Below are 286,388 nucleotides of genomic sequence, written 5' to 3'. Positions count from 1 at the left end.
TACCACCAAAGTGGATAACCTCACATTTATCCACATTAAACTGCATCTGCCATGCATCTGCCCACTCACCCAGCCTGTCCAAGTCACCCTGCATTCTCATAACATCCTCCTCACATTTCACACTGCCACCCAGCTTTGTGTCATCGGCAAATTTGCTAATGTTACTTTTAATTCCCTCATCTAGATCATTAATATATATTGTAAACAGCTGCGGTCCCAACACTGAACCCTGCGGTACCCCACTGGTCACCGCCTGCCATTCCAAAAGGAACCCGTTAATCGCTACTCTTTGTTTTCTGTCAGCCAGCCAATTTTCAATCCATGTCAGAACTCTGCCCCCAATACCATGTGCCCTAATTTTGCCCACTAATCTCCTATGTGGGACTTTATCAAAGGCTTTCTGAAAGTCCAGGTACACTACATCCACTGGCTCTCCCTTGTCCATTTTCATAGTTACATCCTCAAAAAATTCCAGAAGATTAGTCAAGCACGATTTCCCCTTCGTAAATCCATGCTGACTTGGACCAATCCTGTTACTACTATCCAGATGTGTCGTAATTTCATCTTTCACAATTGACTCCAGCATCTTTCCCACCACCGATGTCAGGCTAACCAGTCTATAATTCCCTGTTTTCTCTCTTCCTCCCTTCTTGAAGAGAAGGACAACATTAGCCGCCCTCCAATCCACAGGAACTGATCCTGAATCTATAGAACACTGGAAAATGATTACCAATGCGTCCACGATTTCTAAAGCCACCTCCTTAAGTACCCTGGGATGCAGACCATCAGGTCCCGGGGACTTATCAGCCTTCAGACCCAACAGCCTATCCAACACCATTTCCTGCCTAATACAAATTTCCTTCAGTTCATCCATTACCCTAGGTCCTTTGGCCACTATTACATCTGGGAGATTGTTTGTGTCTTCCCTAGTGAAGACAGATCCAAAGTACCTGTTCAACTCATCTGCCATTTCCTTGTTCCCCATAATAAATTCACCCACTTCTGTCTTCAAGGGCCCAATTTTGTTCTTAACTTTTTTTTTCCTTTTCACATACCTAAAGAAGCTTTTACTATCCTCCTTTATATTCTTGGCTAGTTTACCTTCGTACCTCATTTTTTTACCTTCTGTTGCTCTTTAAAAGTTTGCCAATCCTCCGGCTTCCCACTCGTCTTTGCTATGTTATACTTCTTCTCTTTTATTTTTATACTGTCCATTACTTCCCTTGTCAGCCACGGCCTCCCCTTACTCCCCTTAGGATCTTTCTTCCTCTTTGGAACGAACTGATCCTGCACCTTCCGCATTATTCCCAGAAACACTTGCCATTGCTGTTCCACTGTCATCCCTGCTAGGGTATTGTTCCACTGAACTTTGGCCAGCTCCTCCCTCATGGCTCCATAGTTCCCTTTGTTCAACTGTAAGATGGAAGAAACAGATACAGTTACAACATTTAAGAAGTTCTTAGGAGAGGCGTACAGGGATCAGGCCGTAATGTGAAGAAGTGGGATTAGTGTGGATTGGGAATAGACAAGTTCTTAGGAGAGGTATTGAGGGATATGGCCCTAATGTGAGAAAGTGGAATTAGTGTGAGAACAATCAGCATGGATAAAGTTGGACAAAAAGATCCATATTTGTGCTGTAGGATTCTGTGCAAATATTGGAAAATATTTTATTCTAGCTGTGAAGTACTCATTTATAAGCAGAGGAGTTGGCCCTGGTGTGAACAGTCATGGAGCACGTCAACATTGCTGCAATATTGACAATGTGCTGCTTCCCCATTTACAGAGAGAGGGTGAATTTCAGGTCCTAAAAGCTCAATGCTATTTTGTACAAGTCTATGACTCATTTTTCTCACCTGAAAAATGGGCATTGAAACTTTAAAAGTGAGGGAAAGGCCCACTGCTGCCTCATTGACACAGATGCCAAACCCCGTGAATGCCTTATTTGCACTTAATCCAGACACCATTCCATTCCATTACCACACAGGACAAAAACTATACCCACTCCATTACCACTCAGCCCAAGCACTGGTTTCATCCCCTATCATCCCCTATCAGCACTCAGTCCAAGCTCCAAAGCCATCGTATATTAGCCATGATAATAATTAATGGCAGGCAGTCTAGAGAGGTAGACTCCTGCAGCTATTGTTTTGTTTTCTTTCTGCAAATGGTAGCAATCAGATGAAATATTGAATTGGGATCAGACTCTGGCTACAGGATTCCAGCTGGAGACCAATGGGAGGAGTGTGCACCTTGCCCACTATAATCCCTCTGGAATTGGAACTGGAGTTAGTTTACTATTGCATGTGCACTGAGGCGCAGTAAAAAGTTTGTTTTGTATGCCGTTCATACAGATCAATTCATTACACAGTGTACTGCGGTAGACCAATAACAATGTAGACTAAATTATAGTCTACAAGAAAGTACTGTGTGGCTAAACAGTAAAATCCAAGATCAGACCTCATATCCAGTGGTCTAAAGGAAGTTAATTGAAGGCAGTTCAAACTAACCTGCAAGCCTTCAATTCTCTTTCTTTGCCATGCCCATGACGTTATAAGTACCATACCCAGCATCTGCCCCTCCCTGTCCAGGCCTGTCAGTTGAAGGAAAGACTTGATTTTTAGAGCACTTTTCTTGATCTTCATGGACAGATAGACTCATTGTGCCTCTTGAAGTGCAGTCACTGTTGTCATCTTGGAGAAAAGTTATCCAATTTGCACACAACTAGCTCCTGCAGATTATAATCAGGGAAAGGTTATCTAATGAGCAATTGAAGTTACCCAGGACGAAGAGGACAGTGCCCCTGTCATTTTGCTACTCTTACAGAATGTACCCCAAGATGGAACAGGAGCTTTCTGAACGATGTACTAGAAGACGACGGCTTTGAAATGATGGGCATTACATTGTAGAAAATAGCTCCAGGAGGAAGAGCTGCAGCTATGTTACTGAGTTGTAGAAATTCTTTGCCAAAATAAGAGAACGGAGACTAGAAAATAGTGGAGATGAAGAAGGCAAACTGAAATCCCACCAATGAGATGAAAAGACTTCTTGAAAACGAGTATGAAGGGGCAACACACACAAAATGCTGGAGGAACTCAACATGTCAGGCAGCATCCATGGAGGGGTTTCAGTCCGAGAATGAGGGGGAAGAGGAATCAGTATAACGGAGCTTTGAGATGATGATACTGCTGACAGTCCCTTCAAATCTCCTTGTCAGTGGGGATTGCTTACATTTATAGGTTTTTTCTCTATGAACAAGATTGAGCTGTACAGCCATGTGGATGACACCATCCCTGATCTTCACCACAATTCTTTTGCTTGGCAGCCCATTCAATACCACAAGAATCTCAGAAGTCCCAGTGAAAGTTGATCTGGTTTACGACAACACTGCTGAAGGTGCTGACAACTTACTGGCGGTCCTCAACATGAGAAACACAACTAAATATTTTATCAATAACCAACAAGAGAAAATCTGCAGATGCTGGAAATCCAAGCAACACACACAAAATGCTGGAGGAACTCAGCAAGCCAGGTAGCAACAACATAATAACACCTTTACTGTTAAAAAAAATCATAGTAATCAATAAAAAATAAATTACAAAAAAAAATCATGGTAAATGATCACGGCAAACAATGAAGAGGAGAGCGAAGGCGAAGTTGACTCGAGGGTGGGTGTGAGCAAGGTCAAGTTGGAGTTGGAATTGGAGATGCAGCAGGAGCGAGCAAAGCGGAGGAGTTTAAACACCAGGTCAGGTGGATTGAAAAGGCACAGTGTCAGGATTGGAGGCAAGGGTCGGTCCGGTCCTGTTCGCTACTCTGCTTTCCACTGCACTAAGGCCAAGATTGTGGGCCTGCTCCGTGTCTCCAGACTTCATGTCTGTGGGATCTGTATTGTTTTCCTTCTCTGTGTGATGAACTGAAGCCCAGGCTGTGGGCCTGCTCCGCGTCTCCAGGCTTCGTGTCTGTGGGATCTGTTATGATTTGCTCCACTGTGTGGTGAACTGAAGTTGAGGCTGCGGGCCTGCTCCAGCTACTCTGGACTTTGCCTCTATGAACTCACCTTTGTTCTGAATGCTGTTTGCTTGCTTTAATCGTTTGCATGATTTGTGTATTTCCCTCTCAGCTCATTGGGTGTTTGTTGGTTTTTTTAATGGGCTCTTTTGAGTTTCTTGTTTTGTGGCTGCCTGTAAGGAGATGAATCTCAAGGTTGTATAATGCATATATGCTTTGATAATAAATGCACTTTGAACTTCGACCTTTGAAGTATTTTTGACAGTGGGCAAGCTTGCATTTCCCCTAGCTTTTTGAGTGGAGAAATTACTCCTCAAAGGTGTTGTTTCGTACATAGATGGTCAAACAGCCTTCTGCTCCACAGTTTCTGGTTTCTCACCAGATTAGACCTATCCTCAGACATCCCACCTCTCCCGGAAGTTCCAGGAGTCTCCCGCATATTGATAGCGGCTCCCTGACACTCAGAAATTATATACAATATCCCGGAAATCGATTTTTTTGAGAGGGCGAGGAAGAGCGAGAGGGAGAGGGAGAACGAGAACGAGGATGAGAGCGAGAGCAAGCATCCTGATTGGTCTCTCTTCGTGCTAAGTAGACCTATCAGTTTTCTCTGTGGGCGGGCTTTACAGTCGACCTCAAAAATAATGACAGTGTTGCTCGCTGCACTGTTTGCAACAGTGACTTCTATATTGCCCATGGTGGGTTAAAATGTAAAATATGTGTTGAGGTGAGTTTAACAGGTGTTATTTTTTCATCAGCATAGCTAACATTATTTAAACTAGCTGGCTGGCTGCTAAGGAGCTACTCTATTAATGTCCTACGTGATGAGGCCAAACTCCCTGTAGACTTGCTTAAAGTTGTAATAGAATAAACATGATAATATAATATAATACAATATAATATAAGTACATATTTTAATGTCACATTTTCTGCATATATCCAACTTGGTTTACAGATTAGACAAAATCAGTAAACAAAGTATTACATACACCCTTGGAGGTCGACCGGGGGGGATATAGAGTTGCAGGGGCGGGGGTGCTACCTCCCTGAAATGAGTTTTTGCAGGGTGGGATGTCTGTATTCTCACAGAGAAGACTACAGAAACCACAGTGAAGTGAATTGCCAAACATTCCATTTTGCTGATATTGCTGATAGAGGAGTTCTTGCTTGTAATATTGGGGAAAACCTTCTGTGTTGTTTCAAGAAATTCCCCAAGAATCCAGAACATATGACTCTGTATCTCCAGTGAAGGACAACACTTTCCCTCACTATTACAGGGAAAGTGTTTGACCAAGTGATATATGCTCCCTTGGAAATGAGAACCAAACTGATACTTTACGCCATAAAAACTCTCTTGTTTTGTGGAGCTCATGATCAAATTCAAAATAAATCCACTGCTGTAGAACTTTGTCGCACACTTGAAAAAAACAAATCATTTTTCAAGAAACTGCATTCATCACACCAGGCATTGGGAAAATATTTCAACTTGTGAGGCAGGTCAGAAATCAGAACCGTAAATATGATAGTTAATAATAAGTTAACCAGGAAATTGAAAGGAACCTGCTTTACAACCTGCTGCACAACTGTACTGCCCTAATCCAGGAAGCCTGGTAAATACAGGAGATGTTTGTGGCAGATCACTGTAAGGCATATAAGCAGAATTTAGCCAGTCAGCCCATTGAGTCTGCTCTGCCATTCGATCATGGCTGATTTATTTTCCCTCTGAACCCATTCTCCTGCCTTCTCCCCATAACCTTTGTTGTCTTTACTAATCAAGAACCTATCAACCTCCACTCTGAATATACCAAATGACTCTTTTCCACGGCAATGAATTCCATAGATTCCGGCTAAGGAAAATCCTCCTCATCTTTGTTCTAAAGGGATGTCCTTCTATACTGAGGTTGTGTCCTCTACACTTTCATCCTCTCCATGTCCACCCCATCTAGGACTTTCAATTGGTGAGAATTGGGCCAGGAGGAATTCATTGGTATTGGATGATACCAGATGGTACCTAAACTTGTGCATCATTTTTCCCTTTCCCAAACTAGTACGTTTTTCATTATTTATGGACAAAGCTGTAGATTGATTCTCCTGTTAGTTCGCGAAACATTCCCTGTGGACTAATTCCCTTTGACTTTCTCAAAACATTCCCACAATCTAGGCTAACACCATTTTATCTTACAACCACTATTTTCTGTTATACTCATGCATATACCAAGGAGGAATCAAATATGACCTGGCAAATTTAACTCTGGAATTACAGACACTTGTAGATATATTGCTGACTTGGAATTACAAATTAAGAGACCCCATATTCTATTCCTTCATTAACATGCAGATTTATCCAATCTAAAGGAGAATACACATCAGGAACTCCCAGTCATGGTTCACTGCCCTCCCAATCAATTGTTTCAGCAAACCTGCTCTTGCAGTTCTGCAGTTTGCTTTTGACACAATGTGGATTGCTTTCCCACCAGCCCAATGTTAGCTCTCTAAAACAGAGAAAGGTTCTTTATACTTTTGCAGTGCCATACAGCATAGAAAGAGGCCCTTCAGCCTACTGTGTCAATGCCAACACTTTGCCTTCCCTACCCTGCTAATGCAAGTGGATGACTAAGTGTCTCTGAGATGAGGTGCTGGTATCTGATTCCACCACCTCCTATTGTTACCGTATGCACCCAGCCGTTCAAGCTTCCTGGGTTTAGATGCTCAACTTCTCCAGAATATGGATAGCTGGTGTGGCCACTTTAGAGATCAAGCCCTCTCTGCTAATTGACAGCCATGTTCTGGCACCAGTATTTTTATATTGAAAGAAAACCTCACCTGAACTCAGACTCAGTTCGTAATCATCAGCTCAACCTTAGTTCAGTCTGTGATTGTGTTTAGGATTTCTGTCTTCCTTGGATTCTCATCTAGCATCTAGTCAAGAATCCTGTTCCTATCTCAATCTTGAAATTGTGTCTTGAGTCTGGTCTCGGATACTCCAGCACTCGGGTCCTTACCATCCTCGCCTCGGTCCCTCTCGTCACACCTGTGGCACAAGTTCTAGATGTCAGCCGGTCTCCATGTATTTCCCCTCTAATCACCCCCTCAGTTCCTCCAGCTCTGCAACCCCTTTCCTGTTGCTGAACCGCACACTAACCAGAGTCTTGTAGAGCTTCAATAACGTTCATATCATTTGTCTCAATTAATAAAGCAGAGCATGCATATTCCTTCTTCACCACCCTAGCTACACATGTTGCCACTTTTGGGGACAAATGGACTCAAACCCCTAAGTCTTTCTGTTCATCAGCACTCCTTACTGATTATTCATAGTCTTTCTTAGTCCCCATCATTTACTTTCCTTGTCCTACTTCCCAAAATGTATCGTCTCACACACGCTGGGATTAAATTCCACCTCCCCACCTGTCCATCTGCTCTGTATCCCCCTGTACCTTACACAGACTTCCTCACTATCCACAACACCAATAATTCCTGTGTCATCTGCGGACACTGAACCTCGCTCCTGCAAGCACACCAAAGTCAATAATATCTATCACAAACAACAAAGATCACAGCACTGATCCTGTAGCACACCACTGGTCATGGACTACCAAACAGAAAAGCAACTTCCACCCCTCTGCTTCCTGTCACCTCAGCAGTTTTCGATCCAATTGGCCAACTCACCTTGAATTCCATATGCCTTGACCTTCTGGACCAGCTTACGTGTGCTACCTTGCCTTACTAAATTCCATATAAGTCCTTCCTTCAACAATCTTCTTAGTTAATTCCTCGAAACAAGCAACCAAATTAGTTAACCAGGACCTCCCTCACTCAAAAACATGCTGAATTTGCCTTATCAGTCTCTAACTTCCCAAATATATAAAAAATCTATGCCTTAGAATTTCCTCCATTGATTTTCCAACTACTGGAGTAACATTCATCAGCATGTTGTCACTTGACTTATTCCAACTTCCTTTCTTAAAAAAGGGCATTAGCTGTGTCCAGTCTTCTAGTACCTAACCTGTGAGAGATAAAGATGCAAAAATCTCCTTCACGATCCCACCTATTTCCTGCATTTCTTCCTTTGACTTTCTGCCTTCAAATTCAAATTCAAATTCAAATCACACTTATTATTAAAGAATGTACAAATTATACACTTTGAGATTTGTCTGCTTACAGGCAGCCACAAAGCAAGAAACCCAAATAACCCAATTTTTTAAAAAGTCCAAAAATTCCTCTTAATTCTTTCAACGTGATTAATTTTTGCATCCTCGACACAATTCTTTCTCCTAGCTCTCGTCAGCTACTGTTTGATAATACAAGTCCAATGACCATGTAGATTTTGCCTGTTTCTGGCACTTCATTAAGCTTTCCAAACAATCAAAAGACTTTTGGACAGCAAACTCCAGCTGACTGATATCCTTTTCCACACTTACTTCTCTGACACAACATTCAGTTGTCCACTGAGGAATTTGTTTACCCAATTAGGAACGTTCCATTTCATCATTATTTGTCCTGAAATGCAAAGTCCTAAAGCCATCACCAAAATCCAGAGGAACAGAGGTTTTCTAGCACTTTTGCCCATTAGAGAGGTTGTTGTTGCAATTATGTCAAGACCTTGACTGGAATCCTTTATCAAATGACTTGAGTCAAATTGAGTACTGCTCCTTGTATACAGAATATCAATATCCTTGCCACTCTTGCAGCTCACTTAGACTATTTCATTCAGAGACCTCATCTTTGTTGATGTTTGATATAACCAAACCGTCTTTAGATATTCAGTCTGGGCCAAATGTACTTTCTTGAGAACTACTGACTAGATCGACTCCTCCAAGTGCAGTAATGGTATTCATGTAATTTGCTCTTTATCGCCATGGTGCACTGGAAAGGGTGTGATTAGTTCCTGGCCGGTCACCTAGACCATGTTCTTTTCATTGACCAACCATCAGTGCCATGTTGCTTTATTTTTACTGTTGTCAGCAGGCCCAGGTGCTACTTGTCTTAGATATACCAGCAACAGCCAGGGTTGTCAGTCCACATCTGTAAATTGTCTTTATTTATTTATTTAGTGATGCCGAGTTGCCCCTTCCAGCCCTTTGAGCCCCTCCACCCCGACAACCCTCAACAAACCCCGATTAACCCTAACCTAATCACGGGACAATTTACAATGATCAGTTAACTGACCCAGTAAGTCTTTGGACCGTGGGATGAAACCGGAGTACCCGAGGAAAATCCACACATTCCACGGGGAGGAGCAGCACTGGAATTGAACTCTGAACTCTGGAATGCCCCCAGATATAATAGCGTCGCACTAACCACTAAGCTCCTGGGCCACTCAGTCTTTCAGTTGCTACGAGTTACCACTTCTTGCTATAAGTCGGAATAAAGCAGTCCAGAATCACAATCAGAATCAGATTTATTATCACATATGCCATGAAATTTACTGCTTTGTGGCAGCAGTACAGTCCAAGACGTAAAAAAGTGCGATGTTGCAGTAAATAAATAGTGCAAAAGAGGAATAGTGAGTTAATGCTCACGGGTTTGCGAACCATTCTGAAATCTGATGGCAGAGGGGTAAAAGCCGTTCCTAAAACATTGCTTGTGTGTCTTCAGGCTCCTATGCCTTCTCCCTGATGGTAGAATTGAGAAGAGGGCATGTACCAGGTAGTGAGGGTCCTTAACGATGGATGCAGCTTCCCGAGGAATCACCTTTTGAAGATGTCTTCAGTCGTGGGGAGGCTTATGTCTGCGATGGAGCTCGATGAGCCTAAAGCCCTCTGGATTCAGATTTATTTATCACACGCACATCAAAACAAACCTTGAAATGCATTGGTTGCATTAACAACCAACACATCTAGATGGACCCTCTCTCAATCCTGTGCATTGGAGCTTCCATAACGGGTGGCGATGCAACCAAAGTTTCAAAGTGCAATTATTAGCAAAGAATGCATAAGTGACACAATCTTGAGATGTGTTTGCTTACAGGCAGTCACAAAGCAAGCAACCTGAAAGAATCCAATTTAAAAAATAAGACCAACCCCACCCCAGTGCCCAGAGAGAAAGAGAGAAAAAAAAACACAAAACAAACCATGTAAGTGATAGAAGCGAGCAACAACAGCTGCGTTCCAAACCAAATCCTTGGGTTCACATCCCCGGAGCTGCCCAGAGGAGGCACAAAGCCCCAGTATTCAGTTCACCACATTCATTAGCAGGTAAAATCACTGCAACGTTCACAGGCGCGAAGCACAGCAGCCAAGGGCAGTCTCACGGAATGCTCTCCACCATTGAGGCCTCCATTGGCCAGAGTCGGCCATGGACGTTGCATCCTAACCGTCTACACGATACACAGGTCAATACGCAAGCCAGGGCAGTATGATATGGAGAGCAAGCTGTTGTCCATGCAGCAGGCCCCCCCTCTCCACATGGGGAATCTAAAGGAGCAGCATAGAACGAACGAGTGTCTCCACCATACATCTGTAAAAATCTGCAAGAAATCTCCTCAAACTCCAGAGTATAGCCACTGGTCTGCTTTCTTCATGATTGCATCAATATGTCGGGCCCAGGATAAATCTTCAGAGATACTGGTGCCCTGGAACTTGAAGCTGCTCACTCTTTCCACTACTGATCCCTCAATGAGGACAGGTGCGTGCTCCCTCAAGTTCCCATTCCTAACGTCCACAATCGATTCGTTCGTCTTGCTGACATCGAGTGCAAGGTTATTGTTGCAACACCACTCAGTCTCACTCTTGTATGCCTCCTCGTCAGCATCCGAGATCGTGCCAGCAACAGTGGTGTCACTGGCGAATTTATAGATGAGTTATGCCTAGCCACACAGTCAAGAGTGCAGAGGGAGTAGAGCCAAGGGCTAAGCACACGAGTGAGATGTACCTGTGTTGATTACCGACAAGGAGGTGATGTCATTGCTGATCCATGCTGACTGTGGTGTCCTGATGAGGAAGTGAAGAATACAGTTGCCGAGGGGTGTACAGAGGGCATATTTTGAAGCTCATTGATTAGTATTGATCAAATACTTATCTACCTGTTATTACACAGATGCATTTCATACATCATTATTTTTTAATCTTGGGGTAGCGAAGGTAATTCCACAGTGCACACTCTGTGACCACTTTATTAGGCACAACTGTACAGCTGCTAGTTAATGTAAATATCTAATCAGCCAATCATATGGGAGCAACTCAATGCATAAAAGCATGCAGACATGGTCAAGAGGTTCAGTTGTTGTTCAGACCAAACATCAGAATGGGGAAGAAATGGGACCTAAGTGACTTTGACCATGGAATGATTGTTAGTGGCAGACAGAGTGGTTTGAGTATCTCAGAAACTGCTATTCTTTTGGAATTTTCATGCACAACAGTCTTTAGAGTTTACAGAGAATGGCATGAAAAACAAAGAAAAATCCAGTCAGCAGCAGTTCTGTGGGTGAAAATGCCTTGTTAATGAGAGTGGTCAGTGGAGAATGACCAGACTGGTTCAAGTTGACAGGGAGGCAACATTTTACCTGATAAAGTGGCACCTAGTGTACTTTAAAGAAGCATTAGGTTACCCACTACTAGGCCAATAGCCCAAGCAATTTTCAGATAAAATGCCAGGAAACTCTTTGCATATTAGATGTTCTAAATAGTGGCAAAGAAATCAATAAAGCTGCATGCAAGACGGATCAAGGTGACATTTTGATGCATACTTTACTACATAGCAAAGTTGTAGTCCTGTAAGAGCATTTGCATTATGCTTAGCATGGGGGATTTAGGATAGAGATTAGAGGATTAGCTCTGAAGTTGCAGTGTACACTAATAGCAAAACTTGCATTAATCCTATGGGTCCTGCAAATATGTTGAAGGAAATTCTTTGGACCATTATTTTAACAGCAACATCAATCAGAATTTGAACTAAAAACCTTTATTTAATAAAAGGAATTTAGTTCCTGCTTTTCATCCCATTCACCATTAATACTGCACAATTTCAACCCACATTTCATTCAAGATGGCAACTTTAAGGTTATTCCTTTTACTGATTCTACCTTCAGGTTATATTCTTACAATCTGAAGCATTTCCATAAATCATTTTAAAGATTTCTTCCAACTACGGTAACCAAACATAACAAACACAGATCATACATTTACTTGCCTAAAAAAGAAATTACAATAGTTTCATTTGCAGTTTCTCTGTGCAGTGTGCTTGCCTGCTCTATACTTAGTGGCCACTTTATTAGGTACCCCCTGCATGTTTGTGGCCTTCCACTTCATCCACTTCAAGGTCTGACATGTGTGTTCAGAGACGCTCTTCTGTGCACCTCTGTTGTAAAATATGGTTATTTGAGTTACTGTCACCTTCCTGCCTGAAACAACCTGGTCATTCTCCTCTGACCTCTCTCATTAGCACACGTAGGATTGCCGCTCACTGGATGTTTTTTTTCTGTTTTTCGTACCATTTTATGCATGAAAACCCCAGGAGATCAAAAGTTTCTGAGATACTCTAACCACCCTGTCTGGATCCAAAAATTATTTCATGGTCAAAGGCACTTAGTCACTTAGGGAGTTAGATATGGCCCTTGTGGCTAAAGGGATCAGGGGGTATGGAGAGAAGGCAGGTACAGGGTTCTGAGTTGGATGATCAGCCATGATCATACTGAATGGCGGTGCAGGCTCAAAGGGCCGAATGGCCTACTCCTGCACCTATTTTCTATGTTTCTATGTCATATTTCTTCCCCATTCTGATGTTTGGTCTGAGCAATACCTGAATGTCTTGGCCATCTCTGCACGTTTTTTTTTTCATTGAGTTGCTGCCACATGATTGACTGATCAGATATTTGCATTAACGAGTCGGTATACCTGATAAGATGCTCACCAAATTTGAATGGATGATACTTTGAAAACCCATAAGATATGGTGATTATGTTAGAACCAGAACATTCATGAATTCATAATCCCCAAATGGAAGAAGGAATTTTGTTTCAGTCGGTAAAGTCATGGAGCATTACAACACAGAAACAGGTCCATTGGCCCACTCAGTCAATGCAGCCCTGATCTTCTGCCCACCCCTCTGTTCCTATCTAAACTTCTCTTAACTGCTGCAATGGAACCTGCATCTACCACTTCACCTGGCAGCTTGATCCACAGTCGCACCATCTTCAGAGTGAAGTTTTACCCTCAAATTACCCTTGAATATTTCACCTTTCTCCCTTAACCTCTTGTTGTAGCTCACCCAACCTCTGGAAAAAAAAGTCTGCCTGCATTCATAAGATAAGAAATTTTCTTATCAGTAATGTTGACTTCAAAATTATCAGCCCATCATTAAAAATATTTATACTATTCCCCAATGGGAATCTCCTTTAAATAATAAAAGACTTAGCTTGTCTGGCGTATAATCAACTTCACACATACAAAAACACAGTTGCCTCTTAGCTGCTCTCTAAAATGCTACAGCAACTTATCTGATTCAAAGGTAAAGCCTACATTCCTTAAATTTAAAACAAATTGTAGATGGCATAACACAATAAAGGCAAAGGTGGTTTCATGCAGTCAAAGCATCTGGATGGAAAAGTAATCATTCAGCCAATGATCTGTGCTAGTTCTTTGGTACAGACTGCTTTCATTTCATAGATCTTTAACTATACTTCTATATATTTAATTTTTCCTTCAAGTTTTTTTTTGTCAAGCTTCTTTCCTTATGTGTGGTGTCCAGTACAGAATTTCCCCAGGGTCAAAATCGCAATGGTTGCACCAACTCATTAGTGACGCCTAGTGATCATCTTGCTCTCTTTTAGGCAACACACACAAATTGCTGGTGAACGCAGCAGGCCAGGCAGCATCTATAGGAAGTACAGTTGATATTTCAGGCCGAGACCCTTCATCAGGACTAACTGAAAGAAGAGATAGTAAATAGTTTGAAAGAGGGAGGGAGAGGGGGAGATCTGAAATGATAGGAGAAGACAGGTGGGGGACGGATGGAGCTAAGAGTTGGGCAGTTGATTGGCAAATGGGATACAGGGCTGGAGAAGGGAGAGGATCATGGGGCAGGAGGCCTGGGGAGAAAGAAAGGGGGAGCCCACAGTTAGATGGAGAGCAGGCAGGGAGTTATAGTGAAAGGGACAGAGGGAGAAAAGAGAGATAGAGAGAGAGAGAGAGAAAGAAAGTGGGAAAATTTAAAAAATAATAAATAAATAAATAAGGGATGGGGTAAGAAGAGAAAGAGGGGCATTAATGGCATTTAGAGAAGTCAATGTTCGTGCCATCAGGTTGGAGGCTACCCAGACGGGCACATTGACTTCTCTAACTTCCATTAATGCCCCCCACAGTTACGACTAGACCCACTGAGTTCCACCCCCTACCCCCCCACAGATATTAGACCCACTGAGATCCCCCCACCCCCACAGATATGACTAGACCTGCTGAGTTCCCCCCACCCCCCACAGATATGACTAGACCCGCTGAGTTCCCCCCCACAGATATGACCAGACCTGCTGAGTTCCCCCCACCCCCCACAGATATGACCAGACCTGCTGAGTTCCCCCCACCCCCCACAGATATGACTAGACCCGCTGAGTTCCCCCCACCCCCCAACAGATATGACCAGACCTGCTGAGTTCCCCCCACGACCCACTGAGTTCCCCCCACCCCCACAGATATGACTAGACCAGCTGAGTTCCCCCCACACCCCACAGATATGACTAGACTTGCTGAGCTCCCCCACCTCTCACAGATATGACTAGACACGCTGACCCCCCACCACCACCCCCCAGACTGTTTTCTGTTACCTTTGGAGTGTAATTTTGCTGTTCAGATTCACAGTCATCCCACAAACTGCAACATTATGATGTCGACCAGATAATGCTTAAATAATTCAGTGGTTAATTGATAAACATTGATCTAAACAACCATGTTCTTTGAACTGTGCCCTGAATTCCTCTGTGTCAGCCCAAAATTGCAGACAGTGCCTTAAACACATGAAATTCTGCAAGAAATCTTGAGCAATACACATGAAGTGCTGGAGGAACTCAGCAACATCTACTGAGGGGGAATAAACAGTCAACAATTCGAGCCAGAAACCTTCATCTTAATTTAATTTCTGATCTGAAAGCTAGATTTTTGTAAAGTGCTGCTCTCCATTAACATGCAAATGATGCATCCAGTTGGCAATGCACAATTCACTTGAATGCAGAAACCAAATTGTCACTACTGAGAAGCAGCCAACAGCAACCCCACATTTATCAGTCTTGTTGTTGCTGATGGCAGCCAACTTGAAAGCGATCTGGACAATAGCACATTCCTGTGACCATCAGACACTAACAACATTGTGTTTTTAATTAATTCCCACCTAGATTTACTGAAGTCACAATTCAAGTTCAAAGTAAATTTATTATCGAAGTACATATATGTCGCCATACACAACCCTGAAATTCATTTTTTCATGGGCATACTCCATAAATCCATAAGAGAATAATAACCATAATGGAATCAATGATAGACTGCACCAACTTGGGCATTCAAGCTGTGTGCGAAGGACAATAAACTGGGCAAATACAAAAAGGAAGCAATAATAATAAAAATAAATAAGCAATAACTATTGAGAACATGAGATGAAGAGTCCTCGAAAGTGAGTCCATGGATCGTGGAATCATTTCAGTGAATGGGGCAAGGGAGGTTGAGTGAAGTTATCCCCTTTGGTTCAAGAGCCTGCTGGTTTGGGGTAATAGGTATTCCTGAAGCTGGTGGTGTGAGTCCTGAGGCTCCTGTACCTCCTTCCTGGTAGTTGCAGCGAAGAGGGAGGATGACCTGGGCGCTGGAGGTCCTTGATGAAGGTTGCTGTTTTCTTGTGACAACACTCTGTGTAGATGTGCTCATTGGTGGAGACGGCTTTACCCGTGATGGCCTGAGCCATAAGCACTACTTTTTGTAGGATTTTCTATTCAAGGATATTGGCGTTTCCATACCAGGCTGTGGTGCAACCAGTCAATATACTCCCCATCACACACCTATAGAAGCTTGACAGTTTTAGATGTCGTGCTGAATCTTCGAAAACGCCGAAGGAAGTAGAGGTGTTTTCTTCATAAATGCTTTTGTGTGCTGAACCCAGGACAAGTCCTCCACAGAATTTAAAGTTTCTGACCCTCTCCACCTCCAAAGAGAACCAGCTGATGGACCTCTAGTTTCCTCCTCATGAAGTCAATACTCAGCTCCTTGGTCTTGCTGATATTGAGTAAGAGATAGGTGTTATGGCACCACTCCCCATATTTTCAATCTCCCTCCTATATGAAGATTTGTCACCACCCTTGATTCAGCCAATGATAGTGGTGTTGTCAGCAAGCTTGAATACGGCATTGGAGCTGTGCTTAGCCACACAGTCATTAGTGTGGTGAGTAGAGCAGGGGCTAAGCGCACAGCCTTGTGGTGCACCTAGGCTGATGAAGATTGTGGAGATGTTGTTGTTAATCCAAACTGACTGGTGTCTTCAAGTGAGGAAATCGAAGATCCAATTGCACAAAGAGGTATTGAGGCCAAGGTCTTGAAGCTTACTGATTTTGAAGAGCTGATGGTATTGAGCTGAGCTGTAGTCGATAAAGAATATTCTGACTTAAGCATCTTTGCTGCTCAGATGTTCCAGGGTTGAGTGAAAAGCCAATGAGGTGGCATCTCCTGTGGACCTGATATGCTGGTAAGCAAATTGGAGCAGATCCAAGTTGCTCCTCAGGCAGGAGTTGATATGTTTCATCACCAACCTCTCAAAACACTTCACCTCTGTGGATGGAAGTGCTAATGGATGATAGTCGTTGAGACAGGTTATCGCATTCTTCTCAGGCACCGGTATAGTTGAAGCCTGTTTGAAGCCGGTGGATACCTCAGACTGTCAAAGCAAGAATTTAGAGATCTCAGTGAACACTCCAGCCTGTTGATCAGCACAGGTCTTCGATGCTTTTTGTGGATTCACCCTCCTGAAGGCTGCTCGCACGTTGGCCTCAGAGACTGAAATCACAGGATCAGCAAGGACTGTGGGAGATTGTGATTGTCACTTATCTTCAACAATCACCTGCTAAGCATTCCAACCCAAATGGAGTCCACCTTTCTTTTCTTTCCTTTTTCTTTTATTTTAATTTATTTTAGAGATACAGTATGGTAACAGGCCCCTCCAGCCCAAGGAGCCTATGCCCTCTAATAACACCTATTACTAAGCACAAAAATTCTGTACCATGCCTCATTTGATTATGGTAAAGATAAATATGTTCATATCTCTATCAGCAGCACCAGTATTGTTTGTTGGCAAGAAGCATATGCAAGATGATGCCCAAGCGGAGACAACTCTCCTTCCCCCCACCCCGTCATCATGAAGCTTATTAAAGATGAACCCATTTGTGCTTATGTAATAATACGCATCTTTTTAGCATGCACCTCTACAAGAGGTCAAATGCAAATCCCAGTGTACACCCTGGAACCTGGGCTTAGCAGAACGATGTCATGTCAGGATAACAATAGAAGAAATGTTTATTTTCCACTTGTTCATGAGAAATTTGAACCATTCAACTCGTAGTTTGTGCAATGTGCAATAAATAAATAAATAGGCAGAAAAAGGCGGAGAAATAGAAGAGTAGACAGGCATAATTAGATAGATAGATAGGCCATTGGACAGGCAGAGAGATTGTTTGTTATTCAAGATCTCTGGCCAGAGCAACATATATTGTCTATCCCTAAACGCCTTTGTGAAGGTGAAGGTGAATCTTCAGCATTATTCCTATATTTAATTGCACAGTTCATCTTCTTTTGCACCTTGGTTATTAGTCTGTTTTTGTGTGTGGTTTGTTCATTGATTCTACTGTATTTCTCCGTTCTACCGCAAATGCCTGCAAGAAAATGAATCTTAAGGCAATATATGGTAACATATACGTACCTTGATAATAAATTTGCTTTGAAACAACTTCTTGAACTGCTTCAGCTCTTCGGGAAAAGGTGCTGTGACAATACTATCAGGTTGGGAGTTTCAGGATTTAGACTTAGTGCCAAATGAAATGCAACATCATTGAACTTCAGGGTGGTGAGGAACGTGCAGATGACAACCCTTGTCCTTCTTGCCAGTAGAGGTTATGGTTTTTGGAGATGCTGTTGGAGTGGTCTGGGTCCATATCTGCAGTGCATTGTATAGATGGTACAAAATTTAGCACCAGAGATGAAATGAGTGCAAACTCAGGGCAGTGGATAAAGTGCCAATATGTGGTGGACATATCAAAGATCCAAGTAAGTTTATTATCAACGTACATATATGTCACTATATACAACCCTGAGATTTGTTTTCCTGTGGGTATACTCAAAAAAGCATTCGACAAAGTGCAACATGAAAAATTATTTCAAATTCCCGCTAAACTAAGCATTGACGGAAGGGACGAACAACTGCTTCAAAATTTATATTGGAACCAAACGACGGCGGTAAAACTTGATGATAATATAAGCAGTTGGACTAAATTCAAAGAGGAGTTAGACAGGGATGTGTTGCCTCACCAGAATTGTTTAATATCTATAGTGAAATGATTCTTTTTTTCTTTAAATACTTTATTTACAATTTACAGTTTTACAAAGACAAAATAAATTGAAGATGTTCAAAACAATACAAAGGAACTACAGCTCCAAGTGGAGCACAGACAGAACAAATCAAGACCAAAAAAAAAGGCTGCCAGACAATTTACAAGATTACCTAAATAAACTTTCAGATAAAGAGTTAACACAATAGTGACATCACGGAAGCAATGTAAAGTAAAATGAATAAAGGAATCTGGTTAGGCACCACACCCACTCATGAGACTAGACAGGTCAAGGTCACTATGTATGTGAGGTAATATGACACTGAGCCAATAGGGTCCCCATATTCTCTCAAATATATCCTGTGTATTGGGATTGCGCAGACGCAATCTCTCCATTTGTATAATCGACAACATCTCCTTGAGCCAGTATGCGAAGGTGGGTGGAGTAGTAGACTTCCAGGTCAAAAGAATAAGTTTCTTAGCCACCACCATTCCTAAATGCAGAGCAATCTGCATGTCATGCGGCAACTCAAGAGTCGCTGCAGAGCATCCAAAGATGGCGAGGTCATGATTGGGCTGAATGTCTCTAGAATAGACTTTTGAGAGCCACTCAAAAATTGCGGTCCAAAAATTGTATAATGTAGGACAAAACTAGAAAAGATGTGCTAGTGAGCCCTCAGCAGAGCGGCACTTATTATAGTGAAATGATTCTCAGAGAAATAGAAGACCTAGATGGGATAAAAATTGGAGGTGTTAACATCAACAATATAAGATATGCAGACAATAGCAAGTGCTGCAGAAGACCTACAAAACCTCCTAGACAAAGTAGTACAAACAAGTGCAAATTTTGGTCTAACCATCAACTGTAAAAAAAAACAAATGTATGGTAATATCAGAACAGCAGGATATTCCCAACTGCCAATTGTACATCAGTAACCAAGAGACTGAACAAAAGACCAGCTTTAATTACCTTGGTAGCTTTATATCACAAGATGCAAGAAGTAGAAATAAAAAGAAGAATTGCCATTGCCAAAACCAACTTGCAAAAAATGAAACCCATTTTTACCAACGACACATTTCTATGACAACAAAGCTACTAAAATGTTACATCTGGTCAATCTTGCTGTATGCTTCCGAAACATGGACTATAACACCAGAACTCCAAAGGAACTTAGAAGCAACAGAAATGTGGCTTCTTAGAAGAATGCTGAAAATATCATATAGAGATAGGGTAACTAATGAGACAGTACTCCAACGTGCCCATACAAAAAGATCTTTAATGAAAACATTAAATGAGAGGAAACTTAAATTCCTGGGCCATGTCATCAGAAAAGGAGAAATAGAATGCCTTACATCACAAGGCAGTATGCTCGGGAAACGTGGAAGAGGAAGGCAAAGAAGAAAATATATGGACACTGTGAAAGAACGAACAGATCTAAGTGTGCGAGATATCATTGACGCTGCATGGGATCGTTCGACGTGGAAAGCCATGTTCGCTCAAGTGTGTAACGTGCAAGGCACAGGAAGAAGGAGATACTCAATAAATCCATAATGGAATATAACCATAATAGAATCAATAAAAGACTGAACTAACATGGGCAGTCAACTAGTGTGAGAAATACATTAAAATGTGCAAATACAAAAAGAAATAATAATAACAAATGTATCAGCAATAAATAGCAAAAACATGAGATGAAGAGTCCTTGAAAGTGAGTCCATTGGTTTTGGGAATATTTCAATATTCGGTCAAGAAGAGTGAAGTTATCCCCTATATTTCAAGAGCCTGATGGCTGAGAGGTAATAACTGTTCCTGAACCTGGTGGTGTGAGTCCTGAGGTTCTTGTACCTTCTTTCTGATGGTAGCAGTGAAAAGAGAGCATGACCTGGGTGGTGGGGGTCCCTGATGATGGATGCTGCTTTCCTGCAACAATGCTTCATGTAGATATGCTCAGTGGTGGGGAGGGTTTAGTCATATCCCAGAAAGTTGCCTGGAAAAAGGCCAGCAATATCCTGAAGGATCCCACCCATCCTGCTCATAGACTGTTCGTACCGCTCCCATTAGGGAAGAGGCTACACAGCATCCACACACGAGTCACCAGACTCAAAAACAGTAACTTTCCCAAGCTACCAGGCTGATCAACACCTCCACCAGTACATGCACATCACCTAGCATCACTTTATGTACATGTAATTGGTCTATCTATATAACAATTACTTGTACATTGTGTCTTACAATATTGCTTCTATATATATATTTATGGTGTGATTCTTTTTTTTTATTTATTGTGTTCTTCATGCTGATTGCATTTTTATGTTGCATCAGATCTGGAGACACAATCATTTTGTTCTCCTTTATACTTGTGTACTGAAGCAGGCCAATAAATAATCTTGAATTAAGCAGGCTGCTTTGTCTTGTATGTTATAGTATTGATATGCTTTAATGATACAAAGGAACACGTGCTAAGGAACAGAAAAGTCACGTCTATTAAGTCATTTAACTTTTGATTTGCAATTTTCCAAATTAAAAATGGGGAAAATATACATAAATAGGAAGTAATTTTCAGCAGCTGTGCAGTTAGGAGCCTCTAACTAACACTATATTGAAAATACTCCCATTCAGTAATATCAGAAGTCAGAAAAAATATGGAAACAGTGCATCTGATTTCCCCCTACATCCCCCGAGAAATTTCATAAAGTGACCTTTGGTATAGCACATGTCGGATAAAGTTAAACTTCTCTGACTCTGCTATAATAAGGAAAGAATGCCCTCTGCTGTACCAGTGTGAATTACACCACATAACATGTCAGATTAAAGATTTAATAATACTGATCCCCGTATTCCCAGTGGAAATTTATGCTCAAACTGTGCTGGCACCTTTTTCTATTATATTTCAGCCTCCCATTTGGCACTGTGAACTAATTAAGTGCCAACTTGTAGGGCAGGTTCAGTCCTAGATGTGGCTCCTTTTCAGCAGTTACCACTCAGACTCTAAAACAGGTTCCTTCTCTCTAAATGTTTTTTTCTCTATATATGTTGTTACCCATCTCACAATTCCATCATAAAAACGGTTCTATCTCTATACAAGTTAGAATCAAAATCAGAATCAGGTTTAATATCACTGGCACATGTCATGAAATGTGTTGTCAGCCAGCAGCAGTATATTGCAATACACGTCGATCAAGATCAAGTCACTTTTATCGTCATTTCAACCATAACTGCTGGTACAGTACACAGTAAAAACGAAACAACGTTCCTCCAGGACCATGGTGCTACATGAAACAACACAAAACTACACTAGACTAAGTGAAACAACACAAAACTACACAAGACTTCAGGCCTACACGTGACTACATAAAGTGCACAAAACAGTGCAAAGCAGTACCATAATTAATAAACAAGACAATAGGCACAGTAAAGGACAAATTGCAATATAATAATGATGTAAATGTAAATATAATGCAAATGTAAATGTAATGCAAATATAATGTAATGCAAATGTAAAGCAAATATAAATGTAAACGATGAATTGAGAAAGAAATGAGCAAAAATTGCAGAGGGAGTGGAGTGGTGTTCAGTTGAGTGTGTGTGTGTGTGTGTGTGTGTAGACTAGACTCTGGGAATTGAGGAGTCTAATGGCATGGGGGAAGAAACTGTTAAACACAGTCAGGTTGTGAGAGTCCCAATGCTTCGGTACCTTTTGTCAGATGGCAGGAGGGAGAAGAGTTTGTATGAGGGGTGCGTGGGGTCCTTCATAATGCTGTTAGCTTTGCAGATGCAGCGTGTGGTGTAAATGTCTGTAGTGGCAGGAAGAGAGACCCCGATGATCCCTTCAGCTGACCTCATTATCCACTGCAGGGTCTTGCAATCCGAGACGGTGCAATTTCCGAACCAAGCAGTAATGCAGCCACTCAGGATGCTCTCGATACGTCCTCTGTAGAATGTGGTGAGGATGGGGCATGGAAGATGGACTTTTCTCAGCCTTCGCAGATAGTAGAGACGCTGCTGGGCTTTCTTGGCTGTGGAGCTGGTATTGAGGGACCAGGTGTGATTCTCCGCCAGCTGAACACCAAGAAATTTGGTGCTCTTATCGACCTCTATGGAACAGCTGTGAATGTTCAGCGGAGAGTGGTCACTCCGTGCTCTCCTGAAGTCAACAACCATCTCTTTCGTTCACATTCAGAGACAGGTTGTTGGCTCTGCACCAGTCTATTAGCCACTACACCTCTTCTCTGTATGCTGACTCGTCGTTCTTACAAACGAGACCCACCACGGTCATGTCACGCAAACTTGATGATGTGGTTCGAGCTGTGTGTTGCTGCACAGTTGTAGGTCAGCAGAGTGAACAGCAGTGGACTGAGCACACAGCCCTGGGGGGCCCCCGTGCTCAGTGAGATGGTGTTGGAGATGCTGCTCCCGATCCGGACTGACTGAGGCCTCCCCATCAGGAAGTCTAGGATCCAGTTGCAGAGGGAGGTGTTCAGGCCCAACAGGCTCAGCTTTCCAATCAGTTTCTGAGGAATGATTGTGTTGAATGCTGAACTGAAATCTATGAACAGCCTTCGAACGTATGTGTCTTTTTTGTCCAGGTGGGTGAGGGCCAGGTGGGGGGGTGGTGGCGATGGCGTCGTCTGTTGAACGCTTGGGACAGTACGTGAACTGCAGGGGGTCCAGTGAGGGTGGCAGCAGGGTCTTAATATGCCTCATGACGAGCCTCTCGAAACACTTCATGATGATGGATGTGAGTGCGACGGGACGGTAGTCATTGTGGCAGGACACTGAAGATTTCTTCAGCACGGGGACGATGGTGGCGGCCTTGAAGCATGTTGGAACAACGGCACTGCTCAGAGAGATGTTGAAGATGTCAGCTGGTCTGCACATCCTCTGAGTACTCTGCCAGGTCCAGCAGCCTTCCATGGGTTGACCCTGCATAGAGATTTCCTCACATCGGCCACAGTAAGACACAGCACCTGGTCATTTGGAGGAGGGGTGGTCTTCCTCGCCACCACATCATTTTCTGCCTCAAAACGAGTGTAGAAGTTGTTCAGCGCATCTGGGAGGGAGACATCACCAGCACAGGCAGGTGATGTTATCCTGTAGTTGGTGATGTCCTGAATGCCCTCCCACATGCGCCGCGTGTCATCGCTGTCCTGGAAATGGCTGTGGACTCGCTGGACATGTGCACGCTTTGCCTCTCTGATGGCCCGGGACAGTTTGGCCCTCGCTGTTGTTAGGGCTGCCTTGTCACCTGCTCTGAATGCGGAGTCACGGGTGTTCAGCGCACGCACCTCAATGGTCATCCATGGCTTCTGGTTAGCGCGGGTAGTGATGGTCTTGGACACAGTGGCGTCATCAATGCACTTGCTGATGTAGCTAGTCACTGATGCCATGTACTCTTCTAAGTTGATGGAGTCGCCATCAGTTGCAGCCTCCCTGAACATGTGCCAGTCAGTGTGCTCAATAAGCAGTCTTGAAGAGCAGAGATGGCTCCTGCTGGTCAGGTTTTCACCTGCTTCAGAACTGGTCCGGAGTGTCTGACGAGCGGTCTGTATGCTGGGATTAGCATAACAGAGATGTGGTCTGAGTAACCATGGTGGGGGCGGGGCTCCACCCAGTACGCATTGGGGTGTTTGTATAAACAAGGTCCAATGCGTTCGCCCCTCCACCCCTCTCATTGCAAAGTCCACATGCTGATGGAATTTGGGGAGCACTGACTTGAGATTCACATGATTGAAATAATAATAGAAACTATATATATATATATATATATATATATATATATATCTTGTTCTTCTTTCTTGGGCCCTTAGCTCTTTCCCTCCGCCATCAGATTTCTGGATGGACAATGAATCCGTGTACATTACCTCACTACTTCTTTTCTACTTTGGCTTTCTTTTTGCATTACCTATTTAATTTTTAAAAATCTATCTATGTATTCCGTTTATAATTATATTTTGTATTCCTTTTATAATTATATTTATTGTGTTTTTATGCTGCATTGGATCCATTATAACAATCATTTCATTCACTTTTACACTCCTGTGCTGAAGAATGAAAATAAACATTTTGAATCTTGAATCTTGTTCGGTACGAGAAAATCAGAGGACAGCTAATGTGGTTTCTTTATTTAAGAAGGGAAGCAGGGATAAGCCAAGTAAATACAAGGTGATGAATCTTACATTAATACATTGGATTCTGGTTAACTGGGACACATCAGGACCGGTATTTTTTGGCCCAATTAAGTGGCTGCCCCAGTTACCCAAAGCTTCATGGAAATAGTTAAATAGGTACGAAAAGGACAAATGGAGTAACAAGTTATGTATTTAAGTAAAATACAGGACAAATTAGAACACAACCAATACACCTACATTACACAAAAACTGGGTATTAGTTGTATCAATAGAAGGATTTATCTGCATCGTGTTCTTTGGTCTGTAAATGAACAAAATCAGTGCAAACACCTCATGCAGATAATGGCTGCCTTCACACAATGCTGTCAACTATCGCATCCTCCAAATCTTCATTTTCATTGCAACATTCAAGATGCCTTCAAATTCTTCATAGTTCCCAACTTGTTGAAATAGTGAAATCATTTCATTTTCATTCATGGACGTTTCTGGCATCTCAAAGCCTAAAAGCTTGAAACTTTTAGAGAGCAAAACAGTTCTGAATTGCCGTACTGCTAATTTCTCACAGCTATCAGTGACAAAAGAAAATCGCTGCTCTTTGAACACAAACACAAATAGCTGATGCTATTTTAAAAAGTTCTCTCTAAGCATGGTGTAGTGTCGAACGGTCACACAAATAGACACAACTGATGCTAGTTTAAACTGATCAGCGACAGTCTCCTGACCCAATAAACAGTAGAGTGTCCCAAATAAACAAAGGGAATTCCAGTCTTTCAGTTAGTTTTTGTTCTTTAAGAGTTGACCCAAATAAATGGCTGCCTTGATTAACCAATAGCCCAATTAACTGGAATTCACTGTGTATACATACACATATATCTGTAACCCTCTTACCACAGCTCGTAATAAACCAGGCTTGTTAGCCAACTCTGGCTAATAGCCACGTGACTCTGTATTGCATGGGTAATAGTGAGAAGGCCACCTTCTATAAGCAACACACATCCAGGGTCAGTGTGGTTCGGGTTCAACCAAACAGGAAAGTTCCAATGAGGAAACAAAAATTGAAGTGAATGCTGTATAAATGTTGCCCCATGCAAAATTATCATTCACCAGTAAATGAAAGAGCTTACACCAGCATAAATTTAAAGTGGAAGTATATTTACCAATATTTCAACTTTAACAGTTAATAGAAAAAGAAAAGGGGTCCATTACAGTTGAACCAGTCTAAATGCGCACATAAATTTGGAGCTCTGGTTGTCTGGTTGGTTGGCCAGTACCTGTTTATCTGTCTGTATTTGCAAGTCCCACAGGATCGTAGCTCTGTCAATGTCCACTACCTTCTCAGGTGTTTCCCATTTGGACTTGCCAGTGTTCCTCTATACAACTCCTGCAACTTGCTTGTGCTGTTCGGTGTATGCTATCCCTGCCTGCATCGCGCACCCTGCTACTCTGTGCTGGATGGCCTCAGCGGATTCCTTGCACAGTCCGCTTCTTGGGTCTTGTCTGGTGTGATAAGCCCCTGCTCCACTGCTTTTGTCTGAGCACCTGTTCTTGTGCAGCCGTGAGCAGCACCTCCGTGCTGTCCCTCAGCCCTGCCATTTCCAACCATTGGTAGGACTTTCTTATGTCAGCCACCTCTGATATCTGGCGATGGTACATCCCATGCAGTGGCTTGTCCTGCCATGGCCTCTGGTCCTCTGGCTTTGCTTCACCCACTTCCATATCCATGTCCCTGTCTGAGGTATTATCCTAGTAGGTACCATTCTTAGGGGCCATCTTTCTGATACACTCAGTGATCTTTCATATTTCTTCCAGGACTGTGACCTTGTGTCATATGGGGGATGGCTGGGAATGGACCCAAGTGCAAGACACAGACACTAAAGGACTAGGGACAGGACCAGGATACAGGGTGAGAGCAAGGATATGGACACGAAAACCGGGAACCCGGAACAGGACTGGACAAGAGAGCTAGGAGTTCGGGCTTGGACTCCGAGCCAGAGACTGGACAAGGACCCAGTACCTGGGTCTTGCCTCTGGCTCGGACCCCAGAACTAGGCAAGGACGAGGCTTGGCTGGCAGACATAATGAGGCTGGAGTCTTCAGGCTTGAGGCTGGAGACTAGAGGCAAGGCTTGGCAGGAGGCAGGAGGCTTGAGGCTTGAGGGTAGGCAGGAGGCTGGAGTCTTCAGGCTTGAGGCTAGGCAGGAGGCTGGAGTCTTCAGGCTTGAGGCTAGGCGGGCTCCTCCTGACGGATCACCACCCGACGGAGGCATGGGATAGGAAGGGATAGAACCAACCGCAGGTAACGGCAAGACGGCCTGGCTTACCCGATGGAGGCAAGGGTTAGGAAAGGAGCTAGGTACAGGGTGGCTTCAGGACAAGACTGCAGGCGAGACGAGGTGAGAGTTACCAGCAAGACAAGGCAAGGCTTCTGGCAAAGCAAGGCGAGACGAGAACTTCAGGTAAGGCAAGAGTTACTGGCAAGACAAGGCAGGGCTTCAGGCGAGGAAACAGAAGGCAGAGGAAGCGATACAAGGAGTAAGGACAAGAACAATCTAGCACCCACGCCCTGGTCTCTGAAGGTATTTATGCAGCCAGCCCCAATGAGCATCAGCTGCGTCAATTAGAGCTCAACAAGAACAGAAACAGGGTAGACAGGAAAACTTGGAGCAAGGGTCAATGGACCGGACCGTGAACCAGAATACGGACTTCACGGACCAGACCATGACACCTTGACACTTTCAAGTCCCCATCCTCCTTTATACCGGTGGGTGTACAGTCGCAAGAGTGCATTCATTTACTTGGCCTTTGCATCCTTAGTGTACCTCTGTAGTCTGGCACCCAGAGCTGTTAATCATTGATTAGCAGTTTCCAGGGCTTCGGCTATGGATATATCTCTGAACTTCCTTAGTAGCCAAGATGAGTCTTTGGTCTTCCCAACTTTCTGCACCTCAGTTAGTCTGCTGATCCCCACCCTTGTGGTTTCATCTTGGCTTCCAATCGTTGTCTCCCGGGGGGTTATAACAGTACTCTTCACTATATTTCATTTTGTAGCCCAGCATTTCTAGGACTGCAGCTGCCATGGCATATACCAGGTTATAGGTCTCAGTTATGCTGGAGGTTGCAATTGTGAGTAGTGCTTCATTGGGTCCTTCTTGCACGCTGTCTGATGGAATTTTATCACTCAGTCTGGGGGAGCCTAGATCGTTGATTGGCAGTCGCCAGTTTAGCTATGATCTTCTCTCTGATTGTAGCAGCCAGCATCAATATGACCCAAGGTGAGGTTTGAACTTGCATGTCCTGTGTACAAGATAATGCTGTGAGTTGTGGAGGCGGGGTTTGAACTCGAGTTTCTCGATCAGCTCAGTTCTGCGATGATGTTGCTCTGATGTATTGTAATTTTATGCCCTCCAGTTCAAGATGCGACAGCAATCCGCTGTTGACAATGTTTGATTGCTGGGTATCCAGTTGTTTTTCCGTGAATGTGGAAGATGGTCTTCGTCGGTGCCAGAGTCCGCACACGCGCTTGATATATCCTCTTTATGTGGGTTGCTGTTAAAGTAGCATTCCATGTTGTCCAGCCTTGTCCATTTATGGTTTGTTCCGGTAGCCAATTTCTCGCCAGATCATCCCAGTTCCCCAACCATAGGCACAGACCTTATTGATCCGGGCGACATCCGAGCCAGCATGACGCTTCTCATTCTTGTTACTCTTATCCGGAGGTTTTTGTGGGCAGATGTAGTGTAGGCACAAGGGGTCCAGCCTAAGACTCCTACCAGGCCACCCCCGCCGGGGTGCCCAGACGGTACCCGATGTCGGCCTCAAGTGGTGGCTGCTCAGGTACTCTCCTTCAACCACCAACTGAACATGTCTATCCACTGGACAGTGGCACCTGCTGGTTCTCCCCCTCCGACAGTCAACCAGTCGAGTATAGGAGTACACACAAAATGCTGGAGGAACTCAGCAGGCCAGGCTTCATCTGTAGAAAAGAGTGAAAAGTTAACATCTCATGCCGAGAATCTTCATCAGGACTGGAAAAGAGTGATGAGAAGTTAGAATAAGAAGGTGGGTGGAAGGGAGGAAGAAATACAAGGTAGTAGGTCATATGTGAAACTGGGAGGGGTAGGGGTAAAGTAAAGAGCTGGGAAGTCAATTGGTGAAAGAGATAAAGGGTTGGAGAAGGGGAGATCTGATAGGATAGGACAGAAGGCCATGGAAGAAAAGGAGGGGGGAGGAGCAACAGAGGGAGGTGATCAGCAGGTGAAGAGATAAGGTGAGAGAGGGAAATGGGAGTGGGGAATGGTGAAGGGGGGCAATTACTGGCAGTTCGAGAAATCAATATTCATGCCATCAGGTTGGGAGGCTACCCAGATGGAATATAAGGTGTTGCTCCTCCAACCTGAGTGTGGCCTCATCACGGCGGTAGAGGGGGCCATGGACTGACATGTCAGAATGAGAATGGGAAGTAGAATTGAAATGGGTGGCCACTGGGAGATCCCACTTTTTGTGGCGGAAGAAAACTAGGAGCTTGGCGAAGCAGTCTCCCAATCTACATCAGGTCTCACCGAAGTACAGGACACCACACCGAAAGCACCTGATACAGTGGATGACTCCAACAGACTTGCAAATGAAGTGTCACCTCACCTGGACGGACTGATTGGGCCTCTGAAACATATATATATATATATATTATAAATTTATAGTTTTTTTATTACTATGCATTGCAATGTACTGCTGCAACAAAACAACACATTTTATGGCACATGCCAGTGAAATTAAACCTGCTTCTGATTCCAATAAATTCCTAGAAGTAAAAAGTGCCTTGATGTTAGGTAGCCAAATGGCATTGTGGGAGTTAACGCTGTTTGCCTTCCCATAATAGCCTTCCATATGAAACATATAATACTAAAGTACATTCTGCCTTTTAGAGTTTGGGGAAATGGGAATGTTAGGAATATTTAGTTTTTCAAGGGCAAGGGAAATTGTAGAGAATCTGAAACGAAAGTTGTGAAATGGGAGTATTAAAAAATTGAATGTATGCAGAATAAAGGACCAAAGCAATGTGACCCTCTTGAAGATAAATCCCTAAGCAATTTGGATACCTTCAAAAAAAATCCAGGAAACTCCTCTCTGACTCACTCAGGTGATTGGAGCTGGATCAGAAGATCACTGGAGCCCCTTTAAGACAGCATCAGGTTTATTATCACTGACATATGTCATGAAATGTGTTGTTCTTGTGGCAGAATTCAGTACAAGACATTAAAAAATTTTTTATCATAAAAACTTAACAATAAAAGTAAAATGAAAAAGAGGGGGAAAAAATTGGCAGCATAGACAACCATACATCTGTCATAAGTGGGCGATGGAAGCGGACCCAAATGCAAGACACAGACACTAAAGTACTAGGAATTGGACTATGTTTATTAAGAATGCTAGGGAAGCCAAGGGGCGAGGACAAAATGATAACATGAAGGTAGACGAAGAGTGACAAACCAGAAAACCTGGACTTGGATTTGGGACCTGAACTCAACAGGGAACTCAGGTCATGACTTGGAACTCGGGTCTTGGCTGGGACTCAGCACCTGGACTTGGCTCTAGACTTGGCTCGGACTTGACTCTCGACTTGGACTTGGAACTTGACTCTTGACTTGGACTAGGCTCAGACTTGACTCAGACACAGGACACAGAACACTGAGCCAGGGCTCCTCCTTGGACACAGGACATAAAGCCAGGACTCTTCTTAGACACGGGACACAGAACACTGAGCCGGGCCTTCTCCTTGGACACAGGACATAAAGCCGGGACTCTTCTTAAGACACAAGACACAGAACACTAAGCCGGGGCTCCTCCTTGGACACAGGACATAAAGCCGGGACTCTTAGACACAGGACACAAAACGCTGAGACCATTCACCCCTCAGGGTAGCGGCAAGTGGCCAGACCTACCCAGTGGAAGAGAGAACATTGAGCGACAAAACCACACAACAATAGACTGCTCTTTATCTTGACACGAAAAGGCTCCAAGTGGCAAGCCTTCAATACCTTGGGTTAACTTGACGGGGATTCTGACGAGGTGACTAATGAGGACAGTACAGCAAGGAATCACTGGACCCCAGAGCTATTTATGTTGCCAGCCCGAAACAAGAATCAGGTGCCTCAATTAAGGCACCCAACGGAACAACTGAAAAACAGAATAACCGGAGTACAGAGTCCACGAACCGGACCGTGACAACATCAGCATCCTCTCCCAACCTGACATCTCCCGCACTGAGAACTTGTTGACCACATACGTGACACCAGACCTACAGTATAAAGTAAGCCCGGTCCTCCTTGTCACCCCTCCCTCCCCCTTTTACCCTTCTTTCTCTCTTGTCCCTCCTATCAAACCCCAGCTTCCTGCCTCACTTTCTTCTCTTGCCATCTTTTTCTGTCCCCTTACTCACAGTCCCTCACCCCCTCTTTCTGATGAATTCTCCTCTTGCCCGCATTTTCCCATCCCCCTTCTGACCAACACCACCTCCCCCAACCCTCCACTTTCTCACCCTACATGGCAAACAGCTCCCAAGACGACAGAAAAAAACACCTCATGTCAAATCAACTGTCTAATAAATAAATCTTTTGGATATAGAATTTCAGTATCACAATGCATTCTGAAGACAAGAGACTGGAGAATTCCTCAAACCCTTTTGAAATAACTTTATGCCCTCACTGACTCATGGGAATCCTGGGCTCATAGTCATTATGACAGTTCTCTCTTATAGTGGCAGGCAGTAGAAGTAATCCTTTGAACAACCCACAGCCCATCCTGTCAGGCTGCACCAAAACTAGATGTGGCCAAATGTGTGAATCCAACATAGAATTCACCAACCTTTACAGTACCTACAGAACTGGCCTGTAAACAGTGATTCTACTTCCCATTCCCATACAAACATGTTGAAAAGCAACACCTTATGTTCTGTCTGAGTAGCCTCCAACCTGACAGTATGAACATGAATTTCTCAAATTTCCCCATTCCCATTTGCCTCTCTCACCTTACCTGCTCATCACTGCCCCCACCTCTCTGGTGCTCCACCTCCTTCCCTTTCTTCCATGGTCCTCTACCCTCTCCTATCAGATAACCCCTCCTCCACCCTCTATCTCATTCACTAATTCACTAATCAACTTCCCAGGTCTTTATTTCACCATCTCCCCTTCTCCCGGTTTCACCTATCACCTACCCACTTTGTACTTCTTCCTCCCCTCCCCCCACCTTCGAGCTCTGACTTTGCATCTTTTTTTCCAGTCCTGATGAAGGGTCTCGGCGTGATACTTTTATTCCTTTCCATTGATGTTATCTAACCTGCTGAGTTCCTCCTGCATTTTGCATGTGTTGCCTTGGATTTCCAGCATCTGCAGATTTTATAGTGTTTGTAAACAAATTTTCCTCGGAACGCTTCACGTTTCTACACAGCACCCAAACTAAGCTGCAATTTTGCCTCTGCTGCATCTTTAAACAGAGTACATATTATTTTACAGCATTAGGGATATATTTACATATAGAATATAGAACCTTTGCCTAGCGTTTTATGGTGTAAAACACATTTTCCCCCACCCCCTATTTTAAAGGTTTCTCCCCATCCCACAGACTAGTTGTTGAACTATTAACACTCAATAGAGTGAGTAATCATCAAATTCAACCAGCAACAAAAAACATTTTTTACACTAGGAAAAGAGGGTAGACTGCATCTATTCCCAGACCGAACCCTGGGGATTAGTCTGTCCCATGTACTGAGTGTTAGTCACTTAAAAAGTCCTAAGGTTCAAAAGTAAAATTTATTATCAGAGAACATAATTTCACCACTTACAACCCTGAGATTCTTTTTCCTGCAGGCATACTCAACAAATCTATAGAACAATATGGCGATGGACCTGTTCTTAGCCACACAGTCACAGGTGTACAGCGAGTGAAGCGGGGGCTAAGCACACAGCCCTGTGGTACACCTGTGCTGATGGGAGATTGTGGAGATGTTTTTGCCATTCTGAACTGACTGGGGTCTGCAAGTGAGGAATCTGGGATCCAATTGCACAAGGGGGTATTGAGACCCAGGTCTTGGAGTTTACTGATTAGTTCTAAGGGGATGATGGTATTGAATGCTGAGCTGAAATCGATAAAGAGCATCCTGATGTGTGCATCTTTGTTGCCCAGATGTTCCAGGGTTGTGTGAAGAGCCAATGAGATGGCATCTGTTGTGGACCTGTGGCTTCGGTAGACAAATTGGAGAGGATCCAAGTTGCCACTCAGAAAGGAGCTGTTATGTCTTAACATCAGCCTCTTGAAACACTTCATCAGTATGATGTACGGTAAGTGCATTGGGCGACGGTCATTGTGGCAGGTTACCACGCTCTTCTTGGGCACCAGTATGAATCAAGCCTGAGTGAAGCAGATGAGTACCACACACTGCTGATGCAAGTGGTGAAGCTGATGCGAGGGGTGAGGATATCAGTGAGCACACCAGCCAGTTAGTCAGCACAGGTCTTCAGTATTCGGCCAGGTACTCCGTTGTGACAGGATGTTTTCTTGGATTCACTCTTTTGAAGGCAGCCCACACATCCTCTTCAGATAATGAGCCCAAGGGATCATTGGTAGATATGGGGGTGCACGATGGTTCCTCCCTGTTCTGGTGGTCAAAGTCAGCACAGAAGGCATTGAGCTCATCTGGAAGTAAAGCTCTGCTCTCCTCCATGTCGCTAGATTTAACTCTGTAGAAGGTTATAGCATTCAAATCCTGCTACAGGTGTTGAAGATCCTTCATTGATTCCAGTCTAGTCTGGAATCTCCATTACACCCGTGAGATGGCTCTCTGGAGATCTCACCTCTTGTAGCATTATTGATCTTCAGATCTGAATGCCTCTGATCAGGCTCTTAGCAAAATCCAGATTTCATGGGTCATCCAGGGCTTCTGATTGGGGTAAACCCTAAATGATTTCATGGGGACACACTCAACTACAGCTGTTTTAATAAAATTTGTTATAGAATAGTACAACACAGTACAGGCCCTTCGGCCCACAATGTTGTGCCAACCCTCAAATCCTGCCTCCCATATAACCCCCCCCACCTTAAATTCCTCCATATACCTGTCTAGTAGTCTCTTAAATTTCACTAGAGTATCTACCTCCACCACTGACTCAGGCAGTGCATTCCATGCACCAACCGCTCTCTGAGTAAAAAACCTTCCTCTAATATCCCCCTGGAACTTCCCACCCCTTACCTTAAAACCATGTCCTCCTGTATTAAGCAGTGGTGCCCCGGGGAAGAGGCGCTAGCTATCCACTCTATCTATTCCTTTTAATATCTTGTATACCTCTATCATGTCTCCTCTCACCCTCCTTCTCTCCAGAGAGTAAAGCCCTAGCTCCCTTAATCTCTGATCATAATCCATACTCTCTAAACCAGGCAGCATCCTGGTAAATCTCCTCTGTACCCTTTCCAATGCTTCCACATCCTTCCTATAGTGAGGTAACCAGAACTGGACACAGTACTCCAAGTGTGGCCTAACCAGAGTTTTATAGAGCTACATCATTACCCCGCGACTCTTAAACTCTATCCCTCGACTTATGAAAGCTAACACCCCATAAGCTTTCTTAACTACCCTATCTGTGAGGCAACTTTCAGGGATCTGTGGACATGTACCCCCAGATCCCTCTGCTCCTCCACACTAACAAGTATCCTGCCATTAACTTTGTACTCTGCCTTGGGGTTTCTCCTTCCAAAGTGTACCACCTCACACTTCTCCGGGTTGAACTCCATCTGCCACTTCTCAGCCCACTTCTGCATCCTATCAATATCTCTCTGCAATCTTCGACAATCCTCTACACTATCCACAACACCACCAACCTTTGTGTCATCTGCAAACTTGCCAACCCACCCTTCTACCCCCACATCCAGGTCATTAATAAAAATCATGAAAAGTAGAGGTCCCAGAACTGACCCTTGTGGGACACCACTAGTCACAATCCTCCAATCTGAAAGTACTCCCTCCACCACGACCCTCTGCCTTCTGCAGGCAAGCCAATTCTGAATCCACCTGGCCAAACTTCCCTGGATCCCATGCCTTCTGACTTTCTGAATAAGCCTACCATGTGGAACCTTGTCAAATGTCTTACTAAAATCCATGTAGATCACATCCACTGCACTACCCTCATCCATATACCTGGTCACCTCCTCAAAGAACTCTATCAGGCTTGTTAGACATGATCTGCCCTTCACAAAGCCATGCTGACTGTCCCTGATCAGACCATGATTCTCTAAATGCCCAGAGATCCTATCTCTAAGAATCTTTTCCAACAGCTTTCCCACCACAGACGTAAGGCTCACTGGTCTATAACTACCCAGACTATCCCTACTACCTTTTTTGAACAAGGGGACAACATTCGCCTCCCTCCAATCCTACGGTCCCATTCCTGTGGACAATGAGGACATAAAGATCTGAGCAAGAGGCTCAGCAATCTCTTCTCTTGCCTCCTGGAGCAGCCTGGGGAATATTCCGTCAGGCTCCAGGGACTTACCCGTCCTAATGTAGTTTAACAACTCCAACACCTCCTCTCCCTTAATATCAACATGCTCCAGAACATCAACCTCACTCATATTGTCCTCACTGTCATCAAGTTCCCTCTCATTGGTGAAAACCGAAGAGAAGTATTCATTGAGAACCTCGCTCACTTCCACAGCCTCCAGGCACATCTTCCCACCTTTATCTCTAATTGGTCCTACCTTCACTCCTGTCATCCTTTTGTTCTTCACATAACTGAAGAATGCCTTGGGGTTTTCCTTTACCCTACGCGCCAAGGCCTTCTCATGCCCCCTTCTTGTTCTTCTCAGCCCCTTCTTAAGCTCCTTTCTTGCCTCGCTATATTCCTCAATAGACCCATCTCATCCTTGCTTCCTAAACCTCATGTATGCTGCCTTCTTCCACCTGACTAGATTTTCCACCTCACTTGTCACCCATGGTTCCTTCACCCAACCATTCTTTATCTTCCTCACCGGGACAAATCTATCCCTAACATCCTGCAAGAGATCCCTAAACTACAACCACATGTCCATAGTACGTTTCCCTGCAAAAACATCATCCCAATTCACACCCTCAAGTTCTAGCCTTATATCCTCATAATTTGCCTTTCCCCAATTAAAAATGTTCCTGTCCTCTCTGATTCTATCCCTTTCCATGATAATGCTGAAGGCCAGGGAGCGGTAGTCACTGTCCCCCAGATGCTCACCCACTGAGAGATCTGTGACCTGACCTGGTTCGTTATCTAATACTAGATCCAGTATGGCATTCCCCCGAGTCGGCCTGTCAACATATTATGACAGGAATTCTTCCTGGACACACTTAACAACCTCTGCCCCGTCTAAACTCTTGGAACTAATCAGGTGCCAATCAATATTAGGGAAGTTAAAAGTCACCCATGATAACAACCCTGTTATTTTTGCACCTTTCCAAACTCTGCCTCCCAATCTGCTCCTCTGTATATTTGCTGCTGCCAGGGGGCCTATAGAATACTCCCAATAGAGTAACTGCTCCCTACCTGTTCCTGACTTCCACCCATACTGACTCAAGAGTATCCTGCTACATTACCCACCCTTTATGTAGCTGTAATAGTATCCCTGACCAGTAATGCCACCCCTCCTCCCCTCCCCCCCGCCATTCCTTTTAAAACACTGAAATCCGGGAATATTGAGAATCCATTCCTGCCCTGGTGCCAGCCAAGTCTCTGTAATGGCCACTACATCATAATTCCATGTATGTATCCAAGCTCTCAGTTCATCACCTTTGTTCCTGATGCTTCTTGCATTGAGGTACATGCACTTTAGCCCTTCTACCTTTCTACTTTTACACCCTTTCTCTTTCCTCAAAGCCTCTCTATATGTTAGATCTGGCTTTACTCCATGCACTTCTTTCACTGCTCTATTGCTCTGGGTCCTATACCCCTTGTAAATTAGTTTAAACTCTCCCGCACCATGCTAGCAAACCTACCTGCAAGGATATTGCTCCCCCTCGAGTTCAGGTGCAACCCATCCAATCTGTACAGGTCCCACCTTACCCAGAAGAGATCCCAATGATCCAAAAATCTAAAACCCTGCTCCCTGCACCAACTCCTCAGCCATGCATTTAACTACCATCTCCTCCAATTCTTACCATCACTATCATGTAGCACTGGCAGCAATCCTGAGAACGCCACCCTTGAGGTCCTGTTTTTCAGCCTTCTGCCTAGTTCCTGAAACTCACATTTCAGGACCTCATCCCTCTTCCTGCCTATGTTATTGGTACCAACATGTATCACAACTTCTGGTTGCTTTCCCTCTCATACCAGGATGTCGTGCACCCGGTCAGAGACATCCCGGACCCTGGCACCTGGGAGGCAACAAACCATGCAGGTGTCCTTCTCATGTCCACAAAATCTCCTGTCTGCTCCCCTGACTATAGAGTCTCCAATGATGACAGCTCTCCTCTTCTCCGTCCCACCCTTCTGCACCACAGGGTCAGACTCAGTGCCACAGGCCCTGCCACCGTGGCTCACACCTGGTCAGTCGTCCCTGCCAACAGTATCGAGGATGATAAACTTATTCAGAGAAATGGCTACAGGGGTGCTCTGCACTACCCGTCTACTCACCTTCGCCTTCCCCCCTCTGACTGTCACCCAACGACCTGCTTCCGGCAGCCTAGGTGTGACTACCTCCCTGTAGCTCTCATCTATGACTGCCTCATTCTCCTTTATGAGTCGAAGGTCATCCAGCTGCTGCTCCAGGTTCCTTACATGGTCCCCAGATCACCCAGCCGCATGCACTTATATAACCATATAACAATTACAGCACGGAAACAGGCCATCTCGGCCCTTCTAGAGCATGCCGAACTCTTACTCTCACCTAGTCCCACCGACCTGCACTCAGCCCATAACCCTCCATTTCCTTTCCTGTCCATATATCTATCCAATTTAACTTTAAACGATAACACTGAACCTGCCTCAACCAGTTCTGCTGGAAGCTCATTCCACACAGCTACCACTCTCTGAGTAAAGAAGTTCCCCCTCATGTTACACCTAAACTTTTGCCCTTTAACTCTCAACTCATGTCCTCTTGTTTGAATCTCCCCCATTCTCAATGGAAAAAGCCTATCCACGTCAACTCTATCAATTCCCCTCATAATTTTAAACACCTCTATCAAGTCCCCCCTCAACCTTCTACGCTCCAAAGAATAAAGACCTAACTTGTTCAAACTTTTTCTGTAACTTAGGAGATGAAACCCAGGCAACATTTTAGTAAACCTCCTCTGTACTGTCTCAATTTTATTGACATCTTTCCTATAATTCGGTGACCAGAACTGTACACAATACTCCAAATTTGGCCTTACCAATGCCTTATACAATTTCAACATTACATCCCAACTCCTATATTCAATGCTCTGATTAATAAAGGCCAGCGTACCAAAAGCTTTCTCCACCACCCTATCCACATGAGATTCCACCTTCAGGGAACTATACACCATTATTCCTAGATCCCTCTGTTCTACAACATTCTTCAATGCCCTTCCATTTACCATGTATGTCCTACCAAAATGTAGCACCTCACATTTTTCAGCATTAAACTCCATCTGCCATCTTTCTGCCCACTCTTCTAACTGGCCTAAATCTCTCTGCAAGCTTTGAAAACCTACTTCATTATCCACAATGCCACCTATCTTAGTATCATCTGCATACTTACTAATCCAATTTACCACTCCATCATCCATATCTCGGCCTGAAACGTCGACTGTACCTCTTCCTAGAGATGCTGCCTGGCCTGCTGCGTTCACCAGCAACTTTGATGTGTGTTGCTTGGACCCAGTACAGATCCCTGAGGCGCACCGCTACACACCGTCCTCCAATCTGACACACAGTTATCCACCACCACTCTCTGGCACCTCCCATCTAGCCACTGCTGAATCCATTTTACTACTTCGATATTAATGCCTAACGATTGAACCTTCCTAACTAACCTTCCATGTGGAACCTTGTCAAAGGCCTTACTGAAGTTCATATAGACAACATCCACCGCTTTACCCTCATCAACTTTCTTAGTAACCTCATCAAAAAATTCAATAAGATTTGTCAAACATAACCTTCCACGCACAAATCCATATTGACTGCTCCTAATCAGACCCTGTCTATCCAGATAATTATATATACCATCTCTAAGAATACTTTCCACTTCTGGCAGATGTGACTCTGCGGGAGAGGGGAGTTCCCCCAAGACTGCCACATCTCACATGAGAGGCACATCACCATCTCAGGAGGCATTGTAAAGACTAACTGGGAACAAGCTCGTCCTCCGCCTCTTGAGTCAAAGCCTCAAAGCTGCACTTCTTCACTGGCCACTTTCCACAGGCCGCTCCACTTGAGCTACCCCTTTATTTATTTGTTTGAGCTTTTCAAACTGCTTGGTCACCAGAAGTTTCTGGTGAAACTTCTGAAATGCCTGCTTCGCTACTGCTGCTACTGTGTGATCCAGAATCTCCGGAGGGGAAGGCCCCGAGTCCTCAGCTTTGCTTGTTGCTTGGCCGGGGCGGGGTTGAAGCGCTCGGCAGAGGATAGTGCTTGGTGTTGGAGGGCTGGTCGGAAGCTCGAAGTTTTCGGATGGACTCAAGTGTCTGCTGCGGTCGGGTGCTTCTAATGGTGCTGAATCGGCAAGTCTGCAGCGCTTGGAGGTTCATGGAAGGGAGAGTTTCTCCCCTCTACCGTCTGTGTGAGATGATGAGGCTATCGGGACTTGAGACTATTTTTTTACCGTGCCCATGGTCTGCTCTTCATTAAATTACGGTATTGCTTTGCACTGTTGTAACTATATGTTATAATTATGTGGTTTTGTCAGTTTTAGTTTTGGTTTGTCCTGTGTTTCCGTGATATCATTCTGGAGGAACATTGTATCATTTTTAATGCGTGCATTTCTAAAACACCATTAATGAGGACTGAGTGTCCTCATAATCTAAACACCTGACCTAAATTGCCCAATCAGCTGCTTTCTGCTGAGTCTGAGCTATTCAAATCTTGATTGATTTGATTGCACAGTCCAACCTTGGTGTAGTCATTCAGATCCTCAGGTGAGTACTATACTTGAACGTAGCTCAGTCCACTGACTCAACCCAATCCTAGGCCTTTCCTCTGCCTCCCGCGACCTCCTCTTGGTTGACCTGATCTCTGGAGCTTTGATTTTTAGGCCCTGTCTGTATGCAGGTAGTAGGGGTACAGCCAAGTGGGCCGATTTGCCAAAATGCCGTCAAGGGAATGAACGATGGGCATTCCTCACCATAGTGTAGCAGTGACCCGACGTAGATTGGGAGACCACTTCGCCGAGCATCCACGCTCCGTCCGGCAGAACAAGCGGGATCCCCCAGTGGCCATGTGGTAAACCATATATATATGTTGTAACTGGGTTACCTGTCTGGACATGCCCCTCTGCTGACTGCTCCTGTGATTCTCCCACAGACCCCTGAATAGAGGCGATTGTGCCACTGCTCCTCCTCTCAGTCCAGGGCAGATACTCAGCATGGACAAGGTCCCATTTTACTGTTAATAAAAGTCTTTTGGTATTTACTCTACTTCCGGCCTTTTGGAGTAATTGATGGTGCATCAATTTTATTGACAGTAATTTTAAAGCATGGAACACGTCCTGAGACCTGATAAGTTAGACCTCGACCCGCAAACACCTGAAGCTGGAAACGCTTTCGAACTCTGGCTGGCCTGCTTTGAATCATACCTTGAGGAAGTTGAAGTGGCCAACATGCGGAGCTCCTAGTGAGAGACGCCTTCGTCACGGGGACCAGGTCAGTGTATGTGCGCCAGCGGCTGCTGGAACACATCGATCTTACCTTACGTTTGGCGATTGAGCTGGCCGACACGCTGGAGGCTGCTCTGCACAACTCTGACGCTCTCCAGGCACACGATCCCCCGATGGCCTCATGGACACCGCAGACCCCGCAACCCGCCGGTGAATCGACCACAGCTGCTGCCAGTCACGAGTCCGCGAAGTGCTACTTCTGTGGACTCGAGAAGCACCCCCGGAAACACTGCCCAGCCCGAGAAGCTACCTGTTCCAGCTACGGAAAGAAGGGGCACTTCGCCAAGGCCTGTAAGTCCAAACCGCAAGCGGGATCGAGCAGCGCCGCTTGCGAGGCATAGGGTTCGCCATCTTGGCCGTCACCATCTTGCCTGCACGCTGCCAACATGTGCAAGACATGGGGACGGCCATCTTGGTTGGCACCACCTCGCACCGCCTATGACCCACGGGTGCTCACAAGGCACCCCACCGCGCCAGACCAAGACAGCGACTCAACTCTAGCCTCCGTGACCCTCGACCAAAGCACTCACCACGAGCTTGCAAGGTCATTGATGGACATCCTGGTGGAGAAGCACAGAACGAGCTGCCTGTTTGACACGGGTAGCACGGAGAGTTTTATCCACCCGGACACGGTGCAGCATTGCGGACTCGCGGTACAGCCAGTAAGTCAGAGGGTCGCCATGGCTTCCGGGTCACATACAACAGACATCTGGGGGGACGGGGGGTTGTGTAGCGACGCTAGTGGTGCAGGGCACAGAATAGCGAGACTTTACGGTACTGCTCATGCCTCAACTGTGTGCCCCTGTGCTATTGGGGCTCGACTTCCAGAGCCACCTGAAAAGTGTGACAATGGAGTATGACAGGCCCCTCCCACCAATCACCGTCGGAAATCCTCAGTTTTGTAGGAATATGTCACATACCCCGCTACTGACCACACACACACACCGACCCGCACATCCCACCCAACACCATGCCAACTGCCACACTACCGACACCACTTGCGGCCTCTCCACCCTCAGGATCCCTCCCCCACCGCTGTTCACCAACCTGATCCCCGACTGTAAACCTGTGGCAACTAAAAGCAGGAGGTACAGCGCAGGGGACAGAGCCTTCATTAGATTGTTGGTGCAGCGGCTGCTCAGGGAGGGGGTTATTGAGGCAAGCACAAGTCCTTGGAGGGCCCAGGTGGTCGTTGTTCAGAACGGGGAGAAGAATAGGATGGTCGTGGACTATAGCCAGACCATCAATAGGTTCACGCAGCTCACGCGTACCCTCTACCCCGCATCACGGATATGGTCAATCAGATAGCACAGTACAAGGTGTACTCGACCATAGACCTAAAATCCGCTTACCATCAGCTCCCCATCCGCCGAGAGGACCACCATTACACTGCCTTCGAGACGGACGGCAGGCTTTATCACTTCCTGCGTGTCCCCTTCGGTGTCACGAATGGTGTATCTGTCTTCCAGAGGGCAATGGACCGGATGGTGGACCAGTGCCAACTGAAGGCCACGTTCCCATATCTGGATAACATCACCATCTGTGGTCACGACCGGCAGGATCACGACAACAACCTCCAAAAATTTCTCCAAGCGGCCAAATCTTTCAACCTCACCTATAACAAGGACAAGTGTGTATTTGGGACCACCCGACTTGCTATCCTTGGGTGTGTCATGGAGAATGGAGTCATTGGCCCTGACCCCGACAGTATGCACCCCCTGCTGGAACTCCCTCTTCCCAACACCCTCAGAGCCCTCAAAAGGTGCCTGGGCTTCTTTTCATATTACGCCCAATGGGTCTCTAACTATGCAGACAAGGCCCGCCCCCTGGTCAAGTCCACCACATTCCCCCTCTCTGCCGAGGCCCGCGCAGCCTTCAGCCGCATAAAAGGGGACATTGCCAAAGCAGCAATGCATGCGGTGGATGAGGCCATTCCCTTCCAAGTAGAGAGTGACACCTCCGACTTTGCACTGGCTGCTACCCTCAACCAGGCGGGAAGACCGGTGGCGTACTTCTCCCGTACCCTTCAAGGCCCTGAAATTCGGCACTCCGCGGTGGAGAAAGAGGCCCAGGCCATAGTGGAAGCTATTAGGCACTGCAGGCACTATCTCACCGGCAAAAGGTTCACCCTGCTAACTGACCAGCGCTCTGTCGCATTCATGTTTAATAACCAACAGCGGGGCAAAATCAAAAATGATAAAATTCTGAGGTGGAGAATCAAACTCTCCACCTTCAACTATGACATCATGTACAGGCCTGGGAAGCTCAACGAGCCCTCCGATGCCCTATCCCGGGGAACATGCGCCAGCGCGCAGATCGACCGGCTATACGCCCTACATGTAGATCTTTGCCACCCGGGGGTCACCTGGCTTTTCCACTTCATGAAAGCCCGGAACCTGCCTTACTCCCTTGAGGAGTCATGACGATGACCAGGGACTGCCAAGTCTGTGCAGAGTGCAAACCGCACTTCTACTGACCCGAAAAGGCACAACTCATCAAGGCCACCCGCCCCTTTGAGCGACTGAGTGTTGACTTTAAGGGCCCCCTTCCCTCCACCGACCGCAATGTGTACTTTCTTAACGTTATCGACGAGTACTCGCGGTTCCCCTTCGCCATCCCCTGCCCCGACACCACTACCACGTCAGTTATAAAAGCCCTGCGCAAGCTCTTCACTCTGTTCGGATACCCATGCTATATCCACAGTGACAGAGGGCCCTCGTTTATGAGTGACGAGCTGTGCCAATATCTACTGGCTCGGGGTATTGCAACCAGTAGGACCACGAGCTATAATCCCCGGGGGAATGGACAGGTAGAGAGGGAGAATGCCATGGTGAGGAAGGCCACACTCTTTGCCCTCAGGTCAAAGGGACTGCCGGTCTCCCGCTGGCAGGAGGTCCTTCCCGAGGCACTCCACTCCATCCGCTCCCTGTTATGCACGGCCACCAATGCCACCCCTCATGAGCGGCTCTTTTCATTTCCCAGAAAGTCGACCACTGGGACCACCCTACCATCTTGGCTGACGTCCCCGGGGCCAGTGCTGCTCCGGAAACATGCGAGGAGCAATAAATACTCCCCGATGGTCGAGAGGGTTCACTTACTTCATGCGAACCCATAGTATGCCTATGTGGTTTTACCTGATGGGCGGGAGGACACGGTCTCCATCCGCGACCTGGCGCCCGCAGGAGCACCGTCCCCTACCCTGAACACTCCATGGTGACTATTGACCCTGTATCCACCGATATATATACCCACCAGACACCGTGCACTCCAAACCCTACACAGACACCACACGACACTCCCATACCGGGCGCGACGCACACACACGAGGGATTACCGACGCCTAACGTGCTGACACCTCAAATCAGGCGGGAGCCAGCACAACCACCATTGCTGATGCAATCACCACAGGTGCCACGTAGATCACAGCGACGGACTCGACCGCCTGATAGACTTGACCTGTAAATATACTTGTTTTAAATATTGTCAGTCACTTCACCCCGTAGGACTCTTTCTAAAAAGGAGGGGTGAATATGGTAAACTAATATATATTGTGCCACTGCTCCTCCTCTCAGTCCAGATCAGATACTCAGCATGGACGAGGTCCTATTTTACTATTAATAAAAGCCTTTCAGTATTTACTCTACTTCCATCCTTTTGGAGTAATTGATAGTGCATCAGGCCACCCATTTTAATTCCACTTCCCATTCCCATTCCGATATGTCCATCCATGGCCTCCTCCACGGTCGGGATAAGGCCACACTGAGGTTGGAGGAACAACACCTTATATTCCGTTTGGGTAGCCTCCAACCTGATGACACGAACATCGATCTCTCAAACTTCCGGTAATGCCTCCCCCACCCCATTCGGGGTGCGGTTTCTTGTCTGCAAACGATATCCTGCAGTGTCGCGAGTGGCCGCTGACAGGGGTGACTCCAAAGTTTTTTTTATATCTTGCTGATCTTGGCTCGGTTACTGTATTGTCAGTAGGAGGCACTTCAGAAAGCACGGGTGACAGGGGAGCAGATGTCACGGTTACCAATTTCCACTGCGTACACTACAGGACCTGTTTGTGCCACCACGGAGGCGGGGTAACTTTGGTTTATTTAATCGTTCCGTTCTCGTTCTCTCCCCTCGGATTCTTTACTCGCCAAGTCTCCTGCAACCGTTTCCTCGCGGCGTCTTCTTTTCGCGCACCAACGTTACACTGCAGCGCGCAGCCAGCGATGCAAACATGTATTTCGTGCCATTGGGAATAAAACAACAATACCAGGCGAGGCCTTGTCATCTCATAGCCAGTTTTTCTGTTTGTGGTGCTGGGGAGTCGGGTGGTCGTGACTAACACTCGAGACGCGCAGAGGTGAGGAACGAACGGGCCGCTGTGGATTTTACTTGTAAGCACCTACCAACAATGTCCTCTCCCATTACGTTCAGGACCTTACACAGGAATGCTTGACAGCGACCTGTAAGGATCAAAATCTACATGAACACGTACATAACACTTCACTGGTTGGGGAAAGTAACTGCTTCTGAGTATGGTGGTTTTGCCTGGATGCTACGTAATCTACTCCCCGACAGGAGTGGGACAAACAGTCCGTAAGCAGGTCGTGGAATATTTCATGATGTTGCTAGTCTTTTTCCGGCAACTTTCTTTCTATCTACATATATGTATATCCTTGATGGCCGATAGGCTGCACATGAAGTAGTAGTTGCTGTCTCACCACTATATAATTTCCGTGTACGTAAAGTATTATGCTATATTTCATCAAAGTTGCTGGTGAACGCAGCAGGTCAGGCAGCATCTATAGGAAGAGGTGCAGTCGACGTTTCAGGCCGAGACCCTTCGTCAGGACTTCGAAGGAAGAGTGAGGACGCCTGCTGCGTTCACCAGCAACTTTGATGTGTGTTGCTTGAATTTCCAGCATCTGCAGAATTCCTGTTGTTTGCTATATTTCATGTATGCTTGCGTCACAAATGGTTCAAACATTAAGCCTATACTGAGATCTTACATTAAATAGTGAAATACATTTGAAATAGATCACTCTTACAAGATCGCCCCTTCAAGAAATACTGACACCTTCATTTACTTTCGATATTGCACATTGCAACACACTGCTTTCTTCATCTCAGTGACAGTGACGCACTGCTTTGCCCTCATCCTGCTAATTCAGCTTCTTTCTTAACTTTCCACGATGAAGAGTGAGATGATTAACAATGGCCCTTTTGAGGCTATAGTGTACCGACTTTGTCCATCTCACGCATTTTATTAACGTATATCATTGACTAAAGGCTTAGATTTAAACGGTTAGTGTGCTGAAATCCAGCTGCATGCCTCTTCCCGGATACGCGCGAAACATGCTTTAAGTGTCTTTATTCAGATATTAATTCCACGCTTCTCTACAGCATTATGATGATGCGAACTACTCGGTGTACATAAAAAGCACAACTGCGCAGCTTTCAACTCTACACTGAACTTAACAGTCAAGTAATGTAAATTTCGTCCTGCCATTTCATAAAACATTATATATCAGATCATTTCTTCACTGGTTTTATTTTTTCTCATACTTTAGAGTTTTCCTTATCATACCTAATTTCTGAGGTAATTTCCACAACAAGCGGGATTCTAACCTTTTTAATTCCAAACTCCATTCCCATTCTAACAGGTCAATTCATTGTCTCCTCTGCTGCTATGATGTGGCCACTCTCAGACTGGGGAAGCAACATCTCATACTCTGTCTGGGGAGTCTGCAGCCTGATAGCTTAAACATCAATTTCTCTCTGCCCCACCACTTCACTCTTCTTCCATTCCCCATTTTGGCCCCTTCTTATCTCTTCTCACATGCTTATCATCTGGAAGAAGAGTGAAGTGGCCAAAATGGGGAATGGAAGAAGAATGAAGTGGTACCTCCCCCTTCCCTTTCTCCCATTGTCCACTCTCCTCTGCTATCAGATTCCTTCTTATTCAATCCTTTGCCTTTTCCACCTATCACCTCTTACTTCATCCCCACCCTCACCCACTTAGCTTCATCTATCACCATCTATCTTGTACTCCTTCCTACCTACCTGCTTATTCTGGCTTTTCCTTCCTTCTTTTCCAGTCCTGATAAAGGGTCTCAGCCTGAAATGTTGATTTTTAAAAAAATTCCTTTCTATAGATGCTAATTGACCTAATCTCCTGGTGTTGGCGCGTGGCCAAGTGGTTAAGGCGTCGGTCTAGTGATCTGAAGGTTGTTAGTTCAAGACTCAGCCGAGGGGGCGTGTTGTGTCCTTGATCAAGGCACTTAACCACACATTGCTCTGCGATGACACCGGTGCCAAGCTGTATTGGCCCTAGTGCCCTTCCCTTAGACAACATCAGTGGCGTGGAGAGGGGAGACTTGCAGCATGGGCAACTGCCGGTCTTCCATACAACCTTTCCCAGGCCTGCACCCTGGAAAACCTTCCAAGGCGCAAATCCATGGTCTCACGAGACTAACGGATGCCTATATAAAAAAATTGACCTGCCGAGATCCTCCTGCATTTTGAGTATGTTACTCAGGATTTACAGCACCAGCAGAATTTAGTCATAGTCATACTTTATTGATCCCGGGGAAACTGGTTTTCGTTACAGTTGCACCATAAATAATAAATAGTAATAGAACCATAAATAGTTAAATAGTAATATGTAAGTTATGCCAATAAATTATGAAATAAGTCCAGGACCAGCCTATTGACTCAGGGTGTCTGACCCTCCAAGGGAGGAGTTGTAAAGTTTAATGGCCACAGGCAGGAATGACTTCCTATGATGCTCTATGCTGCATCTCGGTGGAATGAGTCTCTGGCTGAATGTACTCCTGTGCCCACCCAGTACATTATGTAGTGGATGGGAGACATTTCTTATGTTTATCATTTCCAGGGTAACTGCATAACAACTAGTTTGCAATGCTCCAATGGGTATCAATTCCTCACCTTGGTCAGGAATTCAGTGGCAGGTTGTCCAATTGCTCTATGCTATATTAGTGCTGGAATGTGTGGCAGTGCTTAGGGGCTGCCCCTGCACATCATCAGATTGCATTGGTTGACAGAAGTGGTCTATTTTGCTCTATGTTTCGATGTGTATGTGATAAATAAAGTAAAAATACAACTGAGCTCACACTGGAGAATGAAACAAAAAGTTGCCTTAGAAAAGCAATGGATATGTTAACTTTTATTGCAAAAGTATTTAAGTGCATGATAAAGCCATTATACTGAAATTATATACTGCATCAAGTATATCATGTGCATTCCTGCTCCATTAACCTAAAGAAGGATTAACAGTTAAGTCTATTAATCCAGCACACTCTGAACTGGCCAGTTTTTCTTGAATAATGGATGGGATTCCTATTAATTCCACAACACTGTGTTTTTATTTAGATATTACACAGCAAAGTAATAAAAAATAAGTTTAAAGGAAGTGTAGGAACAAGGCTCTACTTAGCTTAAATGGAGCATTGAGAACAAACCGAATGAGCTTCGTGGGGATGTGGAAAATAGAATAGGGTGAGTTTCAAAAAAGCAGTGAACCCTGGTGAGGAAAAGGGAGGGTGAAAAAACAGATTCTGTGAGTTTAAGGGAGGGTGTGAACTTGTTGCTCAGTGAGTTTCGAGTTAGGGCAGGAACCGGAGCCCTGGCGTGTCAAGGACTGGAGGGTAGCTGAAGTTATCCACTTATTCAAGAAGGGCAGTAAGGATTAAGTTTGGAAGCTAAAGGCTAATGAGCCTTATGTCAGAATTTGTTGGAGGAGATTCTGAGGGACAGGATATACAATAATTTCACTTGGAAAGGCCATAAGGTATAGGAATAGAATTGTGCTGCCCCAATTGAGTTGAATAGCACCATCCAGAAAGCTTGGTAAACATGCAGGAGAAGGATATGGCAGATCACCATAAGGCAAAGGAACAGAATTATGCCATTCAATCGAGTCTGCTACACCAGTTGATCATGGTTGATTTATTTTCCCTCTCACCTGCATTCTCTTTCCTTCTCCCCATAACTTCTGAAACCCTTACTAATCAAGAACCTACTGTTATGTCCTATACATTTCCTGGCCTGAGTTTCCTCTTTAACCTGTGCTGCAGTTTCCTGGGACACCTTCAATTACCCTGCCATTGCTGGCACCTGCTGAGGTGTGCTTAAAAACAAGGCCACTCCCACTCTCCCTCTCTCCCACTCTCCTTCTCTCCCTCTCCCACTCTCCTTCTCTCCCTCTCGCCCACTCTCCCTCTCCCTCTCTCCCTCTCCCCCTCTTCCTCTCTCCCTCTCCCCCTCTCCTTCTCTCTCCCTCCTACTCTCTCCCTCCCACTTACTCTCTCTCTCTCCCCTCTCCCTCTCTCCCTCTCCTACTCTCCCTCTCCCCCTCCCTCTCTCCCACTCTCCCTCTCTCCCACTTCCTCTCTCTCTCCCCTCTCCCCCTCTCCCACTCTCCCTCTCCCACTTCCTCTCTCCCTCCCCCACTCTCCTACTCTCCCTCTCCCTCTCCAGTCCTGACAAAGGGTCTCGGCCTGAAACGTCGACTGCGCCTCTTCCTATAGATGCTGCTTGGCCTGCTGAGTTCACCAGCAACTTTGATGTATGTTGTCACAGATCTGATTGTGGTTTTTTTTTGGGAGATAACCATGAAAACTGATGAAGGTAGTGTGGCCATGGACTACATAGGGTTCAATAAGGATTTTGAAAAGATCCTGCTTGGTGGGCTAGCACACAAGGTCAAGGTGCAAGAGACCCAATGCATTTTAGCAAACTGGATACCAAATTGATGTAGTGATGAGGCAGAGGCTAGTAGTGGAGGAGGGTCTTTCTGTCTGGAAATCTGTAACCAGTGATGGACCACAAAGATCAATGCTGGGTTAGTTTTAATGGATATACATGACTTGATAGAAAGTAGATTGTCTGATCGGTTAAGTTTGCAAATGACACAATAAGTGGTTTAGTCATAGACTGCAAGAAAAGTTCTCTGTAGGTACAGTGGGAGATAAGCCATTTGGAAAGTTAGGCAGAGCAGTGGCAGATGTGCTCCAGACACATGACATAATGAGTTTTGGAAGTCAAATTTTGTTGGGCAGACGTATAGAGTAAATGGCAGCAACCTTAGAAGAGGGGACAGGCAGAGTGACCTAGGTAAGTCCTTCACTCACTGAAAATGGATAGAAAAAGGAAGTTGGCAAGCGCATAGTAAAAAGGAAGTATGCATGCTTGCCTTCATGGTTAAGAATCACTGAGTACTGTATAAGAATTGGGAAGACATGTTGCAGCTGCACATAGCATCCGTTGGACTTGCTTTGGCTTATTCAGAGGGCACAAGCTCAGAATAGAAGGACATTTAGCCAGGGGGTGGTGAATCAGTGGAATTCTCTGCCCAATAAAGCAGTGGAGGCTACCTCAGTAATTATATTTGAGACAAAGTTGGATAGATTTTTGCATGGTAGAGGAAAAAGGCAGGTAGTTGGTGATGAGTTCATGGCCAGATCAGCCATGATCTTATTGAATGGCGGAGCAGGCTCGATGGGTCAGATGGTCGACTCTTGCTTCTATTTGTTGTTTTCTTATGTTTCCATGCTGTACTTCTCTATTGACTCTATGAATGTTTGTAACAATTCAGTTTGTCCAATTTGAGGTACTGTTTCACAGTTTGTGGGTTTCACATGTACACAGAACATGTGTTTATAAAAACACAACATATGATTTAAAAGATGAAGATACCATGCATCCTCACTGCTTGATCAACCTGACCTATTGCTTTCTCGGAGTTTGCCAATCCACTATTGTAACTCCGACAGAAATCTTTGTGAAGTGGAATTCATGGTTTAAATTTCACAGATTTTTCCCATTTATAAAGGGGTACCCCTAACCCTCTGCCAAGGTTACAGGTGGAGAACCTTGGGAAATTGTTCACTATCAGAATAATATCATCCTGCTGTTTTCTTCCAATGAAGATGAAAAAGAACTCCTTAAGAACTGTGTGCATGTAAAAACTATACTTATACTTGGTTTATACATTTGCATACAGAAAGCTCTCGATCTTGTGAAGATGCCTATTGTTCTTACATAACAAAATTCTTGTTTCTTTACTTCACACAATAAGATATTAACCCACTATGAACTTAGTTGCCACTCAGCTTCGCAAAGTATAAAAAAATCCCATGGTCTGTGATCCAACCTCACAATACAAACTTTACACACTTAGGTAATCTTGAGATAATCCTCAAATCGGTACAAAACTATTTGTAGTCCAACTGCCTCATTCAGATAACCCTCCTTCAATATGGGAAGGCAATAGCTTCAAATCTTTTAATAACTTCATCATTAGCCTTTGTGTTACAGCTAATCTTTTAAAGCATAGCTGAAATCAATAGCACTCTTTTGCTTTTTGAGTGGCATGAGTGCCTTTAGCCTTTGAATGCTATGTTTGTGACAAATTTTCAGAATGCATTCATGGATTGAATATGCGGGCAGAAAAATCCTCAATGTAATTTAATCTGACCAAGAGTGAGATGATGCATTTTGGGTGAGCAAGTAAGGTAGAGCTACAGAATGTGTTAGAGGTTGGAATGTGGCAATAGTGTACAGCAGGGATTCCCAACATGGGGTCAACAGATCCCTTGCATAATGGTATTGGTCCCTGTCATAAAAAAGGTAGGGAACCCCTGATGTATAGCTTCAAGGGAACCCAGATTTTTTTGTAATTTATTCATTTTACCAGATGCTGATATTGCTAACAAGGACATCACTTATTGTCCATCCCAACTGATCTTGAGGAGGTGGTGGTGAACTGCCTACTTGAACACTGCAGTCCTTCTGCTGAACGTATTCCCACAATACCACTGAGTAGAGATTTATACCTAGCAATGAGAACTGAACCGTGATATATTTTCAGGTCAGAATAATGGAATAGAACATACTGTAGAACATTACAGTACAGTACAGGCCATTCAGCTTACGAAGTTGTGCTGACCTTTCAACCTACTCTGAGATCAATCTAACCCTTCCCTCCTTCGTAACCTTCCATTATTTCTGTCATCCAGAAGTTTCTTGAAAAAAAAACCTGTTTCTGACATCTCCCTATACTTCCCTCAAAAACCTTAAATTTTGCACTCTGGTCTTCGCCACTTCTGGCCTGGGAAAAAGTCACTGGCTATCTATGCCTCTTATCGCCTCTGTCAGGTTGCCCCTCATCCTCCTTCGCTCCAAAGAGAAAAGCCCTAGCTCATTCAACTATCTTCATAAGACGTGCTGAGGAAACATCCTGGTAAAACACCTTTGTGCCCTCTCTACAGCTTCCACATTCTCCCTACAATGTGTGATCTGAAAGCAGATTGCAACTGGTGGAGGTCAAGGGTATTAGAGATGCTGTCGGGAGTAACCTAGGTGGGGAACATCAACTGCATTTGGAGATGGTGCAGAATGCTGCCATGATGTGCTGGATGTGGAGGGAAGGTGTGTTGGGGAGTCTACAACCCGGGGACACAGCCTCAGAATAGAGGGGCATCCATTTAGAACTGAGTTGAGGAGGCATTTCTTTCACCAGAGAGTGGTGAATCTGGGGAATTCATTGCAACAGGTGGCTGTGAGGCCAAGTTATTGGGTATATTTATGGCAGAGGTTGATAGATTCTTGGTTAGTCAGGTATGAAGTGATACAGGGAGAAGGCAGGAGATTGTGACTGAGAGGGCAATGCATCAGCCATGATAAAATGGTGGAACAGACTCGATGGGCCAAATGGCCTAACCCTGCTCCTATATCTTATGATTTTATGGTCTTTGTCTGAAAATGCAATTGTGATTTAAGTCAATTATACCGTATTTGATTAAATATTTACACATTCAATCATTTCACTGAGCAAAGCCAAAATAGACGGCAAGGCATTCTAGCTCCGATTAATAATTGCTAAATACACACAGTATAATTTCACCGGAACATGGCCAATGTCCAAAAGAGCATAAAACATGGGAGCAGAATTAGGCTATTCAAACCATCAAGTCTGCTCCACTACTTCATCATGACTGAATCCTGATTCCAGTCAACCCCATACACCTACCCTCTCGCCATATCCCTTCATGCCCCGACTAATCAGAAATCTATCAACTTCCGCTTTAAATATACTTGGACTTGGCCTCCACCAGTCTGTGGCAGAGCATTCCAGATTCACCTCTTTATTTCTGTTCTAAAAGGTTGCCCCTCAATTTTGGGGCAGTGCCCTCTAGTTCTGCATACCCCCACCATAGGAAACATCCTCTGCACATCCACCTCATCAAGTCCTTTCAACATTCAGTAGGTTTCAATGAGACCCCCATGCATTCTTCTACGTTCCAGTGAGTACAGGCCCAAAGCTGCCAGATGCTCCTCATATGTTAACCCCTTCATTCCCGGAATCATCCTAGTGTACCTCCTCTGGACTCTCCAATGACAATACATCCTTTCTGAGATAAGGGGCCCAAAACTGTTGACAATACTCCAAGTGCACCCTGACTAGTCACTTATAAAGCTTCAGCATTATCTCCTTATTTTTATATTCCATTCCCCTTGAAATAAATGCCAGCATTACAATTGCCTTCTTTACCACAGCCTTAACCTAGGTATTAACCTTCTGAGAGTCTTGCACGAGGACTCCTAAGTCCTTTTGCACCTCTAATGTTTGAATTTTCTCCCCATTTAGATAATAATCTACACTATTGTTCCTTTTACCAAAATGCATTAACATACATTTCCTAACACTGTGTTCCATCTGCCATTTTTTTGCCCATTCGTCCAATTTGTCTAAGTCCTGTTGCAAATGCATTGCTTCCTCAGCACTACCCACACCTCCACCTTTCTTCATATCATCCACAAACTTTGCCACAAAGCCATCAATTCCACTACGTAAATCATTGACAAAGAATGTGAAAAGTAGCAGTCACAGTACTGACCCCTGAGGAACACCACTTGTCACCGGCAGCCAAGCAGAGAAGGCTCACTTTATTCCCACTCGCTGCCTCCTGCCTGTCAGCCATTCCTCTATCCATGCCAGTATATTTCCTGTAACACCATATGGTTTTATCTTGTTAAGCAGTCTCATGTAAGGCACCTTATTAAATGCCTTCTGAAAATCCAAGTAAATGACATCCACTGCCTCTCCTTTGTCCTCCATGCTTGTTACTTCTTTGTATAATTCCAAGAGATTTGTCAGGCAAGATTTCCCTTTACAGAAGCCAAGCTGTCTTTGACTTATTTTATCATTGGTCTCCAAGTATCCTGAAATATCATCCTTAATAATGGACTCCAATACTTTCCCAGCCACTGAGGTTAGGCTAACTGCCCTATAATTTCCTCTCTTTTGTCTTCCTCCCTTCTTAAAGAGTGGAGTGACATTTGCAATCTTCCAGTCCTCCGGGACCATGCCAGAATCAAGTGATTCTTGAAAGATCATAACCAATGCATCCGTTATCTCTTCAGCAACCTCCTTCAGAACTCTCAGATGTAGTCCATCTGGTCCAAGTGGCTAATCCCCCTTAAGACCTTTCAGTTTGCCTAGCACTTTTTTCTTTGTAATAGAAATGGCACTCACTTCTGCTCCCTGACACTCATGGACCTCTGGCTCACAGTTAGTGTCTTCCACAGTGAAGACTGAAGCAAAGTACTTATTAAGTTCATCTGCCATTTCTTTGTCCCCCATTACTACCTCACCAGCATCATTTTCCAGTGGTCCTGTATTAACTCTCTCCTCCCTTTTATTCTTTATATAACTGAAAAAACTTTAAGTATCCTGTTTTGTATTATCAGCTAGTTTGCCCTCATATTTCATTTTTGTCCCTCCTTATAGCTTTTTTAGTTGCACTTTGTTGAATCTTAAAAACTTCCCAATCATTCAACTTCCCACTCACTTTAGCTACCTTATATACCCTTTGCTCAGTTTTAATGCTTAACTTAATCCTTAACTTCTCTTCTCAGCCACGGTTGTCCAGCCCTGCCATTTGAGAATTTCTTCTGTGAGACACATCTATCCTGCGGCTTGTGCACTATTCCCAGAAACTTCAGCCACCACTGTTCTGCCATCATCCTCACCAGCATCGCCCTCCAATGCACCTGGGCAAGCTCCTCTCTGATGCCTCTGTAATCCCCTTTATTCTATTGTGATTCCCTTTATTCCACTGCAATGTCCTCTAATAAAAAGTTGGAACTTGGGTGCACTCAATGAATTATTAACAGACGCACTCATCCCTGAGACAACAGGCCAGGTCTTTTGTTTCCAAACAATTAGTTTATTGATCATTACAGAATGTCTCTTCTCCAGCCCTTTACCTTTCCCACCTACCTGGCTTCACCTATCACCTTCCAGCTAGCTTCCTTTCCCTCCCCCCACCTTTTCACTCTGGCATCTTACCCTTTCCTTCTCAGTTCCATTGAAGGATCTTGGCCCGAAACGTCAACTGTTTAATATTTTCCATAGATGCTATCTGGCCTGCTGATTTTGTGTGTGAAACCACAGAGCAGTTAGCTTGACATCTGTCATAAGAAGTATGTCAAATGCAATCATTAAAGATCAAGTCAAGTATATTGTCTTTTTGACCATAAGCTGCTGGTACAGTACACAGTAAAAACGAAACAATGTTCCTCCAGGGCCCTGGTGCTACATGAAACAACACAAAACCACACTAGACTAAGTGAGACAACAGAAGGCTACACTAGACTACGTAAAGTAACATAAAAACTGCACTAGACTACAGACCTGCACAGGACTACATAAAGTGCACAAAACAGTGCAGGGCAGTACAATAATTAATAAACAAGACAATAGGCACAGTAGAGGATGAATTACAATATGATAATAAATGATGTAGATGTCAGTCTAGACTCTGAATATTGAGGAGTCTGATGGCTTGGGGGAAGAAACTGTTGCACAGTCTGGTTGTGAGAGCCCGATTGCTTCAGTACCTTTTGCTAGATGGCAGGAGGGAGAAGAGTTTGTGTGAAGGGTGCGTGAGGTTCTTCACAATACTGTTAGCTTTGTGGGTGCAGCGTGTGGTGTAAATGTCTAATAGCGGGAAGAGAGACCCCAATGATCTTCTCAGCTGACCTCACTATCCGCTGCAGTGTCTTGCGATCCGAGACGGTGCAATTCCCGAACCAGGCAGTGATGCAGCTGCTCAGGATGCTCTCAATACATCCTCTGTAGAATGTGGTGAGGATGGGGGCGGGGGTGGTGGGAGATGGACTTTTCTCAGCCTTTGCAGAAAGTAGAGACGCTGCTGGGCTTTCTTGGCTATGGAGCTGGTGTTGAGGGACCAGATGAGATTCTCCGCCAGGTGAACACCAAGAAATTTGGTGCTCTTAACGATCTCAACGGAGGAGCCGTCGATGTTCAGAAGTAAAATCATATTTGAACAATGTATTGGAGTTCTTTGGAGAAGTTTGGCTCCTGGGCAGTGTTTTGTACTGCGTGTGGGATGTGGTAAATCTAGGAGCTGCAGTCTCCCAGATAAACACATCTGGAGGAACTGGAGCTGCAGCCTGATGACCTTCAACATACGGGAGAATGACGAGGTGATAGAAAGGAGCTACAGGGAGGTAGTCACCCCTAGCTTACAGGAGACCGGTAACTGGGTGACTGTCAGGAGAAGGAGGGGAAATGCACAGCCAATGCAGAGTACTCCTGTGGCTGTTCCTGTCAATAATAAGTAAACCACTTTAGATACTGTTGACAGGCACGACCTACCAAGGGGGAGCCACATTGACTGTATCTCTGGCTCTGAATCTGTTGCTGTGGCTCAGAAGAGCAGAGAGGTGAAGAGGTCTGCAGTGTTGATAAGAGATTAGTCAGAGAAACAGAGCTGAGGTACTGTGGGCGTGATAGAGACACCCAGATGGTATGTTGCCTCTCTGCTGCCAGGATCAGGATGCCTCGGATTGTCCCATGGCATTCTCAAGGGCGAGGGTGAGCAGCCCACCAAGTAGTCTTGGTACATACTGTATTGGCACTAGTGACATAGGTAGACAAAGAGAGGTGGTCCTGAAGAGAGATTTTAGGGAGCTAAGTAGAAAGCCAAGAAACAGGACCTCCAGGGTAGTAATCTCTGGATCGCTGCCTGTGTCACGTGCCACTGAGGGTAAGAATCAGATGAATTGGAAGGTGAACGCATGGCTGAGCAACTATTGTAGGGTACAGGCATTCAGACTTACGAATCATTGGGATCCCTTCTAGGGAAGGTATGACCTATACAAAAGGGACGGGTTACACCTGAATCTGAGGGATTCCAATATCCTTGCTGGCAGGTTGACTAAAGTTGTTCAGGTGAGATTAAACTAATTTGGCAGGGGTTTGGGAACCACAGTAATAGAGCTAAAGATGAGGTAGTTGGGTTACAACAGAGGCAATGTGTAGTGAGACTCCTAGCAAGGAGAGGTTGTTGATAGGACAAAATTAGTCAACAGGATGAGTTGCAACGTAAAAGGCAGACAAAATCGAAAAGGCTGAACACAGGACAAAAGGTGTTATATTTGAATGTGCGCAGTATATGGAATAAGGTCGATGAACTTGTAGCACAGGTACAGATTTTCTAAGCCTTGCTGAATCACGGCTGAAAGAAAATTATAGCTGGGAGCTTAAAGTCCAAGGTTGTCTGAGTCAGTTAAAATAGGTAATGGTATCTTTCAAGGAAGTGTCATTAGTCCAGTTCTTTTTAATGTCATGATAAATGATATCTTTGATTAGGTAGGGACAGGATTTGGCAAATCATTGTTTGCAGACGATGGTACAATCTGGAAAAGAGGAAGGAACATCAAGTATATATTAAGGCAGGTACAAAAGGCTTTAAGATCAGTTGAAAACTGGGCTAATAAATGGGGTTTCAGGATTTCTCCTTCCAAGTCCAAATACATGATTTTTGGCTTTAGAAGAAAGATTCCTGATTGTGAATTGTGTCTATATGATTCTCCACTAGAAAGAGGTGTTCAAGTTTTTAGGTGTCTGGTTTGATGAAAGACTTACTTGGAGGGTTCATATAGATAAAACAATTGGAAAGTGTGAGAAAGTTTTAAATGTTATGAGAAGTATTGCTGGATGCAACTGGGGAGCAGGGCAGGAAACTATGTACTTAATATATCTAGCTATGATTAGATCAGTTATAGATTATGGTTGTATTGTTTATGGTTCTGCTGCTATGGCAGTGCTTGGAAAATTAGACACTGTGCAGTTCAAAGTACTTAGACTATGTTGTGGAGCTTTTAGAACAACATCAGTCCCGGCATTATGTGTGGAGATGGGAGAAGTGCCTCTACATTTAAGATGAATTCAGCTGGCCCTGCAGTATTGGGCAAAACTAAATGGATGCAATCACAGCTGTCCATCAAAGTGTCTTTTGCAGGGGAAGTCGGAGCACCAAAGTAAAATTAAAAGATATCCATTTTTAGATTTGGTTAATAACTGGGCTGTGAAATTGAAACTGACTGAGGAAGACATAGTTTGCCAAATTTGCTTGCCACCCATCCCTTTTTGGCTCTTTCCAGAACCAGAAGTAGACCTATTTCTCCTTTTTCAGCTTAAAGGAAGCAGTGCAATTTCATCAGCGTTGATCACAAATAAATATTTAAATAATAAATGGGGATCTTATCTGAAGATTTTTACTGATTGCTCAGTGGACCCAGAGAGCAGTAGGGCAGGATTTGGGATGTATGTGTCTCAACTTGGAGTTAAGATTGGTCACCGGGTTTCAGATGGTGTTTCTGTCTTTGCAACAGAATTATTAGCAATCCTCTGGGCCTTATGGTGGATAGAAGACTCGACCACATAGGGTTATCATCTGTTCGGATTCTGCTGCTGACTTAGAGTCTATAAAAGGGAGTAAATCAAAAGCTCGTCCTGATATAGTTATTGAGATTCTCTTAGTGTTGTTTCGAGTAGGGAAGATGGGTTTGTTAGATTTTCATGGATACCTGGGCATGCTGGGTTGGAGGGAAATGAAATTGTGGATGGCATTACAAAGACTTCCTTACAGAGCAGGCAAGTAGAAATTAGAGTTCCCCTAGGCAGAGCAGAATTGAAAAGTAGGATTAAAAAAGGTATAGCAAAGAAGTGGCAGGAGGATTGGAAAAATGAATTAAGGGGCAGGCATTATTTTTCTAGTCACCCACTAGTTAAAAAGGTCTCAGACTGTTACCTTTTAAGTCGTAGAGATATGGTGAAATTTACAAAACTTAGGTTGGGGCATTGTGGGCTAAACTATTATTTAAAGATAATAGGAAAACATCCCACTGGATTATGTGACTGTGGTAGTCCAGAGACTGTCCAGTATGTTTTGCTGAGCTGTAATCGATACAAAATTGAAAGAAGCATGCTGTTCAAGAGGCTATCTGGCTTAAATTTATTTTGGTTTTCTATTCAATCTTTGTTTAGCCATCAAGAGAATCAACATTTGATTGAAGAGTCTATCATTCAGTTTATACGTGAGACTAGGTTGTATTGGAGAATTTGAGTTCCTTGAAGTTCTGTAATTAATTATACATCCTGTGGAGGGCAGTAATATGCCTAGATGCATCTAAACAGGAGGAGGAGGAGGAGGGGAGGAGGAGGAGGAGGAGGAGGGGAGGAGGAGGAGGAGGGGAGGGGGAGGAGGAGGAGGAGGAGCAGAGGACGAGCAGGAGCAGAGGAGGAGAAGGAGGAGGGGAGGAGGAGGAGGAGGGGGAGGAGGAGAGGAGGGGGAGGAGGAGGAGGGGAGGAGGAGGAGGAGGGGAGGAGGAGGAGGGGAGGAGGAGGAGGGGAGGAGGAGGAGGAGGGGGAGGGGAGGGGGAGGGGGAGGGGGGAGGAGGAGGGGGGAGGAGGGGGAGAGGGGGGAGGGGGAGGAGGGGGAGAGGGGGGGAGGGGGAGGAGGGGGAGAGGGGGGGAGGGGGAGGAGGGGGAGGAGGGGGAAGGGGAGGAGGAGGAGGGGGAAGGGGAGGAGGAGGAGGGGGAAGGGGAGGAGGAGGAGGAGGGGAGGAGGAGGAGGGGAGGAGGAGGAGGAGGGGAGGAGGAGGAGGGGAGGGGGAGGAGGGGAGGGGGAGGAGGGGAGGGGGAGGAGGGGGAGGAGGGGGAGGAGGGGGAGGAGGGGGAGGGGGGGAGGAGGGGGAGGAGGGGGAGGAGGGGGAGGAGGGGGAGGGGGAGGAGGGGGAGGAGGGGGAGGAGGGGGAGGAGGGGGAGGAGGGGGAGGAGGGGGGGAGGGGGAGGGGAGGAGGGGGAGGGGAGGAGGGGGAGGGGGGGAGGGGAGGAGGGGGAGGGGGAGGGGGAGGGGGAGGGGGAGGGGGAGGGGGAGGGGAGGAGGGGGAGGGGGAGGAGGGGGAGGAGGGGGAGGGGGAGGGGGAGGGGGAGGGGGAGGGGGAGGGGGAGGGGGAGGAGGGGAGGAGGGGGGGAGGGGAGGGGGAGGGGGAGGGGGAGGGGGAGGAGGGGGAGGGGGAGGGGGAGGGGGAGGAGGGGGAGGGGGAGGGGGAGGAGGGGGAGGGGGAGGGGGAGGGGGAGGGGGAGGGGGAGGAGGGGGAGGGGAGGAGGGGAGGAGGGGGAGGGGAGGAGGGGGAGGGGAGGAGGGGGAGGGGAGGGGAGGAGGGGGAGGGGAGGGGAGGAGGGGGAGGGGAGGGGAGGAGGGGGGAGGGGAGGGAGGGGAGGAGGGGGGAGGGGGGAGGAGGGGGGGAGGAGGGGGGGAGGAGGGGGGGAGGAGGGGGGAGGGGGAGGAGGGGGGAGGAGGGGGGAGGAGGGGGGAGGGGGAAGGGAGGAGGGGAGGAGGGGGAGGGAGAAGAAGAAGAAGAAGAAGAAGCTTTATAAAGAACTGGTGAGGCCTCACTTGGAGTACTGTGAGCAGTTTTGGGACCCTTATCTTCGAAAGGATGTGCTGGAACTGGAGAGGGTTCAAAGGAGGTTCACACAAATGATTCCAAGATTAAATGGAACGTGAAGACTGTCTGATGGCTCTGGGCCTGTATTTACTGGAATTCAGAAGCATGAAGGGTGACCTATCGAATGGTGAAAGGCCTTGTTATAGTGGATGTGGAGAGGATATCTCCTATGGTGGGAATGTCTAAGATAAAATAGCCTCAGAATAGAGGGCTGTCCTTTTAGAATGGAGATGAGGAGGAATTTCTTTAGACAGAAAGTAGTGAATCTGTGAAATTTTTTGCCACAAGCAGCTGTGGAGGCCAAGTCTTTATGTATATTTAAGGCAGAGACTGATAGATTCTTGATTGGTCAGGGCATGAAGGGATATGGGGGGGCAGGAGATTGGGGCTGAGAGGAAAATTGCATCAGCCATGATGAAATGGCAGAGCAGACTTGATGGGCCAAATGGCCTAATTCTGCTCCTATATCTTATGGTCTAAGTAACATGTGCTCTGGATAAAGGAGAACCAGTGGGTGTACTACACATGGGTTTCCAGAGGTCATTAGTTAAAATGTGGCAATTGCAGCAGATGAAGTCCTATTGTGGAGGAGGTAATTTGTTAGCACAGGCTGTATATGAAACAACAGAGGGCCTTTTCCTTTGGCAAAACAAATGTTGTGGCAGAGACCTTGAGCAAGAGCTCAACTTTTGCAGTTGCTGTTAATAACAAATATGCTGGCACCAAATGTGGGTTTGCTAAGTTTACTAATTATACTTTTTGGAAACTAAGTTATGAAGAAGATACCTTCCCCCTCATCTGGTTTCACCTTTTTCATTCTAGCTTGTTGTCTTTCCCCTCCCCCACCTTCTTATTCTGGAATCTTCCCAGTTCCTTAGGAAGGGTCTCGGCCCGAAACGTTGGCTCTTTATTCCTCTCCATAGATGCTACCTGACCTGGCAATTCCTCCAGCATTTTATGTGTATTGCTCTGGATTTCCAGCATCTGCAGAATCTCTTGAGTTATAGATATGTTAACATGCCGTGGCCCTTGCACCTTTGCCTTCCTCCACTGCATATTCTTTGTAAGTGTAGCATTTTATTCTGCATTTTGCCATATTATGTACGGCGATGTATTTAGTTTCAGAGATATGTATGCATGTGTCGCGAAACATTGAGTTATGAGCGAAGGAAAAGAGACTGGAATCACTCGGTACCAGGTGCAAGGGCGGTCATCAAATATCTCCAAAATCAAACATTAGCAAAAATAGCAATAAAGAAACGGCCAAATTTTACATTTAAAAATCTACCAGTAAACACAATAGTTTCATCGTGTGTGAACTCACGGCAGCTCGATCAGTGTCCTGCTGAGAGCGAACCACCATGTTCTTGAGGCACCAGCAACAGACCATCTTTAAGTACTTAACTCCAGATTACAACTGAGTCACTCCCAACGTAGTTACGATTATATTACAAAATAAACGGAACGATCTCCCTTAAATACAGTATACAAACAATAAATGCCCATCATCTGTGCATCCCCATTACGACAGAAGTGGAATATTCTACCGCGGATGGCGGGAAAGCGCCATAAAGCCAACCCCATTATAACAATATACCGGGCGGGGCGGGGCGGGGCGGGGGGGAGAGGCATTGAGGTGCGTACCGGCAACAGAATCAGCGGTAATATCACCGGCATGTGTCGTGAAATTGTGTGTGTGTCTGTGTCTGTGTCTGTGTGTGGTTTACCGAGCACTCTCCATCACCACAGGACATACAAATCAAACCCTCTCACTGGATCTCGTTACATGTCACATTAATAAACCAATTAGCAAATGCTAATTAAGTAGGCAAAAGGTCTCTCAAATAGAGTATAATGGTGAAAAACAAATATGGAATTGTACATTTTGGCAAAAAAAATTAAAGATGTACGTTACTTGAATGATGAGAAATTGCAGGAGCTTTGCAGAAGGATCTGTGCATCCCATTGCATGTTTCACCAAAGGGTCGCTTGCAAGTACACAATGTGATTAGCAAAGCTAAGAAAACCTTTATTACTTATTGGCAGGGAAAATAGTATAAAATAGGGAGATAATTCTTCAGGCACCTGGTGCAGTGTCGGTCTGGTTATTTAAGGAAATGTTGGAAGCAATTCAGAGGAGGATAATCAGTGTGATACCTTGAATGGGCAGCTCATCCTATGAAGAATGTTTGTTCAGACTAAGCAGGGTGATAGGGTGTATGGAAATGATGTTTCATTGCAGGACAATATAGGAAAGGGGTGACTACAAATGAATGACTGACTATTTAAGACATTTATTTTCTTTCAGTCTTTGAAATACTCTTCCTCAAAGATTGTTTTAAGCAAAGACTTTGTATACTGAGCTAAATAGAAGCTGACTAAGCAAGAGGGTGGGACTGAAACAAAACCATGATTAGAGAAGGCTGTTGGGTTGAGTTTGCAAACAATTCAGCCACTAACTTATTAAATGGTAGAGCAGATTTGACGGGCCGAGTGGTCTACTTCTGCTCCTAATTTACATGTTGTTTGTTTGCTTGTTCATTCTAAATGCCTGCTCAGAAAACATTGTATCTACCTTCAGTCTATGTTATTTTTCAAACAAGGTTTATTGACTAGTAGATCTTTGGGAGCTTAAAGGGAATAAGGGGCTATTTATTTTGCAACTATTCATGGAACATAGACCAGTACAGCACAGGAACAGGCCATTCAGCCCACAATGCTCTGCCGAACCGGCTGAAAAGCAAATCATATACACCTAAACACTAATCCCTCCTACCTAAACAATGTCCATATCTCTTGATCTTCTTTACATCTATGTGTCTACCCAAACACCTTTTAAAAGCCGCTAATGTATTTGCCTCTACCACCATACCAGGCAGAGCATTCCAGACATCTGTGACCCTCTGAGTAAAAAACTTAACCCTCGCATCTCCGTTGAACCTATCCCCTCTCACCTTCAATGCATGCCCTCTGGTATGAGACATTTCAAGCTGGGAAACAAATACTCCCTGTCTACTCTATCTAGGCCTCTCATAATCTTATAAACCTCAATGGGATCTCCCCTCAGCCTCTGCCGCTCCAGAGAAAACGACCCAACTTTATCCAGCTTCTCTTAGAGCACATGCCCTCTAAACTAGGCAGCATCCTGGTAAACCTCTTCTGTACCTCTCCAAAGCCTCAACATCCTTCTTATAGTAGGGCGATCAGAACTGTATGCAATACTCCAGGTGTGGTCTAACCAGAAATTTATAAAGTTGCAACGTAACCTCTTGACTTTTGAATTCAATCCTCAACTAATAAAAGCAAGCATTCCATAAGCGTCCTTAACCACCTTATCGACCTGTGCAGCGACACTCAAGGAGCTATGAACTTGGATCCCAAGATCTCTCTGCTCAGCAACACTGTTAAGGGTCCTGCCAATCTTCTACACCATCCACAACTCCACCAATCTTGATATCATCTGCAAATTTACTAATCCATCGGTCACATCTCGTTATCGGTGTGGGTAGGCATGCCCGACGAGGGTCCCCAGTTGGTACAAAACAGATGGTAAGCTGCAACAGCACGTTAGTGCAGGGGGTTTATTTAGTGCCAGGTGAAAAAAAAACAAAAGCTGCCCAAAAGTTGTGAAGAAAAAGGTACTTACAAATAAACAAATGAAAACAAAAATATACAAAAATTTACAAAGACACAGAGGCTTTCTCCATGACACACTTTATCTTTAACTTTACAATATAACTATTCACCAGCTGTCAAATCCAACCTCCACACCCCTCAGCAAATCCAAACTGAGAGATTAAATCTGTAGAGTGTGGTGTGACTCCCAGGCATTATTTTTAAGGACGCTCCAGACTGTCTCTCGGGTCTTTTGGAGCTGTTCTGCTGTCTACAAACTGATGTACCAGTGTGAGTGAAAATAAATGAAACTGTTTGGAATGCCTGTGTCTAGAATCCTTATTTTTATGAGTTATAAACCAGTAGAGCACGTTAACTGAAGGAATTGTTTTGATAAACCAAGCTAGCGATTGTTTTACTGTTGGCGTGTGTGAATGGTGAACTCTCAAGAACTGCAGAATGGGAGGGCAAAGTGTTATCTATTGGGTAAACTAGACAAAGGACAGAACGAGGAGGAGTGACTAACCAGGCAAAGGAACAAGGTTAACAGGAGAATTAGCAATGCCTATCAGTTCTGTCACACCATCCATTAACATTTTCATCCATATACATCGCAAACAGCAGAAGTCCCAGCACAGATCCCTGAGGAACAGACCTCCAGGCCAAATGTCCCTTCTGTCTTCTATGCGTAAGGCAGTTCTGAATCCAAACAGCTAATTCTCTGCAAACTCCACGCATCCTAATCTTCTGGATTAGCCTTCCATGAGGGACTTTGTCTAAAACCATACTAAAATCCATGTAGACAACATCCACTGCCCTACTCTCATCAATCTCTCGTGTCACCTTGTCAAAGATCTCTATTAAGTTGGTAAGACACAACCTGCCCCACGCAAAGCCATGCTGACTCTCCCTAATTAGGCCATGCTCTACTGAGGTACATTTACCACCATACCAGGAAGCACATTCAAGGCATGGAGTTTCCAAATGCTCATACTGTATATCCTATCCCCAAGAACTTTCTCCAGCAATTTCCCTATAACTGATGTGAGAATCTCCGGTCTCAGGAGAAGATGGCGGCGTGACGCAGCACGCAAGGCCTCTTTGATGATGAGTATCTATTACCTATCAAGTAGGATGCCGTGCACAATTCTGATTTGATGGAGGCAGACGTGAGAGCACAGAGGAACATCTGGTGAAACTTCTGAAATGCCTGTTTCGCTGCCGCCGCTACTGTGTGATCCAAAATCTCCGGAGGGGAAGGCCCCGAGTCCTCAGCTTTGCTTGTTGCTCGGCAGCCGGGGGCGGGGTTGAAGCACTTGGCAGAGATGGTGCTCGGTGCTCGGTGTCGGAGGGCTGGTCGCAGGCTCAAAGTTTTCGGACGGACTTGCATCAGCAAGTTGCGGCGCTGGAAGCTCATGGCAGGGAGAGTTTCTCCCTTCTACCGTCTGCGTGAGGTGTTGGGGCTTTCGGGACTTTGAGACTTTTTTTTACCGTGCCCATGGTCTGCTCTTATCAAACTACAATATTGTTTTGCGCTGTTGTAACTATATGTTATAATTATGTGGTCTTTGTCAGTTTTAGTCTTGGTCTGTCTTGTGTTTCTGTGATATCATACTGGAGGAACATTGTATCATTTTTAATGCATGCATTTCTAAATGACAGTAAACGAGGACTGAGTGTCCCCATAATCTAATTTATAGTTCCCAGGATTTTCCCTTGTTCCCTTCTTAAATAGGGGTACAATAGTAGTCACTCATCAGACCTCTGGGACCTTGCCTGTGGGTAGAGAGGACATAAGATACTAGTCAAGGCCCCAGCAATCTCAACTGTTGCCTTCTTCAATAACTTGGCGTAAGTCCCATCAGGCCCTGGGGACTGATCCAGCCTAATACTCATTAGGAGGCCCAACACATCCTCCTCCTTCACCTCAAAATGCCCTAAAATATTTATACACTCACCACTGATCTTCTGGTCCTCCATCTCCATTTCCTTGGTAAGTACTGAAGCAAAGTGCTCATTAAGTACCTTTCTCACATTATCCACATCCAAGCATATGCTCCCCCATTTATCCTTGAGTGGTCCCACCTTCTCCCTAGTTATTCTCTTGCTCTTGATGTATGCGTAGAATGCCTTGGGATTCACCTTAATCCTTCTTGCCAACGACTTTTCACGGCACCTCCTGGCTTTCCTAATTTCCTTCTTTAGTTCTTTTTTAGCTTCTTTATGACTCTCGTGTGCTTCGTTTGATCTTAACTTCCAAAGGTTTGCATACTTTGACTTTTTCTTCATGACTAAATTCATCACCTCTCTGGACACATCCCTATCCTTCCTTCTAACAGGAATTCTGTGCAATTGATCTTTAAACACCCTTCACATGTCTGATGTGGACATGCCAGAAAAAAGGCATTTTCAATTAACTTCTTAGATCCTACTTAATGCCCTCATAATTTGCCCTATTCCAATTTAAAGCTATCCCGCAAGAACCATGCCTATCCTTATCAATAGCTATCCTGAAAGTTCAGAAGTTGTGGTCACTGTTCTCAAATTGCTCCCCCACAGAAAGGTCAGTCACCTGGCCAGGCTCATTCCCCAACAGCAGGTCCAGGTCCTTTAGTTGGACCATCCACATATTTATTTAACAAAACCTTCTTGGATACAGTTAACAAATTCTGTCCCCATCTAACCCCCTTACACCAAGAAGGTCCCAGTTTATATTAGGGAAGTTGAAATCCCCCTTGACAACAACCCTATTGTTTTTACACATTTTCTTAATCTGATTACACATCTGTTCCTCAGTGTCCCAGTGGCTATTTGGGGTCTGTAGTACTACCCCATCAGTGTGATTGCATCCTTCCTTTTCCTGAGTTCCACCCAAATGGATTCTGTCTGACCCCTCCATTATGTCTCCCTGAGTGCATCTGTGATATTTCCCTGATTAGTAGTGCAACTCCCTCCCCGCCGCCCCCCACATTTTTACCTTCTCCTCTGTCTTTTCTAAAACTTCAAAAACCTGGTACATTAATCACCCATTTCTGTCCCTCTCTCAACCAAGTTTCAGTAATGGCTAAAGCATTGTAGTTATATGTACTGATCCATGCTCTTAAGTTCATCACCCTTCCTCATAATACTACCATTTAAATAAACACACTTCAATCTATCCGACTCATCATACCTGTAATTTCGATTTTACCTTTCAGTAGTTTCCCTGACATCTACCTTCCGGTCCAATCCTTCCCTTACTGTCCTATGGTTCCAGTTCCTAGCCCCCTGAAAAACCAGTAGTTTAAACTCTCCTGAGAAGCATCAGCAAATCTTCCGGCCAGGATATTGGTCAGGTGCAATCTGTCCCCCTTGTACAGGTCACACACTTCCTCAAAAAAGGTTCCAATGATCCATGAACTTGAAACCCTGCCCCATGCATCATCTCCTCAGCCACTCATTCATCCGTGCTGTCACCCCATTCCTCCCTGCACTAGCCCGTGTCACAGGGAGTAACCCGGAGATTACTACCTTTGAGGTCCTTCTCTTCAGCCTCTTTCCTAACTTTATATGTTTACTGTGTAGGACCTCTTCCCCTTTTCTGCCGATGTCATTGGTGCCGATAGGCACCACTACCTCTGGCTGTACCCCCTCCCTCTTGAGAATACCTTAGCCGCTCCAGTACATCATAGACCTGAGCACCCCGGAGGCAAAGCACCATCTTGGTGTCTCTTTTGTGGCCACAGAATCCCCTTTCTGTCCCCTTAACTATTGAATCCCCTTTAACTACCACAATGCCTGACTTTACCCTTCTCTGTTGAGCCTCAGAGCCGGCCACAGCGCCATCAGTCTGGCTTCTGCTACCATGCTCTGATGGGTCATTATCCCCCCAAAGGGGTATACTTGTTGCTGAGGGGAATGGCCACAGGGGAGCCCTGCACTGACTTCTTAATCCCCTTACCTCTCCTGGCGGTAACCCATCTACTGTCTGAAGCCCGTACTCTGGGTGTGACCACCTCTTCAAAAGTCTCGTCCTATAATATATTCAGTCTCCCAAATAATCCTGAGTATATCCAACTCCCTGACCCGGCCAGTCAGGCGCTGAATTTGACTGCATGTCCCACAGATGTTGTCATCAGGGAAGCCATCAGGCATTCTGAATTCCCACATCTGACAGGAGGAGCATTCCATCCTGACCACTCTGTGCTGAAATAAAAAGGCCTACCTCCTCTTAACTGTGCCTCCACCTGTTCACGCTGAAGCCCGTTGAAGCCACAGCCCACCCAATCTCTCACTGGCACACCGACGATGGCTGTCCTGCTTCAGCCTACCTTCTTTTTATTTGCAGCTGACTTTAGGCCTCTGATGCCAACATTTACCGCACCTGTGCAGCCAAAAAATACCAGCCTTATCTGAATCTGCTCCCTTTATCCCCTCTCTCCTGACTTCCGTAGGGTTCTGACATCAACACTCATTCTCCGCACCTGAAACACTGAAGAAAGCATCCCCCCTTTGTACTTTATTTCTGTTTATGATGTCTTCTTAATAATTACAGAGAAAGATTGAAGAAGTATATTGTTTCTAAGAAGCAAAATTATCCCTATTGTATAGACTTTCAAAGGAATTAACGGTAAAAAGAAACATTTCTTCAATTTTCAATATTTAGATTCTGGCTTTGATTTCTCAAGTATTCAAAATGATAGGCTTATGTCCCTCCAATGCCTGGCATCTTTCTCCCTTGTGCTTCAAGTTGCATTAAGTTGTGCAAGTCTAATTTAATATGTATTTTCTGTATAAAATGGTTTAAGTTTTACACCTAATTTAATATGTATTTTCTGTCATGTAATGGACTGCTGGAAGGTCCCAGGTGTAGGTTACTGTAATCACTTTACCAATGGATGCAGCATTGCTTGGTAGTAGGGGATGAAATGGTTTTAGGTGGTAAAGAACATGGCTTGCTAGCAAAACTGTTATTAGGTTAATTCACAAGAAAATCAAAGTCTAAATTGTGCAGAACAATTAACCATTTATTGAATTGATTACATTGATCCATTTTGGAAGATCACACTTCCATTCATGCAAAGATAGGACTAATGACCTTCTCATTACAGTACCTCTATGGTGCTTAACAACCCTCAGGTGATTGCTGTACCTTTAAACAACTCACAGGGTTTATAAGCCGGAGAACTACTCACCATGGATCAGAACTGAAGAAGCCTCTTGGATGAGTGGTGAAATGTCTTCTAGACAACAAGGCAAATCCAGTTGCTTTGACTCACTACTGCTTAAAATACAATGACCTGGATAAGATAGATGAACTGTTACAAACAAGAGAGAATCTGCAGATGCTGGAAATCCAAGCAACACATACAAAGTGCTGGATTTTAGACAGACTGTTATTTGAGTGATCTTTCATTGGAACCTTAAACTTGATGTGATCTTCCTCTTGTGAAGCTTTGTTTACCTAACCTTCAGAAAAAAGCAGATATTCTTTTTAAGATTGTGTCAAAGTTGACTGATTAGTGCCATATGTTAACTGGAATGGGTAGGTTGCCTTATGAGGAAATTATGCATATGCTAAGCTTGTATTCATTGTTTAGAAAAATGAAGGAGGATCATTGAAACATACTGTATAAGATCCTGAGGTAATCTGAGATCTTGAAAGTCAAGAGCATGTTTCCTTTTGAGAGTAATCTAGAACTGAGGCTCAGTAATTTAAAAATAAGGCAATGCCTAATGAAGACAGAAATGAGGTTTGAAAAAAGCTCAAAGGCAGAGTTATTGAATATGTTTAAGATAAAGACAGAAAAATTCTTGATATGCATGTGGTTGAGAGGTTATGGCAAACAGATGGGAATATGATATTAAAGTAACAATCACCAATAGCCTTGAACCTATTAACTAAAAGAGCAGTTTTATGATGACTCCTGTCACAAGTTCATGTGTTTGTGGTGGTAGCACTGAGATTAAATTATGAGATATTTAGCACTCAGTGCAAAATTGACTCTGAGGCTGTGAACCCTGTGCTTCATCTTCCGTGTTATTTGTTTTTATTGTTTGCAATATCTATTTGTTTTTTTTCGACAATTGATATTTGTCAGTCATGTGTGGTTTAGCATGAATTCTATTGTGTTTCTTTGTTTTCCTGTGGCTGCCTGCAAGAAGATGAATCTCAAGCTTGTATATGATACACATATTATGATGAATTTACTTTGAACTTTAAACCAGTAACCTAGTTTGATCAGGATAATCAAGGACACGACCCACCCAGCCAACACACTTTTCATCCCTCTTCCCTCCGGGAGAAGGCTCAGAAGCTTGAAGACTCATACGGCCAGATTTGGGAACAGCTTCTTTCCAACTGTGATAAGACTGCTGAACGGATCCTGACCTGGATCTGGGCCGTACCCTCCAAATATCCGGACCTGCCTCTCGGTTTTTTTGCAGTACCTTACTTTCTATTTTTCTATTTTTCTATTTCCTGTTTATGATTTATAATTTAAATTTTTAATATTTACTAATTTTTACTATTTTTAATATTTGTAATCAAGAGAGTGGGAAGCGCAGCATCAAATATCGCTGTGATGATTGTATGTTCTAGTATCAATTGTTTGGCGACAAAGTATAAAGTAAAAAGTAAAGACTGGGCTAGCAGAGTACAGACTTCAAATTCCACCACAGCAGCTGAAGAATTTAAAGTCTCTAAATAATTTGCAATTTAACAGGAAAAAGCTACTAGGTGGTAATGAAAACTACTAAACAACCCATTTCATTCAGTAATACTTGCTGGTGACTCAAAGATGCAAAGTACATTTATTAGCAAAGTACGTATACAGAATACAACTCTTAAGATTTGTCCTCCCACAGGCAGCCATGAAACAAAGAAACACCATGGAACCAGATCAAGAAAACATCAAACACCCAAAACATGAAAAAAATATAAATTGCACAAGCTGCAAAAAGCGAGAGAACAATACATAAAATATCAAATGTCGAACCAGTAGTATTCAGTTTAAGCAACACACATAAAATGCTGGAGGAACTCAGCAGGCCAGGCAGCAACTATGAAAAAGAGTAAACAGTCGATGTTTCGGGCCAAGACCCTTCATCAGGACTGGCTAGTTCAGTTCAGCTAGTAATGCAGGCTGCAGGCCATTCTTTGCCAAAGTTCCCCAGTCTGCATCAAACTGCTCAAAAACAGTAAAAATAATTCCTGATCCTGAAAAATGTGTCATTCTCTTAAATAGCATGAACATTTTGCTTAACATATTACTGATCCTGGATTTGAATGTGCATATGATAATGAAATTCCAGGCTTGTATTTTAATGTTGATTTTAATCCAGTTAAAGTACACTTCTAATTCCTTGCATTAAATTGTAAGCAGAAGAACATTATATATCCTCCTTTCAGTTCTTTATGATTTATGTAATTTGATCTAGATGTACCTGCCCTGTGCATGATCCAGCAACTTTGGGGAGGGGGAACGTCGACTCAGACCATGAGAGGCCTGCGTCGGGCATCTTCATGCCTTACTTTAATATGCCAACTTTAATGTAACTAAATATCCCAAGGGAAGTATCCTCATACAGGAATCAGAAGTGGAGAGAGTGAGCAATTTCAAGATCCTGAGTGTCAAGATCTTTGAGGATCTAACCTGGTCCCAACATGTCGATGCAGCTATAAAGAAGGCAAGGCAGCAGCTATATTTCGTTATGAGTTTGAAGAGATTTGGTTTGTCACCTAAAACACTTGAAAACTTCTATAGGTGTACTGTGAAGAGCATTCTGACAGGCTGCATCACTGTCTGTGGGTTGGCGGGGGGAGGGGGGAAGGGTGGGGGTGTTGCTACTGCATGGGACCAGAAGAAGCTACAGGAAGTTGTAAAATTAGTCAGCTCCATCTTGGGTACTAGCCTACGTAGTATCCAAGATATCTTCAAGGAGCGGTGCCTCAGAAAGGCGGCGTCCATTATTAAGGAACCCACCACCCAGGCCATGCCTTTTCTCACTGTTACCATCAGGTAGGAGGTACAGGAGCCTGAAGGCACACACTCAGTGATTCAGGAACAGCTCCTTCCCCTCTGCCATCCGATTACTAAATGGTCATTGAACCCATGAACACTACCTCATGTTTTTTAATATTATTTCTGTTATTACACTATTTTAATCTAACTAATATACTGTACATATATATACTTACTGTAATTGACTTATTTTTTCTTTCTATATTATTATGTAAGTCAACAAATTTCATGACACATGGTGCTGATAATAAACTTGATTCTGAAATTATTGAACAAAATTTGACTTTTGTCAAAGGTATTAAGCATATTGAATACAAGCTTGTCAAAAAAGAAAGAGGAAGAGAGACTGAGGGGTTTAGGCAGAGAAATCATAACCTGGAACCTGGAAATAGAGGGCGCAGCCACAAGAGAGATTAAATTTGAGGACATATTCAACAGTTCTCTTCTCCACCCCCACAGATGCCACTCAACTTTAATTAAGTTGAGGATTGATCAAGAGACAAGTACAGGTTTGAAGGAGCACAGGTTTCTCAGAGGATGATTGAGTTGACAGTAAAATGAAAATTATTTGCATTCTTTATTGTAAAAATATATTTCTATTTATTTGTACTAATCTTTTTGTCTTTCTTTTTTCAGATGTTCAGAAACAAAATTGTGCTTTTTCTAATTGCACTCATTCTAACTTGCACATTTTTGGTGTGTTTTTTGTATACAACCACATTCAAAATTAATTTCATGGTCTACAACAGCAGTAAACAATCGATTGCAAAGGAATTCCTCCTTGTACCACAGTCAAACTGTGATGAAGATCCTCCCTTCCTGCTGTACCTGGTGACGGTCTCCCACCACCAGTCGAAAGAACGCAATGCCATCCGCCACACCTGGGGCAGAGATCAACGTATAGCTGGGAAAAGGATTGTTGCCTATTTTCTCCTTGGTTATGATCCAATATACCAATCCACTATCTTAAATGAAAGCCGCTACTATGGGGACATTATACAAAAGAACTTTACAGACACATATGATAACCTCACATTGAAAGTGCTGACGGGTATCAAGTGGGTGCGTGAACTTTGCCCTTTGGCTACCTTTGTGATGAAAACCGACTCTGATATGTTTGTAAACACTTATTACCTGACTGAGCTTCTTCTGGGTAAGAATCAGGATCTCCTGTACACAGGGCATATCAAAGTCAAGGAGAAGCCCATCAGGAACCCAAAGAGCAAGTGGTTTATGGCTGAGGAGGATTATCCGAACAGCACCTACCCTCCCTTTTGTTCAGGTACAGGATATGTTTTCTCTGGGGCCCTTGCAGGGAAAATCATCACTGTTTCTAAACACATTCCCATTCTCAGACTGGAAGATGTATACATCGGGCTGTGCCTTGCAAAGCTAAATGTAACTCCAGTGGAACTGTACTCTAGCCGGATATTTTACGACTTCAAGGTGAAATTCTCCACTTGTAAGTTGCAGAAGATTGTATCATCGCATGGAGTCTTCCCGGATGAGATTCTAATGTACTGGAAAGCATTGGGAGAAAACAGCAAAGAGGAATGTTGGGGAAAAAAACATAAAGAATTCCAATGGACATAATTAAGTAATTGTAGGGCATGTCAGAGCCAAAAACTAAAGGAAAATTATTTGCATAAAGACAAACCATTCTGCAGATGCTGGAAATCTTGAGTAACACACACAAAATTAACTCAGCAAGTCAGGCAGCATCTTTGGAGGGGCCATAGATGATCTGATGAAGGGTCTCAGCCCAAAACGTCATCTGGTGATTTCCCTCCACAGATGATTCCTGTCTTGCTGAGTTCCTTTAGCATTATTTTGCACGCTACTCAGGAAAATCCTTTTGATGCTGACTAGAGAATCATAATAACATTCATTTCAGTTCCAGCAATGGCTAAAGTTCCTAAAACTTTGAATGCGGTTTTATGGCATCCTATACTTTCTGCCGGATGGTAATAATGAGAAGAGGGCATGTCCTGGATGGTGATGGGTCCTTAATGATAGATGCCACCTTCTTGAGGCTCTTTCTAAACAAGAGCCTGATAGTTGGTGTGGACATGATGGTACAAAGGGCCAGTTTCTGTGTTCTGTAATAATGACCAGATCTCAGACAGCCTTTTTCAACATTGGAATGTGAAGAATATTTAACTATGAGGAAAGAACAGCATATTACAAAAGGGTAGCAGCATGGAAACATAGTTTTACAGAACCAGCAACCTGGGTTCAATTCGCACTGCTTCCAGTAAGGAATGGGTACATTTTTCCTATGACTGCATGGGTTTCCTCCAGGTGCTCTGGTTTCCTCCCATAATCTAAAGATGTACTGGTTGGAAGGTTAATTGGTCTTTGTAATTGTCCAATGATTAGGCTAGGGTTAAATCAGGGGATTGCTGGGCAGCGTGGCTCAAAGGGCCACAAGAGCCTATTCAATGCTGTATCTCAATTAATAAATAAATAAATGTGGATAAATGTGCAGAATTAGCAACATGATTGAAAAATGTTAATGTAACTTAGTAGAGATAAGAAAAATCAAATGGTTGAATTTTACTTGGCCAACAAGAATCCAAAAATTAGACAAAAGCAAAGAGCTTTCAGAATGCAAATTCAAAATCACTAAAGGTAGTAATGCGGGTTAATAATCTCACACAAGGGCACATCAGGGATGAAGATTTAACTTCTGGTAGAAGTAAATTAATCAGCAGAGAAGTTAAATTTGTGTCATGAAGTGTGGGGTATATTCAATATTTCAGTTATATTTGATTAATCTTGTATGTATATATTGGTTGATTAAACATTCTTGTTTGTTTAAGTAATTAATTACAGGTTATATGTAAAAATATGTTAATTGTATACATCACTACGATATGATACGTGCATACCTCACTAAAAATAAACACAAAGTTACACCCACATTTTGGACTCCCATTTCTCCTTTGAATTAATTTTAATGTTTTGAAGTTACAAAACATAACATTGGTACCGAGTATTTTAAAAACAAACCGGACATGGCTGCCAACCTGTTAAAGCAAAGCGAGATGTTCAAACTAAAGTGAACGCTGTGAAGAACGATGGAATTTGAAAAACAACAGCCCAGCTGTCGAGTTTAAAATAAAAGCAATCCAGCACATGTTCTTCAGAAGGGCAGAAACAATCAATTTTTTTTTAAAAGGCCATAAATGGAAAAATTCGGGGTTCATAAAGAGTGAGTACTGTGTGATAATAATCATTTTTTTAAAAAAGAGCAGAAATGACTGGATACCTCAAAAAGACTGATAATTGGCTCATGTATACTGAGCTTTTGGGAAAGTATTTTGAAGCAAATGAAATAACCAATGTGCCAGTTTTGCTCAGTGCATTAGGTTTAAATGCATACAGTTTACTTTGAATTTTCACTGCTTCAACCAAACCTGCAGAAATGAGCTTTGCTGCTATTGCGCAAGTGATGCAGGAACACTTAGAACTAAAGCCATTGTTGATTGCAGAATGCTTGAGGTTTCATAAGTGGAATCAAAATGAGGGGAGTTCATTTCAGTGTACATGGCTGAATTGAAGAAATTGTCGGTTTGGTTATGAGCCCTCCAGCCCTACATCAAGCCAACAGGGCTCTGGTGAAACTGTATAGGCCAATCTCCTGTACAGTGGATTCAATGGATTACAGAAACATTAATGAACTCCAAACATACTTCAGAGGATGATGAAGATGAGAGGTCATTGATAGCCTCTGCTCCACTAGGAGCTAAGAACCTAAGTAATTAAGAAATAATGATATACTAAGAGATCATTTAGTTTGTGGAATCTTACAAGAAAGTATTCAAAAATGGCTCCTAACTGAAGCACAGCTTACATTTAAAAGAGCAATAGAAATCAGAAAGGAAAGTGAGCATAAATAAACCTGCATCATCTAGACAGAAACTGGTCTGGCCAAGAAAAATGGGTTACTGTTGTGGCAGGGGTTCACATACACCAAACAAATGCAGGTTTGAAGATGAAACTTCCAGAAAATGCAATAAAATAGGGCACAGGCAAAGCACATGTCAAGCAGACAAAAATAAATGGATTGCACAGGACAGAGAGAAAAACAGTTAAATGTTAGAACCCCAAAGCCCCCCCAGCTCCTGCCCCATTCCCACGCATAAGCAGCAGCAAAGTAATGACCCTCCCTTCCCCATCAGCAAGAAAGTATCTGCACCTCCCACTGAGCACTCAAGCATGCAGCAAACCATCAATTAAGACTTGCAGTAGCCCAAAGACTGCTTGTTCACCTGCTAATTCAACATACTGCAGGCTGGCTCTCTCCCTAATAAGGGGAAAAGAGGTGTCCCTGTTTCACAGTGAGGGGGGAGACATAACAAACAACTCGCTGATTTATGATGTTAAATGTCTGTTGCGTCTCTTCTTCCAAGCTCTGTACCCAAAGAACTCAGGTCTCTGGGCACACAGCCAGCAGCCAGCTCACTGCTTTCGATCTTCCTTCTCCCACGACACACCAGTTTTCTGCAGCGGCACCAACCTCGAGTCCACCTGGCTCCAGAGCCATGAAGTTCCAGAACTCTGAAGGCACGCTAGTCTTCTAGGCTGCGTCCTTGGCATATCGAACAGTGGCCAGTCGTGAGACCCTGAGAGTGGGACCCATTTCCACAAAGAACCGGTCAGCATGTAACACCAGGTCAGGGTCTTCAAAAGAACCCTGAAAAGGGAAAAATAAAGATATTAAAGACAGAAATAGAGCTGTTTCTGAAGATGCAAGCAAAGGAGTTGCCATCAGGCACCCATCATCCTCCAAAGCTTTGAACAGCATTTCATGATACCAACTAAAGCCTGCAGATATCCAGCTAAGAACATATACTAGAGAAAAGATCATTCCTGTGGGAATGACATCCGTAACAGTGAAATACAACCAAAAAGCCACATTGAGTTTGTATTTGGTAAAAACAGAAGGACCAGTTTTGTGGGTGGGTGATTGGCTGCGACAATTAGAACTCGAATCCACCATTTGCATGCCATGTCCCCCGCAATAAAGTCAACTGAAAGCAAACAAGAAAGGTACTTAAGAAATAAGAAATGTGGCTATGTTTTCAGCTGGAAGAGAGTTCAAGAACTTCAGGAAAGTTGCAAGTGTAACTCCGGTTTGGCTACCAGCTTATTCTGTGGGATGATAGCCCCCGGCTGGGCCAAACTTAAGAAATCTGGTTTGGGTGGATGCCGCACAATGTGTCCCCTGTTACAAATCAGTACCACAAAATAACAAACAGTAAACAATATGCAATTAAATGATTAAGCTTTATAATTCTTAATTTGACTATATGGTTAGTAAAGAAACAAAAAAAAGAAAAGGGCCCATTCTCATGAAACAGTCTAATGTGCAAACGTTGGAGCTCACTGATAAGGCCGTTCGTCCACCATCGACCTTCTCCGATCGTCGCTGACCTTCAGACCCTCGCTCCAGGTCCACTCCGTCCAGTGGTCTACCAACTTTCTCCATTCGCGTCTTCTCTCCTCATCTCTTCCCGGCAAAAGATCGTGAATTCCCAGCTCCCAGACACACAAGGAAGAACAACATCCCGCTCATTGGCTAGCATACCCCGTTATCTCTAGTCATAACCCAAACATTGCTGCTACAGAGAAACCATTACCCTAGCAGTGGAACATTACAGACAGGCCATTACATTAGCAGTGAAACCTTACAGCATGTTACACAAGTATATGGCTTTTGTGAGTATAAAGAACTAGAATCTACTCTGCATGCATTGAGGTTATTGGATGAACTTCAAGTGGGGGACAAAAAGCTGCTTGTAAAGTAGATACTAAAACCAATGTCCAGCTGGATCAATGGAAGGATGAAAAGAAAGGAATCAGTGGAGATACAAAATCAGAGGATTTGTCAGATATGTGGAGGACGAAACGAAGAGGAGAGATCAGATTGTAAAGGGAACAACAGAAGTATTAATAAGAGAATACTCCAATGAACTAAATGCACCTTCCCGAGATCAAGATGCACAAACCAGAAGAAGAAAAAGCAAAGAGATGGAGAGAAAGAATGTGAATGAGAAAGAAAGATATGAAAGAAGTAACGTGAGAAAGAAAAAGGGATCAAAATAGATCCGAGAGAGAAAAGGAGAAGAAATGTGTCCAGAGCTATCAAAACCATTTCCTACAGTCTCGGAGTTAACTCCTACAACCACCATGGAGGAGACCCCTGAACCTGAGATTGTTTCACAGCCACAAGTCTCACCTGCCAAGCAAAGTGTTTCCCTTGATAGGAAAGATGTTATCCCACAAGAGTAAGAAATCCTCCACAGTGGTTAATTCTTTAGCCTGAACGAGACAATGTTAACATTTACTATGCTGTGAATATCTGTATAAAGTAGATGTATTATATAACATACAGAGTATATCATTGAGATGCATTCTTGATTGAGTTGGAGTTTATAGCGAAGCAGGGAGAAATGTTGTGTTTTTAATATTTCAGCAATATTTGAGTAATCTCGTATGTATTGTATGTGTGTATGTGTGTGTGTGTGTGTGTGTGTGTGTGTGTGTATTTATTTTTATATATTTATATTGGTTAATTAAGCATTGTTTCTCATTTAAATAATTAATTACAGGTTATTCTTTGATTGCATACGTCATCATGCTACCATGTAATTCATGCATACCTCGCTAAAAGTAAAAACCATAAGACCATACGATATAGGAGCAGAATTAGATCATTTGGTCCATCAGGTTTGCTCTGCCATTTCATCATGGCTGATCCAATTTTCCCCTTAGCCCCAATCTCCTGCCTTTCTCTGTATCCCCTCAAGTCCTGACCAATCAAGAACCTATCATCCTCTGCCTTAAATATACATAAAGGCTTGGCCTCCACAACTGCCTGTGGCAAAGAAGTCCACTGATTCACCACTCTCCACCTAAAGAAACTCCTCCTCATCTCTGTTCTACTAGGGCGCCCCTCTATTCTGAGGCTGTGTCCTCTGGTCTTATGACTCTTCCAATCCTAGGAAACATCCTCTCCACATTTACTCTATCAAGGCCTTTCACCATTCGAGAGGCTTCAATGAGGGCACCCCTCATTCTCCTGAATTCTAGTGAATACAGCCCCAGAGCCTTCAAACACTTCTTATATGACAAGCCATTCAATCCTGGAATCATTTTCGTGAACCTCCTTTGAACCCTCTCCAGTTTCAGCACATCCTTTTTAAGGTAAGGGGCCTAAAACTGCACACAATACTCCAAGTGAGGCCTCACCAGCGTCTTATAAAGTTTCAATGTTGCTTGCTTTTATATTCTAGTCCGCTTGAAATGAATGCTAACATTGCATTTGCTTCCTCATCACAGACTCAATCTGCAAATTAACCTTCAGGGATTCCTGCACAAAGTCTCCCAAGTGTTTTGCATTTTCTCTCCATTTAGAAAACAGTCAACCCTTTCACTTATTCTACCAAAGTGCATGACCATACATTTCCTGACATTGTATTCCACCTGTAATTCCTTTGCCCATTCTCCTAATCTGTCCAAGTCCTTCTGCTGCCTCTCTACTTCCTCAAAACTACATGCCCCTCCACCTATCTTCATATTGTCTACAAATTTTGCAACAAAGCTATTAATCATACAAATCCTTACAATGTGTATCCTAGGACATTACGCTCCCAACTATAATCTTCATGCAGCCATGATTTAGTGATCCCTACAACATCATACCTGCCAATCTGCAACTGTGCTGCAGGTTCATCTACCTTGTTCCATATACTGCGCGCATTCGAATAAAACATCTTCAGTCCTGTATTCACCCTTTTCAATTTTGTCCACCTTTTATGTTACAACTCATCCTGTTGACTGCAATTTTGCCCTATTAACATCCTCTCTTCACTGCCCATTGCCTCTGTTTGTAAACCAGCTACCGTATCATCAGAACTATCAACCGCCTTTCCTACGATACTCAGGACATTAGTTGCACAATGCTCAACCTTTTGCTTCCTAACTTCGCCTGATGTCTTACCAATATCTGCCTCTACAACCTCTCCACTAACTATTCTGCCACTCTGGTTCTCATCCCCTGCAACTCTAGTTTAAGCCCCACCTTCCAGCATTAACAAACCTTCCTGCTAGGATATTAGTCTCCCTCCTGGTCAGGTACAAACCGCCCCTTCTGTACAGGTCCCACCTTCCCTGGAAGAGAGCCCAATGATCCAAAACTCTTATGCCCTCCCCCCTACACCAACTCCTTGGCCATGTATTAAACTGCAGAGATTGATAGGTATCTGAGTAGCCAGGGCATCAAAGGTTATGGTGAGAAGGCGGGGGAGTGGGACTAAAGGGGAGAATGGATCAGCTCATGATAAAATAGCGGAGCAGACTCAATGGGCCGAATGACCGACTTCTGCTCCTTTGTCTTATGGTCTTATGTATAATCTTCCAATCTCTGGCCTCACTAGCACGTGGCATGGTTAGCAATCCTGAGATCACAACCCTGGTGGTCCTGCCCTTAACTTTGCACCTAACTCCTTGAACTCTTCCATTTTCAAATCTTTTTATTAATTATTATTGAAAATCAACAAAAAATACATTAAAGTAGTCAAATCAACATATCAATATGTACAATAAGAGTTAAACTATCCAATAACTGATTAACCAAGCTAAACAGTATACCAATAAAAATAAGAAAAAGCAAAATATTAAAACTATTTTTTTTGGAAAAAAGAAAAAAGGAAAAAAGAACCCCTGCTAACTAAAACAAAACAAAAACAACCCTACTAACAGAAAAAAAACAAGAAAAAAAACCCATTGGGAGCACAACCCCGGAGCTATACGCCATACAAGCTTCCATAAAAGAAAAACATCAATCCGCCAACCAAATCCATTTAAACAAAAATCATAAGGGAACCATCTTAATTAACTCAAATCAAATGATAGTAGCGGGCAAAAGAACCCCACCTTTTCTCAAAGTCAAATCGAGGATCAAAACTTCAACTTCTAATTTTCTCCAAACTAAGACATAACATCACCTGAGAGAACCATTGCATCAAAGTGGGAGCAGAGGCATCTTTCCATTTCAATAAAATAGCCCTTCCGGCCAATAATGTGACAAATGCAATTACATGTTGGTCTGATATAGAAATACCGTGAATATATTGAGGAATTATACCAAACAAAACTGTCAATTTATTAGGTTGTAAATTAATTTTTAAAGCTTTAGAAATTATAGAGAAAATAGATTTCCAAAACTGTTTCAATACAGAACACGACCAAAACATATGTGTCAATATAGCCGTCTCAGTTTTACATCTATCACACTAACTATCAATGTTAAGAAATATATTAGGCAGTCTTTCCTTTGTCCAATAGTAACGATGTACAATTTTAAATTGAATTAGAGAGTGACTGTCACAAATCAAAGAAGAGTTAACCAACTTCAAAATTCGCAACCAATCCTCTGTTATCAAGGTCATGTTAAGCTCTCTTTCCAAATCTTGCTTAATCTTAAGTAAAGGATAATTATACTGTTGTAATAATAAATTATAAATTTTCCCAATAAAACCTTTCACTAAAGGATTCATTTTTAAAATAATGTCTAACAGGTCAGAAACTTGTATATATGGAAAATTACTTAAATATTCTTGTAAGAAATGTCTGACCTGAAGATACTGCAAGGAATGTAAGTGCGAGAGAGAATATTTAGTTACTAATTTCTCAATCAATCGACCTTCTTGAAATGGATCTATGAAGGAATAAACTCCTTTATTCCTCCAAAGAAAAAAGGTAGGATCACTGTGAAGGTTTAAATAAATAGTTTCGATAAATTAAACTAATAAGGTTAAATGTTTTAAGATTTAAAAAATTACGAAACTGGTACCAAATTCGTAATGACTGCTTAATCATAGGATATAAATTTAGAATAGAAATTTTGGCTAGTTGTACAGGTAAAGAGGCGCCTAATAACGAAGTTAAGTAAAATTGTTTCACAGCTTTCAATTCCAAATCAACCCAAGGTGGTTGTTCATTTTTATCAGTCCAATATAACCAAGAACACACATGACATATATTAACCGCCCAATAATACATTCTTAAATTAGGCAGAGCAAGACCTCCATCCTTTTTTGATTTTTGTAAATTATATTTTCCAATTTTCGGTCTTTTATTATTCCAAACAAAAGATGAAATAATAGAATCAACCTGATCAAAAAACTTCTTAGTTAAAAAAATAGGAATATTTTGAAATACATATAAAAATTTTGGTAAAACTGTCATTTTAACTGCATGAATTCGGCCAGCTAACAAAAGTGTAAGTGGATTCCATCTACAAAATAAATGCTTCATAAAATCCACTAAAGGAACAAAATTAGCTCTATAAAGGTCTCCATAATTTTTAGATTAGATTACGAGGACACACAGTCCTCTTTTATCGTCATTTAGTAATGTATGCATTAAGAAATGATACAATGTTCCTCTAGAATGATATCACAGAAACACAAGACAAACCAAGACTAAAATAACTGACAAAAACCACATAATTATAACATATAGTTACAACAGTGCAAAGCAATACTGTAATTTGATAAAGAACAGACCATGGGCACAGTAAAAAAAAAGTCTCATAGTCTCTCGAAAGTCCCATCATCTCACGCAGACGGTAGAAAGAAGAAAAAATCTCCCTGCCATGAGCTTCCAGCACTGCAAACTTGCCGATGCAGCACCCTGGAAGCACCCGACCACAGCCCAACTCTGAATCTGTCCGAAAACTTCGAGCCTCCAACCAGCCCTCCAACACCGAGCACCGAGCACCATCCCTGCCGAGCGCTTCGACCCCGGCCCCGGCAACAGGCAATAGGCAAAGCCGAGGATCTGGGGCCTTCCCCGCCGAAGATTCTCGATTACACAGTGGCAGCGGCAGCGAAGTGGGCATTTCAGAAGTTTCTCCCGATGTTCCTCCGTGCTTCACACGTCTGTCTCCATCAAATCAGGATTGTGCACGGTACCTACTTACAAATACAATATCATTTCGGAGTGGCCACGTGCGCTGCATCGTGCCACCATCTTCTCCTCCCCTTCTTCTCATCTACAAAATATTTGCTTCATAAAATCCACTAAGGGAACGAAATTAGCTCTATAAAGGTCTCCATAATTTTTAGTAATGATAATACCTAAATATTTGAAAGAGTCCGTAACTTTAAAAGGAATGTCATCATATATAGAAGCAGAATCATTTAGAGGAAATAATTCACTTTTATTGAGGTTTAATTTATATCCCGAAAACTTTCCAAATTCACTTAATAATTTCAATAAACTAGCAATGGATTCTTCAGGATTCGAAACATAAACTAAGAGATCATCAGCATAAAGGGAGATCTTATGAATAGTCCCATTTATGGAAATTCCTTGAATATCTTTAGCTGCATTAAGTGCAATAGCCAAAGGTTCCAACATCAAATTAAATAACAGGGGACTTAACGGACATCCTTGTCTCATACCCCACTAAAGTCGAGAAAAAGGAGTTCTGTAATTATTAGTAATAACAGTGGCAATAGGGCTTTTATATATCATTCTAATTCACTTTTTAAAATTAGTACCAATGTTGAATTTTTCTAAAACGTTAAATAAGTATTTCCATTCAACTCTGTGAAATGCCTTTTCAGCATCAAGAGAAACAACACATTGGGGAGTCTTAGAAAGGGATGAGTATATAACATTTAACAGTCTCCAAGTATTAGAGAAGGAATAACGGCCTTTTACAAAACCTGTTTGGTCCTGAGAAATAATTTTAGCTAGAACATTCTCCAGTCAATTAGCCATTATTTTTGAAAGAATTTTAGCATCCATATTTAGTAGTGAAATAGGTCTATATGAAGTGCAATCAGTAGGGTCTTTATCTTTCTTAAGAATTAAAGAAATAGAAGCTTCATAAAATGTGGGAGGTAACTCTCCTAACAAAAAAGAATCTTTGAGCATTTCCAACATATATGGAGAAAGCAATTCTTCAAACTTTTTATAAAATCCTACAGTGTAAAACCATCCAATCCAGGAGCTTTACCAGGTTGCATTGAAAGAATAGCTTTCTGAATTTCGTTTTCAGTAATAGGAGTATCAAGAGTTTGTTGATCTTCAACAGATATTCTAGGAAAAACAATCTTTTGTAAAAAGGCATTCATTTTAGAAGGATCAGCTGGAAACTGAGATTTATAGAGTTCACTGTAAAAGTCCTGAAAATTTTTATTAATGTCTTCATAATTACAAACTAAACTACCATCTCCCTTACGAATTTTTAAAATTTGTCTTTTAGCTCCAGCTGCCTTTAATTGGGATGCTAATAGCTTATTATTTTTATCTCCAAACATATAAAATGGACTTTTTAATTTAAGCAAATTTCTTTCAATACGATAAGTTAATAGTAAATTATATTGTGATTGAAGTTCAACCCTTTGTTTAAATAAATCAATGTTAGGAGAGACAGCATAAATATTATCCAAGTCTTTAATTTGTTTTGAAATCTTATCTAACTCTATTTTTGTCTGTTTCTTAAGCTTAGCCAAATAGGAGATTATCTGACCTCGCAAATATGCTTTAAGTGTATCCCATATAATCAATTTCGACACATCTCCCGTATTATTAAAAAGAAAAAAATCTTTTATCTGAGTTTCAATAAATTTGACAAAGTCCAAACTTCGTAATAAATTTTCTGGAAAACGCCAAGGCAAATTTATAATACCGACATCATTCAATTCAAAAGCTAAGCCTAAAGGCGCATAATCCGAAACAGCGATAGCGTCATATTCACATTTCTGGACTTTGGATAAAAATCAGAAATCAGTTATAAAATAATCAATTCTCGAATTTTTTTATGAACATGTGAATAAAAAGAATAATCTCTATCATTAGGATGTAAATTTCTCCAGATTTCGGTCAAACTATAATCAATTAAAAAAGAGTTAATAAGTGATGCTGAACAACTCGGAAGTCGCTGATTGGTTGAACTCTTGTCAATCAAAGGATTTAAACAACAGTTAAAATCACCACCCATTAACAACATATATTCATTTAAAAATGGCAATAAACCAAATACATTTTTAAAAAAAGAAGGATCATCTTCATTAGGTCCATATAGATTAACCAGGACAGTTTTTCTATTACAAATTGTTCCTTTGACAATTAAAAATCTACCATTAATATCTGACATGATATCTTCTTGGATAAATAAAATATTAGATTTAATAAAAATAGATACCCCCTTTGTTTTATTTTGACATGTGACATGATATTGAAGGCCCTTCCACATTTTAAAAAATCTATTTTGATCGCCTGTTCTGATATGTGTTTCTTGAGCAAAAATTATATCGGGCTGGAATCTCTCCTTAAACTCTTTATGCAGAACCTCATCACTCATTCTTCTCATGTCATTGGTACCTACATGGACCACGACTTCTGGCTGTTCTTTCTCCAACTTAAGAATGCTCAGGACTCAATCCAAGATATCCCAGACCCTGGCACCCTGTCATAGCGCAACTGAAACAGGATATCCCGCACTTAGTTCAACACTGTAGCACACCGTGAAGATCTAGGAATTTGCGATGCATGGGAAGAGTTCAGGTTAATACACAACATCAATTGATATGGTGTTTTCTCGATCTTCATCTATAAGATGCACATTTAAAGATATTGCAAAACCTCTGAGAATGAAGCTGTTGCGTTCAGACTGAAGCACCTTCAATAACTCCAAAAGACTGAAGTTGGGTAAAATACTGAAAGGCTTTTATTCGCTGTACAATACGATCTCCATGCTGAGTGTCTGCCCCCGGACTGAGGGAGAGGGGCAAGGCGAAATCACCTTTATTCATAAATCTGTGGGAGGAGCCACAGGGGCAGTCAGCAGAGGGGCGTGTCCGGACATTTAACCCAGTTACAACATATATATGGTTTACCACTGTTACGTACCCCGTAACTGGGTTGCCAAACCAGCAGAAATGGATCACTCAGTTGGAGTCTGGAGTACTAGAACTAAGAAAGTTTTATTAAAGAAACAAGCAACACATTTAATCGAAAGGATAATAAATGCAACAGTTCAGCGATGATAAACGCACATGTGCACAGAATTAAGATAACAGCATCAATCAAGCTCTATCGTTGTCTAGGGGTAAATGACCAATTTCAAAATGACTCAAAGTTCAGTCCAGTTTAGTAGTTCAGTTCGCAGTAATCGTTGCCATGGCGGTGGACAACGTGGGGGAAGAGAGAGATAGAATAGGAACAACTCATCATTCAGAACGGCTTCACTCACAGACCAGCGAGATGGTTCACAAACAGCTTTTGGGCGGGTCCTTGGTGATGTCACCTGAGGTCACCGACTGTGACCCCTCCTCCAGATGCGGTCGATCCTCTGCAGTGAACCCGGCACCCAGGCAAGGGCGGACACACACCGGGTTCCCGCTGATCGTACCTTTCCACCCACTCGTGAGAAGCGTACCGCTTCCAGGGTCTCGTTACCTCGGGTGGCGTGTGTGTCTGTCTTAGCGAACCTGTCCCTTTTTATCCCCCTGCTGGGGTATCGCCTGTCCATCACTTCAAACAGTTCAGGGCTCAAAGGGGGGAGCCGCTCCAGACAGCTCTTCCTCCCACATCCCTTCATTACACATCTCCAGACGCTGCTCCATTGTTCCTTATCTCTCCTTCCCCTGAGGGCAGGTGGCAGACCAACTGCTGATGCCACTGATGCTAGCCCAGGCCAGCAAACATCTTAATTTTATGTGTATTCTCGTAACACTTCCCCCCTTTAAGGATTTTTACCGGGAGGTAAAAATTACAAACATGACTACATTATCTGATACATACACAATATACATCTTTAACAGTTATTTAGCTAATACAGAGAATTTGAAGCTGTCAACACCTTGACAGACAGTCATCACATTTTCTGTTCCTTTTACACGTGTTATTAATAATCCCTTAGACCAGGCTCCAACTCAGCAAACTTCATAGTGGCCAAAAACACTGATGAATTGCGACCAATGCAACCTCTCATTTGGTTTTGTCCCGGACCACAACAACAAGGGTCGTCCCATTCCGACTCAATTTTCCCTCGCAAGGGCTTAGTAGGAGGGGGACGGGTATTGACCGCAGAGTTATTGCAAAACTTCCTGCAGTACCCCACCATCTCCAAAAGCCTTCTGAGGGCCCTCTTGTCTGTCGGGGTTGGGAGGTCAGCGATAGCCTGCACTGTAGCTTGCATCACTGCCAGCTGCCCCTGTGTCACCACAATTCCCAGGTAAGTGACATTCGCGTGGCCGAATTCATTTTTTCCAAGGTTCACTATCAAGCTGGCTTCAGACAGCCGTGTTAAATTGCCAATACACACCTCTGTGTTCATCAGCCCTTTAGTCACTGAATTACTCGAAAAATATGGGTGTTGTTTGCTTGGCTGCCCTATTGTAACAGACATAACCCAACGTCCCAGTTCTTTGCATTTCCTCGGGACAATCAAACACATGGGTGCGAGTCGTTTAATTACTCCTTCGGGGATTAAGGGAGAGACCTTATCAGTAGACCTGGCCAAAACAATAGCCTTCTCCCATCTGACCGATCCCATCCTAATCTTTTCAAAATGGTTTTTTCCTCTTATCAAGGGGCCCCTAGCTTCATTGATTTCCACGCTAACACCGACTAGGTTTGTTAGCATATCAAAAGCCGGTGACCGTCTCAGTTCGCGTCGGTCATGATCAATAACATTCTTCCCCCTGGGCAGCCGGTAACTCTCTTTCATGATTCCACCAACTGTTTCCTCCAGCACCGCAAAATGTCCACCGGGGGGTACCTCGTGGGCCATGTTAAAAACCTCATCCCCGTAACTCTTTTGCACCACCCCCCACTCCTCATCTGCGGGTACTGTACTTGATTTCCCTTTCTTCCTTAGCACTTCCTCATCCGCACAATAGCCTACTAGTTCCCTTGTCAAGGCTGTGTCAGAGAGAGCGGTCTCGGCCAAAACCATCAGCCCCTCGTCTCGCTCCTGCGTCTGCACAAATTCTTTCCTGGCTACTGCTACGTCCGTCCCAGCTCCCTCACTACCTCTTATCTCACTACACCCTGTCTCATACAAGGTTGGCAGAAATGTTTCAGCCAAATTCACCATCGCGGGCGGGGCCTCCATGCTGGCAGGCTGACCCGTCAATCTCACGACTGGGAACACGATTCCTCCGGCGATGTCATTACCGAGCAAGACTTCCACGTCTTTCATCGGTAATTCGGACCTCACCCCGATCGTGACTAGTCCAGAGACCAGGTTGCTCTGTAAATGTATCTGGTGCAAAGGGACTGACTCTGTCCCTTCCCCAACACCTTTGACCTCTACCTCCCCAGTCTGGGTCTCTGAGCTAAACTCTAATACACTCTTCAGTATTAGTGACTGACACGCTCCCGTGTCTCTCCAGATCCGCACTGGAACTGGTTTTAACCTCTTTTTCACTGACACCAGTCCGGCCGAGATAAACCTCTCGCGCCCTTCCTGGACTTTTTCAGACCTGTCCTTCCCTAGCGGTTCGCTTAACAGCTCAATACAGCCATTCAAAATTTCCGCTTTTCCTTTCCCCGTCTCCTTCCTTGGGGCAAAGCACCTGGACGCAAAGTGTCCGACTTTCCCACAATTATAACAGACGACCCCAGGAGACTTCCCACCAGACTGCTCCCGGTCTACCTTATCCTTTTCACTAGTCCCCGGCTTACTTTCTGACTTTTCCGGTGGACTCTCCCCGCCGTCCTGACTACCCTTCTGGTAGCCTTTACTCGGGGCAACCTTCATTTTATGCGTCAACGCATACTCATCCGCTAACTTAGCAGTTGCGGCTAACGTGGCTGCCTCTTTCTCATCGAGGTAGGGTCTCATACCCTCAGGGACACAACCTTTAAACTGCTCAATCAGAATCAGTTGCAGCAGTCTGTCGTAATCCCCCTCTACCCCTTTCGAGGCGCACCAACGCTCACAATATGTTTGCATCTCACGAGCAAACTCCAAATACGTGCGGTCCCACCGCTTCCTCGCATTCCGGAACCTCTGCCGGTATGCCTCCGGGACCAACTCATAAGTCCTGAGGATGGCCTCCTTCACCACCTCATACTTCTGGGCATCTTCCGGGGATAAAGCGGAGTAAGCTTGTTGGGCTTTCCCTTTCAGTACACTCTGAAGTAAGACAACCCACTTATCCCTCGGCCATTCCTGACTTATAGCTACTTTTTCGAAGTGGAGAAAGTACCGATCCACATCGGTATCGTCAAATGGGGGGACCAGCCTAACCTCCTGGGTCGCCCGGAACCCTCCACCTTGGTTCGGCACGAGCCCCTGCTCGGCCCTTATCTTTAACTTCTCCAGCTCAAATTCCCTTTCCCTCTGTTTCTCCTCTCTCTCCAACTGTCTGTCCCTCTCTCTCTCTTCTCTCTCCAACTGTCTGTCCCTCTCTCTCTCTTCTCTCTCCAACTGTCTTTCTCTCTCTTGCCTTTCTAACTCTCTCTCTTTCTCCTGCCTTTCTAACTCTCTCTCTTTCTCCTGCCTTTCTAACTCTCTCTCTTTCTCCTGCCTTTCTAACTCTCTCTCTTTCTCCTGCCTTTCTAACTCTCTCTCTTTCTCCTGCCTTTCTAACTGCCGTACCCGGAACTCGTGCTCGAGTCTCAGTCTTTCAAGCTGTACCTGTACCGCGTCTCCAGCAGGTTTTTCAATAGACACCTCCCCCAGCTCACCTTGGGGAAACACACCTTTAGATACATAGTGCTCTACAATAGCTCTGTGTATCTCCTCTCTCCTCATTGTCGACTTCACCTTAGCAAGATTCACCCGTTTTGCCACAGCTATCAATTCCGATTTCCTGGCATCCTCTAATGCCTCCAAGGTCGGCGCCTTTATAAATTCCTCAACCTCCATTTCTGCTGTTTGTCTTTTCTTTCTTTCGGGAATTTTAACCCAATCAATTTACTCCGTCCCAAATTTAGCGTTCAAAATCTGCTGGAGACGCGGTACAGGTACAGCTTGAAAGACTGAGACTCGAGCACGAGTTCCGGGTACGGCAGTTAGAAAGGCAGGAGAAAGAGAGAGAGTTAGAAAGGCAGGAGAAAGAGAGAGAGTTAGAAAGGCAGGAGAAAGAGAGAGAGTTAGAAAGGCAGGAGAAAGAGAGAGTTAGAAAGGCAGGAGAAAGAGAGAGAGTTAGAAAGGCAGGAGAAAGAGAGAGAGTTAGAAAGGCAAGAGAGAGAAAGACAGTTGGAGAGAGAAGAGAGAGAGAGGGACAGACAGTTGGAGAGAGAAGAGAGAGAGAGGGACAGACAGTTGGAGAGAGAGGAGAAACAGAGGGAAAGGGAATTTGAGCTGGAGAAGTTAAAGATAAGGGCCGAGCAGGGGCTCGTGCCGAACCAAGGTGGAGGGTTCCGGGCGACCCAGGAGGTTAGGCTGGTCCCCCCATTTGACGATACCGATGTGGATCGGTACTTTCTCCACTTCGAAAAAGTAGCTATAAGTCAGGAATGGCCGAGGGATAAGTGGGTTGTCTTACTTCAGAGTGTACTGAAAGGGAAAGCCCAACAAGCTTACTCCGCTTTATCCCCGGAAGATGCCCAGAAGTATGAGGTGGTGAAGGAGGCCATCCTCAGGACTTATGAGTTGGTCCCGGAGGCATACCGGCAGAGGTTCCGGAATGCGAGGAAGCGGTGGGACCGCACGTATTTGGAGTTTGCTCGTGAGATGCAAACATATTGTGAGCGTTGGTGCGCCTCAAAAGGGGTAGAGGGGGATTACGACAGACTGCTGCAACTGATTCTGATTGAGCAGTTTAAAGGTTGTGTCCCTGAGGGTATGAGACCCTACCTCGATGAGAAAGAGGCAGCCACGTTAGCCGCAACTGCTAAGTTAGCGGATGAGTATGCGTTGACGCATAAAATGAAGGTTGCCCCGAGTAAAGGCTACCAGAAGGGTAGTCAGGACGGCGGGGAGAGTCCACCGGAAAAGTCAGAAAGTAAGCCGGGGACTAGTGAAAAGGATAAGGTAGACCGGGAGCAGTCTGGTGGGAAGTCTCCTGGGGTCGTCTGTTATAATTGTGGGAAAGTCGGACACTTTGCGTCCAGGTGCTTTGCCCCAAGGAAGGAGACGGGGAAAGGAAAAGCGGAAATTTTGAATGGCTGTATTGAGCTGTTAAGCGAACCGCTAGGGAAGGACAGGTCTGAAAAAGTCCAGGAAGGGCGCGAGAGGTTTATCTCGGCCGGACTGGTGTCAGTGAAAAAGAGGTTAAAACCAGTTCCAGTGCGGATCTGGAGAGACACGGGAGCGTGTCAGTCACTAATACTGAAGAGTGTATTAGAGTTTAGCTCAGAGACCCAGACTGGGGAGGTAGAGGTCAAAGGTGTTGGGGAAGGGACAGAGTCAGTCCCTTTGCACCAGATACATTTACAGAGCAACCTGGTCTCTGGACTAGTCACGATCGGGGTGAGGTCCGAATTACCGATGAAAGACGTGGAAGTCTTGCTCGGTAATGACATCGCCGGAGGAATCGTGTTCCCAGTCGTGAGATTGACGGGTCAGCCTGCCAGCATGGAGGCCCCGCCCGCGATGGTGAATTTGGCTGAAACATTTCTGCCAACCTTGTATGAGACAGGGTGTAGTGAGATAAGAGGTAGTGAGGGAGCTGGGACGGACGTAGCAGTAGCCAGGAAAGAATTTGTGCAGACGCAGGAGCGAGACGAGGGGCTGATGGTTTTGGCCGAGACCGCTCTCTCTGACACAGCCTTGACAAGGGAACTAGTAGGCTATTGTGCGGATGAGGAAGTGCTAAGGAAGAAAGGGAAATCAAGTACAGTACCCGCAGATGAGGAGTGGGGGGTGGTGCAAAAGAGTTACGGGGATGAGGTTTTTAACATGGCCCACGAGGTACCCCCCGGTGGACATTTTGCGGTGCTGGAGGAAACAGTTGGTGGAATCATGAAAGAGAGTTACCGGCTGCCCAGGGGGAAGAATGTTATTGATCATGACCGACGCGAACTGAGACGGTCACCGGCTTTTGATATGCTAACAAACCTAGTCGGTGTTAGCGTGGAAATCAATGAAGCTAGGGGCCCCTTGATAAGAGGAAAAAACCATTTTGAAAAGATTAGGATGGGATCGGTCAGATGGGAGAAGGCTATTGTTTTGGCCAGGTCTACTGATAAGGTCTCTCCCTTAATCCCCGAAGGAGTAATTAAACGACTCGCACCCATGTGTTTGATTGTCCCGAGGAAATGCAAAGAACTGGGACGTTGGGTTATGTCTGTTACAATAGGGCAGCCAAGCAAACAACACCCATATTTTTCGAGTAATTCAGTGACTAAAGGGCTGATGAACACAGAGGTGTGTATTGGCAATTTAACACGGCTGTCTGAAGCCAGCTTGATAGTGAACCTTGGAAAAAATGAATTCGGCCACGCGAATGTCACTTACCTGGGAATTGTGGTGACACAGGGGCAGCTGGCAGTGATGCAAGCTACAGTGCAGGCTATCGCTGACCTCCCAACCCCGACAGACAAGAGGGCCCTCAGAAGGCTTTTGGAGATGGTGGGGTACTGCAGGAAGTTTTGCAATAACTCTGCGGTCAATACCCGTCCCCCTCCTACTAAGCCCTTGCGAGGGAAAATTGAGTCGGAATGGGACGACCCTTGTTGTTGTGGTCCGGGACAAAACCAAATGAGAGGTTGCATTGGTCGCAATTCATCAGTGTTTTTGGCCACTATGAAGTTTGCTGAGTTGGAGCCTGGTCTAAGGGATTATTAATAACACGTGTAAAAGGAACAGAAAATGTGATGACTGTCTGTCAAGGTGTTGACAGCTTCAAATTCTCTGTATTAGCTAAATAACTGTTAAAGATGTATATTGTGTATGTATCAGATAATGTAGTCATGTTTGTAATTTTTACCTCCCGGTAAAAATCCTTAAAGGGGGGAAGTGTTACGAGAATACACATAAAATTAAGATGTTTGCTGGCCTGGGCTAGCATCAGTGGCATCAGCAGTTGGTCTGCCACCTGCCCTCAGGGGAAGGAGAGATAAGGAACAATGGAGCAGCGTCTGGAGATGTGTAATGAAGGGATGTGGGAGGAAGAGCTGTCTGGAGCGGCTCCCCCCTTTGAGCCCTGAACTGTTTGAAGTGATGGACAGGCGATACCCCAGCAGGGGGATAAAAAGGGACAGGTTCGCTAAGACAGACACACACGCCACCCGAGGTAACGAGACCCTGGAAGCGGTACGCTTCTCACGAGTGGGTGGAAAGGTACGATCAGCGGGAACCCGGTGTGTGTCCGCCCTTGCCTCGCCACACACCCCACTTATGTTACGTACCCCGTAACTGGGTTGCCAAACCAGCAGAAATGGATCACTCAGTTGGAGTCTGGAGTACTAGAACTAAGAAAGTTTTATTAAAGAAACAAGCAACACATTTAATCGAAAGGATAATAAATGCAACAGTTCAGCGATGATAAACGCACATGTGCACAGAATTAAGATAACAGCATCAATCAAGCTCTATCGTTGTCTAGGGGTAAATGACCAATTTCAAAATGACTCAAAGTTCAGTCCAGTTTAGTAGTTCAGTTCGCAGTAATCGTTGCCATGGCGGTGGACAACGTGGGGGAAGAGAGAGATAGAATAGGAACAACTCATCATTCAGAACGGCTTCACTCACAGACCAACGAGATGGTTCACAAACAGCTTTTGGGCGGGTCCTTGGTGATGTCACCTGAGGTCACCGACTGTGACCCCTCCTCCAGATGCGGTCGATCCTCTGCAGTGAACCCGGCACCCAGGCAAGGGCGGACACACACCGGGTTCCCGCTGATCGTACCTTTCCACCCACTCGTGAGAAGCGTACCGCTTCCAGGGTCTCGTTACCTCGGGTGGCGTGTGTGTCTGTCTTAGCGAACCTGTCCCTTTTTATCCCCCTGCTGGGGTATCGCCTGTCCATCACTTCAAACAGTTCAGGGCTCAAAGGGGGGAGCCGCTCCAGACAGCTCTTCCTCCCACATCCCTTCATTACACATCTCCAGACGCTGCTCCATTGTTCCTTATCTCTCCTTCCCCTGAGGGCAGGTGGCAGACCAACTGCTGATGCCACTGATGCTAGCCCAGGCCAGCAAACATCTTAATTTTATGTGTATTCTCGTAACACCACACAGACCACTGAATGAAGTGAGATGACTATCTAGACCAGCCTTTCTCAACCTTTTTGTCCAGGAGAAACCCTTGAAATAATTTTCAGATTTCAGAGTTACCCATGCATAAAAATTATTAATCTACAGTTAATGGTACATTAGTGTGATCAGTAAGTTGTAGATATTATAATCCAAAAATAATTGTCAATGCTCTTTTGAGTAGAGAATGAATTTTTAACCAACCTTTCTTAAAAAAAAGATAGTTGGCTTAGCTTGCCTTTCTTGAAATTATTCTCTTTCTCTCCCATTCATAAATTTTAAAAGATCATAAGGCAAGCATAATAAATTTCTCCAGTCTGGGTTGAACTTAAGATAAGCACACATGGATTTCACCTTCAACTACCAGTGCAGCTCAGAAAGCTCCTCCTCTTCTCTCAAAGTCAAGATCTCAGGCTGAGCAGAAGATTCAAAGAAAGGGTCCTTCACCTAGTTATATAACTGTGTTGAAGTAGAGTAAAAATATCATTCAGTTTTGTTCTGCAGTTCTCCCAGGTGTTTTTCAAGAAGACTCGAAACTTTCTGATATCCTTCCTCATTCTCAAGCCCAAGCAGCAGTGGAAACATATCAAGGTTTCCTTTTGCAACATGGTTTTTCCAAAGATTCTGTTTCCTTTTAAATTCAAGAATCTTGTCACTTGAAGTCAAAACATATTCTCCAGGGCCTTGCAGAAGCTTGCTCAACTGGTTCATATGATGAAAAATGTCTGTTAAATGGGCTAGTTTCAGCAGCTATTCATCTTCTTTCTTTTTTTCTTTTTAAATCTTTTTATTGAATAAGTATACCAAAAGGTAAGCCATATAAACATTAATACAATGTTAAAATATAATAAAATTACAGAAGGTATCAATACCGAAAAAAAATACTACAAACAATGTAATTTAAACATAAGAAACCAAGATAACATAATAGTATACTAAATTTTATATATATATCGATAGAAAAAAAGAAAAAAAAACCCAAAAAAAAAACCCACCGTGCAACTAACTAAAAACAAAGCAAAGCAATGGGCTAACTTGAAACCAAACAGAGTTAAACTTAAAATCACGTCCTCAATCCCGACCTCCATTAAAAACAGTGAAAAAAAACAAGAAGGGTATATATTACATTAAATGAAAATATCGAATAAAAGATCCCCAAATCTGTTCAAATTTAAATGAAGAATCATAAAGGTTACTTCTAATTTTCTCCAGATTCAAACATAATATCGTCTGGGAGAACCAAAAAAAGGTAGTTGGAGCATTAAGCTCTTTCCAATGTTGTAAAATACATCTTTTCGCCATTAAAGTAAGAAATGCAATCATTCTACGGGCTGAAGGGGAAAGATTACTAGAAATTTTAGGTAGTCCAAAGATAGCAGTAATAGGGTGAGGAGAGATATCTATATTTAACACCTTAGAAATAATATTAAAAATGTCTCTCCAAAAAGTTTCCAAAGTAGGGCAAGACCAAAACATATGAGTTAAAGAGGCTATCTGCCCCGAACATCTATCACAAAAAGGATTAATATGCAAGTAAAAAAGCGCTAACTTATCTTTGGACATATGTGCTCTATGAACAACTTTAAATTGAATTAGGGAATGTTTAGCGCAAATAGAGGAAGTATTAACTAATTGTAAAATCTGCCCCCAATCATCCACAGAAATGGTAAGCCCCATGCTATTCATCTTCAAAGCACTTAGCAAAATCTGGTCGACTTCTTGAAAGTACTTCTGCAATTCAATTCTCAGCTCAAATATTCTGTTGAAAAGACTTCCTCTGCTACACCACCGGATTTCTGTCTGTAGCCGGAGACTGGTGTGCTCTGTCCTGGTTTTCCCACAGTGTTTTAAACATTCTTGAGTGAACTGGACGTAAAACTACGGAACTACTTGCTTCCTGAACTCTTTATTTTTAATGTGACTTTATTTTCAGCTTTAATCTGTTTGTTTTGAGATTCCAATAGTCGTTTAAAATAATCAGCATTTTTACATGTCATATGGCTGGGATGTGTAGTTAAGTGGCTTTTCAATTTCTACCTGCACTCGATCTTTTCATCTCCAACTGTCGCCGAGACATCAACCGTCTCAACTTCACAACTCCTCTCCCCTGTTCCAACCTCACTCCCTCTGAACGCACTGCCCTCCACTCTCTCCGCACTAATCCCATCGTCACCATCAAACCCGCAGACAAAGGTGGTGCCGTAGTAGTCTGGCGGACGGACCTCTACCTCACTAAGGCTAAACGGCATCTCTCTGATACCTCCTCTTACTTACCTCTGGAATAGTACCCCACCAAAAAAACATCAAACCATTGTCTCCCGTACCATCACTGCCCTTATCAACTCTGGAGACCTTCCATCCTCAGCCACAAAACTCCCACAACACGCACTGCTCGGTTTTACCTCCTCCCCAAGATCCACAAGCCTGACTGCCCCGGTAGACCCATAGTTTCTGCCTGCTCCTGCCCCACCGAACTTGTATCTGCCTACCTGGACTCCATTTTGTCACCCATAGTTCAGTCTCTCCCTACCTACATCCAGGATACATCCCATGTCCTCCACCTGTTCAATAACTTCCAGTTCCCCGGTCCTGACCGCTTCATTTTCACTATGGATGTCCAATCCTTATACACTTCCATTCCCCATCAAGAAGGCCTCACAGCCCTCCGCTACTTTCTGGACAATAGACCTCACCAGTTCCCACCACCACTACCCTCCTCCGGTTGGCGGAACTGGTACTCACACTTAATAACTTCTCTTTTGGCTCTTCCCACTTTCTTCAGACCAAGGGCGTAGCTATGGGCACTCGCATGGGCCCCAGCTATGCCTGCCTCTTCGTTGGTTATGTGGAACAGTCTATGCTCCAAACCTATTCTGGTACTGCTCCCCAACTTTTCCTTCGCTACATTGATGACTACATTGGTGCTGCTTCCTGCACCCATGCTGAGCTCGTCAATTTCATTGACTTTACTTCAAACTTCCACCCAGCTCTATCTTGGACACTTCTCTCCCCTTTCTCGATCTCTCGGTCTCCATCTCTGGAGACAGACTGTCTACTGACATCTTCTATAAGCCCACTGACTCTCATAACTACCTCGACTATATCTCTTCCCACCCTGCCACATGCAAAAATGCCATTCCCTATTCCCAGTTCCTCCGTCCCCGCTGCATCTGCTCCCGGGATGAGGCTTTCCATTCCAGGACATCTCAAATGTCCTCTTTCTTTAAGGATTGTGGTTTCCCTTCTGCTGTCATCAATGATGCCCTTACCCGCATCTCCTCCATTTCCTGCACTTCGGCCCTCACCCCATCCTCCCATCATCACAACAGGGACAGGGTTCCCCTTGTCCTCACCTGCCACCCCACCAGCCTCCAGGTCCAACACATTATCCTCCGAAACTTCCGCCGCCTTCAACGGGACCCCACCACTAAGCACATCTTTCCCTCTCCACCCCTCTCCGCTTTCCGCAGGGATCGTTCCCTCCGCGACTCCCTGGTCCACACGTCCCTCCCCACCGATCTCCCACCCGGCACTTATTCCTGCAAGCGTAAGTGCTACACCTGTCCCTACACCTCCTCTCTTGCCACCATTCAGGGCCCCAAATAGTCCTTCCAGGTGAGGCAACGCTTCACTTGTGAGTCTGTTGGGGTCATCTGTTGCATCCGGTGCTCCCGGAGCGGCCTCCTCTACATCGGTGAAACCCGACGCAGATTGGGGGACTGCTTCGTCGAGCACCTCTGCTCCTTCAGACAGGATCTTCCAGTTGCCACCCACTTCAACTCTGCTTCATATTCCCATTCGGATATGTCCATACATGGCTCCCTCTACAGCCATGATGAGGCTAAACTCAGGCTGGAGGAGCAACACCTCATATACCGTCTGGGTAGTGTCCAGGCCCTTGGTATGAACATCGAATTCTCCAACTTCCGGTATTCCCCTCCCCCTCCCTTCCCCCTTCCCAGTTTCACTCTGCCCCCTCCCCCAGCTGCCTATCACCTCCCTCATGGTTCCGCCTCCTTCTACTACCCATTGTGCTTTCCCCTATTCCCTCTTCACCTTTCCTGCCTATCCCCTCCCTGTTTCCCCTCCCCCACCCCTTTATCTTTCCCCTTACTGGTTTTTCACCTGGCACCTACCAGCCTTCTCCTTCCCACCCTCCCCCCACCTTCTTTATAGGGCCTCTGCCCTCTCCCTCTTCAGTCCTGACAAAGGGTTCCGGCCCAAAATGTTGACTGTTCATTTCCACAGATGCTGCCCAACCCGCTGAGTTCCTCTAGCGTGTTGTGAGTGTTGCTTTGACCCCAGCATCTGCAGAGTATTTTGTGTTTCAATTTTGCTGGAGCCATTGCAACATTTTTAAAGTGGTTTGCCACAGACTAGGCATAATGGAATAGGACAACTTGAATCATCAGTCCAGTAAAACCCATTGGTAAGTAGCTTTCATTGTAAAGACCGACATTTTTCCTGTCCATTGTTGCACTAATGCAGTGAAATGACTCAGAAGATCATAATTCTTCATCATCAATCTTATCAGAATTGTCCATAGGCCAGGGCCTAGAATCTTCCTCTTCCATTTCACACCTCCTCTTCAAAAAAAGCCACATTAGACTGTCCTTTAGAATGAAAATTTACTTCCAATTTTCTCCTACCCTGGTAGTTGTTCACACCCATAAGACAGTTGGCAGCACATAAGGGGAAGTTGGGAGAGTTAATTCAGAATGGAGAAGTTGATGTCACAGCCCAAGTTGGGTGAGTCCATTCCATGCTTGGAAAATGCATTTCTTGCTCCTCAACAGCCTACCATCCACCCCTCCATGCAATACAGTGCTCACCAATTATCGGCCTACTGTCCTCCCCTCCGTGCAATAGAGCACTCACTAATGATCAGCAACCTACCATCCACCCTTCCGTGCAATACAGTGCTCACCAATTATCAGCCTACTGACCTCCCCTCCGTGCAATATTAGCTCTCACCAATTATCAGTGTACCATCCTCCTCTCTGTGCAATACAGCACTCACCAATTATCAACCTACTGTCCTCCCCTCCATGGAATACAGCGCTCCCCAATTATCAACCAATTACCCATATCTTGCATCAAAACCTGAGAATGGACTCAACCAAATAAACAAGATCCAACTGCATACTGGGCTGAGACTGGTAAAGGGGCTGCTCGGACTCTGCCCACCACTGCGAGTGCTAGCATCCCGTATTGCGCAAAGTTCAAAAAATGTTTGCGTTTTTTATTATGATCTCTCACACAACCCCTAGCAACCTCACACAGAACCCCAGTTAAGGAACCTTCATTTAGACACTTTGCACTGCAGGCAATCGTAATCAATTACGAGGCAATGGTTGCATATTTTGAGGAGGATAATTAAAATTACCCTGTGGTAAAATACCGTCACAAGAAGTTGATTAGCAGTGAATACAAAGTAGCTTTGGAAATGTTAAATGATGTCTTTGAATAACTGGTTGCACTGTGCAGGACTCTGTAAAGGAGTGGGTTAACAACAATCGATTTTTTGCGAGGCAAAATTAACAAAATAAGCAGGCAGTATTTGGGAGACTGTGTCTTGAAGTAAGAAAAGTAAATTTTAGCAAAGCCAAAGTCGAATTCTTGTACAAATTAGAGGGAACATTTGTCAGTGAGAAATGAAATAGTGAATTTGAAAAGTTCTTCAATTCTGAGAGTAGGAAGAACACAAAATTCACAGGTAATAATTAATAGGATATATGTGAAACCTTGGTATGAGGGAGGGAAAGAATTGGCAGATTTATAAGCAACATAAATTGAGTTGAGTAATTTGTTTCTATAATAAGTCATCTTCAATGTGCAACTTTTAGGAGCAGGTCCCAAAACTCAAACAATGTTGTAGATTTTTTTCAAGTATTTGAGGTAACCGTGGGGTCTTTTTAATGTATTGTTATTATTATTACACAAAATTAGAGGAAGGAAGGAATTCTAGTCAATTATATTCAAACTCACAAAAAAACAAAATTCACCAGATATGTTTCTGGCATTGGCTACATTTTTCCAGCATAAGATCATAAGACAATAAGACTTGGGAGCAGAATTTTTTTGAAATATCAATATACCATACCGAGATGATTTCTAATCCAGACTGGTGATAAGGTCATATTTGTCCAGGTACTGACTCGTTCACAGTGTGGATTATCAAAACCTGGTTTCTTTTTAGCTAGTCTTATATCAAGTTTTTACTGGCCAAAAAATAAATTCTCAAGGATAATACAAAAAAAAAGAAATAAACTCTAAGCATTTGTTAATTGTTTCCTAATTAAGTCGTCGTCATTTCTATCCCTCGAGGTTGAGGATGATAGTCTTCGATCTGTTGATCTATTTATGGGCTCTCAAGTGGCTTATGAGTCCAATCTTGGCTTTGAAAGTTCTAATTAAGTAGGGGAAAGATAAAGGGGTGGGGGAGAGGAAGCAGGGAGGGGATAGGCAGGAAAGGTGAAGAAGGAATAGGGGAAAGCACAATGGGTAGTAGAAGGAGGCAGAACCATGAGGGAGGTGATAGGCAGCTGGGGGAGGGGGCAGAGTGAAACTGGGATGGGGGAAGGGAGGGGGAGGGGAATACTGGAAGTTGAAGAATTCGATATTCATACCAAGGAGCTGGAGACATCCCAGACGGTATATGAGGTGTTGGTCCTCCAACCTGAGTGTAGCCTCATCATGGCTGTAGAGGAAGCCATGTATGGACATATCCGAATTGGAATGTGAAGCAGAGTTGAAATGGGTGGCAACTGGGAGATCCTGTCTGTTGTGGCGGACGAAGCGGAGGTGCTCGACGAAGCGGTCCCCCAATCTGCGTCGGGTTTCACCGATGTAGAGGAGGCCACACAGGGAGCACCGGATGCAATAGATGACCCCAACAGACTCACAAGTGAAGTGTTGCCTCACCTGGAAGGACTATTTGGGGCCCTGAATGGTGGCAAGAGAGGAGGTGTAGGGACAGGTGTAGCACTTACGCTTGCAGTAGTGGTCACCAACCTTTTTAAGCCCAAGATCCCCTACTTCGACCTCAGTGAAAGGCAAGATCTACCTACTAAATTGTTTAGAGAAAAAACAGCTCAGATTGTACTTCCAATTTGAGGCCTTTTATTTGGGTGAATTGTATTTGAATTACACAAAATACTTTTGTCAAACTTTCAAATTAATTCAAACAAGAAAACACTGTAACTAGCATATCAAACAGGTCACAGCTGTCTTTCTTTAAGAATATTACAATACTTCACACCTTTAATTCTAAGTTTCATTATTTAAATTTATTTCAACATGAAAAATAAATGAATAAAAATTGATTGTTGCACTCAGTGTGATGACTGGGGCTGAATACTTTCTGCTAGTTCCCTGAAATTTGGCTCATAACTACAGACAGCCAGTCTGAGACAGTCTGTGAGGTGTAGGGTTGCCAACTGCCCCGTATTTCCCCCGCTAAGATAGAATGTTCCTATGAAACCTTTCGTGCCGAAATGCTTTACACCGAAGAAGCAATTACCATTAATTTATATGGAAAAAAATTTTGAGCGTTCCCAGACCCAAATAACACATAAAACCTAAAATAACACTAACATATAGTAAAAGCAGGAATGAGGTGATAAATACACAGCCTATATAAAGTAGAAATAATGAAGATTAAGCCAAAACCGATTCGTGGGGTTAAAAAAAAATTGGTACATCACGCATGTGCACATAGGTGCCCGCGCAAGGCTTCATGGTCATGGTAGTCTTTCCTGGGGTAAATACAAATGTCCCGGGACTTGACTGCTACTTTTGTCCGTTATTTGGGAGTGAGAAAGTTCGCAACCCTAGTGAGGTGTCTGTCAGTAAGTCAGCTCCTGTACTTACATTTAATAATTTTCATCTGAGAAAATGCAATTTCACATAGGTAAGTTGACCTGAAGAAGGCACTGACTTTTAGTGCTATAAAACTAACGCACACACCGCACATTGCTCGGCCCCATCAGTAGTAATTGCCACCAGTTTATGAATGGGGATATCATTTTCAGGGACATATTTTTTTACATTCATTGTAAATATCCTCACCTCTCGTTCTTTCCTTTAATTGCAAAAGAGTGAGGAAGTCCTCCTTTGTTGTAAAATCCTGGAAAGTCATTCTGACAAATACAACAAAAATATTCACATTCTCTGACAGTGACTCTACCCTCCTTGTCACTGTTGCAGGGCCAAGCAGTATATTACGTATTGCGATTTGTGATGTCGTTTTTATTTTTAAGTCATTAAAACAGTCTCTGCGGTAATGACCATTGCTTCCTTGAATAAATCGCCACCTGTAAAAGGCTTCTTGTGTTTAGCCAAAAGGTGACTTACACGAAATGATGCTTCAATAGCAGAGTTATTTCGAGTAGCACGTTTTGTGGAAAACAATTGCTGGGCCTTCAACCCCGATTTTAGCTCAACTTTCCAGGCACGAATTGCGCTCTTTGGGGGTAGGTGTCTTTAAATTCCTGGTGGTTGGTGTTGTGGTGCCGCTCCAGATTCCCTCTTTTAGTCAGTGCTTGTGTTTGGTGGCACAACATACATACACACTTGTCTTTCACCAAGGTAAACAGAATTTCCTCTTCCCATTCTGGATGGAATTTGTACATATTTGCCTTCTTTCGTGGAGCCTCCACTATGCTATCAGGATATCACGAGCGATTGCCAATTGCGTCGCCTCTGATCTGGGCCGACATTTACATGCCAGGCAGCACCAAATTAATTAGCTGGTTTATTTCGGCTTTTTTTCTTAAAGATGTGCTGGGTGCATCTCGACTACCACTGCGCCACTGCTTGCTTCGTGGCCCGGAGGCTGCGGACACTGCCGTATATTGATGTTTGTGACAGTCTGTACTCTTATCTAATCTGATTGGTCACTTTGATGCAGCCATGGTGCATGGCAGAGGAACTACACACATGCGCACTGGGCAGAAAGAACGGAACTAAACCCCCGCAACCTGGAAACAATCTCTCTTTACAAACAGCTTTTTGGCGAAAATATTGCTATATTACCATTATCCTAATTAGTATTACTTTTATAATGCTCACATTACAACAGTATTTGTGTATTTATTTTTGATTTTTCTTCGGGATCTACTGGGAAAGTCTCAAAGATCGACCAGTTGATCACGATCGACGGGTTGGCGACCCCTACTTTATGCTGATGATCTTTTGTTCTACATTAGTGGTCACCGACCTTTTTAAGCCCAAGATCTCCTACCTCGACCTTAGTGAAAGGCAAGATCGACCTACTAAATCGGTTAGAGAAAAAACAGCTCAGATTGTACTTCCAACTTGAGGCCTTTTATCTGGTCTAATTGTATCTGAATTACACAAAATACTTTTATACTTTATACTTTATTGTTGCCAAACAACTAGGACGTACAATCATCACAGCGATATTTGATTCTGCGCTTTCTGCTCCCTGGATTACAAATATTAAATATTAAAAATATTAAAATTAGTAAAAATTAGTAAATTTTAAAAATTTAAATTATAAATCATAAATAGAAAATAGAAAAGTGGAAAGGAAGGTAGTGCAAAAAAACCGAGAGGCAGGTCTGGATATTTGGAGGGTACGGCCCAGATCCAGGTCAGGATCCGTTCAGCAGTCTTATCACAGTTAGAAAGAAGCTGTTCCCAAATCTGGCCGTATGAGTCTTCAAGCTCCTGAGCCTTCTCCCGGAGGGAAGAGGGGCGAAAAGTGTGTTGGCTGGGTGGGTCGTGTCCTTGATTATCCTGGCAGCACTACTCTGACAGCGTGCAGTGTAAAGTGAGTCCAAGGACGGAAGATTGGTTTGTGTGATGTGCTGCAGCGTGTTCACCATCTTCTGCAGCTTCTTCTAGTCTTGGACAGGACAACTTCCATACCAGGTTGTGATGCACCCTAGATGAATGCTTTCTACGGTGCATCTATAAAAATTAGTGAGGGTTTTAGGGGACAGGCCAAATTTCTTTAGTTTTCTCAGGAAGAAAAGGCACTGGTGGGCCTTCTTGGCAGTGGACTCTGCTTGGTTGGACCAAGTCATGTCTTTTCTGATATTGACCCCAAGGAACTTAAAGCTTTTGACCTGTTCCACTTGCGCACCACCGATGTAAATTGGGTCGTGCGGTCCGCTACTCCTTCTGAAGTCAACAACCAATTCCTTCGTCTTGCTGACGTTGAGGGATAGGTTATTGTCTTGGCACCATGCCAACAGGTTCTTAATTTCCTCTCTGTACTCAAACTCATCATTACCCGAGATACGGCCTACAATTGTGTCATCAGCAAACTTATATATTGAGTTTGATGGAAACTTGGCTACACAATCATGGGTGTACAGTACTTTTGTGGAACTTTCAAATTAATTCAAACAAGTAAACACTGTAACTAGCATATCAAACAGGCTATAGTTGTCTTTCTTTCAGAATATTACAATACTTCACACCTTTAATTCTAAGTTTCATTAATTAATTTTATTTCAACATGAAAAATAAATGAATAAAAATTGACTGTTGCACTCAGTGTGGTGACTGGGGTTGAATACTTTCTGCTAGTTCCCTGAAATTTGGCTCATAACTACAGACAGCCAGTCTGACACAGTCTGTGAAGTATCTGTCAGTAAGACAGCTCCTGCACTTAGATTTAATAATTTTCATCTGTGAAAATGCAATTTCACATAGTTAAGTTGACCTGAAGTAGGCACTGACTTTTAGTGCTATAAAACAAACGCACACACCACGCATTGCTGGGGCCCCATCAGTAGTAATTGCAACCAGTTTATGAATGGGGATGTCATTTTCACGGACATATTTTTTAAACTCATTGTAAATATCCTCACCTCTCGTTCTCTCCTTTAATTGCAAAAGAGTAAGGAAGTCCTCCTTTGTTGTAAAATCCTGGAAGGCATTCTGACAAGTACAACAAGCTAAGCTGTTTGCATTACATCCAGGGATTCATTGAACTGTAGTGAAAAATATTCACAGAGTGGCAAGTCCTTTAACACTTGTCGATCCACATTCTTTAACACTTGTCGATCCACATCCTCTGACAGTGACTCTACCCTCCTTGTCACTGTTGCAGGGCCAAGCGGTATGCTATGTATTGCAGTTGTGATGTCGTTTTTATTTTTAAGTCATTAAAAACAGTCTCTGCGGTAATGACCATTGCTTCCTTGAATAAATCGACATCTGTAAAAGGCTTCTTGTGTTTAGCCAAAAAGTGACTTACACGAAATGATGCTTCAATGGTAACCTTATTTTGAGCAGCATGTTTTGTGAAAAACGATTGCAGGGCCTTCAACCCCGATTTCAGCTCCTCAACTTTCCAGGCACGAATTGCACTCTTTGCAGGGTAGGTGTCTTTAAATTTCTGGTGGTTGGTGTTGTGGTGCCGCTCCAGATTCCCTCTTTTAGTCAGTGCTTGTGTTTGGTGCCACAACATATATACACACTTGTCTTTCACCAGGGTAAATAGAAATTCCTCTTCCCATTCTGGAAGGAATTTGTATGTTTTCGCCTTCTTTCGTGGAGCCTCTGCCATGCTATCAGGATATCACGAGCGAGTGCTGTATATTGATGTTTGCGACAGTCTGTACTCTTATCTAATTGGTCACTTTGATGCAGCACAGGCTACGCTGAAAACGGGGTGCATGGCGAGGGAGCTACACACATGCGCACTGGGCAGAAAGAACGGAAATAAAACCCCGCAACCCGGAAACAACCTCTCTTTACAAACAGCTTTCAGAAGCGATAGTATTGCTATATTACCATTATCCTAACTAGTATTACTTATTTTTATAATGCTCACATTACAACAGTATTTGTGTATTTATTTTTGATTTTTTTTCGTGATCTACTGGGAAAGTCTCAAAGATCGACTGGTCGATTGTGATCGACAGGTTGGCGACCACTACTCTACATCTCTAATGTGGAGTCCTCTCTACCCTCAATACTCTCTTTACTTTCCGAATTTAGTCAGTTCTCAGGATATAAACAGAATCTTCATAAGAGTGAACTTTTTCCTTTGAATAAATTGGTATCAGTCAACTCTGACCTTCCTTTTAAAATTGTAAGAAATCAATTTACTTGTTTGGGTATAACAATTACTAGGAATTATAAATTTCTTTTTAAAGAAAACTTAATCACACTTTTGGAATATGTTAAGAAGGTACTATCAAATTTGTCTCTCCTTTCTTTATCGCTGATTGGACGTATTAATTCTATTAAAATGATTATTTTGCCTAAATTTTTATACTTATTTCAAGCCCTACCTGTTTTTTATTCCTAGATCTTTTTTTGACTCTTTAGATTCGATTATATCTTCTTCAGAAAACTAAAAAAAATGGGGGATTAGCCCTACCCAATTTTAGGTTTTACTACTGGGCAGTCAACATACACTACCTTACGATTTGGTTGTACTACATTGATTGTGAAGACTGTCCGGTTTGGGTTTCTCCAGAAGGTAATTCTGTTAATAAATTTTCTATTATTTCTCTTCTTGGTTCTTCAATTCCTCTGTCTTTAAGTAATTTAACTGATAATTATGTAGTGAAACATTCTTTGAGGATTTGGTTCTCTTTAAGCCACAAGAGTTTTGTTGCTTAAATGGAAAGATGCCGCTCTGCCTACTCATGCCCGTTGGTTGATTGATATTATGTCATGTTTAAATGTAGAGAAGATTAGATGTTCTATTTCCATACCTAGACAAGATTTTTTCACATTATGGAGACCTTTTTGGAACTACTTTCACAATTTTTGATTTGTTCAGCAATGATGATGGCTATTACATGTTTGAACTTACTACTATACTTCAGAGATTTTTTTTCTTTTAACTAAACAGCTGTTTTTTTCCCTCTTTTTTTGTTTTGTTATGGGGTTTTGATTTTGCTCTAGACTAGAATAAAATATACCTTTTCAATATTATGGTTAATTTACTAGACATAGTTTTGGGGCATTTCAATCTTGTTTCTGTTTCCATAATATCATAATGTATTTTGTATTCATCTATGCAAGTAATTAATAAAAACATTGAAAAAGAAAAAAAAGTAGTCTCTGCTGACATATGTGTACTTTGATTAAAAATTTACTTTGACTCTGTTTGAGGACTCAATATTGTTTTGAAATGGAACTGCTCTTAAAAGATCAGTTTTTTTTCCCTATACAGCTCAGGATCATGTGTTGAAGGAACGTACAGCAAAAGTTTGAGAAAGTTCATGAGGAAGACGATGACATATCCCTTAGCGAAAGCTTAAAGCATGAACAACGTATTGTAAGATGGAAGGTGAACAGTGCTCAGTCCATCAGTAGAGTTAGACTGAATCAAACAGTGTATGGTGTATTAAATTTTGTAAAGATTTTAGATGAAAGTCTGGACAATTCCAAGTGACACGTTAACTCTTTGAAAGCCTGCAACACGTAGGATGTCGGTACAAGTTAAACACTGTAGACTACAGTTGCATTCTTACACTATAGGTTTGTTACGACTAGTGTAGACAAGTGGCATGAGAACAAAAGACCAAAGAGTTTGTCTGTCTCTGCGTGTCTCTCAATGCTTGCAGATTGAACCTCTATTTATTGAGGCACCTAGCGCTCAGTTCTTGGGTTTTCACTTTGACAAAGGATTGCAATCGATAGGTGCCTAGGATAGACCCAGGGTAATTTCACCAGATGGAAATCGGAGATCTCCCGACAACTAGTGGCTGAGAATCGTCAGCCCCAAAATCTTTGAAACTGACGACATAGTATTTCGTGTGGTTTAGAGGGTCATGTTTTTTGACTTCTCCAGTGCGTTCAACACCATCCGCCCTGCTCTGCTGGGGAAGAAGCTGACAGCGATGCAGGTGGATGCTTCCTTGGTATCATGGATTCTTGATTACTTGACTGGCAGACCACAGTACGTGTGCTTGCAACACTGTGTGTTCGACAGAGTGATCAGCAGCACTGGGGCTCCACAGGGGACTGTCTGGTCTCCCCTTCTCTTCACCATTTACACCTCGGACTTCAACTACTGCACAGAGTCTTGTCATCTTCAGAAGTTTTCGGATGACTCTGCCATAGTTGGATGCATCAGCAAGGGAGATGAGGCTGAGTACAGGGCTACGGTAGGAAACTTTGTCACATGGTGTAAGCAGGATTATCTGCAGCTCAATGTGAAAGAGGCTAAGGAGCTGGTGGTAGACCTGAGGAGAGCTAAGGTACCGGTGACCCCTGTTTCCATCCAGGGGGTCAGTGTGGACATGGTGGAGGATTACAAATACCTGAGGATACGAATTGACAATAAACTGGACTGGTCAAAGAACACTGAGGCTGTCTACAAGAAGGGTCAGAGCCGTCTCTACTTCCTGAGGAGACTGAGGTTCTTTAACATGTGCCGGACGATGCTGAGGATGTTCTACGAGTCTGTGGTGGCCAGTGCTATCATGTTTGCTGTTGTGTGCTGGGGCAGCAGGCTGAGGGTGGCAGACACCAACAGAATCAACAAACTCATTCGTAAGGCCAGTGATGTTGTGGGGATGGAACTGGACTCTCTGACGGTGGTGTCTGAAAAGAGGATGCTGTCCAAGTTGCATGCCATCTTGGACAATGTCTCCCATCCACTACATAATGTACTGGGTGGGCACAGGAGTACATTCAGCCAGAGACTCATTCCACCGAGATGCAGCACAGAGCGTCATAGGAAGTCATTCCTGCCTGTGGCCATCAAACTTTACAACTCCTCCCTTGGAGGGTCAGACACCCTGAGCCAATAGGCTGGTCCTGGACTTATTTCATAATTTACTGGCATAATTTACATATTACTATTTAAATATTTCTGGTTCTATTACTATTTATTATTTATGGTGCAACTGTAACGAAAACCAATTTCCCCCGGGATTAATAAAGTATGACTATGACTATGTTTATTTGTGCTTTTTATTTAATGATAATAAATTAGTCTTAAGTTACTTTGTTGTGTTCGCACACTTTTTACCACATTTCCTGGACACTCATACTGGTTTAGGTGTTCTTGAGTCTGATCAACCCAACCTAATTACAAGCTTCAAGCATTTACCTACTTGAATATATTTTTTCATTGTCAGCTTAAACCTTCTTTTTGAGCTGTTTCTCATCGTCTACTTTCAATCCCAAATTTTCTTCTTCCCTTCTGACTAGGAAAGCACAACTCTGCACCCTGCTCAGCCAGCACTAGTGCAGCACAGGGGTACGTTCTCTCCCCCACTGTTCCATCTAAGCTGAAATGCTTCCGCAAACATAGCACTTGTTACCACGCACCTGAAATTTTCTTTTATGTAATGTTAATATAATTTTGAAATTATGCTAACATAATTTTGATACCCTGTACTTATTTATGCATTACCCATTATAATCTAGATTTTCTAAGTAATAAACGTACCACAATCGATGCTTTGAAATATTTTAGAGCTTCGAAGTCTTTACATTAAGTGTTTAAAGTTACAACACTGTGACAGATAGTAACAATAGCCACAGAAGAGAAGTTGGTAGCTCCCTGATAATAAACCGCTGGCCTGCTGAAAGCCGTCGCGATCTAGACAAAGCATGTTATTTTTGCCATTGTGTCCGTCAGTTGTTTTGACAGCCTGAATTTATTTCCTTGTGTTGTGAGTTGTTGATTGTGTTTGTTTCATGTCAAAGACTCTATATTTTGAATTATATTGGTAAGTAATCTTTCAAAACATCATAATCTAATAAGAATTTATAGTATGCATATTACAAAAAAGTGACACTACGCACAAGAGTGTCTGTACATAAGGTGACCGACAGGAAATCATAAAGAAGTGGAGGTGGGGAGTGTGGGTTAGTAGGTTAGTTGGTGGAGTGTTGATCAGCCTTACTGTTTTGTTTGTGGCACTGGGAAGCCGGGTGGCCGTGAACAACACATGCAGGAGATGGACAGATGAGGAACAAATGTGCTGTTGTTTTTTCACTTGTAAATCATCTACCCAGAATGCTCTCTCACCTTATGTTCAATACATAATACACAGGAAAATATATCCCACCCCTTCCCCCCCCCAACCCTTGTCTTAAAGGTTTCTCCCCTTCCTGTATACAGACTAGCTGTTGAGCTATTAACACTCAATGGAGTAATCATCAAATTCAACCAGCAACAGAAAACATTTTTTAAACTAGGAAAAGCAGGTAGACTGCCTCTATTTCCAGACCTAACCCTGGGGATTATTCTGTCCCATGTTCTGAGTGTTAGTCACTTAAAAGGTCCTAAGGTTCAAAACTAAAATTTATTATTAGAGTACAAGCATTTCACCACATACAACCCTGAGATTCTTTTTCCTGCAGGCATACTCAGCAAATCCATAGAACAATATGGAATTGGAGCTGTACTTAGCCACACAGTCACAGGTGTAGAGCAAGTGAAGCAGGGGCTAAGCACACATCACTGTAGTGCTACTGTGCTGATGGAGATTGTGGAAGAGATGCTTTTGCCAATCCAAATGGACTGGGGTCTGCAAGTAAGGAAATCCAGGATCCAATTGCACAAGGGGGTATTGAGACCCAGGTCTTGGAGTTTACTGATTAGTTCTAAGGGGATGATGGTATTGAATGCTGAGCTGAAATCGATAAAGAGCATCCTGATGTATGCATCTTTGCTGCCCAGATGTTCCAGGGTTGTGTGAAGAGCCAATGAGATGGCATCTGTTGTGGACCTGTGGCTTCGGTAGACAAATTGGAGAGGATCCAAGTTGCCACTCAGAAAGGAGCTGATATGTTTTAACATCAGCCTCTCGAAACACTTCATCAGTATGATGTACGGTAAGTGCATTGGGCGACAGTCATTGTGGCAGGTTACCACGCTCTTCTTGGGCACCAGTATGAATCAAGCCTGAGTGAAGCAGATGAGTACCACACACTGCTGATGCAAGTGGTGAAGCTGATGCGAGGGGTGAGGATATCAGTGAGCACACCAGCCAGTTAGTCAGCACAGGTCTTCAGTATTCGGCCAGGTACTCCGTTGTGACAGGATGTTTTCTTGGATTCACTCGTTTGAAGGCAGCCCACACATCCTCTTCAGATAATGAGCCCAAGGGATCATTGGTAGATATGGGGGTGCACGATGGTTCCTCCCTGTTCTGGTGGTCAAAGTCAGCACAGAAGGCATTGAGCTCATCTGGAAGTAAAGCTCTGCTCTCCTCCATGTCGCTAGATTTAACTCTGTAGAAGGTTATAGCATTCAAATCCTGCTACAGGTGTTGAAGATCCTTCATTGATTCCAGTCTAGTCTGGAATCTCCATTACTCCCGTGAGATGGCTCTCTGGAGATCTCACCTCTTGTAGCATTATTGATCTTCAGATCTGAATGCCTCTGATCAGGCTGTCAGAAAAATCCAGATTTGATGGATCATCCAGAGCTTCTGATTGAGGTAGACCCTGAATGAGTTCATGGGGACACACTCAACTACAGCTGTTTTAGTAAAATTTGTTACAACCTTGGTCTAGTCATTCAGATTCTCAGATGAGAGCTTGAACCACTGCCCAGTCCACTGACTCAAGCCAATCCTGTGACCTTTCCTCTTCCTCCTGCGACCTCCTCTTAGCTGACTTGATCTCTGGAGCTTTGCTTTTTAGGCCCAGTCTGTATGCAGTTAGTAGGGATACAGCCAAATGGTCCAATTTGCCAAAATGCCATCTAGGGAATGAACGATAGGCAATCCTTATTGTATTATAGCTGTGGTCTAGTGTATTGGCAACAGGTTACACACTGGTGATAATTGAGCAAGATGAAGTCTCCGACCATAATTTGAACTGCGCCGGGTTGGGCTGTTTCTTGTTTGCAGATGGTATCGTGCAATGTTGCAAGTGCCCTCTTATAGTCAGCCGCTGGTGGTATATAAACTGCAACCACGGATGAGAACTCCTTAAATTCAATCTGTTTGGAGGCTGCCTGTTTCATTGAAGGTACAGACGGCCTGAGGATGATGCCAAAGACTTTTTGTATCTCTTGGTGGTGTATATATACTGTTGATGTTGGCTTGGGTACTGTATTGTCAGTAGGAGGCACTTCAGAAAGCACAGGTGACAGGGGAGCAAATGTCATGGCTTCCAGTTTCCACTGCGTACACTACAGGACCTGTTTGTGCCACCACCGAGGCAGGTTAACTGCTCTTATCCATTTCTGTCTCCCTCTCCTATTTGGTTTATTTAATCGTTCCGTTCTCGTTCTCTCCCCTCAGATTCTTTACTCGCCAAGTCTCCTGCAACCATTTCCTCGCGGCGTCTTCTTTTCGCGCACCAACGTTACACTGCAGCGCGCAGCCAGCGATGCAAACAGATTTTTCGTGCCATTGGGAATAAAACAACAATACCAGACAAGGACTTGTCATCTCATCACCAGTTGTTATGTTTGTGGTACTGGAAAGTCAGCAGCGAAATCTAGACTTGCAGCAATTTGCTGGTGGCAGGGGCAGGTCCTGGTACAACGTTCAGACAATTTGAAATCTGGCCCAAGTAGTCTGGGGGCTTCTATCTCCACGACGCTAAGGCTATGAGACAACCCCTGACTGCTGTGCTTCGTGTCTGTGAACTTTGCAGTGATTTGCCCCGCTGATATGATGAACCCATGAACACTACCTCACTTTTTTGGTATTTCTGTTTTAGTACTACTGTTTTTAAATTTAACTATTTTATATACTTACTGTAATTCATTTATTTTTTTCTATATTTATCATGTACTGCACTGTACTGCAACTGCTAAGTTAACAAATTTCACAACATATGCCGGTGATATTAAACCTGATCCTGATTCTATTTCTCTACCATAGGCTGTGATGCTTTCAAATACATAAAGTCGTATTCTAAATCCATCATATCTGTGGTGTTATCACGTGGCAGAATGTGATTGGACAGAGTTCGGAGCTTGCGCAGAAATGATGGAATGATTGAGAAACTTGTACGGTGAAAACGTTGTTGCTGTTTGCTGTTGTAAATAAAAGTTCTAGTTTTAATTCTTCCAGAATATGGTTTGTTTTTAGTAACCCACGGTACCTATAAAGAACACAACATGGTGTCAGAAGTCGGTCTGGAAGAATAATACGTTTCGCTAACATGGGAGAAGTGAAGATAATTGAAAAAAAAGAGCGCCAACGTTTTTAGTGTTTGCTAACAGCTTTACAAATGGAAGGGTTGCAACCTCGGAAAACACTTCGGCTGACTGGAAACGTAGCTGAAAACTGGAAAAAATTTAAACAGCGTTTTGAAATTTATTTATCGGCGATCGGAGCAGAAAATAAATTGGAGAAAACGAGAGCTGCGATTCTACTCCACATAATAGAGGACGACGCAATTGAGGTATATAACCATTTCACTTTTGAGAATGGAGATAATTTGAATCTAAAAGTGATAATCAACAAGTTTGAAGCATTTTGTATACCAAAGCGCAATGTGACGTATGAACGGTCCAAATTCTTTACGTGCAAGCAGAAAGCTGGTCAAACGATTGATCAATTTGTTACAGAATTGAAAAACCACAGTAAAACATGCGAGTTTGCCGAGGTGACAGACTCTCTCATTAAAGACTGAATTGTTTGCAGCATTCGGGATAGTGGTCTGAGAGAAAGACTGTTAAGAGAACAAGACGTAAATTTGGAAAAAGCTCTGATTCTCTGCAAAGCTTCAGAAACCGTGACCTCGCAGGCTAAAGAGCTTTTCATTCAGAACTGCAACATAGACGCTGTAAAGCACAAACACATTAGAAAAAATAATGAAGCGACAACGAAACCGACAGAGAGCAAGACGTCATCTGAAAGAAAAAAAATTATGTGATTGCTGTGGGTGGCAGCACTGACCAAAAAAGTGTCTAGCCTATGGGAAAATGTGCAATGACTGTGGTAAGAATAATCATTTTTCACGCTGTTGCAGAAGTAGAAAGGAAATAAAACACATAAATGCAGTGCTTGAAAATGAACGTGAGGAGTTTTATATAGATGTGGTTTGTGAAAACAAAGAATGACTGGCCTATGCCATTGCAAGAGAACCAAAACAATATTCTGTTTAAACTGGATACTGGAGCACAAGTAAATGTTCTTGCAGAATCTGAGTTTTAATGCATTAAAGCTAAGACCAAAGTTACATCAGACAAATATAAAAGTGACTGGGTATTCAGGTGCAGACATTCCAATTAAAGGAACATGTATGGCGAAAGTATCACGCAAAAATATGGTGCACATGCTTTCATTTGTAGTTGTGTCAAAGAATGTACAGTCAATAATGGGTCTATCTGCCTGTTTGAGACCTAATTTGGTGAAAAGAGTCTTAGTCCTGGACAGTGACACAGAGTCAGAATACAGTGACTTGATGAAAGAGCAAGAGAGAACAGAATTTGATTCCAACGCAGCAAAAGTAAAAGAAATCGTAAAGAAAGCTCCCAGACCCATCCCTTTGTTACCAGCATCTGACAAAGCACTGCCACACCAGGAGTTGCAGGAGGACAGAGGCCAAACCTGCCGGTACAGTACAATACTGATCTGAAGCCAAAGAGTTACAAGAATCAGGATCCAATTGAAGAAGTGAAAGCACAAGTGAAGGAATTGAGAAGTTTTATTGAAATGATGAAGTCTCAGCATAAAAAAGAGATTACAGTTAATGAATGAATTAGATGAAGAAAGGAAGATCTGTATTTCATTACAAATGGAAGTGAAAGGAATTAAGGAATTGAAGAAGTACAACCCAGATCATACATGGTCCAAACAGAAGAAGGAGCAGTGTTAAGAAGAAATTGCACATACCTTAAGAAAGAGCCAACTTCAGAATTTCAGTTAACTGATGCAGACCAGATAAAACATGGAAATAACAACAAAACAGAAGAACTGTGTGAACCACTTGAAGGTCTACTCATGTTCATAAAACCCCAGAGAGACTGATAGAGACATATTAAATTATGCATTTGTTCTGGTTAATGTTGCTAATTCATTTTCTTTTTAAGGAAGATGTGGTGATATCACGTGTCAGAACGTGATTGGACAGAGTTCGGAGCATGTGCAGAAATGACAGAATGATCGAGAAACTTGTATGGTGAAAATGTGGTTGCTGTTTGCTGTTGCATATAAAAGTTCTAGTTTTAATTCTTCCAGATTATGGTTTGTTCTTAGTAACCCACGGTACGTATAGAGAACACAACAATATCTTCTTCCATGATTGCTACTTGCAACTGAAGCCCATGATTAACAACCTTTACAACATTTAAAAGGCATTTGGACAGGCAGACTCGAGAGTTGCGAATGTTGTGTCTTTATTTAAGAAGGGCGGCAAAGAAAATGCTGGGAACTATAGACCACAGCCTAAAATCCATGGTAGGTAGGGTACTGCAGATAATTCTTAGAGATAAGATATATTTACATCTGGAAAGACAGGGATTGATCAGGGGTAGTCAGCATGGCTTGGTGCATGGGAAATCATATTTTACGAACTTGACTGAGGTTTTTTTAAGGGTGACATAGAAGAAAGTTGATACAGGTAGGAGAGTAGACATGTTTTATAGGGATTTCAGCAAAACATTTCAAGTTAAAGTTTATTGCCCTTCAACCAAACACATGTATGCAGCAAAATGAAACATCATTCCACTGTGGCCAAGGTGCACAACATATTGCATATACTCACATACAGCACATATACTGTACATAGTTACCAACTAACACATGCAGCCACAAAATAAGATTAGCACAAGTCCCTTGTGGCATGGCCTGAAGATTGACAGGTTGACATAAAGTGTGAGTTGCATGCTTATATAAGACGGTGTGATGTTACTGGTACGATTATAGTAAAACAAGCAGCTGTGCAAATATGTGAAGCAGCTGCAACGAAAGGTGAAAAGTGACCAGTGCAGGATGAGAGGTCAGGAGTACGGTGTGGGGAGCATGTGACAGGGGGAGTGGGGGAGTGGGAGCCGGCAGGGTATTCAGACGTGTGTGCTGGGTGGCAGCAGGGTATTAGGAAACCTAACAGCCTGGGGGAAGAAGCTCTTGACAGTTCTGGTTCTTAGCCTCTGTTAAGGTTCAATATGGTAGGCTGCTCTAGAAGATTAGATCGCGTGGGTTCCAGGGAGAGCTGGCTAATTGGATATACAGTTGGCTTGAAGGTAAAAGTGCAGAGGGTAATAGTGGAAAGCTGTTTCTCGGACTGAAGGCATATAACTAGTGGTGTGCCTCAGGGATCAATGCTGGGCCCTTTATTGTTTGCTACAAGTCCTTAAGTTTTATGAGCAGAATTAGGCCATTTGGTCTATCAAGTCTGCTCCGCCATTTCATCATGGCTGATCCATTTCCCTCTCAGCCCCAATCTCCGGCCTTCTCTCTGTAACCCTTCAGGCCCTGACTAATCAAGAACCTATCGACCTCTGCCTTAAATATGCCCAATGACTTGGCCTCCACTGCCACCTGTGGCAACTAATTTGACGGATTCAACACTCTCTGGCTAAAGAAATTCATCCTCCTCTTCTCCATTCTAAATGCATGTCCCTTTATTCTGAAGCGGTGTCCTCTTGTCTTAGACACCCCTACCATTGAAAAATCCTCTCCATATCCACTCTCTCAAGGTCTTTCAACATTCCACAGGTTTCAATGAGATCCCCCCACATTTTGTTGAACTCCTGTAATACAGGCCCAGAGCCATCAAACACTCCTCCTATGATAAACCTTAAAATCCTAGAATCATTTTTGTGAACCTCCTTTGAATCCTCTCCAATGTCAGCACATCCTTTCTTTAATAAGTGGACCAAAGCTGCTCACAATACTCCAAGTGAGGCCTCACCAAATGCCTTATAAAACCTCAACATTACATCCTTGCCTTTATATTTTAGTCCTCTGAAAATGAATGCTAACATTGCATTTGCCTTCGTCACCACTGACTCAACCTACAAATTAACCTTTATGGTATCCTGCATGAGTCCTGTTGCACCTCTGATTTTTGAATTTTCTCTCCATTTAGAAAATAATGTATACTTTTATTTCTTCTACTGAAGTGCATGACCATATACTTCTTAACACTGTATTCCACCTGCCACCTCTTTGTCCATTCTCCGAATCTATGAGTCCTTCTGTAGCCTATCTGCTTCCTCAAAACTACATGCTCCTCCACCTATCTTTGTATCATCCACTAACCTGACCACAAAGCCATCAATTCAGTCATTGAAATCATTGACATATAACATAAAAAGAATTGGCCCCAACACAGACTCTTGTCACCACCACTAGTCACCGGTACACAACATCCACTGATTCTCGTTTGTCTATCGTGCTTGGTATTTCTTCAAAGAATTCCAACAGATTTGTCAGGCATGATTTTGCCTTAAGGAAAACATGCTGACTTCGGTATATTTTATCATGTGCCTCCAAGTGCCCTGAAACCACATCCTTCATAATCGACTCCAACATCTTCCCAACCACTGAGGTCAGACTAACTGGCCAATAATTTTCTTTTTTCTGCCTCTTGCACTTCTTGAAGAGTGGAGTGACATCTCCAATTTTTCAGTCCTCTGGAACAATGCCAGAGTCTATTCAGCCACATCTTACAGAAACTTGACACTGTATTCACCATCTGGTCTAGGTAACTCATCTGCCTTCAGACCTTTCAGTTTCCCAAGCAACTGCTCCCTCGTAATAGCAACTTCACTCACTTCTGCCCCGACTTCAGACCTACTGTTAGTGTCCTCCACAGTGAAGACTGATGCAAAATACATATTCAGTTCACCTGCCATTTCCTTGTCCCCCATTACTACTTCTCCAGCATAAATTTCCAGTGGTCTGATATCTATTCTCACTTCATCTTTATTATTATTGGCTAGCTTACCTTTGTGTTCCACCTTTTCCTTCTTTATGACTTTCTTAGTTGCCTTCAGTTGGTTTTTAAAAGCTTCTCAACCCTCTAACTTCCCACTAAATCTGCTCTATTATTTGTCCTCACTTTGGCTTTTAGGTCAGCAATATTTGTGTCATCCTGACTTTAGAATACTTTTTCATCTGTGGGATGTATCTTTCTTGCGCCTTCCGAATTGCTCCCAGAAATTCCAGCCATTCCTGATCTGCCATCATCCCTGCTAGTGTCCCCTTCCAATCAATTTTGGCCAGCTCCACTCTCATGCCTCTGTAATTCCCTTTACTGCACTGTAATACTGATGCAACTGACTTTAATTTCTCCATCTCAAATTCCAGAGTGAATTCAATCCTATTATGATCACTTTCCCCTATGTGTGCTTTTACCTTAGGTTCTCTAATCAATTCCAGTTCATTGCATACTGCCAGTTCAGAATAGCTGATCCCCTAGTGGCCTCAACGACGAGCTGCTCTAAAGATCCATCATTCTATAAATTCCCCATCTTGGAATCCCACACCAACCTGATTTTCCCTATCTACCTGCATATTGAAAAATCCCATGATTATGGTAACATTGCCCTTTTGACATGCATTTTTTTATCTCTTGTTGAGATTTGTAGACTACATCTTTGCTACTGTGTTATCTAAATCAATTATTTTAAACAATAATGTACAAGGCATGATCAGTAAGTCTGCAGATGGTATACGAAGGTTATCAAAAATTACAGATCAGCTGGGCTAGGGAATTGCAAATGAAATTTAATTCAAGTGCAAAGTTTTGCATTTTGGCAAGTCAAATCCAGCAGAACTTTCACAGTGAATGACGGGGCACTGGGGAGTGTTGTAGAACAGAGGAACCTTTGAGTACAAATACATGATTCCTTGAGAGTCATAGGTAGACATGTTGATGAAGAAGGCTTTTGGCATGATAGCCTCTATAAGTCACAGCAATGAGTATACCAGGTGGGAGTTCATGGTTCGGATTTACAGCGTGCTGATGAGGCCACACTTGAGTATTATTTGCTTTTGGTTGCCCTTGTCGCCAGCACTTGAGGAGCTATGTGATAGGGAGATGTTGGACAGGCTAGGAGTATATTTCTTACAATGTAAGAGACAGAGAAGTGATTGTATAAAGGAATACAGGGTGAATGCAGTCAGTTTCATTTTGCAGAGTTGGGCTAACAATAACTAGAGAACATAAACATAAGAAAATAAGAAATAGGAGCAGGAGTAGGCCACCAGGCCCATCAAGCCTGCTCCGCCATTCAATAAGATCGTGGCTGATCTGGCCATGGACTCATCTCCACCTACCTGCCTTTTCCTCATAACCCTTACTTCCCCTACTATGCAAAAATCTATCCAACCTTGTCTTAAACATATTTACTGAGGTAGTCTCCACTACTTCATTGGGCAGAGAATGCCACAGATTCACCACTCTCTGGGAAAAGCAGTTCCTCTTCATCTCTGTCCTAAATCTACTCCCCTGAATCTTGAGGTTATGTCTCCTAGTTCTAGTCTCACCTACAAGTGGAAAAAACTACTCTACCTCTATTTTATCTATCCCTTTCATAACTATATAAGATCGCTTCTCGGCCTTTTGGCTAAGATCAAGTGTGGTATCTGTTCTTATCAGACCAGAGGGAGGAGGTGAAGAGTTCGCGCTGACGCAGGGGTGGATCCTAATGCTGATTGGCCTCCAATCTAACACCCCATACCAGCGACGACAGCAGTGAGGAAGATGGCAGCAGCGAGCAGTGCATCGGCTCGAGGCCAGGGTATCAAGAACACTGTCAGGCTGACAGTGCGAGACCGGAACGGGGGCACCGGCTTCACCCGAGAGACCTTCATCCGGAAGGTCTTGATGGAATGCTGCGGATTTACGCCCGACGACATCTACTGCGTCCAGGACTTCGCAGGTTTCTTCGACGTGACTTTCCGGCAGGCTGCAGGGTGGCAGAAGCTGTACCAGCAGCTTCAGCTGAAGGGGACCGAGGCGCCGCTGTCACTGCTGAAAGCACAGGCCCTCTTTGCAACGGCTACCCAACAGGAACGGACAATCACAGTGCACATGTTCAACCCGCACGTGCCAGTGGTAGATGTCCTTACATTCCTCGCTCGGTATGTGGAGAGCGTAGGAACACCAGCAGACGTGAAAGACGGACTGGGAATCTGGACCAGCAAACGGCAGGTCAAGGTGAAGCTGAGGTTGGACTCCAACGGCGGCATCATCCACCCCCCCTCCGTCTTCGCCATCGGAGGGAACCGAGGGTACACGCTGTACGCGGGGCAACCCAGGGTGTGCCGAAACTGCGGCAAGGCAGGGCACATCGCAGCCCAGTGCAGGGTGGTGATGTGCAAGAACTGCAAAACCGAAGGCCACCTGACCAAAGACTGCACGCAGGCCAAGTCCTGCAACCTTTGTGGACAAGCTGGCCACCTGTACAGAGCCTGCCCGAGGCGTGGGGGCACCTACGCACAGGCAACCAGGGGAGGTGCTGGCCCTGAAAGGGCCCAGGCAGTTTCGGACGCCCCTGCCAGCACTGCAGAAGAGGCACCCGACAGGGCGGACGATGAGACCAGGGAGGAAGGGGCAAGCACCCCGAGACCTGCCACCCCGCTGCAGACCCTCCAGGACCAAGCAAACGACGAGCAGGAGTCCATGGAGGAGGGGACAGCTGAGGTGGAAACGGAATGGAAGGTCGTGAAACGGAAAAAGACCCAAAAGGCAGCGGCCAAGCGACAGAAGGCGGAGCAACGCAAGAAAAGGGCAGGGAACCACACAGCCTCTGGTACCCTGTCCTCTTCAGAGGAGGAAGGAGTTGGGGGAGGCCAGCAGCCCCAGCGGAAGAAGCGGCTGGCAGAACAGGTGGAGAGGAGGAGAGAGGAGGGGGAAAGTCTGCTGGCCACCCCCCAAGTACAGGAGGCGGAGATCAGCAGACACACAGAGCTCCGGGAATCCGGGAGCAGAGCCACGGTTGGCACCCAGCAGCCGGAAGGGGAAGCAGCCCAGGAAGCCAACAACCCCCCGGGCCCAGAACCAGAACGGCCACACACGGAGGAGTACTACCAGCAGTACCTGAGCCCACAGGAGGTGGAAAACTTCACAAAGGCGGTGGGAATGAAGGCTCAGGATGGCAAGGGTGAGGACGGAGAGCAGCCAAAATAAAAGACCTACAATGATGGCAGACCTTAAATTGGCGTGCTTGAATGTGCGAAGTTTGAAGAGTACTGGGCGATGCGTCAGCACGCTCCAGTACCTGGACACTGTAAAGACCGACGTGACCTTCCTCCAGGAGTGCGGACTACCACATCTCCGTAACTACCGGAGGTGGTCACGGTGGTGGAAAAAAAGGTTTGTCTGTGTGGTCGGGGGGCAACGATTGTCGCGCTTCCGGCCTGGGGATTCTGCTACGGGGAGGCAACTTCTCAATCACCCAAGTTAAAGAGGTGGTTGCGGGGCGCCTCCTGGTAGCAGACGTCAAATACCGGGGCACTCCGCTCCGGCTGATCAACGTGTACGCCTCCCCCGTGCGGAGCGAGCGGCTGGCCGTCTTCGAGCAGCTCCCACAGCTGCTGGTGACGTCCCAGCCGGTCGTTCTGGCCGGAGACTTCAACTGCACCATTGATGCAGCTGGAGGACCCGGCAGCGCCGACGGCAGGCTGGACAGTACCTCCAGACTCCTGAGGGAAATAGTAAAGACGGCCAAGCTGCGCGACGCCTTTGGCACCCCCACAGGTGGAGCACAGCCGCAAGCCACCTGGACACGATCGGACGGCTCAGCCCGCTCCCGGATCGACTTCCTCTTCCTGTCAGAGTCCCTCACGGTCAGGTCCACCGACGTCACGCCGGTGTTCTTCTCTGACCACTGCCTTCTGAGAGCCACCTGTCTTTTACGGGAGGACCAGAAGGCAGGCAGGGGGACGTGGAAGCTGAATGTTAAGCTGCTGACCCCAGAGAACATCGAGGAACTAGAGAGGGAGTACTCAGGTTGGAGAACCTTGAAAGCCTTCTTTGATTCCCCGGTTCACTGGTGGGAAGCCACCAAGGAGAACATTAAGAGGTTCTTCATCCGCAAGGGTATCCAGAAGGCAAGGCAGGAGCAGAGGGAACTGCGTAAACTCCAGACAGAGTTGCAGCAACTTCTCCTTCTGCAGTCGAAGGGGGTGGATGTCAGGGAGGAATTGCGAGAGGTGAAGGGCCGGCAAGCCCATAACCTCGCCGCCGAATCCTCCAAGATCATCTTCCGATCAAGGGTCCAAACCGTGGAGCAGGACGAGACGTGCTCACGCTTCTTCTTCCAAAAGGTGCACAGGGGGAGCTCTGTGATCCACAACCTTAAGGAAGAGGACGGCTCAGTCACGTCCTCGCAGACCGACATACTGAGGATCTGCAAGTCCTTCTATGCCGGTCTGTACGACGAAAAGGCCACAGAATCCACAGCCTCCCGCAACTTCCTGTCGTCTATCACGCAGGTCTTAGACGACGGCAAGCGGGAGAGTCTGGATCAGCCACTGACCCTGGACGAGCTGACAGGCTCCATCCGTTCCTTTGGGTCGGGTAAGACTCCCGGAAGCGACGGCTTACCGGCTGAGTTGTACTCGGCTCTGTGGAACTGGATAGGCCCAGACCTGCTGGAAGTGTACAATGCTATGCTTCTGGCCGGCAGTATGTCTGAGTCCATGAGGAAGGGCATCATCACCCTCATCTACAAGCAGAAGGGGGAAAGGGAGGACATTAGAAATTGGAGACCCATCTCTCTCCTGAATGTGGACTACAAGATCCTGTCCAAGGCTATCGCCAACAGGGTCAAGTCTGCTCTGGGACAGGTGATCCACCCAGACCAAACCTGTGCTGTACCAGGCAGGAAGATCTCAGACAGCCTCGCGCTGCTGAGGGACACCATCGCCTATATGCAGGACAGAGGGGTGGACACCTGCCTGGTCAGCTTGGACCAGGAGAAAGCCTTCGACAGGATATCGCACACGTACATGGCGGACGTGCGCTCCAAAATGGGATTTGGGGAGGGAATCCGGAATTGGATCAGACTGCTCTACACAGACATCCGTAGTGCAGTCCAGGTTAACGGGTGGGAAACAGACAGCTTCCCCATCAGGTCTGGAGTCAGGCAGGGCTGCCCTCTCTCCTTTGTCTTGTTTGTCTGCTGCATAGAACCCTTTGCGGAAGCCATCAGGAGGGATGAGGGCATAAGAGGGGTGACGCTGCCAGGCAGTGGAGGGACCCAAGTGAAAACCTCCCTGTACATGGACGACGTCACCGTCTTCTGCTCTGATCCGAGGTCAGTTCGCAGGTTGATTGGCACCTGCGAACAGTTCGAGCTAGCGTCGGGGGCCAGGGTCAACTGCACGAAGAGCGAAGCCATGCTCTTCGGCAACTGGCCCGACCGATCCAGCGTCCCCTTCACCATCAGGTCTGACCACGTGAAGGTGTTGGGGATCTGGTTCGGAGGGGCGGAGGCGTGCAACAAGAACTGGCAGGAGCGGACTGCCAAGGTGAAACAGAAACTGGGACTGTGGGGAGGGCGCTCCCTGTCGATAACGGGCAAGAACCTGGTCATCAGGTGTGAGGTGCTCTCAGGGCTGCTGCACTTGGCGCAGGTCTGGCCCGTCCCCCGCTCCTACAGCTCGGAAATCACCCGGGCTGTCTTCAGATTCGTCTGGGGATCCAAGATGGAGCGGGTGAGACGGACCGCCATGCACAAGTCCCTGGACAACGGGGGCAAGAACGTCCCCAATGTCGCCCTCACCCTGATGGCCAGCTTCGTATGTGGCTGCATCAGGTTGTGCGTAGAGCCCAGGTATGTGGGCACCAAGTACCACTACGTGCCCAGGTTCTACTTGTCGCCCTGGCTACGAAGGATGGGTCTGGCCCCACTCCCGCGCAACGCCCCAGTCAGCTGGTCGTTGCCGGCATACCTGTCCTACGTAGCAAAGTTCTTCCAGGAGAACGCCTTTGACCACAGGGCCATCAGGCAGTGGTCGGCACGTGGTGTCCTGCAGGCACTGCAGGAGAAGGACGTGATGGACACAGTGGGGTGGTTCCCTGAGCAGACTGTCCAGTTCATCTGGCAAAATGCCTCATCGCCAGATCTAACCAACAGGCACCAAGACCTCGCCTGGCTGGCGGTGAGAGGGGCCCTCCCAGTCAGAGCCCTCCTGTACGCCCGGAACGTCGTCTCCACACCCCACTGCCCACGGGAGGACTGCAGTGAGGAGGAGTCTGTGACCCACCTCTTTGCACACTGCCAGTTCGCAAAGAGGGTGTGGAGGAGGATGGACGGGCTAGTGTCACGGTTTGTCCCCAGCAGCTGCGTAACAGAGGACTCTCTGATCTACGGGCTGTTCCCGGGGACACACACGGAGACCAACGTCCGGTGCTGCTGGCAGATCATCAACTCGGTGAAAGATGCTCTTTGGTCGGCCCGAAACTTGGTGATCTACCAGCACATGGAGATGTCCGTGGGAGAATGCTGCCGAATGGCACATTCTCGACTGCAGGAGTACGTGCTGAGGGACGCACTGAAACTTGGTGCAGCCACCGCAAGGGCCCGGTGGGGAAGGACCACAGTATAGGTTTCTCCACCCGTGGGAGTGGGAGGGGTCGGAGGGCGGGGAGTATACCTCTCAACAATGAAATGATATGGTAAGCTGAACTACTGGAGTGCCACGTGGGTGGCTATAAATACGGATATGTACTGTGTATAATGCAAACGTATGTAAAGGATGAAAAGTTATTGAATGGTTTATTGTATATATTTATTTTTGAATAAAGTATATTTTGAAATTAAAAAAATGTTTCTATAAGATCTCCTCTCATTCTTCTGAATTCCAGTGAGTACAGTTCCAGGAAACTGAATCTCTCTCATTGTCTAACTCCCTCATCTCTGGAATCAACCTGGTGAACCCCCTCTGCATCACCTCCAAAGCCAGTATCTCCTTCCTCAAGGAGACCAGAACTGTATGCAGTACTCCAGATGCAGCCTCACCAGTACGCAGTACAGTTGCAGCATAACCTCCCTGCTCTTAAATTCAATCCCTCCAGCAATGAAGGCCAACATTCCATTTGCCTTCTTGATAGTCTGCTGTACCTGCAAACCAACCTTTTGTGATTCATGCACATGCACTCCCAAGTTCCTCTGCATAGCAGTATGCTGCAATTTTTTACCATTCAAACAATAATCTGCTTCTCCATTTTTCCTTCCAAAGTGGATGACCTCACACTTATCAGCATTGAACTCCATCTGCCAGACCCTTGCCCGTTCACTTAACCTATCTATATCTCTCTGCAGACTTTCCGTATCTTCTGCACAATTTGCTCTTCTACTCAATTTAGTATCACCAGCAAACTTAGTTACAATATATTCTGTCCCTTCTTCCAAATAGTTAATGTATATCGTGAACAGTTGTGGTCCCAGCACCGATCCCTGCAGCACACCACTCACCACTAATTGCCAACCAGAGTAATGACCATGCATCCAACTCTGTTTTCTATTAGTTAACCAATCCTCCATCCGTGTTAATACATCACCCCCAACTCTATGTATCCTTATCTTATGGATAAATCTTTTATGTGGCACCTTATCAAACACTTTCTGGAAATCCACTTCAATAGCATCCATCTGTTCCCCACTATCCACTGCGCTCATTATATCCTCAAAGAACTCCAGTAAATTTGTCAAACAGGACCTGCCATTGCTGAGTCCATGCTGCATCTGCCTGATGGATTCATTTCTTTCAGATGCCTCACTATTTCTTCTTTAATGATAGTTTCAAGAATTTTCCCCAACTACAGATGTTAAACTAACTAGCCTTCAGTTACCCGCCTTTCGCCTACATCATTTTTTGAAGAGTGGGATGACATTTGCCATCTTCCAATCCACCAGGACCTACCCAGAGTCCAGAGAACTTTGGTAAATTATCATCAAATCCTCTACTATAACTTCTGCCATTTATTTCAGTACCCTAGATGCATTCCATCAGGACTAGGGGACTTGTCTATCTTCAGGCCCACAAGTTTGCTCAGCATTACCTCTTTAGCAATAGCTATTGTACCGAAGTCCTCACCTCCCATCGCATCCATAACATCGTTCTTTGGTACGTTTGACTTGTCATTCAGTGTGAAGACTGACAGAAAATAGTCATTCAAACCCTCTGCCATTTCCTCTTTACCCAATATCAATTCTCCCTTTTCACCCTCCAAGGGACCAACGTTCACTTTTCCACTTTATATGATTATAAAAACTTCTACTATCCATTTTTATATTTTGTGCTAGTTTATCTTCATAATCTATTTTCCTTTTCTTTATTGCTCCCTTAGTGGTTCTTTGTTGCTTTCTAAAGTTTTCCCAATTTTTCAGTTTCCCACAACTCTTGGTGACTTTGTATGCACAAGCTTTTAGTTTGATGCCTTCTTTTATTTCCTTAGTTATCCAAGGCTGGCTCTCCCACCCTTCCTGTCCTTGCTTTTAACTGGAATATACTTTTGCTGAGCACCATGAAAAATCTCTTTGAAAGTCTTCCACTGCTCCTCAACCATCCCACCATATAGCCTGTGTTCCCAGTCTATTCTAGCCAAGTCCTCCCTCATCTCTCTGTAGTCTCCACTGTTTAGGCATAATGTACTGGTTTTAGATTGAACGATTGCACCCTCCATTTGTACGGGAAACTCAATCATACTGTGATCACTCTTTCCAAGAGGATTCCTAATTACAAGATCACTAATCTTACCTGTCTCGCTGCACAGGATCAGATCTAAGATAGCCCATTCCCTTGCAGGTTCAGTAACATGCTGTTCAAGAAAGCCATTACAGATGATGTTATGAAGTCCTCTTCAAGACTGCCTCGACCAACTTGATTCACCCAATCTATGTGCAAGTTAAAGTCCCCCATGATAACTGCTGTTGCATTCTTACATGCCTCATGTATTTCTGTTTATTGCCTGTGCCACTGTAATGTTATTATTCAGTGGCTGATAGACAACTCGCACCAATGATTTTTTTTCCCTTTACTATTCCTAATCTCTATCCAGATGGATTCATCATTCTGCTCCTTAGATCTTATATCGTCTCACTATTGCCCTGATCTCATCTTTAATTAAGTGCTACCCCGCCTCCCTGATCTTCCTGCCTATCCTTCCGTATTACCTGCTATCCTTGGATATTTAATTCCCAATCCTCTCCACCCCGCAACCAATTCTCTGTAATGGTCACTAAATCATACCTCTTTGTACTGATTTGTGCCACAAGTTCACTGACCTTGTTTCGAATACAACAGGCATTCAAATAAAGTGCCCTTACACTCATTCTGCTTTTAAAATCTTGAACGTTTTACTCTTTTGCACTTGACTTTTCTTCACTCCACTCTTACTTTTCTCTTTTTTATCTTTTGCCTTTTCTTTATCTTTATCCACACTTTTCTTTTTTACTTCATCCATATTTCTCCAATACATTGAACCCAACCCCCAGAGGGCAAACAGTGGTGCTAGAAAGTTTGTGAATTTTGTAGAATTTTCTCTATTTCTGCATAAATATGACCTAAAATGTGATCAGATCTTCACGTGAGACTTAAAACTGGATAAAGAGAACCCAATTAGTAAATAACACAAAAACATTACACAGTATTTGTTCATTTATTTATTGAGAAATATTATCCAATATTACATGTATTTGTTGGAAAAAATATGTGAACCTTTGTTTTCAGTAACTGGTGCGACTGACCCCCCCCCCCCCCCCCAACCCTGTACAGCAATAACTTCAACCTAATGTTTCCAGTAACAGTTGAGCAGTCCTACAGATCAGCTTGGTAAAATTTTCGGCTATTCCTACTTCAATTCTGGAATTTTGGTGGGCTTCCTTGTGTGAACTGCTTGCTTCAGGTCCTTCCACAACCTTTCTATAGGATTAAGATCAGGACTTTAACTTGGCCATTCCAAATCATGTATTTTCCACATTTTAAATCATTCTGTTGTTGATTTTCTCTTGTTTTTCAGATCATTGTCTTGTTGTATTATCCAGCTTCTATTGAGCTTCAGGTGACAGACTGCTATCCTGACATTCTCCTGTAAAATGTCTTGATACAATTTTGAATTCATTGTTTCCTCAGTGACTGCAAGCTCTCAAGGTCCCGAGGCAGCAAAGCAGCCCCAAACCATGATGCTCCTTCCACCATGCTTCATACAGTAGTTGCGATGAGGTTTTGGTGTTGGGGTGCAGTGCCCTTTTTCCTCCAAACATAGCAATGTGCATTTCTGCCAAAAAGTTCAACTTTTGTCTCATCTGTCCACAGAAAATAGCCCCAGAAGCATTGTAGAATGTCCAGGTGGTCTTTTGCAAACCTAAGACGTGCAGCAAAGTTTATTTTTGAGAGCAATGGTTTCCTCTGTGGTGTCCTTGAGGAATGAACTGTGAGTGGAAGTAGGTGTGATGAATACTTGTTACATAACACCTGTTAGGGTGATAAGTATCTGGGGAATGCACCCTAACAGCCGTGGGAACAAGTACTCATCACACCTACTTCCACTGAAAGTTCATCCCACAATAGATACCACCATTTGTATAAAAATATTTTTTTATACAATATCAGCTTTTAAAACACAAAAGACTCTGTGGATACTGGAAATCTTCAACAATACACATAAAAGACCATAGGAAATGAGTACACCAGTCAGCATCTATGGAGAGGAATAAACAGTTGATGTTTCAGGCTGAGACCCTTCATTGGACCAACTTTTAAAAGACAGTTGGGCAGGTACATGGATTGGAAAGGTTTAGAAGGTTATAGGTCACAAGGTGGGAAATGGAATTAGTTTTGATGGTGTATCATGGACTGTTCGACCAAAGGACCTGTTTCTACACTATATGATTCTATGGGTACATTCACAAATAAATGATTGACTACAGCTCGTCATTTAATACCATCATCCCCTCAAAATTGATCAATAAGCTCCAGGAAGGTACCTCCTTGCGCAATGGATTTTGGATTTCCTTCCTTGTAGACCTCAGTCAGTTTGGACTGGCAACAACATCTCCTCCATGATCTCTATCAGCACAGATGCACCACAAGGTTGTGTGCTTAGTCCCCTGCTCTACACACTTTACACCTATGACGGTGTGGCTAAGCACAGCTCCAATGCCTTATTCAAGTCTGCTGTGTTACGAACCCACAGGTTTCGTTTTCTGTCACTTTGAGAGTGTCTAAGTGAGGTGGGACTGTGACATCAGTCACAGGCTGCTGCGAACTTAAACTCATATACAGAGAGCGACCTTCAGGGGAGGGAGAGAGGGAGGGGGAGGAGGGAGGGGGGGAGGAGAGAGAGAGGGGGGAGGAGGGAGAGAGGGGGAGGAGGGAGAGAGGGGGAGGAGGGAGAGAGGGGGAGAGAGGGAGAGAGAGAGGGACAGGGGAGGGAGAGGGAGAGAGAGAGAGAGAGAGAGAGAGAGACAGACAGACACACACACACACACACACACACACACAGGAAGCCAGTAACTTCAGCTTGTCACAGCTGGGGCTTGGAACTCCCTTATGCCCACAAGGGTGGGTTAAACATCGGCATGGAGTGCATAACGAATGTGTGACTCTCATTTCGTACAATCCATAGGAGTGGATTTTTTGGGGTATCTTGCAGGACCACTTTTGTATCCCTTGCCTGGGTATGTTGTGTGGTAACCACTGGAAAACAATATTCCTGTGACAGGTCACTTTCGGTGATAATTCATATGTGGATTTGGAACGTCACGATGGACAAGATCTACGGCAACTGTTATCTCGTTTTACCTGTGTGGAACCTGTGGAATACTTCGTACTTACCTTCTCTCTCCATTACAACGTAGATTACAAATATCTCTCTCCCATCATTTATCACGTGGATTACTGAACTTTCCTACTTTACCATCTCAAGACTCTAAGCCTTGTTCCCCTCAATAGTTTGGGAGTTATATTTGCACACATATATACACATAACACTGTTAACTTTTCTTGATCTTGGTTGAGTTACTATATTATAAATAGTTACTAATAAAAATAGTGGTTTTAACATCAAAACCAGACTCAGTGTGAAATCTCTCGCTGATGGTTTGTTTCTAAAATGTTACAGTTCGTAGTAGCTGATGTCAACACTGTTGTGGGTGGTGATGAATCAGGAAACAGGAAGGAGATCAGAAATTTGTAACAAGAATCTCTCAATGTCAGCAAGACCAAGGAACTGATTATAGACTTTAGGAGAGGGAAACTAAAGGCCCATAAACCAGAACTCATTGGAGGATCAGAGGTGGAGACGGTTAGCAATTCTAAATTCCTAGGTGTTACTGTTTCATTGGAGCTGTTCTGGACCCAGCATTGCGAAGAAAGTACAACAACGCATCTACTTCCTTAGGAGTCTGCGGAGATTCAGCATGACATCTAAAACTTTGATAAAACTTCTATGGATGTTTAGTGAAGAATATATTGATTGGCTGCATCACGGCCTAGTATGGAAACACCAATGCTTTTGAATGGAAAGACCATAAGATATAGGAGCAGAAGTAGGCCATTTGGCCCATTGAGTCTGCTCTGCCATTCAATCATGGGTGGATCCAATTCTTCCAGTAATCCCCATTCCCCTCCCTTCTCCCCATACCCTTTGATGCCCTGGCTAATCAAGAACCTATCTATCTCTGCCTTAAATACACCCAATGACTTGGCCTTCACAACTGCTTGTGGCAACGAATTCCACAGATCTACCACTCTCTGACTAAAGTAATTTCTCCGCATCTCTGTTCTAAATGGATGTCCTTCAATCCTGAAGTTATGGCCCTCTTGTCCTAGACTCCCCTACCATGGGAAATAACTTTGCCATATCTAATCTGTTCAGGCCTTTTAACATTCAGAATGTTTCTATGAGATCCCCTGTCATTCTCCTGAACTCCAGGGAATACAGCCCACGAGCTGCGAGGCGTTCCTCATATGGATACCCTTTTATTCCTGGAAACATTCTCATGAATCTTCTCTGAACCTTCTCCATTGTCAGTACATCCTTTTTAAAATAAAGACCCCAAAACTGCACACAATACTCTAAGTGTGGTCTCACGAATGCCTTACAGAGCCTCAACATCACATCCCTGCTCTTATATTCTGTACTTCTAGAAATGAATGCCAACATTGCATTCGCCTTCTTCACCACCGACTCAACCTGCAGGTTAACCTCTAGGGTATCCTGCACAAGGACTCCCAAGTCCCTCTGCATCTCTGCATTTTGAATTCTCTCCCCATCTAAATAATAGTCTGCCCATTTATTTCTTCCACCAAATTGCATGACCATACACTTTCCGACATTGTTATTTCATTTGCTACTTTAGGGGAATTTTCATTCCCCTAAACTATCTAAGTCTCTCTGCAGGCTCCCTGTTTCTTCAACATGACCAGGTCCTCCACCTATCTTTGTATCATCGGCAAATTTAGCCTCAAATCCATTAGTCCCATAGTCCAAGTCATTGACATACATCGTAAAAAGCAGCAGCCCCAACACCGACTCCAGTGGAACTCTACTGGTAACCAGCAGCCAGCCAGAGTAGGATCCCTTTATTCCCACTCTCTGGTTTCTGTCAATCAGCTAATGCTCCACCCATGCTAATAACTCCCCTGTAATTCCATGGGCTCTTATCTTGCTAAGAAACTTCATGTGCAGCACCTTGTCAAAGGCCTTCTGAAAATCCATGTACGCCACATCTACTGCATCTCCTTTGTCTACTCTGCTTGTAATTTCCTCAAAAAATTGCAGTAGGTTTGTCTGGCAGGATTTTCCTTTCAGGAAACCAAGCTGGCGTTGGCCTACCTTGTCATGTGCCTCCAGGTACTCCATAATTTCATCCCCACAGTCAATTCCAACAACTTCCCAACCTCTGACGTCAGGCTAACAGGTCTACAGTTTCCCTTCTGCTGTCTCTCACCCTTCTCAAATATCAGATTAACATTTGCAATTTTCCAGTCATCCACAGTACAATGCCCGCATCTGTCGATTCTTGAAAGATCATAGTTAACGCCTCCGCAATCTCTCCAGCTACTTCCTTCAGAACCCAAGGCTGCATTCCATCAGGTCCAGGAGATTTATCCAGCCTCAGACCATTAAGCTTCCTGAGTACCTTCTCAGTCATAATTTTCACTGCACCTACTTCACTTCCCCGACACTCTTGAATGTCCGGTATACTGCAGATGTCTTCCACTGTGAAGACTGATGCAAAATACGCATTCAGTTCCTCTGCCATCTCTGCATCTCTCATTACAATATCTCCAACGTCATTTTCTACCGGTCCTATATCTACCCTCAACTCCCTTTTACCCTTTATATACTTAAAAAAGCTTTTAGTGTCCTCTTTAATATTAGTCGCCAGCTTCCTTTCATAATTCATCTTTTCTTTCTGCAATTTTTTAAAAGCTTCCCTATCCTCTATCTTCCTACCAGCTCTGGCTTCCTTGTATGCCCTCTCCTTTTCTTGGTCTTTGGCTCTGACCTCACTTGTCAGACATGGTAGTGTCCTTCGTCCATTTGAAAATTTCTTGTTTGGAATATATCTATCTTGCATTTCCCTCATTTTTTGCAGCAACTCCAACCATTACTGCTCTGCTTTCCTTCCTGCTAGGGTCCCCTTCCAGTCAACTCTGCCCAGTTCCGCTCTTATGCCATTGTAATTTCCTTTATTCCACTGAAATACCAACACATTGGGTTTTAGTTTCTCCTTCTCAAATTTTAAAGTGAACTCGACCATATTGTGATCACTGTTCCTTAACCAATGGATCATCGCACAACACCCAATCCAGCACAGCTGATCCCCTAGTGGGCTCAACAACAAGCTGTTCTAAAAAGCCATCCCTTAGACATTCTACAAATTCTCTCTCTTGCGGTCCAGTGCTGGCCTGCTTTACCCAATCCACTTTCATGTTAAAATCCCCAACGATTATCATGACATTGCCCTTTTACACGTTTTCTATCTCCTGCTGTAATTTGTAATCCACATCCCGGCTGCTATTTGGAGGCCTGTATACAACTGACATTAGGGTCCTTTTACCCTTGCCATTTCTTAACTCAACCCATAGATACTCTACACCTTCCAATCCTATGTCTACACCTTCCGAAAATTCTACGAAAGGTAGTGGATTCTGCCCAGTATATGCACCCCCCCCCCGTCAAATACTGAGCACATCTACATGAAATGCTGTCGCAGGAAAGCAACATCAATTATCGGAGATCCCTATCACCCAGGTCATGCTTTCTTCTCGCTGCTGCCATCAAATAAAAGGTATGAGTGCCTCAGGACTCTCACCACCAGCTCCAAGAGCAGTTACTACCCCTCAATCATCAGGCTCTTGAATAAAAGGGGTTAACTACACTCACTTGCCTCATCACTGAAATGTTTCTGCAACCAATGGTCTCACTTTATGGACTCTTTATCTCATAATTTATTGCTATTTATTTAAACTTGCATTTGCACTGTTTTATTGTCTTGTGCACTCTGTTTGATTTCATTGATCCTGTTATAGTTACTATTTTATAGATTTGCTACGTGTACCAACAAGAAAATTAATCTCAGGGCTGTATATGGTGGCATATGTACTGTACTTTAGTAATAAAATTTACATTGTGATTTGAACATGGGCACAGGTTTCAGAAAGGCACTCTTTGTAGATCAATGTCTTTGAATTATTTTCTACTCTTAAGTTGATTTTTATGTACCTAATTATTTGCCAGTGAGTGAGATGCTGTCAAAGTCAGGCAGGTGTTTTTGTAAGTGTGTGTAAACTCAGGGGTATTTCGCCTGACTAGTCACACTGCCTTCGTGTCACTCCCTGGGCGTGAAGAAACCCTCTGCCGTTGTCTTACCTTATTTGTTCTACAAATCTGCCGCAGAATGGCCTTTAACCAATTGCAAACCAGTCCTGATTTTGCAATAAAGGGCATCACAACAGGGATGATCCTTACGAAATGAGGAATGCTGGGACAGATAGTCCTACGAAGTCTAACTGCTGAACAGGATCCCATGGTGTTAAGAGGTGTACTAGCACGGGCTGAAGATGGCTGACTGAGAGTGGGGATTTAGAGGTACTTTTCAGGATTGATGCCAGAGACTAGTGGAGATCCGCAGGGGTCGGTGTCAGGACAGGGACAAAGCTGCCGGTCGGAGCAACCCTACGTCAACACGCCATCTTGTCCGGGGAGTGGGTATGTGACGTCAACGCCAGGGTGCGGAAACGTATTTGAGGTCGGAAGTGACGTTGCGTGCCATCGCGGGCGACGTGACGAGGCGGTTGGCGATTCTGACAGCGGAGGCGGGGGGGTGAGTGTCCTTCGGTACCGCGGTTCGGACCGGGCGGCAGGGAGGGGTCTTCGGGTAGCACCTCCGCCCGCCGCTTGGCGAGCGCGGTCCTCCGTTTTGCTCCTCCCGGGCCGGCCTTTTATTGTCGATCAAGGCTGCCGTCAGAGGAAGCATCCGTTTCGCCCACAACCCCAAACCCCATTGCGGCTGCCCGGGTCCCTTTGGACGGCGCAGTTGTTGCCACCTTTCTGAAGGAGATGCTCCACTCCACTCGCTTCCCTGTTTGCCACCTGCCACACTCTGAAGGAGCCCTCATAGACCTATGAAAGGTGCCCTCAGTAGCAGAGCAGTTTTCATGATACTTCGAGAGAGAGTTCCAACTGCACAGGAAGGGATCCTTGCCACACATTTCTGAACCTTGGAAAATCTATGGAATAAGATGCTGTTTGTTCAGTTTTGTTTATATCTGCATAAGATCGGTACCCTTTTAGATCTGTTTTGTCTGATACGTCTGTCATATGGTCAGAGTTTCTGCCTTTACCATCTGTTCAGGCGGTGAGTTCTAGCCCCCTTAACAGCTGTAAAAAGGATTTTCTCCCTGTAATCTTTCTGCCAGTTACTTTAACTGTGTGCTTCCTGGCTTGTTTTCTGCTACGTGAAGTAAATTCTTCCTTTTTATTCTGTCAAGGTATCTTCATAAATATGCACCTGTATACTCACCACAGCTTTCTCTCACTCAATGAAAAAAATTGTCTTTCTTTTTTAAATTTTAACGCTGGCAGCATCTACTATACATGCACTAGTTGGAAAAACTGCCCGGCTGTCCCCATAGTCACTGGAACTTTTAAATCCATGTAAGATTTCCAGATAACACACATAAAAGTTGCTGGTGAACGCAGCAAGCCAGGCAGCATCTCTCGGAAGAGGTGCAGTCGACGTTTCAGGCCGAGACCCTTCGTCAGGGCATGATGAGTCCTGACGAACGGTCTCGGCCTGAAATGTCGACTGCACCTCTTCCGAGAGATGCTGCCTGGCCTGCTGCGTTCACCAGCAACTTTTATGTGTGTTGCTTGAATTTCCAGCGTCTGCAGAATTCCTGTTGTTTAAGATTTCCAGATGATCCATTGGCCAATAACATGTTTCTTGAGAGTTGCTGCCATCCAGGTTAATGAATAGATTTTATTACATTTTTAATTTTAACACAGTAAATAGTAGAAATATTTTTTTGAAAGTTAGGAAAATAGTATGATTACTTAACCAATATATTTATTGGTCTAGATGGGTATCTGGTCAATGCTCATCTTGACTTTGCCCATGCTCACAAAATATTGATGGCTATGGATTTAATGATAGTTGGGCAGATTGTAACTAATTTTTATATATTCATATTTGTGGCAAGGGATATCACTATGATGGGTGTCATTGGTTGTCCATATCTAATTTAGCTTGAGAAAATCACTTAGAACTATGACAGTCCTGGTAAAGCTACTTCTGTAGTGTTGTCGGTTAAGGAGATCCAGGATCTGGACTCTTTCATCTGACTAATAAATTTGCTTTGGGTCACAAGTTATGTGCTTCAAAGCCAATAATTTGTTCAGGTGTGTTGCTTGGTTTATTGTCAGATCTGTACGTGTTATTCATGTAAACAGAGTTGAATTGGCTGAAAGTGATGTTGTGAACCTCAGAGGCTGCGATAAATCAGACGTTGGTTTGTCATTTTATGCATTACAGTCCTATTGCCCTAGATGTTTGAAGGTGAACTGCAGCTGAAATCATCTTTATAAATGTCATTAGTTAGCCTATCTGATAACGTTTTGAGAATGTCAGCCTAGTAGTGTGTTCTTGCTCAATCACTTGTTTAACATTCTAATGTCATCTAGACTGTTTTGATTAGATGCTGGAAATTTCAACACAGCTGCATAAAACAGCAAATTCCCAGCTGCCAAATTTTCAGCAGTAGATTATCTGCACTAATATTGGGGGTCTGCTGCTGTTTGTAGAAGATTGATTTGTGTATACCTTGCATCTAGGTCTATTTAATTAGCTGACATCCTGAAGGGGTTTATGTAGCTGTAAATAATCTGGAATTTTGGGGGAAAGACACTAACCCATTGACCATTAAAACTACCAGATTGTTCTGCAAAAATAAACCATCTGGTTCGCAACTGTCTCTCTCCATCAAAACGTTGTCTAGCCACCTACTTGCCATTACTGAGTTCTCCATCACAAGCATCCCAGATGGACCAGTCACAGAACAATATTGTATTTTAAGGGGCTGGATCTCCAGCCTCACGTAACTCTCCTCCTCATACCCTAATAGCTTTTCCACTATCTCTTAGGCAAGGGCATGATGAAATGTTCTCTACTTGTCTGGATTCAGGGAAAACTGGCATCAACCATATTAAGCATTGTATCCTTCCATTAATGATGCCAAGTGGCTACAGTGTGCCCCATCCATTAAAAAAACATGGCATTTATGTGCCCAGGCTACTTCAGTTGAACCTCCCAAACCCAAGATTTCTATCATCAAGAACGGCAAGGACAAGAGTTGATTGGTGCACAGCCATATTCAGAGTCCCCTCCAAGTTGCACACTATCTTGACTTACAGATATATTGCCACTTATTCATTGTCGATTTGTCAAAATCTTAAAACTTCCTCCACAACAGCACTCTGGGAGTACCCCAATCTGAAGGATAGTGATGTCAAGATTCTGAGAATTAATTTTTAAAATTGGATATTTTTTAGTTGAATGAATCATGATTGATATTACTGTTTGGCCATAACAATTATGAATGACTTCAAGAATTTCACTGTGACCTTTAATTATTCCTCTCTTCACTTACACAGTGAAGAGAACATTAATTTAAAGTCAAAAACACAAAATAATCTGCAGATGCTGGGATCAGAGCAACACTCACAATACGCCGGAGGAACTCAGCAGGTCGGGCAGCATCAGTGGAAAGGATGAGTCATCGTTATGGGCCAGAACTTCCGGTAATTCCTTCCCCCTCCCTTCCTCTATCCCTATTTCATTCTGCCCCCCCCCCAGCTGCCTATCACCTCCCTCATGGTTCTGCCTCCTTCTACTACCCATTGTTTTCCTGCCTATGACGTCCCTGCTTCCTCTCCCCCACCCCTTTGTTTTTCAAATTACTGGTTTTTCAGCTGAAACTACCCTCCCCCACCTTTCTTCAGTCCTGAGGAAGAGTTCTGCCCCGAAACATCGACTCATCCTTTCCACTGATGCTGCCTGACCTGCTGAGTTCCTCCAGCATATTGTGAGTGTTGCCTTAATTTAAAATCAAGCTTTAACAGTATGAACAATTTCTTATAATATGAATATCTGTGGAAAAGAATAGATTTTATTCAACTATAAGGAAACATAAAGTAGAATACAAGCACACCATTTGTCATGCAGTGTTGTAATATCATAGCACTATGATTGCATCACGTCATTTTTTTTCTAAAAGAGTAATCCTTCGAGGAGCTAGAATCAACTCATTGTGAATAATCATCTTGTATACTTGTTACTTCTAAGCCTGAGGTGCACTGCTCTTGCACTTTTTTGTCATTCAGAATATTCTGGATTCTTTTCTTTAACATTTGGTTCTATGTCTCTTGCACGAGTGTTCTCTGTGTAAAAATCAGTACTGAGTATCACCCAACTGCATACTTTTACCGCTCATTTGACACTTTCCAGCTTTCACACCTGCATGTTCGACTATTACCATTCAAACAGGCTTCCTTATTTTTAAAGGATATAATATGATGAATTTATTGCATCACAATTGTAGTTAAAATTATTATTTCTGATTGTACCATCAAAATTTGCTCTTCATCTAATTAACCAAGATTTCACGATCAAGTGTTTTTATTATCTGCAAATAAATTCTTTTGATCTAATTTCATTTCCTGTCACTGATCATAGAACATAGAAAACCTACAGCACAGCACAATACAGGCCCTTCTGCCCACAATGCTGTGCCGAACATGTCCTTACCTTACCTTAGAAATTACCTACGATTACACATAGCCCTCTATTTTTCTAGGCTCCATGTACCTATCCAGGAGTCTCTTAAAAGACCCTATCGTATCTGCCTCCACCAGTGTCGCCGGCAGCCCATTCCACGCACTCACCACTCCCTGCGTTTTTTAAAAAAAAACAACTTACCCTGACATCTCCTCTGTATCTACTTCCAAGCACCTTAAAACTGTGCCCTCTTGTGCTAGCAATTTCAGACCTGGGAAAAAGCCTCTGACAATCCACACGATCAATGCCTCTCATCATCTTATACACCTTTATCAGGTCACCTCTCATCCTCCGTCGCTCCAAGCGGAAAAGGCCGAGTTCACGCAATCTGTTTTCATAAGGCATGCTCCCCAATCCAGGCAACATCCTTGTAAATCTTCTCTGCACCCTTTCTATGGTTTCCACATCCTTCCTGTAGTGAGGTGACCAGAACTGAGCACAGTACTCCAAATGGGGTCTGACCGGGGTCCTACTGTATTTAGCTACAGCATTACCTCTCGGATCCTAAACTCAATCCCACGATTGATGAGGGCTAATGCACCGTATGCCTTCTTAACCACAGAATCAACCTGCACAGCAGCTTTGAGTGTCCTATGGACTCTGACCTCAAGATCCCTCTGATCCTCCACACTGCCAAGAGTCTTACCATTAATACTATATTCTGCCGTCATATTTGACTTACCAAAATGAATCACCTCACACTTATTTGGGTTGAACTCCATCTGCCACTTCTTAGCCCAATTTTGCATCCTGTCAATGGGACCTCTTGACAGCCCTCCACACTATCCACAACACTCCCAACCTTTGTGTCATCAGCAAATTTACTAACCCATCCCTCCACTTCCTCATCCACATCACTTATAAAAATCACGAAGGGAAGGGGTCCCAGAACAGATCCCTGAGGCACACCACTAGTCACTGACCTCCATGCAGAACATGACCCATCGACAACCACTCTTTGCCTTCTGTGGGCAAGCCAGCTCTGGATCCACAAAGCAAGGTCCCCTTGGATCCCATGCCTCCTTATCAAATGCTTTGCTGAAATCCATATGCACTACATCTACTACTCCACCTTCATCAATGTGTTTAGTCACATCCTGAAAAAATTCTATCAGGCTTGTAAGGCACGACCTGCCTTTGACAAAGCCATGCTCACTATTCCTAATCATATTATGCCTCTCCAAATGTTCATAAATCATGCCTCTCAGGATCTTCTCCATCAACTTACCAACCACTGAAGTAAGAATCACTGGTCCATAATTTCCTGGGCTATCTCTACTCCCTTTCTTTAATAAGGGAACAACATCCGCAACCCTCCAATCCTCCGGAACCTCTCCTGTCTCCATTGATAATGCAAAGATCATCGCCAAAGGCTCAGCAATCTCCTCCCTTGCCTCCCACAGTAGCCTGGAGTACATCTCGTACGGTCCTGGAGACTTATCCATCTTGATGCTTTCCAAAAGCTCCAGCCCATCCTCATTCTTAATATCTATATGCTCAAGCTTTTCTTTCTGCTGTAAGTCATCCCTACAATTGCCAAGATCCTTCTCCGTAGTGAATACTGAAGCAAAGTACTCATTAAGTACCTCTGCTGTCTCCTCCGGTTCCATACACGCTTTTCCACAGTCACACTTGATTAGTCCTATTCTTTCACGTGTTATCCTCTTGCTCTTCTCATACTTGTAGAATGCCTTGGGGTTTTCCTTAATCCTGTCCACCAAGGACTACTCATGGTCCCTTCTGGCTCTCCTAATTTAAGCTCTTCTTAAGCTCCTTCCTGCTAGCCTTATAATCTTCTAGATCTCTATCATTATCTAGTTTTTTTAACCTTTTGTAAGTTTTTCTTCTTGACTAGATTTACAACAGCCTTTGTACATCACAGTTCCTGTACCCTACCATCCTTTCCCTGTCTCATTGGAACATACCTATGTAGAACTCCACGCAAATATCTCCTGAACATTTGCCACATTTCTTCCATACATTTCCCTGAGAACATCTGTTCACAATTTATGCTTCCAAGTTCCTGCCTGATAGCCTCATATTTTCCCTTACTCCAATTAAACACTTTCCTAGTTTGTCTGTTCTTATCCCTCTCTAGTGCTTTGGTAAGGGAGATAGAATTGTGATCACTATCTCCAAAATGCTGTCCCACTGAGAGATCTGACACCTGACCAGGTTCATTTCCCAATACCAGATCAAGTACAGCCTCTCCTCTTGGAGGCTTATCTACATATTGTGTCAAGAAACCTTCCAGAACACACCTAACAAACTCCACCCCACCTAAACCCTTTGCTCTTGGCTAGTGGTCACCAACCAGTCGATCGCGATCGACCGGCGATCTTTGAGACTTTCCCAGTAGATCCCGAAAAAATAAATAAATAAATAAATAAATAAATAAATACACAAATACATTATGCCTAATAAACCTTTTGATGCAAAAGCAAATTTTACCCCTAGAGCGTATATGTGAGTCATATGTAGTAACTTCTACTTTGAAAAAGGACCACTAGACAACTTCATGTCCAAAGAAACAACTTTATCTGGGACGGCAAAACCATACACACATGCGCAGAAAAGACCGGAAGTAAAACCCCGCAACCTCTGTTTACAAACAGCTTTCCGTAGCAGGAGTATTGCTGTATTGGTAAAGCAATACTTCTTGACCAGATTTCTAATTGGTATTACCGATCTTAATTGGTATTAACTTATCTTTATAATGCTCACATTACAATACCTTTAATTCTAAGTGTCATTATTTAATTTTATTTCAACACGAAAAATAAATGAATAAAAATTGACTATTGCACTCAGTGTGATGACTGGGGCTGAATACTTTCTGCTAGTTCCCTGAAATTTGGCTCATAACTACAGACAGCCACTCTGAGACAGTCTGTGAGGTATCTGTCAGTAAAACGACTCCTGTACTTAGATTTAATAATTTTCATCTGTGAAGATGCAATTTCACACAGATAAGTTGACCCGAAGTAGGCACTGACTTTTAGTGCACATGCGGTGAGATGAGGAAACTTTTCCCTACTGACAAGCCCCCAAAAGACACCGTCCTTTGATCTTGCTTTAAGCTCGATGTCATTTTGCAAATCAATTATTTCCATTTCAGTATCACTTGGCACACCAAATACTTGCTGGAATTTGGCTGCTATCTGTCTATATCGATCGGCAGAAATGGATTTGAAATAAATGCAGCAATATCTTTCATGATGTTTAACTTCCCAAAACACCCATCGAACTCTATTGCCAGTTTGTCTAGGTAAGCACAGTATTGCTCAGGGCGAAAAGCATTCTTTTTCCTTGATGGCCTATAACGGTTTCTCCAAGTTGGAAAAATGTGTCAGCCTCCCATTCTTTAAATTTGAAATCCAAACACCGAGCTTGGCCTTAAACGCATTTACTGAGCTTATCACGTGGGGCAGGTGTTGGTCTTTTCCCATGAGCTCGCTGTTAAGTGCGTTTAATTTAGCCGTTAGGTCTGTCAGAAACCCTAAATCCAGTAGCCACGCATCATCTGACAGTTCCTCATGCTCCTCGTTTCTTTATCTCAGGCAGCAAGTCAACAAACCGTTGCAGCACAGCGCCCTCGCAAACCTCCTGACAGACTGAATATTCAAATGGACAGTTTCCTTTGTTAGACTGAATGTTGAATCTGCCACGTTTTTCAGGTGTTTTGTATTGGTAAACTGTTACTGAGACACTAGTGTAAGTTTCAGGGGTACGCAAGATAATGACACCACTGTTTTTTGTTTCCCATTCTTTTACATTTGGGGAATGTTGGAATTTAAAGGGGGAGAAGTGTTGTAATGTGAACATTATAAAGATAAGTTAATACCAATTAGGATAATGGTAATATAGCGATACTCCCGCTACAGAAAACTGTTTAAACGGAGGTCGTTTCTGGGGTTGTGGGGTTTTACTTCCAGTCTTTTCTGCACGTGTGTATAAGCCCCTCCACCGCGTTGGTTTTGCCATCCCAGATGAAGTTGTTCCTTTGGGCATGAAGTTGTCAAGTGGTCCTTTTTCAAAGTAGAAGTTACTACAAAAGGTATGACGTATTGTAATATTCTTAAAGGAAGACAGCTATGGCCTGTTTGATATGCAAGTTAGTTATAGGGTTTTCTTGGTTGAATTAATTTGAAAGTTTGACAAAAGCATTTTATGTAATTCAAATACAATTAGCCCAAATAAAAGGCCTCAAGTTGGAAGTACAATCTGAGCTGTTTTTTCTCTAAACGATTTAGTAGGTCGATCTTGCCGTTCACTAAGGCTGAGGTAGGGGATCTTGGGCTTAAAAAGGTTGGCGACCACTACTCTAGGGAGAGGCCAATCGATATTTGGGAAATTAAAATCTCCCACCTCAACAGCACCTTTCCAGAATCTGTCTCCCTATCTGCTCCTCAATGTCCCTGTTACTATTGGGTGGTCTATAAAAAACACCCGGTTTTGTTATTGACCCGTTCCTGTTCCTAACTTCCACCCACAGAGACTCCGTAGACAATCCCTCCGTGACTTCCTCCTTTTTTTGCAGCCATGACGCTTTCCCTGATCAACGGTACCGCGCCCCCTCTTCTTTTGCCGCCCTCCCGGTCCTTTCTGAAACATCTAAAGCCTGGCACTCGAAGTAATCATTCCTGCCCCTGAGCCATCCAAGTCTCTCTCATGGCCACAACATCATAGCTCCAAGTACTGATCCACGCTCTAAGCTCATCCACTTTGTTCATGATGCTTCGTGCATTAAAATAGACACATCTCAAACCAACGGTCTGAGTGCATCCCTTCTCTGTCACCTGCCTATCCTCCCTCTTGCCCTGTCTCCAAGCTTTCTCTATTTGTGAACCAACCACCTCTTCCTCCGTCTCTTCAGCTCGGTTCCCACCCCCGCCCCCCAGCAATTCCAGTTTAAACTCTTTCCCAATAGCCTCAGGAAACCTCCCCACCAAGATATTGGTCCCCCTAGGATTCAAGTGCAACCTGTCCCTTTTGTACAGGTCACACCTGCCCCAAAAGAGGTCCCAATGATCCAGAAACCTGAATCCCTGCCCCTGCTCCAATCTCTCAGCCACCCATTTATCCTATACCTCATTCTTTTCCGATACTCTTTTCATATCTAAAGACAGGTGAAAAAGTATTGAGAAAAAGAGTAGAAACCCATCTGTCAGGTTAAAAACCTGTATTGTATATTATACAATCGTTGCCTAGTCATTTATAAATGCAAAATATGTTCAGTGGCCTGATACACCTGGTCGTTAATGTAAATATTGATTCAGCAATCGTGTGACAAGAACTCTGTGTAAACACGTCAAGAGGTTCAGTTGTTGTTCAGACTAAACATCAGATGGGGAAGAAATGTGATTTTACTGACTTTAACTATGAATAATTGTGATGCCAGATGGGCTGGTTTGAGTATCTTGAAACTGCTACTCTGAGATTTTCACACACAATAGTCTCTAAATTTTACAGAGAATGAAAAACAAAACATCCAGTGATTGGCAGTTCTGTGGGTGAAAACACCTTGTTAATGAGAGAGGTCAGAGAAGAATGGGCATAGTGGTTCAGGCTGACATGGAACTGACAGTAACTCAATCACACATCATAACAGTGGTGTGCAGAAGAGCATCTCTGAACACACAACACATCAAACGATGAAGTGGATGGGCTGCAGAAACAGAAGAGCATGAACCTACATTCAGTGGCCACTTTATTAGGTAGAGGACTCTGACCCAGCCATTCAAGGAATTTTCTTCCTTTAAACCAATTTATGTTTGCTCTGACAGTGTGCTTTGGGTCATTGTCCTACTAAAAGACAAACTTCTTCCCCAGTTTAATATTTCTGGCAGAGGCTAGCACATTTTTATCCAGGATCTCTCTGGATTTAGCAGCATTCATCTTCCCATTAATTCTGACCAGATTTCCAGTCCCCATAACATCCCCACAGCACGATGCTACCTCCACCCTACTTTGCATTAGGAATGGTGTTACTTGGCTGATGTGCTGTATGAGATTTATGTTACATGTACTGCTTAGCGTAGAGGCCAAGAGGTTCCACTTTGGGCACATCTGACCACAAGACCTTCTTCCGCTTCTTTACAGTATCTTCTTAGTGACGCTTTGAGAAGTCTTTATAGGCATGGATATGTTTCTTTTTAGCCAGGGCTGCGTCTTTGCAGCTCTTCCATAAATTCCCTTTTTGTGCGAAGCCTTAGAGATTGTGGAGCCATGAACTTGATCTCCAGTTGCAGCTACTGATTACTCAGCTTATTCAGAGCGACTAGGTGTCACGTTAGCCTCTCGTACAAGTGCCATTCTTCTCCAGTGACTACGTTTAGAGAGGGTGACGTGACCTAGGCAGTAGGGCTGTAGTTTCATATTTTTCCACTCCACTTTTTCATGATGGACTGCACTGAGCTGCAAGGCACATTCAGTGCCTTTGAGATGGTCTTGAACCATTCCCAAAATTTGTGATTCTCATTAATATTTCCCTGACCTGACTTGAATGGTTTTTGTCTTCATTTTGGTTTGGTCTGTTGAAAATCTACCATACTGTTGGACCTTAGAGAGAGAAAGGGAGGTATTTATCCTTTTAAATTCATTGAAAACAGGTGACTCCAACTTTCTACATTAACAAATTGGTGATTTTAGTAAGGTATTGTACAATATTGCACCTGAGGAAAGTTAGCACAGTAATTAGAAAGGGATAATACTTTTTCAGCCTCACAGTTTGGGTTTTTAATTTTTAGTAAATTGTTGAGAAGTTTTGGAATTTTTCTTTTGATTTGACATACACAATGTTTTGTAGAGTAGTTCAAAATTCCTACTTCAATATATTTTTTAAATTTAGAAATTGAGACAGTAAAATGTGAAAATAGTTGTGGGAGCTGAATACTTTTTCAAGGCACTGCAAATGTTTTTTCAGGGTCAACAGTCATGGATGATTCTAGTTCAGACTCGGATGATGTCAAGCTGATCAACTTTACGGTACGTTCTCAGGAAACCTGAATGGAGAAATTCACTTTCAAATATGCAAAAGTATATGTGGCTCTTTCTTAAATAACATAAATTGTGACTAAGCAAACAGTTGCAGATTTTGTAAGCTTCAAGAAACTTGTGGAAATTCGGAATAGGTCAAACAGCAGATGTCAACTTTAAGTGCAAATCCATCATAACTATTGTTTGATCAGTTATCACATGTCATATATGGTCTCAGGGGCAGTGACCCATAAAAGGTTGCACAATACTTCAAAATTCATGCTGAATAAAGTAAATTAAAGAAAAACTTTTCCATTAAGTGGAAGGAAATAATTTTGTTTTTTGCTGTTGATTATTGTCAAGCAGCTTTCATTAATAAATGAGCCAAATGTTTTCTGATCACATTAAATATGCCTATGTTTCGCAGTATAAATATGCAAGTTTTGGAAACATGAAATAAAACAACATATGCAGGAAATACACAGCAGAAAGAACAGAATCAGAAAGTAATGAAGCAGAGATCACCTTGAGTGTTCTCAGGCTTAGTTCAGTGGCAAAAATGTTATTTTCTCAAGTGTTACTTATTGCTCTGAGAAATAAAAAATATCTAAAATGCTTTTGTTGGCTTTGTGGAAGAATCTATGTTCCGTACCTATTCTGGTATCTGTCCCCCACTTTTCCTTCGCTACATCGACGACTGCATTGGCGCTGCTTCCTGCACGCATGCTGAGCTCGTTGACTTTATTAACTTTGCCTCCAACTTTCACCCTGCCCTCAAGTTTACCTGGTCCATTTCCGACACCTCCCTCCCCTTTCTAGATCTTTCTGTCTCTATCTCTGGAGACAGCTTATCCACTGATGTCTACTATAAGCCTACTGACTCTCACAGCTATCTGGACTATTCCTCTTCTCACCCTGTCTCTTGCAAAAATGCCATCCCCTTCTCGCAATTCCTCCGTCTCCGCCGCATCTGCTCTCAGGATGAGGCTTTTCATTCCAAGACGAGGGAGATGTCCTCCTTTTTTAAAGAAAGGGGCTTTCCTTCCTCCACCATCAACTCTGATCTCAAACGCATCTCCCCCATTTCACGTACATCTGCTCTCACTCCATCCTCCCGCCACCCCACTAGGAATAGGGTTCCCCTGGTCCTCACCTACCACCCCACCAGCCTCCAGGTCCAACATGTTATTCTCCGTAACTTCCACCACCTCTAACGGGATCCCACCACTAAGCACATCTTTCCCTCCTGCCCCCCCCCCCGCTTTCCACAGGGATCGCTCCCTATGCGACTCCCTTGTCCATTCGTCCCCCCCATCCCTCCCCACTGATCTCCCTCCTGGCATTTATCCTTGTAAGCGGAACAAGTGCTACACATGCCCTTACACTTCCTCCCTTACCACCATTCAGGGCCCCAGACAGTCCTTCCAGGTGAAGCGACACTTCACCTGTGAGTCGGCTGGGGTGATATACTGCGTCCGGTGCTCCCGATGTGGCCTTCTATATATTGGCAAGACCTGACGCAGACTGGGAGACCGCTTTGCTGAACACCTCCGCTCTGTCGGCCAGAGAAAGCAGGATCTCCCAGTGGCCACACATTTTAATTCCATATCCCATTCCCATTCTGACATGTCTATCCACTGCCTCCTCTACTGTAAAGATGAAGCCACACTCAGGCTGGAGGAACAACACCTTATATTCCGTCTGGGTAGCCTCCAACCTGATGGCATGAACATTGACTTCTCTAACTTCCACTAATGCCCCACCTCCCCCTCGTACCCATCCGTTATTTATTTTTATACACACATTCTTTCTCTCACTCTCCTTTTTCTCCCTCTGTTCCTCTGACTATATCCCTTGCCCATCCTCTGGGTCCCCCCCCCCCAACCCTTGTCTTTCTCCCCGGACCTCCTGTCCCATGATCCTCTCATATCCCCTTTGCCAATCACCCGTCCAGCTCTTGGCTCCATCCCTCCCCCTCCTGTCTTCTCCTATCATTTTGGATCTCCCCCTCCCCCTCCCACTTTCAAATCTCTTACTAACTCTTCCTTCAGTTAGTCCTGATGAAGGGTCTCGGCCTGAAACGTCAACTGTACCTCTTCCTAGAGATGCTGCCTGGCCTGCTGCGTTCACTAGCAACTTTGATGTGTGTTTCTAAAATGCCACTCTTCTTTATAGGTGCTGGCTAACCTGTTGTAGACTTTTAATATTTAATGTGGGTGACCTTACTATTTTACTTAACCCTGTATATTTAAACATTTTTTTTTGTGGATACACGTTTCTGCCAACGGGCAATCAGATAATTGTTCCAAATCATTTCATACTGTCTTTGTAGCTATGAAAGTGATGCAGAGGAGATTTACCAGAATGCTGTCTGGGTTCGAGAACATGTCTTATTGGGAAAAGTTGAGTGAACTAGGGTTTTTCTTCTTTGGAGCAAAGAAGTGTGATAGGAGACTGATAGATGTGTATAAGATTATAAGAGACATATATAGAGTGGACAGCCAGCACCTTTTTCTCAGAGCAACAATGGATAATAGCAGAGGATACCCTTTTAAGCTGAGTGGAGAGAAGTTTGGCGGGGGATGTCAGAAGTAGGTATTTTACACTGCCAGGGTCAGTGGTTGAGCCTGATACATTAGGGACATTTAAAAGACTCTTAAATAGGCAAATGGATGAAAGGAAAATGGAAGTTGTGGGCTAAGTAGGAGCTTATATTGATCAATGAGTTAGTTTATGTAGGGTGCACAACATTGTGTGCTGAAGGGCATGTACTGTACTGTTCTATGTTCAAGTGTTTATTCATCATCTATGTAGTTTCTTTAGCTTGTAGAGCAATTAAAAATGTTAACATGTGTCAGCTTTTGTGTGTGTGCGTGTGAATGTGTACAGTATATATGAATGCTAGTTTGCTCCACTTTTTTCTTGTTAATATTAGCTGCGAATACTGCCACTAACCCTACACTCTGTTTTGGATATAATGGCTGTTTGTGTATCTCCACAGTAATGACTTATTCCATCTTTTCATTTACAACCATTGCTAAGGTCTCTGTTGAGCTGGTCTTTGAAATGCAAGTAGATTCTGCTTCCTTCACTAAGAAGGATAGATTCTTTTGATCATGCTAATTGTAAAATTAATGAAACCATTTCAAATGGCTAAATATAGGTTGTGTTAATATAGATTACGTGATATAGGCTGTATTGACCCCAACAAGTAGATTCTAAATAGAACTGTTTCTTGTTTGAATGTTTATGTGTACAGAGGACTGTTTGTTGTTTTGGTATGTAGTCTGATGGACAGCACCTAGTTTGAGTGTTAGCTCCTAAAGTGGCAGGAACCTTTCTACCTGAAAGGAATCATGGACTGAATTGGTAGCAGTCCTATTAAATGGATCTTTTCTTGTTAGTATGTTGAACATTTTACAAGGCAAATGTATCATTAAGCAGTCAGAAAAGGGAATGAATGTTTTGGAAGATAGGAGAGATCTAACAGACAAATATTTCTAGAAAATCAGAAGAATTTGAGGAATCTAGTTATAAGGAGAGGTTAGGCAAACTTGGATTGTTTTCTCTGAAGCATTAGAGGTTGAAGGGCAACCTGATAGAGGTTAGTAATGTTAGAAAAGGCAGAGACAGAGTAGATAATCAGAGACTTTTCCCAGGGTCGAAATGCCAAATACTAGAGGACATAGCTTTAAGGTAAGAGGAAAGTTTAAAAGAGATGTGCAGAATGAGTTTTCTTTTTTTCCAAAGTGTGGTGAGTACTTAGAGCATGCTGCCAAGGTTCTGGTGGTGGAAAGAGACATTACGGTCACATTTAAGAGGCAATTAGATGAACACATGAACATTCAAGGAATAGAGAGATATGGATCATGTGCAGGTTAGATGGGTTTAGATTAATCTGGCATTATGTTCACTATGGACACTGTGGGCTCAATGGCCTCTTGTGTTGTAATGTTCTGTGCTCTTAAAGCAAATATTTTTATGACTGTAGGAGTGGCTAGGAATAGTGACAAGAAGAAGCAACAGTATCTTTGAGAGAAAAAGAGGCAAATAAGTCATGAGCAATGGCCCAGAATGCTTGCATAATTGTGGTAATTTAAATAAGTTTATGCATCGCTTTACTTTGAAGTACTCTTGATCGTTAAAGTGACTGATGAGTACAGATGTACAACTAAATCTTTGGCTTTAAGAACGAATTTGAGAGTTTAACACTTCTTAAAATAGCTGAAATGTTTTGAGAGAAAGAGTAGGAATTGCTAGCAGAACTATCAAAGAGCTTTGAATGTTGGCATGAACATTGACATAACAGCACTTTTTGCTGCAGATACATTTAGAACTAACTTTATATTAAATGAATGTTATTCATTAAACATGAAACTTCTAGAAAAAGTACATAATTCCCAATTGGTCTCATTGGCATCAGTCATCTCATAATCTACAAAACTGGAGTAGAGAAAAGTAATCCTGAATCCAAAAAAAATGCCTACAAAGAAGAAGAAAATACAGATTCGTATCAAGTGTGAATAGGTTACTACCTGTACAATTCATGTTTGTTTTATTAAGGTAAATACTGTATATAGAACACTAATTAAACCTCTAAGGCTTTTTCAATTTGTCAATGATAATTAATTTATTAAACTGGAAGGGAATGCCATGCATGTTTGTATTATTTAAGAATTAGTTTTCCTTATTAGTTAATTAGTTTAGTAAATGTGTCCCGAATACCAGGGTTAATCAAATTCATGCAACATACATCAAAGTTGCTGGTGAACGCAGCAGGCCAGGCAGCATCTATAGGAAGAGGCGCAGTCGACGTTTCAGGCCGAGACCCTTCGTCAGGTTGTTTGCGTTTTAATCAAATTCATATTCCTTTCAAGTTTTTTAAACAAGGAAGGCAATAGAGATAAGTAAACAAGTAATAAATAAATGTATAATGAAATATATGATTCCTGTAGTCGGTACCAAAGGTTGTAATTTGGTTTGAAGCCATGAATGAATGGCTCTTGTTGAATGATTTATATTATAAGTCTAACCAGTGACAAAACTGTAATGACCTGTTGTTTTATTTCAGAGTAAGAAAATATCTGAAAAACATAGTCGTAATATGAAGCCCAAAAATAATAGTAAGTGCATCAAGGGGATGTTCTGTTGGGTGGTGTCCTAGTACCTTTTCCATGACATTGTTTCCCCATTCTTATTATAATTGAATGTGGATTTGCAGACATGGACGTTGACGAGTGAATTTCACCATATGTTTATGGAGTTTTTGTAGCAGATATTAGCCCTCCATCAAAGTAAGACCATAAGACATAGGAGCAGAATTAGGCCCTTCAGCCCTTTGAGTCTGCTCCACTATTCCATCAAAGCTGATTTGTTTTTCCTCTCAACACCATTCTTTTGTCTTCTCCCCATAACATTTGACATGCAGATTAATCAAAAACCTATCAACCTCTGCGTTAAATATACTCAATGACTTTGGCTTTATAACCGTCTGTAGCAGTGAATTCCACAGATTCACTGTGCTCTGGCTAAAGAATTTCCTCGGTCCAGCACCTGGCTGCGTGGTGTGCTGACAACAACCTGGCCCTTAACACCCAGAAGACCAAGGAGATCATTGTGGACTTCAGGCATGCTAGGAACCACACTCACATCCCCATCTGCATCAACAGAGCTGTAGTGGAGCATGTATCAAGCTTCAAATTCCTTGGTGTCCACATTTCCGAGGAACTCACCTGGTCCCTGAACTCCTCCAACCTGATCAAAAAGGTGCAACAGCGCCTTTATTTCCTGCAGAGCATGAAGAAAGCTCACCTCTGTCCCAGGATACTGGTGGACTTTTACCGCTATACCATTGAGAGCATACTGACCAGCTGCATCTCAGTGTGGTATGGCAATTGTCCCGTATCGGACCGCAAAGCACTCCAGTGGGTGGTGAAAACTGCCCAGCGGATTATCGGCACCTAATTGCCCACCATTGAGAACATCTACCATAAGTGCTGCCTGGGCAGGGCGAAAAGCATTATCAAGGCTGCATCTCACCCTAACCATGGACTTTTTATTCTCCTCCCATCCGGTAGGTGCTACAGGAGCCTCCACTCCCGCACCAGCAGGCACAGGAAGAGCTTCTTCCCTGAGGCTGTGACCCTGCTGAACCTCACATCACAGCATTAAGCAGTATTGCACCCATATTGTACTGTCTCGGTACTTTTATATTTGTGTGCTGTAGCATTTACTTTTTATTTGCAGTTATTTTGTAAATAACACTATTCTTTGTATTTCTGGTCAGATGCTAACTGCATTTCATTGGCTTTGTATCTGTACTCGGCACAATAACAATAAAGTTGAATCTAATCTAAATGGATGTTCCGCTACTCTGAGGCTGTGTCCTCTGGTCCTAGACTGACCCATTATAGGAGGGGTTCCCAACCTGTGGTGCACAGATTATTTGTTAATGGTAGGGCTCCATGACTTTCAAAAGGTTGGGAATCCCTGCACTATAGGAAACATCCTGTGCACATTCAATCTATCAATAGGTTTCAGTGAGATCACCCCCCTCCCCATTCTTCTAAACTCCAGTGAGTACAGATCCACAGCCATCAAGCGCTTCTCACACATTAACCCTTTTATTCCTAGAATCATTATCATGAACCTCCTCTTAACCTCTCTAATGTAGAAGATATTGGCTTAGCTAAGGGGCCCAAAACTGCTCACAATACTCCAAGTGCAGTCTGATCAAAGCCTTATAAAGCCTCAGCTTTATATCCTTGCTCTTATATGCTAGTACCCTCAAAATGCATGGTGTTGGCGCCTGGCCAAGTGGTTAAGGTGTCAGTCTAGAAGATATCCCACCCTGCAAAAACTCATTTCAGGGAGGTAGCACCATCAATTTGCGGGAGATTCCCAGAACTTCCGGGAGAGGTGGGATGTCTGCAATAGAGTAGCTCCTTAGCAGCTAGCCAGCTAGTTTAAATAACGTTAGATATACTAATGAATGGATGACACCTGTTAAACTCACCTCAACATGTCTTTTACAGTTTTAACCCACCATGGGCAATAGAACAGTCACCGTTGCAAACAGTGCAGCGAGCAACACTGTCATTATTTTTGACCCCTATTAGGCAGGGGTACACTTTAGGGTAGTCTGGGATGACGTACGATTTTTTTTTTTTTGGAATACTCTGCCATGGCGCGCGCGCTCTCTCTCTCATGGTCGCTCACGTGCTCTCGCTTGCTTTCTCTCTCTCGCTCTCAAAAAAATTGATTTCTATGATATTGTATATAATTTGCGGGCATCAGGGAGCCACTATTAATGTGTGGGAGTCTCCCGGAACTTCCAGGAGAGGTGGGATGTCTGGTCTAGTGATCTGAAGGTTGCTAGTTCAAGCCTCAGCTGAGGCAGCGTGTTGTGTCCTTGAGCAAGGCACTTAGATTAGATTATGAAGACACGTAGTCCCCTTTTCTTGTTATTTAGTAATGCATGCATTAAGAAATGATATGTTATTTCTTAACCACACATTGCTCTGCGACGGTGCTGGTGCCAAGCTGTATCGGCCTTAATGCACAACAGCGGTGGCGTGGAGAGGGAGACTTGCAGCATGGGCAACTGCCGGTCTTCCATACAACCTTGTCCAGGCCTGCACACTGGAAACCTTCCAAGGCGCAAATCCATGGTCTCACCAGACTAACGGATGCCTATATAAAATGCATGCTAACATTCCATTTGCCTCCCTTACCATCAACACAACCTGCATTTTAATCTTCAGGGTCCCTTTGCACCTCCTGATTTTTTTAATTTTTTTCCCTCGGTCAGAAAATAGTCTATGCCTTTATTCCCTCTATGGAAGTGCATCACCATACACTATACTCCATCTGCCACCTCTTTGCCTATTCTCCCAATCTGTCCAAGTCCTTTTGCAGACTCCCTGCTACCTCAACATTACCCATCTTCATATCATCCATTAACTTCGTCACAAAGCCATCAATTCCATCATCTAAATAATTGACACATAATTTGAAAAGAAGCGGTCTCAACATTGACCCTTGCAGAACACCACTAGCAACCGGCAGCCAACCAGGAAATGCCCATTTTATTGCTACGCTTTGCCTACTGTCAGTCAGACAATCTTCTGTCTATGCTAGTATCTTTCCTGTATACCATGGGCTCTTACTTTGTTAAGGGTTGCCATGGTAGTGGACTGGTTAGCGCAATGCTCTTGCAGCTTGGGACTTCAGAGTTCAATTCTGATGTCCACTGTAAGGAGTGTCTTTTCATCCTCCCCGTGGAATGCATTGGTTTTCTATGGGTGCTCCAGTTGCCATACCAGCTAGGTCATTGTACATTGTGCCGTGATTAGGTTAAGGTTAAAAATTGGGGTTACCGGGAGTTGCTGCTATAGCATAGCTTGAAGGGCTGGAAGGCCCTATTCCACACCGCTTCTCTAAATAAAAATAAAAAAATAAACAGCCTCATGTGCGGCACCTTATCAAAGGCCTTCTACCTTTGCTTCATTCACAAACTTGGCCACAAAGCCATCATTTCTGTCATATAAATCATTAACATGTAAAGTGATCTCTACACCAACCCATGTGGCACACTACCAGTCGCCAGAAGCCAACCAGAAGAAGGCACCCATTATTCCCACTTCTTGCCGCCTGCCAGTCAGGCAATCTTGTACCTATGCTGGTGTCTTACCTGTAAAATCATGGGCTCTTACCTTGTTAAGCAGCCTCACGTGCAGCACCTTGACAAAAGCCTTTGAAAATCCAAGTAAACAACATCCACTCTCCTTTGTCTCTCCTGCCTGCTATTTCCTCAAAGAATTCCAAAAAGATTTGTCAGCAAGATTTCCCCTCAAGGAAACCATGCTGACTTCAGACTATTCTATCACGTGCCTCTAAATACCCTGAAACTTTATTCTTAATAATGGACTCCAAAATCTTCCCAACCACTGAAGACAGGCTAACTGCTGTATAATTTCCTTTCTCTACCTCCCTCCCTTCTTAAAGAGTGAAGTGACATTTGCAATTTTCAAGTACTCCAGAACCATTCCAGAATCTCGTGATGCTTAAAAGGTCATTACTAATGCTTCTGCAATCTCTTCAGCAGCCACCTCTTTCAGAACCATGGTCTAGGTGATTTACAGTATCTAATTTCAGATCAAACACCTTCTTAGTCTTCTTCGGTTGTCCATCGCAATCCGATGATGACGTCCACTCCTTTAACGGTGAGATCTTTGATGGCTATACAGTCCTATCCTGGACCCACAAGCTCTATTGCAGGTGGGACATGTATATGTGGTAGTGGTGGCAACCATGGCTGCATTTCTCCTGGCTCTCTTCTGCTGTCTTCTGGTTGTTAATTCCATCTCCAGAATACGAACCAAGTCCCTACACAGCTGTCGCCAAGTGGTACAGTCAGCAGCAACATCCTCCAGGTCCTCTGGTCTGATCTTGCACTTCCTTATATCATTCTTCATCTGATCCTTATAGCTCTTCTTCAGCCCTCCAGCTGAACATCGACCATGATGTAGCTGGCTTTATAACACTCTGCAGGGTAGCCGACATGGGGGCATCCTTATCACGTGCCCTAGCCACTGCAGCTAACGCTGGGTGATCATGGCCTCAATACTCCTGCAGCTGGTCTTTACAAGTATTTCAGTGTGAGGCACCCGCTCACGCCAGGTAATTCCCAGAATGCGTTGGAGGCAGCTTATGTAGAAGCGCTTCAAGGACTTGATGTGACGGCTGTAGGTTACCCAAGCTTCACAGCTATAAAGGAGGGTGGTGACACAGACTGCTTGGTATACGGCAACTTTTGTGGAGGGACGAAGACTCCTGTTCTGAAAGGCTCTACGCTGAAGTCTCCCAAAGGCAGCTGATGCCTATTTAATGCAGCTCTGGATGTCGTTGTCAATGCCGCTATCCTCCGAGAGAATGCTCCCAGATATTTGAAAGATGGCACTACTGACGGCTTTTCATCACCAACAGTGAAGGCAGGTAGAGTGGGTGGGACACTGGTACTCCATTGGCAAACCTCTTCTGTCATGGTATTGACAGTCAGCCCCCTCCTGCTGTATGCTGTCACCGCCACAGTAAGGACGGTCTGAAGATCCTCTGGAGTATGGGCCACAAGAGCACAATTGTCGCATACTGCAGCTCCAGGACCCGCTCTCTACGGAGTTTGGTGGTTGCGTGGAGCCTCCTGATGTCAAAGAGGCTGCCATCTAATCTGACATCCACTGCCACACCGCTGCTGTCTTCAATCTCGTTGTGGAGAACCTTGGTAACACACAAGAGGAAGATGTTAAAGAGCACTGGCGCTAGCACACACCCCTGCTTCACCCCTGTACATACAAAGAAGGGCTCGGACTCTTGTCCTCCTATGGTCACCCGAGCAGTCATCCCATCATGGAACTGGCGGAAGGTGTTCACAAATTTATTGGGACAGCCAAACCTGAGGAGGACATCCCATAAGAGCTCTCTCTGCACAGTGTCGAATGCTTTGGAGAGGTCGACAAAGGCCGTAAACAGGTCCTGATGTTGCTCCCGGCACTTTTTCTGAAGCTGCCGGGCTGTGAAGATCATGTCGATCGTGCTCCTGTTCTTCCTAAATCCACACTGTGATTCGGGCAGCATTGACTCGGTGATGTTGCTGATGAGTCTCTGAAGCATCACCTTAGCCAGGACCTTTCCAGCAACAGAAAGGAGTGATATGCCCCTACTATTGCTGCAGATGGCCTTGTCACCCTTGTTCTTATAAATGACAACGATGTTTGCATTTCTCCATTGCTGTGGGATGTTCTCATCAGTCCAGGCCTTGGTGATGTAGTAACTCAGCAGGGATATTGTCAGTGCCAGGGGACTTGTTGTTCTTAAGGGAATGGACAGCTGATAGAACCTCCTGGAAAGTTAGTGGTAGACTGAGGTCGTGGATAGGAGGAAGTTCAGGCAGTTCGCCCAGGATGGTGGGGTCTGCGTCAGAGTCCTGATTAAGCAGGGTGTTAAAATGCTCAGCCCACCTCAGCAGAATGGTATTCTGATTCTTCAGAAGTGTTAGACCATCTGCTGTTTTCAGGGGAGTAACGCATCGATTTATTGGGTCGTAGATGGTTTTGACAGCATTGTAAAAATTATGCATGTTATTATTATTGGCAAAGGACTGGATTTCATGTGCCTCTTCTGTCCACCACTCATTTTGTATGGCCCATATTGCCTTTTGCACTTTCCTCCGAGCTGCCTGCCAAGGCTGCCTGATGCTGGTGGATGAAGGGTTGTCTAAAGTTGCCCGGTGTGCTTTGTGCATGTCCTTAAGCAAGTTGTGGATGGTGTCTGAGTTATCGTCAAACCAGTCTTGATGGTTCCTGCTATTATGGCCGATGGATTGGGCTGCTGCCTCATAGAGCGCAGAGGTGATATAGTCCACTGTTGTTCCATGGTATTTTCTAAGCTCAGACAAGGTTCCAGCTCCTTTAGTTTCTCATCTAGGATGCGTCGAAACTCACTTCTTGCTTCTGTGTTTCTCAAGCGGTTGCAATTTAGCTGCTTTTTACTGGGTTTTGGCAGCCGCAAGGGGGGACGCACTTTCATATGGAGCTTGGCCACAATCATACGGTGGTCAGTCCAGCACTCTGCACCTCTCATGGCACAGGTGATGAGAACATCCTTGATGTCACTACGTCTCAACAATGATGAGGTCGATCATGTGCCAATGTTTAGAGCGAGGGTGCATCCACGAGGTCTTATATTTTGTCTTCTGCTGGAAGATGGTGTTGGTTATGGTAAGGTTATGCTCAAAGCAAAGAGTAAGTAGCCTCATGCCATTTGCATTCACCTTGCCAATACCATGCCTACCTAGCACTCCACTCCATGTCCTGTTGTTCTGTCCCACCCTAGTGTGGAAGTCCCCAAGCAAAAGAATCTTATCATTCTTTGGGATCTGGCAAAGAGCTTCATCCAATGTCTGATAAAAGCATTCCTTGGCCTCATTCTCAGATGGCAAAGTTGGTGCATAGGCACTGAGAAGCGTGGCATAACGTTTCTTTGCCGGGAGATACGGAGGGTCATTAGTCTTTCACTAATGCCAACAGGTGTTTCTGTGAGACTTGGTAGAAAGGTGTTCTTGGTCGCCAATCCTACTCTGTGGCGATGTTCTCCACCTGGGGGGAAGCCTTTCCAGAAGAAGGTGTAACCCATCCCTTGCTCTGTTAAAGAGCCTTCATCCAGGAGCCTGGTCTCACTCAGGGCAGCAATGTTGATGTTGTAGCGCCTCAGCTCAGCAGCGATCGGGACTGTACTCTGCTCAGGTCTGTCACAGATGCCTTATGAGTCCAGTAGAGTCCTTACATTCCATGTTACCAGTTTTAGGTTGTATTATTTCTTATTTTGACCACAGTAGTGAAATAACCCGATAGGTGCGGTAACCTATCCAGGTGAGTGATTGAATGGGCAATTTTTAGGCCACCTTTTCTAGACCCTTCCCCAATTGGGGTGAGCAGTGTGGTCCCTAAATGGGGCTGCTCAGTCACAGAAGGGTCTGCCGAAAATAGCTGCCACTCAGTCCCAGCTGCTAACGACCAAATACCCTGTGCCACTGCTGTGCAGGATTCTGACTAGGAGCTCCAAGTCCATTCGTACCTGCTCCCATTGCCAGAGTATTGTGTGTGTGAGTATTTGCTCACAGGGTGTGTGTGAAGCGTCTAGTGCAGTAGTGTAGTAGTGTTTGTAGTTAGTGCATGCCGTATGCCACATAGTGCTCTCTGTTTACAGCTATTGCCACTGGCTAGCCTTCTTAACAGAGGGTGAAGAGAGGAGCCGAGTGTGTAAGTCTCCTCCTGCCAGTACAGACCCTCTCCACCACCAAGACTCCTGCAGTGCCTCCTTGGGGCCACACATGGAAACTGGGTATCTTACGGTCCCAGGCTAAGCTACAGGGGATCTGAGAGCAGCAACCTTCTTAGTAGTTGCAACTACACTCACTTCTTCCCCCGACACTCAAGAATTTTTGGCATACTACTAGTGTCTTCTTAGTGAAGACTCACATAAAATACTTATTAAGTACGTACACCATTCCTTTGTTCCCAATTACTACCTCTTCAGTATCGCTTTCCAGTGGTCGGATATCCACTCTTCCCTTTTACTGTTTATATATCTGAAAAAAAAACTTACAGTATCCTCTTTTATGTTATTGGCTAGCTTCATATTTCATCTTTTCTCCCCTTATGGCTTTTTAGTTGCCTTCTGTTGGTTTTTAAAAACTTCCAATCTTCTAATTTCCCACTCATTTTTGCTATATTTTATGTCCTATATTTTCCTTTTATGGTGTCTTTGACTTCCCTTGTCAGCCACAATTGCTTCAACCTCCCCTTCGAATGCTTCTTTATCTTTGGGATTTGTCTATCTTTATATTGATTTTCAGATATTAAACTCCCAAATATAGTCTTCTTTCACTCAACTCGTGATGCCCACATTATACCTGCCAATCTCTAACTACGTTACCTTATTCCATATATTGCGTGCATTCAAATATAACTCCTTCAGCAACACACACAAAATGCTGGAAGAACTCAGCAAGCCAGGCAGCATTTATGAAAAAAGTACAGTAGACATTTCAGGCTGAAACCCTTCAACAGAACCTGATAACACCTTCAGTCCTGCATTCATCACCCTTTTTGATTGTGCTCCCAAGTTACACTTCAACTCATGCCATGGACTGCAATCTTGCCCTACCATCTGCCTGTCTTTCCTCAGTCTCACTACATACTGCATCTACTTGTATACCAACTGCCCCATCCTCAGCCCTATCAGTCTGGTTCCATTATCCTTGCCAAATTAGTTTAAACCTTTCTCAAGACCTCGATGGTAATGGTTCCCCTCAGGTTCAGATGTAACCAGTTGTCACGAACCCCATGATGGGTTGAAAAGGGCCAGCAAAAATGGAACACACCTGGAGTCTGGTTTACTATAAATTAAGACTATATTTATTACTACTATGAATTAATATCATTAAACCGAAAAATACAATACAGGTTATAAACAAGTTTATATTGTTACGAGAATACACATAAAATTAAGATGTTTGCTGGCCTGGGCTAGCATCAGTGGCATCAGCAGTTGGTCTGCCACCTGCCCTCAGGGGAAGGAGAGATAAGGAACAATGGAGCAGCGTCTGGAGATGTGTAATGAAGGGATGTGGGAGGAAGAGCTGTCTGGAGCGGCTCCCCCCTTTGAACCCTGAACTGTTTGAAGTGATGGACAGGCGATACCCCAGCAGGGGTATAAAAAGGGACAGGTTCGCTAAGACAGACACACACGCCACCCGAGGTAACGAGACCCTGGAAGCGGTGCGCCTCTCACGAGTGGTGAGAAGTACCGGACAACGCACAGGGTGGAAAGGTACGATCAGCGGGAACCCGGTGTGTGTCCGCCCTTGCCTGGGTGCCGGGTTCACTGCAGAGGATCGACCGCATCTGGAGGAGGGGTCACAGTCGGTGACCTCAGGTGACATCACCAAGGACCCGCCCAAAAGCTGTTTGTGAGCCATCTCGCTGGTCTGTGAGCCATCTTGCTGGTCTGTGAGTGAAGCCGTTCTGAATGATGAGTTGTTCCTATTCTATCTCTCTCTTCCCCCACGTTGTCCACCGCCATGGCAACGATTACTGCGAACTGAACTACTAAACTGGACTGAACTTTGAGTCATTTTGAAATTGGTCATTTACCCCTAGACAACGATAGAGCTTGATTGATGCTGTTATCTTAATTCTGTGCACATGTGTGTTTATCATCACTGAACTGTTGCATTTATTATCCTTTCGATTACTGTGTTGCTTGTTTCTTTAATAAAATTTTCTTAGTTCTAGTACTCCAGACTCCAACTGAGTGATCCATTTCTGCTGGTTTGGCAACCCAGTTACGGGGTACGTAACAATATATATCCGTAAATGTGTGTGTGGATACAAAAATAATAGTCCAAGAGGTAGATATCAGTCTTACGGTGTCAGGTGAGTTTAAGCAGTTCAGATCACTTTGTCTTGCGTCGAGTTGAATTGACAGAGAGAGAGAGAGAGAGAGAGAGAGATAACTGAGTTGATGTTCAAGTTGACAGCTTTAGTTGTTCTTGCTTCCGAAGTCTTCAGAGTCACTTCGTGTGACCCCCACACAGATGGACAGAGCCCCTTCTAGGGAACAGTCTACTAACCCACAGCACGGGTTCACCACCAGCAGACCCACACAGGTAAGCTCTTACCCACACTGGTAATCACGGGTCGAAATTAATCGGTCCGTCGCCTCCACCCTCATGGTGGTCTTAAACTCTACCAGTGGTTTCTCGGGTAGCTTCCGCAGTTCTCTCGTGTCATGTCTCCTCTGCCGTTATCATACCGAAGGATCAACTTTTATAATCCATCCAAAATTCCAGCGTCCGTTAGCTCAACCGCTCTGAGCTGTTACCATGGTGACTTCCCAGCTCGTGTCTCAGCTCACGCTGTATTCTCTCTCTCTTTTAATTGCCTCCTTGTTCATTGGACTGCTGAACTTTCTAATAGTTTCTCACCTGCGTGACACAGTTCATTTTCTACAGGTCTTGCCTTCCTCTGAAGAGATTACAATGATCCAGAAATCTGATTCTCTGCCCCCTGCACCAGTTCCGTAGCCACTCATTCATTTGTACGATTATCCTATCCCTGCTCTGACTAGCATGTGGCACTGAGGGTAATGCAGGGATTACGACCTCAGAGGTCCCGCTGTTCAGTCTCTTCCCTAACTCCCTATGCTCACTGAGCAGGATCCTTTCCCCTTTCTACCCCTGTCATTGGTGCCAATATGCACCATGACCTCCTGCTGCTCACCCACCCTCTTGAGAATATTCTGCAGCTGCTCTGCGACATCCTTGACGCTAGCATCTGGGAGGCAACGCACCATCCTGATGTCTCGTTTGTGGGTCGAATTTCCTGTTTGCCCCCCTCAATATCAAGTCTGTTAGCACTATTGCTCTACCTTACTTTACCCTCTCCTACCTAGGCTCTGAGCTGGCCACAGTGCCACTAGCCTGACTGCTGCTGCTGAGCTCTGACTCTGATAGGTCATTTACCCCCCCCCCCACCGCAGTATCCAAAGGGTATGTTTGTTGCTGAGAGGAATGGCCACAAGATAACCCTGCACTGACTGTTTACTCCCCTTACTTCTGGTGGTCACGCACGTGCTATCTGAAGCCTGAACTCTGGGTGTGACCACGTTAGTAAATGTATTCGCTTCGGGGTTTTCTGCCTCCTGGATGGTCCTGAGTGCATCCCACTCCAGCTCCAGTTCCTTGACCTTGTCTGTCAGGAGCTGAAGTTGGATGTCATTAGGTATTGTGCAATCCCACATCACCATCTTCCCGTAAGAAATTACCTGTATATGTAGTGAATAATTGTTCAGTTTGATTTTGAAAGGCAGATTGTATTTCTTCTTTTATTTCTTTGACTTTCCCAAAAAAGTCTACTTGATTACTTATCATTTTTGAAACCATATTTATAATTTACATAATTTGAAACATTACTTTAGACTAGAAAAGCTCATCTGAAGAATTAGTTGATCATCTGAATGCTTGTGGGAAGCCCGGGTAGATAATTTCCATATTTGCTTAGGACACAGAACAAGGCATATAGCCTGTTGAGTACATGCTGGGTCACAAGGCAATTTCATTCCTTCACTAATTTTCCCAGTTGCCTTTCCCACTAATCTTGCTGCACGAAGGGCTGTTTAGCGTAGCCAATTAACCTACCATGACTTTGGGATATGGGAGAAAATTTGATCATGCAGAAAAATCTTAACCTCACATAGGGATAGCATGTAAATTTCACACAGACAACACTGGAGGTCAGGGTTGAACTCGGGGTGCTGGATCTCTTCAGCTGCAACTCAATTTGTAACTTCTGCATTGGTCAAATTGAAAAATGTGTCGTCCCCTCACCCTGACTCTGCTGTAAGGTGTATATATTTCGAAGTTCGAAGTAAATATATTACCAAATACATATACGTCACCATATGATGGCTGGTTCTTCACTTGCGAAGATCAGGAGGGAAAAAAAGTCCTCAGGAGTGATGGCATGATTGTTGGTAACCGTAGAGGCCGATTCAGGATCTACAGGCTCTGGAGCAGTAGGGACAGGGGAACCGCTGGGATGTTGGTGCTTAGGTATTAGGATCCTTCCTGTGTCTCCTCTTCTTTTCAGCAGTCACTCTTCTGAATTCCTCAGAATTCTTGGCTGCGCCATGGACCAGTGGCCTCTGTCACAAGCCAGCTGCTGCCACTCGTTGACCTCGATATTTGCCTGAGAGAGCTGCTAATTAAGTTGGTCCTGGTACCTCTTGTGCGGGGCAGTACTATCTCTCTTGTCCTGAGAGAGTTCTCCATGGAGTATGGCTTTCAGTAACCTGGAGTTGTCCATGTGAGACACATCGCCTGACTAGCGGAGCTTCTTGAGCTGCAAAGTGGCTTCAGTGCTTGGACGTTGAGCCTTCTCCAGGACCTCGTTGTTGAAGGTATGATCCTACCAGCTGATGGAGTGGAGGCAGCACTGATGGAAGTGCTCGAGCAACTGGATTTGCTTGCGAGACAAGACCCAGGCTTTGGAGCCTTATAGCACTCTTGTGATGACGGCAGTCCTGTACAACCGGAATTTTGTGGACAGGCGCAGCTGATGGCTCTTCCACGCACATTTCTGGAGGCGCCTGAAGGCAGTGCTGGCTCTGTCAAGTTGATTGTCAATGTCCTTTACTACTGTAGCGTCGGTGGAGATGATACTGCCCAGATAGGTGAACTGCACAATCGTGGTGAGAGAGTGGTTGTCAATGGTGATCTGAGGGGGTTGTAAACGCCAGGAGGGGGGCTTCTGATGGAGGATCATGTTCTCTTCAGACTGACCGTTAACCCAAAAGCCCCTGCAGCCTTGGCGAACTGAGTGACTAACCTGTAGCGCATCCACTGTGCGTGAGAAGAGCACAGTCGGCTGTGTATAGTAGCTCAAGAATGGACCCTTGCCTGGTTTTTGTTTGGGCAAGAATGCGGCGGAGGTTAAAGATATTTCCGTCAGTGCAGAACTGAATGTAGATGCTCTCCGAGGTGGTCTCTTTCACTTCCTGTAACATTATGTTTAAAAAGATGGAAAAGAGCGTTAGTGTCAAAACACAGCCTTGTTTCACGCTGATACTGATGGGGAGTGGGTCAGACAGGGCATTGTTGTGTTTAACCTGACTGCTTTGGCCTTCATGGACCTTCTGCAGGATAGTGAGGAATTTCGGGGGACAGCCAAGCATCAACAGGATCTCCCAGAGGCCCATGTGACTGATTGTATCAAAGGCCTTGGTCAGGTCAACGAACGCTGCATATGGTCCCATGTTCTGTTCACAACACTCCTCCTGTATTTGGCGCAGGAGGAAGATCATGTCGGATGTGCCTCTGTTTGCTCTGAATCTGCAATGACTCTCTGTGAGGTTGCATTCGGCAATAGTAGGGATGATTCTGTCCAAGAGAATTCTGGCGAGCATCTTCCCGGCAGTGGACAGTAGGGTAACGCCTCTGTGGTTAGAACACTCCGATTTCTCTTTTTTTCTTTGTACAGGGAGACAATTACAATGTTGCATAGGTCATTTAGGACTGAACTTTCTCCCAACCGTGTGTGAACAGGGAAGCTGAGCTCCTTCCTATTGGAAACATATAAGGCAGACAAGATCATCATTCTAGGCAACTTCAATGCTGGAGCGGGTAGAGATGTCAAGTTATGGCTGGGAGTCTTAGGTGATCATGGCGTTGGAAACTGCAGCCACAACACGGGAGGATGCTCCTGGAGCTCTGCATAGAATTAGGCCTGGTTATAACAAATGCACTATTTCAACAGAAAGCCAGGTTCAAGACAACCTGGAGACACCCCCGATCCAAACACTGGCACCTCCTGGACTGTATCCTGCTGTGACAAAAGGATATGTCATATGTTCTACACACCAGGGCCGTGCCGAGTGCAGGCTGTTATATGGATCACAGATGGGTCAAGGCAAAAGTCGGACTGGCTATCAAGCCAACAATAAAAAGAAGGCAACCACGTTCGAAGAGACTCCAGGTAGATAAGCTCTTTGGCTTCCGAGATGTATTCCCGATCAAACTAAGGGAGAAACTGGACAGCAAAGGCACCCCAAGCGCAGACTCTGACACAGGAAAGAAATGGGATTACCTAAAGACTGCCTTCCAAGATGCGGCTGTCGAGGTAGTTGGGTATTCCTCAGGAAGAAACAAGGACTGGTTTGATGAAAAGAATGTTGAAATCTGGAAATTGCTGTAGAAGAAACGCTCCTCCCATCAAGTAGTGCTGTCTAGACCCGATAATCGAGTGGCCAAGGCAGAAAACAGAGCTGCGTGCTGCACCTACCAAGCCAAACTGAGACAGATGCAAAAAAATTGGTGGACTGCCCTAGCAGAACAAATGCGGCACTATGCAGACACCAGCAATACTTGAGCCTTCTTAAATCGCTGCACGTAGTATATCGTCCGACTCATCAGATGGAAGCCTCTCTATGCTCATCCGATGGCTCCAGCCTGCTGACAGACAGGGAAGCCATCATGTGGCAAAGGACAGCTCACTACAAGAGCCTTTTCAGGGATAATCATTAGTACAAGAAGCATCCATTGCAATGATTCCCCAGCATGAGGTCAGACTTAAGTTTGTTGGCCCACCAACTGTATAGATGAGGTCAAAGCCGCTATTTCCAAGCTGAAATGCCATAAAGCCCCAGACATTGATGGGATTCCAACAGAAGCAGACGAAATGGTCAGAGACAGTCTCCTGATCGAACTCACAAACTTATTTGTATCATATACAATAATGATATTCATCTTCCCGCAGGCTTACTTAATAAATTCATAATAGAATCAATGAAGGACTGCACTAAGCCAATGTGCAAAAGACAACAAACTGCAAATACAAAAAGAAAGTAAGAAATAATAATTAAATATTGAAAACATGAGATGAAGAGTCCTTGAAAGTGAGTCTGTAGGTTGTGGAAACATTTTAATGATGAGGCAAGCGAGGTTGAGTGAAGTTATCCCCTCTGGTTCAAGAGCCTGATGGTTGAGGAGTGATAACTGTTCCTGAACCTAGTGGTGTGATTCCTGAGACTCCTGTACCCTCTTCCTGATAGCAGCAGCAAGAAGAAAGGATGTCCTGAGTGGTGGGGGTCTGTGATGATGAATGCTGCTTTGGAATTTAGGTTGTGTATGAAAACAGGGTTGGTATAATTTTTCTTCTTTATTGAACTATGTGCCTCGCTTTGTTCTCTAGTTTAAATCCTAATTTTAGCATTAAGGATATTGTTTTGTTAACCAGATGTGGGGCAAAGGTGAATGTATGAAGTTCCTTTGAACCCATCACTCCAGTGATTGGCTGAAGGAGTTAAATAGTCAACACCTTTTGCGATGTGTTTACAGTTCAGTCATGTACATAATAGGTTATTCATTGTCTATGGGGGGGGGGGTCTTTCATTGCTCAAGGAATGTAACCCAGATGCAGTAGCATATTCAGAGATAACAAGGTAAACATAAAATACATCTTTATATGCTTTTTTTTCTTCCCTTATTTCAGTGGAAACAGCTGAGATCTGGTGTTCTGACATTCAGACAATTCATGTACTTTTTTACCAGCGTTGGCATATGATAAAACTGCACATCCTATGGCCTTATTTATTTGTTCAGAAGAAAAAGCATGATCGCTATCTACAGTGGGCTATCGCAGCCAAATTCTTAGATCCAGAGTAAGTCTTTGTGTTTTTCTGGCCCAGTTTATTTAATTTTTCAGGCCTTCACATGGTCTTGATAATATGATACATAACAATATAGTACTGTACAAAAGTCTTAAGTGTATATATGTATATGTAAAATTTATTGTGTGTGTGTGTGTATACATCAGAGGGAGAGAGATATATACGGTAGATAGCCGGGGTGCCTAAGACTTTTACACAGTACTGTGTTTGTCAATGTGGAGTGGAGAGCAAGTTTGTAAATCTGGTGGGAGCAAAGGATGTTGGGAGTAGTGAAGGTAGAGCTCTCTGGGAGCACATGCAACAGGTGGCAGAGGTGTGCCATGGGCGCAGGGGGTGGTGCGGGTGCAGACACACCCAACTCTGAGAGACCAGGCAAGGTTATTTGATTCGAAACATTTAGTCTATTGATCTTTACAGAATGTTTCTGTGGTGCTTCCCACTCCCTCCCCTCTCCCTTTCCTTTTCCCGAACCATGATTCCCCTCTCCCTACCTCCTTCCCATCTCAGTCCACAACAGAGACCCATATCAAGATTAGGTTTATCGTCATTCACATGCCATGAAATTTGTTTTTTTTTTGTGGCAGTAGTACAATGCGATACCCAAGATTACTACAGTACTGTGCAAAAGTCTTAGGCACCCTAACTACATACAGTGGCATGCAAAAGATTGGTCACCAGGTCAAAATTTCTGTTACTGTGAATAGTTAAGTGAGTAGAAGATGAACTGATCTCCAAAAGTCATAAAGTTAAAGAAGAGACAATCTTTTCAACATTTTAAGCAAGATTAGTGTATTATTTTTGTTTTGTACAATTTTAGAGTGGAAAAAAAGGAAAGAAGCACCATGCAAAAGTTTGGGCACCCCGACAGATTTGAGCTCTCAGATAACTTTTACCAAAGTCTCAGACCTTAATTAGCTTGTTAGAGCTATGGCTTGTTCACAATCATCGTTAGGAAAGGCCAGGTGATGCAAATTTCAAAGCTTTATAAATACCCTGACTCCTCAAACCTTGTCCCAACAACAAGCAGCTGCCTAGCACTCTGAAAATTAAAATAAATGATGCTCACAAAGCAGGAGAAGGCTATAAGAAGATACCAAAGCATTTTCAGGTAGCCGTTTCTGCAGTTCGTAATGTAATTAAGAAACGGCAGTTAACAGGAATGGTGGCAGTCAAGTTGAGGTCTGGAAGACCAAGAAAACTTTCCGAGAGAACTGCTCGTAGGATTGCTAGAAAGGCAAATCATAACTCCCCCGTTTGACTGCAAAAGACCTTCAGGAAGATTTAGCAGACTCTGGAGTGGTGGTGCACTGTTCTACTGTGCAGCGACACCAGCACAAATACCTTCATGGAAGAGTCATCAGAAGAAAACCTTTCTTGTGTCCTCACCACAAAATTCAGTGTCAGAGGTTTGCAAAGGAACATCTGAACAAACCTGTTGCATTTTGGAAACAAGTCCTGTGGACTGATGAAGTTAAAATACAACTTTCTGGCCACAATGAGCAAAGCTATGTTTGGAGAAAAAAGGGTGCAGAAGTTCATGAAAAGAACACCTCTCCAACTGTTAAGCATGGGGGTGGATCAATCATGCTTTGGGCTTGTGTTGCAGCCAGTGGCACGGGGAACATTTCACTGGTAGAGGGAAGAATGAATTCAATTAAATACCAACAAATTCTGGAAGCAAACATCACACTGTCTGTAAAAAAGCTGAAGATGAAAAGAGGATGGCTTCTACAACAGAATAATGATCCTAAACACACCTCAAAAATCCACAATGGACTACCTCAAGAGGCGTAAGCTGAAGGTTTTGCCATGGCCCTCACAGTCCCCCAACCATCATCGAAAATCTGTGGGTAGACCTCAGAAGAGCAGTGCATGCAAGACGGCCCAAGAATCTCACAGAGCTAGAAGCCTTTTGCAAGGGAGAATAGGTGAAAATCCCCTAAACAAGAATTGAAAGACTTAGCTGGCTACAGAAAGCATTTACAAGCTGTGATACTTGCCAAAGGGGGTACTACAAGTACTGACCATGCAGGGTGCCCAAACTTTTGCTTCAGACCCTTTTCCTTTTTTGTTATTTTGAAGCTGTAAAAGATGGAAAGAAAAAAGTAATCTTGCTTAAAATATTAAAGAAATGTGTCATCTTTAACTTTATGCCTTTTGGAAAGCAGGTCATCTTTTACTCGCTTAGCTATTCACAGTAACAGAAATTTTGACCAGGGGTGCCCAAACTTTTGCATACCACTGTAAATATGTGCCTAAGTCTTTTGCACAGTATCAAAAATACTCCTCACTGTTTGCTGAGTGCAGTATGTTACTGCTGGCAAAATAGCAAGCAATTCCTGTAGTTTAAGATAGAAATGGGAGGAAAAATAAAGCTTTGTAAGCTCCTGCCATGTCTTCCTGATAGTTCAATATTATGATCAATTACTTGTAGCCTTGCTGTCATGATTATAATGCAGTTAACGATGCCTGAATATGTAGCTCGGCAAGATCCCGCAAACATCATTCAGTATTTTATGGTATTGATATCAGTATAGTAAACTATATTGGTAAACTAAAGCACATGTACAATATTAAGGGATCTTCATTCTTAAATTTTACTTTCAGGAATTATGATGTTTTTGAACTGAATTTGATAAAACTACGAGATATTGAACTCTTAGAAGAAGTGCTCCATGCAATAAGGAAACACAGTGTAAGTGCATTTCTTTAAACTGAGCATTTTGATAGTTGGCAAAGTATTTTGCTCATATATTTAAACTTAATGAATAAGTGTAAACAGATTCATCCTGGTGCTTTTGTGCAGCAGTAGACATTTCTTGGGAATTATATACTTCTCCCAAGAAGGAATGGAAAATGGAGCTGTTGGTAATAAGTGGTTGGATAGCAGCAAAAGTGTCCAAAACCATAATTATTCTTGTGGAAATTTTCATGAATTAATTTCAATGGAAAGAAACAGTCACATATTGTGTGTATCCATCAAAAGGTCATGGATCTTTTCATTGGTAAGTCAAATGGCACAATGAATGGTAATAATAAGATCAGCAATCAGAATCCCAGGGCCATGATGTGGATGCTTATGCTGTGGCCCTGCAAGTTGTAGTAATATGATTATCTTTCTTTGGTAGTCTTTGCTATGGGGGGAGGTGGGATAAAGCCAGTATAAAAAGTTTGCTGGGCTTGCCATAATAATATCATGGGGAGGAAACCAGTATATTGTCCTGTGATAGTGTGGTTGATTGTCAATAACTGTTCTCTGAAGCATTCTAAGCAAAGCATTTAGTTATATCTCAGACCGTAGTTGTTGGCCTTGCCTGTGATATATATACCCTGACATTGAATGAATTGATAACAGGCACAGTTCACTTAAAAAATTACAGTGCAGAGTGGGAAAATTTCCCAGTGATCCACTTGATTATTATTCATTAATACATTTTGGTGAGTTGTTCGTGGGTGTTAGTTGAGAAAATGTAGTCTGTGTTACATTGCAGTTGATTGATATCCATGTAGGAAGAATGAAAGTTTGTTATTTAATATTCTGAAAGTCTAGTCTCTTATCGTAGAAACATGTTTTCCCATTAGCAAACGGATAAATGGTGGTACTGATTAATTGTGAAATAAATCTTCCAGAGCAGCAGGATATTTTCTTATGCTGCTGTTCCATGGGAATTTTTTAAGTTCATCTATAAGACTGACAGTGCTGCTTTAGTAGAGCATTATGTGTCACAGTAACTTAGCAGTTAGCCCGACGGTATTACGGTTTGGGTCATTCCAGAGTTCGGAGTTCAATTCTGGTACCGTCTATGAGGAGTTTGTACAATCTCCCCCATGAGTCGCGTGGGTTTCCTTCTGGTGCTCTGGTTTCATCCCAGAGCCTAAAGACGTACTGATTGGTAGGTTAATTGGTCATTGTAAATTGTCCGGTAACTGGACCAGTGTTAAGTAGTGTATGGTGGTTGCTGGGTGGTGTAGCTCATTGGGCTGGAAGGGCCCGTTCTGCACTCTCTCTCTCTAAATAACTAATAGCTCAATCATACTTAAGTTATAAAAGTTACTTAAGTTAACATCCTTGGCTTGATAATATGGCATTTTGCAGAATGCTTATGTTTGTTTATACTGAAGCACTTACTGAATTCAACTGTTAATTTTGTTTTTAAAGTTTTTTTTCAAATAAATTGGGGAGCTCCAGTTACATTTCAACTTTTCTTTTGTAGGACTCTCTAACATTTCTGACATGTTTATTGGATTTGTCGGATAAAGTAGATGAGGTAAGTAAAATAGCTATTAAAAGTTAATGTAATATTTTGTTCATCTTTATCTGTTTAAACAAAACTATCATGGAGCTATGTCCATATGTCATTCCGCATCCCCTTTTCTCTCTTTCTCTTACCTTACCTCCTTACCTGGCTATCACCTCTCTCCAATGCTGCTCCCCTCTTTTCTTTCTTCCATGGCCTTCTGTCCTCTCCCATTAGATTTCCCCCTTCTCCAGCCCTGTACCTCTCACCAATTACTTCATCCCTCCCCCCACCTTTTACATCTACTCGTCATCTTTTTTACTCCAGTTATGCTGAAGGGTCTCAGCCTGAATCATCGACTGTACTCTTTTCCATAGGTGTTGCCTGGCCTGCTGAGTTCCTCCAGCATTTTATTTATGTTGCTTGGATTTCCAGCATCTGCAGATTTGTTCTTGTTTGAATATATTATCTACCGTTTGCAGAAAAATATAAATTTAATGCTGGAAGATTAGCAAAATCATAAATAAAAGAAATCATTTTTCTGATGTTTCAATAAAGATTATTTGGTGTTTTTTTTAAAACACATACTAAATCCTCCTATCTGTCCCCCCGAAGGTATTGCTGCCTAACTTGTTGAACTTCTTGTATTTGAACTCACAGCAAGCTCTACAGCCCCACCTCCCGTCCTAAAGATTTAACTATCTATAACTCTGACAACTTATATGCATTCTTGCCATCAGTGGCAGCCCATCCATACTATCAGCTGTCTTGAACTTGGATGTTCAGTACTCAAAATTTTTATCTTCTCAACCTCTTATCTCCTTTAATGCTTTTGTTTACACAATAAGATGATCACTATCCTAAAGTGCAATGGTCTTTCTTGTGTGATATTATTTTTGGTATTTCATTTGATTTTATGTTAGTGCATTTGGAATGAACACTTCAAAAATGGGAGGAGATTAAAAATTAACTCTTTTTCTTTCTACAGAATAATTGTGACCTGGATGATGCTATTGCTATGTTAGAAAAAACAAAAGAGCTTAACAATTTGCAAGTGGAGGTGAATTCAGGAGCAGAACATTCAAGAAAGGCAGCTATTGCAATTGGGTGTTTTCAATGTAAGTAATCAGAGAAATCTAAAATATATATAAGAAATAACTATATAATAGTTCATGGGAGATCTGAGGAAGAACTTGTTCACTCAGAAGATAGTTAGAATACAGTAATTGAGCGGTTAGAGAGATTGAACCTTGTAACATCTAAGAAGTATCTAGAAGAATACATGAATCATCAGGTTTGGTGCTGGAAAGTGGGATTAGTTTAGGTGGGTGGCATGAGCGTAGTGGGCAGACAGGCAGTATGGCTGAATGCTGAATCACACTGAACATGAACAGATTTAGAGCATGAAGAGAGGGAACAGGAAAATTTTGGAGAGATTGGGTGGGTTTTGTAGGTGAGGATGACCATTTATAAGGGGTATGTAAGAACTGTGGTAATGAATGTCGGAGATGTATCTTGACAGAGTTGCATTTACTGTTTTAAGGAACTGTGTGGTAGTAACAAAAAGGAAATGAAGTGGCCTAAGATGTTTTATAGCTTGAAACTTTTGTATTAGTCTTACTGCTTACTCTTGCATCTTTTTATAGTCATTGAGTAAAAATATTCCTCTTACCTCTTACCTTGATCTTTTGCCCGTATCTACTTATCGGGAAATAGAATTTCTCTATTTGTAACTCTTACCATATGAAAGCCTTTGTTAGGTTGGCCCTTAATTTTCTTTGTTGCAGAGTCAATGATTCTAATTTTTCCAATCTCTTATAGAGTTTAACAAGAGATATCTCTTCTCAGACCTTTACGTCTTTGTTCATGTGGTGCCCAGAATTAACCTCAGTAATCCAGCCGTGTTTTGTGTCTTGGCCATCATAATTCAGGTTTTAAAATGGCAATACTTATTTTATCTCTTTGTTTTTCCTTGCAGATGCATATTTTATTAAGCTGTTCATGTGCCCTGAAAATATTCCTAGTTCAGTGCGAAACAGAGATGCTGTGGTACGTGGAAACAGAAAAAGGTTTTGTTACAAGATTTTATGCTGCAGGATATTGAATTTTTTTTTTGCTGAAATTTATTTATTACATTTCCTTCATATGTCTCTCTACTAAGTTTGCATAATAATCAAAATCTTAATTCTGTTAGTCGTTTCAGGAAAGTGAAGTCTATAAAGAAAGGGGCAATGAGGAATTTAAAAGGAAAGACTATGAAGCTGCTTTGAACTGGTACTCCAGGGCAATTGATTTATGGTAGGTCACTTTAAGAGGAAATGCCCAGTAATTTATCTGCTCATTTGAACCACATTTTGGTTGAATTAGAATCAGGACTGCTGTGCCTTTTCATAGATCCATAATGATCAACTGGTAATCTCAATTCTGCATTCCATCTACCTCAGTAATCTTTCTCTCTTTTGCTTATCAGATCTATCAAATTTTACTTTAAAATATTTAAAGACTGTGCTTCCAACACCCTTTGAGGAATAGAGGTCCAAAGACTCATTGTTCTGATATGAAATATTTTGCCTCATTTTTATAAGATTCTCCTTGTGAAGAGCCATAAGAGTCCTGTGTGTTTTACTTCTCTCCTTTCCTAGCCTGCCCGCGTTCCCATTAAAGATATAAGAGGGCAAGTCTTTAAACTGCTTCCAACATAGAATCATAGAGTAATACAGTAAGCAAATAACCTTTCAGGCCCAACTGGTCCATGCTGACTACAACAATTTCACTGCTAGTCCCAGTTTTACATATTTAGCCCATAATTCTTCAACACCCTTCCCTCCATTTATCTGTCTGTATGCCTCTTAATTGTTTAATTTGTATCTGCGTCAACCACTTTCTCAGGCAGCTCATTCCAAGTACTCATTACCCTCTGTGCAAAAAAGATTCCTCTGAGGATTCTTTTAAATCTCTCCTTTCTTATATCTATGCTATCTGGTTTTAGACTGTCTAACCATGGGGAAAAAAGATCATGGCCGTCCACCTTATCCATACACTCCTTGATTTTATATGCTTCTGTGATGTCACCCCTCATTCTCCTGCACTCCAGGGAATAAAGATCCAGTATGGCCAACCTCTCCTGTGCTATCTCCAGCTTGACAATGTCTTTCCTATAAAAGGTGGACAAAACCTTATAAAGTCTCATCATTACATCCTTGATTTTTGTTCTGGTTATCTTGAAATGAATGCTAACATTGCATTTGTCTTCCTTACCACTGACTCAGCCTGCAAGTTAACCTTCAGAAAATCCTTCCTGCACTAGGGCACCCAAGTCCCTTTGTACCTCTGACTTCAGAATTCTCTCCTCATTTAGAGAAGTCTATGCCTTTATCCCACTAATAAAGTACAGTACTGTGCAAAAGTTTTAGGCACATATATATAGCTAGGGTGTGTAAGACTTTTTGCCTAGTAGTGTAGTAATTTTATGTATTGCACTTTACTGTTGCCACAAAGATAAAAGCAAATTTCATGACATATGTGAATGATGATAAACCTGATTCTGTTATGGGTCTCTATTGTGAACTGAGAGTGGGAAGGGGGCAGGGTGGGGGAAACATGGTTGGGGAAAGAGGAGGGAACACCAGAGAGATATTCTGTAATCGTAAGTAAACCAATTGTTTGGAATCAAATGAGCTTGCTTAGTGTCTCTGGGCTGGGTGTGTCTGCACCTGCACCACTCCCTGTATGTATACTCTTTCCCCCCCCCCCCACCCCCACTGCCCCAGCACTTCTCTGTCACCTGTACCAAACCCCACCTGTGGCACTCCACCCTCACTATTCCCAACACCTTTTGCTCTTGCCAGATTCACGAACTTGCACTCAGCTCCATGTTGATGAATATAACACTGTGCAAAAGTCTTAGGCCTTGCTGGATTAGAAGAGGTCACACAATACTAATTGCAAAAATAGATTGTGGAAACCTAAAAAGGATTACTAATTAAACAAACATTAAATGTAAATTTATTAATTACTGTACTTACAAAGGATGTCGTTTTTCTAGATGAAGTTGTTTCATGTGTTTTCATCTCTCCCTGTATAATTTTTCTTGCATCAAATAATTCATTAATGCTTGTTCCATCATGAAGGTATTTTTCTCTAACCCTTTGATTAAATTGCTCAATAACTCAATTAACTTGTCAATAGTAAATCATCCATTTCATCATCATCATCACTGCCATCTTCATCACTTGTTGTGCTTTATCAGCATTCAGAACACTGTCTATAATTTCCAAGTCTGTAAGGTGTTGCACAACAGGTGTTTCGTCATCGACAATCATCCACCCATGTAGATTTTCTTCAACTACTTGCTATATCTTTGAAAGCAGGTCCTGCATCCCTTTTTGTATATGCAAGCAAAACATGATCAACTACTTTCTCCTTTGTTAACGAAATCCTGTAAAATCATTGTCAAGCTTTTCTTCAGGCACTTATCAAACATAAAGGCAGGCCACAACTTATACCAGCCATTCTTTAGTGTTGAAGGTTCTACCCCCTTCTCGAGCAATGAACTGAAGAATGTCCTTCATGTGAAATTCTTCAATAAATGTTTGTACAGAATTGCCAGCATTCACCTCATCTAACAGATGTTTCATGGAAATACTTGGCCTTTAGAGTATTCCTTGGTCTTGGGATTGGATAAGCAATGTACAGTTTGGTGGTAAATAAACTGTAAAACCATTATTCTTACACAAGAGTTCAGCTTTGGGGCAAGCTGAACAGTTATCCAAAATAAGAAGAATCTTCCAATCTTCGGATAGCCCTACAGATGTGCATGTGCTCTGGCTTCTGGCGCAAAATATTTTTCAAACCACTGTTAATATATATATATAAAGGCATCCGTTCGTCTTGTGAGACCATGGATCTGTGCCTGGAAAGTCTTCACTCTCCAGGGCGCAGGCCTGGGCAAGGTTGTATGGAAGACCGGCAGTTGCCCATGCTGCATGTCTCCCCTCTCCACGACACCAATGTTGTCCAAGGGAAGGGCCAGGGCCGATACAGCTTGGTACCAGTGTCGTCGCAGAGCACTGTGTGGTTAAGTGCCTTGCTCAAGGGTACAACACGCTGCCTCGGCTGGGGGTTGAACTCACGACCTTCAGGTCGCTAGTCAAATTCCTTAACCACTTGGCCTCGTGCCAACACTCTTAACATAATATTGCTGGTAATCCAATCACTTTCATTTGTGCAATAAGTTACTAGGTAAATTTTAACATCTTTCAAGGCCCTAGGGCATTTATTTTTTCCGATCTGCAGTGGTTTACATCTGTGAGTACCAGCTGTGTTGGAACATCCCAAAATGGTAACTCTGTCAAGCATGTGGGATCTTCTTTGTCTTATGTTGCTGATGATATTTTCCCAGGTGTGCATTGCCAGTATAACGCAGTTTCATTTGCATCATACACCTGCTCAGGATTGAGCTTCTCATCAGCTATGAGCTTCACAAATGCATCTACATACTCGATAACTCCTTCATGGTTTGCAGGCTGTTTTTCTCCACACGCTTTATGCATGGAAGTTCTGTGGCGCTTCTGAAACCTTTGAGGCCATCCTTCACTAAGTCACATGCATGTTCTTATTGAAGTCCTTTATGGAACAACTTAGCTTGGTTCATTATCATACTGCCTGACAAGTCGACTCTATCACTCTGACGCTGGCGAAACCATTCAAGTATCACTCGATCATGCTCAGTGCTCTTACCAACTGTAATAGATTTTCTAATGCTCATTTGCTTTAGTGAATCACTATTTGCATAGAATTGCAATTTTTTCCTTTGGTGCTTTATATCGTACACAGTTGACAAACCAGTGCCATATAGCTTCAGCACAGAAACACCTTGGTCCATTTTTTTCAGCATTTTAACCTTCTCTTGATTGATGTGGACTGATGTTTACATTTAACACCATCACTAGTACTTGCACTTATCTTAGAAGCCATAGGTGGGGTTAAATTTACGTAAAATAAGCACAAAATATTGGGATATGTATCATACGTGTAAAATATTGCACGTGTGTTAAAAATATGCACCAGTTGCCTGTAAATGATGATACACTTCCCTGTATTGTATTTCATCTGCTACTACTTTGCCCATCTAACCAACCTGTTTCAACTCCCTCTGCAGACTCCCTGCTTTCTCAACACTACTTGTTCATCCACCTATCTTTGTACCATCTGCAATCTTAGGCACAAAGTCATCAATTCCATCATCCAGATCATTAAAATATAATGCAAAAAGTAGCAGACCCAACACCACTACTCACCTAGCCAACCAGAAAAGACCCCTTTTATTCTCGCTCTTTGCCTTTTTGCCAGTCAGCCAATCTTCTGTCCATGTTAGTACCTTTCCTATAATACTATGGGCTTCTATCTTGTTTAGTAGCCTCGAGCACCACCTTGTCACAAGTCTTCTGAAAGTCTAAATAAACAACATCCATTGAATCTCCTTCATCTATCCTACTTGTTACTTCCTGAAAAAATTCCAACAGATTTGTCAGGCAAGGTCTCCTCTTAAGGAAACCATGGTGAGTTCAGCCTGTTTGATCATATGCTTCCAAGTACCGTGAAATCTCATCTTGTATGCCAAGCGACTGAAACTTCTTGACTATTCTTCAATGCAGGATCTAGTCATAGGTTATGAGAAGAGAAAGGAGGTTATGTGGATGAGAATGAGATTCCCAGCTGGTTTGTTGCCTCCTGTGTGCCAGGGTCAGGGACATCTCAGATCGAGTCCAGGATTGCTACGCTTGCCACATGCTGGTAGGGCCAGAAATAGGAAGATCATACTGTTTATCATGTGGATAAGGAGTTGAAGCAGGAGGGAAGGCTTCAGATTTTTTAGATCATTGGGCTCTCTTCCAGGGAAAGTGCACAGAAGGAACAATTTGCATCTAGTGAGGGTTTATGTGTAGAACTGAGGAGGAAAGGTATGACCTCTTATGGGATTATATTGTAAACCACTCAACAGCCCATGCTTCCAAAAAGACCACAACCTCATTGTAAGGTTTGGAGGCTTGCATGTTGGCTGGAGTTAGAACCTTGTGCCTTGACTCTCGGTAGGGTCACCCATGCCAAACAAGTCAAAAAGATAGAGCCAGACTAAGAATGGTCCACCAGTCCTTCAGGTTTGCGGTTCAGCTCAGGGCTAACAACCCTGACTGGTCAAAAAAACACCACTAAAATCAAGATGAGACAAGAGGCCAACTCCATCATCAAGGCAGCACTTCACTGGACCCCTGAAGGGCAGAGGAAAAGCAGGAGACTAAAGACAACTCGGCAACTTACCATAGAGGCAGAAATGAGGACCCTGAACCACACCTGGGGCATAATAGAGAAGATGGCCCAGGACAGACTGAGATGGAGGATCTTCATTCCTGCCCTAAATGCCAGTGGCATAACAGGTGGTAACTACTAGAACAGTCCATGGGATTTAGAGGAGCAAATTTGTAGAGAGATCGCAAACTATTTCAGGAGCCATAAGGTTGTGATAATAGGTGATTTTAACTTTCTGCATATTGACAGGGACTCCCATACAGTAAAAGGCTGGATGGGAAAGAGTTTGGCAGATGTGTCCAAGAAAGTTTCCGTAAACTTTAACAGTACGTAGAAGTCCAAACTAGAGAGAGTGTGATATTACATTTCCTTTTGGGAAAGAGACAGGGCAGGTGACAGAAGTTTGTGTAGGGGAACACTTTGCATTGAGTGATGATGGTGCTGTTAGTTTCAAGATAATTATGGGAAAGGAAAGGTCTGGTCCTTGAGTGGAGATTCTGAATTGGAGAAAGCCCAATTTAGGTAGTATCAGAAAGGCTCTGGCATGTGTGGATTGGGATAGGCAAAGGTGTGCTTGATAAGTGAGAGGCCTTCAAAAGTGAAAATTTGGAGAGTACAGTATGTTTCTGTCGGAATAGAAGTATAGTGGGTTTGTGAAATCTTGGTTTTCAACAGATATTGACGCCCTGGTTTAAAAAGGAGGTGCGTAGCAGGTATAAATGAGCTATTTGAGGACTGTAAGAAATACAAGAGAACACTTAAAAAGGAATTCATGAGGGATAAAAGAAGACATGAGGTTGCTTGAGCAGACAAGGTGAAGAAGAATCCTAAGGACTTCTGCAGATATATTAAGAGCAAAAGGACAGCAAGGAATAAAATTGGTCCTTTGGAAGATCAGACTGGTAATCTTTTCCAAGCTTTGTGCCCAGACAGGCCCAGCTCTCTGGACATGCAACCAATGGCAGCAAACCTGCTGTTCCTGATGTTCTGTGTTCTCCTGTGACTCTTCAGGAAGGGCCACCGGCTTAGAATCAGCATGTCTCCATAGCCATGAAAATCCAGCATCCTGAAGGCACGCTAGTCTTCCAGGCTGTGTCCTTGGGATATTAAAAAGTAGCTAGTCGTGAGGCCCTGAGAGTGGGTCCCATTCCTGCAAAGAACCAAAGTCAGAGTGTAACTCCAGATCAGGGTCTTCAAAAGAAAAGGAAGACTAAGAGATATCAAAGGTAGAAATTGAGCTGTTTCTGAAGGTGCAAGCAAAGGAGTTGCCGTTTCGCGCCATCATTACTTAAAAAAAATTTTGTCTAATAACTTTTACTGCAGTTCCTTATCAAAAACCCTACATGAATTTCCCTTTATTTGCAGCACATTTTTCACATTTATTTTTCAAAACAATTGTTCATATAGTTTATAACCATATAACAATTACAGCACGGAAACAGGCCATCTCGGCCCTTCTAGTCCATGCCGAACTCTTACTCTCACCTAGTCCCACCGACCTGTTTTTGTGAAAAGCAAATTTGAATTTGCTTCTCACAAAAACATTTTTGACTTTGCTAGATAGCCTTAAATTTCTTCAGTTTTAAATAAATTCCCCAAAATCTGACATCTTCCTATGACAATTTTAAGATAATTCCAACTTTCTATCTTTAACAGAAGGGCTTACAGTAATTATTTACCAATCTATAGGAGTATTTCTGAAGCTGGTGAATTTTGAAAATTAAAACTGATGCATCAACAATCTCACTACCAAATTTTAAGCCACTTTGGATAAGTCCATCAGGGCCATTTCTAGGATTTACGTGTGTGCTGTGTTATGAAAACCATTGCTGTTTAGGAAACAGTTCTCTGTGTAATTCCACATGATTGACAATCTCACATTGTAAATTTACCTTGCTTATACTTTAAAACTAATATAATATAGTACAAAAAGCAATCTTAGCATGGATAAGGCTTGCTGAAGGGCTTATTTCTATCATGTCCAACTGACTAAGTTATGGATTAATAATTACATTCATTTTCAATATCTTTCAGTCCTGACAATGAATTTCTGTATGGAAACAGAGCTCTCTGCTTTTTCCGTATTGAAAAATATAAGTAAGTGTAAGAAAAATATGTCTTTTGTTTATTATATGTAGAAATATAGTGCTATTTTATATTGGGTTCAAGAAACAGAAGTTCCATTTTTGCTTTTGCATCTTTACTGAATGTATCCAGGATTTAAAAATGTATTAGAAATTCAGAGTAAAATATCTTGAGAAGTTTTCAAGTTTAGAAATCGCCTTTCTCTCTTTTAAGTAAGTTGTTTGGGAGGCAATGAAAAATTCTCCATTTCGTGTTTTTTAATCCTTTTACTTGCAAGTTTACTGCAAAAGTTTGCAGTTGACAAAGTTGATGAGGAAAGTGAACTGCAGAGAAAAACGTGCAAAATGATAAAGGCAGATTCAGTGAATTCTCAAGAAAGTGACAATTAGACTTCACTGTGGGGAAAAATGTGAAGTTACGCAATTTACAAAGAAGAATAGGAAATGCCATGAAAAACTACCTAAAATGATGATTAGAGTTATCTTGCATGTTGATTCATGAGATACTGAAAATCAGCAAGTATAGCAAGCAGTTAGAAATAACAGCAAATTCAACATGGAGCTCTTAAAATAAAGAAGAGGTCAGAGTACAAACAAAAGCCTTTCTAAAATTCTGTAAAGCTTTATGAGGACTTCTTAGTTAAAATTTTAGAATCTGAACTTGGGAGAAGTGTTTGGCTTGCAGTATAGAATAACTATATTATATAAGAGGCTGCTCTACCAGGAGGAATTGAAGAAGAATGACCTACATTCAGTGGCTGCTTTATTAGCTACACCTGTACATCTGCTTGTTATTGTAAATATCTAATCAGCAATCATGTGGCAGCAGCACAATGCATAAAAGCATGCAGACGTGGTTAAGAGGTTCAGTTATTGTCCAGACCAAACATCAGAATGAGGAAGAAATGTGATATAAGTGACTTTGACCGTGGAATGATTGTTGGTGCCAGCCAGGGTGGTTTGAGTATTTCAGAAACTGCTGATCTCCTGGGATTTTGATGCACAACAGTCTCTAAGAGTGCAAAGAGAATGGTGCAAAAAGCAAAAAAAAACACCCATTGACCAGCAGTTCTGTGGGCAAAAATTGGTTGGAGGAGAATAGCCAAACTAATTCAGGCTAATAGAAAGGCGACAGTAACTCAAATAACCATGCGTTACAACAATGATGTGTGGTGAGCATTTCCGAACGCACCACACATCGAACCTTGAAGTGGCTGGGCTACAGCAGCAGAAGACCACACCAGGTTCAACTCCTGTACCTAATAATGTAGCCACTGAGTGTATAACGAGGCCAAGTTTGCTAGCTTGATGCTCAACCCAGCACAAGTGGAAAGCGTGCAAGGAGCCAAACGGATTTGAACCCCAGACCACTTGCCTGGAAGTCCAGTGCCGATGTCACTACATCATCTGCCAGCTAGTATTGACCTTGCTGAGGATGCATTTCACAGGCAGTGGGGGCCAGCAGTATCCAGTCTCTGAAAACGTATTTGAAATGATTGCACTTTTATTGTAACTAACTTGTTTCAGTTGATAGGTTGTTCAAAGCACTTGTATTTTCCTTTTTAGAAAAGCACTTGGTGATGGAAAAAGAGCCATAATCTTGAACCCTGTTTGGACCAAGGTGTGTATTTGTGCTTCATTCCTCTATCTCTTTCTCACCAGGTTTTTATCATTTTACCCAATTTCATCCCCTTCTCAAAATACTTGTGACAATACATTGAAAATCAGTTTATGTGAAAGTGTAAGTAAGGTTCAATGTCACTGAAACCAGTGTGCAGTACATACAGTGAACTAATTCAGATGTTTATAATATATGTATCCAACCTGCAGATCACTATAAATGTAATATGTAATTGAGTGATAACTAGAGACATTCACTTAGACTTGCTTCAGTTGTAATATCTAATGACTAGCAGGATAATTATGTTGAATTTCATAGTTATGTCAAAAATAATCTTAATAATGTTTATAATTCTGAGAATTCATGTTTTTAACCCAGTTTTGCATAATGCCTTTTTATTAAAGACCACTCTAAGTTGTTTCAACAAACAAATAAAATTATTAGTTCGACATTAACTATGTGAAGCTTGCCAGGCTGTCACGACCTTGCTGTGCTTGCATACACTGGTACTTTGTCCAAGATGCATTCTCTGTAAATAAATACTAATACGCTCAACATCAAAAAATATCATTACAGCATTATTTCATAGAAAGCTCCCACAAGCCATGTACTCATCACTTTAGTGAGCTATTATACCAGGTGTGAACGTGGTATCCCCTCTGTTACTTGCTGCTGTGTCGGTAACCTGGGAGCTCAGGACCTGGTATAATTCTAGCACTGTTCAGTGTGGAGATTTACTGATGTGTGAACTGGGGCAAGCAATGAGATTATTCAGCATTAACTTGCTGGCCATTGCTGGAGGTATTTTCATTTTTACTTCTAGAAATACAACATGTGTTTCAGTAATCATTATACCCCTTTTGCTAATTGTCTTAAATGACATTGTGTCTCATTCTCCTAAACTTAATTTCTTTTTGTTTGGCCATGAACAGTCTCTTGGACTTCCCCAGCATGGGAATGGGTTAACAGAACAAAATATGTTTATAAATAAATTGGAAGACCACACTTTAGCTTTATTTTGCTAACAATCACCAAGTTTCAGTTCAAGTTTAATTGTCATTCAACCACACAAAGGTATACAGCTAAACGAGAAAGCATTCCTCTGGCACTGAGGTGCAAAACACAGTGCATACAGACACCCACAGCACACAACGCATAGTGCTTGTTCATTACTTTGAAGAAACGACATTAATGTGCTTGCATATTCTAATTAGCAACTGAATAATGTCTACTTTTCATATGTCTTTTTTTTATTCATTGCAAGAGGATTCTAGGTCCAATTTCACAATTTGAATCTTGATTTTAATTTGGCAGGGTCATTATCGCTTTTGTGATGCCTTGTTTTCGATGGGAGAACACAAACGTGCTATTGAAGCAAATGACAAGGCTCAAGAATTATGCAAACAGGATTCAGATGGAATTCGAGACTTAGTTCAGCAGAAATCAAAATTCCTTAAAAGACTGCAGGATGAAAGTAACCATACTTCTATTGTTAAATGCATCCCCTCACTTGACAAAAATTCCAAATTTATTCTGATAAGGCTGTTGCTGAGTTTTTTTGTTTTCTTAATAAGTGCACCATTTACTTTGAAGTAAATCTTAATTTTCTTTCTGGAGAGGTTCTAGCACTATTCATTTTTTTGCAAATTTCTTTTCCTTCAGATCTTGAAAAAGCAAAGACTGATGCATTAAAGAAAGAATTAAGCACTGAAAGGTAAGTCGGATAACATAATGTGATATAGAAGACCATCTTTCTTTCAGCCAATCTGGATTTTAAAGGTTTTACAGATTCATTTTGAATTACATGCAATTATCTCTCGTAGTTGTGCTTGATTTTTGTCTTAAATTCTGATTCTAGTTCTCTTAAATACTATCCCAGTATGTAATTGCTCATATTATTGAACCTTCAGAGCGGATTTTCTTGCACAAGGTTGTTTGCCAGTTCCTTGACTACAGAGATTGTATGAAGTTTGTGTTTTACAGTGCAAATACTTGAAAATGTTGTTATTGATTCCCTCTAACCCTGCAAGTTATTTTCCCTCAACTGATTATCTATTCATCTTTCAAAAGCCATAAACCGACATTGTACCAATCCTCTGAACAGTCTGTCCCAGATTGTAACCACCCAAAATGGAAAAGTCTTTCCTCATATCTTTCTGCCTCTACTCATTTTAAAATTACATTTCGTGACTATTGAACCATTTGCTAATCAGACACCACTTAACTGAAGCACAAAAAATTCTTGATTTTATATTTTTTTATTCTTATATATTCATGTGAACTACTTTATCCAGAGCGCAGCCACAATTAGCCACTCAGCCATTAAGTGAAGATCATAAGAATGAGTCCAAAAGGAACCAGGAAAAACATGGTTTAAAGAGTCGCATTTCACCATGGCCAAAAAAGGTAATAGTGAATAGTATGACATGTAATTATAGCATGGCTATGTGTTAATGGGTTCAGGCTGAGAATCAAATCACAGCACCTAAAATGAGTTATAAAGATAAAGCAACACACACAAAATTCTGAAGGAACTCAGCAGGTCATGCAGCATCTATGGAAATGAATAAACAGTCCATATTTTAGGCCAAGACCCTTCATCAGGACTCTTCCCTCCAGCATTTTTTGTGTGTTGCTCTGGATTTCCAGTATCTGCAGAATCTCTTGTGTTTATAAAAATATAGCGCTCGAAATAGAAGACAGTAATAGTAGCTAAGTTTTTGCTTCAATTTTAGATTTCCAGCATCTGAAGTACTTTTGATTTTAATCTAAAATGAGTTCTCCAGATATTCTGGCACTGTTAATAGGTGTAATATGGGCTAATTCGTTTTCAGTAGACGTGCTTCATAGCTCTGATATTTATATCACAGTACAAGTAGTCCATGAGTTACCACAGTGTTCCTTTCCTGAGAACTGTTCTATCCTGAACTATTAGTAAGTGGGAGATGAAGGACAATAGTATTGCAGAGAGTACCACAGAAACAGCTGCGATGCGCGAGTGACCAGGCACATGAAAAGCGGCTACCAGCCAGACTCATTGACCAAGTGCCACTGTTCAGTGCTCCCTGCTTTGCTCACCTCGGCTCAGCCCCTGAATATTGTGGAGAAATGGCACTCAGAAATACAGTAGATTCCATTGCTGTGTACATACATCTACTGATGCTTCCGGACACATCTTCAGTGATGTTCCTGGAATCATCGGGTGTTTCGGGTCTTTCAACATCATACAACCTCCTCCAGGTGACCCAGCCAGGGCTGATCAGACCCCAGATTGTATCCAGATGGCTAGCTACTTATGACTCCATGGCTCCCCTCTTTTGAGCCACAGCCATCAAAAAAAGACAAACTGAGTAACAAATTATGTATCTAAATAAAACACAGAACAATTACAACACTTTCAATACTATTACAGTACTATAAAACTGTGTATTAGTTCTTAATAGCTATCAATGGAGGAATTAATCCAGTCTATGCTGCCATGTTCTTTTAACTGACTGTAAATGAACAAAATCAGTTGCCAAAATGTACTCATCCCAATGTGTCTCAATCAACTGGAATCCACTGTACTTCATTCAAACCTAGCTGGCAAATTCATCCCCCATGCCACTGGTCTCCCAAACATTCACTCTTCTGTATGAAGTGTTAGGTTTTGTTATCGTGGGAGGACCAGTATGTCATCCACCATGTTATCAACTCTGCAGTTCTTTTTTCCTGGACCAGTTTCTGTTGTTATTGTACCTTGTACATTTAACCCTGTGATTGTGTAGTACATATTGACTATGGTAAACAAGGCACAGTTTGAAAGATGCTAAAGGTGCCACTAAAGACACTAACCTGAAATTGTTCTTGTTAGGTGATGATGCCTTTAGACAGTACAGATACTTTAATGGATAAATTGAAGTCTCTGATTCAGGCTGGACATGTAGCCTTATCAGACCAGCGTGCCCGCAATGCAGAACATGCCTTCTTGCAGGTTCTGAAGTTATTGGATCCAGAAAAACTTGAGGTTGGTCTGTGTTAATTTTTTTTTTTGGGAATTATCTTCAGAAACTTTTGCAGAAGAATCGGGGTTTTGTTTTGCATTTCATTTCTATATATTTAGAAGATATTATGTTTTGGTAGGAATATAAAAACATAGAAAACCTACAGCACAATATCGGCTCTTTGGCTCACAAAGCTGTGCCAAACATGTCCTTGCCTTAGAAATTACCTATGTTTACCCATAGCCCTCTATTTTTCTGAGCTCCATGTACCTGTCCAGAAGTATCTTAAAAGACCCTATCATATCCACCTCCACCACCATTGCCAGCAGCCCATTCCACGCACTCACCACTCTCTACTTTAATAAAAAAAAAGACAACAACAGCTTACCCCTGACATCTCTGTACTTACTTCCAAGCACCTTAAAACTGTGGCCTCTTGTGCTAGGCATTCCAGCCCTGCGAAAAAGCCTCTGACTATCCACATGATCAATGCCTCTCATCATCTTATGCACCACTGTCAGGTCATCTCTCATCCTCCGTCGCTCCAAGGAAAAAAGGCCGAGTTCACTCAACCTATTCTCATAAGACATGCTCTCCAATCCAGGCAACATCCTTGTAAATCTCCTCTGCACCCTTTCTATGGTTTCCACGTCCTTCCTATAGTGAGGCGACCGGAACTGACTACAGTACTCCAAGTGGGGTCTGACCAGGGTCCTATACAGCTGCAACATTACCCCTCGGCTCCTAAACTCAATCCCACGATTGATGAAGGCCAATGCACCATATGCTTTCTTAACCACAGAGTCAAACTGCACAGCAACTTTGAATGTTCAGTGGACTCGGACCCCAAGATCCCTCTGATCCTCCACGCTGCCAAGAGTCTGACCATTAATATTATATTCTGCCATCATATTTGACCTACCAAAATGAACCACCTCACACTTATCTGGGTTGAACTCCATCTGCCACTTCTCAGCCTAGTTTTGCATCCTATCAATGTCCCGCTGTAACCTCTGACAGCCTTCCATACTATCCACAACGCCCCCAACCATTCTGTTATCAGCAAATTTACTAACCGATCCCTCCACTTCCTCATCCATGTCATTTATAAAAAATCACAAAGAGCAGGATCCCAGAACCGATCCCTGAGGTACACTGCTGGTCACTGACCTCCATGCAGAATATGACCCATCTACAACCACTCTTTCCCTTCTGTGGGCAAGCCAGTTCTAGATCCACAAAGCAATGTCCCCTTGGATCCCATGCCTCCTTACTTTCTCATTAAGCCTTGCATGGGGTACCTTATCAAATGTCTTGCTGAAATCCATATTCACTACATCTACTGCTCTACCTTCATCAATGTGTTTAGTCACATTCTCAAAAAAATTCGGTCAGGCTCGTAAGGCACGACCTGCCTTTGACAAAGCCATGCTGACTATTCCTAATCATGTTATGCTTCTCCAAATATTCATAAGTCCTACCTCTCAGGATCTTCTCCATCAACTTACCAACCACTGAAGTAAGACTCACGGGTCTATAATTTCCTGGGCTATCTCTACTCCCTTTCTTGAGTAATGGAACAACATCCGCAACCCTCCAATCTGCTGGAACCTCTCCCGTCACAATTGATGATGCAAAGATCATCGCCAGAGGATCAGCAATCTCCTCCCTCACCTCCCACGGTAGCCTGGGGTACATCTCATCCAGTCCCAGTAACTTATCCAACTTGATGCTTTCCGAAAGCTCCAGCACATCCTCTTTCTTAATATCTACATGCTCAAGCTTTTCAGTCTGCTGTAAGTCATCCCTACAATCACCAAGATCCTTTTCCATAGTGAATACTGAAGCAAAGTACTCATTACGTGCCTCTGCTATCTCCTCCAGTTCCATATACACTTTTCCATTGTCATACTTGATTGGTCCTATTCTCTCACGTCTTATCCTCTTGCTCTTCACATACTTGTAGAATGCCTTGGGGTTTTTCTTAATCCTGTCCACCAAGGCCTTCTCATGGCCCCTTCTGTCTCTCCTAATTTCTTTCTTAAGCTCCTTCCTGCTAGCCTTATAATCTTCTAGACCCTCAGCTCAGAAGGGAAGGAGGGAAAAGAGGACAGCAGTAGTGATAGGCGATTCGATAGTTAGGGGGACAGATAAGAGGTTCTGTTGGGAGAGATCGAGAATCCCAGATGGTCTGTTGCCTCCCTGGTGCCAGGGTTCGCGATATCTTGGAACGAGTTCTCGGTATTCTCAGGAAGGAGGGTGAACAGCCAGATGTCGTGTTCCGTGTAGGGGCCAATGACATGCATAGGAAGGAGGAGGAGGTCCTGCAAAGAGAGTTCAGGGGTGCAAAGTTGAAGGACAGGACCTCCAAGGTTGCAATCTCAGGATTGCTACCCGTGCTACGTGCTAGTGAGGCTAGAAGTGGGAAGATAATGCAGCTAAATACGTGGCTAAGGAGTTGGTGCAGGAGGGAGGGCTTCATGTTTCTGGACAATTGGGCCTTGTTCCAGCGAAGGTGGGACCTGTTCTGACGGGAAGGTTTGCTAGTGCTGCTCTGGGGGGTTTAAACTAGATTTGCAGGGGGAGGGGAACCAGAGTGTTAGAGCAGATAGTGAGGTGGAGGAGGATAAAGGTCATGTGAGAACTGCAGGTATAGTGCATGGAGTAAAGCCAGATCTAACGTATAAAGAGGCTTTGAGGAAAGAGAAGCAGAATAAGGGGTGTAAAGGTAGTAAGGTAGAAGGGCTAAAGTGCATGTACTTTAATGCAAGAAGTGTCAAGAACAAAAGTGATGAACTGAGAGCTTGGATACATACATGGAATTATGATGTAGTGGCTATTACAGAGACTTGGCTGGCACCAGGGCAGGAATGGTTTCTCAATATTCCAAGTACTGATCCATGCTCTAAGCTCACCCTCTTTGTTCATACTCCTTGCATTAAAATAGACATATCTCAAACCATAGATCTGAGTGCGTCCCTTCTCTATCACCTGCCTATCCTCCCTCTCGCCCTGTCTCTAAGCTTTCTCTATTTGTGAGCCAACCACCTTTTCCTCCATCTCTTCAGTTTGGTTCTCACCCCCCAGCAATCCTAGTTTAAACTCTCCTCAGTAGCCTTAGCAAACCTCCCTGCCAGGATATTGGTCCCCCTGGGATTCAAGTGCAGCCTGTCCTTTTTACAGGTCACACCTGCCCCAAAAGAGGTCCCAATGATTCAGAAATCTGAATCCCTGCTCCCTGCTCCAATCCCTCAGCCACACATTTATCCTCCACCTCACTCTATTCCTATACTCACTGTCGCGTGGCACAGGCAGTAATCCCGAGATTTCTACCTTTGCGGTCCTGCTTCTCAGCTTCCTTCCTAACTCCCTGTAGTCTGCTTTCAGGACCTCCTCCCTTTTTCTACCTATGTCGTTGGTACCAATATGTACCATGACCTCTGGCTGTTCTCCTTCCCACTTCAGGATACCGTGGATGCGATCAGAAACATCCCGGACCCTGAACTACCATCTGTGTTTCTTTCCTGCATCCACAGAACCGCCTGTCTGACCCCCTAACTATAGAGCCCCCTATTACTGCTGCCATCCTCTTCCTTTCCCTACTCTTCTGAGCCACAGGGCCAGACTCTGTGCCAGAAGTGCGGCCACTGTTGCTTTCCCCAGGTAGGTGGTCCTCCCCAACAGTACTCAAGCAGGAGTACTTATTGTCAAGGGGTACAGCCACAGATATGCTCTCTAGCCTCTGACTCCTGACTGTTACCCACTTACGGCGTGACTACCTGTCTATAGCTCCCCTCTATCACCTCCTCACTCTCCTTGACCAGGCGAAGGTCATTGAGCTGCATCTCCAGTTCCGTAACCCGGTCCCTAAGGAGCTGCAGCTCGACACACCTGGTGCAGATGTAGCCATCCAGGAGGCTGGGAGTCTTCCGGACTTCCCACATCTAACACAAAGAACAGAACACCGGCCTCACACACGTTCTTCCTGTCTGTAATCTACACGGGTATCTTACCTCGCCTTGACCCGTTAACGCCTAAGCCCCATTGAGCCAAAGCCTTCCTACTCTGTCACCCGCTCTATGAAGCTGTCTCCTTTCAAACTCTTCTCGCTGTTCTCAATGGCTGATGTCCACACACTTGCGCAGTCATGCCCCAATCAAACCACAGAAGATGGGGAAGATTGAGAAAGACGTGCCCTTTGGTACAAAATATGAAATGGATTTCTGACACTATATTGCTTATTTGACATTACAGTACATTGTAAAGGAACAGAGCCTTCAGTGTTGATTGAATTTTTGATGCTAAATGTACTCTGATTACTTAAGGGAGTAAGAGTAGTCTTTGGAACTGTTCTGGCCTACCTAAATCTTTGACTATTTATAGCAAAGCTCAAAATGCTACAGGAACCCGGCAGGTTAGACAGCATCTATGATAATGAATAAGCAGTTGAGATTCAGGCTGAGACCCGTCATCAGGGTAGGAAACCAGAATAAGAAGGTGGAGGGAGGGGAAGATTTACAAGCTAGGTGATGTATGAATCCAGGTGAGTGGGGGAGGAAGAAAGAAGCAGGGGTGTGATAGGGCTGGAGAAGAAGGAATCTGACAGCAGAGAAAAGTGGACCATGTGAGAAAAGGAAGGAGGAGGGGCCACCCTGGGAAGGTGATAGGCAGGTGAGAAGAGAGGAGAGGTGAGAGGGGACCCAGTGTGGGGAATGGAACATAGAACATGGAATAGTACAGCACATTACAGGCCCTTCGGCCCACAATGTTGTGCTGACCCCCAAACCCTGCCTCCCATATAACCCCCCACCTTAAATTCCTTCATATACCTATCCAGTAGTCTCTTAAACTTCACGAGTGTATCTGCCTCCACCACTGACTCAGGCAGTGCATTCCACGCACCAACCACTCTGAGTAAAAAACCTTCCTCTAATATCCCCCTTGAACTTCCCACCCCTTACCTTAAAGCCATGTCCTCTTGTATTGAGCAGTGGTGCCCTGGGGAAGAGGCGCTGGCTATCCACTCTATCTATTCCTCTTATTATCTTGTATACCTCTATCATGTCTCCTCTCATCCTCCTTCTCTCCAAAGAGTAAAGCCCTAGCTCCCTTAATCTCTGATCATAATGCATACTCTCTAAACCAGGCAGCATCCTGGTAAATCTCCTCTGTACCCTTTCCAATGCTTCCACATCCTTTCTATAGTGAGGCGACCAGAACTGGACACAGTACTCCAAGTGTGGCCTAACCGGAGTTTTATAGAGCTGCATCATTGCATCGCGACTCTTAAACTCTATCCCTCGACTTATGAAAGCTAACACCCATAAGCTTTCTTAACTACCCTATCTACCTGTGAGGCAACTTTCAGGGATCTGTGGATATGTACCCCCAGCTCCCTCTGCTCCTCCACACTACCAAGTATCCTGCCATTTACTTTGTACTCTGCCTTGGAGTTTGTCCTTCCAAAGTGTACCACCTCACACTTCTCTGGGTTGAACTCCATCTGCCACTTCTCAGCCCACTTCTGCATCCTATCAATGTCTCTCTGCAATCTTTGACAATCCTCTACACTATCTACAACACCACCAACCTTTGTGTCGTCTGCAAACTTGCCAACCCACCCTTCTGCCCCCACATCCAGGTCATTAATAAAAATCACGAAAAGTAGAGGTCCCAGAACCGATCCTTCTGGGACACCACTAGTCGGAAGAAGAGGGAAGGCGGGTGGGGAAAATAACTAACTTAGAGAAAACGATGTGCATGCTATCAGGTTGGAGCCTACCCAGGTGGAGTCTGAGGTGTTGCTCCTCCAATCTGAGAGTGGCCTAATTGTGGCAGTAGAGGAGGCCAAGGACAGGCATATTAGAATGGGAAAGGGGATTGGAAGTACAATGACTGGCCACCGTGAAATCTATTTTTTTGCGGATGGGGCAAACGTGCTTAACAAAGCCGGCCCCCAGTCTATATTGGGTGTCACCAATGTAAAAGAAGCTGCGTCAGGAGCACTGATACAGCAGATGATCCCAAAAGATTTACAAGTGAAGTGTTGCCTCACCTGGAAGGATTGTTTGGGGCTGTGCTGAGTTCCTCCAGCATTTTGTGTATGTAGCTCTGGATTTCTAGCATCTGCAGAATCTCTTGAGTTTAACTATTTATAAATACTCTAGTTTGAGGACTAACTTTACTGAAACCAATATAATGATTCATATAATGTAATAACTTTAATTAAAGGCCCAAATCGTAGATCTTAATTCAGGTAATTGTTTTGTCTTTATTAGGAAGTATCTTTGTCCACTGTTGACTATGTAATAGTAATCTATGGTCATGCCTGTGCCCTCCTTGGTATTGGACTGCCTGAGGTGAGAACCATAATTTTCTAACTTGTGGAGTTCTGTAAATTGCCAATTAATTATACTTAAGTGAGTATATTTGCAGTGCATGCATAGCGTGTAAGTCATCGTGACTGTGTTTCAGAGAATTTGCTTATCAATAGACTACCTACATTAGTTTCTGCTTCTTCCCACCTCAACCACACCACACCCTCCAATATTTTATTTTGGAGTTACATGGTTGTGCTAATGACCCATTCAGTTGTTGAGAGTTTTTAATATTTTAATCAATATCTTGAGCATTACTGTATGATTTAATCCTGATAGGAAATTTGATATGTTCATACAGTGGTGCTGGAAAATTTGTGGACCCTGTAGAATTTTCTCTATTTCTGTATAAGTATGACCTAAAATGTGATCAGATCTTCACTTAAGTCCTAAAAGTAGATAAAGAGGGACCCAATTAAATAAATAATATAAAAATATTATATTTGTTCATTTATTGAGAAAAATGATCCAATATTACTTGTATTTGTTGGAAAAAGTATGTGAACCTTTGCTTTCAGTATCTGGTGTGACCTCCCCCTCCCCTTTGTACAGTGACAACTTCAACCAAGTATTTCCAGTAACTGTTGATCAGTCCTGCACGTCGGCTTGGAGGAACTTTAGGCCATTCCTCCTTACAAAATTGCTTCAGCTCTGGGATGTTGGTGGGATTCTTTGCATAAACTGCTTGCTCCAGGTCCTTCCACAACATTTCTATAGGATTAAGACTATTTCAAAACAAGAATTTTATTTTTTTTTTAAACCATTCTGTTGTTGATTTACTCTTGTCTTTCAGGTCAGTCTTGTTGCATTAACCTACTTCTATGAAGTTTCAGGTGATGGACTGCTACCCTGATGTTCTCCTGTAAAATGTCTTGATAAAATTTTGAATTTATTGTTTCCTCAACAATTACAAGCTGCCTAGGCCTTGAGGCAGTAAAGCAGCCCGAAGCCATGATGCTCTTTCCACCATGCTTCATAGTTGGGACGAGGTTTTGGTGTTGGTCTGCAGTGCCCTTTTTCCTCCAAACATAGCAACGTGCATTTCTGCCATAAAGTTCAACTTCTGTCTCATCTGTCCACAGAACGTTGTCCCAGAAGTGTTGTAGAACTTCCAGTTGGTCCTTTGCAGCAACATTTTTTATTGAGGAGAGCAGATGTTTCCTCCATGGTGTCCTTCCATGATCACTATTCTTGTTTAGTGTTTTTTTATATAGTGGACACATGAACAGAGTTCTTAGCAAGTTCTAGAGATTTCTGCAGGTCTTCTGCTGCTATCCTTGGTTCTTTTTCACCTCCTTCAGCATTGCACGGTGTGCTCTTGGTGTGATCTATGCAGGATACCCACTCCCAGGGAGAGTACCAACAGTACTGAGTTTCTTCCATTTGTAGACAATTTCTCTTACTGCTCTGGACTGATGAATACTCAGATCTTTAGAAGTGCTTTTGTAGCCTTTTCCAGCTTCATGCATCTCACAATTCTTCTTCTAAGGTCCTCTGAAAGTTGTTTTGATCGAGGCATGGTGCACTTAGATAGATCTCCCTTGAGAAGAGTAGGCTCTTTCAGTAACCTGACTTTATGTTTCTTTTTTATAGGACAGGGCACCTCTACAACCCACACTGCAATCTCATCTCATTGATTGGAATGCCTGACTCCAAGTACCTTTTGTAGAAGGCCTTACCCCAGAGGTTCACATACTCTTTCCAACAAATATGTGTAATATTGGATCATTTTTCTCAATAAATAAATTAACAAGTCTAATATTTTTGTGGTATTTATTTAATTGGGTTTTCTTTATCTAATTTTAGGACTTGTGTGAAGATTTAATACATTTTAGGTCATATTTATGCAAAAATAGAGAAAATTCTGCAGGGTTCACAAACTTTCTAGCACCACTGTACATAAAGGGCTAAATGGCGTATTCCTCTGAAGCTTACTAATAGCTTTGACCTGCTTACATCTCCAACGTTATAGGTATTTCTGTAGCTGTTTTTCTTAGAGTCACTAACTTGTACTTTGTTTGACCAGGAGTTGACTGAGGCTGAAAATCAATTTAATAAAATTTTGGAGCAATTTCCAGAACAGCGGCTTGACTGTTTGGCATTCTATGGACTTGGCAAAGTGTACTTTCAGCAGAACAGGTTTGTGCCTTGATAAAGAAAAAGGCAAAAGTGTACAACAGAAACATCGAACCTTCCAGAAGTTGAGGTTTTCAAAACTTTATTGCCTGTGTTGTAATGTACATATTCACACTTTTCCCCTGTGCTCAGTGCTGACATGGAAATACAATATACAAATTCATTATATCAAGCTCATAGTAGAGAAGTCCCATCAGTCCCATTTCATGCTTTATGCCGATATGCCTGCAAAATATTCTCTGTGCCTTGCAACTGCTACCTGAGTAAAAATATTTTTCCCTCACATCTGCCTTGTATCTTATCCCAATTTTATTTTTAATGTACCTTTCTCTGCTTGGTCCCTGAACTATCCACAAGTGGGAACAGCTGCCCTCAATCTACCTCAAATGAATTCATCATTACTTTTTTTTATATGTCCATTAAATTGCCTCTTAGGTGTATTTATTTCGAGGAGAAAAATCCCAACAACTTTGGTCCATCCTGCAATTCCAGCCATTTAAGCTTGCCTGATTTTAATTTGTTCTTCTACTGGTTGCCAAGCTCTGGAATTTAGCCCTCTGTATTTCTACATTCACATCAAACCTTTAACCAAGCTGCTGGTATCTGCCTTAATGTTCATTTTTGCCTAAATGTCACTTTGATTTTTTAATGAAATCCTGATAAATGCCTTGAGACATTTTGTTATATAAATATGTTATAGACAGGAGGTTATGAAAGAAAATGGACAAGTGAATTTTTGGGCATCAACTCTTAGTGGATTATTCATATGGCTCTTATGAAGACATTTTCATTATCATGAGAGACTTAAGAATATGGAAATGTAAAAATATCACTGAAGACTAAAATCTTAAGAATAAAAAGTAGCTAAATAAGTTAAGAGAACATTGGCCTTTATGGCAAGGGGGTTGAATTATCCTTCAGTATGTGTATATTTTTGGATGTCAACCCTTAGACTCTGAAGAAGTTACACTGCAAATTTACCCCAATAATTCTGGGACTTCGAGGTTTATGTTTCAAGACAAAATCTACGTTATGACTCTAATATAAATGAAAACCATGACTGTCTTCTTTTTTTAATGGGTTCTATTGGGTTTCTTTGTTTTGTAGCTGCCTGTAAGGAGATGAATCTCAAGGTTGTATATAATATGAATACTTTGATAATAAATGTACTTTGAACACTTAACATTGAATTTTGTTTCCAATAATTTCTCTCCCTTTTCCACTGTTCCACCCCCGCCCCCCCCCCAGATTTACCAGTGCTTTAGATCCTTTCAGTAAATCATTAACTATGGTAAACCGTAAGATTGTACCAGGCATACTAACGTGGCCCACAACAACTGTTGTTATCGAAGAAACACAAAATGAAAAATTAAAGGTAACATTTTAAAGATATTAATTGCTTTCTTGTGTAACCAGTAATTTCTTAAAGGAACATAGGACCTAGAATAGGCTAGTGAATCTTGTCATTTTGTGAGTTGTATTTATAGGTTTCATTTCCATTCTAAACTAATCATCGTCTTGTACACTGTTATGAAAACTCCTATGAGAACAAATCTTCTTCCAGCTTTATGATCATCAAAGACTGTCACCATCAAGTCCATGCTCTCTTCTCTCTGCTGCCATCAGGAAGGAGGTACATGTGAAGCTTAAGTTCCTCATCACCAGGTTTAGGAACACTTAATGCCTTTCAAACATCAGGCTCCTGAGCCAGTATGAACAGCTTCACTCAACTCTGAACTGATTCTGAACCTATGGACTCACTTTCAAGGACTTCACAATTCATGCTCTCAGTATTACTTATCTATTTATTTACACAATGTGTTTTACATACTGGTTGTTTGTCAGTCTTTGTTTATGTATAGTTTTCCATTGATTCTATTGTGTTTCTTTGTTTTTCTGTGAATTCTTGCAAGAAAATGAACCTCAGCATAGTATATGTTGACATTTAAGTAGTTTGGTAATAAATATACTTCGAACTTTAGTCCAAGAGCTTCTCAGTTTCTCCAACCTAATCTTATTCCCTTTTCCCTGGAAATATTCTAGTAAAGCTCACAAATTTTCGTCCTGAAATTATGTGACCACAATTAAATGCAGTAACCTAACCTTTTGATTTTAATATGTTCAGTATAATCTATTTTGGTACTCTTTGCCCCTGTAAATCTCATGATTCCATATACTTTACTAATGATACTCTCAGCAGATCTTGCCACTTTCCAGAATTAATGCATATGTGTAATCAATTCCCTCTGACCCTGTACACCTTTAGAATTCTGTCATTTATTATTTGTCACTTATTCTCTTAATTATGCAATTTTATGTTTCAGGCATTGTTAGAAGAATACATAGGGAATTGTCAATTCCCACCTCAACCAGATGCAATCTGCCGCTTTCAACATTGCCAAGGCCATTCTAAGACTCAGATATATTTCTCCGACCCAGATTTCAAGGTAATGGGTTTCATATGTAAGTAGCAGGGGCAGAATATTCTCAAAAACAATTCAAAGTTTGGCAACCTGGCATGATATTTAATTATCAGTTATCTAGCAGACATTTCTGACCTCGTACTCAGCCACAGTTGTGAATAGCCTATTAATCAGTCATTATACTTCATAGATAATGACTGATTTAATAGGCTATTCATTACGCTGCCCAAGCATTGTCCAGAAGATGGGAATGCAAACCACTTTCAAAGAAAAATTTACCAAGGATAATCATGCTCATGGGAAGACCTTTATCGCCCATGTAATGCGACATGGCACGTAACGAATGAACAGTACTTCAAAGAAGTAAAGTAATTTCATGACCTGTAACTTGGACCACTAACCATCTTGATTCGTGTTTTAGGGCTTTATTCAAATGATATGCATCCTACATTGCCGTTTAGAGTACCATATCAACTGTTGGAAAAAATTGAAGGCAGCTTCATTTCAAGATAAAAATGACAAGGTTAGTTTGTTTTAGAAATGAAAGTTGTGTTATTTCTACAGTTAAGTGAATGAGGATGTAATTTTGCGCAAAATGGGTAAATGGATAGTTGAGTTTTGCCGTAACTGGAATCAAAATGTATCCAGCATTGAGATTCACTATTATTAATAAAACTTGAGTTTAATTTTTCTTCCTTTTGATAGTTACTAGAATTCCAAGTGACTTTCTTGATAGTTACTATCCATATACTTATAACATTGGTACAAATTATTACTGTAAAACTATTTATCTTGTCATGATAACAAGATAAACACTTTGACAATATTAAGTCTATTTTTTCTGATTTGGTTTAGTTTAAACTTGATTTTACTACTTAGTTAAGAAGTCACAAGATCAAATTATGTGTCGTTTTAGGTGAATTACAGCAATGAATGAGTAAGTCATCAAGCTGCCCATTCAAACCATTCTTCAGAATATGTATTCATGTCCACAGATAATTCTGTAAGCAACTTCTTACAACTGGCATTGAACTCATTAGCACAAATTGAAGCTTTCAGCCCAAATTTTATTCCATGTACCCAGAAAATGTAAAAATCCTTTCATTGCAAAATTAATTTGATATATCACCATAAGTTTACTCTTCACTGCTCATCTGAAAATCCATTCTGTGCTACATTTTTGAAGAGCAACTTTTCAATATAGGGTCTGTATAACCCTTTTACAATCTGTGTTTGGAATTTAATTCTGAAATTAGTCTTTTCCTACTTGTTACCTTGAATACCTTTAAATTAGGCACATTGAAACTTTAAAAAAGTATTGGTTTCAGCACAGAATCAAGATAAGGCTTTTCAGTGCATATGCAGCTACAATATGTTGTAACTCAGTTTCTGAAACTGTTTTACAAGATGAAAATTGGAAGTCCATCCCAAGGGTGGCACAATGGCACAGCAGTCGCTACACAGTGACCTGTATTCGATCTTAATCTTGGCTACCTTCCTTGTAGAGTTTGCATGTTCTCCATGTGAACACTTGGTTTTTCTCTAGGTGTGGCAACAATGGGCTAGAAGGTTAATTGGGTACTGTATGTTGCCCTTAGTGTTGGTGGGTAGCGGGATGATTGGAAATAAGGGGAAGTTAATGGGTATGTATTCCAGTTGTGTAGTTCAACGATTTGGCTTTGTTGATGGTTGTATTGTACTTTGGGGTTGCATCCAGTGCTGTAACACTGCTCTTGTAATATGTACATTACCCAATTTCCTTTCCCACGTAAATGCTGTGCAGTTGCACGCATTTCTGACTTTTCCAATTTCGCTGCCAAATTTGTTTTCTCCGTATTTAACTAGCTTGCATTGAACTGAACAGGCCACTCATCCTATAATGTTGTGCTGAACCAGCTAAAAAGCAAATCAAAAACACCCAAACAATGATCCCTCCTACCTACACAATGTCCATATCCCTCCAGTTTCCATACATCCATGTGCCTATCTAAACATCCCTTAAAAGCCTCTAAAGTATTTGCCTCTTCACCATTCCAGGCATCCATGACTCTAAGTAAAATACTTATCTTCACGTCTCTCTTGAACCTACCCCTGCTCAGTTTAAATGCATATATGTGTGTGTTTATATGAGGCTTAGTGAGAAATAATCAGATCTGATTCCTGAACTCAGAAATAAATTGTCAATGGAAATGACAGTCCTCTGCAAAGATGTCAGTATGCAGAGCAAGAGAACTGAGTTGTATATGAAACAATTAAGATTAGTTGAAAAATATTCTTAATGTTTTTATTTCTCAAATAATTTATGCCTTTTAATTGAATAGTTTAATATATTTTAAAGTTTTTAACTATCAGTTTCAGCTGTTTATAAATTTCTCTGTTGTGTATAGGTGTCAGATTGGTTCAAGTGTGTGCAGCCTGATATTTAAAATAATTATGCAACATACACAAAATGCTGGAGGAACTCAGCAGGCCAGACAGCATCTATGGAAAAGGGTATAGTCAGCGTTTCGGGCTGAGACCCTACAACAGGACTAATTATACTCGTTTAGAGTTACACTGATCACTGCTTTGTTTATAACTTTGCATTTGTCAGAGCACTTTTTTTTTCTTTGAAGGATTTTCTGAAAGATCCATGTTTCACTCCAGATTGTGGAGGGAAAATTTCCAAAATTGTCATCTATGATTCAAAAGGTTTTGTGAAATGTGAGGTAAGGAATGTATCCAATGAATTAGTTCTAGATCTCAGCATGCATACCACATAAAGACGTTAATTGATTGTTCTGAACAAATGTAGTTTTACTTAATTGAAACTGAGTTGATAGAATAGAGTCAGGCAATAACCTAAAAAGAATAATGGGATACCTAGGATTTGGCCACTTCTTCAGAATTTTCAAAAGTTTTTAGCTATTGTATTTTTGAACTTGCTTTTTAATTTGGAAGAACATTTGCCTCTTGATATTCCCTGCTGAGAAATCTAAAATTTTATTGAATATACTTACATGAATAATTACTAACTCTGGAGATTTTATCATTCAGTGAAAGTAATACCATATTTCAATGAAGTTTCATGATATGTGGAGCTGTTCTTTGTACCATTTTTGGCAAAATAAATTACTTTTTTACTGTTGGGGTTACCAGTTCCATTATTGGCCTTGTGAGATATTTTCTCATTGGTAAGACCCAAGGCCTAAAGACCCACGTGGATTAGTGGAATTATCGTACCTGCAAATGAGCTCAGCATTGGGTAAGGGGTTGGCGGCAAAATGACCAGTGAAAAATGAAAGCAATCAAGCCTTCAATACTGGATATATCATGAAACACTGCAACCCCAAATTTGTGCTAGGGCTGGGATTATGGAAGGATAGTGATAATAGTCATATTCATAGTCATACTTTATTGATCCCGGGGGAAGTTGGTTTTCGTTACAGTTGCACCATAAATAATAAATAGTCATAGAACCATAAATAGTTAAATAGTAATATGTAGATTATGCCAGTAAATTATGAAATAAGTCCAGGACCAGCCTATCGGCTCAGGGTGTCTGACCCTCCAAGGGAGGAGTTGTAAAGTTTGATGGCCACAGGCAGGAATGACTTCCTATGACGCTCTGTGCTGCATCTCGGAGGAATGAGTCTCTGGCTGAATGTACTCCTGTGCCCACCCAGTACATTATGTAGTGGATGGGAGACATTGACAAAGATGGCATGCAACTTAGACAGCATCCTCTTTTCAGACACCACTGTGAGAGAGTCCAGTTCCATCCCCACAACATCACTGGCCTTACGAATGAGTCTGTTGATTCTGTTGGTGTCTGCTACCCTCAGCCTGCTGCCCCAGCACACAACAGTAAACATGATAGCAGTGGCCACCACAGAACATCCTCAGCATCGTCTGGCAGATGTTAAAGGACCTCAGTCTCCTCAGGAAATAGAGACGGCTCTGACCCTTCTTGTAGACAGCCTCAGTGTTCTTAGACCAGTCCAGTTCATTGTCAATTCGTATCCCAGGTATTTGTAATCCTCCACCATGTCCACACTGACCCCCTGGATGGAAACAGGGGTCACTGGTACCTTAGCTCTCCTCAGGTCTACCACCAGCTCCTTAGTCTTTTTCACATTAAGCTGCAGATAATTCTGCTCACACCATGTGACAAAGTTTCCTACCGTAGCCCTGTACTCAACCTCCTCTCCCTTGCTGATGCATCCAACTGTGGCAGAGTCATCCGAAAACTTCTGAAGATGACAAGACACTGTGCAGTCGTTGAAGTCCGAGGTGTAAATGGTGAAGAGAAAGGGAGACAAGACAGTCCCCTGTGGAGCCCCAGTGCTGCTGATCACTCTGTCAGACACACAGTGCTGCAAGCATACATACTGTGGTCTGCCAGTTAGGTAATCAAGAATCCATGATACCAGGGAAGCATCCACCTGCATCGCTGTCAGCTTCTCCCCCAGCAGAGCAGGGCGGGTGGTGTTGAACGCACTGGAGAAGTCAAAAAACATGACCCTCACAGTGCTCGCTGGCTTGTCCAGGTGGGCGTAGACACGGTTCAGCAGGTAGACCATGGCATCCTCAACTCCTAGTCAGGGCTGGTAGGCGACCTGGAGGGGATCTAAGGGTTGCCTGACCATAGGCCGGAGCAGCTCCAGATCAAATCTCTCCAGCGTCTTCATGATGTGAGAGGTCAATGCCACCAGTCTGTAGTCATTGAGGCCGCTGGGGCGCGGCACCTTCGGCACAGGGACGAGGCAGGACGTCTTCCACAGTACAGGAACCCTCCGGAGCCTCAGGCTCATGTTGAAGACATGGCAAAGTACTCCACATAGCTGAGGGGCACAGGCTTTGAGCACCCTGGTACTGACACCATCCGGTCCTGCAGCCTTGCTTGGGTTGAGACGTTTCAGCTGTCTTCTCACCTGTTCAGCTGTGAAGCCCACCATGGTGGTTTCGTGTGGGGAAGGGGTATAGTCATGAGAGCAGGATGGGGGACTGTGAGGAGGGGTAGGAGGGGAGAGTGGAATATGTGTTGGTTGGGGGCAGACAACAGATGACTCGTGGGGGATAGGCAGGGGCCACAATGTCAAATCTGTTAAAAAACAGGTTAAGTTCGTTGGCCCTGTCCACACTGCCTTCAGCTCCTCTGTTGCTAGTTTGCCGGAACCCAGTGATAGTCCTCATCCCCCTCCAGACCTCTCTCATGTTGTTCTGCTGGAGTTTCCACTCGAGCTTCCTCCTGTACCTGTCTTTAGCCTCCCTGATCCTGGCTTTCAGGTCCCTCTGTATTGCCCTTAGCTCCTCCCTATTTCCATCTCTAAACACCCTCTTTTTAGCGTTCAGGATGTCCTTACTGTCCTTTGTTACCCATGGCTTATTATTTGAATAACAAAGGACAGTTCTTGTCGGAACAAGAACTTGTTCCTGCCAGCCCAAAGGCTAATATTGTAATAGCTGCCTGATAATCCATCTTGGCAAAGTTAGGGAAATGAGCAAATTTGAGAAACAGGGATCCAAATTGAAAGTGGTTTATTATTGTCACATGTACTGAGATACAGTGAAAAGCTTGTCATCCATACTATTCATACAGTTCAAATCATTGGGACAGTGGTTTAATTTAATGTCAGGGAATGTATACAGTATACACCCTGAAATCCTTGCTCTTCACAGATGTCCATGAAAAAGAGAAAAAAAAATCCAGAGAATGAATGACAGAAAATGTTAGAACCCCAAAGCACCCCTCCCCCCCCCCACACACACAAGCAGCAGCAAGGCATCACCTCTCACCCTGTCCCCATTTGTTCCAGCATAAAGTATCAGCTGCCCCCCACCACCCACTATGCAACCATAGCCCTCAGAGACTATGATCTATAGTCCATCAACAACTACTGTCCATCCAACACTTCGACATCTCAACATACCCTCTCTCTCACTAACGATTGAAAGAGAGATATGGCTCCTGCCACAGCGAGAGGGGAGGCTGGCGGCTCACTGTTTCAATGTTTCTGCAGTGTCACTTATTCGAGTTCCCGACTCAAGAATCAGCAGACTCTCTCTCATTGTCGCAAGAGAGAGAGATTGCTCAAGTGCGTGGGCCTCCAACGGCTGAGCCTGCTGTCTCGATGTTTCGATCTCCCGCGATGCTTCATTAAGCAACATCAGTGAATAATCAGGTCAGCCTCAGGACCACACCCCAAAAGCGCCCATCTTCCAAGGTTCTCCTGGAGATCCCGAAATGCAGGCAGCTCGGCGGATTCTGAAGAGCAAGAACCCACCATCCATGAAGAACGTAGTTTGAGCACAGCTGTAGATCATGGTCTTCGTCAGAACCCCAGTCACCTTGAAAAGTAAAAAAAAATTCCCAAGAACAGAACATTTAAACTGTTTCGCGGATGAACTGAAAGAAGTCTCCCAGGTCTGCAGGAAGCTAAAGATGCTTTGTGGAGACTTGCATGCGAAAAGGCCATTGTGATTTTCAAAAATAAATTGTTTAAACTACAAGCTGTTGAAAATAAGTTACCGGTCACAGGCAAAAACTAGACAGAACGCCTAATTACTTTCAATAAATTCTAATAGAAATAATTGCACTGACATATTACTTCAGTTCCTTTCTTTGGAGATGCTGCATGACCTGGACAGCATTCTCAGTTTTTCCTCATTTTGCATGAGATTATATTTAACTCCTTGATGCATACTAGCATTTGTGGTTGGAACTACAACTACACAAGGATGCTTTCAAAGCAAATTTTTCATATAAAATACCTAGCAAGCATAGAAAAAAGAAACAGTGGGTCAGTCATTTTGACTGGTGATCCACTGGAGGATAGTTGACCTTAAAGTTAAAAAAGGGAAATACTGTGGATGCTGGAAATCCAAAATAGAACAATACTGCAAACACTGCATTCAGGCAGAATGTGCAAAAACAACTCTCTCCTTTTTCCCACTATTACTTTGATCCTTTGATTATCTTAATGCCCAAAACTCTTTTTGTCTCAGCCTTGAATATATATTATCACCTGAGATTTGCAGTCTTCTACATTGAAGAAATTTCACTTGTTAGACAACCACAAATTAAATTTAAGTCATTTACATCTCAATGCAAATTGTGTTTTTCAGTTTGAGGCTAAAATAATGAAAAACAAAGAATCCTCGAAAGCAGTCATTAAACAGAAATGCTCAAGGTAATGTTCTTTTCTTCATACCAGTTTGAGTAAGTGTTTGTAAAATAGATTTTTCTCATAGAAATCTCCTTGCAGTGATGTTTCTAAATAAATTGTTGAAGTCCATCTTTTATGCAGCTGAGATTTATCTAGCATTAATTTCTTTTCACCAAAGGATTCAGAAAGGCCCTAAGAAACCATTTAAACACAAATGTGTAATACTCACTGCTATTAAACTACCTAATGTTAAAAGAAGTAGTTGCCTGACACCTAATGGAATTTGAAATAAACGTGTCTCTTTTGGTGCATTTCACAAATTGACATACATCAGAGTTTCTTTAATGTAGAACTGAATGATTTTCCATGATATTGAAAACCAAAAAAGAGCTGGAAATCAGAAACAAAACAGAAAATGCTAGAAAAACTCAACAGGTTACGAGCAATACATACAAAATGCTGGAGGAACTTCAGTCGTAGCCCAAAACATTGATTTTTCTTTCATTGCTTTCATTCTCTTTCATAGATGCTGGAGGAACTTCAGTCTCGGCGTAAAATGTTAACTTTTGCTGACTGACCTGCTAAGTTCCTCCTGCATTTTGTATGTGTTACTCTAGATTTCCACATCTGCAGAACCTCTTGAGGTTATACCACATGTGTGGGAAGGGAAGTAGTTTAAATGTGATTGCATGGTTTTGAATATTGGTTGACTCCTATTTAAAAACTGGTGCAATGTCAATGTTTCATTTTTTTACTTTAGTATGTATAATACATACTTTGATAAAAATATTTAAGTGACATCGATTTTACAGAACTTTTTAACACTGCCAATTTAAATCTCTTCCAATTTTTCACCTGTTTCCCCTTTTAAAGAAATAGACTCGAGCACATCGAGTCTTTTTGCTGTATGTTTTTCCTTTAACTAAGTTAATTCTTGTTTTTCTTGAATTGTTAGTTTTTGGTCTTTTCATTGTAATTACAAACCTGAAATAACCATTGCTCACTATATTTCTCATTCTGCAACAGCCTATGCCTGTCATTGCTAATCATAATGTGATTTTTTTTTATCTGTAGTGCTTTGAAGTTAAAGATTAAGGAAGATCGTAAACAAACCAGAAAATTAAGAAAAGAAGCATCAAAATACAATGCTGAAAAGCAAATTAAGGAAAATGCAGAAAAGAATAGTAAGATTGAAGAAACCAATTCTAAAACAGGTAAAAAAAAAAACCTGATTCATAATAATTCTTCACCTTATGAACTAGACCTTCTTAGAAACCTGGCTTAATAAATGGGCATGGAAAATTCCAACAGTAGAGAATCAGTAATATGTTAAATTCCATTATTTATTGTTTTATTATTTAGAGATACAGGCCTATCCAACCCAACAAGCCTGCAGTACCCAATTACACCCACATGACCCGTATGTTTTGCAGTGCGGAAGGAAAGCAGAGCACCCAGATGAACCCCATGTGGTCACAGGAGAATGTACGAGTTCCTTACAGACAGCAGCGGGAACTGAACCCATGTCTCTAGCACTGTGAATCCCATTATGCCAACCATTGCACTACCATGCTGCCGTGTAGTTATGGCTAGTTACAACATTAATTTGGAGAAATCATGTGAAAAGTACATTTTGTTTGAGAATTCCTTGATTTTTGCTCTTAATATAGTGCATTCAAACAAGATGCAAAGGTTATCATCACATACAAAATACTGGAGGAAAATGTTGCCTGGATTGGGGAGCATGCCTTATGAGAATAGCTTGAGGGAACTCGGCCTTTTCTCCTTGGAGTGACGGAGGATGAAAGGTGACCTGATAGAGGTGTACAAGATAATGAGGGGCATTGATTGTGTGGATAGTCAGAGGCTTTTTCCCATGGCTAGCACAAGAGGGCATAGTTTTAAGGTGCTTGGAAGTAGGTACAGAGGAGATGTCAGGTAAGTTTTTTACGCAGAGAGTGGTGAGTGCGTGGAATGGGCTGCCGGCTGCGGTGGTGGAGGTGGAAGCGATAGGGTCTTTTAAGAGACTCCTGGATGGCTACATGGAGCTTAGAAAAATAGAGGGCTATGGATAAGCCTAGGTAGTACTAAGGTAAGGACATGTTCGGCACAGCTTTGTGGGCAGAAGGACCTGTATTGTGCTGTAGGTTTTCTATGTTTCTATGTTTCTTAAAAATCTGCAGATTTTCTCTTGTTTGCAAAAGGTATCATGTATGGTTTACTTCATTTATTCCTCGGTTGCCTTTTATATACAGGTCAATCTTGGAATCCTTTTGGTGATCGAATGCTGCAGTTGATAAATAAAAACAAAGAAAAATTAAAAGCTGGAGAGTGGAATGTTTCAAATCTACTTCAAGAATTACAATCCGACGGGATTCTAAGCAAAGAAGAGTGTGATGATATATCCGCAGGTGCCTCCAAACCATGTCAAGTTATGGGCCAACTTCTCGATCTCATTGTGCAGAAGAATAACAGAGTAAAGACGAGGGCATTCCTTTACACACTTACAAAATGCCAAGAAGTTGACAACAAACTGTTAGATTGGATTAATTGGTTAAATGATGCAGGTAATATAATTGTGTATACAAACCTGAGTATGTAGATACACAACATGTTATCTATATGCAATAGAACTGAAGCCTCCCCAGAGAGTTTGTGCGATGATGAGATAAAGTAACAGGAAGAATGCAGAAATGAATGTGAAAACAAAGGATCTTGTGAACTAAGAACAGGTGTAGCATTCTTTGTTGCCCTTAACCCTGATGTGCCACTGAATAAGATCACAGCTGAGCTGATTCTAAACTCCATAAGACACCCCTGTCCTCTCATGATAACCTTTCGCCTCCACGCTTATCAATCATCTATGTACTTTAGCCTTAAAGGACTACTTCAACCACCCTTTGAAGAGATATATGGCAGGCACGGAGAACTAAAGGAGAGGGCTGTTGAGTATAAAAGATGTGGGGTGATGTTTAAAGTAAAAGTATAAGAAGGCAGTCAGATGCTATGAAATACCATCTGGTGAACAAGGTTAAGGTAGTTAAGATTTTTACGAATATAGTAAAGGTGAACAAATAACTAGGGAAAGAGTAGGGTCCGTTAGGCTCAATTGGTGCATGGAGCCAGAAGGTTAAATGAATATTTTTCATCAGTACTTAGAAGGGAAGCTGACTTTCTAGCTGGAGGTTTCAGAACCTGGTAAGGTGATATTCTAGTGCAAGCATTAAGTAAAGCTGAGATCCTCAGTGATGTAGTGAGCTTAAAGGTGGATAAATCACCAGGACCAGGGTGATACTTATCCCAGGCTGTTGTGTGAGGCAAGGGAAGAGGTTACTAGAGATCTGGCTGCGATTTTTAAATCCTCGCTGGCCAATAGTGAGGTACATAATGACTGGCAGACGACAAATGTGGTTGCCCATTTCAAGAAGGGTTGCAGAGAAAAGCCGGGTGATTACAGATCTGTGAGCCAACCATCAGTAATAGGGAAGTTATTGGTGAAAATTCAGAGGGACAGGATTAATTATCAATTTTAAAGGCAGGTACTGATCAAAGATTGCCAGCATGGCTTTGTCAATGGCAGGTCTTGTCTGACCAATTTGATTAAATGTGAAGAGGTAACAAAATGTATAAATGCAAGAGCTGCAGTTGCTTGAAATTTTGAAAAACAAACAAAGTTCTGCAGGAACTCAGCACATTAGGCAGCATCTATGGAGGGGAATAAACGGTGGCGTTTCTGGCTGGCGTAGCTCAGTAGTACTAAGTGTTAATCGGTAACTGGAAAGACATAATATACAGTACTGTGCTAAAGTCTTAGGCACCCTAGTGTTATAGAAACATAGAAACATAGAAAATAGGTGCAGGAGTAGGCCATTCGGCCCTTCGAGCCTGCACCGCCATTTATTATGATCATGGCTGATCATCCAACTCAGAACCCAGCCTTCCCTCCATACCCCGTGACCCCTGTAGCCACAAGGGCCATATCTAACTTCCTTTTAAACATAGCTAATGAACTGGCCTCAACAGTTTGCTGTGGCAGAGAATTCCACAGATTCACCACTCTCTGTGTGAAGAAGTTTTTCCTAACGTCGGTCCTAAAAGGCTTCCCCTCTATCCTCAAACTGTGACCCCTCGTTCTAGACCTCCCCAACATCGGGAACAATCTTCCCGCATCTAGCCTGTCCAATCCCTTTAGGATCTTATACGTTTCAATCAGATCCCCCCTCAATCTTCTAAATTCCAACGAGTACAAGCCCAGTTCATCCAGTCTTTCTTCATATGAAAGACCTGCCATCCCAGGAATCAATCTGGTGAACCTTCTTTGTACTCCCTCTATGGCAAGGATGTCTTTCCTCAGATTAGGGGACCAAAACTGCACACAATACTCCAGGTGTGGTCTCACCAAGGCCTTGTACAACTGCAGTAGTACCTCCCTGCTCCTGTACTCGAATCCTCTCGCTATAAATGCCAGCATACCGTTCGCCTTTTTCACCGCCTGCTGTACCTGCATGCCCACTTTCAATGACTGGTGTATAATGACACCCAGGTCTCGTTATATATGTGCCTAAACTTTTGCGCCATACTGTATGTTAAGAGGTTTAAGATCTTAACATTCTTAGTCAATTTAAGCAAAAATACAGTGTGGTCTTAACTCCACATTGTTAAGCAGTTAATATCTGTAACTTCCGTCATGAATAGATCTTTGACAAGGTCACACATAGTGAATAATTCAGATGCTCAGGGGCAAATTGCTCAGATTGAGATGTGGGAGGTAGTTCTTTTCAAAATAATCTTGCAAAGGAATTAGGATAAAACCAGTATGGGTTTTTATTTTCTGTAACTGAAACAAACCATCCGATATGTTAGATCATGAAGTTTTTTTGATATGATATAATGCTGCTTGCTGCAAGATGGTAACTAATTTTGAGAATGAGTGAGGGAGGGGAAAATTAGTTTTCTGTTGTTAAAATTATAATGTGATAACAATCTATAATTAAGTTATCAGTTGACAGTCCTAGAAACCTTAAAAGAAAGGCTCTTACAGCAAGCTTTTCAGGAAAGAAATAACAAACATGAAGAAAGGAAAGATGGATAATTAGTATGGAGATGATCACTTTTAGTCTACAGTATTTATTTTCTTCTACAGGGTGTGAAGCAGCAGGATTGTTCTTGCTTCGTTATTCGAAGTTCATAGAGCAATTGGACTTGGACTGTCTACTGAACTTGCTCAAAGTATCTGAGGTAGATCTACCACTATATGACAGCACTAAAGACATGGTAGAACAACTGAAACAGGAATCTCCCACAAAAATCCGTAACTTCATCTGGACCTTGGAAGAGAAAAGAGAGCAATTTCCTTCCTTGCATAATCCTTTAGATCAATATTTTAATACAATGGGTATGTATTTAATTTAATTGCATAATTAATTAAGTTACCAAGATTAATTATATGACGTATTAAATTCTTCAAGATATTTATTGTTTTTTAAATGAAATTTGATAACCTTGTGAAAAGAGCAGAGGGCAAGATAGCTTTGAATTATGATTTTGCTCACAATAATTAGAGATGAACTTATATTGAAATTCATTATAATCCAGACTCTTTCCTTCCTCTGTATCTGGACGTTTGTTTTGGCATTCTAAAAAGTCTAAATTTATCCAGTGTTTCTCCCCCTCATTCACACCTTGGTACACTAATGGATAGTCCTGCTGCTTTTTCAGTATTTTCCTGGAGATTGGAACTCAACTTCATGGTCCACCGGTCGATAACCAAAGCACTGAACCCTTTAGACCTCAGCTCCTATCTTATATGCTGTTGTTATAATCAGACTCATGAAAATTTTACATACTTTCTGCATTGAGTAAATATGCCAAGTCTTGAATCTCAGGAGGTCATTTTGAATGCAGTAGCAATTGAGCTCTTGGTTTATTTTTTTTTCTCTGTTTATTTCCATTGATGCTTGATGTGTTCCTGTTTGCTGTTTTGCTTACGGATCTGAACCCTTTTTCATTTTGTGCATGCCTCCTCTGTGAAAAACATTTGTTTCTGTTGAGATGTTTGTTTCTGCTTGATTAATAATTGCCATACAACTCAAAATTATTTCTGTTTTGTAGTGTCTCTTCAGTGATAAAAATTCATGTTATGTTGCTTGAAATACCATAAAAGTGTCCCAGAGAGTTGCATAGAACGTAAAAGAGAATAACATTTACATAGTTATTGCTAGTTTTGTCAGAGAAAGGTACTTTGTGAAGATAATATTGTTTTGTTGCTATTGTAGCTAGGATGTCAAAATGTACAGGTGTAAACTTAACATTGAATCAGCAATTTCACTTTACTTCTGTTATCATGTTAGTGTTTTGTTTGCTGTTATTTTTCTAGAAAAATTATTTTGGATTTTTGCTCTTTATTTATATAGATGCTCCTTGTACTGTACTAAAGAAACAAGAAAATGAAGAATTACCTGTAAGTTGCTTGACAAACATTCCTTTTGAAATTTATTTCAAATGAAAAAACTGAAGTTGAAATGGTTCTTACGGTACTTGCCTCTTAGATTACTGTTTCATTACTGTAAAGTCACATTCATTACCAGTAGACAAGTCTAGTTCCACCTGGAGTAAATGTGTAATGCTGCTAGCTGGTTTTGGAGAGAACACAGGTCAGATTTGGACAGATTTAATGTGAGGTGAGGCAGATATATTTACTCTGGTTTAGAGAAAACTGATAAGAAATCACAAATCATTTATTTAAAATTTACATTTATCTTCAAGGTACTCTTTAAGGTGCTACACAGCTTTCTAGTACAACTTGTGTATGTTGGGGAAATCTAGCAGCTAATTTTCAGGCACATTTGGAACCAACAGCAAGAAAATAATGGCCAGATAAGATTTTTGATGTCATTTACAGGGCATTTGATGACCAGGAAATAACATAAGAAATAGAAGCAGTTGGTCCCTTTCACCTGCTCTCTTCCAAGAGGTGATATGGTATACAAGGCAGCACTACATAGAAACATCGAAAACCTACAACACAATACAGGCCCTTCGGCCCACAATGCACTACTGAACATGTACTTACTTCAGAAATTACTGAGGGTTACCCATAGCCCTCTATTTTTCTAAGCTCCATGTACCTATCCGGGAGTCTTTTAAAAGACCCTATCATACCCGCCTCCACCACCGTCGCCGGCAGCCCATTCCACTCACTCACCACTCTCTGCGTTAAAAAAAAACTTACCCCTGACATCTCCTCTGTACCTACTTCCAAGCTTCTTAAAACTGTGCCCTCTCGTGTTAGCCATTTCAGCCCTGGGAAAAAGCCTCTGACTATCCACACGATCACTACACCTCATCATCTTATACACCTCTATCAAGTCACCTCTCATGCTCTGTTGCTCCAAGGAAAAAAGGCCAAGTTCACTCAACCTATTCTCATAAGGCATGCTCCCCAATGCAGGCGATATCCTTGTAAATCTCCTCTGCACCCTTTCTATGGTTTCCACATCCTTCCTGTAGTGAGGTGACCAGAACTAAGCACAGTATTCCAAGTGGGGTCTGACCAGGATCCTATAAAGCTGTAACATTACCCCTCAGCTCTTAAACTCAATCCCACGGTTGATAAAGGCCAATGTAACATATGCCACAGAGTCAACCTGCGCAGCAGCTTTGAGTGTCCTATGGACTCGGACCCCCTCTCATCCTCCACACTGCCAAGAGTCTTACCATTAATACTATATTCTGCCATCATATTTGACCTACCAAAATGAACATCCTCACACTTATCTGGGTTGAACTCCATGTGCCACTTCTCAGCCCAGTTTTGCATCCTATCAATGACCCTCTATAACCCCTGACAGTCCTCCACACTATACACAACACCCCCAATCTTTGTGTCATCAGCAAATATACTAACCCATCCCTCCACTTCCTCACCCAGGTCATTTATAAAAATCACGAAGAGAAGGGGTCCCAGAACAGATCTCTGTGGCACACCACTGGTCACCGACTTCCATGCAGAATATGACCCATCCACAACCACCCTTTGTCTCCTGTGGGCAAGCCAATTCTGGATCCACAAAACAAGGTCCCCTTGGATCCCATGCCTCCTTATTTTCTCAGTAAGCTTTGCATGGGGTACCTTATCAAATACCTTGCTGAAATCCATATACACTACATATACTGCTCTTCCTTCATCAATGTGTTTAGTCACATCCACAAAAAGTTCAATCAGGCTCGTAAGGCACAACCTGCCTTTGACAAAGCCATGCTGACTATTCCTAATCATATTATGCCTCTCTAAATATTCATAAATCCTGCCTCTCAGGACATTCTCCATCAACTTGCCAACCACTGAAGTAAGACTCACTAGTCTATAATTTCCTGGGCTATCTCTACTCCCTTCCTTGAATAAGGGAACAAAATCTGCAACCCTCCAATTCTCTGGCACCTCTCCCGTCCCGATTGATGATGCAAAGATCATTGCCAGAGGATCAGCAATATCCTCCCTCGCTTCCCACAGTAGCCTGGGGTATATCTCGTCCAGTCCCGGTGACTTATCCAACTTGATGCTTTCCAAAAACTCCAGCACATCTCTTTCTTAATGTCTATATGCTCAAGATTTTCAGTCCACTGCAAGTCATCCCTATAATCACCAAGATACTTTTCCATAGTGAATATTGATGCAAAGTATTCATTAAGTACCTCTACTATCTCCTCCGGTTCCATACACACTTTTCCACTGTCACATTGATTGGTCCTATTCTCTCACATCTTATCCTCTTGCTCTTCACGACTTTGTAGAATGCCTTGGGGTTTTCCTTAATCCTGTCCACCAAGGCCTTCTTATGGCCCCTTCTGGCTCTCCTAATTTCATTCTTAAGCTCCTTCTTGCTAGCCTTATAATTTTCTAGATCTGTATCATTACCTAGCTTTTTGAACCTTTCGTAAGTTTTTCTCTTCTTCTTGACTAGATTTTCAACAGCCTTTGTACACCACGGTTTCCGTATCCTACCATCCTTTCCCTGTCTCATTGGAACGTACCTATGTAAATATCCACTGAACATTTACCACATTTCTGCCATACACTTCCCTGACAGCATCTGCTCCCAATTTATACTTCCAAGTTCCTGCCTGATAGCTTCATATTTCACCTTACTCCAATTAAACGCTTTCCTAACTTGTCTGTTTACTATCCCTCTCCCATGTTATGGTAAAGGAGATAGAATTATTAGATTAGATTAGATCAGATTCAACTTTATTGTCATTGTGCCGAGTACAGATACAAAGCCAATGAAATGCAGTTAGCATCTGACCAGCAATTTAAAGAATAGTGTTATTTACAAAATAATTGCAAATAAAAAGTAAGTGCTACAGCACACAAATATAAAAGTATTGAGACAGTACAATATGGGTGCAATACTGCTTAGCGCTGTGATTACTATCTCCAAAATGCTCTCCCACTGAGAGACTTGACACTTGACCAGGTTCATTTCCGAATACCAGATCAAGTACAGCCTCTTCTCTTGTAGGCTTATCTACATATTGTGTCAGGAAACCTTCCTGAACACACCTAACAAACTCCACCCCATCCAAACCCCTTGGTCTAGGAGGATGCCAATCAATATTTGAGAAATTAACATCTCCCACCATGATGACCCTGTTATTATAACGCCTTTCCAGAATCTGTCTCCCTATCTACTCCTCGATGTCTCTGTTACTATTGGGTGGTCTATAAAAAAGCACCCAGTAGAGTTATTGACCCCTTCCTATTCCTAACTTCCACCCACAGAGACTCAGTAGACAATCCCTCCATGACTTGACTTCCTCCTTTTCTGCAGCCATGACACTATCTCTGATCAGCAGTACCACGCCCCCACCTCTTTTGCCTCCCTCCCTCTCCTTTCTGAAACATCTAAAGCCTGGCACTCGAAGTAACCACGCCTGTCCTTGAGCCATCCAAGCCTCTGTAATGGCCACAACATCATAGCTCCAAGTACTGATCCACGCTCTAAGCTCATCCACTTTGTTCATAATGCTTCTTGCATTAAATTGGACACATCTCAAACTATCATCTGAGTGCATCCCTTTCCTCCCTCTCACACTGCCAACAAGCTTTCTCCATTTTGAGCCAACCACCCCTTCCTCCGTCTCTTTCCCACCCCCCAGCACTTCTAGTTTAAACTCTCCCCAATAGCCTTAGCAAACCTCTCTGCCAGGATGCTGGTCCCCCTGGGATTCAAGTGCAACCTGTCCTTTTTGTACAGGTCACGCTTGCCCCAGAAGTGGTCCCAATGATCCAGAAATCTGAATCCCTGCCGCCTGCTCCAATCCCTCAGCCACGCACTTATCCTCCACTTCACTCTATCACTGTCGCATGACACAGGCAAGTAATCCCAAGAAAACTACCTTTGAGGTCCTGCTTCTCAACTTCCTTAACTCCCTGTAGTCTGTTTTCAGGACCTCCTCTTTTTTCCTACCTATGTCATTGGTGCCAATATGTACCACAACCTCTGGCTGTTCTCCTTCCCACTTCAGGATTTCGTGGACGCGATCAGAAACATCCTGGACCCTGGGACCCTGGCACCTTGCAGGCAAACTGCTATCCATGTTTCTTTCCTGCATCCACAGAATCACCTGTCTGATCTCCTAACTATAGAGTCCCCTATCACTGCTGCCATCCTCTTCCTTTCCCTACCCTTCTGAACCACAGGGCCAGACTCTGTGCCAGAGGTGCGGCCACTGTTGCTTTCCCCAGATAGGTCGTCCCCTACAACAGTACTCAAACAGGAGTACTTATTGTTAAGGGGGACAGCCACAGGGGTACTCTCTAGTATCTGACTCTTGCCCTTCCCTTTCCTGACTGTTGCCCACTTATCTGTCTTCTGAGGCCCCAGTATGACTACTTGCCTGTAGCTCTTCTCCATTACCTCTTCACTTTCCCTGACTAGACAAAGGTCATTGAGCTGCATCTCCCGTTCTCTTACCCGGTCCCTAAGCAGCTGCAGCTTGACACTCCTGGCACAGATGCGGTCATCCAGGAGGCTGGGAGTCACCAGACAGCCCACATCTGACACCCAGTACAGAACAACAGCCTCACAGACATCCTTTGTATTCCTCACAAGTAGCTTACCTCTCCTCAACCCGTTATTGCCTGAGCCCCGTTGAACCAAAGCCTTTCTACTCTGTCGCCAGCTCCTCTGATACACACTCTATAAATCTGTCTTCTTTTAAATCCTTCCCACTGGTCTAACTCGCTGATGTCACGTGCTTGCACAATCATGCCTCAGTCAAACCGCTGAGGAAAACACTGTCTTCTATTAAATCCTTACCACCAGTCTAACTCATTGACATCCACACACTTGCGCAGTCGTGCCTCGATCAAATCACTAAGGAAAAAACTGTCTTTTAAATCCTTCTTGCCGGTCTAACTCGCTGATGTCCATGCGCTTGCACAGTCGTGCCTCGATCTACCTCAGAACTAAACTGATAAATCTACTTAGATCATACGTTTCAGTGTTCTGGAACCACAGAAGCTTCAAGTGCATTTGCATCACTAACACAGCCTTTTATTTTAGAAAATAAAGCAAAGCTGAGATGAATATCAATGTGTTCAGTATAGACAAAAGAAAATCTGCAGATGCTGAAAATCCAAGCAACACACACAAAATGCTGAATGAATGCTGCTGAGTTCCTCCAGCATTTTGTAAGTGTTCAGTTTAGACATAGATTTGTTTAAAATCCATATACTTGATCTTGAAAGAAGGAAGGTGAACAGACCAATTAAATTTAAATACTTCATGGCATTGTTGTGAAAGAAATGGACTATCAAGTGAAGTAATGTCCCAAATTGCAGTAATTTGGATTAGTATTGGAATAAAAATTATAAACTTTAGAAGAATTATCATCAGATGTGAGATTGGCCAGCTAGACTGTATCATTTTTTTCCTATTTTGGATTGCCTTTTATGTTGTAGACTACGCTCAGTGGCTACATTATTAGATACACTTGTACACCTACTCAATAATGCAAATGTCTAATCAGCCAATCTGGTGGCAGCAACTCAGCACTTTTATGCATGCAGACATGGGCAAGAGGTTCAATTGTTCTTCTGACCAAACAGAAAAATGGGGAAGAAATGTGATCTCAATGACTCTGACCGTGGAATGATTGTTGGTGCCGGACAGAGTGCTTTGAGTATCTCAGAAACTGCTGATCTCTTGGGATTTCCATGCAGAACAGTCTCTAGAGTAGGGGTTCCCAACCAGGGGTCCATGGACCTCTCGGTTAATGGTAGGGGTGTGTGGCATAAAAATGGTTGGAACTTCTTCTCTAGGGTTTACAGAGAATGATGTGAAAAACAAAAAGCATTTAGTGAGCAGTAGTTCCATAGACGAAAATACTTTGTTAATGGGAGAGCTCAGAGGAGAATGGGCAGACTGGTTCAAGCTGACAGGAAGGCAGCAGTAACTCAAATAACCACGCGTTAGAGCAGTGGTGCACAGAAGAACATCTCTGAATACACGACATGTCAAACCTGGAAGTGGATGGGCTTTAGCAGCGGTAGATCAGAAACACACACTCAGTGGCCACTGAGTGTAGTACTTTAAAATGGTATAACTAAGCAATATTAGCAAGGTTCTTTCACATCAGGCAAGGGAGGCTGAGTACTCCTTTCTGCAATGCAGTTACAGTTAAAAATCTGTATGGCAAATGCAGCATCAGTCCTACCTGCAGATAAACAAAGCAAATGTAGACGTCTCCAAATTCTGCTTTTATCTGAGTTCCTTTAATGATTAAGAATAATACAACCTTAGCGATGCGACACAAAATCCAATGGCCATAATGTATTCCTTTCTAGTAGTCCCTGGATTTTATCATGCCAAGACACGTGTTTTTAATAAAATAGGGCAAGGGGTGTTCTTAATGCTTAGGAATAACGAGTGGAATTTATAAACACGTGTATTTTTGATATATAAAATTCTTTGTCAAAACGTGTTATACCTTTTGGAGCCCCAGTTCATTAAAAGATGCCATAAGAATGATTAGTGCTTTGAGAGATGACCATTCTTAATTTCAATGCACTCTAATGCCAGATGTTGATTGATTATTTGGTTTCCTTGCAGAATACTGGCCTTAAAAGTAAAATTCGAAACAGAAAAAAGAAGCCAAAGGATTCAAAGGTTAGTACATTTTGATTGTTGTTGGCCATCTCACCATTGCTGGTTTGTTTTGATAACTTTATGTGAATGTGCCTAAGATTTTCTATTTTCCCAGCTGCCTCCGCCAGCTTTTTATACTGGCTATCCTCCCACTATTCTTTCAGTCCAGATGAAGGGTCTCAACCCAAGGTTTTGATTGTCAACTTTCCTTCCAGCTTGATTCTTGTAGACCAGTCACTGAAAACCATTGTGGTTTCAGCAAATACTTATGAAGGCAAATGGTATGTTGGTCACCTTTGTAAGACCATAAGATGTAGGAGCAGAATTAGGCCATTTGGCCCATTGAGTCTACTTTGCTATTTCAGTGTGGCTGATCCATTTCCCTTTTGGCCCCAAGCTCCTGCCTTCTTCCCGTATCCCTTCATGCCCTGACCAGTCAAGAATCTATCAACTTGTGCCTTAAGTATGCATAAAGACTTGGCCTCCACAGCTTGCTGTGGCAAAGAATTCCACAGATTCACCACTCCCTGGCTAAAGAAATTCCTCCTCATCTCTGTTCTAAAAGATGCCCCTCTATTCAGAGGCTGTGTCTTCTAGTCATAGGAAATGTCCTCTCCACATCCACACTATCTAGGCCTTTCACCATTTGATAGGTTTCAATGAGGTCACCCTCGTTCTTCTGGATTCCAGTGAGTACAGGCCCAGAGCCATCAAACGCTCTTCATATGACAAGCCATTCAATCCTGGAATCATTTTTGTGAACCTCCTTTGAACCCTCTCCAGAGTCAGCGCATCCTTTCTAAGATAAGGAGCCCAAAACTGCACACAACACTCCAAGTAAGGCCTCACCAGTGCTTTATGAAGTCTCAACTTTACATCCTTGCTTTTATATTCTAGTCCTCTTGAAATGAATGCTAACATTGCATTTGCCCTCCTCACTACAGACTCAACCTGTAAATTAACTTTAGGAAATACTGCACAAGGGCTCCCAAGTCCCTTTGCACCTCTGATGTTTTGTATTTTCTCTCCATTTAGAAAATAGTCAATCCTTTCATTTCTTCTACCGTAATGCATGACCATACACTTCCTGACACTATTCCAATTGACATTTCTTTGCCTATTCTGCCAATCTGTCTAAGACCTTCTGTAGCCTCTCTACTTCCTCAAAACTACCTGTCCCTCCACCTATCTTCATATCATCTGCAAACATTGCAACTAACCATCAATTACATTATCCATCATTGACATATAACGTAAAAAGAATCAGTCTCAACGTAGGCCCCTGTGGAACTCCACTAGACACTGGCAGTCAACTAGAGAAGGCTTTTCAAAAGTTCTCTGAAAATCCAAATATACAATATCAACTGATTCTCCTTTGTCTATCCTGCTTGTTATTTCTTCAAAGAATTCCAACAGATCTGTCAGGCAAGATTTTCGCTTGAGGAAACCTTGATGACAACAGCCAATTATATCATGTGCCTTTAAGTACCTTGAGACCTAATCCCAGATATAATCTTTGTAAGAGGTCTTGCATTGAGTAGTAAAAATTGTCTTACTACAATCATATGGGGCTTTAGTGAATCTATACATGGATTTTTGCGTAGTATTTCTCTTAATCTGGATATACACTGTGGAGGAAGTGAAGCAAAGATTCATTAGATAGATTCTAGTGATTGTAAGTCCGTAAGACGTAGGAGCAGAATTAGGCCATTCGGCCTTTTGAGCATGCTCCACCATTCAATTAAGTCTGATTTATAATTTCTTCTCAATCCCATTCTCCTGCCTTCTTCCAGTAACCCAATAACCTTTGATGCCCTTACTAATCGATAAACTATCTAACTATTCTGCTTTAAGTATATTCATTGACTTGGCCTCTACACCGCCTGGTGTAATGAATTCCACAGATTCACCTCACTCCAGCTAAAGAAGTACCTCCTCATCTCTGTTCTAAAGGGACGTTCTTTTATTCCAAGACTATGCCCTCTGATGATAGACTCTCCCACTATTGGAACATATGGAACATCCTCATCCCGTCCATTCTGTCCAGGTTTTTCAATATTCAGCAGGTTTCAATGAGGTCCCCTTCTCCAGTTCCTCCGATCTCCATCAAGTACAGGTCCAAGAGCTATCAAACATTCCTCATATGTAACCCTTTCATCCCCAAGATTATTCCCGTAAAAATCCTCTGGACCCCTTACAATGTTTGGAATCCCTTAACTGAGAACATCCCTTCTCAGATAAACTGCTCAGAGTTCTCAAAATGAAGTCTGGCCAATGCCTTATAAAGCCTCAGCACTACATCCTTGCTTTTAAATTCTAGTCCTCTTGAAATGAATGTTAGAATTGTGTTTCCCTTTCTTACTTCCGACTTAACTTGCAAGTTGGCCTTTAAGGAATTGTGCACTAGGACTCCCAAGTCCCTTTGCACCTCTGATTTCTGAATTTACTCCCCATTTAGAAAATGGGGAGTTTATGCCTTTACTGGGGGGTTTATGCCTTTATTCCTTTTACCAAAGTACATGTCTCTGTACTTCCCTACATTATTTTACATCTGACATTTCTTTGCTCGTTCTTCTAATGTGTCTTAGTCTCTCTGCAGACTCCCTGCTATGTCAACACTACCGCTCTCCACTTACCTTTGCATTCCTTGGCCACAAAGCCATCAATTCTGTCATCCAGATCATTAGCACATAAAGTAAAAAGTGGCAGACCCAAAGTAAAGTACAAAGTAAAAATTTTATTATCAGAGTATTACATGTCACCACATACAACCCTGAGATTTTTTTTCCTGCGGGCATAGTTAGTAAATCTATAGAACAGTAACTAAACAGAATCAATAAACAACAAACTGTGCAAATGCAGTGTAAGTAAATAGCAATAAATAATGAGTATGAAATAACAAGATAAAGAGTCCTGAAAGTGAAGCAATTGGTTGTGGGAACATCAGAAATAGAATGAGTATAGTTATCTCCTTTTGTTCAAGAGCCTGATGGTTGAGGGGTAGTAACTGTTCTTGAACCTGGTGGTGAGAGTCCTGAGGCATTTGTACCAACACCAACACCACCATCTGAGGAACACCGCTAGTCACCGGCAGCCAACTGGGAAATGCCCCCTTTATTCCCACTCTGCTTTCTGCTAGTCAGCCAATCCTCTCTCCATGCTAGTACCTTTCCTCTAATACCATGCTGAATTTGACTCCCCTTATCAGCCAAAATTGCCTTGTTTAACAACCTTGTGCATTATACCTTGTTAAAGGTCATTTGAAACTCCCAAGAAAAGCAACATCTACTGACTCTTCTTTCTCTATCCTACTTATTATTTTCTCAAAAAAGTAACAAATTTGTAAGGCAAGATAAGGTCTCCACTTTATTGGCACAACATTACCCTCCCTCAGAGGCATTTATACTGGCAGACTTCAAAAGAAGGCTACTTGTATTACAAAGGATCCCACTCATCCTGGACATCACCTGTTTTCCCCTCTACCTTCTGGGAAGAGATACAGAGCATTAAGGACGAAAACAAAGAGACTCCTTAACAGCTCCTACCCACAAGCAGTGAAATGTGTAACACCCCCTTCCCTTCTGCCCCCTCCTAAGACCGCGGCGGCTAAATGCATCACACTTTCAGGAATGGCAGGTGTGCAATAGTCCTACCCCCCCCCCCATCCATATGTTATTAATTTTGGACTGCACTCCTGAGGTTTTAGAGTTTATTTTATGTATATATTCTTTATCATGCTGCAAAACGTTGAGCTGCTAAACTGTGTTTCATTGCTCCACAACAATGACAATAAAGATCTTCTTCTTCTTCTTCTTCTTCTTTACAAAGCCATGCTGACTTCGGCCTATTTTATTGTGTGCTCCCAAGCACTGTGGAGCCTCATCCTTAATAGTGGACTCTAAAAGCTTACAATCACAGATGTCAGACTAACTGGTCTATAATTTCTTGTGTTTTCTCTCCCTCCCTTCTTAAAGAGTAGAATAATATTTGCAATTTTCCAGTCCGGTGGAACCATTCCTGACTCTAGTAACCAATGAAAGATCAATACTAATGTCTCTACAATCTCTTCAGATACCTCTTTCAGAACCCTTGGGTGTAATCTTTATGGTCCTGGTAACTTATCTCCCTTAAGACTTTTTATCTTCCCAAGTACCTTCTCCTTAGCAGTAATAACTACACTCACTTCTGCCCATGATCCTCTTGAATTTCTGGCATGTTGCTGGTGTCTTCCACGCTGAAGACTGATATAAAATACTTATTCATTCAGTTCATCTATTTTTTCTTGGTTCCCCATTACTGCTTCAGCGTCATTTTCCAGTGGTCCAATGTCTACCTCATCCTTTCTTTTACTCTTTATATATCTGAGGAAACATTTTGTATTCAGTTTTAATTACTAGCTATCTTATTTTCATATTTCATCTTTTCTCTTCACTGCTTTTTAGTTGCCTTCTTCTGTTGTCTATTTTTTTTAATTTCCTATCATCTAGCTACCTCCTAATTTTTGCAATATTATATGCCCTCTCTTTTGCTTTCATGCTGTCTTTGATTTCCCTCATCAGCCAAAATGCCCTCTCCTTTCTTTAGAATGCTGCTGATTCTTAAGGATTGACGTGATCCTGCATCTTCTGAATTACTCCCAGAAAGCTCCTGCCACTGACGCTTCACCGTCTTCCTTGCTAGTGTTCCCTTCCCATCAGCTTTGGCCATTGTAGTTAGCTAATACAGATGCATCTGATTTTGATCTTGCCACATAAAGAAAGTTTAAGTATTATAGGCACATATTATCTAGAATTAACAGAATGAGAGATTTCAATGACAGTGGGAATGGTTTTGCAAAGCTTTACAGGCTGGATGCATCCTTTAGATAACAAATCTCGATCCAGTGCTCATAGTCTTGATGACCAATTAGAACTGAGACTGATGGTGGTGAATCTTTGGAATTCTTTACTGAGAGCATTGTGAAAACTGAGTTCCTTCAAAACAGAGATGGTAGATTGCTGCAGATTAAGAGACACAAGATATGGGGATAGTGTGGGGGAAGTGTCATTGAGGTAGATCAGCTGTGCTCTTCAATATGAGCAGAATGGGTTCACAGGGCAAATTACCTACTACTAATTCTCATGTTATTTAAAAACAAATTTGTATCGTTGTAACGTTTGTATTTACAAACCCCATTTCCAGATAAGTTGGGATATTTTCCAAAATGCAATAAAAACAAAAATCTGTGATATGTTAATTCACGTGAACCTTTATTTAACTGACAAAAGTACAAAGAAAAGATTTTCAATAGTTTTACTGACCAACTTAATTGTATTTTGTAAATATACACAAATTTAGAATTTGATGGCTGCAACACAACAAAAGTTGGGACAGAGTTAAAATAAGATTGAAAAGTACACAGAAAAGTCATGCTACTGTGACAATTATAGCCACCTGGGCTCGGGAGTACTTAGGAAAATCATTGTCACTCAACACAGTCGGTCGCTGCATCCAGAAATGCAACTTGAAACTGTATTACGCAAGGAGGAAGCCATACATCAACTCTATGCAGAAACGCTGGCGAGTTCTCTGGGCCCGAGCTCATCTCAGATGAACCGAAAGACTGTGGAACTGTGTGCTGTGGTCAGATGAGTCCACATTTCAGCTAGTTTTCGGAAAAAACAGGCATCCAGTTCTCCGTGCCAAAGATGAAAATGACCATCCAGATTGTTATCAACGAAAGGTGCAAAAACCAGCATCTGTGATGGTATGGGGGTGCATCAGTGCCCACGGCATGGGTGAGTTGCATGTATGTGAAGTTACCATTGACTCTGAGGCATATATTAGGATTTTAGAGAGACATATGTTGCCTTCAAAGCGATGTCTCTTCCCGGGACGTCCATGCTTATTTCAGCAGGACTATGCCAGACCACATTCTGCACGGACTACAACAGCGTGGCTTTGTAGACACAGAGTGCGTGTGCTTGACTGGCCTGCTGCCAGTCCAGATCTATCTCCTATTGAAAATGTATGGCGCATCATGAAGAGGAGAATCAGATAACGGAGACCACAGACTGTTGAGCGGCTGAAGTCTTATATCAAGCAAGAATGGACAAAATTTCCAAGTGCAAATCTACTACAATTAGTATCCTCAGTTCCAAAACAATTCAAAAGTGTTACTAAGAGGAAAGGTGATGTAACACAATGGTAAACATGCCTCTGTCCCAACTTCTGTTGAGTGTGTTGCAGCCATCAAATTCTAAATTTGTGTATGTTTACAAAATACAATTAAGTTGGTCAGTTAAATAAAGGTTCACGTGAATTAACATATCACAGATTTTTGTTTTTATTGCATTTTGGAAAATATCCCAACTTTTCTGGAAATGGTGTTTGTATGTGGTTTTTGATGTTTTTGTCTTTATGGAAGCACTGAACCCTTTTAAATTCACAGTCTGTGATCCTTCTGCCTGGGATGTTTGGAAGTGGAGCTCGTGAGGAGGATGATGATGAAATAAACTCAAATGAAAGCAACCTGTAAGTATTCCCAAATTCCCTTTGAGGCACTTAAATAGCACCTTGAGGAATGAGCACAAGCTGATTGAAAGAGCATGATTGTCACCAGAAATTTGGTACAAGAATAAAGTACTAGAATAAATCATGTATGATATACGTGCAACGCATAAATGGCAATTCTCGGCACTATTTCTGAAATTTGTTTCTATGTAGGTAAATTGTATTGAATGTCAGAAGCTAATTTCAGTGCAGTCATTCTTGTATTGCACATTGTAGTTAAGGACAAGTGGATCATAGGATTGTGGGGTGTGGGTTTAAATATATATTTCCAGTGCATATAATGTGGAATTTCACCATTCGATTTTGTAGAAACGATGCTGAAAATGAACTGGTGTTGATTATTTCTCTCTACTTGTATCCTAATGACACTGTAGCTGGTATATTAATCTGTGCCAATGTTTCTTTCCAATAGAGTGCACATGAACTCCATGGATTTTTTTGCAGTACCAGATTATCAGAATTTTGAAGATTTCTACATTGATAGTTCAGATGGTAGTCATTATCAGCAACTTCTCAACAATAATCCAGACCCAGCACGTGAAAGTTTATATGAGTAAGCATTATTTTATTTAACCACAGCTTAGATGGAGGTGACAATTACTGAATTGCTAAGAAGAGGTACTATTTTAAAAGTAAAGCAATCTTTTTTCTTTAGCTCAGTTGAGAATTGCATCAGGTACAGTTGTGGTTAGTATGATGGTATTACAGCTCGGCGTGTCGGAGATCTGAGTTCAATTCTGACACTGTCTCTAAGGAGTTTGTACGTTCTCCGTATGACTCTGTGAGTTTCCTACAGATGCTTTGGTTTCCTCCTACAGTCACAAGACATACTGGTTAGTAGGTTAGTTGGCCATTGGAAATTGTCCTGTGATGAGGCTAGGGTCAAACAAGTGAGTTGTTGGGCAACAGGGCTCATTGGGCCAGAAGGGCCTGTACCACACTGTATCTCTAAATAAATAAATACAGTCAATGTCTAAACTGGAAATATTCTTAGTCTAGGAGAAAGAGCACAAATTCAAATTGTAACAGGAATAGGCCATTCAGACTCTTAGGTTGTGTGCTGCCATTCTTTCAGATCTTGGATTAATGATACCTCAAGATCATTCATTTGCCTTTGATCCACTTTGCTTCATATCCTTTTCTAAAAATCTGTTCACTCACTCTTGCTTAATGGAGATGAAATCTTGATCACCATTTGGGAATATAGAATATTAAATCATAAGACATAAGAGCAGAATTAGGCTATTTGGCCTGTCGAGACCTGTTCCACCATTCAATCATGATTGATCCGTTTTCCCTTACTCAAGCCCATTCCCTAGCCTTTTCCCTGGTAGCCTTTGATGTCATGTCCAATCAAGAACCTATCAACCTCTGCCTTATATATACCCTACGACTAGCCTCCACAATTACATGTGGTAACAAATCCCACAAATTCACCACCCTCTGGCTAAAGAAATCTCTCCACCTCTCTGTTTTAAATGGACAGCCCTTAATCCTGAGGCTGGGCCCTTGTTCTAGACTCTCTCACCAGGGGAAACATCCTTTCCACATCTACTCTGTCTAGGCCTTTCAACATTCAAAAGGTTTCAATGAGGTCCCCCCCTCAACCTGCTGAATTCCAGCAAGTGCAGATCCAGAGGTGAAATGCACTAACATTGTAGTAAAGGGGGAGAAAACAGAAAATGCTGGAAATCAAGACAGAAGTGTAAAATCTGGAAATGTGCCTTAAATCAGTTGATACTAAAAGAGTCTTGCTACATTGTAATTGGAATAAATGAGAACTCTTAAGATGAGAAATTAGCTCTGACAGAGCCCCACCTGAAATAACCCATACTTTGACCATTGACATTTTGTTCAGTTCCAGCATTTTCAGTTTATTGCACGGTTACAACCAAATTAATACTTAAGGCAAATGTTACAATGTCTTTTTCCCCCACACCATTCTCATTTTTCCTAGTTACTTTGCCCAAATTCTGAGCGAACATGGCCCAATGGAAATTGACAACCCGTTGTTGGTTGACGAGTTTGAAAACTTCCCACCGGAGACTCAAGAGCTGGTGCAAAACGCAGGTGGTTTGAAATCATTTCTTATGGAGTCATTGCGATTTGTGCTGAATAAGAACTTGGTTGGACTCATGAAGCATGCAGTAGAAGTGGAGAGTTCAGCCATAAATGATAAAGCAGTGACCAGAAGCACGGAAACATCAGAGATAAACTCAGCTAAAACTTCTGTTGAAAGCTCAAGACCAGTAGTTCATCTCAATCCTGCTGCAAAAGAATTTAAACCAGTATCGTACTATCCATCTATATTGACATCAAATATAAGTTCATCAAGCGAATCACAAAATAATCAATATTTTCATTATAGTAGTGATCTGGGAGGTAATAGTTCAACAGGTGATGGATATATGCATATTAATCCTTATTCTGATGTGAGTCAAAAGATTTATAAAGCAGCCATCATATCAGATCATAATGTGAAGACTGGTGATGCAATGACTGATCATTACTTGAGTGTTTCTGAATGTACAGCAGCTTTTGATCCAACTTTCTGTGGTGATCCATCATCCAGTACTGTGCACACTGATATAACACAAGCAGTCCCAGCGTTTTCCGTACGCCAATCAAATCTACCAGCTACTAATTATAATTATCAGTTTCGTTCTCTCAATCCTGATAGAGGGAGTGATCCTATAATAAATGAAATGGAAAGTATGGATCTTCCATCTGGTAGTACTAATACAACAGGAGTAAACATGCTTAAGGTGATGCCTCACAGCAATACTACAACAGAAAGTTCGATTGGAGCATCAAACAAGATGAATATGGAATACAATTATAATAAAAAGCTTGAAAATAAACAATGCCCTTTACTAAGGACCATTGGAGTACAGGTAAGGAGGAACACTTGTAGATTTTGTGTATATTATGTAACTTCAAATAGTTTAAAAATATTGAACATGGTTCGTGGAAACAGAAAAATTACTCAAACAACTATCTACATTCGGTGACGCAAGGAAGCCTTCGTAAAGGGAGATGTTAACAATAAACCATTGCATATCTGTACTAGAGGTTGAGAGGTCGTAGGAATTGTTTAAAGTTTATTGATTATACTTCATTTAATAACGATGGGTCATTTCAATATATGCTTGATGTTAGACCTCTAACCTTGATGGGTAAATAAGCAGATACTCCTAATAGGAAGTGGTTCAAGAATCGTGAAACTGATTTAACATTTTGGGTTAAAGATACAGTAGAGGGACAATGTGAGGAAAGTTTCTATCCGGCAAATATTTGGGAGCTAGTATTCGCTGCCTGTAAATGTTTGTGGAAATAGAAGTAATTAGTATCATCATCACTGTAGACTAAAGTGTGATTTTCTTTATTGATTTATCTTAGAGATGAAGAATAAAACTGAATTCAGCAGAATGTAAATTCAGTATTGGAGTGATGATGTCACAATATCATGCCATCTGGTAAAACAATTAAAATATCTGAAGGAAGATAGGCAGGATTGCAGAATGCAAACCTATTGAACTGATCAGAAACATCTATCAGAAAGTTCTAATAGAACATCAAACAAGATTAATACAGAATAAAATTCCATACAATTTGGACATCTTGTCCCAAAAAACATTTGAATACTTCTGATATTGTGGGGCAAAGATTGGCTCCAAATGCTAATGATGAGCAAAGAATGAAAACACATAAAAGTTGCTGGTGAACGCAGCAGGCCAGGCATCATCTCTAGGAAGAGGTACAGTCGACATTTCGGGCCGAGACCCTTTGTCTTGAAAACTTTGAGTTTCAATAGCCTTCCCAGCCAACTAGTAATAAACCAAGAGCCTCTCATCTCATGTCTGGGGCGTCTACTTCTAATTATTATCAAAGCAAGGTGACACGTCAGGTCAGCAAGATTCAATAGAGCAGGAACAGTGATGCATTAAATTTGGAAATATGATTTCAATGGTGCTATATTTGTCTATTACAATCCTGTAAGTCAAGGGAGGATTGGAGAAGGTAAGGGACTTCAGCATTTTTGGAGCTTTGGAAAGGAATTTGGCCATTTATAGCGGGCAGTGTTCAGATAGAAAGTTTTACCAAAGAGATTTTTCTCCAAATCAGTTACTAAGTATATTTTGATTAATTGCAGGTTCATCGGGAATCTTTATGTAATACCAATATCAATACTGATCCTTTTCAGCCATTTGAAAATCAACAGGTAAATGAGGAATGTAAACATTGTGCCTTTCTCTTCCAAAGCAAATCTTGCAAGCAGTAAATTACTTCTTGATCAAGGTGTCCAGCTTGAATTTATTGAACACTAATGTTATAGATGTCCAAACAAGACCATCTTTGTTTTGATGTTGGTTATGAAGAATAGAATCTGAGAGTAGTCCCCTAATTTCCAAATTGCAATTTTAGCTCCATCTTTATTTAATATCCCATATTAAGAATGACACCTCCAAGGCTCTTGTTTTCACTTAGTTCAGCACACAAATCTGGATTATGTACTCAGGTTTCAGAAGTGAGGCTTGACCTACCATTTCCAACACTGAAGGATGTATAGCTGAGGCTTTATAAGGCATTGGTCAGACTACATGTGGAGTATTGGGAACAGTTTTGGGCCCCTTATCTAAGAAAATATCTTCTGGTATTAGGGTCCAGAGGAGGTTCATAGGAATGATTCAGAGAATGAAAGAGTAAATGTATGAGGAGTGTTTGATGGTTTTTGACTTGTACTCACTAGAGTTTAGGAGAATGGGGGAGGTTCGCATTGAAACCTATTAAATATTGAAAAGCCTAGATAAAGTGGATGTTTCCTGTAGTGTAGAACTCTAGGAGCAGAGGACACAGCCTCAGAATGGAGGAACATAATTTTAGAATTTAGATGAGGTGGAATTTAGCCAGACAGTGATGAATATTAGATTAGATTCAACTTTATTGTCATTGTGCTGAGTACAGATACAAAGACGATGAAATGCAATTAGCATCTGACCAGAAGTGCAAAAGAATAGTAGTATTTACAAAATAACTGCGAATAAAAAGTAAGTGCTACAGTATACAAATATAAAAGTACTGAGACAGTCCAATATGGGTGCAATACTGCTTAGCGCTGTGATGTGAGGTTCAGCAGGGTCACAGCCTCAGGGAAGAAGTTCTTCCTGTGCCTGCTGGTGCGGGAGCAGAGGCTCCTGTAGCGCCTACCGGATGGGAGGAGAGTAAAAAGTCCATGGTTAGGGTGAGATGCACCCTTGATAATGCTTTTCCCCCTGCCCAGGAGATGTTCTCAATGGTGGGTAAATGGGTGCCGATAATCCACTGGGCAGTTTTCACCACCCACTGGAGAGCTTTGCAGTCTGATATGGGACAATTGCCATACCACACTGAGATGCAGTAGGTGAGTGAGTATGCTCTCAATGGTACAGCGGTAAAAGTCCGTCAGTATCCTGGGACAGAGGTGAGCTTTCTTAATGCTCCGCAGGAAACAAAGGCGCTGTTGCGCCTTTTTGATCAGGATGGAGGAGTTCAGGGACCAGGTGAGATCATCGGAAATGTGGACACCACGAAATGTGAAGCTTGATTCGCGCTCCGCTACATCTCCTTTGATGTAGATGGGGATGTGAGTGTAGCTCCTAGCATACCTGAAGTCCACAATAATTTCCTTGGTCTTCTGGGTATTAAGGGCCAAGTTGTTATCGGCACACCATGCGGCCAGGTGCTGGACCTCGTCCCTGCAGGCCATCTCATCATCCCGTCTGATCAGGCCAACCACTGTGGTGTCATCTGCAAACTTGATTATGGAGTTAGAACCGTGTACAGGAACATAGTCATAGGTGAAAAGGGAGTACAGAAGAGGGCTCAGCACACAGCCTTGAGGCACGGTGAGAATTCAGAGTGAGAATGGAGGAGGAGAGGTTGTCTAACTTAACAGATTGGGGTCTGTTAGTCAGAGAGTCCAAGGTCCAAATATGTGAAATTCATTGCCACAGATGGCTGTGGAGGCCGAGCTATTGGGTATATTTGAAGCGGAGGTTGATTAGTAATGGCATCAAAGATTATGGGGAGAAGGCAGGAAAATGGGTTTGAGAGGGATAATAAATCAGTCAATTTGAATGTGGAGCAGCTGCAACTGAGCTAATACAATATAATCATCACAGTACCAAACCAAACGAGTTATTAATGATACAGAACAAGATCCAATGCTGCAAGATCTTATAAATTTAAATCAGATCTAATAATTTGCATCTTTGTATCATCAATAGGGTGATATTTTGAGGATTGAGAAAGAACATAATGTTCTCCAGCAAAAGCTACAAGAAGCTGAAGAAAAATATAATCAGCTTGCAAATCGCAGCAAGAATGAAATTGCTGCTCTTGAGGAAAAGATGTCTGAATTCATACAAAAAAATGAGGTACACGTTATTCTGTGTTTATACCTTCCTATTTGCAGTTATCTCAGTTTCGTGTTCTAAATAAATGTACGTACCTTTCTTTCCATGCACCTTATTCATTCATTCAAAGAAGGGGGAAATCTGTCAATTTAAAATTGAGATCTGAAATATTGCTGCATGCTGTGCTCCTCAAAGATTGTTTCACCCCCAAATTTGGGGTCATCCTTGTCAGATAGATTATGACTTTTGGGTGGTGTAAATAGATAGTAAACCATCAGCTGGAAAAGTTAATGTGAAAAGTCAATTTGCTTTTAATACAAAAGAAGAAAACTCCAGCAGGAATTTGAAATAAAAACAAAAAATGCTGGAAATATTCATCAGGAATATGGAACACGTCTGTAGATAGAGAAACATTTAATATTTTTAGTCAAAGGCCATAATAAGTCATAACATGCAACGGAGAAGGAAGAGAGTATAAAGAGGAAACATTAAAAAGAAATAGGAGGAGGAATGAGCCACTTAGTCCTTCAGGCCTGCTCCATTGTTCAGTTTGATTATGGTTAAACATACAACCCAATACTCTGTCCCCACATCCCTTAAACCATATGGCATGAAGTATTATATCTAGGGTTGCCAACTTTCTCACTCCCAAATAAGGGACAAGAGTAGCAGTCAAATACGAGACACTTGTGTTTACCCCGAGAAAGACTACCATGACCATGAAGCCTTGTGCGGGCACCTGTGTGTGCGTACGCTTACGTACTGATTTTTTTTCTACAAGTCGGTTTTGGCAATTCTGTTCAGTGAAACTACACTGTACATACATTATTTCTACTTTATATAGGCTGTGCATTTATCATATCATTCCTGCTTTTACTATATGTTAGTATTATTTTAGGTTTTTTGTGTTATTTGGTATGATTTGGTAGGTTATTTTTTGGGTCTGGGAACACTCAAAAATTTTTCCCATATAAATTAATGGTAATTGCTTCTTCGCTTTATGCCATTTCGGCACAAAAGGTTTCATAGGAACGCTCTACCTTAGCAGGGAAAATAACGGGACAAGGGCGGTTCTGTATGGGACAAACTAATTTAGCCTAATGTACGGGATGTCCGGGCTAATACGAGACAGTTGGCAACCCTAATTATATCTCTTGTAAAACTCTGATAATCCAGTATCCAGTTGTTCAGAAATCTGTTTGAGCCAGTACTGATTTTCATGCTCCCTTAGATACATGAGGGTTCTGTTCTATTTATCTAGGGCAGGGGTACCCAACCTTTTTATGCCATGGACTAATACTATTAAGCAAAGGGTCCATGGACCCCAGGGTGGGAACCCCTGATTTAGAGATACATCACAGTAATGGGCTCTTGCAGCCCAATGAGCCCGCACTGCCCAATTACACCCATGTGACCAATTAACTTGCTAACCCTTATGTCTTTGGAATGTGGAAGGCGACCCATGCCCAAGGGGGAAAATATACAAACTCCCTACAGAGGACAGCGGAATTGAACCTGGGTCGCTGGTGCTGTAATAGCATTTCACTAACTGCTAAGCTACTGTGCTGCCTGTTCTGCACTCCCTTGGGCTCTCAGGGGACCCTGTGTCCAACGCTCCCTTGAAATTCACCTGAAAAGTTTATTATACTATGCTGTGACACTTAAATTTTTAAGAAATGTAAATTTAGAAGTGGGTTTGGGTATGAATTGGAATTACATACAGTAGGCCTGGAAATCTGCCAATTCTGACACCACCAAATTCCTGAACATATTACATTAACAAAGATTAACTCAGTCTCCTGCCTGACTTGTTCTCCATTAACTTGTACAGCAGAGAATTTCACAGGTTGGCCACCCCTGGATTAAGAAATTCAGGCTGGCCCCTAGGAATAACTAGTTACCAGTTCCTTTAATCTATGATGAGATTAACTGGTGCATTATTGAACAGAGAATGGTGAGGTTATTTGAGGGCAGTGAATTGTGTTAAAATGTTGGCAGCTCAGTTATGCTTGCAGTCAGCAGAGCTCTTTCACATAACCTGCAGACGAGGCCTTTTGTTTCTTTAATTGTTTCATTACCATCCTATTTTGCCTTTCTGTACTCATTTATTCTTCCATCCTTCGACAGACCTTCCTTTTGATTATATCTTTCCCTTGTTTCAAACCTGAAGCTTTTCACCTGTTCAAGCTATTACTGTTTTTGTATAGGTAGTACCAATCTGCTGAAAAATTCCAATACTTCCTGAATTTGTGTCAATTGTTGTCACTTTTATCACTTGAATTCTTAAAAATCCATCCATGCATGCAATAGCATGAATGTGGCTGTGAAAATGTTGTTAATCTGCAAACGAAATGAATTTCTCCTTCATCTGTCATGCATGCTGAAATGGTAACATGTTGGAACTTCGGTAAATTGTATATCCTGTCTGTGCAGCTATTAAAATCTGAGCTTGACTCAGTTCGCCATGTCTTGGAGACTGAAATTAAGAAGAATCAGCAGGAGAAGCGAGAAAATAATGAAACCTTAAAAAAACTCAAATCAGAAGTTAAATCTCTTGCTGAACTGAATCAAATGTAAGTAAAATTAGAATCAGGATTTACCTGAGTTAATGCATGTTCCTGACCTAAAGTCCTAAGAATCCATCTGATTTATCTGTGTGAACGAGGGGTTAAGGGTTTTAATATTGGGCCAGTTTATCAGTCCAGTAGAACTGTGTTTGCATTAGTTTCTAGTCAAAAAGTGGTTGGATCAGCAAAGTCGTCTGACAGTCACCAGCCTGCAAATTGCAAAGAGAGGGAGTAGGCAATTAATTCAGTTGACAGTGAATTTCACTGACATGCCATGTGTGGGTTCTGAATTTAACAATAATTTTTATTAATATTATATAAATTGCATGAATACAAATACAAAATTCATAAGGATACAAGTAATACGAATTACATTACATTTAAATCACAGTAATATAATCACAATATCCCATATTCCAAATCAATCATGTAGAAAAAAAATTGAATTATGAAATAAAATAAAATAATTTTATTTTATTTAAAAAAAAATCTACTCCCACTACCAAAATGAGCTGGTTAGTAAAAAAAAAGAGAAGAGAAAAAAATACCTTGCCATATAATAATATTATTATAATAATGACTCGGATCCATACTTTAATAACAGTTCAAAGATGAGATTAGATTATGAGGACACTCAGCCCTCGTTTATTGTCATTTAGTAATGCATGCTGAGGATTCAGGGCCTTCCCATCTGGAGATTCTCGATCATACAGTAGCAGCGGCAGCGAAACAGGCATTTCAGAAGTTTCACCAAATGTTCCTCCACGCTTCTCACATCCGTTCTCCATCGAATCAGGATTGTGCACGGCATCCTACTTGACAGATAACAGATATTCATTCCAGAGTGGCTGCTGCGCAACTGCGTCACGCCACCATCTTCTCTCTTAGATTATGAAAGTAACTCAGAAAGGGTCCCCATAACATAAGAAAATCATGTTTAGAATTAGAAATCGAACAACGAATCTTCTCTAGACCTAGGCATAACATAACATCAGATAGCCATTGAGCATGAGTGGGCGGGGCAGCCTCGCCTTCCTGGCCATCAGAGACATAAAGGCCAATACCCGCACATTAGATGGCTTCCGGATTGTAGCACTATCCTCAACAATACCAAACATGGCAGTCAAGGGATTGGGCTTTAAACTAACATTGAAAAGTACAGAAAATGTTTGAAATACACCTTTCCTAAGTTTTTCAAGGCTCGGACAAGTCCAAAACATATTAATTCGTGTGGCCACTCCATTAGTACATCTATCACAGTAAGGGGAAATATCTGTGTAGAAATGAGAGCGTTTGTCTTTAAACATATGAACTCTATGTACCACTTTGAATTGTAATAAAGAATGACGAGCACATAATGATGAAGAATTAATCAATTTTAAAATTATCTTCCAGCTCTCTCCAGATATGAAAATCTGTAAATCCTTTTCCCAGTCTCCTTTAATTTTATCTAAAGAAGCCTTTTTCAGTCCCAACAGCAGACCATAAATGTAAGATAGTGAACCGTTGTCAAAGGGTTTCAGATTAAAAATTGTATCTATTATATTCTTATCTGGACGTGTAGGAAATGTATATAATTGAGATCTTAAAAGATCTCGAATCTGTAAGTAACAAAAAAAGTGGGTATTGGAAAGGTTAAATTTTGTTGAAAGTTGTACAAAAGAAGAGAGATTCCCTCCATCAAACAAATCCTAAAATCTTTTAATACCCAATCTATCCCATTCTTTAAAAGGTAAGCCAATTATAGATGGTTTAAAAAAAAATTAGAGAAGATGGGACTTGAGAGGGAGAATCTCAATAAACCAAAATGTTTTCTAAACTGTAACCTCAAAGTACATTTGACCACCACATTGTCAGTTAGTTTATTTAAAGATAAGGGAAGTGAGGATCCAAGTAAAGAAATAATGGAAAATTTCATAACAGAATTAACTTCCAAAGAGACCCATATAGGACAATTCTCATGGTTAATGTAATATATCCAGAACATAATATTTCATATATTAACTGCCCAATAATATAACCTAAAATTGGGTAAGGCAAAGCCTCCATTCTGTTTGGTTTTTTGAAGGTGGGCTTTATTTATTCGAGGTTTTTTATTCTTCCATATATAGGAAGAAAGAATTGAATCCAGAGTCAAAAAAAAGATTTAGGAATAAAAACAGGCACAGCTTGAAAAAGGTGTATAAATTTAGGTAAGATATTCATTTTAATAAAATTAATTCAGCCAATCAGTGATAAAGAGAGAGGCGACCAATTAGAAAGTGCTTTTTTAACATAATTCATTAAAGTTAAAAAATTTTCCTTAAATAAATCTTGATAATTCTTAGTAATTGTTACTCCTAAATACGTAAATTGTTTTCTTAAAATTTTAAAAGGTAGGTTAATATCAATTGGTATTAAATTGTTTAAAGGAAACAGTTCCCTCTTAAGTAAATTTAATTTATATCCTGAGAACTGACTAAAATTAGTCAGTAAATGGAACACAGATGGTAAAGAGGTTGTAACATTAGATATAAAAAGCAATGTGATCAGCATAAAGCGACACTTTATGAATAGTACCTCTCCTTAAAATACCAGTAATCTCTTTAGACTCTCAAAAAGCAATTGCTAAAGGTTCTAATACCAAATCAAAAAGCAGAGGGCTCAAAGGACAACCTTGTCTAGTCCCACATTGGAGTTTAAAGGATTTAGAATTCTGAAGATTAGTGAAAACCTGAGCGGAGGGAAATAAATAAAGTAATTTAATCCAATGAATAAAATTAGTTCCAAAATTAAATTTTTCTAAGGACGTAAAAAGGTAATTCCATTCGACTCTGTCAAAGGCCTTCCTTCTCCGCATCCCAAGATATCACACATTCCAATATTTCCTTAGATGGAGAATGCATAATATTTAACACACTGTACATTAAAATGGGAATATCGTTTTTTAATAAATCCTGTCTGATCATCCGAAATGAGAGAAGATATATTTTCAAGTCTGCGAGCCAACACTTTAGATAAAATTTTAGTATGAAAATTGAGTAAAGAGATAGGTTTATGCAAAAAACATTCAATAGGATTCTTATTCTTTTTAAGAATAAGTGAAATGGAAGCTTCGTAAAAAGATTGCAGTAACCTTTTTACCTTAAAGGAATCTGTAAGGATAGAACATAAATGTGATATAAGCAAGAAGGAAAAAGCCTTATAAAACTCTCCAGAGAATCCATCGGGTCCTGGGGATTTCCCAGAATGCAATTCTCAAATAGCCTGAGCAATTTCCTCCTGGGAAATAGGTTGATCCAGTTGCCTATGATCATCTATCGAAAGATTAGGAATATTTAATTGTTCTAAAAAATTATTCATTGCAATATTATCATTAACAGAGTCAGAACTATACAATTTGGAATAAAATTCCCTAAAAGTGTCATTAATTTCAAAGTGGTCAGTTGTCATGTCCCCATTAATTTTACCTATTTCTTTAATTTGCCGCTTGGCAATAAATGGCTTCAATTGATTAGCCAGTAGCTTACCAGTCTTATCTCCGTGAATATAAAATTGACTTCTATCTTTTAAAAGCTGGCTTTCAATTGGATATGTTAAAAGAAGATCATATTTAGTTCTGGTTTCAGTACATCTCATATATATCAGGGTTGGGTACCGAAGCATATTTATAGTCCAGTTGTTTTAACTGATTAGCTAGTTTGTTTCTCTCTTTGTTAACTTTTTTAATGATGTTTGCAGTATAAGAAATAATTTGACCCCAGATATATGCTTTAAATGTATCCCATATAATAAGACGTCTCTTCCAGTGTATTTTCTTCAACAAAAAGAGTAATTTGATTCTCCATAAATTTTTTTAATTCCTCATCGCATAACAGAGTTAAATTAAATCGCCAAAACTTACTCATAGGGATAGGATCAGGAAGATTTAAAGATAGAAGTACAGGAGAGTGGTCAGAAATAGCAATCTCTTTATATTCGATCGATCGAACCAAAGAAATCATTTGACTGTCAATTTTTTAAAAAAATCAATCCTGGTATAAGAATGATGGACATGAGAGAAAAAAGAATACTCCCTGTCTGTCGGATGAAGAAAACACCAAGCATCAACTATACCACATTTAGTTAGAAAGGATTGGATAAATAAAGCTGATTTTTTAAGTGTGGCTGGTTTAACAGACGAGCGATCTAATACTGGATCTAACCAGTAGTTAAAATCTCCTCCCATCACAAGAGAGTAAGTACCCAAATCTAGCAAAAACGAAAATAGACGTTCAAAGAATCCTGGATCGTCTACGTTGGGGGCATATACATTAGCAAAAACAATCAATTTACTGTCTAAGCTCCCTGATACAATAACAAATCGACCATTAGTATCAGAAACAACTTTATGCTGAACAAAATAAACTGTATTATCTACAAAAATCGAAACTCCACGTGATTTTGCAGTAAACCAAGAATGGACTTGCTTACCCTTCCACCGAGTAAAACAACGTATGCTATCACAGCTGCGTATGTGTGTTTCTTGTAAGAAAGTAATGGGTGCTTTTAATTTTTTAATAAAAATGAACACTTTGTTTCATTTAATGGGGTGATTCAGCCCTTTCACATTCAAACTAAATAAGTTAATATTTTGAACCATTTTAAATACCAATCATCATGTAATTAAAAGATCTGGCCATAAGTTGTTAAAACTGGAAAGCAAACCGTAGGATAAGGTAGTCAAACAGACAATCGTATAATCAACCCAACACAGCTCCCAGAGAGAAATAGGCCCTACCCCCTCCCCCACCCAAAGCCGGAAGGCTGATCAATAGACAGGCAGCGAGCTAACAACTAAAAAGTTCCCTCCCCAAAAAATCCTGTTGATAGAAACTCTGGTCCTTCAAGGTCAATTATGTCCCTACCAAGACACAACATAAAAAGAAAAATAATTCAGTATTCAAAAATATAAAAGGATCAATTTAAACAAATTCGAAGAAAGATATATGAAAATAAAGCCTCAAAAAGGGATATAATAAAAAAGTGTCAAAAAAAACAAAAAACAATATATGAACAGCCAAAACGTAAGCTTATTCAAATTCATATTAACAGAAGAGAAAATTGATCAAATAAGAAATATAACAGTTTTAGACTTCAGCCTTCAGAAACGCTTTTATTCTTTTTTGCAATCTGTTCTTCAAAACAATACTCAGACGGGCGGGAAAACGAGGAGATGGTTTAAATCCTTTAATGTAAAGTTCCGACATAACTTCTTTATATTTCATACGATCAGCCATAACTTCAGGCGGATAGTCCTCCACGAATCTGACCTTGTAACCATGGAAATCGATCATTCCTTATCAACGGATATGGCGAATTAAAAGGTCCTTAATACGAAATTCATGAAAACTTAGAATGACCGATCTAGGTCTCGCTGCCGACGACAGTGGTTTCAAAGTCAGCAAGCGATTATGCTTAAACCATAGAAACTACAGCACAGAAACAGGCCTTTTGGCCCTTCTTGGCTGTGCCGAACCATTTTCTGCCTAGTCCCACTGACCTGCACACGGACCATATCCCTCCATACACCTCCCATCCACGTATCTGTCCAATTTATTCTTAAATGTTAAAAAAGAACCTGCATTTACCACCTCATCTGGCAGCTCATTCCATACTCCCACCACTCTCCATGTGAAGAAGCCCCCCCTAATGTTCCCTTTAAACTTTTCCCCCCTCACCCTTAACCTATGTCCTCTGGTTTTTTTCTCCCCTTGCCTCAGTGGAAAAAGCCTGCTTGCATTCACTCTATCTATACCCATCATAATTTTATATACCTCTATCAAATCTCCCCTCATTCTTCTACGCTCCAGGGAATAAAGTCCTAACCTATTCAACCTTTCTCTGTAACTGAGTTTCTCAAGTTCTGGCAACATCCTTGTAAACCTTCTCTGCACTCTTTCAACCTTATTTATATCCTTCCTATAATTTGGTGACCAAAACTGAACACAATACTCCAGATTCAGTCTCACCAATGCCTTATACAACCTCATCATAACATTCCAGCTCTTATACTCAATACTTCGATTAATAAAGGCCAATGTACCAAAAGCTCTCTTTACGACCCTATCTACTTGAGATGCCACTTTTAGGGAATTTTGTATCTGTATTCCCAGATCCCTCTGTTCCACTGCACTCTTCAGTGCCTTACCATTAACCCTGTATGTTCTACCTTGGTTTGTCCTTCCAACGTGCAATACCTCACACTTGTCTGTATTAATCTCCATCTGCCATTTTTCAGCCCATTTTTCCAGCTGGTCCAAGTCCCTCTGCAGGCTCTGAAAACCTTCCTCACTGTCTACTACACCTCCAATCTTTGTATCATCAGCAAATTTGCTGATCCAATTTACCACATTATCATCCAGATCATTGATATAGATGACAAATAACAATGGACCCAGCACTGATCCCTGTGGCACACCACTAGTCACAGGCCTCCACTCAGAGAAGCAATTCTCTACTACCACTCTTTGGCTTCTTCCATTGAGCCAATGTCTAATCCAATTTACCACCTCTCCATGTATACCTAGCGACTGAATTTTCCTAACTAACCTCCCATGCGGGACCTTGTCAAAGGCCTTACTGAAGTCCATGTAGACAATATCCACTGAATTCCCTTCATCCACTTTCCTGGTAGCCTCCTCGAAAATCTCCAAAAGATTGGTCAAACATGACCTACCACGCACAAAGCCATGTTGACTCTCCCTAATAAGTCCCTGTCTATCCAAATGCTTGTAGATTCTGTCTCTTAGTACTCCCTCCAATAACTTACCTACTACCAACGTTAAACTTACTGGCCTGTAATTTCCCGGATTAGTTTTCGATCCTATTTTAAACAACGGAACAACATGAGCCACTCTCCAATCCTCCGGCACCTCACCCATAGACAGCGACATTTTAAATATTTCTGCCAGGGCCCCCGCAATTTCAACACTAGTCCCCTTCAAGGTCCGAGCGAACACTGTCAGGTCCCGGGGATTTATCCACTTTAATTTTCCTCAAGACAGCAAGCACCTCCTTTTCAATCTGTACAGTTTCCATGATCTCACTACTTGATTCCCTCAATTCCATAGACTTACCATTAACCCTGTATGTTCTACCTAGTTTCCTTAGTAAATACAGACGCAAAAAACCTATTTAAGATCTCCCCCATTTCCTTTGGTTCCGCACAAAGCCGATCAAGCTTAGGCTCAGAAGTGAATAAAACAGGAAATAGCTGCTTCAGAAAGTTTGCAAAGAACTTCGTAGGGTCAGCGCCTTCAATTGATGCTTCAAGACCCAGAATTCACAAATTATTTCTCCTGTTTTTATTTAATAGATTGATAATCCTTTTCATCAATTTTTCACTGGATAAAGATAACTCTTTGCAGAGTTTAATTGTATCTTCAACATCCTCTTCAAGTGTCAACAGCTTTGCAGTATTTTCCTGAATTTGGGTTCTCATGCTTAGTTAAAGCTTGTTGGATTATATCAAATTTGCCATTAAGTTATTGAAACTCCTCAGAAAATTCCGATTTTTGCCATTTAAGGAAGTTACTAATTGAATACAAAGTGATTGGGGATTCATCTTCTGGTTCCCTTTCTTTTGCAGAAGCTTTTGTTTTTTTTTCCCCAGCCATAGTAGAGCAGTATTAAAGTACTATAATAAAGTTTCAAACAAAAACTGGTAGAAGACAATAAAGTAAATAGGGTAGGAGCAATCTAAAACGATGTTACTCCATCAGCTGCCAACAGGGCTCTGACAATAATTTCTGAAGTTGAAGTTACATTGTAGTGCAGTGAAGTGGTCGAACATCAGCACTGATATTATAAAATGTAAATTTGAAATTGGGCAGAAAATGGAGGGCTATGCAGTAGGGAAATTCAGGGCAGCTTCTAGAGTAGGTTACGAGGTCAGTACAACATTGTGGGCCGAAGGGCTTGTAATAAGCTGTTGATTTTCTATGTTTCTGTGTCTCTGTTTCTAAATAGCAACAATTTGAAGAACATATCCAAAGAATGATTATCATTTTTGCTATATACACTATATACTGTTGATCTTTTAAGTGATCAGAGATAGACCTGTTGGGTCAAGTTAGTCAATTGAGTTGGTTATTACTGGTTTATTATTGTCACATGTTCTGAGATACAGTAAAAAGCTTGTCTAGCATACTGTTCATACAAATCAATTCATTACAAAGTACATGGAAGTAGAACAAGGTAAAACAATAACATAGAACAGAATCATTTGCAACAGCTACAGAGAAAATGCTGTGCAAGATCATAAGATAGATTGTGAGGCAAGAATCCATCTTATTGTATCAGGGAACCATTGAATGGTTTTCTAATAGTGGGATAGAAGTTGTCTTCGAACCTGGTGGATTGTGCTTTTCGGCTTTTGTGTCTTTTGATTATGCTGGCTGCTTTAATGAGGCTCTGAGAAGTACAGAACTATGCAGGTTTCTGTGACGTGTTGTGCTGTGTCTACAACGAATTTCTTCCTGTCACAGTCCGAGCAGTTGCCATACCAAGCCATGATGCATCGCTATAAATTGCAAGAGCCAAAGTGGACATGTCAAATTTCTTTAGCCTTCTTAGGAAATAGTGGCTTTGGTAGGCTTTCTTGGCGGTAGCATTTGAGGTTGGACCAGAACAGGCTGTTGGTTGTGTTCACTCCTAGGAACTTGAAGCTTTCATCTCAGCAATGTTGATACAAAGAGGAGCAATGACATCGGCACCCTCCTGAAGTCACCAACTAGCCCTTTTGGTTTGCTGGCTTTGAGGGAAGGTGGTTGTCATTTCACCATAGTTTTGGCCCATTGTGTTGGTTTTATTTGGTGCAGAATATGATATGGCCACATACACTTGTTGCTAAACATGCTTATAACATCAAGAGGAACTACAATAATATCATCGCTAACTATTAAAGCATGTATGGAAGATCTTAAGCAGAAGATGCAACTTGTATTCAGTATGTCAGGTAAATTAATAACATTACTTCTACTGTTTGATTTGTAGAAGTGCTGCATACTGAACCTAGTGTTTCAAAGGGGCAATTTAACATTTGGGTAGAGTTAATATTTGTGAAGTTAAGTGACCTGTATATTGAGAAATAACTGTACTGGCTGTGATAAATCCATACATCTCAAATGGATATTGTAAATGATTGTAATTGTGTCTTAAAGGACTGTTGAATTTCTTTTTTTCTATTTGTATTGTTCATTGTATGAATGCAACAAATCCATTTCCTAGTTTTGGACCTTTATAATGAGAACTTAACAGATTTCTGGGATCATTGCCCAAACTCCAGTAACCCAGCTCAGTCTCTTATTGGGAACACCTAGAAGTGGTTCATTTCAAGACTTAGCAGCCATGGAGTAGGAAAATCTAGCCTGGCCCTATTTTTTCATATTGTGGCATAGCTTGTAAATACATGCATGTGTTTGTGTCCTGCTTTTCTGGTGTGTAAATTGGTTATGTATAGAATGCTAGTGCCCAGGCAGTTCCCTGTTTTTAAAAAAAAGAATTAAAGTCTGTTAAAAAATACATCAATAACACTATATTTGGATTTGCACACAAAACTGTGCTAAAATGTGATTGGTACATTCCCAGTGGGATCTATACGAGAGATCTCCCAAAGACCAGACTTTGTCACGCTGATCACTGGGAAAAGTGTCTAACCCTAAAAGAATCTCTTCCCATGATAGCCACAAACCGGTTGCTTACGAGGTTGCCATGGAGGTGAGGGATATATGGTGACCTGTGTGTCTGGGCACAGCCCCACACTATCCACCCTAATCGTCCTATCTAAGTGGCCCTTTACAACTGCAATGTGAATAATAGTCAATGAGGTGGAGATTCTGGTACGGTACATAGTATTGCTTTGTATAATATAAAGGTATTAGTGAGAGATCAGCCTGTAATAATGTTTCGAATTACTGGAACATTGAAAGCTCAAGATGGCTGAAGCTGTAAAAGATCAGTGTCGGAATGGAGACTCTTAACTGTTACCCTATTTTATTTGTGAACATTCATTAAGGTCGCAGATTGTTGCCAAAATCTCTTATTTATGTTGATGAGGAAGTGGGTGGTGATAACGACTCCTTTGTGTATGCAACTGATACTGGAGGAACCTGTGGTGAATACTGTGAGGAATTGCCTGATCAGTAACCTGATTTTCCTGATTTCACATGAAAACAACTACTAGACAGATCTAACCTTAGTTAGATCACTGTTATGCATGAATTATGTGTGAGAAGTACTAATAGATCCAATGTCTAAGCTGTAATGATGACTTTTTGGTTGTTGAAGGTACACTCAAAATATACAGGAAAAAGACCAACTTTATGAAAAATGCTTGAAGGAATTTGAGGAAATAAGGTAAGAGCTTTCCAATTTGAGTCAAACTTTTCAACGTTTTTATTTTGCAGTATATTTTTAAGAAATAAATTAATTCAAAATGGTAAATTTTATTGTGTAACCTAAAGGACATTTGCTCATCTCTTAGTGATCAGTCATCAGTAGAAAAGAGAAAAGTAGAAGAAGCCATTCAGAAGAGTGTTGATATGTACCATGAAACCAGACAAAGAGCCAGTGAAGCAGAGGTAAAGATGTGGAGTTTCTTTTTATTTTCATCATCTTTTCTAATTTTCTCTTCTGAGGCTGATATTTTAAAACGGTACCACAGGCTTGGAAACATACTAGCATAACACTAAAGTGGTATCTACTCATTGTATGAAAATTTTTAAAAACTGCAGATGCTGGAAGTTTTAAATAAAAACAGGAAATGATACGTACTTAATGAAAACTTTACTTCAGTATTCACTATGGAAAAGAGGTACTTAATGAATATTGACTTCAGTGTTCACAATGGAAAAGAGGTACTTAATGAATACTTCAGTATTCACTATGGAAAGGGATCATGGTGATTATAGTGATGACTTGCAGTAGACTGAAAAGCTTGAGCATGTAGATATTAAGAAAGAGGATGTGCTGGAGCTTTTGGAAAGCATCAAGTTGGATAAGTCGCCGGGACCGGATGAGGTGTACCCCAGGCTACTGTGGGAGGCAAGGGAGGAGATTGCTGAGCCTCTGGCGATGATCTTTGCATCATCAATGGGGATGGGAGAGGTTCCGGAGGATTGGAGGGTTGCGGATGTTGTTCCTTTATTCAAGAAAGGGAGTAGAGATAGCCCAGGAAATTATAGACCAGTGAGTCTTACTTCGGTGGTTGGTAAGTTGATGGAGAAGATCCTGAGAGGCAGGATTTATGAACATTTGGAGAGGTATAATATGATTAGGAATAGTCAGCAAGGCTTTGTCAAGGGCAGGTCATGCCTTATGAGCCTGATTGAATTTCTTGAGGATGTGACTAAACACATTGATAAAGGTAGAGCAGTAGATGTAGCGTATATGGATTTCAGCAAGGCATTTGATAAGGTACCATTTGCAAGGTTTATTGAGAAAGTGAGGAGGCATGGGATCCAAGGGGACATTGCCTTGTGGATCCAGAACTGGCTTGCTCACAGAAGGCAAAGAGTGGTTGTAGGCGGGTCATATTCTGCATGGAGGTCGGTGACCATTTGTGTGCCTCAGGGATCTGTTCTGGGACCCTTGCTCTTCATGATTTTTATAAATGACCTGGAGGAGGAAGTGGAAGGATGGGTTAGTAAATTTGCTGATGACACAAAGGTTGGGAGTGTTGTGGATAGTGTGGAGGGCTGTCAGAGGTTACAACGGGACATTGATAGGATGCAAAACTGGGCTGAGAAGTGGCAGATGGAGTTCAACCAGATAAGTGTGAGATGGTTCATTTTGGTAGGTCAAATATGGCAGAATATAGTATTAATGGTAAGACTCTTGGCAGTGTGGAGGATCAGAGGGATCTTGGGGTCTGAGTCCATAGGATGCTCAAAGCAGCTGCGCAGGTTGACTTTGTGGTTAAGAAGGCATACGGTGCATTGGCCTTCATCAATCGTGGGATTGAGTTTAAGAGCTGAGAAGTAATGTTGCAGCTATATAGGACCCTGGTCAGACCCCACTTGGAGTACTGTGCTCAGTTCTGGTTGCCTTACTACAGGAAGGATGTGGAAGCCATAGATAGGGTGCAGAGGAGATTTACAAGGATATTGCCTGGATTGGGGAGCATGCCTTATGAAAACAGGTTGAGTGAACTCGGCCTTTTCTCCTTGGAGCAATGGAGGATGAGAGCTGACCTGATAGAGGTGTATAAGATTATGAGAGGCACTGATCGTGTGGATAGTCAGAGGCTTTTTCCCAGGGCTGAAATGGTTGCCACAAGAGGACACAGGTTTAAGGTGCTGGGGAGGAGGTACAGAGGAGATGTCAGGGGTAGGTTTTTTACTCAGAGCGGTGAGTGCATGGAATGGGCTGCCGGCAGTGGTGGTGGAGGCGGATACAATAGGGTCCTGTAAGAGACCTTTGGACAGGTACATGGAGCTTAGGAAAATGGAGGGCTATGGGTAAGCCTGGTAATTTCTAAGGTAGGGACATGTTCTGCATACTTTGTGGGCCGAAGGGCCTGTATTGTGCTGTAGGTTTTCTATGTTCCTATGAAATAATCAGAAGGCCAGGAAGCATCTCTGTAATGAGGAAGAAAGCTAGCATTTTAGGTTAAGGATCCTTCATCAAAAGTAAGAGAGAAAAACTAATTGGTTTTAAATTGCAGAGAAGACTAGAAGAAGAGATCTAAAGGATAAAGGGACAATCCTGGGCCATCATTGTAATGAGGGATAAATTGTGATATCTTCTGGTTAATTGGGACAGTCAGAGAGAGGGTGATAATACAATCAAAGAATTGTGCATGAGAAAAACTGTGGGATATTCTTACAGATCAGTCTGTTCTAATGAAGAGGGAGAAACTGAACTATTATCGCAGATGAATGACAATGTAGAAGAGAAGCTGCTATTCTTCAAGCCTTGCTATATCAATGCAGTGGGACACAAGACAGATCAGAGTGAGTGTGAGATGGAGAATTAAAGTGAAAGCAACAGAAGTACAAGGTCATCTTTGCAGACTGAACGAAGATGCTCTACAAAACAGTCTTCCAATCTGCATTTGGTTTTTCCTTTGTGGATGAGACCATATTGTGAATGTTGAATGCAGTACAGTAGATTGCAAGAAGTGCAAGTGAATTGCTACTTCACCTGAAATGATAGTTTGGATCATTTGAGAGAGGAAGAAGTAAAAGAACAGGTATTACACCTCCTGTGGTTGCATGTAAAGTGCATGTAAGATGGGGAGTTGTTGGTGGGAACAGTAGAGTGAGTCAGGCTGTCACAAAGGCACAGACACATCATTTGCTGAAAGGTGTGAGGAGAAGTTGTTGGTGGGATCCTGTTAAAGAGCCGGTGGGAATTGCAAAAGATGATTATTAATATGCAATCTGTTCTGTGAATTCCAGCAGCTTATTGACACAGAGGGAGGCAAGTCAGATGAAAGCAGAGAAGTACTTAAATAGCTGCTGCTTCTGGGCCTAATGGATTTAAATCTAGTGTTCACATCATCTTTCATCCACAGTAGACAAGAACGTATAGGTTAGTAGGTTAATTGGTCACATGGGTTTAATTGGGTGGCTCATTGAGCTGGAAGGGCCTGTTAATGTGCTGTATCTCAAATAAAACAAAGTTTTAAGCCTTGAAAGAGAAGTTGGACGTACCTTAGAACTGGGGATAGTCTTGGTCATAGAAAGATGTAGCTCAAAGATGGATTTTTCAACTTACTGAGTCTGTATAGATCACAAAGCATCAATTTTACATTAATTCTACCCTTGCCCATCTATTTCTCCCCACCCTCCCATTCTTCTAGATTCTACAGCTCATCTATATGGGAAATTAATAGTAGCCAATTAACCTTCCAACCCACAGAATTTTGAGATGTAGGAGGAAACTGGGGTATCCGGAGGATTCAGCCTCTGGGAGAATGTGCAAGATCCATCAAAGTGCCTGTAACCGTGAGGCAGGAGCTTTACCAGCTGCAGAACTATGTCCACATCTCTTTATTTAACAATAATATAGAAAGTCTTACATAAGATCAGTAATTGAATTGGCCCTTTATCCCTTTCCCTCAGCACCATACCATGTTGGGTTTGTCTGTTAAGTTAGTGGAAAATGCAGTTCAAACATGGTTCTGAGGCTTCTTCTCCACAACCTTAGAGTACAGCACAATATCATTCACACAAAATTATCAGAAGAACTTTCAAAGTTCAAAGTCAATTTATTATCAAAGTATGTATATGCCACCATATACATACCTTGAGATTTATTTTCTTGCAGGTATTCACAGTAGAACAAGAGAACAGTGAAAAACTACACACAAAGATTGGCAAACAACCAATGTGCAAAAGGAGATGAACTGTGCTAATAAATAAAAAAAATACTGAGAATATGAGTTGTAGAGACCATGAAAGTGAGCCCATTGGTTGTGGAATCAGTTCAGAGAACCTATAGGTAACATTTGTTACGTACCCCGTAACTGGGTTGCCAAACCAGCAGAAATGGATCACCCAGTTGGAGTCTGGAGTACTAGAACTAAGAAAGTTTTATTAAAGAAACAAGCAACACAGTAATCGAAAGGATAATAAATGCAACAGTTCAGCGATGATAAACACACATGTGCACAGAATTAAGATAACAGCATCAATCAAGCTCTATCGTTGTCTAGGGGTAAATGACCAAATTTCAAAGTGACTCAAAGTTCAGTCCAGTTTAGTAGTTCAGTTCGCAGTAATCGTTGCCATGGCGATGGACAACGTGGGGGGGAGAGAGAGAGAGCACAGGAACAACTGATCATTCAGACACGGCTTCACTCACAGACCGGCGATATGGCTCACAAGCAACTTTTGGGCAGGTCCTTGGTGATGTCACCTGAGGTCACCGACTGTGACCCCTCCTCCAGATGCGGTCGATCCTCTGCAGTGAACCCGGCACCCAGGCAAGGGCGGACACACACCGGGTTCCCGCTGATCGTACCTTTCCACCCTGGCCGTTGTCTGGTACTTCCCACCGACTCGTGAGAGGCGCACCGCTTCCAGGTTCTCGTTACCTCGGGTGGCGTGTGTGCTGCCTTAGCGAACCTGTCCCTTTTTATCCCCCTGCTGGGGCATCGCCTGTCCACCACTTCAAACAGTTCAGGGTTCAAAGGGAGAGCCGCTCCAGACAGCTCTCTCTCCCGTCCCTTCATTACACATCTCCAGACGCTGCTCCATTGTTCCTTATCTCTCCTTCCCCTGAGGGCAGGTGGCAGACCACTTGCTGATGTCACTGATGCTAACCCAGGCCAGCAAACATCTTAATTTTATGTGTATTCTCGTCACACATTTAAGAAAATAATATGGTCACATCTGTTGTTTTGAGGATTGAGGTGTTAGGCTTTATGAATATTGGATTTTTTTCTGGGAAATTAAAATCTTTATGGTTTAAAATTTTTCTCTATATTGTTTTGTCCTCTTTGCCCAGGTGGCTGTACTAGAAGGCCAGCAGAAAGCACAGTTATTTTCTCATTACAGAGCAGCTGAAGATACAAGACGTACTTTGGAAAAATTGAAAGCATTGAATGCCAGGTGAGTCTCAGAAAACTAAAGACCTTCAGAAAGGCAAATTCATAGATATTTACAGATGGGAGGGGATAACAAAATAAAATGAACTACTGATAAGAATTGATGTGGGAACACAAACCAATCTTCATAGAGGGATCAGAAGTGGAGCGAGTGAGCAGTTTCAATTTCCTGGGTATCAAGATCTCTGAGGATCTATTCTGGTCCCAACATATCGATGCAGCTATAAAGAAGGCAAGACAGCGGCTGTATTTCTTTTGGAGTTTGAGGAGATTTGGTTTGTCACCTAAAAGTCTTGAAAGCTTCTACAGATGTACTGTGGAGAGCAGGCTGACAGACTGCATTACTGTTTTGTATGGGGCAGCTACTGCACAGGATCGAAAGCTACAGAAAGTTGTAAAATTAATCAGTTCATGGGTTCTAGTCCCCACAGTATCCAAGACATCTTCAAGGAGTGGTGCCTCAGAGAGGCGATGTCCATTATTAAGGTCCCCCATCACCCAGGACATACCCTCTTCTCATTGTTACCAAAACAAGGGAGGTACAGAAAGCCTGAAGGCACACACTCACCAATTCAGAAACAGCTTCTTCGTCTCTGCCACCTGATCTGTAAATGGACATTGAATACTACCTCACATTTTTTATTATTTTTGATTTTGCACTATTTTTAACTATTTACTATATACATATATGCTTAATGTGTTGGCGCGTGGCCAAGTGGTTAAGACATCAGTCTAGTGATCTGAAGGTCGTTAGTTCGAGCCTCAGCTGAGGCAGCGTGTTGTGTCTTTGAGCTCTGCAACGACACCAGTACCAAGCTGTATTGGCCCTAGTGCCCTTCCCTTGGACAACATCGGTGGCGTGGAGAGGGGAGGCTTGCAGCATGGGCAACTGCGGGTCTTCCATACAACCTTTCCCAGGCCTGCGCCCTGGAAACCTTCCAAGGTGCAAATCCATGGTCTTATGAGACTAACGGATGCCTATATGCTTAATGTAATTGATTTACTTTTTTTCTATATTATCATGCATTGTATTACTGCTGCCAAGTTAACAAATTTCACGACATATGCCAGTGATAATAAACCTGATTCTAATTCTGAGAATTTAAAATAAATAAATATGAAATGAAATATTAATGGTATATAAAACAAAACAATGCTGACTATTTTTAACTTTTTTAGGGTGGCCAGGAGCAGTGGGGGTTCTTAAAAACAAATCTCAGACATTTCGAATCTATATTAGTACTAACCATAGAGGAAGAAGATCATCCAGAGGAAACTGATGAAGTAAATAATTGCACTAAATAATCACTAATCACCCAGAAAGTTAATTTCCAAATCAGGATTGTATAGGAAGTGAATGAGAGCACTACTAATATACAAAGCATTATTTTCCAAAGTTCCATTAGATTTCAAATTCTGTGCAAGTCACTAATGCTTATGAAAAATTGGGGAGCATAGTAAATGTTGCCAAGAAATTATTAGAATGTGTAATTAAAAACTGAATGAACAAATACCTGAAATATTTTCATTTTGTAAACATCATTAAGTCTTTCCTAATGAGCACAAGTGCACTTTAAGACGTAGTTAAAATTATGAATAAATATTGTAAGAAGTTGGTTGGTAAAAGTTTGTCTTTCTGAAGGCCTTTGACCGGTTGTGTGCCACAGGGATGTGCTGGGTCTGTTGTTGCTTGTCATCTATACCAATGATCTGGATGATAATGTGGTAAATTGGATCAGCAATTTTACAGATAATAGCAAGATTGGGATTGTGGTGAAAAGCGAGGAAGGCTATCATTGCTTGCAGAGGGATCTGGGGCAGCTGGAAAACTGGGCTGAAGAATGAATGATGGATGAAATTGAATGCTGACAAGTGTGAGGTTTTGCAGTTTGGGAGAACAGATTGGGAGCACAGTGAGCAGCAGACCAGAGGGTTCAGAGAATACAGGTTCATAATTCCTTGAAAGTGACATCACAGGCTGATAAGGTCATAAAGAACACTTTTAACACATTGTCCTTCATAAATTAAAGTATTGAATACAGAAGTTGAGATGCTATTGTGAAGTTGTATAAGACGTTAGCGAGACCTAATTTGGAGTACTGTGCAGTTCTAGTCCTACCTACAGAAAAGATGTCTATAAGATTGAGAGAGTGCAGAGAAAATTTACAAGGATGTTGCTGGGACTTGAGGACCTGAGTTATAGGGAGAGGTTGAGTAGGTTAGCACTTTATTCTCTAGAACGTAGAAGATTGAGGAGAGATTTGTTGAAGGTATACACAATTATGAGGGTATAGATAAGGTAAATGCAAGCAGGCTTTTTCCACTGAAGTTGAGTGAGACTAAAACTAGAGGTCATGCATTGAGGGTGAAAGGTGAAAAGTTTAAGGGGAACATGAGAGGAAACTTCACTCGGAGGGTGGTGAGGGCATAGAATGAGCTGCTCGCGAAAGTGATGGATGCAGGTTCAATTTCAACATTTAAGAAAAAATTGGATAGGTACATGAATGGGAGGGGTATGGAGGGCTATGGTCCGGGTGCAGTTCAATGGTACTAGGTAGAATAATAGTTCAGCCTGGACTGGATTGGCCAAAGGACCTGTTTATGTGCTGTAGTGTTCTATGACACTTGTTTCTCTTAAACGTCATGGCTGAAGCTATGGAATTGAACTCAAGTTTTTGACAGAGGTTAATCAGATTGGCAAGATCTGATGAGTAGCAAGACTAATGACAGTGGATTCCAGCTAATTGGAACACATCAGGACCAGTACATTTTGGTCCAATTAAGCGGCTAGCTGAACTTTCATGGGAGTAGTTAAAAAGGTATATATAAAAAAAGCAAACTACCATTTAACTGAGTAACAAATTAAGTGAAATACAGAACAAATTAGAACAATACCAATACTAGTACAGTACTATAAAGCTTTGTAGTTTCTAATACTTATCCACAGAGGAATTCATCCATTGTATGTTTCATGTTTTTTGATTGACTGTAAATGAACAAATCAGTACAGATAATGGACTGCCTTCATACAATGCTTTCAAATCTGCATTTTCATTGTAACATTCAAGATGATTATCAAACCCTTCAAATCTTCGTAGTTTGTAACTTATTAAAGTGGTGAAATCATTTCATTTTCATTCCCAACCATTTCTGGCATCTCCAAGCCTGAATACTTGAAACCACAGTGAGCCAAATGGTTTCTGAATTGTCTACATGCTTATTTTTCACCACTTATCAGTGACAAAAACCACTGCTTTCTAAATACCATCACACCCAACTGACGTGATTTTAAAACTTCGCTTTAAGCACAGTGTAGTGTCTAGCCGTCACAACAAGTGCACACTACTAACCCTAGTTAGAAACTATTCGGCAATGGTCTCCTGTCCCAATTAAGCAGCATAGTGTCCCAAATAAATGAAAGGAATATTGACTATTTTCTCAACTAGTTTTTATTCTTTAAGAGTTGTTGAAATAAGCCCTGATTAAATATTGGCCCAATTAACCACAATCCACTGTATTCCTAAACAACTAAGATAGTTGGTCAACACTACTTGTGTGAATTTGCCTTCTCATGTTTTTCAGTAAAATTGATAAAAATGAATAGCCAAATCTCAGGAAGACAGATTCAGTTAAAAACAAACAAGGTCATGCACTTTTTAAAAATTGAACAGAAATGGTGAAAATATAATAGCAGTAGAGGTCCAAGCAGCTTATATGAGGTAATATATCTGGATTATTAAATGTCAAGAGCAGGAACAGAAAGTAACCAATGAGGCAATGGAATGCTGTCCTGTTGAAAATGCTGGAATCCAAGGGTTTAGAAGTTTAGCTGCAAAGCCCCAGAAAGGCTGCATTTGAGAAAAATCTGAGGTATCCTGGATAGGATCAAAATATCAGAATGATACTTGGAATCCAAGAGTTAAATTAGTTAGAATTAAGGTTAGAAAATTAAATGATTTTGTTGAAGTTTTCCAGTTTTGAGGGAAACATATGATAGCTGGAATTTATTTTCACCTCTTCTGAAGTCTTAAATATTAGCAGCAAGCACTTTTTGAAATAATGATGTGGCATATTGGAATCCTCTTCCAGAAAGTGTATGTTATGCTACCGTTTAGTAATTTTGCATAAGAATAAAGTTGCAATGCAATTTCACCAGTAGCTTTATGGTATCTGAATATTCCCTTTATTCAGTACACCAGCCACAGCTATTCCACAACTACAGACGCCCATTGTTGCCTGGAAGCATTTTCTATTTGAAACTGAACAGCAAATACATCAAACTGAGGTAAGTTTGTCTTGAATTATATATAGTGGTGCTAGAAAGTTTGTGAATCTTGTAGAATTTTCTCTATTTCTGCACAAATATGCCCGAAAATGTGATCAGATCTTCACTTGTCCTAAAACTAGATAAAAGAGTACCCAATTAAATAAATAACACAAAGAAACATTATACTTTTTCATTTATTTATTGAGAAAATTGATCCAATAATGTATTTTTTGGAAAAAAGTATGTGAACCTTTGCTTTCAGGAACTGGTGTGACACCCTCGTACAGCTATAACTTCAACCAGACGTTTCCAGTAATTGTTGATCAGTCCTGCTCACCAGCTTGGAAGAATTTTAGGTCCTTCCTTAAAAAACTGCTTTAACTCTGGGATGTTGGTGGGTTTCCTTGTATGAACTGCTTGTTTCCGGTCCTTTCACAACATTTCTATAGAATTAAGGTCAGGACTTTCACTCGGCCATTCCAAAACATGAATTTTCTTCTTTTTTTTTATATAAACCATTCTGTTGTTGATTTTCTCTTGTCTTTTGGATCGTTGTCTTGTTGCATTATCCAGCAAGCTTCAGGTGGCAGACTGCTACCCTGACATTCTCCTGCAAAATGTCTTCATACAATTTTGAATTCATTGTTCCCTCAACAGTTGCAAGCTGCCCAGGCCCTGAGGCAGCAAAGCAGCCCCAAACCATGATGCTCCTTCCACCATACCTCACAGTTGAAATGAGGTTTTGTTGTTGGTGTGCAGTGCCTTTTTCCCTCCAACTATGGCAGTGTGCATTCCTGCCAAACTGTTCAATTTCTGTCACACCTGTCCAAAGAACATTGTCCCAGAAGTGTTGTAGAACATCCAAGTGGTCTTTTGCAAACCTGAGACGTAAAGCAATATCTTTTTTTTTTGGAGAAGTGGATTCTTCCATGGTGTCCTTCCATGAACGCCATTCTTGTTCAGTGTTTTTCTCATAGTGGACACGTGAAAAGAGACTTTAGAAAGTTCTAGAGATTTCTGCAGGTCTTTTGCTGTTACCCTTGGTTCCTTTACATCTCCTTCAGCATTGCACGTTGTGCTCTCGGTGTGATCTATGCAGGATGCCCACTCCTAGGGAGGAGTAGCAACAGTACTGAGTTTCCTCCATTTGTAGACAATTTCGCTTACTGTGGACTGATGAACACTCAGGTCTTTAGAAATGCTTTTGTAGCCTTTTGCAGCTTCATGCATCCCTACAGTTCTTCTAAGATCCTCTGAAAGTTGTTCTGATCGAGGCATGGTGCATATAAACAGAAGAGCAAGTTCTGTCAGTAACCTGACTTTGTGTCTTTTTTATAGGACAGGAACCTCTATAACCCACACCTTCAATCTCATCTCATTAATAGGAACACCTGACTCCAAATAGCTTTTTAGAAGGCATTTCTCCAGACAGTCACATACTTTTTCCAACAAATACATATAATATTGGATCATTTTTCTTAATAAATAAATGAACAATGTTTTTTGTGTTTTTTATTTAATTGGGTTCTCTTTATCTAGTTTTAGGACTTGTGTGAAGATCTGATCACATTTTAGGTCATATTTGTGCAGAAAGAGAAAATTCTACAGGATTCACAAACTTTCTAGCACCACTGTAAGTCATTGTCTGAGCCATAATCTGTTTACTGTCCTGAGAAATTGAATGATTATTTCCATTTGTACATAACACTGCTTGTCGTATCTATTAGCCCAACATATTGGAGTACCCAATAATTTTCAATTCTAGTCCAATAGAATAAGTTCCACCTCTTCCTCAATATTCTGCAGTGACCTAAGTAATGAAGATATTTTCTGGATTGAAATCTTTGTTTTATTTTTAATGCAGTTTGTCTGATTGATTCCTGTTGTACAGAAAGCATCAAGAATGTTGATATTGGTAAAAATACTATAGCAATTTCATCTTTTACAGATACGCTTTAAAGATCAGATTAATCAGGTGAAAGCTGGAATGCAGTTAAACAGCCTGGCAACAGTGACTATACCGAACCTCCCAGTACCACCAAGCTCTAGTGTACGTATCTAGTAAAATCTCTTTCTAAAAACCATTCAGAATTTTGAAACCAGGTTGATGCATGTAGACACTATATTCAGAATCATACCTCAGTTGTACTAAAGTTATCTTTCAACAGAATTAAACATCTATCTACTTTAAAAATAGGACCTTGGAAAAATGCTTTAAGCACAAATGTACACTTATTAGCTGAAGGATAAAGTGATACAAGTTGCTACAGCCAGCCTATGGGTTGGGTTTTGGGACAGTGCAGTAGCCCGCTGTTCTTCAGAATGGGCAGTGAACAGGAATTCAGACTTCTGAAGGAAGTATTTAACAACAGGAAAGTATGAAGCTGAAGGTATTTGAAAAGAGCATGTGTATGTTGAGACTGAGGCGTCAGAGGACAGAGATGGACGTTCAGGGGGCTTTGTATTGGATACAAGTTACAGAGTTCAAAGTGTGAAGCTTGTATGGATCAGTATGAACAGACCACTAAACATACTGGAAGAGCCAAGTCTGTAAGTGACATTGACAAGGATGAGAGTTTCAGGGATCTAAAGGCAAAAACATGCACAGATGCTGACAGTCTGAAATGAAAATGGAAAATGGGAATACTCAGCAACTCAGGCAGCATCTGCAGAGAATTATTGACCATGGTTAAATGTTAACTTGTTTCTTTCTTCATATGTGCTGTACGATCTGAATATTTTGAGTATTTTCTGTTTTGAGTTTCAGGAGCAGAATAGAAGAATTCCTAGAGATGATTTGAATCAATTACTCTTAAGTTCTCAATGTGAACTTGACTATATGATTAAATAATTGAATTCATAGAAAGATTATTCAGAAGGAAAATGATGTATTTTGGAAAGTCAAACCAGCATTGAACTTGTACTCTGAATGGTAGGGCTCTGAGGAGTATAATGGAACTGAGGGACCTACAAGTATAAGTGCATAGTTCATTGAAAGCAGTGCTACAGGTACACAGGGTGGTAAAAAGGGTATTCATCATTCAGGGCATTGAGTATAGGAGCTAGGGCATTATGTTGCAGTTATACATGGGGCCACACGCAGAATGCTGTGTACAGTTCTGGTCACCCTGGTAAAAGAAATGCACAGTTAAAGTGGAACATGTCCAGAAAAGATTCATGAGGTTGTTGCCAGGACTAGAGGGCTGAGTTATAGAGAGAGGTTAGCCAGACTAGGTCTTTGTTACTTGGAATATAGGAGAATGAGGGGTGACCTTGAGAGAAAAGTTTAAAATTATGAGAGACATGGATAAGGTAGATAGTTAGTCTTCCTCAGGGTAAGGAAGTCCAAAACTAACAGGCATAGATGCAGAGTGAAGGAGTAAGATTTAAAGGGGACCTGAGGAGCAACATTTTTTCCAAAGGTTGGAGATTATATGGAATGAGCTGCTATGGAAATGGTCAAGGCAGATACAACATTATCATTTAAGAAGCTCTTGGTTAGAAAAGTAAGGCTTAGAGGGACATGGGCTGAATTAATTGGGTGGACACCATGGTTGGCATGAACTTTTACTAGAAACAAACATTTTTATATTTTCATTTTGTTGCTATTTTTAAAACATATGTCTTTCAATTCAGGTAATGTTGGAAAAGTTGACTATTGATGATCCTGCCATTATCGCATCTTACCCTTGTGCTGCTCCCCAGATGCTTGGGTTACATAACGAACAACATAGTCCACCAGTTCCACACCTGCCTTCAGTCACAGGAGCCACAAAAGAAAAGCCAAAGCCTCCATCCGGCTTCCAGAACCAGAGATCCTCAAACCATTTTCATCCTGCTGCTGCTTTGACCGAGCCTCAGTCTACCTGGGCACAAGCAAGTAGTCGATCAGAATCGCCTGTAGGATCGGAACCCGCAAGCTGTCATGAAACACAGCCTTCTACGAGCCAATCTACACATGAAAAATCTCAGCAACCCAAGAAAAGCTTTGATAAGATAATTTCCCGCCTTTTAGCCATGTTTCCTAATTATACACAGTAAGTCTACTGGGAAGGTAAATGTAATTAACAGAAATATATAACAGAGAATGGTATTGTGGTGGCTTTTGACGATCTGGAGGTATTCATATGAAACTAAATAATCAATTTTACAATATAAAAAAAAACTAGACTCATTACCGAAGCCCATAAGATTCTTATATTGTAATCAGAATCTATCAGGTAGAGGCTCAGCCTGAATTATGCACAATTCCAAATCGACAGCAATTCCCTCTAAAATGGTTTAGTAAGACATTCGATTTTGTCAGATGCTATGTGACAACATGGTAGTAATAAACCCAGAAAGAGCTAGATGGGAACAGATTCGGGCAGGGTAAGTGCAGTTAGCCTCAAGTGTTTCTCTCAAACATCTGGCAACTGGTTGCCTCCATTAGGAAAGCTGTCTCACAGCGGACTGATAACAGCCTGAGCTGTATGTATAGAGTCATTACTTGCAGCTCATATACCGGATCTCAAAGGAAATTAGAGATGAACAGTAAATGATGTGTGTTGCCAGCTATTTTTTGATAAGGTTTTATTCTTTAAGAGTTGTCCCAAAAAAAAAGCTGTCCCAATTAACCAAAATCTACTTTTGTTTTTGTTGGTTTGTTTATTTATTTGTTTTGGAGATGCACTGTGGAACTGGCCCTTCCAGCCCAATGAGGCACATTGCACAGCAACCCATCTTTTCAATCCAAGCCTAATCACAGGACAGTTTACACTGACCAATTAACCTACTAAGCGATACGTTTTTGGACTGTGGGAGGAAACCAGAGCACCCAAAGCAAATCCATACATTCATGGGGACGGAGAAAATCCACATGTTCACGGGGAGAACGTACAAACTTCTTAAAGATGATGTTGGAATTGAACTCCGAACTCCGACACCCTGAGCTGTAATAGCAACACGCTAACCACTGCGCGATTCTTCCAATGATCAGAGGATATTATGGAGACAGCGTTGGTGGAATCTTCAGTTACCTAAGGTGCTTGGTGTCGGCAGTCCAGGTCTCAGATGCATGCAGGAGGTAATGGCTGCCAAATGAACCTGAACCACAAGTTTGAAGATCTGATCTTCAAACCTCTGTTTTCCCCAATCATAGCTTAGTAGCATTAGCTTGTCTGTTCTGTAGGTGTTGGAATAACATTCGTGCTGTCTTGATATACATCTTGGTGTCAGTCTCAGTTTTGTATAAATTTGCTTCATACATCATTTTCCATTTTGCTATGCATTGTACTTTCCAGTGCTGGCCTGACTGTCTTCATTAAGGAAGTTCGTAGTGCAAATGGAGGTTCCCTTTCTGGATTAGTGATTGATGAGATAATCAGCCAAGTAGCAGAACGCATCCTAGATCATCAGGACAAAAAAAAGGTGAGAGTCTTATCAATGGGAAAGTGTGAAGAGTTTCTAGAAGGTTGATATGCCTTACAGAAAGTTCCAGCTTACACACAGTTCTCAGAAACAAAAACTCTTACATAACCGAAGAACTGCCTGTATTTCTAATCTTGAAGTAAAGTCTCAGCTTTCTGTCTGCCATCAGCCATAGTGCAAGAATCCCAAATGACCATAAACTGATGTCTGCTCTACACTTTGTTTCTGCTTTAGCAATACTCATCTGCAGTGCCATAGCTGATTGCCACCTCAGCTTACAGTCTGCTTCACAGATTGTACACTCAGTGGCCACTTTATCAGACACACATGTACACCTGCTTGATAATGCAAATATCTAATCAGCCAAACATATGTTTGCATTGAAGCATGCAGACCTGGTCAAGAGGTTCAGTTTGTTGTTCAAACCAAACATCAGAGTGGGGAAGAAATGTGATCTAAGTGACAGTAACCAAGGAGTGATTGTTGGTGCCAAACAGAGTGTTTTGAGTATCTCAGATACTGCTGATTTCCTGGGATGCTCAGGCACAACAGTTGACAGAGAATGGTGCAAGATACAAAAAAAAATATCCAGTGAGAGGCAGTTCTGTGGGCAAAAACGCCTTCGTAATGAGAGAGACCAGATAGGAGTGGCCAGACTGGTTCAAACTGACACAGGAACGCAACAGTAACTCAAATAACAAGTGGTGTGCAGAAGAGCATCTCTGAACACACATGTCGAACCTTGACGTGGATAGGCTACAAAAGCAGAAGACCACGGACATACACTCAGTAGCACTTAATTAGGAATGGGTATTTCAGGAAACTACACCTTTTTACAGACAGAGGTTAAAAATCCTGTTAAGACCTAAAGATGATCACCAAAGAAAGGGGATGCTCATCTCCCTAAGATGTAACCCATGCAGATAATTGGGCCAGAATTTATGGTGAAAATGATGGCTAAGCTTTCTTTCTCTGTGCAGCTGGCTTCAACTTTTCATTCATGTTTACAGCAGAAGATGAGTGAGTCATGGTCATGCAAATTATTTAAGTTATTAATAAACATGTTCCACTACTTAATTATTTGAAAACCTTGCACTATCACATGAAGTCTGAGTGAGGTTTTAATGGCACATTAAGCTGTAAATAATGCATATTAAACTATTTTATACTTAGTAATTCTCACAGAACTGGTTCAGACTGTCCAAACAGAATATGAAATGTTGTTCTTCCAATTCGTGTTTGTCGTCTTTAGCTTCTCTATAGCAATGGAGAAGTCCAAGGACAGACCAGATGGTGTGTGAGTGGGGAAGGAGAGTTAAAATGGCTTGCGACCAGAAGCTGAAGATAGCTGTGACAGAGCACAGGTGCCCTGCAAAACTGCCACCTGCTCTACATTTAAATTTCGCCGGTGTAGGAGGAGGCCACATCATATGCACCATATGCAGTAAACCACACTGGAAGTGCTGCTTTGGTCTCCTAAAGGCGGGCAGTGAGAAAGGAGGTGAAGGGACCAGTGTTACACCTAAGGTTGCAGGGTACAGTTCCAGGACACAGAGAGAGGTGATTGGAGAAAGATATGCAGCCTAGGGAGTCATGAAGAGAATCAAGTTTATTATCACCAACATTAGACACAAAATATGTTGGTTTGTAGCAGCAGCACAATACAGGCATAACAAATTACTATAAATTACAATTAAGAAATAAATAGTGAGAAAGAGAAATAGTGAAGTAATGTTCATTGGCTATTCGGTAAAAACTGTTCCTAAAATGTTGAGTGTGGTGTCTTCAGGCTCCTGTACATCTCACTGATGGTAGTATTGAAAAGAGGGGAATGGTGAAGATCCTTTATAATGAATGCTGCCTTCTTGAAGTACCGCCTTTTGAAAATGGAGCTAGCTGAGGCCACGGCCCTCTGCAGTTTATTTCCATCCTGTGCACTACAGCCTCCATTTCAGGCTTTGGTGACATACCAAGGAAAGTGGTTCTTACAGAAGACAGAAGGGGGTGTAGGAAAGGGGAAAAATTTACATGTTTAATCATGTGAAAATGAAAATTTTAGTAGAAAGGATCAGGACCAAAGAAACTGTACTGTCTGGGAGAGGGGCAGGAAGAGTTGAGATCAGACATACACATGAGGGGAAGCTACAGGGACAAGGGCAATGACAGTTCAGAAGCCCTAGATTAGCAAACGTCATCTTGACTGAAAATTTGAGGGAAAAAAATGATAGCTTCCTTACAGAGGCAGAGGGGGAAGAGGTACTGTATAGTCGAGGTATCTCTGGCAGTTGCTGTATTTATAGGCAGAACACTCATCTTGTCATTTTAACATAGTGGAACTTCATTGGTGCCTTTAGCAAGGGTTTTAAACCTCTTATCTAAAACTACTTCCAATGTTAACTTCAGAAACACAAAAATAGTTAAACTGCTTAACTAAGTCTTTACTGGGAGAAGTGGGTAAAGATGTAGGGCAATTGTGATGCCAGCTCCTACCTTTGTTTACTAATCACACTGCTAGGTTATATAGTAAAATGTCTAGATTCTGAAGCAGTAATGTCTTGTACATGGATATCCCTGAGGCATAGGAACGAATACTTGCTCTTCTGCTCTAGTTTCAAAACTAATTTGGGTTTACTAACTGCATAAAGGCAACCGATGTTAACAAGACAGGAGGAGAATGGATCAACAGAAGATGGTGTCAGATTTTGAGAATAGAGCACATAATGTGGAAAATTAAGGGGCACATAGAGAATAATAAAGTTTATTGCAAATACATAACAAATGCAAGAGTGTGTACAATCGACTTACCATGCGTGAAAAAATTATTTTCTATGTTACTATGGCAGATTAAAAGTCAAATACAAAAATTCATACATTTGTAGTCAAATCATCCCGGGTTAATCTAAATCAAATATCTTTAATAGCTGCAGTAATCTTTTAAAGTGTGTTATGGTTCAGGCTGAGTGTGCAGACTGGAGCCACCAGCAGTAATTAACTACCATCTGCTGCAGTGGCCACTCATTTACTGCCATGAAAAGCAGAAAATTGTTGTTTTTACAGCTTAAACTTGCTATTTGCAAACGCAATCGTTATACCTCATTAGCTGGTGGAGTTATATCCTGTTAATTTCAATACAGTTACTACAATTGGCTTTAATACCTCTTGGGATAAATATTGTAAGTTTTTTTTAATATTTGAGCTTGAAACCAAGATGGCTGAGGAAAATATAACTGGACAAAAAGAAAATAATTCATTAACAGTAATAACATAAATTGCCATTGACTGAACAAAATATATTTAATTGAAATCACAATTATACGATATTGTTATTTGTCAGAACTGGTGGTGTTGTTTAGAAAGAGGAGAAAATGACAGGATAAATGGCATGTTTTTGTTAAACCTCAATTTCAGGTCCAGTTTCCATCTGCTAATTTTCAACATGCAACATTCCCGACTGACCAAAGATCCACATCTGCCACAAGTGAAGTCCCAAAAATGGACTCAGCCACCAGGAAGATCAGAGCACCAGAAGATCTTTCCCAACCTTGGCAACCAGTCAGAACTCAGACTGCTTCACAGTGGCAGGGGAGTGATAGCACAGTAAGTTAGTCACTTGAGAGCTTCATTACCTTACAACAAACAAAATGATATGTATTCAACATTCCCAACGAAATATGCAAGAAGCACATTTAATGTAACATTCTTACTCTAAACAACTTAAGACAATTACTTGAATTTATGAAAAGTAGTGTGAATAATACAGGCTATTAATAATATGCAAACTGGCCAGCTGCTTGTCAAAAGCTACAGTAAATTGCATAACATCTGGTACTGGCCAGTTTCCTGCTTTACTCAAACAGCCTACCAAAAGTCTTCACTACATTTTCATCAATTTGCTACTTGCACATTAAACTGCCACTAAATCAGGAGCTCCTAACTCTTTTATGTCATTGAACCAAGGGGTCCATCACCCCAGTTTGGGAACCCCTGCTCTCAATGTTACCTTGCTGTGTTGATGGTTGCTAATTAAAGGATTACACGTAGTACCATCAATTACCAAGTTGTACATCTTGAATCTTATTTTTTCATGATAAAAAAACATTTATTTCTCCTGTTCTGCCTTGACATTGAATTAGTCTCTATACTACCAGTGGAGAGACAATATATGATCTAAGGAGCAGAATGCTGAATCCACCTGGGTAGAGATTAGGAATAGCAAAGGGAAAAAAAAATCACTGGTGGGTGTTGTTCATCAGCCACCGAATAATAACATTATAGAGGCACAGGCAATAAACAGAGAAATACATGAGGCATGTAAAAATGCAACAGCAGTTATCATGGGGGACTTTAATTTGCACATAGGTTGGTTGAGGCGGTCTTGAGGAGGACTTCATAGAGTGCATCTGTGATGGCTTTCTCAAACAGCATGTTACTGAACCTACAAGAAAACATGCTATCTTAAATCTGGTCCTGTGCAATGAGACAGGCAAAATTAGTGATCTTGTAGTTAGTGATCCTCTTGGAAAGAGTGATCACAGTATGATTGAGTTTCTCATACAAAAGGGAGGTGTAAGAATTCAATATAAAACCAGTGTATTATGCCTAAACAATGGAGTCTACAATGGGATGAGGGAGGATTTGGCTAGTGTAGACTGGGAGCACAGGCTATATGGTGGGACGGTTGAGGAACAGTGGAAGACTTTCAAAGAGATTTTTCACGGTGTTCAACGAAAGTATACTCCAGTTAAAAGCAAGGGCAGTAAGGGTGGGGAGAGCCAGCCTTGGATAACTAAGGAAATAAAAGAAGGCATCAAACTAAAAGCTTGTGCATATAAAGTCACCAAGAGTAGTGAGCAACTGTAAGATTGGGAAAACTTTAAAAAGCAACAAAATACCACTAAGCAAGCAATAAAGAAAGGGAAGATAGATTATGAAAATAAACTAGCACAAAATATAAAAATGGATAGTAATTTTTAAAAATTATATAAAGTGGAAAAGGATGGCTAAAGTGAATGTAGGTCCCTTGGAGGATGAGAAGGGGGGATTGATATTGGGTAATGAGTAAATGGCTGGAGGCTTTGGAATGACTATTTTGTGTCAGTCTTCACAGTGGAGGACACGTCAAACATGCCAAAGAGAAATGTTATTGGATGTGATGGGAGGTGAGGACCTCAATACAATAGCTATCACTAAAGAGAGAGTGCTGAACAAACTTGTGGGCCTGAAGATAGATAACTCCCCTGGTTCTGATAGAATGCATCCCAAGGTACTGAAAGAAATGGCAGAAGTTATAGTAGAGGTGTTGATGGTGATTTATCAAAATTCTCTGGGCTCTGGGCTGGTCCCGGCGGATTGGAAGACGACAAATGTCACACCACTGTTCAAAAAAGGATATAAGCAAAAGGCTGGTAACTATAGGCCAGTTAGTTTAACATCAGTAGTTGGGAAAATGCTTGAAGCTATCACTAAAGAAGAAATAGCAAAGCATCTGGAAAAAAATGGATCCAGTTTGGATTCAGCGAAGGTAGGTCCTGTTTGACAAACTTACTGGAGTTCTTTGAGGATATAATGAGCGCAGTGGATAGAGGGGAACAGATAGACATTATTTACTTGGATTTCCAGAAAGTGTTTGATAAGGTGCCTCATAAAAGACTTATCCATAAGATAAGGATGCATAGAGTTGGGATGCATGGTCATTACTCTGGTTGGCAATCAGTGGTGAGCTCGCAACTGTTCACAATATACAGTAACAGTCTGGAAGAGGAGACAGTGTAGTGTGTCTAAGTTTGCTGATGATACTAAATTGAGTGGAAAAACAAATTGTGCAGAAGATACATACAGAGAGTCTTCACAGCGATATAGGTAGGTTGAGTTTGTGGGCAAGGGTCTGGCAGATGGAGTACAATATTGGTAAATGCGAGGTCATCCACTTTGGAAGGAAAAATGAAAGATCGGATTATTATTTAAATAGTAAAAAATGACCACGTGCTGCTGTGCAGAGGGACTTGGGAGTGCATGTGCATGAATCACAAAAGGTTGGTTTGCAGGTACAGCAGGCTATCAGGAAAGCAAATGGAGTGTTGGCCTTCATTGCTGGAGGGATTGAATTTAAGAGCAGGGAGGTTATGCTGCAACTGTACAGGGTTCTGGTGAGGCCACACCTAGAGTACTGCATGCAGTTCTGAACTCCTTATTTGAAGAAAGATATACTGGCTTTGGAGGTGATGTAGAGGAGGTTTGCCAGGTTGATCCCAGAGATGAGGGTTTGGACTATGAGGAGAGATTGAGTCACCTGGGACTGTACTCACTGGAATTCAGAAGAATGAGAGGAGATCTTATAGAAACATTTAGAATTATGAAAGGGATCAATAAGATAGAGGCAGGGAAGTTGTTTCCACTGGTAGGTGAGACTAGAACTAGGGGACATAGCCTCAAGATTCAGGGGAGTAGATTTAGGACAGAAATGAGGAGGAACTGCTTTTCCCAGAGAGTGGTGAATCTGTGGAATTCTCTGCCCAATGAAGCAGTGGAGGCTCATCAGTAAATATATTTAAGACAAGGTTGGATAGATTTTTGCATAGTAGGGGAATTAAGGGTTATGGGGAAAAGGCAGGTAGGTGGAGATGAGTCCATGGCCAGATCAGCCATGATCTTATTGAATGACGGAGAAAGCTCAACGAGCCAGATGGCCTACTCCTTCTCCTATTGTGAGGGGCATAGATAGAGTAAATCCAAGCTGTCTTTTTCTACTGAGGTTGAGTGGGACTGCAACCAGATGTCATGGGTTAAGGGTGAAAGATGAAAAATTTAAGGGAACACTTCTTCACGCAGAGGGTCGTGAGAGTGTAGAATGAGCTGTCAGCACAGGTGGTGCACATGAGCTCGATTTCAATTTTTTAAGAGAAGTTTGGATGGGTACATGGATGGTAGGGGTATAGAAGGCTATGGTGCCTTTGCAAGTCGATGGGGTAGGCAGTTTAAATGGTTCAGCGCTGACTAGATGGGCCAAAGGGCCTGCTTCTGTGCTGTACTTTTCGAAGACTCTATGACTCTTCCACAATTTATTACTTAAATTTTAGCAGCACTATCCCAATGCATTATGTGTTTACCAAAGTCGAAGATGCATCATTATACTCAAGATAGAACCACCACCCAAACTTGGAGCAACTCCAATTATTGTTGGAGTTCAGGGAATAATCTGAAAGGCCTTACAATAGGCCATGTTAAAGCAGCAAATCCTGACCTTTGACTACGCAGCTCTACTCTTCATTCGAATCTGAAATCAAATTTCATAGTTGATAATTGACTCCAGCATCAAAAGTAATTTTTGGCTAATCCAGGTGTCTTTTGAAGATGTGTCTGGGATAAGGTTATTTAAAGTATTACACAGGGTCACTTTAAAATAATAGATTGTGCAGTTAGGATTGAGTTATTGACCACAGACAGAGGACTGGTAAATTGAAAAAACAGAACAGGATAATTTGGCAGGCTGTTATTCAGGTACCATACAAATCATTTTGAGGCTCTCAATTATAAATTGGCAAATTAATTTATGACTGTCACTTGTACTAGATACAGTGAAAGACTCTTGCCTGCTACCCATACATCCATTGTCAATTTTATTTATTATTGTTTTTCTTATTTGCACAATTTGTCTTGTTTTGCACATTGATTATTTGTCTGTCTCTATTTGTGTGGAGTTTTTAAACATAGCACAGTATAGACCCTTTCACTCACAATGTTATGCCGAGCCAAGATCAATCTAACTCTTCTCTCCCAACATAGCTCACCATTTTCTTTCATCCATGTGCATTTCTAAGAATCTCTTAAATCTCCCTAAGACATTCTCACAAATGTATTGTTGGTACGCTATACTCTGTACATTAGAGTATTGTTGGTACATTGTCAGTGGTTAAAGTGCCTACAGTATGTTTGTAAGTTGAAACTACCAACTATCCTACATAATCTTAGAGAGTGAATGAGACACAGACGTGGTGCTAGAAATGTTAGTTAATGATTCTATGAATATACAGACTATATCTGAATCAGAATACAAAATGTCAAGCATAATCTCTTCCAAATGTGCTTCCCTGCATTGAGAAGTGTGAGATTCAATTACAATTGTCAATCAATCTGCAAAATGTTTCATTGATTCTATTGTGCTTCTTTGTATTGATTGTGAATGCCTGCAAGAAAATTAATCTCAGGTGACATATACAGTATGTACTTTGATCATAACTTTTCTTCAAACTTCAGATGATAGTGTTACAATTACAGAGAACGTACACTGCAGGCAGACAATAAGGTGCAAAGTCAGAGTGAGGTAGATGGTGAGGTCAAGAGCCGACGTCATCGTACCTGGGGACTGTTCAATAGTCTACAGAATTATATGAAAAATTCAGCTGATGTAAATCTAAATGGGCTTATTGAGGCCAACATCAAGATCATGGGGATCGTTGTGAAGGTGTTAAAGAAATAAGGTTGGCCAGGATTTTTTTTAAACAATAGCACATTCTGTGGTGCAGAAGGGTGGGATGGAGAAGAGAAGAGCTGTTGTCATTGGAGACTCTATAGTCAGGGAAGCAGACAGGAGATTTTGTGGACGTGAGAAGGACACCCGCATGGTTTGTTGCCTCTCGGGTGCCTCCAGGATGTCTCTGACCGGGTGCACGACATCCTGGTATGAGAGGGAAAGCAACCAGAAGTCATGATACATGTTGGCACCAATGACATAGGCAGGAAGAGGGATGAGGTCCTGAGGTGTGAGTTTCAGGAACTAGGCAGAAGGCTGAAGAACAGGACCTCAAGGGTGGCATTCGCAGGATTGCTGCCAGTGCTATGTGACAGAGATGGTAAGAATTGGAGGAGATGGCAGTTGAAAGCGTGGCTGAGGAGTTGGTGCAGAGAGAAGGGTTTTAGATTTTTGAATCATTGGGATCTCTTCTGGGGAAGGTGGGACCTGTACAGATTGGATGGGTTGCACCTGAACTCAAGGGGGAGCAATATCCTTGCAGGTAGGTTTGCTAGCATGGTTCGGGAGGGTTTAAACTAATTTGCAAGGGGGATAGGACCCGGAGCGATAGAGCAGTGAAAGAAGTGCATGGAGTAAAGCCAGGTCTAACATACAGAGAGGCTTTGAGGAAAGAGAAGCAGAATAAATAGTGTAAAGGTAGGAAGGTAGAAGGGCTAAAGTGCGTGTACTTCAATGCAAGAAGCATCAGGAACAAAGGTGATGAACTGAGAGCTTGGATACATACATGGAATTACGATGTAGTGGCCATTACAGAGACTTGGCTGGCACCAGGGCAGGAATGGATTCTCAATATTCTTGGATTTCAGTGCTTTAAAAGGGGAGGAGGGGTGGCATTACTGGTCAGGGATACTATTACAGCTACAGAAAGGGTGGGTAATGTAGCAGGATCCTCTTTTGAGTCAGTATGGGTGGAAGTCAGGAACAGGAAGGGAGCAGTTACTCTACTGGGGGTATTCTATAGGCCCCTTGGCAGCAGCAGAGATACCGAGCAGATTGGGAGGCAAATTTTGGAAAGGTGCAAAAATAACAGGGTTGTTATCATGGGTGACTTTAACTTATCTAATATTGATTGGCACCTGATTAGTTCCAAGGGTTTAGATGGGGCAGAGTTTGTTAAGTGTGTCCAGGACGGATTCCTGTCACAGTATGTGGACAGGCTGCCTAAGGGGAATGCTATGCTAGATCATACTAGGTAATGAACCGGGTCAGGTCACAGATCTCTCAGTGGGTGATCAGCTGGGGGACAGTGACCACCGCTCCCTGGCCTTTAGCATTATCATGGAAAAGGATAGAATCAGGGAGGACAGGAAAATTTTTAATTGGGGAAGGGCAAATTATGAGACTATGAGGCTAGAACTTGCGTGTGTAAATTGGGATGAGGTTTTTGCAGGGAAATGTACTATGGACATGTGGTCGATATTTAGAGATCTCTTGCAGGATGTAAGGGATAAATTTGTCCTGGTGAGGAAGATAAAGAATGGTAGGGTGAAGGAACCATGAGTAACAAGTGAGATGGAAAATCTAGTCAGGTGGAAGAAGGCAGCATACATGAGGTTTAGGAAGCAAGGATCAGATGGGTCTATTGAGGAATATAGGGTAGCAAGAAAGGAGCTAAAGAAGGGGCAGAGGAGAGCAAGAAGGGGGCATGAGAAGGCCTTGGCGAGCAGGGTAAAGGAAAACCCCAAGGCATTCTTCAATTATGTGAAGAACAAAAGGATGACAGGAGTGAAGATAGGACCGATTAGAGATAATGCTGGGAAGGTGTGCCTAGAGGCTGTGGAAGTGAGTGAGGTCCTCAATGAATACTTCTCTTCGGTATTCACCAATGAGAGGGAACTTGATGACGGTGAGGACAATATGAGTGAGGTTGATGTTCTGGAGCATGTTGATATTAAGGCAGAGGAGATGTTGGAGTTATTAAAATACATTAGGACGGATAAGTCCCCAGGGCCTGACGGAATATTCCCAAGGCTGCACCACGAGGCAAGGGAAGAGATTGCTGAGCCTCTGGCTAGGATCTTTATGTCCTCGTTGTCTACGGGAATGGTACCGGAAGATTGGAGGGAGGCGAATGTTGTCCCCTTCTTCAAAAATGGTAATAGGGATAGTCCGGGTAATTATAGACCAGTGAGCCTTACGTCTCTGGTGGGAAAGCTGTTGGAAAGATTCTTAGAGATAGGATCTATGGGCATTTAGAGAATCATGGTCTGATCAGAGACAGTCAGCATGGCTTTGTGAAGGGCAGATCGTGTCTAACAAGCCTGATAGAATTCTTTGAGGAGGTGACCAGGCATATAGATGAGGGTAGTGCAGTGGATGTGATCTATATGGATCTTAGTAAGGCATTTGACAATGTTCCACACGTTAGGCTTATTCAGAAAGAAGGCATAGGATCCAGGGAAGTTTGGCCAGGTGGATTCAGAATTGGTGTGCCTGCAGAAAGCAGAGGGATATGGTGGAGGGAGTACATTCGGATTGGAGGGTTGTGACCAGTGGTGTCCCACAAGGATCAGTTCTGGGACCTCTATTTTTCATAATTTTTATTAATGACCTGGAAGTGGGGGTAGAAGGCTGGGTTGGCAACTTTGCAGACGACACAAAGGTTGGTGGTGTTGTAGATAGTGTAGAGGATTGTCGAAGATTGCAGAGAGACATTGATAGGATGCAGAAGTGGGCTGAGAAGTGGCAGATGGAGTTCAACCCGGAGAAGTGTGAGGTGGTACACTTTGGAAGGACAAACTCCAAGGCAGAGTACAAAGTAAATGGCAGGATACTTGGTAGTGTGGAAGAGCAGCGGGATCTCGGGGTACATGTCCACAGATCCCTGAAAGTTACCTTACAGGTAGATAAGGTAGTTAAGAAAGCTTATGGGGTGTTAGCTTTCATAAGTCAAGGGGTAGAGTTTAAGAGTCGCGAGGTAATGATGCAGCTCTATAAAAATCTCGTTAGGCCACACTTGGAGTACTGTGTCCAGTTCTGGTCACCTCACTATAGGAAGGATGTGGAAGCATTGGAAAGGGTACAGAGGAGATTTACCAGGATGCTGCCTGGTTTAGAGAGTATGGATTATGATCAGAGATTAAGGGAGCTAGGGCTTTACTCTTTGGAGAGGAGGAGGATGAGAGGAGACATGATAGAGGTGTACAAGATATTGAGAGGAATAGATAGAGTGGATAGCCAGCACCTCTTCCCCAGGGCACCACTGCTCAATACAAGGGGACATGGCTTTAAGGTAATTGGTGGGAAGTTCAAGGGGGATATTAGAGGAAGGTTTTTTACTCAGAGTGGTTGGTGCGTGGAATACACTGCCTGAGTCAGTGGTGGAGGCAAATACACTAGTGAAATTTAAGAGACTACTAGACAGGTATATGGAGGAATTTAAGTTGGGGGGTTATATGGGAGGCAGGGTTTGAGGGTCAGCACAACAATGTGGGCCGAAGGGCCTGTACTGTGCTGTACTATTCTATGTTCTATGTTCATTCAAATGAACATTCAATATGAAAAGAAAATGGGAGAAACTTAAAGGTGTTTCCCTTTTTCCACTGTAGACATTTGATGAAGAGCCATGTATTATTTGTCATGATGATTTGACACCAGACAGCATGTTTATCCTGTCATGCAAACATCACTTTCATGAAGTGGTAAGTTTATTTCATTTAATCTTATTTTTAGCACTTTAATATGTGGCTGATTTACACTGGTGGAAACATGCTCATGCTAATAGATGTGAAATCAGGTTTGTTCCTGTAATTTTTCAGCTGATTCAAGGATAAGTTACTTTAGCTCTTCATAAATAGAAACACTAGTTTCAACCATCTGGCATTTAGGGAGGAAGGAGGAAGGCACTCATCTTGTAAATTTGAATGTAGAATAGAATAGAACAATACAGCACAAGCCTTTCAGTCCATGCGGTACTGACCTTTATAAACCTTTTTCATGAACAATCTAATCCTTTCTCCTGTTTTCTTAACATGTGACACGATGATTTACATAGAAACATAGAAAACCTACAACACAATACAGGCCCTTTGGCCCACAAAGTTGTGCCGAACATGTCCCTACCTTAGAAATTACTAGGCTTACCTATAGCCCTCTATTTTACTAAGCTCCATTTTAAAAGACCCCATCATATCGGCCTCCACCACCGTTGCTGGCAGCCCATTCTACGCACTCACCACTCCGACTAAAAAAACTTACCCCTGACATCTCCTCTGTACCTACTCCCTAGCACCTTAAACCTGTGTTCTCTTGTGGCAACCATTTCAGCCCTGGGAAAAAGCCTCTGACTATCCACATGATCAATGCCTCTCATCATCTTATACACCTCTATCAGGTCATCTCTCATCCTCCGTTGCTCCAAGGAGAAAAGGCTGAGTTCACTCAACCTATTCTTATAAGGTATGCTCCCCAATCCAGGCAACATCCTTATAAATCTCCTCTGCACCCTTTCTATGGCTTCCACATCCTTCCTGTAGTGAGGCAACCAGAAATGAGCACAGTACTCCAAGTGGGGTGTGACCACGGTCCTATATAGCTGCAACATTACCTCTTGGCTCCTAAGTTCAACTCCACGATTGATGAAGGCTAATACACCGTATGCCTTCTTAACCACAGAGTCAACCTGCGCAGCTGCTTTGAGCGTCCCATGGACTCGGACCCCAAGATCCCTCTGATCCTCCACACTGCCAAGATTCTTACCATTAATACTATATTTGGCTAATATATTTTATCTTACCAAAATGAACCACTTCACACTTATTTGGGTTGAACTCCGTCTGCCACTTCTCAGCCCGGTTTGGCATCCTATCAATGTCCCACTGTAACTTCTGACAGCCCTCCACACTATCCACAACACCTCCAACCTTGTGTCATCAGCAAACTTACTAACCCATCCCTCCACTTCCTCATCCAGGTCATTTGTAAAAATCACAAAGAGTAAGGGTCCCGGAACCAGATCCCTGAAGCACCCCACTGGTGACCAACCTCCAGGCAGAATATGACCCGTCTACAACCACTCTTTTCCTTGTGTGGGCAAGCCAATTCTCGATCCACAAAGCAGTGTCCCCTTGGATCCCATGCCTCTTTACTTTCTCAATAAGCCTTGCATGGGGTACCTAATCAAATGCACTGCTGATTTAAAAGTCTCTTAAATGTTCCTTTGTCACCACCCCTAGCAATGTGTTCTTGGTACCTTCCACTCTGTGCAAAAAAAAAAGACATAACTCTGACATCTCCCTTAAAATTTCCTTTACTCACCTTAAAAGGATTTCCTCTGGTATTGGCCATCGTTGCCTTGGGGAGAAGGACACTGGCTGTCCACTTTATCAAGCCTCTCAATCTTATTCACCTCTACCAAGTTGCCTGTAATCCTCTGTCACTCCACGGAGAAAAACCATAGCCTGCTCAACTTTTCCTCATACGACATGTTCTCTAATCCAGACAACATCCTAGAAAATCTCCAGTGCACCCTCTCTAAAGCTTCCACACCCTTCTTATAATGAGGTGATCAGAAATGAACACACAACTCCAAGTGTGGTCTTAACTACTGTTTTATAAAAGTGCAACATTACTTCATGGCTCTTGAACTCAATTCCCTGACTAATAACAAATTGGGTAATAGTTTCCTGATAGTTTGAATGGAAGTTGAATGGATTACTTCTTTTATATCTAAAATACAAACTGAAGCGTTTGGTTAAAACTTTTTTTTGTATGTGAACTAGTGCCTCTTGCTGAGTCTACATTTGCCTTGTTTTCTATTTACATTTAATACACATGTTATTCGGGCCTTGAGTTCAAATGTACAGTGGTACAGTAGCATAGTGGTTTAATTCCCGATACTGCCTGTAAGGAGTTTATATGTTCTCCCCGTGACCACGTATATTTCTTCCAGGCGCTCCAGTCCCCGTCCCCCCCACCACCACACAGTCCAAAGATGTACCGGCTAATAGGTTAGTTGGTCATTGTAAATTGTAAATAGTCTAGGGGTAAATCAGGAGTTGCCGGGCGGGGGATCGCGAAAGGCCTATTCAGCACCATATCTCAATAAATAAAATGTATCATTTCCTGTGTGAAAATAACAAAATGAATGTGTGCTTAATTTATTTCTTTGTTACCATACAGTGCATCAAGAAGTGGCTGAAAGCAAACAGGACCTGTCCGACGTGTCGAGTCTATGCTCTCCTGCCTGAGGAGTTCCCTGTGCTGCCTGGAATATTAACTGCACAAAACTTCCACTTTCCATAAATAATCAATTGTTAATCATTAATTTCTGACTCGTTAATCTTATCCCCCCCCACAAAATATTAGGTAATACTAGAATAGTTCAAAATTACTTTTATAGTCAACTATCTCCTGACATTATCAACATGTGTATTCGTGACCGTTATGAGCAATCATCAGTCCAGCTCTGCTATGCTAATGATCATGAGCAGTGGTTTAGCAAGATTTTAAGATTACAATTTCACAAAAAAACCTGTAATCCTTTAAATTGATTTTAAAATTAGTAAATAATGGATTTTGTATAATTATGGAAACATACTAAATCTTAACCTTTTGTACTACCTATTGTAGCATGTGCCCTGTTGCTTGATTCCTAATTAAAATAATACTTTCATATGTATCAGACTGTATTAAAGGACCAGTATGAAATATGGTGGGGAATCTTGAGCAGAAGGAGCAGTACTCCATTGAACACAAACTATCTGCCCAATGCATTTCCTACCTCTGCGACTGGAAGCTAACTTGTTCTCATGCCCAATTCTAATGAAGATCCTAGACAAGAAACCTTCGGTTCCTTTTTATAGATGCTGTCCAGGCTGAGTGTTTCTACCATTTGAATTTTTATTTGGCATTTCTAACAGCTCCAGTTTGATTTTCCTACTTTGTGTGAAACTCACTTCAAGGTTGGGCTTCAGAGCATCTGTAATTATCTACCCATCTGACCCTTATCTATTGTTGCTGTTTTGTTTCCCTAAATGCCCTATTGTGGCAATATAGGTGGTTGCTAATTAATAGACTGATTTCAAAGAAGCTAATTTGTAAAAATAACTTACTGAAGCTAAATTTGATGAGACTGGCAGTACAGGTTTACTTTATACTTTATTGTCGCCAAACAATTGATACTAGAACGTACAATCATCACAGCGATATTTGATTCTGCACTTCCCGTTCCCTGGATTACAAATAGATAGTAGATATTAAAAATTTAAATTATATATCATAAATAGAAAATAGAAAAATGGGAAGTAAGGTAGTGCAAAAAAACCGAGAGGCAGGTCCGGATATTTGGATGGCACGGCCCAGATCCGGGTCAGGATCCGTTCAGCAGTCTTATCACAGTTGGAAAGAAGCTGTTCCCAAATCTCGCAAATCTGGAAATTTCCAGCGGTTCATATTTACACTGTGTCCACACCTTAAGGGGCTTGAGTTCAGAGTTGGTGTCCAAGTTGAAAGGAAAGTTTCACCAACAGCCTGGTTTTGTGCAGTGATCAGGATCCAGAGGTATTTCTGCAAGTGAGGCGGGGGGGATGTGGCTACCACAGCCAGGCAATGGCTGGTGAATGGCAATCAGAATTATGTTCTGTTTTCTGCAGTCAGGTGTTGATAACCTAATGCCAGTGAAGGACATCTCCTCAGAGCTTTCAGGGAACTTAGCAGCAGGGTTCCCTGCAGGAACTATGGACATAGGAGGAGCAATGTTTGAATGTACAGAACCAAGTTGTCATCTCTGAATTACCGCCTAGGCTACTTGGGGTCAGGAAGATCAGAGGACTGAAGGGCTGTAGCTTAAAAATTGGTGTTGGACAAAAAGGGGTTTGATTCAAAGGTTCATTTTATTGTCAAAGTATGCGTGTACAATACAACCCTGATATTTGTCTACTCCAGATAGCCCCGGCACAAAAATGAAAGGAAACAAAACTCGCAGACCCCAGAAATCCCCCCTCTCTGCAGCATAAAACAAACGACAATAACAATCCCCAACCCCGTCATTCGCAGAAAAAAAGCAACAGTAATTGTCCCCAAGCCCGTCACTTGCAGAAAAAAACAGTGACACTGGCACCAAACCCCCTCAACACACAAAAAATTAACAGATCAGCCACAAGAAAAATCACAAAAATTGAAGGAAACCAATATAAAGTACAGTCCAATAATCACAAATCTCAAAATAGCAAAAACTTTTTGTCTGCATACGAGGAGAGCAGCTGCACAAACCCAGTCTTTTGGTAAAGAGTGACCGCCAAATGTACCAGTCAAGCTGCTGACCCCCTCTGCATTCACCTGAATGCTTCAGTTTTCCTTGCTGCTATGAGATAGAGTCTTTCATGACCCCACACCTCTTCTCTGGTCTTTTACACAAGACAACTTGTGTTCTTGGTCCTTTTCTACTCCCCGCCTCTGATCTCCACAAGGCAGCTCTCCAGATACAGCATCACACTATATCCTCAATCGAGTTCCAACAGTTTCCGTAACGCAAACAGGACAAGAAGAACAAGTGGAAGGCAGAAAAGTGAAAAAACTAGAAAGATCTGCTATATGGAAGATGTCGCCCAAGGAATTGTTCCCTGGTGATATCTTGACCAGAAGATTCATGGCACTTCTATATGTAGCCGGGAAAAGAGAACTGTTATGTTGGAATAGGCTTTTCCTGAATTCATCTCCAATTAGTGTCATTACAAATCATAATTAACAAATTTGGCAAATTGAGATCTAACATCCCTTGGGCATAATAGTATGCTAACCAGCATTTTAAAGGGAGGCAGCTGAGATACTGGATGCATTGATTGTTATAAAATTACATGGAAAAGTCCCAGCCAGTTTAAAAACAAAGCAGTAACTGCTGAGAGTGAGAGAAAGAACAGACCGTCAGACCTTATGATCTAAATGTTGGGGAACTGAAAATATTACTAAAAAGTTCTGTGACCCCTAGTCTTCGTAATTTATGTAAATAAAGACTTAGCTGGAAAGGTGGGGTTGGTAATTTTGCAAATGACATGAAGGTTGATATTGTGGGCAGTGTTGAAGGTTCCCATAAGCTGCAATAGAACATTGACAGGATGCTAGCTAGGTTGAGAAGTGGCAGATGGAGTTCAACCCAGAGAGGTGAAGTGATACTCTTGGAAAGCTGACCACCTATGCTCTCTTCTCACTGCTGCCATCAGGAAGAAGAAAGAGGAGCCTCAGGACCCATGCCACCAGGTTCAGGAACAGTTACCAACCCTCAACCATCAGGCTCTTGAACCAGTGGGGGTAACTTCACTCACCCCATCACTAAACTGTTCCCACAACCTGTGGGCTCACTTTCAAGGACTCTTCTTCTCATGTTCTCAGTATTTATTGTTTGTTTATTATTATTATTGCTTTGTTTCCTTTTGTATTCGCACAGTTTGTTGTCTTTTGCACGTTATTAATTATGTTTCTTGGATTTACTGCGTATAGCTGCAAGAAAACAAATCAGGGTTGTGTATGGTGACAGGTATTCCTTTGATAATAAATTTGCTTAGAACTTTGAACATGAAGGCAGAATGCAGGTCTAATGGCAATAGGAGGAACAGGGGATCTTGTGGTTTACATCAATAGATCCCTCAAAGTTACTGCACACATTGATAGAGTGGTTAAGAAAGTGTATGGCATGTTCAGTTCTCGTCCTCTCATAGGAAGAATGTAAAGACTTTATAGAAGGTGCAGAGTTTTACCAAGATGCTGTCTGGATTAGAAAGCATGTCTTATGAGGAAAGATTGAGTGAGTTAGGGCTGTTCTCTTCAGAGTGAAAGAAGATGAGAGGTCACTTGATAGAGGTGGATAAGATAGGGTGGAGAGATAGCATCCTTTTCCCCAAGGCAGCAATAGCTATTATGAGAGGTCATAAGTGTATGATACACACTGTGGGAAGTGGTGGTAGGAACTGATACATTAGGGACATTTAAGAGACTCACAGATAAGATGAACGAAAAATAGAAGACTACATGGGAGGGAAGGGCTAGATTGATATTGGAGTAGGTTAGAAGGCAGGCTGAAGGGTCTACTATGTTTTACTGTTCTATGTCCTAAAGCATAACACAACTAGTCGTCCGATAATACTTTCTGAAAAGGAATTGGTCTTTCATTTGAAGATAAAACTAGCAGGGTAAATAAGTAAATATATAAACTCTGGATTTGAAAAAGATTATTGAACCAGAAGAAAAAGATTGTGGAGTTGAAGTCAAAATTGTTAGCATGAATCAATTAACAGTAAACATTGGGAGTAAAAGGTCACTAGACACGAGAATACTATAACACAGTACAGGCCCTTCAGCCCTTGATGTTGTGCCGACCCATATATTCCTTAAAGAAAGAGAAAAAAAGTACTAAACCCACACTACCCTGTAACCCTCTATTTTTCTTTCATCCATGTGCCTGACCAAGAGGCTCTTAAATACCCCTAATGTTTTAGCCTCCACCACCATCCCTGGCAAGTCATTCCAGTCACCCACAACCCTGTGTAAAAAAAAAACTTACCCCTGATGTCTCCCCTAAACTTCCCTCCCTTAACTTTGTACATATGCCCTCTGGTGTTTGCTGTTCATACCCTGGGAAACAAGTACTGGCTATCCACCCTATCTATGCCTCTCATAATCTTGTAGACCTTTTCTCAAGTCCCTTCTCATCCTTCTATGCTCCAAAGAGAAAAGTCCCAGCTCTGCTAACCTTGCCTCGTAAGACTTGTTTTCCAATCCAGGCAACTTCCTGGTAAATCTCCTCTGCACCCTCTCCATAGCTTCTACATCCTTCCTTATAATGAGGTGACCAGAACTGAACACAATACTCTCAGTGTGGTCTCACCAGAGATCTGTAGAGTTGCAACATGACCTCTCTACTCTTGAACTCAATCCCCCTATTAATGAAGCCTAGCATCCCATAGGCCTTCTTAACTATCCTATCAACCTGCGCAGCGACCTTGAGGGATGTATGGATTTGAACCCCAAGTTCCCTCTGTTCATCCACACTCTTAAGTAATCGACTATTAACCCTGTACTCAGCCTTCTGGTTTGTCCTTCCAAAATGCATCACCTCACACTTATCCAGATTGAACTCCATCTGCCACTTTTCTGCCCAACTCTGCATCCTGTCTATATCCTCTTGTAACCTTCAACAACCTACAGCTCCATCCACAACTCCTCCAATCTTCGTGCCATCCGTAAACTTACTCACCCATCCTTCCACCTCTTCATCCAGGTCATTTATAAAAATCACGAAGAGCAGGTGTCCCAGGACAGATCCTTGCGGCACTCCACTAGTCACCGATCTCCAGGCAGAATACTTTCCTTCCACTACTACCCTCTGCTTTCTTCAGTTTCAGTTTTGCAAGGTATCGGTGCGATTCAACCTGTCGACAACTTGCATGAAAGATTCTAGGATCGTGGATCAACTTTCATATGTAATGTATCCTGTTTCCTAGGCAAAACAAAGATAGGTGGAAATACAAATTAGAGGGAAGTCTATAAAGGGATTAAAAGTTGAAGGAAATAAATTATTTAGCTATAGTAAATCAATTTAAAAACAACTCAGTGCTGAAGAAACCAAGTCAGATAGCATCCGTAGAGAGAATTTCAGCTTTTATAACCTTAATGTTACGAGACACGTGCCAGCTTCTGGGATTAGACGCTCAAACTCCCCAGAGTACAGATTGCTGACGCAGCCCCATTTAAAGGTTCAAGATGGTCCGCTAATTGGTAATCATGTTTTGAGCGTCAAGAATTGAGTATTTAAGGAACACTTGAACTGTGGTTTGGTGCTCAATTGTAAGCCTACTTGTGATATCAACCAGGGTTTGTTTTAAGCTCAGTGTAAAAAGTGTGTCTCCAACCTTGCTTCAGATATCCCTGTTTTTCGGTCCAATTCATCCTCGTCAGGGACTTACATCACACTTACTCCAGAACAGCAAATTTTAAGCTCACTTGAAGTAATCATTTAGCAAAGGAGTCTCAAAGGTGTGTACTATTCTCAAGCACAACATATTGTACATCTTTCCATTATATTTTAAGCATGTCTCAATAGCTCTTAATTATTTCTTTGGCATAAAAGGCATTGTATAAAATCCATAAATCTGTCTAGTGCTGATGCAGTTTCCACATTCTACCAGCAGAGGTCCATTTTGCTCCAACATCATACACACTAACATGCTTCTCACTGCTACCACACACGATCTTAAACGCTGACCGATTAATAGAATATCGAAAATTCAACACAAATTGGCCATTGTCAAAAAAACTTTTAAAAAGTTATCTTCATAACGGCACAAGAATTTATGAAATTACAATGATAAATTAAACTGCATTAAACAGTCTGTGATGGAGGAACTTGGCACGTCAAGCAGTGTCAATAGTGGAGTAAAGGATTTGCTGATATTTCAGGTTGAAACTCTGCATCACATCCAAAACATCAAAGAATCCTCCCACCACTGTCCCCTCTTGTGTGCGAAGCTACATAATAACTGAAATGCTGTCGTGCACATAGCCTTTATTGCCACACGGCTGGAATTTTCTTTAACAATGTTAACATAATTTTGAATTCTATGTTAATATAATCGTGAAATACTCTAATTGTGTTAATAAATATAATTCATAAATTTTCTACATAATAAATGAACCCACAATCTTTACATTTTAGAGCTTTACAAATTGTAACAATAAACACAGAATGGAAATTGGTAGCTCGGTAATAAACTGCTGGCCTGCTCAACACTGATACCGTCTAGTCAAAACATTTTACTTTTGCCATTGTGCCTGTCAATTGTTTTGACTGCCGAACATTGTTTACTTGTGTTGTGAGTAAAGTTTGTGTTTGTTTGATGTGCTTATTACCAAAAAAAACAGTTAAAGTGCCGCATAGGATTCAGATCATGCAAAAATTTCCTGCTCAGAGCAACTGTGGGTCTGTCAAAAAAAAGATTCGAGGGTATGTTGGCCCACCCCCACAGCTACTGATGGATCCACTGAGTTGTTGCTCCACAAATTATTGATGTAGTTTTAATCTTGTGCCTGCCCATCAGTAAGATTGAATTGCATTTATACATAGGACACAAAGTACTTAATACCTAAATCCTGAGAATTTAAAAACTGCACACATACTCAATCTAATATTGGAACAGTCACATGAGACATTGAGATAGACCACTCGAGACTAAGTTCCCATGTGAAAACATATCTACGCTATGCAGATAGTGTGTTTGCTGAAGGAAGGCAGTCAGAAACATCAAATTTAGATCTGTAAAATTAAAGTCTTACCAGATGAGTTATCATTGATCCCAGTGAGTGACTAAAGCCTTACTGCCTTTTATATACGAGGGGTGATTGATAAGTTCGTGCCTAAGGTAGGAGTCAATTTCAGAAAAACTAGCACATTTATTTTTCAACATTGTCCCCTCCTACACGTACACACTTAGTCCAGCGGTCGTGAAGCATACAGATCCCTTCTTTGTACAAGTGGTCCACAGCAGGGGTGATTGATAAGTTCGTGGCCTACAGTAGAAGGAGATGAGTTATTAACTTCAAACTTTCTGCATTATCACTCAATGAATTGAACTGCACGCGCTTGTAATGAGAGCATCTTGGACCTCTAGGTGGTCCACAGCAGGGGTGATTGATACATTTGTGGCCTACAGTAAAAGATGAATTATACAGTTCCTGTTTCATGCACGTGCAGTTCAACTCGTTGGGTGAAAATGCAGAAAGTTTGAAGTTAATAACTCATCTCCTTCTACTTTAGGCCACAATCTTATCAATCACCCCTGCTGTGAATCACTTCTGGAGGTCCAAGACGGTAACTTCTACTAAGAAGGGATCCACAATTGCTGGACTAAGTGTGTAAACATAGGAAAAGTAAATGTGCTAAGTTTTCTAAAATTAACTCCTTCTACCTTAGGCCACGAACTTATCAATCAACCCTCATATACTCCGTGGCCACTTTATTAGTTACACATACACCTGCTTATTGATGCAAATCCACCAATCATGTGGCAGCAACTCAATGCATAAAAGCATGTAGATATGGCCAAGAGGTTCAGTTGTTGTTCAGACCAAACATCAGAATGGGGGAAGGAAAAGTGATCTAAGTGACTTTAACCATGGAATGATTGTCGGTGTCAGACTGGGTGGTTTGAGTATTTTCACACATAACAGTCTCTCAAGTTTACAGAGAATGGTGTGAAAATCAAAAAAAAAATCCAGTGAGCAGCAGTTCTGTAGGTGAAAGCACCTTGTTAATGAGAGAGAGGAGAGAGGAGAATGGCCTGACTGGTTCAAACTGACAGGAAGGCGACAGGAACTCAAATAAAACTGCATGTTACAACAGTGCTGTACAGAAGAGGTCGTTGGATCGGAAGAGCATCTCAGAACACAACTCGTCGAACCTTGAGGAGGATAGGCTAAGCAGCTGAAGACACCGGGTTCCCACTGCTATACCTAAAGTGGCACTAAGTGTGTATATCATGCCAAATGACCAGCCAGATATGCCAGCTGGATTGACATTCTTCAGAGCTGATATTACAACATTATTTTGCAAATCTGTTGTTGTGATCATCTAGAATTCAGAGTTTTATTACTGTTTTTGTGCTTCTCTGCTTGTTATCTGGACCTGCTCACCTTCCATACCCACACATATTATGAAGATATCCCAATACTGGGCTCTATTGCACAGGGACCATTGAGAAAACTCACATCCCACTATATGCCAAGAAAATTAGTTGGGAAGGCATGAAGAGCTTTAGAGAGAAGGAAAATGTGAACTGATATTTCCTTTTCTGATTAAAAAGAAGATATTCACAAGTTTTGTTAGGCGTTATAAAATTCCCCTTTTAAAAATTTACCAGTTTAAAAAGAATAAGGAAGAAAGACACAAACTTAAGTATGCTGAACCCATGCGCTACAATTAACAAGATATGATACAAATAAAAGCACAAGCAGTTCTACAGATGCTGGATGCAGAGTAACCCATACAAAATGCTGGAGGAACTCAGCAGATTAAAGAGCATCTATGGGGAGGGAAAAAAAGAATTAATGTTTCCAGGCAAGACCCTTCATCAGGATTCAGATAAAGCAGCATAATGTACTCCTAGCTGCCACGTTAATCCATTTCGCCTCACAGTCGTAGAGTTATTTCCTTTGTTCTACCCAATCTTCTCTATATCTAACTGAACTTTCCCTTTCCTAGTTTTGATGATGGGCCTCAGTTTGGCCTTTTCTCTTTTTATAACTAATTTAGTGTGATTGACATAAAAAGGTGCATATAAAAGTGCCTATAAAAAGTATTCACACCCCAGGAAGTTTACATGAACTAATTTGGCTTTTTTTGATAAAAAGACTCGCATCAAAGTGAAAACAGATCTCTGCAAGGTGATCTAAATTAATTACAAATATAAAACACACAATAATTGATTGCATAAGTATTCACCCCCTTCAAGTCTGTTTTGACAGCAATTACAGCCTTGAGTCTGTGTGGATAGGTCTCCATCGGCTTTGTATATCTGGACACTGCATTTTTTTCCCAATCTTCTTTACAAAACTGCTCAACCACTGTCAGATTGCGTGGGGATCATGAGTGAACAGGCCTTTTCAAGTTCTGCACAAATTCTTAGTTGGATTGAGGTCTGGACTCTGACTTGGCCATTCCAGGATATTAACTTTGTTGTTTTTAATCCATTCCTTTGCAGCTTTGGCTTTATGCTTGGGGTCATCGTCTTACAGGAAAACAAATCTCCCAAGTCACAATTCTCTTGCAGACTACATCAGGTTTTCCTCCAGGATTTCCCTGTATTTTGCTGCATTCATTTTACCCTCTACCTTCACAAGATTTCCAGGGTCTGCTGCAGTGAAGCATCCCCACAGCATGATGCAGCCACCACCATGCTTCGTGGTAGGAACGGTGTGATTTTGATGATGTACAGTGTTCAGCTTACACCAAACATAGCGCTAAGTCTAATGGCCAAAAAACTCAATTTTGGTTTCATCAGACCATAGAACCTTCTTCCAGCTGACTTCAGAGTCTCCCACATGCCTCCTGGCAAACTGTAGCCAAGATTTTATGTGCATTTTTTCCAGCAGTGTCTTTCTCTTTGCCACCCTCTCTAATAAAGCTGTGACTGGTGAAGCACCCAGGCAACAGTTGTTGTTTGCGCAGTCTCTCCCACCTCAGCCACTGTAACTCCTCCATTCTTTCCATTTCTTGATGTTTGACTTAACTGTACTCCAAGGGATATTCAGTGTCTTGGAAACTTTCTTGTGTCCATCTCCTGACTTGTGTTTTTCAAAAAACCTTTTCGCAGAGTTGCTTGGAGTTTACTTTTGTCTTCATTGTGTAGTTTTTGTCAGGATACTGACCTTCCAAATGTAGGTGTATTTTTACTATCATCATAGAAACCATAGAAACTACAGCACAGAAACAGGCCTTTTGGCCCTTCTTGGCTGTGCCGAACCATTTTCTGCCTAGTCCCACTGACCTGCACACGGACCATATCCTTCCATACACCTCCCATCCATGTATCTGTCCAATTTATTCTTAAATGTTAAAAAAGAACCCGCATTTGCCACCTTGTCTGGCAGCTCATTCCATACTCCCACCACTCTCTGTGTGAAGAAGCCTCCGCTAATGTTCCCTTTAAACTTTTCCCCCCTCACCTTTAACCCATGTCCTCTGGTTTTTTTCTCCCCTTACCTCAGTGGAAAAAGCCTGCTTGCATTCACTCTATCTATACCCATCATAATTTTATATTCCTCTATCAAATCTCCCCTCATTCTTCTACGCTCCAGGGAATAAAGTCCTAACCTATTCAACCTTTCTCTGTAACTGAGTTTCTCAAGTCCCAGCAACATCTTTGTAAACCTTCTCTGCACTCTTTCAACCTTATTTATATTCTTCCTGTAATTTGGTGACCAAAACTGAACACAATACTCCAGATTCGGTCTCACCAATGCCTTATACAACCTCATCATAACATTCCAGCTCTTATACTCTATACTTTGATTAATAAAGGCCAATGTACCAAAAGCTCTCTTTACGACCCTATCTACCTGTGACGCCACTTTTAGGGAATTTTGTATCTGTATTCCCAGATCCCTCTGTTCCACTGCACTCCTCAGTGCCTTACCATTAACCCTGTATGTTCTACCTTGGTTTGTCCTTCCAACATGCAATTACTCACATTTGTCTGTATTAAACTCCATCTGCCATTTTTCAGCTCATTTTTCCAGCTGGTCCAAGTCCCTCTGCAGGCTCTGAAAACCTTCCTCACCGTCTACTACACCTCCAATCTTTGTATCATCAGCAAATTTGCTGATCCAATTTACCACATTATCATCCAGATCATTGATATAGATGACAAATAACAATGGACCCAGCACTGATCCCTGTGGCACACCACTAGTCACAGGCCTCCACTCAGAGAAGCAATTCTCTACTACCACTCTTTGGCTTCTTCCATTGAGCCAATGTCTAATCCAATTTACCACCTCTCCATGTATACCTAGCGAATGAATTTTCCCAACTAACCTCCCATGCAGGACCTTGTCAAAGGCTTTACTGAAGTCCATGTAGACAATATCCACTGCCTTCCCTTCATCCACTTTCCTGGTAACCTCCTCGAAAATCTCCAAAAGATTGGTCAAACATGACCTACCATGCACAAAGCCATGTTGACTCTCCCTAACAAGTCCCTGTCTATCCAAATGCTTGTAGATTCTGTCTCTTAGTACTCCCTCCAATAACTTACCTACTACCAACGTTAAACTTACTGGCCTATAATTTCCCGGATTACTTTTCGATCCTTTTTTAAACAATGGAAAAACATGAGCCACTCTCCAATCCTCTGGCACCTCACCTGTAGACAGTGACATTTTAAATATTTCTGCCAGGGCCCCTGCAATTTCAACACTAGTCTCCTTCAAGGTCCGAGGGAACACTCTGTCAGGTCCCGGGGATTTATCCACTTTAATTTTCCTCAAGACAGCAAGGACCTCCTCCTTTTCGATCTGTACAGTTTCCATGATCTCACTACTTGTTTCCCTTAATTCCATAGACTTCATGCCAGTTTCCTTCGTAAATACAGACGCAAAAAACCTATTTAAGATCTCCCCGATTTCCTTTGGTTCCGCACATAGCCGACCACTCTGATCTTCAAGAGGACCAATTTTATCCCTTACAATCCTTTTGCTCTTAATATACCTATAAAAGCTCTTTGGATTATCCTTCACTTTGACTGTCAAGGCAACCTCATGTCCTCTTTCAGCCCTCCTGATTTCTTTCTTAAGTATTTTCTTGCACTTCCTATATTCCTCAAGCACCTTATTTACTCCCTGCTTCCTATACATGTCATATAACTCCCTCTTCTTCTTTATGAGAGTTGCAATATCCCTTGAGAACCAAGGTTCCTTATTCCTATTCACTTTGCCTTTAATCCTGACAGGAACATACAAATTCTGCACTCTCAAAATTTCTCCTTTGAAGGCTTCCCACCTACCGATCACATCCTTGCCAGAGAACAACCTGTCCCAATCCATGCTTTTTAGATCCTTTCTCATTTCTTCAAATTTGGCCTTCTTCCAGTAAAGAACCTCAACCCTAGGACCAGATCTATCCTTGTCCATGATCAAGTTGAAACTAATGGTGTTATGATCACTGGAACCAAAGTGCTCCCCTACACATACTTCTGTCACTTGTCCTAACTCGTTTCCTAACAAGAGATCCAATATTGCATCCCCTCTAGTTGGTCCCTCTATATATTGATTTAGAAAACTTTCCTGAACACATTTTACAAACTCTAAACCATCTAGACCCCTAACAGTATGGGAGACCCAATCAATATATGGAAAATTAAAATCCCCTTCCACCACAACTTTATGTTTCCTGCAGTTGCCTGCTATCTCTCTGCAGATTTGCTCTTCCAAGTCTCGCTGACTATTGAGTGGTCTGTAATACAATCCCACTAATGTGGCCATACCTTTCCTGTTTCTCAGCTCCACCCATAAGGACTCAGTAGACAAGCCCTCTAATCTGTCCTGCCTGAGCACTGCTGTAATATTTTCCCGAACAAGCAATGCTATTCCCCCACCTTTCATTCCTCTGCCTCGAACACATCTGAAACATCTTGACTGTACATGGTGATCTCCATTTAACTAATTATTTGACTTGTGAAACAAATTGGCTGCACCTGTGATGATTTGGTGTGTCATATTAAGGGGGGGGTGAATATTTGCGCAATCAAATATTTTGTGCTTTATATTTGTAATTAATTTAGATTACTTTCTAGATCTGTTTTCACTTGGATACAAAAGGATCTTTTTCTTTTGATCCGTGTCATAAATAGTCAAATTAAATCCTCTGTGATGCAGCGTTGTAAAACAATAAACATGAAAACTTCCAAGGGAGTGAACAGTTTTTACAGGCATTATATTCCACAGTTCAGATATATTTTTTAAAATGTAAAGTAAAAAAGACTGATTAGGCTAGTGTTAAATCAGGGGTTACCAGGCAGCATGGCTTAAAGTGCTAGAAGAACCTATTCTGCGCTCTGTCTGGACAGGCAGATCGACAGATAGGACTGATGTTCACCTTAGACATGAAAAGGCAGCACACAGACATGGACCAAATTGTTTCCTGGGCTAGGTTAGAAGGCGGAAATTCTTAATTTCATCATCACAGCTTTCAAACCCTGTTGCTGTGTATCTGCATGCAACGAACCACGTGGGTGAGAAAGATAAAGGGTTTGAGAAGGAATCTGATAGGAGAGGGGAATGGGCCAAAGGAGAAAGGGAAGGAGGAGAGGCACCTGACAGAGTTCTTAGGCAGGTGAGAAAAGGAGGTAAAAGGCCAGAGTGGAGAATAGAAGAGGGAAGGGGAGGGGAAAAGAAAAAAAAATTACCAGAAGGAGAAATGACGTTGATGTTATCAGGTTGGAGGCCGCCTAGACAGAATATGACGTATTGTTCCTCCACCCTGAGAGTGGCATCATTGGGTAGAAGAGGCAGCCATGGACCGACATGTCGGAATAGGAATGGGGATAGGAAATAAGATAGTTGGCAACTGGGAAATTCAACTTCTGGTGGATGGAGCGGAGGTGCTTGACAAAGCACTCCCTCAATCTACATTGGGTCTCACCAATGTAAATTAATCACGTTTAATTTTAAGGTTTGTAGGAACAATTCCTCCACTTATCAGCAATTCAGAAATATAACAATAGCCAGACTTCTTCAGGGAAATCATTCACAGTACATCAAGCAGCAGAGGATTCCGATTCCTTGAACACCACACACAGGGGCAGCCAAACACCAACACTGGTACGATAAAGAGAATATATATAATCTGCTAGTGATCGAACATGAAGAGCTCTTATGTGAGAGGAAGACCTTTTGCATTAGATATTTACTGATATTCTCTGGCTTTCAAATTTACCAAAAATATTGGTGCGACCAGTTGGTTCATTAACTCAGCTCTATAATTTTTTAATCGTTTCAGTCATCCTTAATTCTAATTTCCTTTTTCTACCAAATATTGAAATTCCAATGTATTTATCTATCTTGTAAATATCCTTGTT

General features: G+C 42.3%; 2 protein-coding genes and 1 pseudogene across 8 annotated transcripts; all 3 read left to right on the top strand.

Moving 5' to 3' along the window:
- The first annotated feature begins 44,355 nt into the window (after nucleotides 1-44,355).
- LOC134347473 (beta-1,3-galactosyltransferase 5-like) lies at nucleotides 44,356-74,863 on the top strand. Its single transcript, XM_063049797.1, has 2 exons — nucleotides 44,356-44,570; nucleotides 72,582-74,863. The coding sequence occupies exon 2, from the start codon at nucleotides 72,582-72,584 to the stop codon at nucleotides 73,536-73,538; it is 957 nt and encodes a 318-aa protein (XP_062905867.1). The 5' UTR covers nucleotides 44,356-44,570; the 3' UTR covers nucleotides 73,539-74,863.
- A 44,684-nt stretch (nucleotides 74,864-119,547) lies between these two features.
- On the top strand, nucleotides 119,548-119,679 carry LOC134348821 (U2 spliceosomal RNA; annotated as a pseudogene).
- Nucleotides 119,680-133,926: 14,247 nt separating this feature from the next.
- ttc3 (tetratricopeptide repeat domain 3) lies at nucleotides 133,927-272,434 on the top strand. 7 transcript variants are annotated; one of them, XM_063050402.1, is made up of 44 exons: nucleotides 134,178-134,288; nucleotides 141,418-141,567; nucleotides 145,225-145,286; nucleotides 150,349-150,400; nucleotides 165,887-166,055; nucleotides 168,672-168,759; nucleotides 170,279-170,332; nucleotides 171,291-171,420; nucleotides 172,281-172,351; nucleotides 172,497-172,600; nucleotides 179,645-179,707; nucleotides 181,261-181,315; nucleotides 182,630-182,789; nucleotides 182,978-183,029; nucleotides 183,610-183,721; nucleotides 185,169-185,321; nucleotides 191,577-191,657; nucleotides 193,702-193,814; nucleotides 195,060-195,186; nucleotides 196,136-196,258; nucleotides 196,656-196,757; nucleotides 198,850-198,942; nucleotides 203,342-203,406; nucleotides 204,457-204,596; nucleotides 205,638-205,949; nucleotides 208,526-208,777; nucleotides 209,796-209,842; nucleotides 216,498-216,554; nucleotides 222,964-223,046; nucleotides 223,498-223,638; nucleotides 225,043-225,979; nucleotides 227,239-227,307; nucleotides 229,352-229,501; nucleotides 231,914-232,053; nucleotides 242,356-242,424; nucleotides 242,552-242,648; nucleotides 247,522-247,625; nucleotides 251,813-251,906; nucleotides 253,837-253,938; nucleotides 255,525-255,925; nucleotides 257,171-257,297; nucleotides 260,706-260,894; nucleotides 269,376-269,468; nucleotides 271,948-272,434. In XM_063050402.1, the coding sequence occupies exons 3-44, from the start codon at nucleotides 145,236-145,238 to the stop codon at nucleotides 272,068-272,070; spliced, it is 5,745 nt and encodes a 1,914-aa protein (XP_062906472.1). In that variant the 5' UTR covers nucleotides 134,178-134,288; nucleotides 141,418-141,567; nucleotides 145,225-145,235; the 3' UTR covers nucleotides 272,071-272,434. The 7 variants fall into 7 exon arrangements, with proteins under 7 accessions (XP_062906474.1, XP_062906473.1, XP_062906472.1 ...); XM_063050404.1 differs by lacking the exons at nucleotides 134,178-134,288; nucleotides 141,418-141,567 and adding an exon at nucleotides 133,927-134,053; XM_063050403.1 differs by lacking the exons at nucleotides 134,178-134,288; nucleotides 141,418-141,567 and adding an exon at nucleotides 134,059-134,173.
- Nucleotides 272,435-286,388: the final 13,954 nt, after the last annotated feature.

The sequence above is a fragment of the Mobula hypostoma genome, chromosome 6 (assembly GCF_963921235.1).
Source record: "Mobula hypostoma chromosome 6, sMobHyp1.1, whole genome shotgun sequence".
Lineage (NCBI taxonomy): Eukaryota > Metazoa > Chordata > Chondrichthyes > Myliobatiformes > Myliobatidae > Mobula > Mobula hypostoma.
Note: the sequence above shows the minus strand (reverse complement) of the source record. Positions and strands in the feature narration are given on the sequence as shown.

Excerpts from the sequence above, each read along its gene's own strand:
- LOC134347473 (XM_063049797.1), top strand. The coding sequence starts at position 72,582 with ATGTTCAGAAACAAAATTGTGCTTTTTCTAATTGCACTCATTCTAACT.
- ttc3 (XM_063050404.1), top strand. The coding sequence starts at position 145,236 with ATGGATGATTCTAGTTCAGACTCGGATGATGTCAAGCTGATCAACTTT. Across the intron at positions 209,843-216,497 it reads AAGAAAATGAAGAATTACCT|AATACTGGCCTTAAAAGTAA; the intron begins GTAAGTTGCTTG and ends GTTTCCTTGCAG. Across the intron at positions 223,639-225,042 it reads GCACGTGAAAGTTTATATGA|TTACTTTGCCCAAATTCTGA; the intron begins GTAAGCATTATT and ends CATTTTTCCTAG.